Genomic DNA, 288,358 nt, shown 5'->3' with positions numbered 1-288,358 from the left:
ATGATGTGATATAATATCTATATATTTTATAAAGAAGTACTTGGAAGAAAGTTCCAGTTGAGATAGGCTACTTATAACTGGCTTCTCTGAGGAAATGACCTATAATTTGACACTGAGACCACGGAAAAGAGGTAGCCATAGAAATCCCTCTGGGACAAGATTTTTAGGAAGCAGAAGGCACACATTTAAAGGTCCCATGGCAAAAAAGAGCTTGTCTTGCTTCAAGTTTGGAAAGGAGACTAGAAAAGCTAAATATGGTAAACAAGAGGAACTTGGTGCAATATGAGGTTGAAGAGATCAGCAGAGATCAACAGAGCCCTAAGTACAGTACAGAGGAAAGAGTTTAAATTATTTTAATCCAGGTGCTGAAATAATTTTTAGATTGACATTTTTAAAACTTGTCTTGGCTATTGTGACAAATAGACTGTTAGAGTGAAAACTTCAAAAGTGACATGGATTACTCTATTGCATTGGTCTAAATGAGAAATGATAGTGATTTCAACCACAGAGGTGACGATGGAGCTATTGGGAAGAAGAAAACTGAACCATGTGTATTTCAGAGGTAAAACCAACAGGGCTTGTTAATGGACTATGTGATAATATAGATGTAGTCAGTAATTTTAAAAATAAAGAAAAAAGAGTAATGAAAGATTACTCCAATAATTAGAAGCATTAGAGAGAAGAGTGGAGATGTTTACTGAAGTAGAAAGGATGGGTAAGTAATACATTTAGCAAAGAAAATGAACTAAAGTTCTCTTTGAACATCTTTGGTCTTTTTAGGATAGGGCAAATAGATACCCAAAAGAGGCTGCCAAGTAGTCAGTTGAATCTTGGAGTATCAAGCTCTAAAGAGAGAATCAGATTAGATACATGTATTTGGTAGTTTTAGCCTTATTATTTAGCATTAATCACTTCGTGTTAATAATTTAAGTTTTAAAACCTAATTATTTAGCATTATTTAAAATCAATGGAGTGAGTGAGGTCACAGGAATTGAGTATAAACACAGAAGAAAAGGAAGCAGTCTGGCATACCCCATCATTAAAAGGATGAGCCGATACAGATGAATCAACAAAAGCAAAGAAGACAGAGGGTCATTGACCAGTGAGGAAGAAGGAAAACAAGGACATTAAGCCACAAAAGCCATGTAGCAAAAAAAAAAAAAAAAAAAAAAAAAGTGGAAAAATAAATCAGGTACTCTTAAGAGATCAATAAAATGAGGAGAGAAAAGTACCTTTTGGGTCTGAAAATACAAGGATGATCATGCCCTTGGCAACAGAAAAGTTTCAGTAGAATGGAAGCTTCAGGAGCCAGACTGGAGCAGATTCTAAACAAATCTTTTGAAAAGTTTTCACAAAAAAAGGAGCGTTTTAAAGTGGGAAGCTGGAAAGGGGATATGAACAAGAAAGGAGGATTTGAGATTTTCTTTTTAAGAGAGAGGATATGTATTAGAGAATGATTATATGTTGTTGAAAATGAAAACATTCAGAGAAAGAGACATAGGAGAAAAAGGAAAAAACTGCCACAGCAAGGTACTGGATATGTGAAATCTAAAGCCCATTGGAGAGAGGAGCCTTTGCCATGAGTTGGGAGGAACCTTCCTTTATGCCTGAATGGAGACACAGGATAGAGTATAGATGCATGTATTGTTCTTGGACAAATTAGGGTGTACCGATCTAGTTATTTCTATTTTCTTATTCAAGTGTGAAGGGAGGTCATCAGTTCTTAAGGGGCTGGGGGCTGACTAGGAGAATAAGAATTAGAAAGGAAGAGTTTGTGTAAGTTAGAGAAAACAATATTAGACAAATCATCAATTATTTATGTCATTAAATATATCAGTGGTCTGAATTTAGGAAGCATGCTGGTCTGGACAACAGGAAAGAACTATAGTGTCATGAGTTTCATTATTATCTTCTTGATATTACACAAGGCATTTCCATATAACCATCCTCTTTAATCCTTACAAATGAATATTAATTATTTCCTTTTTTAAAGTCTGAAGGCGGAGGCAAAGAAAGATTAAATAATTCACCCAAAGTTTTAGCACTATTAATTGACTAAAATTAGGACTTTAACTCACTTCTGTCTTACTTGAAAGTCCCTGTGTTTTGATTCTGTCATTATATCAATTAGGAAGTAACTGACAATACCAAAAACATTATTTATAGGGTGGTATATTAGTTTTCTAGGGCTACTATAACAAAATGCCACAGACTAGGTGACTTACAAAACATAAATTTATTTTCTCACAATTCTGGGGACTAGAAATCCAAGATCAAGGTAACTGCAGGGTTGATTTCTTCTAAGGCCTCTCTCTTTGACTTGTAGCTGGCCATCTTCTTGCTGTGTCTTCATACGGTCTTCCCTGTCTGTGTGTCTGTGTCCTAACCTTCTCTTCATATAAAGATACCAGTCATATTGCATTAGGGTTCACCCTGATAAGGTCTTTAAAAACTTTATCTTAAAATACACTCACATTCTGAGGTACTTGGGATTAGGACTTCAACATACAAATTTTGCAAGGAAGCAATTCAGCCTGTTACAAGCAGTGAGAATGAAAGTCAAACTGTAGTGGAATAATGACAGACTTGAAGTTGAAAATGTTAAATCAGACCTAGCTTTTAAAATTGTGATGATAAAATAGAGAAATAAGAAAACAAATCATTTGAGGGGAGCAAGAATTAAGAAAATAGTATTTTAGAATGATTTTTTTATTTTAAGATACAGGTGACTGAATCTATAGTTTAAGTGAAATTTGCTGAAGAAATGAGAGAAAAAACATTAAAGCATGTTGAAATGTTTAAATAGGTACTATAAAACATATGGCTTTAATTCCAAAAGATATTCTGCAGGGAAATTATCTCAGATTTTCCTCAAAGGAAAAATGAATTAAAGAACAATAACTAATGTATAAAATATGTATAAGAAATGCTATTTTGAAAACCTCCTTTGCCAAATTATTCATAACATATCTGTTTATCATATGACTGTTTATTAATGTAATTTTGATGACATAAGCGTTTCCTGAAGTATCAAAACAAATTTCTGCTTGTCAGATTGCCACAGCAGAGGACAAATAATAACATGCACAGACAATACAAATGTTATTTTTATCCTAAAGTGAAGCACGCCCAAGATACATCTTGTCAAGTACAAAATGTCACAATAATCTAGAATAAAAATAAGGATAAGAATCTGTTGAATACTCAGGAAAGAAATATTACTAAATTCAAAAAGTCAAAGAGGAAATGGCAGCTGAAAGTTTTCTGTAGCTGTGTCCTTATACATATTTATTGAAAGGAAAAAAGTTTTGTTTTTGTTTTTTTAGAAAAAGTGCTTTCCCAAGAGAAAAAGAAGCATCACAGCTCCTGTACGTCAGGTAAAAAAAGACAGGAGAACAAGCTTCAAGATTCACATAATGGGGTATTCTTTTACCAAACCAGGAATCAATTGCTTTGGAGAACGGAGATAACATTTTTGAAATCCCTTAACCCCAGTGATCCCTGTTCTGTGAGGTCCCTTGATACTAATCAGACAGTTGCTCATATCAGTTAAATCATTGAAAGGTAATTACCTCTAGTACTCAGTGTTGAGGTATGGAGGGGAGGGAAGCAGGCCTTGAGAAAAGCCCTTATTGTAGTAGTGTCACTCTTAAGTTGCAGCGCCTTCAGTTATGCCATCCCCATATATTTCCTTTTATCCTCACTACAAAATGAGGACATTGGCTTTTCTGATTTCCAACGTCCTTCTATTTTTTCATGTTCTATGAGTAAGGAAGACATTTGATTTATTTTTAAGATATTTTGTGTGCAGTTCTTAAAGTTGATATATGGCTTTCTGTTCTAGTGAGATATTAGACTATGAGAATCTGAAAATTCCCTTGAGACAATCCGTACAAAGCCAGAAAAATATAATAGGAAAATTTATTTTACATGCATATCTATCTCTCAGAACAGTAAGGCTAATAAGATTAAGAAAGAAGAAATAAAACAGGAGTACTGAGCTAGGAAGCTGGCCTGTACCTTACCTTGGCTGTTGGGGTTTTGGTCTCAATAACCTAAGGCATAAGATTTTAAAGCCCATAATGGGGCAGAAATGAAAGACTTGAGCCCACCCAAGGCTAGGACCAAAATGTCCACATAAATCAAAGACCCTAGAAATCTGCATCATTCATGAATGAGTATAGTAGAAAAACAAAATCCACTACAAGTCAAAGGAAGATTTTAGCCTTCAAGACCTGGATAGTAAAATAATTCCCTGAAAAATTAGAAACCTGGTGCTTGCACTCCACATAAGTTTTGTGTTCTGAAATTAAACAAAGTACTGATTCAGAAAAAGCAAGTTCAAAACCTCTGAAATTAAAACACACTAAGAATTTCAAGGAACAGATTGATTAGAATAACTGGACCATTGTAAACTAGGGAGATTGTACAGGAGAATAAGATTGGGGACGTAATGAGGCTCCTCGAGGATCATTTTAAGGAGTTTCATGCTTCAACATGAAAAGGAAAGCAACATTTAGGAAATACTCCTTTGTTATGTCATTTAATTATAGAAACAGTCTCACACAGCCATTTGTTTTTAAAATAAATAAATTGAGTATTTTGGAAAAGTGCTTCTGAAGTACAAAGTGGTTAAGTGGTAAATTGAACCACAATCTTCTGATCCCAAATCCAGGTTAATTTCTCTATATTACATGACTTTATTTCTTCTCTCACATAGCAATCAAATTAGTCATACCTCCAAATTTAAACTTCAGGATTCTAACTCATTTCAGCTGGATTAGAATTTCTCTTAATTCTTATGCTCTGTTTGTTTACTTGTCAGTGAAAGATCCTTTCACTTTCTTTATAGTTAAGTCAGTACCTATTGAAAAAGTAGACTTCTTAGCCTATAAGCATTGCATACAGGTGACAAGAATTTGCCAACTACAAATGTTAACTGCTCGAAGATTTTTTTTCAAATCTCTGTTTTTATTGAGGTATTTATTTAGTATTGTTGAGTTCTGCTCTTCATTTCCAGGTAACACACAGCCCTGCCAAGTATTGGTATCTAGGTAATGCTGACCATTTTAAATGAATGTTTCAATATTGAGTCTACCCATCCACAAGCATGGAATGTGTTTCCAATTGTTTGTGTTGTCTGTGATTTCTTTCAGCAGTGTTTTGCAGTTTTCCTTCTAGAGATATTTCACCTCATTGGTTAGGTATATTTCTAAGTAATTTATTTTATTTTATTTTTGCAGCTATTTTAAAAGGGGCTGAATTCTTGATTTGATTCTCAGCTTGCTTGCTGTTGGTGTATAGCAGAGCTACTGATTTGTGTACACTAATTTTGTATAACGAAACTTTGCTGAATTCATTTATCAATTCTAGGAGCTTTTTGGAAGAGTCTTCAGGGTTTTCTAGGTATATGATCATATTATCAGCAAACAGCAAGAGTTTGACTTCCTGTTTACCAATTTGTATGCCCTTTATTTATTTCTCTTGTCTGATTGCTTTGGCTAGGACTTCCAGTATTATGTTGAATAGAAGGGCGAGAGTGGGCATCCTTGTCTTGTTCCAGTTCTCAGAAGGAATGCTTTCCTCTTTTCCTCTTTCAGTATTATATTGACTGTGGGCTTGTCATAGATAGGCTTTTAATACATTGAGGTATGTCTCTTGTATGCCAATTTTGATGAAGGTTTTAATCATAAAGGGATGCCGGATTTTGTCAAGTACATTTTCTGCATCTATTGAGATGATCATGTGATTTTTCTTTTAATTGTGTTTATGTGGTATATCACGTTTATTGACTTGTGTATGTTAAACTATCCCTGCATCCCTGGTATGAAACCCACTTGATCACGGTGGATTATCTTTTTGATACACTGTTTGATTCAGTTAGCTAGTATTTTGTCAAGCATTTTTGTATCTATGTTCATCAGGGATATTGGTCTGTAGTTTTTGGTTGTTATGTTCTTTCCCGGTTTTGGTGTTAGGGTGATACTGTCTTCATAGAATGATTTAGGGAGAATTCACTCTTTATCTTGTGGAATAGTGTCAGTAGGATTCATAACAATTCTTTGAACATCTGATAGAATTCAGCTGTGACTCCATCTGGTCCAGGACGTTTTTTTGTTGCTGTTGGTAATTTTATTACCATTTCAATCGCGCTGCTTGTTTTTGGTCTGTTCAGGCTTTCTAATTCCTCCTGATTTAGTCTAGGAGGGTTATGTATTTCCAGGAATTTATCCATCTACTCTAGGTTTTCTAATTTATGTGCATAAAGATGTTCATAGTAGCCTTGAATGATCTTTTGTATTTTGTAGCATCAGTTGTAATGTCTCCCATTTCGTTTTCAATTGAGCTTATTTGGATTTTCTATCTTCTTTTCTTGGTTAACCTTGCTAATGCTCTATCAGTTTTATTTATCTTTTCAAAGAACCAGCTTTTTGTTTCACTTATCTTTTATATTTCTTTTGTTTCAATTTCATTTAGTCCTGCTGTGATATTGGTTATTTCTTTTGCTGGGTTTGGGTTTGGTTTCTTCTTGTTTCTGTAGTTTCCTGAGGTGTGACTTTAGATTGTCTATTTGTGCTTTTTCAGACTTTTTGATGTTAAAGGTTGTAAACCTTCCTCTTAGCATCACCTTTGCTGCATTCCAGAGGCTTTGATAGGTCGTGTCACTATTACTGTTCAGTTCAAAAAATATTTTAAATTTCCATCTTGATTTCATTGTTGATACAACGATCATTCAGGATCAGGTTATTTAATTTCCATGTATTTGTCTAGTTTTGAAGGTTCCTTTTGGAGTTGATTTCCAATTTTATTCCACTGTGGTCTGAGAGAGTACTTGATATAATTTCAATTTTCTTAAATTTATTAAGATTTGTTTTGTGGCCCATCCTATGATCTATCTTGGAGAAAGTTCCATGTGCTGATGAATAGAATGTATATTCTGTGGTTGTTGGGTTGAAAGTTCTATAAGTATCTCTTAAGCCCATTTGTTCTAGGGTATAGTTTAAATCCATTGTTTTTTTGTTGACTTTCTGCCTTGAGGACCTAATGAAAAATAAATTAATAAAATAAAATAAAATAAAATAAAATGAATGTTCCTTCCTCTTTTAGTTTTAGGAAGGGTTTGTATTTAATTGGCAATATTCCTTTCTTAAATGTTTGGTAGAATTCACCAATAAAGTCAGCTAGATTAGAAATTTTCCTTGTAGAAAAGATTTAAAATTAAAACTCAATTGGTTTAATAAATTTAATGTTACCCAACCAATCTATTTCTTCTTGAATGAACATTAGTAGTTTGTGGTTTTCAAAGAAGTAGTTCATTTTGTTTAAATTGTCAAATTAGTGGCATACAATAATTCATAATGTCTACTCTCTCTCATTTTGATATCTGTAGGTTCTGTAGTGATGCCGCTAATTCATTCTTGTTAGTGGTAATTTCTGTCTCTTCTAATTTTTTATAACCAGCCTAATTAGACCTTTATTCATTGTATTTGTCTTTTTCTAAGAGGCAGCTTTAGTTTACTTGATTATCTCTATTGTTTTTCCATTATACATTTCAGTAATTTTTGATATTTATTATTATTATTATTACTTGCTGGTCTAGTATCTTCTGACAAAACGAGTCACATATTTTAATTAACAGTGGCATTTTACTTCTGTTCTCATCTTTGACATCATTAAACTGCCATATATTGTTCAAAAATTTTACATATGGTTTGCTATAGAATCAGGGTGAAATATGAGTAATAAAGACAATGACCTATATCTGCACATGTGGCTAATGAGCACTTAAAATATTGTTAATAAAACTCAAGAATATAATTTTAAACTTTAATTTAAAATCGGGTATTTGTTATTGAAAAACTTACAAATATTTTTGGAGCAACTTGGATGTGCGAACGTAAGTTTTTGCCTGTAAAATGTATGAAATCTAAATACACACCAAGTACTTCTGATACTGTCCTATGTCATATGCCTTCAATGTACACTCTATAATTACTAGGTTTTTCTTAACTTTGTATTAAAAAAATCACATTAACCCACATTTGACTAGCTATAAAGAACTTTGTTTTCTATAGTTTTATACAAAATGATAGAGGTATGTGTGTGCACTTGTGTATATGTGTATGTGTGTGTATATATGTGTGTGTTCATGTTTTGTATTAGTCAAGATTCGATGAGAAAAAACAGAAACAATGCTAGTTGTTTTAATAATGTCAGTTGTTTATATAATAATACATAATAGCTTAAACAGATATTTGAAAATTCAAAAGTGGAAAAAAAAACTGAAAAATTACAGAGATAGGCATTGGAGGAAGCAGTACCACTCCTAGGGCTGGGGAAAAATAACAAAGTAGTAACAGATATTAGAATCTAGTAGTTTTGGGAAGGGCTTCGAAAACCTGGACTCAGATTTCTGAAGAGGGGACGCTGTTTATTTAGTAGTGATATCTCATATCACCTGACATTGGAGGAGGAGCCTCACAGGGCAGGAATTCAAACTCCTGAGTAGGAGGCTTTAGTCAACTGGTACTGATAGCTCATGAGTATACTAGTGCTCTACAGAACTAGATCTCAGATTTTTGAGCAGAGAGGGATGTACGGGTGTGAGGGAATGGGGAATACGGCCTAAAGCATGTTGAAACTTCTTAAGAGGAATGATAATGCTGATTCTTGGTGTGCTGATAAGAAAGCTAGAAGCTAGACTCTACTGCTCTTCCTAGGGTAAAGAACAGTCACTGAAATAAACAAGAAGGAACAAGTCCTTTGCTGTTCTAGCCTATATGTAGTGTCTATCAGGGATTCAACTAGCAAAAGAGAAATGCAGCTTACACATTGTCAGCCCCAGTATCCCAAAGTGGAATATAGTACGACGTCGTTGGGGCTGGAAACAATAGCTTAAAAACTGGCACAGTCCACCTCTTGTCTATCAGGCATTGATACACATTTACCCTCCCATACTTAGTTAAATTTCACACAATAACAATAACAAACTTATGCTAGTTTTTTCAAACCAAGATTATTTCATTCTATCCCCATGAAGAGGTAACTGATGTCCCAAAAGCCATTTCTGATTAATTATTCCTTTCTGATTAATAGCCATATTATCCATCTCTGGGAGATGTTATATAAACCTCAAATTTTGTCATGGTTTATATAAACATTCTGTACTCTAAAGAGAGAATTATAAGATTAAATATCGTTGATAACACATATGAAATAATGAGACATGAAATGTTAATATATAAAAATACTGTATATGTATACACACAGACAGACACAAATTAGGTTATATGTGAAAACACAGGACCAGGAAAGAAAAGATGCATAGCTGCTGCAGACCTCATTGTATTTTATTTTTTTTGCTACCCATTAAATGTTATATTGGCACTCAGCCAGCATTTCGGCTGGCTAAGGATCTCTACCTATCAAATGACTCAAACTTTCTTTCCTAGAGAATTGGAAATCTGAGTGATTTTCACCTTTCTTTGGTTACTGTAGTCTTCCATTAAATTATTGAACACAGAAATGCTAAAAACTCTTCAAAGAAGGCCCTGAATTTCATGCATATAGACTTTCCTGCACTACCATATAGCAACACCCCAAATGTATCTTGAGAACATGGATTTTTAAAAAAAATCATGTTCTTCATAAAACTTAACAATGTGCAATTGTGTTTTGGTGCAAAGTCCCAAAAGATTGTGCTAATTGATTCCACAACACTTATTTCTATGCCTTTAAATTCATGTTGAAGGTGTGGCATTATGACAATGGAGTGTATATTGATTGCTATGGTGAAAGGCGAAAAATTTTCTTCTCAAATGGATTCTATCTGAACACAGATGAGAAACGTTTTTTATGTTTCTTTTAACTATTTATAATTTGAGGAATTATGACACCTGATACCTTGAAAGTAGTGAAGGAGAAAAATTATGTTTCCATATTAGCTACCTATATCAAATCAGGCAAGAACAAAAAAGAAAATTGATTTTTTTTTTGCTAGAAGCCTGATGGATGTAACAACTTTTCCTCAAAGGAAAAATAAATGAAATCTCTTATTACCTATATGGCAACATCTGGCCAAATGAAAATGTGCAAAAAAAAAAAAAAAAAAGTGAAATAAGTTGGGGCTGTTTCTGGCTCAGTGTGAAGTATGAAAAGATTTTAAAGTTAGGTGTTAGATTGGAAAAAATGAGGATTTATGATCATCTTCTTTGACACTTTTTATAATGTGCATCATAGAATATATGGGAAAAAATTCCCATTAAATTATGAAGAAACAAATATGATAAGTGGACAGATATTGGGTGAATTTAAGAAAAACAAGGTATTTTTATTGTACATTTAATTGCAAACAATGTAAATAGGCCCTGGCCTGTTTTCTAAGCCTTTGCATAGGTTCAACAATATGGCTTTCTTCCTTCCAAAGACTGACCTATCTATTCCCACTATACACTGCCAAATCTAATACCAGAGACCAACTATGAGGCTCTGATAAAACACCATTCTTTCAGAGCAGAGTGGGGAGCAGCCAGTACCTTTGCCAACCTCACTCAGCTGGAGTTACTTAATACATTGTTATTATGTCTGTTTCATCCATTTTCTAAGTTATACCTACCGGAATAGGTAATCTATTGCAAAAGTATTTCTCAATCCTTGCTGCACGAATCAGTGTTTTTTTTTTTTTTTTTTTTTTTTGAGACGGAGTCTCGCTCTGTCGCCCAGGCTGGAGTGCAGTGGTGCAATCTCGGCTCACTGCAAGCTCCGCCTCCCGGGTTCACGCCATTCTCCTGCCTCAGCCTCCCAAGTAGCTGGGACTACAGGCGCCCGCCACTGCGCCCGGCTAATTTTTTGTATTTTTAGTAGAGATGGGATTTCACTGTGGTCTCGATCTCCTGACCTCGTGATCCGCCCACCTCGGCCTCCCAAAGTGCTGGGATTACAGGCGTGAGCCACCGCGCCCGGCCTGTTTTTTTTTTTTTAATACCCATGTGCAAGCCCCAAACACAGAAATTCTGAATTAACATATATGGAAGTCTGGGCATCAGTATTATAATGGGTTGAGAACCATTGCATTCATGCCCAAAATGAATGAGTCTAGAATTCGTAACATTTACATAACCACAGATGTGCTAAAAATGAATTTTAAGAACACGATGACTATAGCGTTCTCCTAATCTCTTTTTTTACACAGGCTAGACATCTTCCTTGCAAGCTTAGCACTTTCCTTCTCATACTGAGAATCAAATTCTGCCCTGTTGTGTATAATATTTGGCTAGAACATTAGTATTTGGCCTTATTCTTTTTAGTCTTTTTCTCAAGAAGGTTGACACTATTTAAACTTCTATCACTGAGAAAGTAATGCCAAGCAGGCAGACTACCCAAAGCTGTAACCTCAACCACCTGTTTCTGAACAATAGATCTCACACTAAATTAGGTCCCTTTGGAAATAACATCAAATATTACTACTCTGAAGTAGCTAATGTAGTTAGGTTAACAAAATATATCAGAAGTTGGAAAAAATAGGAACAAGAAGTAAAATAGTAAGCCAAAGTCAAACCAGAGTTCATAAAATTCCTTGAATGCTCATGTTTAGACATGGATCTCCTTTCAGGGGCTTACCCTACTTAAAACCAGAATAATATTCTAGGCACAGCTCACTTGTGACCCCACATCTTTCCTTCCAAGCTGGCATTCTACCAACTTCCCAGCATATCTGCTGGACAATCATCAATGCATAATGATAGAACCATATGTAACTTCTTAAAAACACATACCACTATTGTTATACTGAATCTGTCTTAATTTTGATTAATAATTATTCCCTCTTATTTAATTACATTATTCTTTTTAGTTAGGAGTTGATGGGCTTAAGAACCAGATTGGTTCTTAAGAACATTGTTTTAATTCCTGGCCCTGCCATTTACTATTCATGTAACTTTGGACATGTTATTTTCCAGGGGCTATGTTTTCTCTGATAACTAAAATTATCCACTTGTAGATATTCTTTGGTGGTTAAAAAGAGATTGTATATTTTTAGTTTATCTTCTTTTAATTCAATGGAATGAGCAAATAACTGGGTTAAGGCAGGGACTTGTGCAGTAGTTTCTCATCTACTATCAGACAGTTTTATTACCTTAGACAAGTCCCTGCACTTCTCATTCCATTGAGATTAGCCACTTTGAAGAATAAAATGCAAAAAAAAAAAAATTAAAAATGAACAAAACCTAAGAGATCTGAGCAACATCATTAAGTATATCAACATATGTGTAACAGAAGTGCTAGAAGGTGAGAAGAGAGCACTGACTTCTTACCAGAAACTATGAAGGCCAGAAAACAAAGGATTGGCATATTCAAAGTGCTGAAAGAAAATACTGTGACCCCAGATTTCTATATCTGGCAACATTATTCTTCAAATATGAAAGAGAAATAAAGAAATTTCCCAATAAATGAAAAACTGAGAGATTGCATTGCTGGTAGGCTTCCCCCAACCATGCTAAAGGAAGCAGTTCAAGCTGAAAAGAAAGGACACTAAACAGTGACTCATCCACCAGAAAAAGTAAAGAGCACTGTGAAAGATAACTGCATAGATAAATTTAAAAGACTACAAAAATGCTCTTTGAGTTTGTAACTTATTTTTTCTATCCGATTTAAAAGAAAATATATAAGGCTATAATTATAAATCCAGGTTGGTGGGCATATAATGTATACAGATAAAATGTGGGACAATAACAGCATAAAAATGAGAGCATGCTCCATATAACAGGGGTCCCCAACCCCTGGGCCATGGGCTGCTACTTGTCTGTGGCCTGCTAAGAACCAGGCCACACAGCAGGAGGTGAGTGGTGAAGTGAGTATAACCTGAGCTCTGCCTCCTGTCAGCTAAGCGGCAGGTGAACTGGGCATGTGAGGGATCTAGGTTGCACATTCCTTATGAGACTCTAATGCCTGATGAACTGAGATGGAACAGTTTCATCCCAAAACCATCCCTTCTACCTCCATCCATGAAAAAATTATCTTCTATGAAACCAGCCCCTGGCACCAAAAAGGTTGGGAACAGCTAGGAATTATGTATTCAACACAAAAGAAAGCAGTAATGGAAGAACTGAGGAACAATAAAGAAAGACATAACATGTATAGAAAACAAATAGAAAAATGTCAAGAATAATGACATTTTATCAGCCATTACATGATGTATAAATAGATTAAGTTCTGCAATAAAAGGACACAAATTGGCTAACTGGATTTTTTAAAATGACCACAATATATGTTGTCTACAAGAGACTCATATTAGATGCACAGATAGGTTGAAAAGAAAAAGATATTTTGTGTAAAAAATATTCAAAAGAGAGCTTGAATAGGTATACTAATATCAGATAAAACAGACTTTAAGACAAAAATTTTAACAAGTGACAAAAGAAGACATAATATAACAATAAAAAGGTCAATTGCTGAAGAAGATACAAGAATTATAAATATGTATGCACTTATCAACAGAGCCACACAATACATGAAGCAAAAACTGACAAAACTGAAGGCAAACATTTGCAAGTCAACTATAATAGAGACTTTTTAATACCCACTTTTAGTAAGGGATAGGACTAGACCAAAAATCAGCAAGAAAAACCTTGCACAATATTATATGCCAATGAGACCTAACAGATATTTACAGAACACTCTACCCAACAACAGAGTGCACATTCTTTTCAAGTGCACATGGACTATTTTCCAGGATTAATTACATGTGAGACCATAAAACAAGTCTCAAAACTTTGAAAAGATTGAAATCATACAAGGTATATTCTCCAACCACAATGGAAAAGAAAATAGAAACTAATAATAAAAAGCAATTTGAAACATTTATGAATATATGGGGAAATTAAGCAACATACTGCTAAATAATAGTTGAATTAAAGAAAGAATCACAAGAGATTTAGGAAATGCTTTGAGATAAATTAAAAACAAAATATACCAAAGCCATGGAGAATAGCAAAAGTGGCAATGAGGGAAATTTTTTTTTTTTTTTTTTGGGATGGAGTCTCACTCTTGTTGTCCAGGCTGGAGTGCAACGGCACCATCTCAGCTTACTGCAACCTCCGCCTCCTGGGTTCAAGTGATTCTCCTGCCTCGGCCTCCTGAGTAGCTAGGATTACAGGCACCTGCCACTAGGCCTAGCTAATTTTTGTATTTTTTAGTAGAGACAGGGTTTCACCATATTGGTCAGGCTGGTCTTGAACTCCTGACCTCAGGTAATCTGCCCACCTTGGCCTCCCAAAGTGCTGGCATTACAGGCATTAGCCACCATGCCCAGCCTGAAATTTATGGTTATTAATGACTACATTAAAAAAGGAAATACCACAAATTAATAGCATAACCACCTGCCTTAGAAACAAGAAAATAAAAGATCAAAACTAAACTCAAATAAGAAGAAAAAATAGTAAAGACTCGAGTAGAAATAAGCAAAATAGAGAATACGAACACAGTAGAGAAAATCAATGAAACCAAAGGTTGATTCTTTGAAAAGATCAACAAAAATGACAAACATTTAGCTAGACTGGCCAAGAAAAAAAAAAAAAAAGAAGAAGATTCAAATTACTAAAATCAAGAATGAAAGAGGGGACATTACTATTGTCTTTACAGGAGAAAAAATTGCAAAGGAATACTATAAACAATTGTATGGCAGCAATTGATACTAGATAAAGTAGATAAAATAAATTCCTAGAAACACACAAATTACCAAAACAGACTCAAGAAGAAATAGAAATCTAAACAGACCTGTAGTAAGTAAAGATACAAGCTACTCATCCAAAAACAAAAAAAAAAATCTACAAAGAAAATCTCAGGACAAGATAGCTTAATTAATTGATTTTCTCACATGTTTAAAGAACATTAATTAAAGTATTTCAAAAGAAGTAGAGTAGGAGGGAACATTTCCTGACTTACTCTACGAGGCCAGTATTATCCTGTGAGCAAAGTCAGACAAAAAACCATCACAAGAGAAAACTACAGAACAATAACACTTGCAAATATAAATGGAAAAAAAATTCTAAGCACAATACTGAAAAACTGCCCAGCAGCATATAAAAATGTTTATGTCAAAGCCAAACTGGATTTATTTGAGGAATACAAAGGTGGCTCAACATATTAAAATCAATAAATTTATTATACCACATTAATATAATAAAGAGAAAATAAAAACCCATGGTCATCTCAATAGGTGCAGAAAAAGATAGTACCTTTCATGATTTAAAAAACAAACATGGCGATGTGGGCTCTTTTTTGGTTCCATATGAACTTTAAAGTACTTTTTTCCAACTCTGTGAAGAAAGATATTGGTAGCTTGACGGGGATGGCATTGAATCTGTAAATTACCTTGGGCAGTATGGCCATTTTCACGATATTGATTCTTCCTACCCATGAGCATGGAATGTTCTTCCATTTGTTTGTATCCTCTTTTATTTCCTTGAGCAGTAGTTTGTAGTTCTCCTTGAAGAGGTCCTTCACATCCCTTGTAAGTTGGATTCCTAGGTATTTTATTCTCTTTGAAGCAATTGTGAATGGGAGTTCACTCATGATTTGGCTCTCTGTTTGTCTGCATTACCAAGTCAATCCTAAGCCAAAAGAACAAAGCTGGAGGCATCACACTACCTGACTTCAAACTATACTACAAGGCTACAGTAACCAAAACAGCATGGTACTGGTACCAAAACAGAGATATAGACCAATGGAACAGAACAGAGCCCTCAGAAATAATGCCGCATACCTACAACTATCTGATCTTTGACAAACCTGAGAAAAACAAGCAATGGGGAAAGGATTCCCTATTTAATAAATGGTGCTGGGAAAACTGGCTAGCCATATGTAGAAAGCTGAAACTGGATCCCTTCCTTACACCTTATACAAAAATCAATTCAAGATGGATTAAAGATTTAAACGTTAGACCTAAAACCATAAAAACCCTAGGAGAAAACCTAGGCATTACCATTCAGGACATAGGCGTGGGCAAAGACTTCATGTCCAAAACACCAAAAGCAATGGCAACAAAAGCCAAAATTGACAAATGGGATCTAATTAAACTAAAGAGCTTCTGCACAGCAAAAGAAACTACCATCAGAGTGAACAGGCAACCTACAAATGGGAGAAAATTTTCACAACCTACTCATCTGACAAAGGGCTAATATCCAGAATCTACAATGAACTCAAACAAATTTACAAGAAAAAAACAAACAACCCCATCAAAAAGTGGGTGAAGGCCATGAACAGACACTTCTCAAAAGAAGACATTTATGCAGCCAAAAAACACATGAAAAAATGCTCATCATCACTGGCCATCAGAGAAATGCAAATCAAAACCACTATGAGATACCATCTCACACCAGTTAGAATGGCAATCATTAAAAAGTCAGGAAACAACAGGTGCTGGAGAGGATGTGGAGAAATAGGAACACTTTTACACTGTTGGTGGGACTGTAAACTAGTTCAACCATTGTGGAAGTCAGTGTGGCGATTCCTCAGGGATCTAGAACTAGAAATAACATTTGACCCAGCCATCCCATTACTGGGTATATACCCAAAGGACTATAAATCATGCTGCTATAAAGACACATGCACATGTATGTTTATTGCGGCATTATTCACAATAGCAAAGACTTGGAACCAACCCAAATGTCCAACAATGATAGACTGGATTAAGAAAATGTGGCACATATACACCATGGAATACTATGCAGCCATAAAAAATGATGAGTTCATGTCCTTTGTAGGGACATGGATGAAATTGGAAATCATCATTCTCAGTAAACTATCGCAAGAACAAAAAACCAAACACCGCATATTCTCACTCATAGGTGGGAATTGAACAATGAGATCACATGGACACAGGAAGGGGAATATCACACTCTGGGGACTGTGGTGGGGTGGGGGAAGGGGGGAGGGATAGCATTGGGAGATATACCTAATGCTAGATGACGAGTTAGTGGGTTCAGTGCACCAGCATGGCACATGTATACATATGTAACTAACCTGCACAATGTGCACACGTACCCTAAAACTTAAAGTATAATAATAAAAAAAAATGCATCAAGCTAGGAATAAAAAAAGAGCTTTCTCATTCTGATAAATAACACCTATGAAAAAGCCACAGCTAACACATCATACTCACTTACTAAAAACTGAAAAAAAAAACTCAAATAGTTTTCCTAATGTAAAGAACAAGGCAAAGATGTTTGCTTAGACTACTTCTGTTTAACATTGTATTGAAGGTTTAAGCCAGGGCCATTAGGCATGAAAAAGAATAAAAATTGTCCACACTGGAAAGGAAAAATTAAAACTATTTCTGCAGATAATAGTGTCTTAAATCATAAAGAAGCTACAAATAAACAGTTTGAACAAGTTTAGAGAAATTGCAAGATACAAAATCATTATATAAAAATCAGTTGTATTTCTAAACATTAGCAATAAACAAACTGAAAAGGAAAGTAAGAAAACAATTTCAGTAATATCAGAAAGAATAGAATACTTAGGAATAATTTTAACCAAATCAGGGCAAGACTTATATACTGAAAACTATAAAACACTATTGAAAGAAATTAATAAAGATCTGAATAAAATAACAGGAAGACCCCCCTTGTTCACAGATTGGAAGACTTAACTATCATTAACATGACAATACTTTCTAAGTTAGTCTATAAATTCAACACAATCTCTGTCAAGTGAGAGGAAGTTAAAAGATCATGATTCAAATGCCACAGAGCCTCACTGCTCTTAATGTTGTAGTAGATTTTCTTGAATAAATGTTTCAGCATTTGCTGTGTACCCTTAGAATAACTTCTAGAGACTTTAAGTGGGGGAGTATTATTTTTTCATAATTGTTACTAGTTATGCTTGTTTTGCAAAGGAGAAGGTCCGTGAAGCTTCTCCCACTGCCAATCCAGAAGTGGAAACCCAGAAACCCTTTTTAAAAAAAAAAATTCCTACACTGAATGTCATTTCAACATGTAAAACAGATACAAGTAGAACTGCTCTAATTGTGATTGGGGTAAAGTCTCCGAAGTCCATTCGGGTGGCAAGTCCTCAAATATTTCACGGACTCTAGATGACTTATTTATCAACCCTGGATTAGATGACAGTATTCTTTCTTTTTTTTTTAACTTTTATTTTAAGTTCAGGGGTACATGTGCAGGTTGATTACATAGGTAAACTTATGTCATGGGAGTTTGTTGTACACTGTTGGTTGAAGTATAAATTAGTTCAACCATTGTGGAAGAGAGTCTGGCAATCTCTTGAAGACCTAAAGACGGAAATACCATTCGACCCAGCAATTCTATTACTGAGTATATACCCAAAGAAATATAAATCATTCTATTATAAAGAAACATGCATGCATATGTTCATTGTAGCGCTATTTACAGTAGCAAAGACATGGAATCAACCTAAATGTTCATCAATGATAGACTGAATAAAGAAAACGTGGTACACATACACCGTGGAATACTGTGCAGCCAAACAAAACAAAACAAAAAAAAAAAACAAAAGGAGATCATGTCCTTTGCAGGGACATGGATGAGCAGTGTTCTTTCAAGCCCTAATATTTGTGAAGTGTCTAATATGTTATTTATATATCTAAGAACTCTCCTCTCTCCTTTGTAAGGAAAACTGCTTTTCTTAAGTGCCATTTCTCTTCCACTCCTTCAAGGAAATGTGTTCACTTTTCCTTTTCTTCTCAGTAAATGCTATCTACCTATTTAGTGCATACTTAATTCTTTTAAGCCTTATTGACAGTTACGTCAGTTTTGAGTCTAAGCCCATTAGGTAATCAGGCCTCTGAGAAGCTCATATTTTTTCAGTGAGTATACCTAATAACAACTTCTAAACTACAGATTCTCAAATGTTTTGGGCACAACAACAAAAAATGATAAATCGGACCCTCATTGATGCTTTTAAAAGTAAATAAGCAAATCACAAGAACTCAGGGATATGGGAGATAAAAACAATGATTCTCACTGTCCAAGGATATATAAGTGGGTAGGGAAAAGCCTTCAAACAAGGAGTTTACTTGAACTCCTTGAACAGCAATAGAATATTTGCTGTTCTTTGGAAAGAAGCATTTGAGTTCATAGATAATTCATAGAGAATTTTGCTTCTTGTAGATGGCATCTCTGTGTTCACATATTTTTTACCTTCTTTGCTTTCTTGTCTTATCTACAGATATGACCTCTGATTTTTCTTACATTTAGTATGGGCCATAGGTACTTAGCCCCATCATATGTATTGGTCCCCTGCCTCTAATCCCTCCAACAACAACAACAACAACAAAATCCAATCTGCGTAACACCTCCATATAATTCTTTCTATGCACTATTTTTTCACACAATTCCACTCTTCAAAGGGCAATAGTCTTCCACTGCACATATATTACATACAGAATAAATTCAAATACTTTGGGCTGATACCCATAGATTTTTGCTATTTTGTTCTTGCTGCCCACTTTTCTACTATTGTTTTAGTTTATAAGCACCAAACTAAGCACTCATTTTTCTCATTTTCTGAAGCAGAGGTGGAAACCTTGCCTGTTCATATGCAGATTATCATGTAGGTTATTACATGAAGATTATCATGTAGATTATTACATAAAGAATAATTCCTCTGAATTCCTACCAAACCATGTCAATTACTGGGGAGGCTACAAGTGTTAGAGTTTGTGTCTGAAGGGCCTTGTGCACAATAGGAATGATATCCTCTTGTCTGGGGGAAAGACTTGTCATTCAAAATAAAGGAGTTCTATATCTGTACAGATAGTAGATATATGATAAACTTTTCCACTGTAATTCTCAGAATCAACTGAAATCTACCACAGTTGGGGGAGAGCAGTAAGGCTATTAATGTCACATGAGAGTTGATGCTGCCCCCGCCGGGCTCGCGCCGCAGAGGCCGGTGAGGCGCCGGCGGCCACGCCGCGGAAGGCGCGGGCTGAGCAGAGCCGGGCGTTGGATCCCGCGCGCGCATGGAGGCGTTGCCGGCAGCCCCCTGAGGGCAGCGGGGAGACAAGACCCGGCGACCTCGCGCATCCCTCGAGCCGCCACGCGCTCTCGCCACCGGGCGGCGACGGGCCGCGGAGCCGGCGCGGCCATGGCGACGGGCGGCCAGCAGAAGGCGAACACGCTGCTTCACCTCTTCGCCGGCGGGTGTGGAGGCACAGTTGGTGCTATTTTCACTTGTCCACTAGAAGTCATTAAGACACGGTTGCAGTCTTCAAGATTAGCTCTCCGGACAGTCTACTATCCTCAGGTTCATCTGGGGACCATTAGTGGAGCTGGAATGGTGAGACCAACATCCGTGACACCTGGACTCTTTCAGGTTCTGAAGTCGATCTTGGAGAAAGAGGGACCAAAGTCACTTTTTAGAGGCTTGGGTCCAAATTTGATTGGAGTTGCACCATCAAGGGCTGTATATTTTGCATGTTACTCCAAAGCCAAAGAGCAATTTAATGGCATTTTCGTGCCTAACAGCAATATTGTGCATATTTTCTCAGCTGGCTCTGCAGCTTTTATCACAAATTCCTTAATGAATCCTATATGGATGGTTAAAACCCGAATGCAGCTAGAACAGAAAGTGAGGGGCTCTAAGCAGATGAATACACTCCAGTGTGCTCGTTACGTTTACCAGACCAAAGGCATTCGTGGCTTCTATAGAGGATTAACTGCCTCGTATGCTGGAATTTCCGAAACTATAATCTGCTTTGCTATTTATGAAAGTTTAAAGAAGTATCTGAAAGAAGCTCCATTAGCCTCTTCTGCAAATGGGACTGAGAAAAATTCCACAAGTTTTTTTGGACTTATGGCAGCTGCTGCTCTTTCTAAGGGCTGTGCCTCCTGCATTGCTTATCCACACGAAGTTATAAGGACGAGGCTCCGGGAAGAGGGCACCAAGTACAAGTCTTTTGTCCAGACGGCGCACCTGGTGTTCCGGGAAGAAGGCTACCTCGCCTTTTATAGAGGACTGTTTGCCCAGCTTATCCGGCAGATCCCAAATACTGCCATTGTGTTGTCTACCTATGAGTTAATTGTGTACCTGTTAGAAGACCGTACTCAGTAACAGGCCGGAAAATTGTGCTCTAGAAGAATAAAACTGAAAAACTCTAAAAAAAAAAAAAAAGAAAAAAAAAGTTGATGCTTAGGGCTTAGGGTTATAGTACTGGGAATATTTCAGTGAGGAGGTTGGAAACCAGAAAATATTGTCTGCTATGACAAGAGTGTTGGGTATGGGAAAGTGTGCCTGTACTACATATGCTCACTTTGAACTTACTTAACTGTTATTACCTTGAATAATGAGTTTTACTTTATAGCACTTAAAGACACCTTTCTCCATCAGATACAAGTTCTTGGTCTTTGACTGAAGATATAAAAATCATATAAATGATTAAAGATATAAAAAGAGATAAATAGATATAAATGGTTTAAGTGGCTTTCTTCCCTGAAAATTCCTTAAGGGAAGGACTCTGCTTTCTGAAGCTTTTCATCTCCCATTTTACTACATACATTTCCTGTACTTGCCTGTAGGTAATAGCTCGTTTGTATCTATTTTCTGAATATATGTTTTGAAGAAACATATAATATATTCTCCTCATTCCCAGGGGATACATTCTGAAAACCCTCTGGGATAGTTACTTATCAAATATTTATTATCAACTGTGTACAGGCACGATTCTCTTTTCTATGGACATAGCAGTGAACAGATGAAGTTTTTATTTCTAATGTGAAATGTCACATAGTTTTCTACTCAAAGATCTTTTTCAATGTTTTTCTTTTTCCTGATTAACTTAGAAAATGGGCAAGTCATATAGGCTTACTGTGTGTATGTGTGTGTGTGTGTATATATATGCAGAATACACAATTGGAAGCACTTGGTGTCCTGAAAAGTGCCAAGTACAAAAGACTCAGGTTTGATTCCTACTACTCCATTTACCAACTAAATAGAGGGAAGTTGCCTAAACCCTCACTTTTTGTTTGTTTGCCTATTTTATGTGTATTTTAATGGGAGTACTTTTGTACAAATACTTCATTAAGGCTAAGAACACTTATCATATTTAGACTGCAGGTTTCAAATGTTGATTCTGCCACTTCACACTTACTGGCTGTGTAACCTTAGGCAAGTTTTATATCCCTTTTGTCCTCCAGTTTTCTCATCTGTAAAATACAAATATAACATATCTCATAGGGTTGTTCTGAGGTTCAAATGAGTTCCTGTGTGTGAAGTGCTTTGAATAATACCTGGCATACAGTGGTATATGAGCTAACTCTCACTACTGCTACCATTACTAATACATTTCTTGCAGTTTTGTTGGAGAAATAAATATTATATATATATATATATGAAAATTCTCGGCATAGCACTGGATGCATGACTGTCATCCAATAAATTGAAATTATTACTGAAGCAATCAGTCATTTTTTATTATTCTAAGAGCCTCAGAAGCATCACTCTAGAGAAGAATAGTAGGACAATAATTTATGTTAAATGAAGAGAAATTTTGGAAGAATGAGAGGCAGCATAGCCATCTTAAGAAAAGTAATAGCTATTTGTCATATGTAGAAGTTGTCTTAGTCACTATTGCTCCCCTGCCATACTATGATCTCCACTAAACAGAAGTATTATGTTTTGATTTATTATAATTTAATATAATACACACATCCATTATAATCATAGTTCTAAAATTAAAATCCAGGAATGGCTACTTCTTATCTAAAGCACTTAGGTTCAAATTAATCCTTGGGATCAAGCCCAGACTCCCCACCCTGATATGCATAAGGCCTTTCACAGTGTAACCCACCTCCACCTTTCTGGGCTCACTTCTTGTTGATCCCGCACTGCTCTACATTGCATCCCACACCAGATCACTTTTATTTTTCAATTACATCAGTGCCCAGGGTCCCTGTCAGTCTACACATTCTGTGTGGTACCTTTCCTATAATTTACTCATCCAATTTAAATACCACTTTCTCGTTTCCCCATCTGGTTAGCTGCTCCTGCTGCTAACCATAGGCTTTATACGCATCTTTAAGAGCATCATTTACATTGCCTTAACACTTTATGTATGTGTTTATCACAACATGGAGGGAGATCAATGAGGATAGGGACTATGCTTCTACATCACTGGAGCTTGACATGTCATGATTCTTAACATGACAGAATATTTATCGAATAAATAAATGGACAACTCAGTGAAGGGAGTAAGGTAAGTTTTGTTATCACCACTTCACCGGTAAGAGGGGTGAGGCTTTGAAGGCCCATCAGTAATTCCTATTGAAAGCCAAGAGAATAGCAGACCTCCCATTTACACCCAGCATTGTCTGGAGGTCTGTTAGGAGACATTTTCTAGATTCATCTTGACTACTGTGGCCTGTGTGGCCTGGCTCATTTTATGTGAGTGCAATTTCTGCCTAATGCAGTGTCTCTCAATCCTGGGTGCACATTGAATTGTTCATAGCAGGGTGCCTGCTACTTAATGATATACTTAAATGTTTTTTGGAAAAGGAGAGAAAAAAAAAACACTGAAACTGCCTTTCTTTCTTAAACTTTTAATTGTTTAGGTTCTTATACTAAGTTCCTCCAAGTTTCATCATTACTTTATTTTAATCTGATTTTAACTGCCTTACTGATTCCCCAAGGGTTTGTTTCCCCTTTTTTCAACTAAGTTAAGAACTTCTAGACTATATACTTAAAATTGTAGTTAATTGAGATTGGCCACAGTTGAATTTCTTAGCTGCATAACAGGATTTTCATTTGAAGCTATTTATTCCTGACAATCTCTACTCTTAAAGTGTGGAGTTCTCTTAAAGGGGCTGTTTTTCAGTGAAAATTTCCAGATACTCCTCAAATGTGTTTCATCATTAGCCAGGAATCAGGAGGAAATAGAGCTCCTGGGACGCTATTATTTCAAACCCAGATAGATGCTCCAAGTTTTTCCCAGTAAAAGTAGGTTGTCTATCTACTACCGTGTTGCTCCCTTTGAGCTCCCAAACTCAGCTGTTGGTCCATTGAATTATGCAGTAACTAGGCACGATTATGTCACTGCATGGCTTAAAATCCTCCAATGGCTCCTCACAGCTTTTAAACTAATATTGACTAATTACCTTTCATGCAAACCCTACAGTATCGGTGTTAAACCACATATACCTACAGATATCCACATAATACCCTTCCTTTCAATCCATCTGATCTACTTGCAGGGTCCCAGAAGCATACTTCTGTTCCTTCATGCTTGTGCTTTACTCCTCCTAGAGTGCTTTTTCCCCTCTTATTACTTTGCCTAGATCTCTGCTATTCATTTTCTAAAACTTAAGTTCAAGTGTCACCAAAGGGGCACCTTGACCGATACCACTCAACCCTCATCCAAGCTGATACTAACTCCTCTTTCTCTTTTTTCCCAAGGCATGAAGGGCCCTTCTTAGCTGGCATTCACACTGTACTGTGCTGAATTATTGACCAGACTTTAGCTCTTTGTAAGACAAGCACCTTTCCTCATTTGGCTTTCTATTTCCAGCACTCGGTGCAATGCTTATTACATGCCAGGCACTGTCCTAACTGATGGGGATTAGTGAATGGTACAATCTACCAAGATTCAACCCAAAGTCATCAACATTTCTTTATTCTCCAAGTTCTGATATCTAAACACTAAATTAGTGATTCATAAAATGTTTAAATAATTTGAATAATTTAAAGAATTTAATCTTAAATAATTTAATCTTGAACAATTTGAAAAAATTTTGGACTCTCTAGGGAAAAAATATACAATTCCTATGTATTTTATGTAAGGTTTATGACACTTTATAAATAATATGAATTCAATCTCCTGGTTGAATTCATATTGTTTTTAACTGGCAGGCACTGTAATGGACACAGGACATATAATGACCAATAAGGCAATATCATTGCTTTCAGAGAATTTCCCATATAGGCAAAAAATTACACATGATCAAATAACTGCAATGTGATATGACAACTGTGATAATCAAAGGAGGAAAATGTCAACTCTTAAAAGTTTTCATAGATGTAGCCATTGAGCTAATCTTAAAGGGGAAAAATATGTAGGAGAATAGTAAAGTTTAAAGAACCCCTAAGGAAGAAAAATCCCAAAACAAAGTGTTTATAATTTTAATAACAATTATAATAACATCAATACTTACTCTATGCTACACGTTACTCTAATTGATTTTACGTACATTAATTCAGCTAATGCTAAAAACAATCCCTGGTAGTAAGTACCATTACCTATTGGTTTATTAGGGCTTCCATAATACAGTGCAAGCATAACTCTAAGATATGGAAGGTTTGACTTCAGACCACCACAATAAAACAAACATTCTAATAAAATTAGTCACATTAATATTTTGATTTCCCAGTGCATGTAAAAAGTTATATTTACACTATATTGTAGTATATTTATGGTGCAATAACATTATGCCTAAGAATAAAATGTACATACCTTATGTTAAAAATACTTTATCCTGAAAAACGCTAAGAATATTCTGAACCTTCAGCAAGTTGTGATCTTTTTTCTGGTAGGTCAGACCTCTGGTAGGTCTAGCAGGTTGATGGTTGCTGACCGATCAGGGTGATGGCTGCTGAAGTTAGGAGTGGATGCAACAATTTCTTAAAACAAGAAAAAAATAGAGTTTGCTACATTGATTGACTCTTCCTTTCAAAAAATATATTCTTGTAGCATGTGATGCTGTTTGACAGCATTTTGCCAACAGTAGAACTTCTTGTAAATATGGAGTCAATCCTCTCAAACCCTGCTGGTGCTTTATTAGATAAGTTTATAGAATGTTCTAAGTACTTTGTTGTCAGTTCAACAGTGTTCAGAGCATGTTCACCAGAAATAAGTTTCATCTCAAGAAACCATTTTCTTTGCTCATCCATAAGATGCAACCCCTCATTCATTCAAATTTTATTATGGGATTGAATAATTTGTTTCCATCTTCAGGCTCTACTTGTACTCCAGTTCTCTTGCAATTTCCCCCACATTTGCAGTAACTTTATCCACGGAAGTCTTGAATCCCCTCAAAGTCATCCCTGTGGTTTGGATTCAACTTCTTCCACACTCTATTAATATTGATATTTTGGCCACCTCCCAGGAAAATTAATGTTCTTAATTGTATCTAAATAGTTAATCCCTTCCAAAAGGTTTTCTATTCACTTTGCTCAAATTTATCAGAGGAATCACTGTATCTCGGCTATACCCTTATGGCATGTATTTCTTAAATAATAGCAATTGAAAGTCAAAACTATTCCTTAATCCATGGGCTGCCGAATGGATGTTGTGTAAGCAGGAATGAAAGCAATATTCATCTCCTTGTGTATCTCCATCAGAGCTCTTGGGTGATCTTGTCAATATGCAGTAATATTTTGAATGAAATCTTTTGTTTTTTTGAAGGAGTAGGTCTCAACAGTGGACTTGAAATATTCAGTAAATCATGGTATAAACAGATGTGCTGTCATCTAAACATTGTTCTATTTACAGAGAAGAGGCAGAGTAGATGTAGTGTTTTTGATGGCCTTTGGACTTTTGGAATGGCTTCAACTAAATAAGCACTGGCTTCAACTTAAACTCACCAGCTGCATTAGCTCCTAACAAGAGTTAGCGTATCCTTTGAAGCTTTAAAGCCAGGCATTGAGTTCTTTCTAGCTAAGAAAGCCCTAGATGGCATCTTCCAATAGAAGGCAATTTGTCTACCTTGAAAATTGTTTGTTTAGTGTAATGGCTTTCATCTATTATCTTAGCAAGATCTTCTGGTTAATTTTCTGCAGCTTTTCCATCAGAACTTATTGCTTCACGGGGCACTTTTATTTTATGAAGATGGGCTCTTTTCTTAAATCTCTTGAACAACTGCCAGATTCAAACTTTTCTTCTTCAACTTCCTCACTGCTCTCAGGACTCATAAAATTGAAGAGAGCTGTGGCCTTGCTCTGGATTAGGCTTTAGCTTAAGGGAAGTTTGTAGCTGGTTTGATCTTCTATCCAAACCACTAAAACTTTCTCCATATAAGGCTGTTTCACTTTCTTATCATTTATGTGTTCACTGGAGTAGCACTTTTAATTTCCTTCAAGAATTTTTCTTTTGCATTTACAGCTTGACTGTATTTCACATAAAAGGCCTAGCTATGTTGGCTTTGGACATGCTTTCCTCATTATTATTCTTACCTTTAATATTTATCTAATATTATTCCTACCTGTAGGTAATTATTCCTACCTCTTGATTTAAAGTGACTCTTCCTTTCAATTGAACATTTATAGGCCACTGTAGGGTTATTAATTGACCTAATTTCAATATTGCTATGTGCCAGAGAATGGGGAGGCCTGAAGAGAGGGAGGAGGACTGTTGGTGATGGAGGCGTGAGGGAAGGAGGATGGCTGGCAGGTGGAGCAGTCAGAACATACACAAAACTTCACCATCTTATATGGATGTGGTTTGTGGCACCCCAAAACAATTACAAGAGTGACATCAAAAATCACTGATCACAGATCATAATAAGAGATTTAGTAATATTGAAAAAGTTTGAAATATTGTGAGAATTACCAAACTGTGACAGAGACATGACACGAACACATGCTGTTGGAAAAATGTCACTGAGAGACTTCTACAATGTGGGGTTGCCACAAACCTTCAATTGGTAAACAATGTAATATCTGCATAGAGCAATAAATTGAATTGCAATAAAATGTGGTATACCTGTGCCACAGACTGGGTAGCTTGAACAACAGAATATTTTTTTTCTCACAATTCTGGAAAATTAAAGTCTGAGATCAAAGTGTCACCAGGGTTGGTTTCTTTTAAGGCTTCTTCCTTTGACTTGTAAATGGCCATCTTTTTCCTGTGTCTTCCCATAGTCTCCTCTCTGTCCCTGCCCATGCTCAAATTTCCTCTTCTTCTAAGGACTTCATTCATATTGGATTCTGGCCTACTAATGTCTTCATTTCAACTTAATTATCTCTTTAAAGATCTTATCTCCAAATAAAGTAACATTCTGAAGTATTAGGAGTTAGGGCTTAAACATTTGAATTTTACAGAGACACAGTTTAGCTCATATGTTATAATCCCCACTCCACTGAAAAGAAGAGTGGAGCACATGAAGTTAAGTAGCTTGCCCCAGTTTGCAGAATTATTAAGTATCACAATCATCTAGCTCCAGAATCTGTGAGGCTAACCTTTAGATTGTATGATTATCTTTTTATATTTTAAAATAAGAAATAAAATTCATAGACCTATTGAATTAATTTTTAGGACAACTCTTTCATTTGTGGTACACCATAATTCACAAATAGCAAAAATTTGCCTATGTCTATACCGTAGGCATACCAATTTCTTGACAGCAAAGCAGGGTCTAGTCTGGTTAGTACTTGGATGAGAGACCAAATAGCAAATATTTAAAATGTCTTTTCTAAGGAAATTAAATTGGCTCCTGTATTAAGCTGTGGAACTAATGGTTTCTGCTCTGTGCAAGTATAATGGCCACAACTAACCTCCCTGCACGTTAAGCACTGTCCTTAGTGTACCTGATCTCATTTATGTCTTACAGCTCTTTGAAGTTTGTTATTATCCACATTTTACAGATGAGTAAACTGAGACTTCCAGAGATTATCTTCTCTCTCCTCACAAAAATCAATAACAGGAATTTGAAACAAGTTTTCTTAGGAGGAGGTTTTGTATTTCTGATTTCTCTTCTTGCTCCCACATCCCAAGGCCAAAGTTAGGATGCCTTGTATAAGCCTTTGTGCTTGTGGAAATTGGACTTTCCCATCTTGTATGTTCATCTGGCAGGTTATTCCTATGTTCATAACAAGATATATTGTACTGCTTTCCCCAATTCCCCTCACTTTCACTGCCTCTTGTGAATGTGAGCTCTTTAGGTCCCTTTCAGCACTCTTAAAGTCACCTCCCAAGTATTCTGTGGCCCTCCTCAGGAGGGTATTCTAAGTTAGTCATCATGGATACATCTAGGCCCAGATCCAGAATCTCATGTTCATGGCATCCTCTTTGACCTACTTATCTGTTGCCGCCTCATACCCTACTAAGCCAGTGCTGGTCTTTGGCTCCTCATAGCCTGTGAATAAAAAAGGGTTTCAATTCTACAAGGATAAATCATCTGTCTTTAGGCTACTGTTATTAGTGTTTCACAACTGTGCCGTCACCCTTTCTTACATACTCTGAGAGATTTTGTAATCAAATTTTGTCACATAAGGTGAAATCAGAAGATGCCTAGTTCTCACTTCTGTGTATAGCTTTGAAAGGCCTGCTAATGCTTGGAACAAAACATGAAAGCCTTGTCCACCTTTCTGTTTTAATTCCTAATTACTAATTTCTTGCATGTTAGTGGAAAAGCATTAAACTTGGAACAGAGCACCTTGATTCTGGTCCTAGCTCTGCCAGCTGGGTGTTGTAATAAAAGTCACAGGAATCTGAAATGGAACCCCAGATCTTCTACTGCTTTCTAGTTGAGTAAACTCAACTAGTTGGCAAACTCTTTGACTCAATTTTTTTTCTGTAAAATGGAATCAATAAAATATTAAGCAAGATATTGTTCAAAGGAAAACTTTAGCCAACTTAAATTTAAAAGAGTTTAATTGAGCAAAGAACAATTTATGAACCAGGTAGCTTCCTGAGCTAGAGTAGGCTCAGATTCTCTAGCACAGCCACATGGTGGAAGAACATTAATGTACAGAAAAAGAAAAATAACATTAAGAAAATGGAAGTGGGGTACAGAAACAGTCAGATTGGTTATAGTTTGGTGTTTGACTTATTTGAACATGGTTTGAACAGCTGGCCACCTTTGATTAGACAAAACTCGGTGATTGGCACAAGAATAGACTATAGTCTGTTTACAACTCCATTTAGTTTATAGTTCACAATGTAGAGAGAAACCTTTAGGCTGAACTTAAAATATGTAGGAGACAACTTTCAGCTAAACTTGATTTAACAATATATTAAGAGTTTATTTTATAGAAATTGCTTTATTGCTAACTTTGTCATCTGGGTTAGATTATAAACTCAAGATTATTGGGTAGATAGTTGGCACCTAATCTGTGTGCAAGACACTGAGAAAACAAAAGATAAAAAGCTATTGTTCTTCAGCTGGTTGGCAGCATTGATATTCCTCCAATGTACTTGTGCCTGCTTTGAAAACAACAATGCCTCTGCCTCTATTTGGATTGGCTCCCTCACAGTGAAAGAAAAAAGAGTGATTGTGATCCTGAATTTCTGAAATAAGGAGCATGTTTAACGAACAATCTAGCATCTGTTTTCTGTACCTTTCCCACCCTGTTGACAAATTCTCCTCCATCTGCATCGCTTAAAGCTTAGTCAGAAAGTAACAGAAACCTCCTCATGGAGAGAAAGGAAGGAAAGAAGAGAAACCTAGATAGGGAACACTGAAGTGTCAGAGAAAGAAGGAGAAGAACTGGGTTCTCATCTTAACTCAGTCCCTTACCAACTTTGTTCACTACTTTCTCTCTCTCTGCCTTTTTTTTTAAAGTATGATTTCACATTATCTCCTTTGTTGTATTTCTTATGATAATACATATCCTTTCCTGATCTTGTAATGTATTCATTGCTGCTCCTTGAGTATAAAGTGTGTGAGTCCTGAGTCCTCTGAGAAAAGGAACATTTAAGGTGTTTAATGCTAATTAATGCAGGTGTCTGTTGGATAAACAGCTTACATTTCTAGATGAATGTCAAGCAGAGCGTCTTCCAAGAGAGAGAAAATCTACACATCAGACTTTGGTAGAAGCATATGCATACTTGCAACTGCAGAAACACTCCTGTCATCCTGTGTAAACATACAGAGAACAAGGTATTTACTATTATTAGTAACAGAGTGGTAGCCAAGACCCCTTGATTCCAATATTGGTTGTACCATTAACTGTGACCTTTGGATTCAAATTTTATTTTGCCTCTGTAAAATGAGGGGTTTGGAAGGGAAGAAAACCAATTACTGCTTTTTCAGAACTAAGCCAATCATTTATATTGTCTCATTTTATCCTTAACTATTGTTACTTGACATTTCACTTCCTTATTTTATTTTTGTTCTCATAAATACATTAAAATAAATAGTACCATCCCCTTTCTATAAATGAGCACACTGAGGCTTAGAGAGTTTTACTGGATTAAGTTTAAATGAAAATGTTTATTATCATTTAAAAATTACAAGTTTGTTTTAACAAGTAACTGCTTCAAAACAAGTACTACATGAAGAAATAAATAATAAAAAAAGAATAAAAAATATAGGAATGCACTGGCCTTGCTATTATACAACTGCAATTCAATAAATTTTGAGTGACTAGAAATTTGAGTGGCTGGAGGCATCTCAAGCTGCAGTTCTCAAAGAGAGTGTGATTGTCACGTCATCTGTCCTGGCCTTTCAGAAAGATGATATCCAAGAAAAATAACTCCAGATTCTCTTGTATTTTCATTATCTCATTATTCCCATGGCTTCAGTTATTAGCTAGAGGTTGGTGACTTCTCAATTTGTGTTTCCAAAGTTAATCTTACTCTGAAATCCAGACCCAGATATCTAGCGAATGACCTGACATCCCCACTGAAATGTCTCAAAAACATCTTGCAGCACAGTAGATCTAGAATCATGACATCAATATCCTCCCCTAATATTCCACTTCTTCAGGGATTTCTGTATCTGGTAATACAAACACTTTGCTCAGTAGCATAAGCCAGAAAACTGGGCATTTTCTGTGGTACCTGGTCCCTCAGTTGAACTGCTTGGATTTCCGGACATCATCTTTTCTCCTGGACATAAATTTTCTCACTGATTTCTTTATCCCCCTTGATGCCTGCATATCCACCAACTCCTATTCTTCCTCAGTCCCTTCTCTACAATGAAATCTGTGTGGTGTTTTACAAATGATAATCTGTTCATGTTATCATTCACCATTCAAGATACAAACAGTGACTTTCTACCACTCTTAGGAAAAAAACACAAATCTCCCTAACATGGCCTCTGCTACCCTTCATGATTTGGCCTCAGTTCACCTTCCTAGACTCATCTGGAGCTATTTGCTCCTTGATCCCTATAGACATATTGGTCAATTTTTAGTTCCTTGAATTTGTCGCATACTTCCGATCAAAGATTCTTTCCAAATTCCATTCTATCCTTCATAAATATTCTTCTACCATTTATCTAAACAGTCATTCTTCAACTCTTGAAGAATGCACCATCAAAGACTTTCCTCAGGCCACAGACAGGATGAGGCTTCCCCATTAAATCCTGTTACCATATTACATGCTTCCATATTTGCCAGTCCATAACTATAGGTTGATTTCTGAAATTGCTAGTTAGTGTCTATCTCCACCACTAGACTCCAAATACTACAGGGCAGAAAACTTCACCAATGCTGGGCACAGAGCCAGTTTATTATAGATGTTTAAAATATATTCATTTATTTTGAAATATATGAATGAATACATGAATAAAAAGGTCTTCTACTATATATGTGTATGTAACTTTTTTGTGTGTGTGGTCATCGTGGTGGTAGATATGTTACAACAAATCAGTTCCCAAATAACCAACTATCTTAAGCTTCCTTGTTTGTTCTTTTTTTAAATAAATATTTATTTTATAACTATTTTATTTGTAAAAATGTTGCAAAGATAAAATGGAGAGTTCCAACATTTTCTATACCCAATTCCCCTATTATTAACATCTTCCCTTGGTATGGAACATTGGTCAACATTAACGAGCCATGTTGATACAATTATTATCAACCACAGTCAATACTTTATTTAGATTACTTAGTAGTTACCTAATATCTTCTTCTGCTTCAGGATCCTACCCAAGATACTACATTACATTTAATTATCCTGTCTCCTTAGGTTCCTCTTGCCTATTATAGTTTTTAAGACTTTCCTTGTCTTTTGATGACCTTCACAACTTTGAGGAGTACTGCTCACGTATTTTGTAAAATGTCCCACAGTTGATATTTATCTGATTTTTTTCTCATGATTAAACTGGGATATGTGTTTTGGGATGGATAACCATAGAGGTAAAGCACCAATCTCTTCACATTATATCAAATGTGTATAGGGACCCAAAAATGTATCCCAAAGTATGGTGCCTTGGGATGCTGAGTATTTTGAAGTAAAGGAGATTGGAATTCCTCAGAAGCAAAGTCTCTGGCCCCTCTTTCTCCTGTGAAATAAACCATAGAAACTAAACTCCCTCTTCCCCAAGATCATAAAAACTAGAACCCTTCTTCTCCAAAACAAGCCATAAACCCTAAAACTATTACTATCATCTTCTCCCACCTTTCTGTGTAGCAGCTGGCCATAAAGAAATACTCTGACCTACGTTGTTTGATAGTAGGCCATAAAACATTCATTGCTAAGGTCCTGCCCTATATGTAGGAGGAGGGACTGCTGCACAGAGAGGTCAAGAAGAATACAAACAGACAGGGCTTACTGGGTTATTTCTCTCAGTCTATTACCATGAGATCATACTCTTTTGCCCAAATTTCTGCAACACTGGCCACAAGCATAAGATTTAAGCGTAAAAATAGATAATTTTCCCTGGGTCTTTGGCTCTCTTTTCTGAAGTCTCCCATGTCATATAAAACTTTGATTAAATAATTTATTATTCTTTTCTCTTGTTAATCTGTCTTTTGTTATAGGAGTGTTGGCCATGACCCTTATGATGGGTAGAGAGCAATTACACCTTTATCACCCCAAAAGGGCCATGCTATTAACATAACTTACCATTGTGAATGTTAACCTTGATCACCTGGCAGAGGTAGTGTTGGTCAAGTTTCTCAAACTGTTAAATGATTTCACCATGTTTTGATACTGTACTCTTTGAAAAGAAGTCACTGTGTGCATCCCATACTTAGTCAGTGGGGAGTTATATATAGTACCTTCAAGACAGAGTATCTACATACTTATTTGAATTCTTTTACATGACAGATTTATGTATTTCTCTCCATTTATTAATTTATATATTTATAGATTATATCTGTACAGACTCCTCTATATTTATTTTATACGACTTTATTTTGTGGCTCAAAGTCTTCCAGCTTTAGCCTTCAGGAGTGATTTCAGTTGACTACTCTGTCCCTTTGACATATCTCTAACATTGTGGGTGGTTGTCGTTTCTTTGAACATATCCTTACTTTATGGCACTGAAAGATGCTCAACATTCATCTTGTATATTTCTTACCCCAGCCCTAGAGCCTGCCGTTTCTTCGAGGAGCCCCAGTTCCCTTTATTGGAGAATATTTCTTCTGTTCTGCCTACTTTTCCTTCGTCTGGCATTCCAATTATGCATATGTTACATTTTTTGGAAATTATGCCATAATTCTTAATTATTTTTTATTCTTTCTCTTTGCATTTCAGTTTGGGAAGTTTCTACTAACCTACCCTCAAGCTCACTGATTCTTTTCTTGACCATATCAATGTTAGTGATATATACAACACTGCTGGAGTGTTTTTGATTTCTAGACTTTCTTCCAATTTTTTCTTAGGGTTTCCATCTTTCTGCTTACATTATTCATGATTTTTTGCATATTATTTACTTTTCTATTAGAAATGTTATTCTAATATATTAATTTTATATTATGTATAGGTTTTTAAAATTGATATTATTCACAATTATTTCAGATTCCATGTCTCATAGTTCCAAAATTTATATCATATCTAATATGATATAAATGATTCTAATGATTGCTTTATCTCTTCAGATTTTTTTTCTTCTCTGTTGCCATGCCTTGTAATTTTTTATTAAAAACCATATGTTTTATCAGGTAAGATAAACTGAGGTAAATGGGCTTTTAGTGTACAAATTTATGTTACTCTGGCAAGGAGTTGCACAATGTTTAAATGTTTGTCTTAGTTGTTACAGTTTTGAGATCAGAGGCCTCAAGTTTCTCTAATGTATTTGTTTTTGTCTCTATTCTTGGTTTTGGGTTCTCCTATATACTTTTCCTCAGAGATAGTTTATGTATTTCAGATCTTTTAGCTGTAATCCTCTGTTGTTATACTGGAGCTTTGTTGGATGCTGGTAAAGTATGAGAGAGGGGAGTGTTCAAAATATTTTAATTAAATCTTAGTCCTTTAGTAGGCCAGTGCATTGGGGCTTCACAATACAGCTTTTTCTTCTTTTGCCTCTGCCCCTCTATATGCTTCCCTGGTTGCAGTATTTCTATTTATTTCCTTGAAACTCTGACCCCTGTGGCTTATATTTACTTCCCCTTAGGTGAGACAGGAAGACTGAAAGAGGCTGGACTGAAAGGAATTCTCTTCCTGAAACTGGGATAAGGCTCTAACAATTTCCCCTGGATCATAGGGCTTTGATATGGAGAATGTCCTGGGCATATTTCACAATGGTCACTCTCCTCCTCCCTGTAACAGAGTAAGGAGAGTATCTTTCTGAAGTCTTCACCATAAAAACCTGGTGGAGTTCCTGGAGGTAAAGCCCCAAACATGTGGAAGTTCCCCTAAGACAGCAGCACCCGGGAATTTCCCACTATCATCACTAGTCTAGACTCAATCTCCAGCCATCCATCGAAGTGTTTCAGTGTTCCTACCACTTTAGGAATCCAGCTGCTCCTGCCCCTGGTAAGCAGATCTCAGCTATGTTCCTCTGGATGAACCCATCTCTCCACTTTTGAGGATGGCAGTTTGCCCAGCAACTTCAGTTCTCTCATGGGTCCAAGAAAATTTGTTGATTATGAATTTGTCTATTATTTTCTTATTTTAAGGATAAGAGTGACCAGAGTCTTTACATGTCTGACCTGAAATCAGAGGTCTCATGTCAGCTTTTATTTATAAAACACATCTTTCCATATTTCCATCTGTGGTCATCTTTACATTTTTCTAATTTTTCTGTGGTGAATTTCACTGTTACTCAGATTTTCAGAAAAACTATCTAGATTCAGTTCAAATTAAGTTTTGCTAAAAATATGACTACCCCCTCCTCCCCAAATGTCAATGTAATTATCTAAGTTAAACATTAATATTCCCATGTGAGCTATTCTAGTCATGGTTTGGTGAAATTAACTGAAGTTGAGAATAACTGGTGAAGAACTTAATCAAGATTAATACCTTCATTTGAAAATGTTGATGACGTGGGTGAGCACATTAATGGTTTCATCCATTAAATCTTTTGGTGCTGAGAATTGATGTCCTTGTCCTACTTAGGTAAAGAATTTTTATTTCATGGCAGAAACAAGATTATTTATAAATTGAACTATAGAAGTAATTTTTCTCAATTGACAAAAGGTACAATTTTTGCCTCAAGCCCTTATTTAGTGGCTCATTGTATATCAGGCTGTTCCAAAATCAGTCAAAATTTGACAGGGGTGGTGGAGGGATTATCAGACAGCCTCCTTCTCATTTAAAAAAATTAATTTACCAATTGAAAACCCATGGTTTAGTACAAATAAAATGTCTACTAAAAATTATCTAAAATGTGATTTCCTTTCTTGGTAAAATACATGTAGAGTGTTGTGGATGCATATTTTAAAAACTAGATATAACAAAAGCATAGAGCAATTACAAGTGATTTTTTCTTTTCTCCTTTTTGTTTGTATTTTCTCTATTTTACATAACAAACAAGTACTGCTTTTGTAAAGAGAAGAAAACCATAAAAGTTAAAACAAAAGGACTAGTTTATAAAATCATAGGACTTTAATAAAATTTGGGGTTTATTGTCAAGCCAGTTTCTAATTTCTTCTGTTGAGGAAACTGAAGCACAGAAAAACTAATCTTCTTAAATCTTCTAATTTCTCATTTTTGCCTATCAGAATAATAACCATCACTAAAGGCACTGCTCACATATGCAAGGCTTTGGCATTTCTAAAACAGCATATGTTGTGTCTCATCAATTTTAAAGTTTTTCCAGTATAGTCATAATACTTAGGAGGGGGAAGAAGAGAAGAGAGGAGCTGTGAGAAAGATAATAGCTTTTATGTACTATTTGGCAAGCACTTAACTGTGTATTTTGTGTTATTTTAATTAATTCTTACATTACCTTCATGATATAAATATAATTCCCATTTTGTAGAATAAAGAAGATCAAACAGATACAATTTTACAAATCTTCCCTGTCGCAACCTATAGAACTCATATTTTTACACAGTTCTTTGTGTAAGTTGACCTACAGTAGATACTCAGTAAATATTCATTTAATAATTGAACTAATTTAGAAAGCATTTGGTATGCATGGACCAGATTTTTAGTGTTTATCAGTGGACTGCCAATTCCTCACTAAATTCACAACTGAAAACCAACTTTGACCACAAGTAGTGTTTCAAGTTCAGATCCTCTAATAAACAAAATTGTTTTCTGTCATGGAAAAAATCATCACCATTTCTTCCACTTGGCTTCCTTGTTCTCTTCGTTATTGTGCTTCAAAATGTTGAAAATGGTTTTCTAAAATTGTATTCATTTTGTTTGAAGCCTTATCACTTCTTTTTCAATACCACCTTTTCTACCATGTACCAACCTTTGACCTGCTAGCTTAAAATGTACAGCTAAGTAAGGATAGCTTACTTATTTAGTACTTTCACAAAAACTATCATATTGGAAACAGTTAGGACAGATATTATTACTCTTATTTAAGGATGAGGAGGCTAAGTCTCCAAGTTCAGTGATTTTCTTAGAGTTATACAGCCAGATGAAAACACAGAGCTAGGCTTCAAGAAGAGTTCCCCAACTCCAGCTCTTGTGTTCTTTCTTCTATGTCATATGACTCGATAATGCAAAGCCATTCTCTTTGTCATATTGTTAATGGCTCACTATAAACTACCCTACAACTTGAGTTTCTACTCCATTCTTACTGGACTTTTTTCAATCCTTTAATTTTTTAGTTTTTGTTCCAGTCAAAGTTTTTAGTTGCATGAAACAGAAACTAACTCTGCCTGATTTAAGTAGGAAAAGAATTTGCTGAGAGGCTATTGAGTAGCTCACAAAATCATGGAGCAGCAGGTTCAGAAACAGGTGAGAATAAGCAAGAAGGGCATCAGCTAAGACAGCTGCCAAAACCATGCTATAGAACACAGGGCACTTGCTGGGCAATGGATTCCTTTGCTGGTACATCTGGCTTTGCTGCCCCTGAAAACTGAATATTGTTATATCAACTGCCACTGCCCATTTCTAGGATGGTTTCTGATTGTCCCTGCTTCTTTGTGTCACTATCTCCTGTTTCGAAGTCATGAATGAGTATGTCAGATTGGCAGAATATTTATCATATGGTCATACTCTAACTTTAGAAAAAGCCGAGAAACAAAAGTTTAAGTATCTAAACCATTGTCATTGGAGGTAAGCTCTGTCTCCCATCAAGACTCATTAAGCCCACACTTCACCTATCACAACATGAATGTTTAAATCATTGAAAGCCTCCCACCAGAACCAAAAAAATGACCAAATTCCAGCACTGTTTCCAATTTAGTTTTATATGTTCTTTCTCTGGTCTTTCTTTGGGAATACATTTAATTTACAACTATGACTCAATTGTCACTCAACCAACAGTTACCTTTATTTTGCAGCATTCTGAAGGTTCAAAACGCAATGTGTAAGTTTTATTCACCTGCTAAGAATTATTTTTTCAAAGCTTGCCTCAATATTTATTTTAAATGAGTGAACTTCAAGGCCTGAAAGAATAAACTGATACTTTATGAAATATTTTTGAAGTATAAAGAATATATTCAACATCTTTCCATGTCTACAGATTTTAATATATGACTTATTTTATTTAAAAAATTTTCAAATGTTTCTTTTATACACAATATGTTTCTTAGTCTGAATAACCCTTTCCTCTGCAGTATTTTTGAGCAGTGGCTCCGAAGGCACCGTCCTCTTCAAGAAGTTTATCCGGAAGCCAATGCACCCATTGGACATAACCGGGAATCCTACATGGTTCCTTTTATACCACTGTACAGAAACAGTGATTTCTTTATTTCATCCAAAGATCTGGGCTATGACTATAGCTATCTACAAGATTCAGGTAAAGTTTACTTTCTTTCAGAGGAATTGCTGAATCTAGTGTTACCAATTTATTTAGAGATAACACAAAACTTTATGCTTCGACAATGTTATTCCTGAACCCTTTAAATCCTGAAAGTGCCTTATAATCCTTAATTTATTACTAATTCATTATCACAGGAATCAAATTCTGAAGATCTTTAAAGTCATAGTCATTTTGCTTAACATCGGCCATTTTGTACATGGCAACCATGGGAAGAGCAGTCGAATCAGAAGAAGAAGAAAAAAAAAAGGTTTTGAGACATGACTCTATCAACTGACTGTAATGTGACCTGGGGAAATTTCCTCTGCATCCCTGAATCTCAGTTTATTCACCTGAAATCCTGGGATCAGAACACCTTAAAGAATTATTGAGAATGATACATTAATGAACCTAGTACAGTGTAACACAGGGTAAACATCCAGCAGTTTTGGAATCATTTTTGGAAGTTTCTTGCTAGGGTTACCAAGAAAATTTATAGAAATCTTGAACTTAAGTGTAGTTAATAATAATAGCTATTATAATGTTTATTGCTCTATGATGAAGATAGCAATATAAAACCCCAGGATTAGAATTAGATTTGGGCTCTAAACAATCTTCCTGCATAGAACCATGTCAGTATCTTCTTGACAAAATGAGGAACAGATAGTAGTGTTTCCTTCTACCTGAAAGTCCACTACATGCATATTCTTTACATGTATTATTAATAAACCATATAGGAGGTAAGCTTTATTCTTCCAAGATAAAGGTGAGGACACTGATACCCAGAGAATTTAAGTGACTTTCTCAAAATCAAACACCAGTAATGTGGAGAAGCAAGATTTCAATTCTAGGAGGTCCTCTTCATCTCACCACACTGTAATTGACCTAATACATGAGGGTTAATTATCAAAAACAGTGTGGCTTGTGGGTAGGAGGTATTTAACAAGCATTGATGTTTCAGTGTATTCATTGATAATGACACATAAATACATAAATAAATAAATAAACGAATGAAACTCAACCCTTTCACTCTTGTGCTCGAATCCAGTGATACATGACTGGCATAGTTTCATACCTGAAGAAGCTCCAGTGTGGAAGTAAGACAATTGTGCAAGGAAGTAAAAAACATCAGGCTGTGTTATGTGCAGTAAAAGAGTCATAAAGAAAATCCCACAGCAGTGCTGAAGAGAAAGCCATGACTTTTGAAGGATTCAACCTAAAAAGAGAAAACGAGGCCTTGAGAATGAGTAAGCAGGTGGCAGATAGAAAAGGGCAGGGGATATGCTAAGCAAAGAGAATAGCAAGAACAGAAGAGGTGGAAAATGTACAGCATATTTATGAAATGCTGAATTATTCTATTTGAGTAGTATGAACAGTGGAAAAGGACATGAAGAAAATAAGTTGACCCAGTTTATAACAGTTAACACATACTAAGTATTTTTTTATTAGCCAGGAACTCTTCTCAATGTGCCCTATGCATTACTTCCTTAAATCTTCATAATTACTCTATGAAATAGGTATCATTATTTCTTTTCTTTTTCATAGACGAGGAAACAGAGTCATAAAGAGTATAAATTGATTTTCCCAGGCCACTTACCTAGTATATGGTATAGTACATACACAATTTAGGGCTAACAGGAGAGCCTATAAGTTATCAACCTTGTTCTGCCCTTTGAGGGATGATTAATTGAAAAGATATGGGTTTAATTGAACTTTTCTGCTTTATTGGAAGACTGTAGCCAATGGACAAAATGCTAACACAGCTGACAAAGGAGATCAGTTTTTGGAAAATCTTAAGATCACTAAGAACAGAGAAATTTGCAAAGGGTGGAGGTGTGGTAAGAGGAGAGGCTTCCTGTAAGTCTCAAGTAACATGTCTTCTCTTTCTTCTATGAAAACCACAGTACATAAAAAAGGGAGCTTATTGGTAACTATTTTTCAAAGATGTTCCATTGAGGATTCTATGATTTAGTCTCTGTTTCCATTTCCAAAACACGCTAGACTTTCATGGGTTCATGCTTTTAAATATGCTATTGTTTCTGCCTGAATTCTGACTCTACTTCTCCATTTGTCAAACTCTCAGATATAAAAATCATTTTATACTTATAGTGATGTTTACTCACGCCTTTCTCATAGTTACATAGCATTTCTTTCTATGTATGAATCTGTCCTGGGTTTTATTCTTCCCCAAATCCCCAAGATCAGAATTTATCTTGCAAGCTTCTCTATTCTAAGCATCACATTGTATCTGGTATGGACTGAAATCAATAAATCAATTTGAGTGCAAGTGATATTTATCATGAAGTGTCATTTTTCTTAACTAATAGAAATCAAGTTTTCTAGAAAAATGCCACACCTCTTAATACTCAGGTCACTTTTGGATATATATTTTAAAACACTATAAGTATTCTATCACGCCAGGTGTTTTTTTTTATGTGTCTGTACTGATTCGTTTATTCTTTACACACACATTTATTCAATAAGTACTTTGAATAAGACATTGCCTTAGATACTATGGATACAATGGTAAACAACATAGTCTCTATCTTCACAAAGTTTACAATGGAAGAGAAAGATCTTAACTGTTTGCTTAAAAACTCATTTATGTAGAGATATGTCTAAATCCAGGGGTCAATGAAGTGATATTTCAGATGACATCAATATGACAGGTAGAATTAACTAGTTGAAAAGGAGGACATGGTTATGAATTTGGGCCATATTGTTAGAATAATGCTAGCCACTGATAAATTTTAAGCAGGTTATAATCAAATTTGAATTTTCAAAAGATTATTGCAGCTTCAGTATGCAGAAAAATTTTAGTAGTTGGAAAGCACATGCAGAAAGGCAGTGAAAATGCTATTATAAGAGTCTGAGGAAGAGATAAAGGAAGTTTAAGTTGCAGTGGTGGTGGCAGGAAGGGAGATAGAAAGCATGATTAATTTGATATTATTTTGAAGGCAAAATTTACAGAACTTGGAAAATTATTTATATACCAGATGAAGGAGATTAGGAATGGCTTTACGCTTTCTGGCCTGTGAAACTGATGAATGGTAGTATAATTCATTCATATAATAACAAGAGGAGCAAAGAAAGACATGGAGGAAAGCTTATGGTTTTGTTATACAGTGAAATGAAGTTATATGGTTTGGCGAGGTAAATTTCTCTTGGGAGGTTGGATACACAGGCCTGAAACTCAAAAGCGGTGTCTGGCCCTCAGATCTGAATGTGAGAGACATCAGCATATAAATTATTGAGTCGGCTAATTTTTAAAACCCATGGAAGGGTGATTTTTATTCTGTTTTACAGGTAAGTAAATTGAGACTCAGAAAGATAAAGTGATTAATTTTAAACTACAAAGCTAGTAAGTGTCAAATATTGAATCCGAAACTTCATCACTCCATCACTGCACAGAGAAGAGAGTTCCCTTTAACCCCTCTATTGTCTTCTACACATATGCTCCACCTCTTTGTTCCTTCCCTAATGTCCAAATGGATACTTTTTACTACAAAAGCAACAAAATTTCCTGGATGAGCCAGGGGAGAAGAGGCTTAATGAGTCATATTAGAGGCTTGAAGGTATTTACTTCCAATTAAATTTAAAGAAACAATTTATTTGAAATGCTTTAGAGTAATTTTCACACAGCTTTCAATTTACAAAGTTAATTTTAGAGAAGTTTGACTTTAAAATAAGCAACAGCAGATACTTAGGAGGCTGAGGCAGAAGGTTCTTTTAAGCCTAGGAGTGTGAGGACAGTTTGGGCAACACAGCAAGACTCATCTCTAAAAACAAAGCAAAACAAAACAGCTAAACTAAGTAACACCAATTGCCTATTTTCTGTTTTATGAATTTTTCCATATTGTTGCTTCTGTTGTACTTTCAAGGAGTTTAAAATTTATCTTTATTCATAGCTAAATTTTAAGCTTACTAAAAATTTATTTAAAATTTATTGATATAATTTTGTTCAAGGGGATTATTATTCATCAACCAGGTACTCATGTTTATAATTACTTAAGTGGTTTCTGTAAAAAGGCAGCTGATGTCTGCCATTTATCAAACTTTTTCTCTTATAATTGAATTTAGTGATTCTTTAGAAAATTGAGTAGCAGGTGATTTTCTCATATGTATAACTAATTTACAAGGGGAGGCCAAAAATCTTTGGCAAAGAAGGATTGTGTCCTCAATGTTGTTGATAAATGTAATCTTACTTTCTACATAGCAGAAAAACTCTGTTGAGAGCTTCCTTCTTCCCATACATTACAAAAGACCTGGAAATTTGGTTTCAAAAATGAGAAGGGGAAACACTGTTCAGAGTAACTGCAGTGCCCCATTCTGCCAATGGAATTTGATGACACTTCTATCATTCATGAATTTGTTCAATAGCTCTGTTTGGCTGTGTATACCTGTGTGCATGCTGTTCCTTTCTGCCTAGGATGGATTGCCATCAACATTATATGCTCAGAGTCTAATTCATTCTTTTACTCAGTGGGACAGTCTTCTGGGGTGCCTTCCCTGACTTCACAGAGATGTAGGAAGTCTTTTCTCCATGATCCCTTTGTATCTTCATCAGAACAACATTACTCTCGAAATGATTTGTTTACCTGCCAGGTGCTGAGGGTGAAAAGGTAAATGAGACAGAGTGCCCCCCAACTCCCTGCTGACAGGTAGTGTATCTCAATGAATATGTGGTATTTTAATAAATGAATTGAAGAAAGATAAAACAAGTAAGACATAATACTTGCTCTTGAGAGTTTGTGACAAGCTTGAAAAATAAGACACATATAAATAGATATAATTATAATAAATGGACATTTCTGCCAAATGTCACAAGGCAGCAAAGAAACTAGTTTGAGAATCCAGAAGAGAATGGAGCTGAGTCAGCAGCTGAAGCAAGTTTGGAAAGAAAAACTCATATTGTAAGCTGATTTAGTTGAAATATTGATGAAACTATCATTCTATCATGATAAGAATCAACAGCAGTTGTAAATTGTTTTCTATATGGTAGACACTGTACCAAGGGCTGTACATACATTGTCTAGTTTAATCACTCCAGGCAGACTCCTAATTCATTAGAGTAATGGCCCCTAACTACTTTATATGTTTGTTTTGTGAATAAATGGGCATGTTAATGCACTTTGGAAATGATAGAGCATAAAACAAAAATCTACATAATTATTCTGAAAAGAATGGATGACAAGAAAAATAGGACTTCACAGAGGGAAAGATGATCAAAAAATTACGACATTGGAACAGAACAAAAAGGTGCACTATTGGGGCTCAAACACAGATGGCTTAGAAAGAAAGTCTGAATTTTAAGAATGTTGAGAAATAAAAATGTCTCAAGGACAGTCCCTTGGTGACAGTAAAAATTGAGACCACTTGGAATGAATTGAAGTGGAGCAATAGTAAGAGAAGCTGGAGAACAGGACCGACATAGAAATAGTATTTAAAAGCTGTGAAAACACTTCAGCTGAGCCTTTAACAAAAAAGAAAATATTTATTATGTAGCCTCTATGTATCCTGCCTTTTTTTGGACATTTTAAATGTACTATGTATTGAAGCCACTAACAGCAATTTAAGCTAAGTATTGTAGTCCCATTTTCAAAATAATTTTAATATATATTAAAAACAGTAACTTTCAAGGTCTAGGGTTTACCCTGGATTATATAGTCCATGATGGCTCACCAACAGCCTGTCTGTATTCTAGCTAGCCAGAAAGGAAAAGGTAAATGGTCAAAGATATACTTTTTTCTTTTTAAGGGAACTTCCCCCGAAGTTATACATATATTTTTGCTCTTGACTTGAGTCACATAGGCATGACTTGCTGCGAGGTAAGCCCAGGATGCACTCTCTTCTTTATGCTATGTCAAAAAGTAAATTTACAGTATCTTCTGTGTATGTTCTACATACATATCTTCTATATACATTATAGAGAGCATCTTCTACAAAGGAATTGTTTTGTTAGAAAGAATCCATTTGCTCTTGCTGAACAGATACTCAGTACAGACTTCCTCATTTACTCAAATCTTATAGTCTCCTAAATAGATTCTATAGTTATAGTTACATAAAATTTAAACATCTCTCCTTAACTGCTACGTGCCTTAAATGTGTAGTTGATTGTGAGAATGAGATTTGTTTTTCATTAAAACAAATCTTTACTTCCCATTTCCACAGCTGCCATTCAGGGACATTCCTTCAACATATCTTCTGGGTCCAATAACACATTCAGTCATTCAGTAAACATGTTCATTCTCTCATATGTGTTTCAGACACTGTACCAGATTCTAGAATTAAATCAGTGATGAAAGCATACTATTGGCCTTCAAGGAGCCATTTTAATAGAAACAATAGGTTAATTGTTGATGTACAGGGAAGTTTAATTTATGTAATTCTTATCTAGCAGTATTTTTTTTTACTATGCATTATCTGATTATGGATTTCCTAAATATATAGTTATATCATCTATTAATTGCATCAGGTACTTTTAGTAGCATGCTTTCTAATTGTATCAGGAAAAAGACATTTTTTTTTATTTTGGAAAATTAATAGAATAAACCAAAAATAAAAATCACCTGTAATCTTATTGTTAGATTGATCACTTGTGCTGTTTTAGTCTCCATTGTACTTTTTCTTATACTTTTTTCCACATACACATAAGTTTTTAAGCATATCTTTTAATTAATTTTGTTTTATCAAATATTATATGCATGTTATTTTACAAGCCAAAGAATGCTGCAAGTCTTATAACAAAAGATTCATGCCCCTATATCAGCTACTGTAACCCTTTTAGCTATTTATTCTGCTATATTGCCCTGCATTTCTAAATAATAGGGAAATATTACTATCTGTTAATTCATCAAGTTTATCTTTGGAGTTCTTCGTATTTAAATAATGATTTTAACTCTCTTACAGCTTCCCTGTTCTTTCATTCATCTTCTCAGTATAGTATTATCATATCTGGGGGCAAATCCACATCTAGGAATTTTATTGTTTTTACTACTACAATGTTATTTACAGTTCAACCAAATAGCATGCTATGATTACATTTGTTTTCCTACATTACTTTTCTATTGGAATTAAGACTCTTTTTTTTTCATTTTAAAGCACCCATCACTGTTTATAACAAATTTTAAAAGGAACTGTAACTACTACCTCATAACATAGTGAAATATGAGTAATTTATAAATTTTTTCCCTGGGTGACATCCTTTTGTATATGTCTCCCCTTCTCATTCCACAGCTGCCATTCAGGGACATTCCTTCACCATATCTTCCTGGTCCCATAACACATTCAGTCATTCAGTAAACATGTTCATTCTCTCATATGTGTTTCAGACACTATACCAGATTCTAGAATTATATCAATGATGACAATATACTATTGGCCTTCAATGAGCCATTTTAATAGAAAAAAAAATTCATGTAATAGATAACTGGAATATAATGTGACGGGTACGATAATAGAGGAAATGCTAAGCCAGTAACATATTGGATGTTGTTTCTCCCCAATGCCATGTTCTTATGTGGTTTGAAGGAATATAAATAATCAGGAGGCTAAAGACTTTTCCTTGTTCAGAATTATTGTTAAAATATATGTGGTCAAAATCAGTTGTTGCTTTTTAAAGCAATGTAAAACGATTGACCACTATTCACCTTTATTTACAATAAAGGAATCAATATACAATTGGATAACATTCTGATTACTACCAAGTTATTGTTTTTCCTGGTTTCTGCTGAACCAGCAAATCAAATATTGAAAGGACTGGGTCTACATGTAAGGAATTAGTTAAGGTAAAGAAAAAATACGCAAGTCAATACATTACAAAAGTTGTTCATCTATTTATGGCAGCAGATTCTAAACTGCCAAATCTCCAACCATCTGATTGGGTTCCTAAAGCCAAGTCTTAGACATCCCATGAATCATTACCTTTTAGTCAGTATAGCACACGGATTTCAACTTTTTGTAAAGGAATGGCCTGGCAGAGGAATCCTTAAATGTCCATTAAATTATGTCTTGTTTAGATAGTTAAAACACAGCGGGATCTGTCTAGTTCCCTCATCTGGTTGGGGAGGTTGTTGGTAGCAATAAAATTATTCCTTTTAGGAATTTTGCAAACAAACTGTTCATTTATATGGCTAAAGGTGTAGATAGGGATTCTTATATGGCTATTAAATGATTCATTTAAATTGTCCAACTAATTATAGAATCATCTGTTTTATTTGAAATGTATGGCTTCAGGAAAATTTTGAATTTAATTTGATGTGATTTATTTCTTAGGTTGCTCAGAATGATGGCATCTCAAAAACATGGGCTTACCCATGATTTTTGTTTGGTGAATGTTTAAAAACAACACAAAAAGCCATTTAAGTACACATTTTATGCATACACACACACACACACAAAACCCAGAATGGTCCTTAGGCTAAACGCAAGTTCTGATTGAGTAATGACTATGGAAATTTTCCCCGACATTTAGAAGTGCTGTTCTCTAATGCAGAGGAAATAATACATCATTTTATGAATACATGCATAAAATAACAAGATATCAAATGTTCTTTTATGATAAAGGAAGCAGCTACAGAAAGCTTTTATTTGTTCAAAGTAACCAGTGGTATTGATGAAAAAAAACACACACACCAAAAAAACCCAACTCTCCCAATACTACTTTTAAAATGAACATATAAAAACTGATTTTCGTTAGAATGTAGTTATTTTTCCACACTAGTTAATTAAAAGCCAAGACCCAGATTTTACATATATATATATATACAGATATATATACATACAGATATATATATACAGATATATATATACAGATATATATACAGATATATATATACAGATATATATACAGCTATATATATACAGATATATATACAGATATATATATACAGATATATATATACAGATATATATATACAGATATATATATACAGATATATATATATACAGATATATATACAGATATATACATACAGATATATATATACAGATATATATATACAGATATATATATACAGATATATATACAGATATATATATATACAGATTATATATACAGATATATATATACAGATATATATATATACAGATATATATATATACAGATATATATATATATACAGATATATATATATACAGATATATATATATATCACAATGCAAACAATTAAGCTTCATCATCTGGACAATGCCAACTTAGTCTCTCTTTGTAAAAAAAATTACAATTTCAAGACACTTCATATTTGCCTCTTTTGCCAGCACCAAGTCGGCCTGATGTGAATATTCCCATTTCAGGAGAAACATCCATTCTCCACTGCTGCCTGTGGCACCAATTATTCTTTCAGGATCAAGATCTCTGGTGAAGCCTCTTGGTTTGTCGGCAGCATCTCTTTTCTTCTTTGATTTGCTGTCATTAGATTCACTGTCAGATAAAGACTTTCTTTTTGTACTTTTTTCTTTTTTTTACCAGCTTTTTGAGAATTAAGGAATGTTTCAATTAACTCTGGACAATCTAAATTTTCTGCGGGTTCCCAAGTACTGTCAACATCTGACGTCCCTTCCACGTCAGGAAATGCTCCACCTTCCCTTTTGCTATAATTGGATCCAGTAGTTTTTCCACAAATTCTTCAGGCTCTGCCTCTTCGACTTTTTTACCCTTTTCATTCTGTTTTTTTTCCTCCGTTTTTAAAATTATTTATGTTTATTTTTTGCCCTGTAGTTTCATTTAAGGCTTTTGGGGTTTTTTTTGTTTGTTTTGGTTGTTGTTGTTTGATTTTGGCAGACCTGAAGGGCTATTATTCTTACATATATCGGCTCCCCTAAGCCCCGCCCCTCCAGGCTTTACTTTCAGGGTCCTGAGGCCTATAAAGGCCAGGCCCCTGCCCTCCAGCAGGGAGTGCACCTCCGAGGAGAAACAAAGGCCCAGAGTGCGGGCGCTCCAGGGTACCGTGGCACAGGGCCCACTCCTATGCCACTGCGGCTGGGTAACCAAGAGCACCCCCCACCCCCGAAGACTTAGGACAGAGGGACGGCGCCCATGTGCCAAAATCTGCTTCAAGATTTAAGACTGTGACCTCTGTGAATACAGAGATTGTTCAAATGCCCTGGGGTTCTTGGGAGGCTTCTAAGATTACTGAGCATTTGCCAACATTACTATTAATGTTTGTCAAATAATTAAAGACTGGATTAGTGAATGGTTAATGATATAACAGTGTTCTATTGATAATCGGAATAGTTACAACATCCTTTTACAGAAAAAGATGGAAAAATCACAGCTAACATTTAATTGAGTACCCACTATATACCAGGCTCTGAATCACTTACGGATGTTATCTATAAAATTCAAACGTTCAAACAAGGGGGGTGTTATTTTCCTATTTTTCTGGTGAAGAAACTGAGGCTTTGGAGTATTAGGTATAACTTTCCCAAGCTCTTACAGCTAATAAGTAGTAGAGCTGGTCTTCAAACCCAGGCGTCTACGCCAAAGGACTGCGAAAGGATGAAGATGATGGTGATCGTAACAATGGTGGTAACAATAAAAACAATGGGATGTCTTTTTATTTCAGACCCAGACTCTTTTCAAGACTACATTAAGTCCTATTTGGAACAAGCAAGTCGGATCTGGTCATGGCTCCTTGGGGCGGCCATGGTAGGGGCCGTCCTCACTGCCCTGCTGGCAGGGCTTGTGAGCTTGCTGTGTCGTCACAAGAGAAAGCAGCTTCCTGAAGAAAAGCAGCCACTCCTCATGGAGAAAGAGGATTACCACAGTTTGTATCAGAGCCATTTATAAAAGGCTTAGGCAATAGAGTAGGGCCAAAAAGCCTGATCTCACTCTAACTCAAAGTAGTGTCCAGGTTCCCAGAGAATATCTGCTGGTATTTTTCTGTAAAGACCATTTGCAAAATTGTAACCTAATACAAAGTATAGCCTTCTTCCAACTCAGGTAGAACGCACCTGTCTTTGTCTTGCTGTTTTCACTCAGCCCTTTTAACATTTTCCCCTAAGCCCATATGTCTAAGGAAAGGACGCTATTTGGTAATGAGGAACTGTTACTTGTATGTGAATTACAGTGCTCTTATTTTAAAAAATTGAAATAATTTTGATTTTTGCCTTCTGATTATTTAAAGATATATATATGTTTTATTGGCCCCTTCTTTATTTTAATAAAACAGTGAGAAATCTACATTAACTGACTCCTTTAGGCTTCAGAAACACATTTTTATTTTCTTCAGAAAGGATGATATTCCCCCATATTTTACATTTCTGCTCCAAAATACATTATGGACTTCAAATAGAAAACAACCTTTAGCTCTCTCCTGTCATAGCTCTGACGATATTTTTTAAGGTCACTGAGAACAAGGGCCCAGCGTCTAAGTGCCTGTCTCAAGATGTGTCCATTAAATATTTTAATGATGATAACTATATTAACATCTTTTCACCTTCTAAAAAGTATCTTATTAGAGAAAGTTTAAAATGCAATCAAACATTTGAAGTTTGAACAATTATCTGAATATTAGCCTTTCTGTAGTTCTAGTAAAATAACTCATTTCCATTTTCCTTGCCTATTAAGATTTCAAATTAGAATGTTCAGATAATCCTACTACTTAAATTTTGGGGCCCTATTGATTTCCAAAAAAAGTACAATTGATATTGCATTTGTATTATGGCTATGCATAGCATAAAAGACTAGGACCAGTGGAAAGAAGTTATAGTGGGCCCATTTTAGTTCAATGAGGGGAAGCATTGTTTAATACTCCGAGTTACAAAATCAAAATGGACACCTTTGGACAATAATAAGTGGTTACCACAGGAAGTCTTCACATACTGGATTGGGTGGCTAATTTGATTTGGAATCTATAGAGAAAGTTTAAGCAGAGAGTCTATATTATATTTATTTAAATTGGCTCAGGGTTCTTACCAACTCTCCCCACTGTAAAGCAAAGCTAACCATGCTCTATAAAAAGTACCTATTACTCTTCCACATTATTTCAGGGGTTTACACCATTATTTCTTCCAGCCTCCAACCAAATTAATTTACTTTGTCCAGGTCTTCCCAGTCTCTTCAGTTTCCTTATACCTAGTTGTGCTTGTCTGCTTAGGATTTTCAAATAGTATCTCAGTTTGACTACTTTTGTTTCCAGTGTCATCTTTGAACACCATACTTTCTCTGTCCCTTGGTGGCATATTAAAGGCAGACCTACTCAATCCAGGCTCCTAGAAACCTCTCTGGGTCTGGCATCTGAGCCCTACATCTCTGGGAAGGTAGTTAAGACAAGACACACAGGTTTTTATGAGGTAACTTTCAGTCACAAGATTCTATAACTACTAAAAGTTCTGCAGCATAGCATTCTGATAGTTTATAAATGCATTTAAAAATAAATTGGCTGAAAAATTTGAGCTCTTGGAAACATCTTTATCTGTATAAGGCTGACCTAAAATCAAGACCACATAATTTTCAAATGATTACTTTTTATTTCATCCCATTTTAGATTTCAAAGAGAGACAAATATCATCCTACTTTACACATGTCCTAACCACACACATGTCCTAACCACACATTTTGGTTAATTTTAAAATCTACAATAAGTAAAAATTTACAATTATTTCTGAAGTTATCTTATTAATCATAAGAAATTCCTAACAGTTACTAAACTTGGTAACAGAGCATCAGTCATCTTCTGACTCTCATTAGTTGTCAGACTTAAGCTAGCATGTCTAATTTCTGATACTGACTGTAGGAAAATCTGGCAAGAAGTGGAGAGTAGCACACATGGACACAGTGGAAGTCTGTGGGAGGAAACGATAAATACCAGGGAGTATATCCTCAACTTAGTACACAACCAGCAAAAAAGATTTCAAGCAGATCATTAACAATGGTGTCTGAGGATTAGAGTCAATTGTAGATGGGAATTGAAGCTAGTTAAATGAAAAGCAAGAAGCAATGGGAAAAGAAATTTGCACAATAGTCTGTAGAAGATTCTGAAGAAGGAATAATGGTGATTGGGGGCACCTTTAGTCACAGGTCACACGTGTGGGCGGGTCTGGCTTACCTAACAGGGGCCAAGGTGTTGTGGACACTGCAAAACAACTGTGTGTGGGTCACTTATCTAGGAATGGTTTGAAGGCAAGATTTTAGTCCAGGGTGGTGTGTTTAAATCATTTTGGCAACACATTTTGAATAAAAGTCCACCTAAGAAATTGTCATTGTTACTGAGAGGGAGCCATATAAAGTCATTTTTTTCCTTTGTCACAAGCAATTCCCTCCATCACCGCACCTCAATCTAGAACATCATTTTGTTTCTCTAGAGACTTGAGGTGTCTATTTGTATAAAAGCAGCATCTATGATGAAACCATCATCACTTTAATTCCATGATTTTCTCAATATGGCATAGAAATTACATGACTGATATTTCAAACTGACAGTTCCATTAAATTATAATCAACATTGTATTCTATGGCTTTTTTACTGAGACCTTTACAAATTGCTTCATTTTATGCTTCTGCTCTGATTATTTTCCATTGCTACATTATAAGCCACATTCTTGTAAAAAAAAAAAAAGAGAAATAAGCAGCTGCTACTCTTTCTTTAATCTTTCTGTGTTTTGTAAAAAAAAAAAAAAAAAAAAAGTATTTTTAGTATCCAACCTTTCCAACAAGTCAAATATATAATTCTCCATCTGTAGAAATTACATTTGCAATTGGCACAAGTCATTTCAGCCAGTGTCTCCAGCAGGCTAACAACTGGCATTAGTGGCGGATGTTTTTAGCTTTTTCCTTGTTTGCGTAGGCTTTGATTTTGTGGGATTCCTTTGTCATCATAAAAAGGGCCTAACTGGAGCCACCTATTGTGAGCTTGTTTTGGAGGACATGTCAGTAAAGCAAAGTCCCACTCCCCCTCTGATTAGATGCCTTCTGAAAGCTGCTGAAATGAAAATGTGAAAAGAGTTTTGGTTTTCTAATAAACTTTTTATTGCTTATTTTCAAAATCATTTGCCATTTTGTACAATGTAATGAAAATTAAAATTGGCTATGGAAACCACTTAGACCTCAAGAGCTTTCAAACTGTTCAGCTATTCAAAACAATATGGGAAGAATTTAAGTATTTTTTTTAAAGAAAGGCCTGCCAAAATTCTATATTGTTCATGTTTATCTTATTGTTTTATGAGTTCTTTTCTTAATAGCAATGTAAGAAATTATTCTTATGACTTCATGTTCATCTTCCAATTTTTATGTTTCATAATCATGATTATAAGGCATATTCTTATGATTTCTAGTTTTTCAATTAGAAATAAGTAACAAAGATGTTACAATTTAGTCAGTAGTTGTGATATTCAAATAACTGTGCTAGGCACTTTCATGTATGTTAACTCATTTAATAATCGACATGTTACCAATATGAGAATAAGTACTATTCATAATATCAAGGGAGGAAATTGGTTGAAATGGGGTAAACACCTTCCCAAGTTTACATGTCTGCTCAGTAGTTTAGGTAATTTACCTTGGATTTGAGTTTAGTTATTCCTAGGTGATTCTTATTATAAATTTAATTGTTATATTTTACTCAATTATGTTGAAGTGTAATAACCAACTCCTTGCTACTAAACAGTTTTGATTTAGCTTTTATCATCATTTTGTTTAATATTGTAATACATATCTTGGTTCATATACCATTTTATTTATCTTAGGTTATTTTCCAGGAGTAGGTTCTCTGGGTAAAAGCACATGAATACTTTCATAACTTTTCTAATGGCCTGCCACAGCGCTCTTGAAAAGGGTTGTGTGGACTTAAAAATGCAAAGAAAAGAGTCTAAAATAAAGGACATCAGAAAGAATAAATGAGAAAATTAAAAGGTAAAGAACTTAGAAGAAAGAAGACATGCTGCAGTTATCTTTGAGGGGAACTGAAGAGCCTTATTTAAGTTAGAGCCTTAACTTCATGTGAATTTAACATGGCATAGGCTGTGATATTAAGTGCATTAAAGGTTTGAGAAAATTTTTAACATATGTGGCATCTCAAGTCAGACTCTATGAATTTCATTCCTAGTTCAATCTCTCACTAGCTGTATAACCTTGTGTGAGTTATCTTACCTCTGTGTGCCCCAGTTTCATCATTGTTAAAATGCATGTAATAATAGTACTTTCCTCAGCATGTCCTGAAGAGTATATCTGAAGCCTTTACAGTAGTGCATAAGTATTCATTATTATTTCACAAGTTCTCATAGAGTATGTTAACTCAACATGTTACCTGTTTTAAGAAGGAAAGATAAAAATATAACCACACATTTTGTTTTTCAATAATAATTTTGCAAAACCATGAATAGTAATATACCTATTTAATAAAATGATATTATGATAAATTTACTTTGAAGACAGAGAAACATTTGGGGACTAGAAATATTAATCATGCAACTACATAGACTTCTAGCTCATAAACAAAAGTTGGCTATTAAAGCACCTATGATGTGGTACTGGGTTTGAACCTAATGCACATCCTTGGCCAACAGTCTCTAGCAGGATAAACTCCTCTGAGCTAGAGAGTGTTGGATCACTTTTAATCATTCACTCATTCATTCAAGGAACAAGTCTTTATAGAACACCTACTCTGTCTTGGCACTTTGCTAGAGATACAAATGTTAATAAGATTTAGTCTCTATTCACAGTGAAATCACAGTACTCTGAGAAACAAGCCTATGAGCACATCATTGCAAAATTATAAATACCATCATAAAGGAATATTCCATGTCTTATAGAAGTAATATAATTAAAACTGCAGGGGTACAATATCATCAGGGGAGCTATAGAAGATTTCAAAGAAAAGCTAATAATTGAATGGTATTCCCAGAAGTTCACCAGGTAGATGAGGTGATCGATAATCTGAGCAAAATGATAACATGAGCAAAGGTAAGTGCCGACAAGCTATGGCTAATGGGCTAAATCCTGCCTGGCAGTTGTTTTTGTAAATGAAGCTTTATTGAAACACAGCCAAACTCATTCATTTACATTACATATCGTCTATTGATGTTTTAATGCTACAATGGTAGAGCTAAGTAGTTGCAACAGCAACCATATGGCCCAAAGCCTACAGTATTTACTATCTTGCCTTTGATTGAAAAAGTCTGCTGACCCCTGGCATAAACCAAATCAGAAAAATTCAGATTAGGTGAAGATAGATCAATGTAGATAAAAAATCATGAAAAAGAACTTCACCTTAACAATTGAGAAAACAATAGTTGATTAGGGTTTTCGTTATTCTACTGTTTTGCCAGTTTATTTTAAAGATATAAAGTGCTTTGGTGCGGATATGTAGACATAGATATAGTAACAGACATACATATACACACAGACATACTCTGAATTATATGAATAAGGTATGTGGGATTTCAAATATTTTTTCCTGCCAGAAAATCTACAAATTTCCTAGATTTTTGTTTTATTGATCTTCTTTTTATTCCCTACTGTATCAGTCAATTTTCACGCTGCTGATATAGACATACCTGAGAGTTGGCAACTTACAAAAGAAAGAGGTTTAATTGGACTCACAGCTGCACGTGGCTGGGAAGGCCTCACAATCTTGGAGGAAGGCAAGGAGAACAAATCACATCTTACATAGACGGTGGCAGGAAGAGAGGGAATTTGTGCAAGGAAACTCCACCTTATGAAGCCATCAGATCTCATGAGACTTATTCACTACCACGAGAACAGGATGGGAAAGACCTGCTCCCATGATTCAATTACCTCCCACCGGTCACTCCCACAACACGTGGGAATTCAAGATGAGATTTGGGTGGGGACACAGCCAAACCATATCACTCACTGTTGCCATTAAGTGTCCTTCCTATGGAACACCCATCTCTTTGTAAGCTCAGGAACCCAACCATTTTGAAATTCCTGAGTTTTTATTTCACTAATTTTCCTCATTCTTCCCTGTGTCTTCAACCCTTCCCATACTGTAGGGTCCTTAACGCTTCAGCATTCAGATATGCTTAACTTAAAAAAGAAAAATCACTCTCCATTAATAGCACATGAGCTAAAATAAGTTATGCACAGGTGAGAGTTTCTTTGACCAAGAAAGGCCAAAATTAAAAAAAAGCTGAGTTTCCACTCAGCTTTTGCCCTATTTCTTTCTACAGCCAAGCTTCTTAATAAGGCTGTTTATATTTGTGGTCTTTACTGCTATGTCTTTTACTGACTACTTAACACACTTCAATTTGTTTTCTGTTCTGCCTCTCTATGGAAATTTTCCTTACCATGGTCACCAAAGGTGTCTATACTGACAAATTAGATGACATTTTTGGTACTCATTTAACTTGATTCTCTCTTCTACATAAACACTCTTTCCTTACGGTTTCTGAGCAGTAACTCACCTGTAGGTGTTTTCTTCCTGTGTGCTTTTTCCTTCTTGGCATTTCCAAAAGGTTCAACTCTTCTATCTCTAGATGTTGAAGGTTTTTTAGTTTGGGTTCTCTAAGGCAGATGTTTGCATGCAGGTGGTTTTTAGAAAGTGTTTGTAAAATTTGTTCTCACTCATAAGTAGGAGCTAAATAATGTGTACATATGGACGCAGAGTTTGGAATGATGGACAATGAGGAATCCACGGGGTTGAGGAGTGGGAGGAGGATGGACAATGGCAGGTTTCTTGGTGGGTACAATGCACATTGCTCCAGTAATGAATGCACTGAAGGCTCTGACTTCACCACAATGGACTATGTCAACGTAGCAAAAATTGCACTTCTATTCCATGATTATAAATAAATAAAAATTCGAATAGAGGAAATAATAAAAGAAGAAAAGGAAAAATGCTTGCAGAACTAATATCTCTAATGGTGTAAGAGAAGTATGGAGTGAAAGGAAGAGAAAAAGCAATGTAGTAGAGGCTTCAGCCCACCCTATGGGGAGCTCTGCAGCTAGGAGAAATATGAATATATATACAAACATATAAACATACATATAAGCATATGTATAAACTTTTTATAAGAAATTTGTCTCACATAATTATACGGGTTGACTAAACCAGTCTGAATTTTGTAGAACAAACAGGAAGGGAAGATAAGCTGACTGAAATTAGAACCTCAAGGACATGAGCTAATGCACAGGTGAAAGTTTCTTTGACAAAGAAAGGTCAAAACCCTTTTTTAAAGACTTTCCAATGGATTAAGCTCCACATTTCAGCTTAAATTGTAGATCCCTTGGGTTCACAATTCATTTTAATTACCCCTAAACTTTCATTGTCGTTTTTCAGCATCAATGTATCAATAGCACTCAACAAGAGCCACTTCCTTTGAACTTCCCAAATCCCTAAATTATGCTTTAGTTACAGGTGCATTCAATTCTTCTATAAGCCCATTCTAGTTAATACTGGTAAAGTTTTTAACAATTGCCCACTATGTCATACTAGGAGCTATCCATATTCCAACTACTAGTAGTGATGGAGTTTTCATTGCCAATTAACTGGTGGATTATCCAGCAGCAAAATCCTATTTCAGAGAATGCTTCCTAAGACTACTTTTGGCACCAGTAGTCTTCAGGTTCCCCAGAAGTCTCAGGTGATCCAACAGCTATCTGCAGTTGGGATGGTCTTTTAGAACTGCCCCACGTCAAAGCCAGGAGCTTCAGTATTTGTTTTCCCACATTGTCTAGTCATTGCATTTGAGCTGCCCCAGGCAAGAGACTCAGGCCAGAGACTCCCTTCTGTGAGCACAGTTCTTGAAGAGGGACTCAGCTATGAGCAATCAGCAGCCAACACTAACAGTAGCTGGGGGAAATGAATGCTTTGGTCCTTCAGGAACAATCTGTTCAGTACAGCAGAGCATCCACTACACGGGGATGATCTTATTACTCTCATCTTTCCGTTCTACTTCCTGCTTAAGTATTCTTTTCTAAAATTCCAGAATTGTTGATGACTCCCAAACTTATATCTCTAGTCCAAGCTTCATCTTAGAGCTTCTGATTGATATATCCAATTGCTTATTTTAAAATTTACTTAAATATTTTACAGGAATTAAAACTGAACACATCTAAAAGTGAACTCTTACTATCATCCTAAATATCAATTCTCAGTGAAATAATGTCTCTTGTAGCAACATGGATGGAGGTTATTATTCTAAGTGAAATAACTCAGGAACGAACCAAATACCATATGCTCTCACTAATAAATGACAGCTAAGCCATATGCTATGCAAAGGCATATAGAGTGGTGTAATGGACATTTGAGACTCAGAAGGTGGGAGGATGGGAACAGGGTGAGGGATAAAAAAGTTACCTGTTGGGTATAATGTATACTATTTGGGTGAGGGGTACACTTAAAACCCAGACTTCACCATTGTACAATTTATCCATGTAACCAAAAACTACTTGTACCCCTAAAAATTATTGAAAAAAATTACTTTCTCTTCCAAACTTCCACAACTTAATAAATGGCACCTGTACCCAGGTTATTTCTCATGCAATAAACTTGGAAGTCTTCTCTGATATAGTTTCCCACACATCTAATCTATTTGCAGTAGTCCTATTTCTGCCTGCAATATGCAATGACTTTGGCATGTCTCTACTTCATTCTAACATACCGTCACTGTCACATCACAGCAATCTCTCTATTTCAGTTCTAGACTAAGTCATAATCTTCTGTTGTTGAAACTACTGCAATAGCCACTTAACTTAATTCTAACTCCCCCACTTGCCTTCTTCTAATCCACAGAGCAATTAAAGTGACCATTTAAAAAGATGCTTATAACACTTCAGAAGCTTAATATTTCTCTCCAGTTAAATTCCAAATCCTCAACAAAGACCTCCTGTTTTAGCCCCTGCCTGCCTTTCCAGTTTTATTTCATGCTATTCTGCAACTTACTTTCAGTACTTTGGCAAGTAAATTCAATGAATCCGTTTCCACTAGATAATAAATTTCATGAAGATAAATCCTGCATTAATTTTGAGAAATTAGATTCCCAATGTCTGGTCCATAGTAAGAATAGGATAAATATTAAACGGAAGAATGAAAGTGAAACTCATCAAAAATTAAATCTAAGCAAATAGAGAAAAGTAAAAACAGAATAAACGTATTTTATGCTTAAAAAACAATAAGATCTTGCCCTCACTTCAGTATGTCAAGGACTTCCAAAAAGTGAAGACTGCTGATAGCTCTGAAAGAAGTCCAGGTTGCATTAAACTAGGTAATACTTCAACTAAAAGGAAATAGAGAACCCAAACTGGTAAACATGGTGACACTGAGAAGTGGGAACTACTTATAGAAAAATCCTCAGTACGAGTTGAAGACATGCTGATGTGATAAATCTTTCAGTGACTCTAAAAGACAGTGTTCTAAGATGGAGATGGTGAACATTTCCATCAGAGCTTCCATAGCATGACAGATCATAAAGAAAAGTTATTAATAACAGGCAATACTGGAATAATTCATAAAAATAGTTTGGTTCAAAAAAATTATTTTCAAATATCAATGGATGAAACATGAGTTGAAATTAGAATACCAGGCTAAGATATGTGGGGCTACAGAAGTAGCTAGAAAGAAGTTCTGGCCCTTAAGATGGTTTCAGCCTAGGAAGAAATATAAAAAATATTTATACTCCCAAGCTATAAAAATATGATAGATTTGGCTTAGGGCTATAGAAGAAGAGTTATGAAAGATGAAAGATTTTATGGACTTAATACTTAGGGAGGATTTTATAATATGTGTCAAGATCTGGGTATTTTACATATTTGATCTCATTGCATTGTCACTAAAATTTTGTGAATTTATTATTATCATCACTTGCAAGATAAAGAAACTGATATGCTAAGAGGCTTAGTAGCATGCCCAAAGTCATGCTGCCACTATGAAATTGAGATCCAAACCTACAGCTTAACTCAAAGTTCATAGATTTTCCAATATACAGTGTTGGTATAGATTACTGCCAGGTGTGTGTGATTGTTTAATGTGTGTATATGTATCTGGTAGTAGCATCAAGGAAAAATCAAGGAAATAATTACGTTTAAACTGATCTTGCTGGTTATTCAAATGACTGGTGTATCTTAAATCAAGGTTTGAAGGCCAACACCAAAAGAGTGTGTTGAGAATTTTAAGTTTGTGTCCTTTGATAATAATGTAGCTTTTCTAGAAAAGAAACCCTGCTCTCCCGTCAAACAACTACAGGTCACCGGGGTGTGCATCTTGTAAAACTTCATTAAGGTACATACTTAGTTGATGCCTAAAAATATTTTGAGTGTAGGCACAGACATTAAGTAAAAAAGAAGACCAGGAGCTATAGATATTAAAATTTTTATGAAAAACATTTACAAGTACACATGGAAAAAACATTTTTTATTGCTAGTAGTCTAATGTTAGTAGTCTTGAATTTAATGCTGCTCTATATTAGAAAATTAATTAACTAGCTGGTGTTAAATTATCTCTAAAACTAGGATGGTGGCCATGGAAGGAGAAAATGACAGATGTGAGAAACCTCAAAATGAGAAAATTAAGAGGACTTAGTGACATAAATAATAGAGAGGAAAAATCAAAATTCACATTCAACTTGAAAGTCTGTTTTTTCCCTAAGTTTTCCTTTTTTTCTAACTAGACTAATAACTAGTCTTTTCTCTAGACTATTACCTAATTTTTAAGTACTAAAAAGTAATGCATTGATCATACACATAATTAACTGTTTCCATTTAGCTTTTCTTTATAATATTTTTAAGGAAAACTATTAAGATTCTTTTTATGGTTCTAAGTACCCCTAACAATACTCAATATTTCCTATTAGGCATGGCTTTTAGGTATAACAACAAAATGAGAATTACATTTAATTTACCAGTTACTGAGAACTTATTGAAAATCAGAAATTTTGCTAGAACTCAGGGGTGAAAAGATGATTAAGACTCTAAAACCATGTACTACTTCGAAGAAATGCACACTTACTGGAGGTGACAGGCAAGCTGATAAATACCTATGAAATTATAATGAAAATGTAATCACTTCTGAAAAATATTTTAAAAACACACTTTCGTAAATAAGTTCATAATATAGAAAAAATAACAAACTATCCATAGCTCACTACATTATTTCTTCAGGTTGGCCCAATTTCTTTCATAATTATTATAATAGATGCCTTTCTATCTTTTCTATGTTAGACATAATTCAATCACTATTACTATATAATTGACATATAGTTGTCACATACACACCGGACATGAGTATATTATTTCAATTTTAATGAGGAGGACACTTGAAGAACAGAGAACTTCCCAAAGTCACACAACTAGTAAAATGGAGAGACCAGGACTTTTAATCATACATTCCTGATTTTACATCCTCATCCTTCGTGCTATCCATACTATTTCCTTGACTTTCAAATTCATCTTTGTCTAATTAGTAAAATTATCATTATTAATAGCATTTAGAATTTACTTTGTGACCCTAGACACCTTACATCTTATTGACTCATGTAACCCTCATTCTACAGATAAAAAAACTAAAGCTGATAATCATTTTTAAAACATCATCCAAGGTAACAGAGCTCACATTGGTGCAGGCAGGATTTTAACTCAAGCAGTATGACTTTACATTTTAGAGAGTTTGTCTCAGAAGAAATTGTAACCACCACATTATATGGTCAGTTCTGGAATTCAATAGGTCCAGAAAGATATCAATCTATAAGGTCAATTAAAAGAAATCATCAGCCATCGTCTTGACAGAAACCTAAAAGCTCCTGGACAAGCAATTGAAGCAGCATCACTGTGTCATGTATTGACCTTAAAATTGCTGTCTCAGGTAAACTGTTTATTCTGAATTTAAAAAAATAAACACTGGAAGAAAAACTCATCACTGGTAGTATATAAAACCATCATAAAGAACAGCTGATGAGGTATATTCTATTTTTCCTAGGAATATAACCTGTTGTCTAGGTTAAGGTTGGAATTATGAGATTCAATGAAATGAGATAGATTGGAGAATGCAGGAAAGATTACTAAGAGAAGAAAGAAGACTTTGGAAAAGCTAATTCTACCAACACAGATGACATATACCACAATCCACTTCGGAAAAAGATGGGAGGAGATGGGTTGAGTAGAAAAATGAGCAGAGAAAAAAACAAGGAATATTAGGGCTTTGGTGATATTATAATGTTTTAACTCTGACCTGCCAATCACCTTTGTTTTGTGTTAGGGAACTGACAGAGGAATATACAATAAACAATATGCAAAGGGGAGAGAAGGTTCTATTAACAGCGATGTCAGTGACTAACTTTAGTTTGGGGTTCTCTGCTAAAGCTAGGTTGGCGCACAAGACTTAAGCAATAGTCTCAAGTGAAACTTTCAATGGTTAGAAAAAAATGACTCCAAATCTGGGGCACTTACCACCCTTAGTCTATCAAATTGTGAAAGGAAGGCAAAGAGAGAAAAGAAGCACAACAAAGATGACAGCAACCTCATTGACAGCCTAGCATATGTATGGCATAGAAGAAATGGAAGAGAGAATGAGAATATGGGATAAGGTCCTGCATCCACTTTTCTCCCAGGGACAAAAGACAATGAGAGATGAAGGTACTAAGAGGCATGCAAATTGTGTCAGGGGTGCCCAGTATCACCTAGGTTTACTAATTCTCTAAGGATACTCAAGATCTCAGTATAGTTTTACTTACAGCTATGATTTACTACAATGAAAGAATACAAAGAAAAATCAGCAAAGGGATAAAGCGTGTGGGGTGAAGTCCAGGGCAAATCAGGCACAAGCTTCCAAGAGTCCTTTTCAGTGGAGCCGCACAGGATACACTTAATTCCTCCAGTAACAAGTTGTGACTTGCATGAAGTGTTGTCTATAAAGGAAGTTCTTTTAGACACTCAGTGCCCAAGGTTTTTATTGGAGGTTCATCACATAGGCATCTTGCCTAGCACTTATCACAATTCCAGAGTCCCAGAAAAAAAGCAGGTGTTCAGTATAAACCTTATTGTTTGCACGAAAGTTTTGTAACATTCAGTCATTGTTATCATTTAGGGTAACGAGAATTGTCCTGAAATTTCAAGTTCCCAAATGCCAGCCAAGAGACAAGCTTGCAAGCACACTTTTCTAAAAAGGATATCAGTCTCAGGCCTGGTGTATTAACTTTTTTTCTGCACACAGATATATGTGTAATCCTTTACACACAAGAATCATAGCTATTAATAAATGTGACCAATAAAAATTTCACACCCTGTCCAAATTATTGTTCTCTATTCCCTATTCTTGAAGGCAGAAGAAAGAAAGGGATGAGAGGAAAGGCTGACCAATCAAAATAGAAAAGCATCTCTGTCTCCTACAGAAATGCCGAAGTTGGTTCAAAACCCGTAAGTGAAGAATAAAAACTAAAGATATAAAAAGTCGCAGAATCTTCCTTCCCAGTTACCACAACTAGAAAAAATATATACTGTCAAGCCTCATTATATGTAGATTTCATATTTGCAAATCACCTGCTTGCTAAAAATTTTTGGGACCCCCAAAATTAATACCTGCTGCACTTTCATGGTTATTTGCAGCCATGAGCAGAGCAGCCAAACATTTGTCTCTCCAGGCTGACATTCCCAGCTGAGCCCCAAGTGTAGTGAAGTTTTGTTTAGTGTTCCTAAGGACCTCCCATTGAAGTCTTTTGTCAGAATAAAACAAAACGTCTATCTTCTTGTCTTGTGGATTATATATATATTAGATAAACTTTGTCCAGGGATGAGTTCAATGTTAATTAATCAACAATATATATTACATAAGGTGTCTTTAAAAAGAATCACACATATACAAGGTTATATATTACAAGGTTGATGGAAATTTGATCATAGGTTCACGGGAGCCTATCTGAGAGTAATGGTTTGCTATTCACTAATTCGGTCTGTGTGGCAAATTTATAGAACAAAACTACCATAAATAATGAGAATTGACTCCACTTCAAACATCACTTCATACACAAAGAACCTCTATCTACCATAAAGTCACCGTGTTCTGCAGCACATTGTGCACGTTAGGGAGCTATAGCAACCATGGGCACAGAAGGGGCTGTGACTGGGCAGGGCCAGTGCCTCAATGACTCCTCTGAGCCCTGGGGCAGAGAAAAACTCAGAATCAAGGATAATAGGCTAATTCAAGCGCTGAATTGGGAACAGACAAACTCAGAGCTTGGATTAATCCAAAAACCCAAACAAATAGGCTTTTGCCAATTGTGGCAGCAAACTTTGGGTCTTAAAGTCTGTAGCTGGGTTATTAACCAACAGGGAAAAACAAGGTTCAAGGTTAAAGTTAGGTTCCAGGAAATAGGTGAGGAAAAGAGTTTATATTAGAAAACAAAACAAAAGATGTAGTCATAGTACAACTTCAAGGTATAGCTGTGGCTCTCAGGGCTCTGTCTGTCTGTTAGACCTAATTTGAAGCACTCTTCCTGTTACTGGTAGATAAGGGTTAAAGGGAAGGGGCAACTGCCCCAAAAGACAAGGCTTAACAATGCCCACATGGTCATAATATATATTACTAGATATTTTGTTTCAATCTGCTTTGGAAAACAGGTATAAGGTAACTATGCCCTCAATATTTCCCAAGTGTCCCATTAGATATTTAAAATAAATAACTAAACAAACCACTTCCTATGACCACTGTAAGAGAAAACCAAGGCACAGAGGCTGCTATTTAAAAATCTTGAAATCTGAGTTTATTTACCAGTCAAAACCTCCATTAAAGTCTTTTATCAAAATAAAACACAAATTTAATTTCAGAAATCACCTTGTCAAAATGCATGTGCATTTGGAATCTGTCATAATTAGCAGTTACTCTAAGTGTATTTTTTCACACAATATTTGGGTCTATATCTGAAATGCAAAGCCAATTCTGGCATGTATGCTTACATCTCCCAGTTGATTACACATTTATCAGCAAGCTGCAAACTTGGCCTCTGCAACACAAGCCACTTGTAAAGATTTCTCAGAGATTTTCCTGCCTAATAAAAAGTCTGATGAGAAACTTTTACTGTCACATATTTTCATATTTTTCAGCCCTAGCAAACACATTCCTGACAGGTGAATCAATACGAATAAGGGAAGACATTTCAGAGAAACTGTTAGTCTTCAGAATTGAGATTTGCATCAATGCCTCTCTGATTTGTGCATCCTTCAAATATTTTTTCCCCAATTATCTTTTGTGTTGTTCTCTTGCTGGCGGCTGCTGATGAGTAATTTTACAACACTGGTGCTATTAAAGCATGCACTCATGACCCCATTGTGACACAAAGTAAATAGTGCACATAGCGAATGCAAGCACACAACTGCTAATCTTGCCTTTTAAATGCATTTGAACTTGACCTATTGAAATAACCATTACAGAATGTATGACAGCTTGGCGAAATACAAGGGGCAAGACACCATCTCAGGAAAGCAGACTCTTTGAAAATAAATCACTTGAAAGACTGCAATGTGGTAGGAATTGATTGAGAAAAATGCAGTACCACAGTGAAGTAACCTGCTTAAACCCTAAAAAACAAGTCACTACTTCTAAAAGCTCTGTAAGTTAGAGCTCAGTGGCATCTAATTTAATCCATAAATGACTCTAAAAGAAAATAATGGCCAATAATTTAATGTAAAGAGCATATATTTAGAAACATCAATAATATAATGTCTTGTATTCTGAAGCAAATATATTTTCTGTTTTCTTTTTTTCTTTCTTTCTTTCTTTCTTTTTTTTTTTTCCCAGATGGAGTTTCACTCTTGTCACCCAGGCTGGAGTGCAATGGCACAATCTCAGCTCACTGCAACCTCCACCTGCCTGGTTCAAGTGATTCTCCTGTCTCAGCCTCCTGAGTAGCTAGGATTACAAGTGTGAACCACCACGCCCGGCTAATTTTGTATTTTTAGCAGAGATGGGGTTTCACCATGTTAGCCAGGCTGGTCTTGAATGCCTGACCTTGGGTGATCCACCCACTTCGGCCTCCCAAAGTGCTGAGATTACAGGTGTGAGCCACCATGCCCAACCAGCAAATATATGTTCATGCTGCTGATGCAGGAACGCATTTCAACTTAGTATAGCCTAGGCATATCTTAGGACATTTAAAGGTGCCCACAGTCATATATACTGAAGCATTTTTACTCATCCTATCCACTATAAAACTATCAATTCTACTGAGAGTCAAAGTCAACATAGAAACACAAGCTATAATGATTCTCAGAGAGCATTTTTAGAAAAAAGTCTGATATGCATTTTACTGACAGGAAAAGTAGTTTTCAGATGGTATCAGAACACTGGTCTCTAGGACAGGGCTTATGGCAAATGGCTCATATTCCACCTTGGTAAATGTCAGGCACACTTGACAGTAACTCTACTATTATTCTTTATTTTATGTAATTTGAAGATTTCAAAAAAGGGAGATTATGACGTGCTGGATAAAATAAACAAAAATCTGTAAGCAGGAGTTTTTACATGTGTGTAAATATGTACGGTATACTCAATGTTTAGGTAAAATTGACTCCTCAATGGTCAAACATAAAAGCTCAACATTTAAACTTCATAATGAACATACTATGTTTTATTAATTTTCTGTGCAAATATATATATTTTTTAATATTTTAAAATTATATAAATATTTAATGTTCCTATCTTACTGGGCACAATTATGAGATTTAAAAATAATAACAAAAAACAAACCAAAAATAAAACCAAAATCCCAAACCCCGCATGTTAAATTTAAATATCAGAATCCTATCATTCCCAATTACATATCCTGCTGTAAGGAAAATTACAGAAGCATTGAGTGGCTTGGAAATTAGAACACTTTCGAAGTGTTTCAAAGGAGTAGTTCTTAAATACTACTTTTTTATTATCTTCACATGTAAGACTGATCCTTCTTTAGGATGAAAACAACACTATGCTCTTCTCAAAATCCTAGAGAAAATTCTTGATTATTATCGCCAAAAGTGCATAATTCCCAATGAAAAGAGATTTTAAGTATGTTTGAACAAATTTTATTTGTTTCAGTTGTAAGCACTGTGTCATGTTCTAAAGCAATAAAGGTTTTCCTACATACTATGACTTTATACATACTATGACTTTATAGCAATAAAATTATATATAAATATATGCATATTTTCAATTATTTACGAATATTGAATTTGTTTTACTGCTTTCTCTTCAGCACTGTATAATGCCACACTTCCATTTTACTAGATAACAAGGATCAAATGCCAAACCTGGATTGCTGAGCATCTCATACTTGGATGGGAGGACTACACTTTCTCTAACTGCAAACCCGAAATTGTTGAATGCTATGAAAGCTGGAGGGTGTTACTAAGCATTATTCTAGAATTTCATTTTCACTCGAGTTTTTTTTATAATCCACCATAAAAATACACACATGCACACACACATTATTTAAATATAAAAATCTACAAGATAACATGAGATTTGATGAAAACCCATAATGTAAAATATCTCCAGTAAGAGTAAGAAAGCTATACATTTACTTTATTCCCATCTAAAAAAAAAAAAAGGCAGATAAAACGTCTTGCATTTTTTGTAAATGGAAGGATTTCTAGTGATAAGACATAGGTCTTGAATTTAATTCAGTAGAACATCTCATAAACACCTACATTTTCCTCCATTAAATCTTAAATAAGTGGGATAACTTATGCTACCCTCTGCAATTCCTAACTTAATTTTCATAAGTCAATACAACTATCTCTAGCCATATTGGGCCCGACCAAAACTAGCTAAGAGGAATTCAGAAAGCATATACTAGATTTAACAAAAGACTTTCTTTGTGGGGAGCAGAACAAAGACAGACAGTGGTGCTGGTTTGCTGTGTGTGCTTCTCTACTCGCCCAGAAAATAAAATCAAATAATCAATCTTTCAGGCACAATGGACTGCAACTCATAAAAGCCTGAGTTTTACTTTCTTACAATAGTGTTTGATTTTTACTCTGTCATCAAAAGTCTACTAAGGGAGATTTGCCTAGGAAATCTCTCTCTTCACCACACTTCTACTCCCTCTTCCACATTTTTGCCACACTACATCCCTGGTAGATATTATTCCCATTTTTATGTAAGTGGCCTAATATATTTCAGGGATGAAGGCTCCAAATTTTCTGATTTCTCTCTCAGAAGCCTATTTACTCCATAACCATTGAATGTGGCTGAATAGAATGGTAACACTGGCACACTCTCAGGGTAGAACAGCATGTCATCCAATTGTATGCTTAATTTTTAAAGTGATTTCTACTTTTCCCACCTCTAATTTAATTTTTTTATTATTTATTTATTTATTTATCTATTTTTGAGACCGAGTCTCGCTCCTGTCCCCCAGGCTGGAGTGCAATGGCCAAGCTTGGCTCACCGCAACCTCCGCCTCCCAGGTTCAAGTGATTCTCTTGCCTCAGCCTCCCGAGTAGCTGGGATTACGGGTGCCTGCCCCATGCCAAGCTAATTTTTGTATTTTTGGTAGAGACAGGGTTTCACCATGTTGGCCAGGCTGATCTCGAACTCCTGACCTCAGATGATCTGCCCGCCTCAGCCTCCCAAAGTGCTGGGATTACAGGCGTGAACCACAGTGCCCGGCCTTAAAACAAATTTTAATGAAAAGAGAGAAAAAAAAAGATAATCTTCTGCTAACGCCTTTTGGTAAGCAGATAATTGTCATATTTAAATAAAGGTGTAATTGCACCTGGTGGGCACCCAGTTCTGCCATTAAAAATGCCACACTGACTGAAGAGATTGTATTTTCCTAAACCTGTTAGTCCCTGGGAACCTAAAGAATAAACTGTGCAGCACATCTAATCACAGAGTGTAGGGTATGTCGCAGGTCATGTTCCAACATACATGCGGTAAGGTATTTTACATTCCTTTGAGGTTCAGCTGCAGAGAGAAACCGAGAAAATTTAACAGCTTTGTCTTTAGCCAATGTGTTGGCTGCAGTAAATTTTTAAGCAAGTAAGCAAAGCTCCCATTTTATGCACTGTGGATATTTCTCACCACTAAAATGAATTACATAGTCATACTAAATTGATACTAGGTTCAAGTGAATATGCTGTTATAAGTAAATATATATACTTTTATTTTACAACAGAGACAATGTATGTATCTCAATGTCTACAATTGTTAAGAAGGTTTTCATTCCCTCGGTGAAAGAATAATGGTTGTGAAATATGACCTTGCAATGACAGAATTTTAATGCATTGTGTATGTGACTAAAGCAATGCATGGCATCCTGGCCTTCTTTATTGCTATGTATATTAGAGTATTTTGCAGTGCTGGCTCTCATCTAAGTGTCGGGGTCTTCTCTAGGTCAAATAGCAGCTCATCAACGCTTTATTTCTTAAAGAACCTAGATGTAATTTTAATCCAGGATAAAGTTTCTTGCTAAAATTCTAATGTCAGTGAAAATGTGAAAAGTTCCCTAAAATCTAGCCAAACATCACATTCTTTCACATTCTTCCAAACCAGAGAAATAGCCAGTTTACCATGTATTTAAGCATCTTTTGAGTTATAAAAGGAAAAACATTATTATGTCCTGATGTGTTAAATGATTTTGCTTTCCCTGACAATTTTTATTCCTCCTATGAGACATTTCTTGCCCTTCCTAGTTCCAAAATGTGAATGTTAACACTTTGCATCAGGTTGTTGGTCTCCGTTCTAAAGCAACATTAAACTTTCTGCTAATTTTTATAAAAGATCCACATGGCCTTTTTTTCTCTTATCTTATAATAAACCCCTCTTTCCTAAGTATTAGATGTTTTCTGCTTTTTCTCTTTAGAAAACTTAGTTTAGCTAGTCTTTGCAATTCTGTCCTTTGAGAATAAAGAATATAATAGTATAGAATAGAATAAAGAGTCTTACAGAATAGAACAATAAAGTTAGTGCAATAGAGAGGATATTTAGAAGAGAAATAACAGTGAGTTCTCATTGTCCTGAGGTGGCTGAAGTAAATGCCAATCTCAGTACATTTGATTTCGTATATTTCCTGTCTCACTAGCTTACAAAATGCTGACTCTTGTCTCCTAGGCAAAAAGTGAGTTATGGTCATGTGAGTAGTGAACAACAGTCATTTGTTTTGACACCAGTTTTTCCTGGGTGGTTAGAAAGCTGGTGAAGTTGTGATTTTCATCTATGAACTTGAATTTAAAATTATATTATTAGCATTTCCTAGAAACTACACTATTACAGATTTCTCCAATGCAAAACTCTGGAGAACACAATCCCTTTACCACAATTATCATACTTAAAAACAGGTATATGAAAATGGTTTTTAATAGGCAAAACATACAAGACTAACAAATTTAGAATAAGAAGATAGATTCTTAAGAAGAGTATAGTTTTCTGAATCAGAATCTGGAATTAACACTCAGTATCATATTTTCCACATGGCACTAAACAGGGTTTAACAGGGAGATTCAAACTCACAGCGCAAGATATTTTTATTAGATGAAGATTTCATGGGGAGGTGAAGAGCCTTTCAGTAGAAGAGATTAAAAAAATTGAACTCCAGGCCGGGCGCAGTGGCTCACGCCAGTAATCCCAGAACTTTAGGAGGCCGAGACGGGCGGATCACAAGGTCAGGAGATGGAGACCATCCTGGCTAACAAGGTGAAACCCCATCTCTACTAAAAAAAAGTACAAAAAATTAGCCGGGCTTGCTGGTGGGAGCCTGTAGTCCCAGCTACTCGGGAGGCTGAGTCAGGAGAATGGCGTGGACCTGGGAAGCGGAGCTTGCAGTCAGCCGAGATCATCGCGCCACTGCACTCCAGCCTGGGCGACACTGGGAGACTCTGTCTCAAAATAAATAAATAAATAAATAAATAAATAAATAAATAAATAAATAAATAAAAATAACTGAATTCCAGTCTCAGGTCTACTACAAACTCAACAGATGACTTGTAGCAATTTTAGGCCTCAGTTTTCCCAATCGTAAAATAAGACTACTCCTACCTTCAGTATTTTATATTCAACAATATAACTGTATATGGAAAAAGTCCTAGCTAGCACAAGAAAAGGAAACTTCTTAAAGTGAAAAGCAACTTAAAAATGTTCCCCTTGGTTTGTTTAGAAAACTCACTTTTTGTCTAGTACAACCATCCTTAAGAAACAAAACATTTTTTCTTAAAATGTCTTCTCTTTTTTATAATGAATATTCTTCATCACTAGCATTATCTGTTAATGACAACAGTCCATTTGCCTCCAGTGAATCTCTTTAACAACGGCTTATAATTTAAATCCATCACCCGCTGTGAATGCTCCAAGTAAACACTGATTTGTGGGTTTATAAATCACATGGCTGTGTAGATTAAATTGATTCAGCCTGTTCCTTGTCTACATTGCTTTTATGCTGTTGTTTTAAATGCCTATACTACCACAGTCACCCAACTGTCATTTTAACGTCACTGAATGAAGAACTATCAAGCATTTCTCTTTTAACTTGAAATTTTTAAAAAAGCAAATGAAGTCCCAATTGTATGTATCTATATGTATGGATTTATGTAGTATATATGTATGTGTGTGTGTATGAATCATAGTTTTTTAGAATTATTTATATTTAAAAACTATAGCCTTCCCTTGCATAAATCAGGTGATACAGCAAGATTAAAAACCAATGGAAAGTCCTATTGAATTCTCTGTTTGGAAACATATAAAGAGAATGCCCTTGTCCACAAAATAAATGTCTTGGTATAATCCTATAGAAATTGGTAGTTTGGGCCAGGCGTGGTGGCTCACACCTGTAATCCCAGCACTTTGAGAGGCCAAGGTGGGAGAATCACTCAAGCCCGGGAGTTTGAGACCAGCCTGGTCAACACTGTGAAACCCCTGTCTCTACTAAAAATACAAAAATTGGCTAGGTGTGGTGGCGTGTGCCTGTAGTCCCAGTTACTTGGTAGGCTGAGATGGGAGGATCACCTCAGTTCAGGAGGTGGAGGTTGCAGTGAACTGAGATGACGTCACTGCGTGCCAGTGTGGCTGGAAGACCCTGTCTCAGGAAAAAAAAAAAAAAAAAAAAAGACAGAAAAAGAAAAGAGGTGTATGAGTAGAAAGACCTATAGCAATAGCCATTTTGTTTAGAGGTTCTTAAACAGGTGTGCTTCTTTCTGGAGTGTGTTTGTAGGTTCCCCAAAATTGTAGGGATGTGCTGTATGTCATACTAAGCATTTTAATCAGATTCTCAAAAGGATACACTATCCAAAAATTAATAAAATGATACATTTTAGTCTATGTATAAGAAGTAATTTGACTTAGTCACACCATTAGCCTGCAACAACATTGATAGTTCCAGAACTCAGATTCCTAAGGCTTCTCATGCTAGTGTGCACTCAAATGCTAATTCCTTTTTTTTTTTTTTTTTTTTTTTTTTTGAGACAGAGTCTCACTCTGTTGCCAGGGCAGGGTTGGAGTGCAGTGGCACAATCTTGGCTCACTGCAACCTCGGCCTTGCCTCCCCGGTTCAAGTGATTCTCGTGCCTCAGCCTCCCGAGTAGCTGGGACTATAGGCACCCACCACCATGTCTGGCTAATTTTTGTATTTTTAGTAGAGATGGGGTTTCACCATGTTGGCCAGGTTGGTCTTCAACTCCTGACCTCAAGCGATCTGCCCGCCTCGGCCTCCCAAAGTACTGGGATTACAGGTGCAAGCCACCACGGCCGGTGCAAATGCTAATTCCTGACAAGCAGAGTGTGTTTCCTAAACTTGCATCATCTTGTGAACAAATGTTGCTGCTTTATTTGTTCCAAAGTTATAGTGAGCTTATAGAAATTTCAAGGACACCATTTCAATTTTAACATTTATTGCTACTAAAATTAGTGATGTAAGGCTTGTAATATAAGAATGATCCCCAGAGAAATAATCCCTCAAAATAAAACAAAGTTCTCTTAAACATGAAAGATGAAGCCCTGCAGAAGCAAAGATGACCTATGTTTAACATTTAACATTTGAACACCTACTGGAACTTAAATAAGCAAGGAGGCTCATCTAGAGTGGCAGACCAGCTTTGAAACATCATCTTTCTTTTGAAAAATCTTCTACCTGTTTTAATGAAATTAGGTCTGTTAATATAATCACATAAATATATTATGATCAGTATAGAGTCAGTATTGCACATTAAGCCTGGACTAACTCAAAGTTTCTTTTTACTAGTTCTTTCTGTCAAATGTTTTCATGAAAATTCTTTTTAATCTAAAGACTTGTCAAGATGTACTAGTTATTAAATATGCCTTCAGAGGTAAATCTGCATGAGCATTCCATATTTCCTATCACTTTTTTGGGTTCATCTTCTTTCCACAGAAAGGAGAATTTCAAGGAAAGGAAGAAATATCTACAAGTAAATATCATTCAGTATGGGTTAGCATGCTTCATTGCTATTGGTGAATTACAGCAAAAAAAGGCCTTAGCATCTATCATATTATGTTTTATGTAACATTTTAACAATGGCAAGGTAAGTCACACTGCTGATTTCAGCACAGCAATGTGTTATATTTGATAGCAATTGATAGTTGACTACTAAACAAAATCACTTAACTGTATGAATGCTTTAATTCTTTTTTTTTTTTTTTTTTTGAGATGGAATCTTGCTCTGTCACCCAGGCTGGAGCACAGTGGTGCAATCTTGGCTCACTGCAACCTCCACCCACCGGGTTCAAGCGATTCTCTGCCTCAGTCTCCCGAGTAGCTGGGATTATAGGCGCCCACCACCACACCCACCTAATTTTTGTATTTTTAGTAGGGATGGCGTTTTCACCAACTTGGTCAGGCTGGTCTTGAACTCTGACCTCGTGATCCACCCACCTTGGCCTCCCAAAGTGCCGGGATTACAGGTGTGAGCCATGAATGCCTTAATTCTTAAGATAGTAATGGGGAATATTGTTCTGAGCCAAGAATATGATAGCCAGGGAACATAAGTTTATAAGATCACACGATGTAGTTCCAACAGTGACTTTAAACCCTATAGTTCCCTATGGAAACTCAGGATACCAAAAAGTGCAACTGTAATATTCTGGATTCTAAACTTAAGTTTGAATAAGAATATCATATTTCCTCTTAGTTAAAAGGTAAAAAATACAGGTTTTACTGTTCAGGAATGTGACTAGACTTTCAATATCTCCATCATAAACCAATGTGTGACAAAGGAGATAAATCTTATATTCAGTCCCTACTGACACACATGATGTCCTCTGGTCTCAAAGTGCAAATTAACTAACTATCCTTAGAGGCTACAGCCTAAGACAAACCCTACCTGGGAAAACAACAACAATAATAATAGCGACAAAAATGCTGAAAAAAGGAAAAAGTTATCAGTATATGTGTATATATATAATATATCCCTTTGTAATTTATAGTAGGAATATTTTCATTACCATGCAATAGTGATAGATTTAAATAAAGATGAAAGGGACCTATTAAATCATTATGTCTAATGCATGCTAAGGGAAGGCATATTTCCCTAGAGAGAGGAATAAAAAGAAAAAAATATAAAAATAGATACTATAACAACATTTGAGGAAGGTTCAGTTAGCATATAGTCTTCAGATATCAAATAGAGGTATTAGCATAAGTAGTGGAGACGATTAGATATTGACACAAAGTACCCGTATCAATACAGAGTCTTGTGCTGTGTTTTCAAACATCTAATATATTTGCCTGGAGTGCTTGCAAATTAAAGCTACTCTATTTATACACAACATAGAAAATGGAATTTGAGCTTCAATGAATTTTTAATTTTGTTCAATCTTGCATTTGTTCAACCAAAAACAATTTAAAGAGGAACACGACAATCAGCCTTAGATTGAGCAAGTTCAGCTCCTCACTAGGGAGTTCTTGAATCCACCATAAAAATCAACAGTGTGCATCTAATAGTTTTCTTTTAATTAGAGAACTGAAAAGTGAATCATCACATCAAATATTCTTCAGGGTCTCTTTGGTTTCCAGATTAAACATGTAATGTGACCGGTCATCTTGCCACATTCTCACATTTCCATTTTAAATAATCATAAATTAGAAAACCTTACTATTCTTTGGCATAACACAGCTGTTTGATTCCGCTGAGTTCCAAAGTCTTAGAAATTGCACTCATTCCTTCTTTAGAGTCCTGCTTCATGGCAAAAGTTTTCAGCTGAAAGACTCTTTATTGTATTCAAATCTTGTCCCATATGAGTTGTTCTGGTTACTCAGTTTATGAAGAGTCTTGGATAGTGAATTGGGTCCACAACAGAAAACACCAACTGTTTTCCTAGAACAAGAGCGGAGAAAATGGAAAATCAGGTGTAAAATTAGGCAGAACATGACAAGAAGTATGCTTTATGAGCATGGTTTAAAGTATTAACAAAGTCGATTTCTTGCTATTTTGCATATTGAAAACAATTTTCTAATTATTTCCAAATGTAAATGTCAACCAGGAAAATATTTTATTTACCTCATACTTTTCATTCTAGAATTTAGGATAATTCAAAGAATGTACCTATGAGCACAAATATGCTTATTATCAGGCAGAGATTTATCAGTTTGCCTTAGTCTTTTCATGACTTGTCATCGGTGAAACCAGCAACCTCATTAAGAGCAGCAATTGATAGATGTCAATTGCTAAACAGGTGACCTCTGAATAGATGTTCAGTCCACACTGGACAATGTACATTCTTCTTTTATTAGACACTTTACACATAGTTATCTAAAATTCCTACATGGATTTGCAAAAGCAGTGATGAATAAGGAAGGAAAGAAAAAAGATATTACCAATTTGAAATAATAATTTTAAGTGGCTAATTTATATTCACAGTAAAACAAAAAACATATTCATCTAGTTCTTTTTTATTTATGCACTGCAATAATGGTAACAAATTCCAAGCAGTTTTTATTATTCTCTAATATAAAATTTTAGTAGTTAAATAATACATATCTCCAACAAATAGACTAAATAAATCCCAGGAAATAAATAATATTTCAAATTGACCTTCTTCCCAAGTTTGATTTGCATTTGATTCTTCCTAGGATGTCAAAATGATTAATATTTCATCTCATATCTTGGGAAAATCCAGTATGTCTTAATTATCTCAGAATAACTCACGCTGAACAAAAGACATTGAATCCATTAAAATTGGTACCAAAAATTAATAGTAAATACTGAAAATAAAGTTATTAAAATTTTTACCTTGAAAAATGAAACTAAAAGCTGTGAAAATAGAATTTTACTTGTAGCCATGATGGGGTAATAGGGAGTAGATCTACCCTCTTACATTAAAAATCTAGAAAAAAGCAAACAAAATAGATGAAATAAGTACTTTCGGACACTGAATAATAGGTAGCATGGAACTATGATCCCTGAGAAAAGGGAAGACAACAAGCTAAGCACAGTCACCCTCTTTGCTTATTGCCTGGAGGCAATCTACTGGCTGCAGCAGACAGGTGAAACTCCAGCAAAGATTGGTGATTACACTGAGGAGACAAAGAACAGAGTTCATTAAGGACCAAACAGCTGGAATTTGTGGAGCAGAATATGGAAGGGAAGGGAGATCCACAGAAAGATGCCTCAGAGATTGGTAGAGGAGAATCCTCAAGTCTTTGATTAATAATCAGTTCATATGTGATAAGAAACTTCATGAATGTCAGTAAAGAGCTATCGGAGATCAATAGGACAAATAATTGCCAGAGTTTACACAGGACTGCAAATAATTTGTATTCACACACACCAGAATAGAAAGTCCTATAAATACAGGGCAATGGGTTGTATTCTCAGAAACGTACCACCTTATTTGCAAGGAGTAGAGGGGATATTGGTAAAATTAGCCTCGGACTGAAGGCTGCTCTGGACTTCCACTAACAAATCTTAAAAGTGAGCCTTGTAAGGATCGAACTGAACCCGAGTAACTTAACTGCATGTCAGAACAAGTCCAACACTATTAAATAAATCAAAATTTGGCACCTAACATTTAAACTTTAAAATGTACAGAAATCAACAAAAAAGTACCAGGAATTCAAAAAGCAAGAAAGTATGAACTATAACTAACAGTGTTATGGGCTGAAGTGTGCCCCTCCAAAACCCATAGGTTGAAGTCCTAACCCTCAGTGATTCAGGATGTGACTGCATCTGGAGAAAGGCCTTTAAGGAGGCAATTTAAGTTAAAATGAAGGTACTAGGGTAGGCCCTAATCCAGTCTGAATGGTGTACTTATAAGAAGTAATTTGAACACAAAAAGAGACACCAGGGAGGTGCATGCACAGAGAAAAAGCCACCTGAAGAGGCATCAAGAACATAGCCATCTGCAAGTCAAGGAGAGAGATCTCAGGAAACCAGTCCTGCCTGCATTTTGATCTTAAACTTCCAGCCCCCAGAACTATGAAAAAATAAATTTCTGTTGTTTAATCCACCAGTCTGTGGTATATTGCTATGGTAGCCCTAGCAAACTAATACAAGGAGAAAGAGCATTCAACAGAAACAGGCTCAGAATGATAGAGACGACAGACGTGGTCATTGAAACAGTGATGATACACAGGCTTCATATATTCAAAGAAATGTATAATCATGATGAGATGATAAATGGAATATTTTTTAAGGCCCAAACATAAATTCTAGAGATGGAATGCAATATTTGAAATGATAAATATACTAGATGAGGTAATAAAAGAATAGGCATTGCTGAAGAAAAAGTAAACTTGAAGAAAAATCATTAGAATCTATCCAAATTGAAGCCCACAGAGAACAAAAACTGAAAAAAAAAAAAAGAAGAAGAACAGAGCATAAGTGGCCTGTGGGACAATACCAACTAGTCAAAAATACATGTAACCGCAGTCCAACATGAGAGAAGACCAAGGGAGAAGAAAAAAAAAATAAAAGATCTCATTAAATCTCAAGGAGAATAAACACAAAGGAAACTATACCTAGGCAATTGATAATAAAATACTAAAAACGAGTGACAAAAAGAAAAACATAAAACCAAACAGACTGGGGGAAAAGACACATTACAAATCATCAACAGAAAATATAACAATGAAATATAAGAATGAAAGTGAACTTTTTGTCATAAACTGTGCAAGTCAGAAGGCAATGAAGTGATATCTTCAAAGTACTAAAATATAAATCAAGACATCAACTATTATATATCAAGCAAATTTTATGCCAAACAAAAATGATTTTTCAGAAATGAAGATGGAATAAAAACTGTATACAAACAAAAGGTGAAAAAATTGTCAGCAAACCAGCACCATAAAGGACACTAAAGAAAACTACTCAAGAAGTAGGAATATAAAATTAGATAGAAATTTGAATCAACCAAAGGAAAGAAGGACACCAAAATAGTATAATCTGTCAGTAAATGTAAAATATTTATTTTGTCTAATTTCTAATATTTTTAATATATGCTAGATGTTTAAAACAAAAAATACTAATAATGAGAATTATAACATATGTATATGTAAGATGAATGCAAAAATAGCAAAAGGGATGGAAGAAATGGAAGTACATGAAGTGTTACAATATTATTCAAAGTACCGGCCTGGCCAACAGAGTGAGATCCCATTCCTACAAAAAATTTTAAAAGTTAGCTAAGCATGGTGGTATGCAACTGTAGTTCCAGCTACTCAGGAGACTGAGGTGGGAAGAGCTCTTGAGCCCAGGAATTCAAGGTTGCAGTGAGTCTAGATCATGTCACTGCACTCTGGCCTGGGCAACAGAGCAATACTCTGTCTCTAAAAAATAAACATAAACATAAACATAAAAAATAAAATAGGCTGTGATAAGCTAATGATGTATACTGTGAACTTAGAACAATGTTTCTTTAATTTTGGCTTCATCAGAATCATTTTAGAGACTTCATAGAACACAAATAGCTAGGTCTCCCCATCCCTAGTTTCTGATTTGGCAGATCTTGGATAGGGCTCAAGAATTTGCTTTTCTAACAAGATTCCGATTGATGCTGGTCCGAGGAATCCAGTTCAGGAACCAACAACCTAAAGCAATTACTAAAAAGAAAAAAAAAATACAGAGGCATGTCTAACATTAGAGAAAAAAGTGGAATTATAAAAAATACTCAACCCAAATCAAGGTAAAAAAAGAAAATAAAACAAAGAAAGAACAAATAAATAAGTACAAAGCAATGGTGAACTGCTAGATTTAAAGCCAACTGTATTTTCATTAAATTAAATGTAAATGATTTAAACACCGAAACTAAAAAGCTTCAACATCAAGCAAACACTGATGGAACTGTAAAGACAGATAAATTCATAATTATAGTTAATTATTTCAATACTCTTCTCTCAGTAATTAATACAAGCAGCCAGAAATTCAATAAGCATATTGAAAACTTGAACATCACTATCAACCTATTGGAACTAATTGGCATTTGTAGAATGTTCTATCTAACAATAACGGAATACAAATTCTTTTTAAGTGCATATGGAACATTCACCAAGATTGAACATATTCTGGGCAATAAAACAGGCGTCAATACATTTTAAGGGATTAGAATCACAAGGAGTTCATTTTTAGATCAAATCCCAATTGAACTAGAAATTAAGAACAAAAAGATATCTGGAAAATTTCTGCATTTTTGGAAATTAAACAACATTTTTAAATAACCCATGGGTCAAAGAAAAAACATAAAAAATAAAACATATTTGAACGAGATGAAAATGAAAACAAATCAAAATGTATAAGATTTAGCAAAAGTGGTCTTTAGAGGAAAATGTATAGCATTAAACACTTTTATTAAGAAAAACAGTCTGAAATCAATGACCTATGCTTCCATTTTAAGAAACTAGTAAAAATTAAAAAAAGCTAATTAAACCCAAAATGAGCAAAAGAAATAAAAATATATGAAAATAAATGATGTTATACCAATAAAATTTAAATTACTACTGAAACATAATGTAGCTTCCATTAAAATGAAAAGAGAATTGAGTCATTTTGTTTCTTTGTATAAACTTTCTGTCAACACCATATGATGGCAATAAGATACCATTATTTTCTTGTTTGGCTTTGACAGGGCAATTGTAGAGTTAGTTTGACAAGTTTTTCAGATTTCCTAAAGGCACTTCTTAAATACTTGATAATAAAATCAAGTATTAATTATAAAATAAATAATAATAAAAATCATTATTTTTAAAACACACAGGATATTATGATTTTTGTGTTTCTTTAACATTTTCTTTTGCAATTATTAACTAGCTTAACTCTCTGATATCCTTTTTGTGTGTGTGCGATTTAAGGATTTCCTAATGTCACTCTCACTAACTTAATGAAATCTTACTTTTTTTTTTCTTTTTCGAATTCTACAAGGAATCTTTGCAATTCATTTGTACTAAATTTGCATTAGAATGCTGCAATCCAACAATTATCTGGAGACCTGTCTACATGACCTTTGATGGAATGAGTGGAGGTAGATTCGGGTACTAAGTAGAAAACGTGGTTTGGGGTAGACATTAGAAACTAGTTCTATAAATGTTCATACTTGCTTTCTCGTGTAGACTTGTAAACGCAGAATCTTACATAATGAGAACTTAATCACTCCAGAGAGTTTATTCACTCGTTGTATTACAGATCCAGGAGAACTGAGTCACTTGATTCAGGGTCACAGGAGTAAATGTGAGAGACTAAACTTAGTTATTCTTAATTCGTATTGTTTGAAAACACTACAAGGCAGTAAAATAAAGATATAATCTCAAAGATTTCACCCAATCCCAGAGTAGTAAGTCTCTACTCAAAAAGCCAAATAAAGTTCAACTTTTCTTTCTCTCTTTGCATCATGCATAAACTTCACAGCTCAAAACAGGATATACATTTTAATTACAAACAATAGGAAACCAAGTTGGGGTTAGATATAATAAATAATTTTCTAATAGTTTATTAAATACTAAATGGTTTACAATGTAATATTTAGAATATCTGTATTTCAAAAAAATTAGTTATTAATTCTTTTAGTGTTACAGTTAATTAACATTCTGCTACAGCCTTCTTAGTAAACATGGGAGTTTCCTGCAGCACCTCCCTACCTCCCATCTAAGGGGAACATGGTAAAGTAAGATTGTCACTCTTTATCTGTGACAAGCTGACTATGCCCTGCTGTAAAGCACAATGAACTTGCAGTCAGGAGATTTGTGTTCATATCTGCATTCTGGCTCATTAACCATGGCTTTTGATAAATCATTATATTTTGAGGTCCTAGCTTCTTCATTTGTAAAATAAAAATGAAGGCAGGTTGACTCCTAAAGCTCCTTCACTTTCCATGATCATGTAATACCATCATATAATTCCATTTCTGAATTTAAAAAAGCAACAAAAGAAATGAATGACTGTCACACACATGTGGAAAGTAAATTAATTCTGACTTTTAGTTTTTGTAGAGTAGTACGTAAATGTGTATACCTGTTGAGCCAGCAATTCCAACTCAAAGATCTTAATCTACTGCAATACTCTCACATGAGAAAGTATGTACAAAGATAATTACCACAGCACTATTTTTAACTGTAAAGAAATATAAGTAATCTAAATATAAAGAATTAGGGTAGTAGCAGTCACGTTATTCATACTCTAGAATACTTTGAGGTACAATTACACAGAAATTGTCCACGATCGAAAGAAGCACATCATTTAAAAGTTAGTTGGTTCTTCCTAGCAAAGCCAAGAAAAAAATAAAACAACAAAAACAACAAAGTAAGCTGAAGAATTACCTGGCATAGATTCAATTTTTGTTAAAAAACTAAGGTTTTGATTTTAAATATATATCACACACACACATACAAACATATGTTTACATACACTTTCATAAGTACACACACACACACTCTCACACAAACTTACAAAAGCTTCTGTAAGAATACATAACGAAGAGTTACCAATCATTACCTCTGGGCCAGGAGTGTTTAATGCAATTTAAATTTGTATTCTACATAGTATACTAACCTAATGCCTACTGGTTTAATAAGTAATCATTTTCTGAAAGTTAAAAAGTGTTGCCCAACACATGATATTTTAAAATCTTAACTTATATGCCTGTCTTCCCTACTGTTATCTCCATATGTTTTCAGCAATTTGTGTGCATGAGGTTAATCAAAATGCTACATTGTAAATGAAACCATCCATCTACACAGTGCCTTTGTCCAGTTAATAAGACCTGAGGAATGTTGATTCATTCTTTTCCTAAGTATGCTACATAAAAATCCTTCAGAAAATGTAAACACATTTAAGGCACCTGCCTGAGAACAAATACACAAAGTCAAAGTGTTGTACAAAATGTCAACAGCAGATGGTGCACATTTGCTCTTCTTAAACCAGTTTTCCATTTTTTCCAGAAAAAGAACAAACTACTAAATATATACACACACACAAATGGCTCTAAAACACAAGCAGCCTAACAAATGAGACTTCTTGAGAACTAACTGTAGGAACCAACAGCCTCAATCTATTTCCCTGTAAATAATCTGCTCTTTAGGGATTTGGTTTCTGAATTCAGCCAAAGAACCTATCAGTTTTCAGCAACATACAATGAAAATCAACAAAAAAATTCTTGTCAGAAGTCAGTAAATGGCACTAAAGAGGAACATGTCTGCAATGCATAGCAAGAGACAGATGAGTACGACAAGATTATCACATCTAAGATGGGTAATACTGGAGAAAGATGGGAAAGGAAGATAGCCAAAAGTGGGTTGAAATCATTTTTTTCTAAATTTCAACTCTGAATATTACAAAAAAGTTCTGCTTTGTAAATCATGCTTATATCTTCATCCCCAAACTACTTTATCAAGGGAAGGGTAATACTACAAAAGTGTTTTAAACATGACTGTAATCTGAATCACATGGGTAACATTATTCCTTCATAAATTTTGCTTCCCAGGCTCCATTCTGTAATTTCTAAAACAAAATCTTTGAAGGTAGAGATAGGGATCATCTTGAATCAGTGATTTCTTCAATAAATAATATCCATCCATGATTTCCTAAATTGGATTTTTAAAAAAATATCCATTTAATAAGCTGGCCTGTGCATTTGTAATCAAATATCCTTTTGATGTTTATAAAAATATATTTTTAAAATTATGAAGTGTTCAACCATATAAAGTAATTTAAATGATAACTCAAGCCAGAAGCAAAAATTAATACTAGGCCGGGCGCGGTGGCTCACGCCTGTAATCCCAGCACTTTGGGAGGCCGAGGCGGGCGGATCACGAGGTCAGGAGATCGAGACCAAGGTGAAACCCCGTCTCTACTAAAAATACAAAAAGTTAGCCGGGCGTAGTGGCGGGCGCCTGTAGTCCCAGCTACTCAGGAGGCTGAGGCAGGAGAATGGCGTGAACCCGGGAGGCGGAGCTTGCAGTGAGCCGAGATCGCGCCACTGCACTCCAGCCTGGGTGACAGAGCGAGACTCCGTCTCAAAAAAAAAAAAAAAAAAAAAAATTAATACTAGAGTCTTATGATTACAGGAAATTTTAAAATGAAATATTTAATTTATGTTCATTCTTTTTGCTGAAGTATGATTAGGATTAGGTTAGCAAGAAAAATATGTTTAGTTCAAATGTAAAAAATTAATTGAATTTTGATAAAATTATATGGGTTAATGGGATAGAAATACAACTTAAATGAAAGAAAAAGAATGATGTAAAACATCCAACTGCTAAAAGAAGAGTTTATGTATTTTTGTAATAAATGATAGTATCATCTAGCTATATTTATATACCAGTGGCTATGTTCAAAGAAATTATGTTAATTACAAAATGTCAATATCTGCAATATGTTAGAAATCACATCTTTTACAACTATGTAAACTTATGATGAAACTATTTAGATGTAAACCTAAAAATATGTGAGTGGTTATATAGTTTTCAAAATCTTCTTAGAATTCTTATAGATCAGTGCTCTGCACTATGATAAATTTACAAAAGACAAATGGGCTGGCTGGTCTGTGCCCTAAAATGAAAGCTTTCCTTCTTAGTAATTTCTTCAGATCATAGACACATAGTTCATAAGAACAAGATTCTTTACAAAATTATAGTTTCTAAATAATATTTTTGGAAATATTCTAGGTTTAAAGACGGCATATTACAATGCAGAGGGTTTTTTTAAAAAACAAACAAACAAACAAAAAACATATTCATTATGGTAAAAAAAGGTACAAAAAATGTGATTTTTAAATGAATTCATTGTTAGAACTAATTGTAAAGTTCTTTGTTTGGAAACATGATTTTGAAAACTTTTCCTAGGATCACCTGATATATGCTGTGGGAGCGAATACCCATTTTTAATATAGGCCTATACAAATTTATAATCAGATAGGAGAGTTTAGTTCATAAATACATTATAGACTATTTCTAAGCCAAACTTTAATTATTTGGAATTACAGAAATGTAGGACGATACCTGCCTTACTTCTTCCTTTGATAGTGAAAGAGTGTTTCAGTGAATTTGTCATTTGTAAACTCATTGCCAATTCATTTTCAAACTTCATGTAATTATTTGAAAATATTTTAATTAATTTATTAACCACATATCAAATTTTTGAAGTATAGTACTTACCCTCTGTTATAGTTTGCTATTTCATCAAACAAAAGTTTCCACCGAGGACGTCCAAGAAACAGTCTTGAATTCAGTGCATGATATTTTTCTCCAATTATCTTCTGCCAAAAAGAAAGCACTACATTATTCGAGATTTAGTTAAGTAACCTAGTTCTCTAACATTGTTTCTACTGGTGCTGCGGCTTCCACCAAATTGCTGTGATATAAAGAATGTAAGTATCAAATGGCAACCTATTACGTAGAATTATTTCAAAATATCATTTCCTTTCTCCTTTCTTTTAAAATCCATTATCTCCTTGAATTCCATGTGTTTGTTTTTAAACAAACAAAATCTATTCTGGTAAAAAGGTACAAAAATTTGATTTGTAAATGAATTAATTGTTAGAACTAATTGTTAGAACTAATCTCCTTGAATGCCATTCTGACAAATAGCTAATTTTCTTAGATTTCAGTTAGTCGTTTCATCTTTAAAGAACTGCAATGTAAGAGAAAGAATGAATTCTAATTGGTCAATCTCAAAAAGGCTCAGCACATGGACTTCATTGAAGTATTTTGGCACCACAGATACAGTTGTCATATTTGGCTCATTTATAAGTAAAATACTACAAATTGTCATCGTAAATTTGGGGAAATGATCCTAGACAAGACAGCTCACAACAGCAGAACTCCAAAATTGGGTCTATCAACAAATGGCTGTGAACGGGCTCCTGTTTGCAATTAACAGCATTAGATCTAAATCAATGTGAAGAGTCAGAGTGAACTGCGGAGAAAGGAGGAAGTATCTGAGTCCCAGGCAGGCAAACTGAGAACCAGATACAAATTATGCTTCATACCTTAATTATCGCAATACCAGGAGGAAAAGTGATACTGACTTACTTCATGAGACTGGTAAAATGAAATACTTTTTACATACCAAGTAGGGGAGAAATATGACTGGGAAAATTAGAGTTAGATTAGTTTTGAGGTAACTGAAAACATTCAAATTTTATATTCGAAGTATTGTGAAAATGTATGACAAAAAGTACTAAAATAAAATTTGTGAATGCATTCATGCCTAGATTTATACACCAGTCCAGCTCTTCAATGTTGTCTTCAAATATTAGTTTCATCACTTGCAAAATGGGAATAACATTAACTGCTTGACTCTGTTTTAGTTATGTAAACTAATATATGTGAAATTATTAGCACAGTTCCTAAAACAGTAAATAAATAATGCATGATGGCTATCATTATTTTTTAGTTTTCTTTGTCTAGAAATAAGCTTAATTGTATATGAACTCATCTTCTCTCTCCACATAAAACATGCCCTCAATAAAAAGAAATCACAAGGCTGTTCATGTGTAGTCTGAATTTCAGAAGAACTTGAGGCGATAGTGAAGAGGGGAGGGGCAGACTCAAAAGGTCTGACCTTACGAGTCTGCCCCAGCTCCCTGTGAGAAGGACAAATGGAAGGCATAATATGGTTGACTTCAAGGACAAGCTATGACTTTTCTGGACATATTCCAAAGGAGGCTTTCCTCTAGGAAACTTCTGTTCGAACCACCTGCAGGAATTTTCTTCCACCACAGCTCCTACAGTAAATCTATTATCAACAGGCTTGTTTAATTTACGATAACATCAACCACATACCTGTATCCCATCTGTTTGACTGAGGTACAGCTGGATGTTGACATAGTCAGGTCTGTTCTCTTGCCAAAACTGAGAGGACAGAAAAAGGAATAGACTTATTACAATTCTTGTGGGTATACTCAGATTTTCTCCTATTCTAACATGTGATTCTAGAATTTAACACAACCTAGCTTATCATAGTCAATATCTATAAGAAAATGAATACACACACACATACATACACACAAATATATATAACAGATTCTAACGTTAATAATCTGGCCTCTTGGTATGAATTAGGTCTGATGATGGTAGTGGTAGGGAATAATTTTCTGTTATCTTTATAGATACAAAATTTAGCATGCTAAATGCTATACAAATATTAGTCCTTCTGAAATACTCCTTATTTTATTCCTTAAGAGTCTCAAAATTGTACCAGTTTACTCATCAAGAACATGATTTTCTTGAGAAAAAAAGACAATAGTGATTTAATTTATGCATGCTAGCAAATATAAAACAACACAAATAGACACTTTTTCCTGTTCCTGCCTTCCGCTTATTCAGCAATGGGCTCTGATTTCTCTTGCACAAAAATGCACGAGGCAAAAATATACCCGCAAAAATAAATAGTCTAGAAAAAAATATGGAACAACAACCCCCTCATTTCCCCCTCCCCGAAGGCTTTGGCAACCTGAGAGGATTTTACTGTATCTGAATTGTTTGAAATATTTTCAGCAAGGATGCATATGTAGAGACTATTCTACTTCCTGCCTCTGCAAATTAAACTACTCTAGGGACCTCCTATAAGTGACAGCATAATATATTTGTGTTTTCGTGTCTGGCATATTTCATTTAGCATTATGTCTTCAAAGTTCATCCATGTACTATGTGTCATAATTTCCTTCCTTTTCAAGGCTGAATAGTTTTGCATTGTACGTGTATATCATAATTTGTTTATCCATTCACCTATTGATGAATATTTGGGTTGTTTCCACCCTTTGGCTATTGCGAATAATGCTTCTATGGGCATTGGCATACAAATATCTGTCCAATTGCCTGCTTTTAATTCTTCTAGGTACATATCCAGAACGAATGTTTTCATTTATTTTTATTTATTTATTTTGCATAAAGTCTGGAGGACTTACATAATCCACCTCTTCCACTACCTCTCTAATTGCCTGTCCTACTATTCTTTCTCTTGCTTACTCTGCTTCATCCACACAGATCTCCTTTCTCTTCTTTCAGGACACCAAGCATACCGCTGCCTCAGAGCCCTTGCCTATGAAGTTAGGTTTCTCTATCTTGATTTTTTTTCTCCAAAAGATGTGTCTAGTCTGCTCATTCACTTCAGTCAAGTCTGCTCAAATGGCATTATAGCATTTTGTTTGATGGTTGTTCCTGAACGTGCAATATAAATTAACACACTCTCTACTGTTTACGCTGCTTTACTCCTACTTTCCCTTCCTTCTTTGTCCGAACCCGAATCTCAGAACCTGATGCTCGATGTATTTATTGGTTGTTGTCTATCTTGCCCCCTTAGAATGTAAACCACATGAGATCAGAAACTTGGTTTTATTTTGCCACCTGATGAGTTTTCAGATCCTAGAATAGTTTCAGATTGATAGTTAGCAGTTAATAAATATACACTGAATGATAGAATGACTGACTGAATGAGTGAATGCATGCACAAAGAGCTATGTATAATGATATCCATTTCAGCATTCTTTGAAATAAAAAAGTATCTAACATTAGAGAATTGTTCAGTAAGCTAGATATATCTATACAATGAAATACTCTGAAAGAATCAGGTGGGTCTATCATCTCTAATTGCTGGCACCGGGAAAAACAATGAGGCAGTTCTACATGCACTAATACCGAAAAATAGTCAAGACATAGTAATCAATTAATAAAGGAATTTGCATAAACAATATAGATAGTATGATATAATTTATAGAACACTTAAGAGTTACCTCTGTTTACATAGATTAGGTAGGGAAGGTAGTAAGAGAGGATTTTACTTTATCAGAATTGTCTGAAATATTTGTAGCAAGGATGCATATGTGTATCACTTGTATAATGTGAATAAAGATAAATAGGTCAAATGTCACAGGTAGGATAGGAAAAGATCCTGCTTTATCTCTGCAAAAAATAGAACACAGAATTTGGGATTGTTGAGATTTGTATCGTATACCAAAAAGTCTGGTGATTTGCAGTATTAAAGATGGCAATCAGGGGTAAGTGCTATCAGAACAAAGGATGGAAGGTGTTACAGCAGGAGCCTTCTGGTATTTCCCTCCATTGTCTTCCCTCATCACCTTTAGCCATATGCATACATTTCAATGTGAAACACCCTATGTTAAAACATAGAAATGAATGTTTCTATGTTAAAATATATACTCACAAATATCCATATCTGAAAAGATGTGTGCCTAATTGCTAACAGATATTATCTCTGATTTTTTCTGTTTAAGAGACTTATTTCTTTCCTTGCTACTTATCTGCATAATTTCTATGGTTTATTCTATGGCAAGCATTTATTGCTCTTCTAATATAAAAGATATAACATTTTTAATTTGAAAAATTGCAAAACTAGAACCAACCCTAATGTTACCTTGTTATGCAACATACAGAGTAAGTCTGCAAACCAATGGAAGGACTGGATATCTCTGCATACCCAAATAAAGTATAGTCTTCTAAGCTTGTACGGTTTCCAGTCATCCCTTTAAAATTAAAATAACATGATAGTGATTAGGATGGCAAACACAAATATTAAAGAATTCGTATATTTTTGAAAGTTTCCTTTTCATTAGTAAGCAACCAATAGAAATATCCAATAGAAGCCAATAGAAAAATCAGTCATTTACATTCTAGCATCTGATAGCACAAGACCTAAATGAATTTAATATGCAATATACTGACTCAAGGATATGACATACTTCATGAATTTAGGTTTTTAAGTGTTAAATGAATTTAAGTGTGAATAATATTCACAAGTATGCATATCATCCATTTCCAGTTGAAGGCCATAACTGAACTGGACCAGAATAATATTGGGCTCTGAATCACAGAAAAAAACAAGTTTTCAACTTTCAGTGAATTCTATCACAGACTCAGTAGGGCTCCAAAGGTCATTCAGTCTTGCCCTGGCTTTTTGGCAAAATGAGCCAAAACCATTCAAGAAACTTGGTTGTTTATCCCCTCTTAAAAATCATTAAAGAAAGAGATTTCACAATCATGTACGATGTAATGCATTCCAGCAACTCATAATTCCAAGTTTGGATCCCCATTTATAAAGTAGGTTTGAGGTTAAGAAAATGTTCTTCCTTTTTCATAACATTAGGTATCCAAATAACTTATAATGTGTTGTCAGAAACTATTTCTGGCTTGGAGCATGATCATTTTTGTAAGAACCACCAGAAAGTACCAAATTTACATCTAGTATTTAAAACTGAAATAAAATATCATTCAACCACATCACTTAAATTTATTATTGCTTTTTTGGGTCTGCAAAAAAAAAAAGTAAATGGAATAGATATGAGAATAACTTTCTACTTTTCATTTTGCTTTGTGTTTTCATAAGAATATCAATCAATTAACTTTTGCTTATAATCCTGAAACTAAAATAAGTTTTAGTTTAGTATTACCTGGTCAGATAATTTCACCTTTTTTTTTTTTTTTTTTTTTTTTTTTTAGCAGAGTCTCGCTCTGTCACCCAGGCTGGAGTGTAGTGGTGCCATCTCCCCTCACTGCAACCTCCACCTCCCAGGTTCAAGAGATTCTCGTGCCTCAGCCTCTGGAGTAGCTGGGATTGCAGGCATGCAAAACCACGCCCGGTTGCTTTCTGTATTGTTAGTAGAGACAGGGTTTCACCATGTTGGCCAGGCTGGTCTTGAACTCCTGGCATCAAGTGATCCACCCGCCTCAGCCTCCCAAAGTGCTGGGATTACAGGTGTGAGACAATGTGCCCGGCCACAATTTCACCTTTGAAGTTACTTTCTTTAGTCTGTTGTAAATTTGCTAAGTAACAAATGAAGGAATGATGTGTTCAGTTGTCATCTCAGAAAAGCCTGACCATATTTCAACAATAAACCCAGCCCTTTATTTCCATATCCATTAATGTCTACCTTTTGTCATAATTCTAATATTTTCTGAAATAATTTTATTTATATTTTTCATTGCTTTCTTTTTTACCTGCCCCGTTTGAACGTAAGCTTTTTAAGGGCAGGGACTCTGTTTTCATTCATTGCTGTCTTCCCAATACCTGCAAGACCTATTGGCACATGGGTGCTCAAAAATATTTGTTGACTGAATGAATGAGTAGAACCACTTACCGCTGATGAGGACACAGAAAATGAAGGGTGGAGGAGAATGACTTTTAACAAAGGAAAAGGACAGAGGAGTGCATAACTGTGATATGACATCTTTCTACAAGAGAATATGTTAGGAGCCACAGACCACATGTTGAGAATCACTGAATTATTCCCCTCATCAATCAGTAAATGGAGGTCCTTGATCAACAAGTAGAATAATTCAATAAGGAATTATTTTATACTAAAAAGAGAGATATCAGAAATATTGGCAGTTCTCTATTTGGATTAACAAAATAGATCAAAATGACATACAACAGGGTGTTGAGTATTGATGCAAATGGAGTTACTCCAATGCCTCCAGCCACGCAGAGGCTGACCTCATAGTTCAGTGATTCCTCAAATGGACTTCCAAAAGGACCATCAATATACAGCCTGTAGAGCAGTCAGAAAAAGGAGGGAAAAAAATGAAAATAAGCGAAATTAATTTTCTGTACCGTATAGCAAACATGCTGAATGCAATCTCTAGATTTTGTGATGGGTCAGGCCTTATTTCCTGGTTTCTCATAGTGATTAGCCTAAAGGAGTAGCAGATGTTGTTTATGAAGCGTCAAGATTAAAACAAATACATCTGTTTCTAAGTGTGCCTTTTTTTGAGGGAACCATTAATTAAAAGTATCGGGTAATGTAAATATGATCATGCCAAGTAGCTAAGGACAAGTTAAAGCTCTGATCATATTAGATTACTATATATGACTAAATTAAAGTAAGAATTGCTTTACTGTATCTAAATTCAATAAACATTTTTTCAATGGCTAGATCAGTACAGGAAATACTTATTTAAACATTTACTATGTGAACAGAAAAATAATTAGGAGTAAGGAAAAGAATCTAACACCGTCCCTCCTCTTGCCCTGGTTGTTCATAAGTATAGAACTTTACTTACAAACCGATAGTTCTTTAGCTGTAAAGGACAATCACAAAGGAAGCTCTGAAGCTCTAACTACTCTGCTCATGTTTATATATTCAAGTATGTGAGTGTGAGACAGAGAGAGAGAGAGCATAGAGAAATCCTTCTTAACTGCAATGGAAATGCTAATTGTTCATATAATATTCATCCTCCCATTCTTTCTTAGTAACAGACAATTAATTTTATTCAGGGAAGCAAAAAGTCCAGCCAAAATACTACATTTCTCAGACTCTCTGCATCTGTTTTGGTTGTGTGACTATATTTTGGCCACTGCTCCCTCCTTCCTACTGGTCTGCTTTCTGAGCTACACACCCACACACACACACCCACCCCACTCCCCACAAAGCTACTCTTTGGTGTTTTGAAATAACTTTGGACAGGACGACTAGAACTCAGCATTCTAGTCATTTACTAAGGCTGGGATTCCAGACAAGTAACTTGTCCTCCTAAAGTGGATTTCTTTCATCTACAAAAGGGTCAGTAAGATGAGATGCTATGGAAAAAATGTGTGCTAAGAATTGTAGAGGGCCACACAAATATCAGAAATACATTTTGTTAACGGCATCAATGAGTGCCTACAGTATACTGACAGGCCTTCTGTGAGACCCAGTATTGATGCAAGAAATGGGCTAAGTCCAGTATGAGCTGGGAAATGTAGGTGGGAATTTGGTTTCAAGGCCCTTAGAGAATCAGTTGGTTTTAATTTGAAATGTTTTTTTTTTATACCAGGAGAGAGAAAATTTTGCTTTTCTTGGAAAAAATACGAAGATAAAATTATTAGTATTTGATTACTTCATGACATCTAGTTTTTTGAAGGAGATGGAAATGGAAACTACTTAAACCACTTTTTTTACATATTTAATCTGATTAATGTGTGAAATACACTGCCTTTCATTTATGAGCAGTGACTTTCTCCCTATCATAGTACACGTTCTTTAAAAGAATGTTATGTTGCTATTATCATAATATATGTAACCAGATTGTAGAAATTAAAGGCAACTCTTTAAAGTCTTGCTAAACATAGTAGAGATGAAATCAACTTCATATATTTTTAAATTTCAGTTGATAACTAATGAAAAGATCCTTTATGAAGGATTGTGTATCTAAGATAATTCTAAGGATAAGAGATGTCTTCTTCCCTGACCCACTCAAAAGTATATAAACATTTTTTGACATTTAAGTTTTTCCTTTGAAAGTAGAATTTATTTACATTTTAAAAAACTGATTTAAATCTTTTATTAAGCTTAATGAGTTTCAAGCTACATTTCTGTTTTATGTGGCTGAGTGTGAATATACTTGTTAAAGCTTTTAACATGGTGCCTGAACATAGTAAGAACCTGATAACTATTAGATATTTAAGAATAATATAATAAATATTATACTATTATTAAAAGTAAAGGTTTGTAATTTACAACATTTAATGTTCATATAAGTGTAAACTTTTGAAAAATATTTGCCTTTTAAAATCTTCTCTGATCATCTGTCACTTTAAACAGTTGTTTTAATTAATAAAAAATTTCAAGGGTCTGGTGCAGTGGCTCACACCTGTAATCTCAGCAGTTAGGGAGGCTGAGGCAGGAGGATTGCTTAGGGCCAGAATTTTGGGCCCAGCCTGAGCAACAAAATGAGACCCTTGTCTTAAGTATTAGCTGGGCACAGTGGCACATGCTTGTAATCCCAGGTACTAGGGAGGCTGAGGCAGGAGGATGGCTTGAGTCCAGGAGGTTGAGACTGCAGTGAGCTATGATCACACCACTGCACTCCTGCCTGGGTGACAGAGTAAAACTCAGTGTCCAAAAATTTTTTTCTTTTTCAAAACATGCCTGAGACTCTTACCTCAGAAACCTAAAATAAGCTATATTAACAATGGATACTCTTCACCAAACATTTAATCCAAGGTTGGTACTGAATGTTCTATGTATACCTTCACTGTTAATCCACACAACAACTTTCATAGGAAAGTATAATGCCTATTTTATTGCATTGGGAACTAAAACTAAAAAAGGTTAAATAATTTTCTTAAGGTCACACTTATATTAAGGGGGGATGACTTTTACTAAATTCATTCTGAGTCTAACTCCAAAGCTTAGTTTGTTAATAATCTTTACAATTACCAATTATTTTGGTGAGGGGTATTATATAAAGGTAAAAACAAAAAAAGTTTCCAGGACAATTATCATCTAACAATTCTCTCCTCATGTAGGAAAAAAGTGAGTGTGATAAACTATTCCTCAGGAGAGGATGTTATTGCAGTTTTAGACCATTCTAGTCTCGGGAGCTAATCATATCAATAGAAACAACAAACAAAAGGAGTGAGTTTAGAAAGCCCACGATGGCTCTCCCTTGATGGCTTTCAAATTTTACTATGTATCAGAATTTCCTGCAGGCTTGTTAAAACAGAGAATGCCAGGCCCTACCCCGAGACTTGCTGACTCAGAAGTCTGAGCATTGGTAGTTTTCACCATTCCCCCAGGAGCTACTGATGTTGCTGATAGAGCAGGTAAGGAGGATCAGGAGTGAGCTGGTGCAGGTGGTGATTTTACAGAGGGTCCCCAACTTAGGATGGTTCAATTTAATTTTTTTTTTGACTTTATGATGGAGTGAAAGCAATATGTATTCAATAGAGACTGTACTTAAAATTTTGAATTTTGACCTTTTCCTGCACTAGTAGTATTTGGTACAATATTCTCTCATGATGCTGGGCAGCTGCCACAGCTTCCAGCCAGACACATGATCATGAGCTTAAACAACCAATACTGTACTCTGCAGTGTACAGCAGCATTCAATACAGGTAGGTAATTTTTTTCAATCCCTGCCCCTTTCCCTCCCACATCTTGTATTCCCCAGTGTCTATTGTTTCCATCTTCATGTCTATGTGTACCCAATGTTTAGTTTTCTGTTTTTGCATGTAAACATAAATAAAAACAAATAACCTATTTTCATCTCAATAGATGCAGAAAAAGTTTTTGATAAAATCCAACATCCCTTTATGGTAAAAACCCTCAATAAACCAGGCATATAAGGAACATACCTCAAAATAATAAGAGCCATCTATGACAAACCCACAACCAACACGATCCTGAATTGGCAAAAGGTGGATGTGTTTCCCTTGAGAACCAGAACAAGACAAGGACGCCCACTCTCACCACTCTTATTCAACATAGCACTGGAAGTCCTAGCCAGAGCAATCAAGTAGGAGAAAGAAAGGAAAGGCATCCAAATAAGAAATGAAGTCATACTATCTCTCTTTGCTGATGATTTGCTTCTATACCTAGAAAAACCTACTCTGCCAAGAGAACTGATAAATGACTTCAGTAGTTTCAGTATACAAAGTCAATGCACAAAAATCAGCAGCATTTCCATATACCAGTAATATTCAAGCTGAGAGCCAAATCAAGAGCTCAAGCCCACTTACAATAATTTGTAATTATTATCTAATGCAATCTCATGTTAAAAGGAACACTGAAAAAAAAACAATTTGATGTTTATCTCTTGGAATTCTGAATGATTCAGTCAAGGCCTTACAAATTAATTAATTTAAAGTCTGCAAGGATAAAAGTTCTTTGGCAAGGAGTCCCCACAAAATAATCATGCTAACAAAATTATACTCCAATAACCATTATGAATGGATACATTTAATATAAGATTTTTAATAAAGGAAGGACTTCAAGGCTGCTTTGTTGACTGACAAGTTCTGCCCAAAAATAAAAAAATAAAATAAACCCCAAATAAACAACAAAAATCCCTCAAACCTAAAAACTAAAGAGTCTGAAAAGATGTATGGCAGCTGAATGCAGGATGGGGTAACAAAGAAAGAAAATGGCTCTCAAAGGCACTAGATGGAGAATTATCTGTGCTTAATCTATCTCCAGAAAGTGGCTACATCCCCAAATTGTTCTGAAATTTTAGCCACCTAACCTCCAGCTATAGACTCAGCTTGGCCCTGTCCTTCAACCAATTCTTATCTGAGTCAGGAATGAGTTGTGCTCTCAGTCAGCACTAAGGCTCGTTTATTGCTTGCTCATTAGCCTTGCACTAACACAGCTTCTTGACTTACATCTCTGAGCCAAAATCTTTACAATTTAAGCAGTGCCTCAGTTTTACAGTCCTGATGACAGGGTTTTGCCTTGTGAATCACAGCCCAGGGGTTGGGATCCACTACCCGCTGATAGACCAGAGTTCTTTGGACATCCTACTTGCCTAGTTTTGCAAACATCAATAGCATTAGGCATTCTTATAACTACATTCCACACTCTAGTCAGAATACTACCTTTTAGATCTCTTGCCATCCAGGTATTCGAATTTCACATACTATATAAAAGAAAGCCTAAATTTAAGGATTAGAAGATGAAAGACAGTAATTCTCTAATGAAAGACAATATGTATACTGTGGAAAATATTATGAATTACTATGCTTGTATAAACTGTACCAGAATAACCACTACCACAAATAGGCAGACACACAAGGGAAAGGGCTCCTTCCTGACTAATCCAAGCAGAGCATATCACCCACAGCCACCTCTACCAGATAGGACAATGCATCCCTTCTGACAGGATTTAGAATGGATTGAAGATACAAAAGCAGCCCACATGGCAGAGCCTTTCTCCCTGCCCTGAGGCAAGCAATGGCTTTGAGAAATGGCAGAACAGAGCTGACAATGAGAATGGTGATGAAAATTCACTTTTGCAAGAGGCCAGGTGCTTTCGATGATTTTATTTAAATATCACAAAGACTTACAAGAAAGAATTGTGTCATGCATTAGGCATTCCTCAAAGCAACATTGGAAGGAAGGTATCTCCATTATCATCATTTGTAATACAGAACAAAAAGTAAACATAAAGTTGCTCAGATTGCCACTCTCCCTCAATCATGAGGACTTAAACCAGAACGTGACTCAAGCGAAAAAGCTTGAAGCCACCCAAAGCTCTTTCCTTCTCCCTCTCTCTCCTCCTCTCCTTCTTGCATAATAGTCATCACATTCTGTTAATTATGCCTCCTAACACCCTTAGATATCTATCTGATCTTCCATATTACTATTACCACAGTATGAATCCATTATCATTTCCTGCCTGAATATGAAATTGCCAACTGGCTTGTGTGCTGGCCCCGTGTAGTACCTCATGTACCTCTCTACTTTCATGAGAAATCTATAAAAAGGTTAAGTCTGATTATCTTTCTCCTTGGCTTAAAATCCTTTCATGGGTCTTCATTGTCTTTACAACAAAGTCCAAGGTCATTTAAGTGGCAGTCCAGGCCAGATGCAGTGGCTCATATCTGTAATCCCAATATTTTGGGAGGCTGAGGTGGGATGATGGCTTGAGGCTAGGAGTTCAAGACTAGCCTGTGCAACAAAGACCAGGCCTGTGATAACAATGTGATAAGACCTATGTCTCTGGCCAGGTGTGGTGGCTTATGCCTGTAATCCCAGTACTTCAGAAGGTAAAGGCAGGCGGATCACCAGAATCAGGAGTTCAAGACGATCTTGGCCAATATGGTGAAACCTTGTCTCTACTAAAAATACAAAAATTAGCTGGGCATGGTAGCACACGCCTGTAATCCCAGCTACTTGGGAGGCTGAGGCAGGAAAATTTCTTGAATCTGGGAGGCAGATGTTGCAGTGAGCAGAGATCGTACCATTGCACTCCAACCTGGGTAACAGAGTAAGACTCCATCTCAAAAAAAAAAAAAAAATTTATGTATCTAAAAAAAAAATTATATATATATGTATATATATACATACACATACATATATATGTATATATACATACACATACATATATATGTATATATATACATATATACATATATACATATATATGTATGTATACATATATACATACATATATATGTATATATACACATATATATGTGTATATATATACGTATATATATACACATATATATGTGTATATATATACGTATATATATACACACATATATATATGTGTATGTATATATATACATATATATATATATATATATATGCAAGGCCTGGTGGCACACACCTGTGGTCCCAGCTACACTGGAGGCCAAGGCATGAGGTTCGCTTAAGCCCAAGATGTTGAGGCTGCAGTGGCTGTGCTTGCACCACTGCACTACAGCTTGGGTGACAGAGTGAGACCTTGCCTCAGAAAACAAAAGGTATTCTAGGCCCTGTCCACATTTCTCCTTACACCTCGACTCCAAGTGTATGTGTGCTTGCACATGCATGCACACATGTGCTCCACACATACACAGTTTTCAGCCACCTGGGAGTAATCCCTCAATGACCCACCACTTCTAAGTTAAGTATAATTTGAGGGGCCAAACACATCTGGATTGGAGACCCAGCTCTGCCATGTGACTTTGGGTAGGGCATTTACCTCTTTGAATCTCAGTCCTCTTATCTGTAAAATTAGGGAAACAGTACTACCTAACTTATAGAGGAATAGTAAGAATTAAATTAATAATGCATATAAAGCACAATTCCTGGCATGCATAGTGTTTATTATGTGTTACTATTACAAACAAAAATAACTTGGGCCAGGCACAGTGGCTCACACCTGTAATCCCAGCATTTTGGGAGACCAAGACAGGTAGATCACCAGGTCAGGAGTTTGAGACCAGCCTGGCCACTATGGTGAAACTTTGTGTCTATTAAAAATACAAAAATTAGCCTGGCGTGGTGGCGCGCGCCTGTAAACCCTTCTACTCAGGAGGCTGAGGCAGAAGAATTGCTGAACCCGGGAGGCGGAGCTTGCAGTGAGCCGAAATCGCACCACTGCACTCCGGCCTAGGTGACAGAGCGAGACTCTGTCTAAAAAATAAAATAAAATAAAATAAAATAAAATAAAATAAAATAACTTGGCTCAGGATCAGATGACAAGTACATTACAGACATGCAGATTGAACAGAAATTATTAAAGATAGATGATGTCTTGAAGAAGAACTCAAAACTTGGCTAGGAAAGAGAAAGGAGGATAAGCTGGAGAACAGACTGCGGAAAGGTCATCTGAGGCTTTGCAGTTTAAGGGTATTACCCCAAATCACCATTTGAAGTCATTTTTACGTAGCCCATTAGAAATGAGATTGAGGTAGAACATTGCTTTTATTGTCCAATGAAGGTTGTTCTTTGGCAGCAAACCAAGTCAAAAAAGAACAGCTCTAAAATTTGTCATAAATGATATTCCCCTCTCTAAACAGTTCTGGTATTAGGAAGCTCAGAGAACTTGATCTTTATGAGAACCAAGTAGAAACAGTTTATTCTTGTATTTTCACAATATTTTTACATACATTGTGGTTAAAACTTCCAGAGCCAGTGGGTCATGTTTTGCTGGTTTAATTGCCAAAATGGTTGCAAGTAATTTACGGATAAAATTATATCAGATGTACTTAAACATTTTACATGTCCAAGCTGTATTTACAAGGATAAAAATATATTATAACTACTCTCTATTCTACATATGTTATGAACCTTAATCCTTCAGAGTTTATTAGCAATAAAATTTGTTTCTTTATCTCCATTTGTTTCCTCCAACCTATAAATCAACAATATGCATTTTGTATTAGATACACATTCTTTTTTTATTCCTTTCCACTCATCTATCTCTTTCTGACAATTGTCACACCTATTCATGCTCCGAGAATTTTCATGGAGCAATGTCTACAATTACATCCTGAGGAGAATGGATGCCCTGGCTTTGGCAATGGGTCAAATAAGAGCTCACAAATGTAAAAATTGATTAATGAACATTCTTGTATTTTAGAAGAGTGTTCCCAAGCACCATTGCAGGTGATATTTTTTAAATGCCTTTCCTTTAAACATACACATACATACACATATACATTTCAGAACTAGTCAGTTCTCTTCGTGAATATTTTTCACCTAAATAAAGGACATACGTTTCCATATTTCAATATTTGTTAGATGTCTGTTGGTAACAGAAAGTTAAAGATTATATGGACACTATGTTGACTAAATAGAAACCCCAGTCCAAATCCAAACTACCACAGCTCACACTAACCAGTGCACAATGAGTTCATGTTAGTAATATTATGATCTATGTTGGTTATGCAATGATCTGTAAATAGTCTGTGATATGGTATAATTTTATAGGGCAAGGAAGTTGCTTTGTAACCCATATTTTAGGTCTTAAAACATATTTCAAACAGAAAAATGAGGAAAAAATCTCAATGTAGATACATATAACAGTGGTTGTGAATGAAATACATTCTAATTGTTTGACTCATCTTTCAACTTTACAGAATTTTTTTTATGTTACAAAGCTACAAATTCTTTGACTTTCAGTTATCTGCAATGATGAATAAATGTGTGTGTTCTGACTGCAACTACCAACCATTTCTCCTTCTCATTCCCTTACCTGGGACCATCCTCTTCCCTGAGACAAAACAATATTGAATTTAGGCCAATTAACAACTCTAAAATGGCCTCTAAGTTTCAAGTGAAAGGAGAGTTGCATGTCTCTTACTTCAATCAAAAATTGGACATGATTAAACATAGTGAGGAAGGCATGTTGAAAGCTGAGATAGGCATAAACTTAGGCTTCTTGTGCCAAACAGTGAGCCAAATTGCTAACGGAAGGGAAAAAGTTTTTGAAGAAAATTAAAAGTGCTACTTCAGTGAACATATGAATAATAAGAAAGCAAAACAGCCTTATTGCTGATATGGAGAAAGTTTTAGTGGCCTGGATGATTAAACCAGCCACAACACAACATTCTCTTAAGCCAAAGACTAATCCAGAACAAGGCCCTAACTCTGTTCTATTCCATGAAGGCTGACAGAGAAGTGGAAGCTTCAGAAGAAAAGCCTGAAGCTAGAAGAGGTTGGTTCATGAGGCTTAAGAAAAGAAGCCATCTCTATAATATAAAAGTTCAAAGCAAAGCAGCAAGTGCTGATGAAGAAGCTGCAGTATATTATCCAGAAGATCTAGCTGACATAATAGATGAAGGTGACTATACTAAACAACAGATTTTCAATGTAGACAAGACAGCCATCAAGTGGTAGATGCCATCTACGGTATTCACAGCTGGAAAGGAGCAGTCAATACCTGGCTTCAAAGCTTCAAAGGATAGACTGACTCTTGTCTATGGACTAATGTAGCTGGTCACTTTAAGTTGAAGCCAATGCTCATTTACCATTCTGAAAAACTTAAGGCCTATAAGAATTATGCTAAATCTACTCTGTCTGTACTCTATAAATAAAAGAACAAAGTCCAGATGAAAACACATCTGTTTATAGATAGTGTGGTTTACTGAATATTTTAAGCCCACCAGAAAAAAAAAAAAAAAAAGATTCTATCTAAAGTATTACTACTCACATAGGCAGTAAGCAAAGCTCACACCGGAATAATAACAATGAAATGGATTCAAACTAAGTGTCCATCAATGGATGATTGGATAAAGAAAATACTGTATATATACATAATCAAATACTATTCAGGAACAAAAAAGAACAAAATAATGACTTTTGCAGCAATATGGATAAAACTGTAGACCATTACCCTGAATGAAATAACTCAGACACAGAAAGCCAAATACTTCATGTTCTCACTTAAAAGTGGGAGCTAGATGATGTGTACACATGGACGTAGAGTATGAAATGATAGACAGTGGAGACTTGAAATGTTGCAGGGGGGCTAGGAAGTGGGTGAATCATGAGAAATTACTTATTGCATACAATGTATGTTATTCTGGTGATGGATACCCTAAAAGCCCTGACTTGGCTACTACACAATCTATCCATGTATCAAAATTACATATGTACCACATAAATTTGTACAAATAAATTTTTAAAATTACTGCTCATTGACAATGCACCTAGTCAAACAAGAGCTATGATGTAGATGTACAAGGAGATAAATGTTGTTTGCAGGCCTGCTAACATTACATCCATTTTGCAATCCATGGATCAAAGAGAAATTCTGACTTTCAATTGTTATTATTTAAGAAATACTTTTCATAAGGCTATAGCTACCATAGACAGTGATGCCTCTGGTAGATCTGGGCAATGTAAATTTAAAAACATCCTGAAAATTATTCACCTTCTAGATGCTATTAAGAACATTCATGATTCATGGGAGGAAGTCATAATATCAACATTAATAGGAGTTTGGAAGAAGTGATTTGAGCCCTCATGGATAACTTTGAGGGGTCCATGACTTCAGTGGAGGAAGTAACAACAAACATAGTATAAATAGAGAACTAGAATTACAAGTGGAGCCTGAATATATGATTGAATTGCTGCAATCTCATGATATAATGTTAATAAACGAAAAGTTGCTTACTATGGGTGAGCAAATAAAGTAGTTTTGGTTTTGTTGTTTGTTTGTTTTGTTTTGTTTTTTCTTTTGTTTTTGGAGATGGAGTTTCACTCTGTTGTCCAGGCTGGAGCGCAGTGGCACAATCTCAGCTCACTGCAACCTCCACCTCCTCGGCTCAAGCAATTCTCCTGCCTCAGCCTCCCAAGTAGCTGGAAATACAGGCGTGTGCCACCACAGCCGGCTAATTTTTATATTTTTAGTAGAGATGGGGTTTCACCATGTTGGCAAAGCTGGTCTCAAACTCCTGCCCTCAGGTGATCCACCTGCCTCGGCTTCCCAAAGTGCTGGGATTACAGGAAGAAAGTAGTTTTTTTTTTTTTTTTTTTTTTTTTGAGACGGAGTCTCGCTCTGTCGCCCAGGCTGGAGTGCAGTGGCGCGATCTCGGCTCACTGCAAGCTCCGCCTCCTGGGTTCACGCCATTCTCCTGCCTCAGCCTCCCGAGTAACTGGGACTACAGGCGCCCGCCACCACGCCCGGCTAATTTTTAGTATTTTTAGTAGAGACGGGGTTTCACTGTGTTAGCCAGGATGGTCTCGATCTCCTGACCTCGTGATCCACCCGCCTCGGCCTCCCAAAGTGCTGGGATTACAGGCGTGAGCCACCACGCCCGGCCAGAAAGTAGTTTTTTTGAGATAAAATCTACTCCTGGTAAAGAAGCTATGAAAATGCTGAAATGACAATTTACTTGATAAAGCAACATCAGGGTTTGAGAGGATTTAGTACAATTTTTAGAGAAGTTAGGCTGTGGGTAAAATGCTATCAAACAGCATCACATGCTACAGAGAAATCTTTTGTAAAAGGAAGAGCCAACTGATGCAGCAAACTTCATGGTTTTATGCTAAGAAACTGCTGCAGGTGCCCCTACATTTAACAACCACCTTCCTAATCAGTCAGCAACCATCAACATAGAGGAAAGATCCTCTACCAGAAAAAGTTTATGACTTGCTGAAGGCTTAGATGATTTTTAGCATTTTTAACAATAAAGTATATTTTAATTAAGGGATGTAAATAGTATTTCTAGACATATCGAGGCTACTGCACACTTAAAAGACTACAGAATACTGTTAAAATTACTTTTATATGCACTGAGAAACTAAAAAAAAAAGTGTGACAGCTTTATTGCAGTATTGACTTTATTGCAGTGGCCTAGAATCAAACCCTCAATATCTCTGAGGTATTCCTGTAGCTGCAAATAAACACCTGAGAAACTACTATGACTACCCTCTTCAAGCAAAGGCATTAGGCAAACTGTAAGCCTAAGAGGCAGAAAAGCAGGCATCATCAGCCTCTGCCAACAACCACTGTAAGTAAAAATACAAATAGGCGTGCACCAATCCTTTTGGGCACATTCATGCTCCTGGTCAACATGTACATATAGAGCAAAGTATGCATTCAAGGCTGTATAGGCACATGTATGTCTCTGTGTGTGTTATCAGGGGATTGCAAGTTTATTGCTAAAAATTAAGCCTGGATTAAAATTTGAAACAATGCACAAGCAATATAATTAGGATTCTGCATTTATATTTGTGATCATAATTGAGTATTATCAAAGCTAAGTATTAGAGGGAAAATAATTTCCCCAGAAAGCAAAGTTTATGAATACTTGAAAAAACTCTCAAAGCGATCAAAGAATTTGGCATAGTGATTAGATGAAATATGTATAAACCAAATTCTATTCCTTTAAGTTGATGGCCTTTCTTTTCTATTTCAGATATTAGTTTATTTATTCTTTAGCCTGTTGCACACTATTAAAGAGAGTTAAACACTCACAGAGGAGGCCCCAAGATGCCACAGGAATGATCAAGATTCAGCATGCATCAGTCTTTAGGGAAGGAGATGTGTTATAAGAGTCGTGGTATTTCCTTAACCTTCGGGAAGATGAAGGCATATTCCTTCAACAAGGACATACGCTTGGGGCATCTATGAGAAGGAAAGGTCTGCTTCATATAACAAAGCGTCAGAAGATTTCACATCCCCAGTTTTCAATATGATAAATAAGAATGTATAGAGATTGTCAAAAATCATATCTAGCCCATGGCTATTTTGAAAATGACTTGCTACAATATAAATGAATCCTTGCATTTAAAGGACAGTAAATAGAAAACCAGATGAGGTATCACCGACAAAATACTGTCCCTGTTGATACGGCATCAAGCAAAAAGAACCAGACACAGATGCACACAGCATGTTGTCTGCACTGTGCAGCAGCTCCTCAGTCAAAGCTGGGTTGCAATTACAAGTAAGTATTTCTTCTATGACCCAGCTGCAAGGAGCCTGAGACATTATATTGCAGAAGGTGTCTTAGTTAGTTAGGGTAAGTTATTCAGGATTTTCAGAAATCTTAAGAAAGATTACATTTTGTTTTTGCCTGCCCAAATCTCTCCCTGCACTATGCCCATTGCCTCATCAAAACCCAGTGAACTCCTTTTGCTTCTTGGGATAATTTCTAGATTGAATGAAGGGCAGAATTTCGGAGTCTTGACTAGATGGAGGCAGTAGTAAATCTCGAAATCGTTCTGTCAAAAGAAAAGTAAACATCAAGCTGTGAAAAGATAAAAGTCATGAAAATAATTTTAAAATGGAAGTATTTCCTATTGATTTATTTTGTTAGCCATTTTGACTGTATATCCATCCTTTATTAGAAATTTACCCACCATTTTATGTATTACTAATATATATGTAGTGTATGCATGTGTGTGTGTATATATATATAGATGGATTATAATATTTTAATCATAAATATATATGTAGCCATTAAGGATAAATAGGTATAAATACATAAATAATATCTATTCATATATATATTTATTTTAAATACATAAAATTAAGCCTGGATTAATATTTGAAATAGTTATATTTATCCTATAAATATACATAATATATACATTTCTACATATACATATTTCTCACATATAAATACAAAAATATATTTTTTTCCTTAATGGTAACATATATCTTTATGATCAAATCTTATCATTGAAAGGTTAGAGAAAATATACATGACCAATAAACATACTAAGAGATGCACGTCTCATTAGCAACCCGTGCAATGTGAATCAAAACCAGACAACATTAACTAGCATTTACGTCATGTAGCATTCAATCGAAAGAAATTAGTCTCCCAAGACCAAGTGTTGGAGAGGATGTTGATCAACCTAAGCTCTTATACACTGCTGGTGGGAGTCCAAATTGGTACAATAGCTTTTGAAGACAATTTGGCATTATCATTTAAGTTTTACTTTTGCAAAGTCTGTGGCCCAATATTTCCATTCTCAGGGATACACCCTGCAGAAACTTTCACATGTGTCTTAGACAGCAAGTATGAGAATGTTCACAGTAGCACCACTCACAGAACAACATAAATGGAAGCAGCTCAGTTGCTCATTGACATGAGAGAATGGACATTTGTGCTTATTCACAAAACGAAGTACTAACTGAAGTGAAACTGAATGATTTTAGTTACAAATAAAAACCTAATGAATCATATTAATATAATGTTGAGTGAAATAAAATCTCAGCAGATTACATATAACAGAACATAATTTTTATTGAGTTAAAAAAACTAAGCAATGTATTATTTAAGTATGATATGTATGAAATAAAGCAAACCAATTAAAAAGGAAGGACATGCACAATTCAGAATAATGATTATCTTTTAGGAAATGTAGGGGGATGAAATAGGAGAGAAGCAAAAGGGTAAATGTAACTAATTGTTGGTGTTTCATATGTATTAATTGTAATATCATAAATGAATAAATGAATAAGTGAATGATGGCCAGGAAAAGACCAATAATGACTGCATATCATGAGCTAAGAATTGATTTAGTAAACTTCAGTGCATACGAATTCATAATGAAGAAAAGAGAGAAAATAGGAGGGGGAGGGGAATAGGAAGGGAGAAAGAAAAGGGAAAAAAAAGAAGGACAAAGGAAAAAATCCTAGATGTTATCTTGGAAATACTTACATTGCATAGCTATCTGCACGGCATAGAGTATGCACATTTTCAGGAATAGGTATGCATTACCTCTGGAGTCATACCTATGGAAAGGCTTCCTTGATCCCTCCATTACTTTTTTGTTCTCTCCTCCTGCCCAATTTGGAATAGGCTGGACCTACTGCATATTCCCGGCACAACTTGTGCTTCCACTTTCTCAGAGTTTATCACACTATGTTTTATTGTTATAGGTATTTATCTCTCTATCCCTCTTTCTTCTTCTAGTAGATGAGTATTATGCCACCAAGATACAGAACATTATCTGATACATAACTAAGGTGCTGGATAAATATTTGTTGAAGAAATCTTTCCAACATCTATTTTTACTGGAGAAAACTGTTTGTTAAGGTTAATCATAATAACTCCCAGCAGAGACCAAATGGTCATATATCAACCATGAACAGCAAGTGGACCCATACTCCCGTCTTGACACAGTTGCACAGTCAGGATTAGATAGTATGCAAAGCTAACACTACGCAGCTGCAGTAAATCCTTCACTAACTGAAGGTGAGCATTTCCACAAAATGATGAAAATATACACTTGATGACAATTGCCATTTCCTAGTTTATGAATAGCTAGATGTTAAATTATTTGGAATACGGCAGTTACAAAGTGGCCAGTGCTTCCTGAGAAGCAGAATATATATTTTATCTTCATATTTACTAAAATGTACTGAATCAGAGATACATAACTGGCTTCTACTGTTTTTTTCTCTTAAAATTCTGACATTTCGTACAATATAGGTGAGGAGGAACTAATGAGATCCAAACACAGATGTGCTTACACTCTTTAGTCTAGAAATCCAAAAAAATACTCTGTGTTTTTCTCTAATTATACTCTTTAATATTAGTTCATATTTTTAAATATTATATTATTGGCTGATATTTGGGCTGATATTACTCTTTTTAATTTATAAAATTAACATTTCTTTCAATCAAGTGACTAGTAAACTTTCTGATGATAAATAACCCTTGGTTTTCAGTCTACTTGCCAATTTATGGGGTACTCATTAAATGAGTAATGTGTAATGCTCTATCTTTTCATTTTTTTTTCCCACTTAGCCTTTTCCTAAAATGAGTCTTGAAAAATCAAGCCAAAACCCAACAGCAAACAAGAACTGTACATATCAAGTAAAGAACTGTTAAATCAAACAGCTATATGTGTTGTGATATTCCTTGAAAGGTAATAGTATAAATTAAAGTTTAGTGAATTTCTCCCAAACTTGTTAAAAGCAAACAAAAATCAGAAGTCTTAGTGCACACAACTATAATATAATACATCCTTTTCACAGCAATAAGTTTTTCTCTTTTTACATAACCATAAAGGACATATGGCAATAATTCTGGAGAAAAGAATCTCTGCAGATGATATATTGACAGGACTAAAAACACATACACAGATGCACACATGTGTGTGCATACACACACACACAGAGCAAAAGCAGCATAAAAGACATCACTTATAAAGCTATAAGGAAATCTATAACTAATGTTCCTATATTTGGAACATCCTTTAATCAGATTATCATAAATACAAAGAATACCAAGCAAACCTATCTTGAATAGCTATCATGGTTGTCAAAAAGAGTTCATAGGCACGGCATGGTGGCTCACACCCATAATCCCAGCACTTTGGGAGGCTGCGGTGTGTGGATCACCTGAGGTCAGGAGTTTGAGACTAGCCTGACCAACATGGTGAAACCCTGTCTTTACTAAAAATACAAAAAATTAGTCGGGCGTAGTGGTGGATGCCTGTAATCCCAGCTACCCAGGAGGCTGAGGCAGGAGAATCACTTGAACCCAGGAGGCGGAGGTTGCAGTGAGCCGAGATCCTGCCATTACACTCCAGCCTGGGCAAGAAGAGCATAACTTAATCTCAAAAAAAAAAAAAAGAAAGAAAAGAAAGGTTCATATATACATAAACAGAAAATAAACACAGAACTTTAAAAGCATGTCTTTTAAAAACATTTTATTTTTATCATTATATTAATAAATTCTTAAATGTGAACAATTAATTTTATCTTATAAAGGCATACTGATGATTAATTTATTTCTTTATAAAAATAGACAAATGATAACAATTATCCTTAGAAAAGTTCAAGTAAATGGAAAAATTATTTAGTTCTTTAGTCTCACAGATTTTTGCCTATCAGTTATTTAATTAGCATCCTATTGTCTACTTAATTATGAGGAAAAGGCCAAAATAATTTGATGTTTTATTTGTTAAGTAAAAAAAAAAAAAGATATATTAATGCTACTTCTTTTGCAGCAAAATGTCAAACCAGATGATCTACTTTCTCAGCAGGCTCAAACTGTTTCTTAAGAAAATGGCACAGTTATCCAAATACTACAGCTCAGTCCTTTCACAGGACTTCTTAGAAGAAATTCATTAAAGCCACTGGAAAAAAAAAAAAAACAAAACAGGATTTTCTGCAAAGTGATACTGTGATGAGCTGACTAATGATGTGATAATGTCTGAACGTGATTTTCTACCAGTAGGAGATATATCTTAATTAACACAAGCTTTTGTAGACTTTCACCCACTCTTTCTTTCTCCCATTCAATCAACAAAAAGATTATGAGGCTCTTAGACCTGGATGACATACTGCACACAATTACATTAATTTGCATTCTCTGGTTAATCAACTGTGACACAATATACTTAATTATTTGAAAACAAAGATGAGAAAATTAAAATACTCTTTCCATTTCTAATTGAAACTTTTTCTACATCTTTTTGTGACAAAGATGTTTCATTTTCTCCTTTGCAGAAAATGACCAATCTCTAATCCACCCCAATATGCAGAATATACCAAATGCAATAAGGATTTACATAACAATAAAAAGCAGTAGGCATTTTTTTTTTTTTTTGAGATGGAGTCTTTCTCTGTCACCCTGGATGGAGTGCAGTGGCATGATCTCAGCTCACTGCAACTTAGCAGTATGCAAACCTATTCCTGGGATGAGAAGAAAATAAAACCTCTTACCACTACAAAAAAAAGAAAGACAAGAAAGAAAAAAATATATAAAAAACAAAAGTAACAATGATTAATGCTATTCTTGTATAACCTAAAGATCCTTTGCATCTAGAGATGTGATCACTGTCACATAATTAGTTTTTTTAACAGCAACCGAAGAAAGACCTATTGTTTACTAGAGAGACCCAGACAGGTTTTGCCACTTCCAAATCATTGTTTTCCTTCAGGTGATCCCCCTTTCCTAACTGCCTCTCTATAACCTCCTCTATAAAAATGAATATTTTAACTGTTTTGAGTATTAGATTTTTCAGGGTAATAAAAAAAGTCATATAAAATATTTCTAAGGGAGACAGTATTTCCCTAAACCAAAGGTACTTGAACAGAAGTTCTCTGCATTTTTATTAATAGGTTAATTTTTTTATCTTTCTGTTAATGCTCATATTATACAAATTTGCCAGTTTTAATTTTTTTTAAATGGCATCAAAATGAAATCCTTAAGGGACATTAAAGATTAAGACTCTATTAAAGTCTTTACCTTAGTTTTAAGAACATCTAGTATATTGTAACCTATTAATAGTATTAGAAGTTATATTGCAAGGAATCAGACAGTACTTCATACCCCAAAAAGGGTCAATAAGATGAATGCACCATAATATTGATATTATTTCACATTTTTTGGCAATATAGGCTGAGGATTACTTCTTAATGCAGGAAATATTATCAGAGAGTATACATGAGAAAGGAGATACCAAAGGACAAATCTTTCTTCACTCATACAGTCTGCAGTATTTAGCAGCAACAGGTCATAAGAGAAAAGACACTGTTGCCAAGTAGATCTTAAGTATTCTTACCACACACAACAAAGGTAACTATTTGAGGTGATAAATACATTAATTAGCTTGAGTGTGGTAATCACTTCACAATGCATATGTATACCAGAGATATGTATTCCCTGAAAATACATAATTTTACTTGTCAATTATACCTAAATAAAGCAGAAAAGAAATTCTCTTGGAAAAAGAAAAAAATAAAAGAAACAACACTCAACTGGTTGTCAGAGAGCCTGAGTTCTTGACCTTAGTCTGCCTCTATTCTTAATTCCTTTTCTGAACTCACAACTGAGTCAGATGAGTTCAGTGATCTTTAAGCCACCTTTTAACTTTGAGTTGCTTAAAAAATATTTGCTTATATTCCCAAACTTTGCATCTGACAAAGGACTAGTTTCCAGAATCTACAAGGAATTAAAACAAATCAGTAAGAAAAAAAACAAATAATCCCATCAAAAAGTGGACAAAGGACATGAGTAGACATTTCTCAAAAGAAGACATACAACAGCTAACAAACATGAAAAAATGGTCAACATCACTAATCATCAGGGAAATGCAAATTAAAATCACAATGAGATGCTACCTTACTACTGCAAGAATGGCCATAATTAAAAAATCTAAAAACAATAGATGTTGGTGTGGATGTGGTAAAAAGGGAACACTTTTACACTGCTGATGGGAATGTAAATTAGTGTAATGACTGTGGACAATACATGGAGATTCCTTAAAGAACTTTAAAACAACAATTCAGTCCAGCAATCTCACTACTAGGTATCTACCCAAAGGAAAAGAAGTCATTACATGAAAAAGACACATGCACATGCATGTTTACAGCAGCACAATTCACAACAATAAAGATATGGAACCAACCTAAGTGCCCATCAACTAACAAGTAGGTAAAGAAAATGTGGTATATATACAACATGGAATACTACTCAGCCATAAAAAGGAACAAAATAATGTCTTTTGCAGCAACTTGGATGGAGCTGGAGGCCCTTATTGTAAGTGAAGTAACTCAGGAATGGAAAACTAAATATCCTGTGTTCTCACTTACAAGTGAGAGCTAAGCTAACCTTTGAGGACTCAAAGACATAAGAAAGATATAATGAACCTTAAGAACTCCGGAGCAGGAATGTTGGAAGTCAGGTGAAGGATAAAAAACTACATATTGGGTACAGTGTACATTGCTTGGGTGATGTGTGCACTAAAATCTGAAAAATCACCACTAAAGAATTTATACATGGAACCAAAAACTACCTGTACCCCAAAAACTATTGAAACAAAACAAAACAAAAAAGAATATTTGCTTAAGGAATGAAAAGAAATCGTATTAAAGTCACTGAGAGGGAGTGGGGCCACATGTCTTTGTTTGACTGAGACTATTCTGGTTTATGCCTGCTGTCCTAGCATCCTGCTCCATTTCATATTCACATGAGATTTTATTTTTAATTAAATATTAATAAGAAAATAAGCTAGGGGTCATGTAGTTGATACAGAGAAGTATCTCCCAAGTGCCCCTTCAGTGAAGAACTTGTTGCCCAGCTGTGGAGAGTGCAGTTGGCAGGCAATCTCCATCTGTCAGTTCCATCAGGGTCAGCCTCAGATGCAAAGCAAATACCTCTCATACAGCAGCTCACATCCAGTGACTGAACAAGGCAAGGATATTTCAGCGCTACACAGGCAACTCTGATGGGCAATATTTGCTCTAGATCTTCCCACCAATTTGGCTGGGCTTTGTTGAACCTGCCTTGTTTCAAATTCTTCCTTCACCCAAACCCTCTTTGTTCTCTTTCCTGTTATGGGTATTGATCCCTAATAAGCATTTTACATTACACACACACACACACACACACACACACACACACACATACCTTCTAGCTAATCCAACCTGAAACACAGGTGATTCCTAGATCTCCACTTTGTACTGAGAACTTCTACCAAGTTCTCAGCTACTGCGGGGTGTGATGCATGTGCATGTGTTTAAGTAGAATAAAGATCAGCAATAAATCATTTCTCTTTTTCCAGAACCTTCCAGATGTTATATAAATAACATCTCTGTGGCATGTGCAGGTGGTCACTGTCAATCCATTTTGACTACTCTTCCAGCCATGCTGTCCAGTATCTTGATCATGCCCACCTTGACTCTATCAGTTAAATATTGCCTGTTGGCTCCTGATCATATATAATAGCTTTTTATTTTATCTATATCTTGTTTGAATTTTTAATTTTTAGATTTTTTTGAATTTTAGTTTTCAGTACTTATCTAAAAGTAATCTATCAATCATCTATCTATACGTGTGTGTGTGTATATATATATATATATATGTATATTTAAAGAGCAGATGTAGGGCATGGATGTGCACACTACCACGCATGAACATATCTTCAAGAGTAGTTGTCATTCATTCATACTCCCCATATTATAGATCTTGGAGTATTATCCCCTCCTCCACCTTCCAAGGAAAACACCACACCAATGCAGACACACAATACACACAAACACACACACATGATGCTTGAAATAGAACACAAATGAATTTTCTCACAACATGTAGGAATTACTATTTAAATATATAGACACAAAATGTGAACACCTAAAATAAGTAATTTCTCAGTAACATTTCTGAGCATGCACTGTAAGTCAGGCACCAAGTGAGGTTCTTCATGGGCTAAAGGTCTAGCAGAGAAGAGGTCTAAATAATGTGCTTCTTTCCCTTTTTAAATAATTTTGTAATTACATTCTAAATTCTTTATCAAAAGATACAAACACTACAAGTAAATAAGTGCTAAAGGTATGTTCTGAGAGTTTGGAACAGAACAGTCAACTTAGCCTGGATATGCTGGTAATAAAAAGCAAAAGAAGCGGAGGGGTTTTATAAAAAATAAAACAAACCAACAAAGGAAGTCCTTTTGAGCCATGGTACTAGATAAGGTGAATATTTTTGCTCTGTTACATATATATCAATAATCTATAATGATAGAAAATTTAGAATTGGAAATAAAATCAATATTTTGGATAATCAGAACTTCATCAGTTAAATCATGTTTTATTCACTTTTTCACTCATCTAACAAACTTTTATTGAGCACCTATTATTTGTCACATACTGTGAATAAAACAAATTATTATCACCAAGGCAGCTCTGTTTATTAAGCACACACAAAAAATGCCAGGACAACAAAAGAACTTCAATGCCATTATAGCTACTTGAAAAGAATTTAGAATGTAATTACAAAATTATTTAAAAAGGGAAAGAAGCACATTATTTCTAGGGATTTAAAGAAATTAATGGTTTGTCAAAATTTGGTGTTTATTTTCCTTAGAAATATGCATATTAATCTTAGAAAAACAAATTCCTTCTAAAATGAAGAATTAAAGGGAAAATTAGAGTACATCCATACCAACTAGAAAGATATGGAGCATACATCTCCCTACTAAAAAGTTTGTTTAAATCAAGCGAATGTCCTTTATTACCATGGTAACTCAATAATAATGCATGGTAATACAGAGTAATACATGGTAGCTGAATAGTAACAATATTTATAATAGTAACAACAGTTGCTATTTAAACTATTGGTTTCAGATAAACATGAGAGGCTCTCAAATTAGTACAACTTTACATAAACCAGGAAATCAAGTTTCAACTTATTAAAGATATAGGCAGGCCAGGTGTGGTGGCTCATGGCTACATTCCCAATATTTGAAAGCTTGAGGCCAGGGATTTGAGACCAGCCTAAGCAACACAGCAAGACCCTGGCTCTTCAACAAAGTTTAAAAAATTAGCCAGATGTGGTGGTATATACACCTGTAGTCCTCACTACTTGGGAAGCTGAGGCAAGAGGATTGCTCAAGCCCAGGATTTTGAGGCTGCAGTGAGCTATGATTATGCTACTGCACACCAGCCTAGGTGACAGAGTGAGACCCTGTCTCTCTCTCTCTTTCTCTCTCTCTTTATGTGTGTGTGTGTATATATATATATATATATATATGTTTACATACACACATACATATATACGCACACATATATATTTGCCTATATATATTACATATGTAGACAAATCTTGTCTCATAAGATTCTAGGATTCAAATGAAAATGATTTATAATTCTAGAAGAAAATAAAATGATTTACAATTCCAGAAGAAAAAACCCTATCAGTTGCATGCTCTGGTTATATAAAACTATCTTTTTTGCAAATATTAAGGCCATGTCAAAGTAATATAAAAAAACAGAATTTTATACTGTCTTACATAAGGGGAAAAAAATCCCTAAACCCATACATGTAATTTTCAGAAGATGAGATGTGTGTACAACCAGAGCTAATGAATGAATAAGAACACTAATAGGAAAACAAATTAAGCAACATAAAAATCCTCTACTTGACATGTATTCTCCATAGTATTCCTGTAACATTTTCTGAACTATACCAAAATTTATCTACTATCATTCACACATTATGTGGAATTGAATTATCCGTATCTTAGAATTTATTTCTTTCAAAATAATTATACCACTTTACAGCAATAATGAACTGAGAAATTAGGAAACAACTCCTCAATTTGGTATGTTGTAGACAAGGAAACTAAAAACCAACCAGCTGGCTGATTGTCTCAAGGTCACATGGCTAGAAAGAGGCAAAGATACTTAAAGAAAAGACAAAAACAAAACAAAAACACTCACAGTCCAGGGTTCTTTCCACTGCCATCATACTGCCTTATTCTTTCCTGAGAATATATAGTACTCCCTTTTCTCCCCTCCCACCTTTTACTTTCTTCTGGCCTAAGGATTACAGGATAAGAGAAAGCTTAGCAGGGTCATATGCCATCTGCATGCCTCAACACCTGGTACTTTTAAATACTGTAAGGTCTGAAGGTAGACAATGCAGTATTACACAAAGGAAGATTTTTTAATGGATCCTTTTATGTCCAGGGGGAGCAGAGTGATAAAAGTCTATTTCTGTGATACTCATTATTTTGCTTCTTACTTGTTTAACACACTATTTTAAAAAAATCAAAAGCAGCTTTTGAAAGAACTACAGACAGACTTCTTGGCCCCTAAATATATCAATGAATCAATGCCTAGGACTGGATTTCTTATAAAATATAAATTCTCTTTTATTGCCACAGAGGCTAAAAAATAACAAAAAATGAAAGAGGGTGGGAAAAAAAACAGTTTCAAAGAAAGTGAAGGCAAATAACAGACATTGTTGGGTAAACACATTATTGTTACTAAGCTTTCTACAATCCACCTTTTAAGAAAAATGTTATATTTTCATTTGTCACATCAAATGCATTTTTTTAAACAATGTTGGCTTTCGTCAAAAGAAACACCTCAGACTGATCAAGACTCAGCTCCATACTAATTCAGTTCCTGGTTTCTGCACAAACTGAATATATCTTAGATGTATATTCAAGAAAAAACAGGCCATTTTATACAAGACCAAGACCACCCCCCCCCAAAAAAAAGGAGATTTTCTTTTATGTTTTATGAAGTTCAAATCTAAAGACCCGAGCAAATAAAATCAATGCCATGCAATATATGGGCCTTTAAAGCTAATAGAAAACAGCCATGTAGTGAGTCTTCTCTGTTCTTAAATAGAAGATGTCTTGGCCGAAGACCAACACTACGCATCAGGGAAAAACAACAAGCAAATACATAAAATGATTAACAAGTGTATCAAGAAAATGAGTACTTAAAAATGTTCCTGATAATAACGATAATGGCACAAAACCCTTGTCCTTTTGCTTCCTTTGAAATTACTTAGTCCATTAACACTAGGCTCATTTGGCAAACTGACATATGCCTTCTTAGCCATTCAGTACATTATGTGGTGCTTTTGACATTGATTAATAAATTATGTTACCAAGAAAATCCCTCATAATTCTTATTTTCTTCCATGTTACGTAGTAAAATCAAGTAGAAAATACTGGAAAACAGAGACTCTAAGCAACTTTTAGGAACAGAACAATTCTAATAAAAATATAACAGTCCATAAAAAGAAACCACTTCACCATAATAACTCTACTTCCAGGTCCAGTAATTGTATGATTTGTTTATTTTCAAAACTAAAAAGTAACATTTTGGCCAGGCACAGTAGATCACTCCTGTAGTCACAGCACTTTGGGAGGCCAAGGTGGGCTGATCGCTTGAGCCCAGGAGTTTGATTAGCCTGAAGCAACATGGCAAAACCCTGCCTCTACAAAAAATATAAAAATTAGCCAGGCATGGTGGTCTGAGCCTGTGGTCCCAGTTACTCAGGAGGCTGACACGTGAGGATCCATAGATCCTTCCCTAGATCCTGGAAGGTCAAGGTTGCAGTGAGCCATGACCATATCACTGCACTCTAGCCTGGGAGACACAGCAAGATCTGTCTCCAAAAACTGAAAAGAAAAAAAAAAAAGAAGGAACATTGTGAAAATTGGATAGAAAACAAAAATTTGGTATTTACTCCTATGTTTGGGTTTGTAAAATGGCTGGAATGAATAAAACTTAATGACTGATGAATTCTTTATTTACTAAGCAATTTTTATATTTCTGTAGTATTTTAAGTGAGCTGTCACCTACTAAAAAACGTGACAGCATACATTTAATGTTCATAAAATGATAAACCAAGGGAAAAAAATTTATCCTCTTTCCTGAGAACGGATGGGCACTTAAATTGTAGTACACTTATAACGTGCCTCTCATTTTCCTGATTAAAAAAAGTCCTTGATTTCTGAGGCTGTAGAATTTATGCCCAGTTCACATTCATTGAATGATTTATTATATTGTGATAGTAAATAAGCCATGTTAAGTTTCATCATTATCCTAAATGATTTCCACATAGACTCACATGAGGCTAGAACTACAGTGTTTCATTATACAAAGCATATATACTTTAAGATACAATAGGTTAATCCTCATCCTGAGACAGATCCATTTAGATATATACACAGGTATGTATATATACACAGGTATGTATATATATACACAGGTATACATCTGTATTTGCCATTCATCTTCTGCTGCTAATCACAAGCCAGATCAGAATAAAATCAATCATTCTCATATTTCTGGGGAAATGTAGAAACAGGAAGAATTTAGAAATAGGCCCATTTGCTATGTGCCTCTTTTTGTACACTAACTCTCTCCACTTACTGGTCACCAGTGCCCTCAGTAATTCACAGCAATATGTACCATCGCCAGACCTTTCCTTTGCATCTTCCTAATGACATGATTTTTATGAGGCTAACAGTGATATTGCTCAGTCCTATTTATTTATTTATTTATTTATTGTCTTTTTGCAGCAACCATAGATCACTCCTTTCTCAAAACTCAAAAGATAAAGTCTTCCATTTGCTTGACACTAAAAAATCTTTAATGTGATGTATTTGCCTCCAGCCTAGTCTTCTTCCTTTCTATTTGATATAACATTTGCCCATATAAAGGGCAAATTTGATTTCAGTTCCTGTTTAAAACTCCTCAATATTTCACCAGCATCTTTTGGGAAAAGACCCAGTTTCATAGCAAGATCTACAAGCTCTTCCTTGGCCTAATATTTGGATGCCACCCCAGCCAGGCCTCCCAATAGCATGACATTTTCCTGACATTCCAAGCTAGTTCACCCTTCTGAGCCATTCAAGCTATTTTTTCTCCCTGGAATAATCCCCCACTCTAGGCAAGTTCTATATATCTCCAACACTCAGTTTGACCCAGAAAGCCTCCCAAGTTTTCTTCCCAGCAACTTGTACATCTTCCATTTGCTCCTGGAACTATATCCTAAATCTCTCCAGCAATATAAAACTTCCTCTCTCCACTTCATTCTCATCATTCAAATAAGTGTATAAAAATATTATAGCATAATTAGTATATTGTTATTATAAAATAATCATATATCTTTAACTTATATCTTCTTCGTCCTTATTTCCTCCTTTCAGCTGCTGACTTATTTCTTTATTTCACTTTACATACGAACTTCTTAGAATTTGTCCAGTGGTATTCTGGCAAATGTTTAATAGCCAGGTCTAATGATAGATAAATACATAAGACCTACTTTATGGTTGTCTTTGTTAGAGAGCGGCTATAACAAAATACCACAAATTAGTTAATTTATAAACAACAGAAATTTATTTATCACAGTTCTAAAGGCTGGGAAGTACAAGATCAAGGCACCAGCAGCTTTGATGCCTGGTAAAGTCTGCTCTCTGCTTCTAAGATGGTGCCTTACTGCTGTGTCCTTACATAACAGAAGAGCAAAAGAGCAAAGGGGGAGGAACACATATGGTAGAAGAGCAGAAGAGAGTCAACCAACTCCCTCAAGCCCTTTCACAAGGCACTAATCTAATCCATGAGGGCTTTATTCTCATGATTTAATCATCTCCTAAAAGTCCTACCTCTTAATATTATCATATTGGTGATTAAATTTCAACATATGAATTACAGGGGACACACTCACTCCATGGGAATGATGTTGGTCAATTTCTGTGGAATAACTACTATCACTGTGAGTGATGGGAAGCTATCAGACATGACTTCACTGACTATGGAGGTGGGAAGAGAAGCACATTCTCTCAAGCCCTAGGAGGTAACCCAAACATACTGCCAGATTTGTCTATACTTACCAACTCCACATCCTCTCTTACTTTAGTGTCTCTTAAACTTTTTAAAGATATATTTTTATAGATATAAAATACTCTCTTACTCTTATTATCTCTTAAACTTTTTTAAGATATATATTTTTAAAATATCTCATTTATGGAGCTATTTTAAACCTGTTCTTTAGTCCTTGTACGCTGCAAATGCAATTCCCCTATATATTTCTCCTCTTTATTCGGGGCTCTGTTCAGAGAGCTTTTCTAACCTTGTGTAACAGTGCAGATCCAGGCAGAAACACGACTGCATAAGTTAAGTGGAAGAAATTCATTAGAGGGAACTAAAGACTCAGGTGAGGGAAGAAGTGAGAAGCCAAATTGAGGATGGTGAAAAAATACAAAGAGTGGAAGAAAATTACTACCATCCACAGGGGCTGGTAGGACATAGGGTACAGGTGAGGCTACTACAATCTATAAACCATGGCTAAATGGCAGGAGATAGAGTCACACCAAAACATCTCCAAAAAAATGATAAACTCCCCATGGACCAAAACACAATCTCTATAAGAGCGGAGACTTTGTCACTTTTGTTCAATGCTGTATCTCCAGTGACTAATACACAGTCTGGAACACAGTAGCTGTTTAACATACATTTGATTATTAGCCAAAGTTAATAGTTTCAATATTATCTTCCACAAATGACTAATCATTGTAATTCACTAGTCATGGCAACAGTAACAACAAAAAGAGTACTTCCAGGCACTCCTTTGGGTATACAGCAGTTGATAATGAATATTTGTTGTAAGCTTAAAGTTTACATTGTATGAATATGAATTATGTAAAATCTGTGAGATTCCATATATCCAAATATTATTTATTTATTTGTTTGTTTGTTTATTTATTTATTTATTTATTTATTGGCTTCTTGCAGCAACCAAAAGCCATTCACAGTGATATCTAGTGTAAGGTGGTTGATGTAATTGGCCTAAAATATGTTGTCATAATAAAGGAATAACATTAATATAAATTAGTGTGGTTATAATCTGACTTACAAGGAGTTTCCAAAAATGAAAAAAAAAATACTTTAAACATGTAACACATGTTCTGTTTAAATCTTTTCATGAAAAATCTGAATAAAGCCTATAACACGACTGGCTCCTACAGTGATATAGAAACAAATAAGAGAGTTATCGACTCTTTTGTGGCCCAGTCCTTAACTAACCCTATATTTAAGATTACTTGCACTGTGAGAAGTCAATATATTATGTGACTGAGGCAAATCCACAATAATATATGGCCCTGTCTTCTCATTTTTAATCCTAAAAGATAACCATATCTTCTCACTGTAGAAAACTTTTCCAGTAGACAACAGGGGAATTTATACCCAAGATTCATAGAAACATCATGTGATACATGCTACAAGTCCTTTATTGAATATTTGCTCACAATTATTGCTAATTCATTAACTGCTGAAGGGATCAATGGCAGAAAGTTTACATTAATTACATGTGGATGTTATGTATTTAATTCTGTTGTGGCACAACACAAACACCTGTGGAATAAGTGGCTATTTAGACCACCAAAATAAGCAAGGGTATAGCATTATCTCAGACATTAATCAATACTAATCATATGTAACGAAGAAATTAACAAAACATTTTTGTACACTTAAAATGATAATCAAGTCAATAATCTCTGACCATATGTTTGAAACTGGAAAGAATGGCTGCTTCTAGAAGAGCAATAAGGTATTCATTCAATTAAAAGAGAAATCTACTTGGGTAATCCACTCTATCTACTGTACTACCACCATTTCAAGAAAAAACGCTGAATCATGTCTAAAATGTTTCAAGGGTCTTCTAAACTTTAACAGGTCTTCCACGTATTTAGGAGATGCAATTAGAGGTCTGGTGAAAAAGAAAATCTAGACAATAAATATGAGACTTGGTACTTTGTCTTGTGCTGCATAGCTGCTTCCCTTGCTCCTCCAGCACTCTATAGCTAGGTATAGTCGATTAGTCTTGGAGAGATCATTTATGGAGCTATTTTAAACCTGCTCTTTAGTCCCTGTATGCTGCCAATGCAGAACATATTTCAGCAAGTAAAAAGTCATATTAAATATCTCTAAGTCAGTTTTAAAAAAATAAACCTTTGATATTCAACCTCTTAGGTATCTCTTTGGTATTTCCTATGCCTACTGCTCTTAATACCGAGTTTTAATCAATTCTTTTAGAATAAAAACCAATGATTTTTTATTTCGAAGGTAATGCTCCTACTTTTCCTTCAATAGTTGTAATCTCATTGTTGTAAGGCAGCTAAATCTCTTTGAACTAAAGTGTCAGATAATGACATGACTATTTAGGTGTTCTCCGCATGACTGCTTATATTTTTTTCCAAGTCAACAAATATTTCAAGTCAACAACAAAGAAGGTCTATTAATTGAAACGCATCTGACTGGAACTGAACTCTCTGAATAGAATAATCTTGTTTCTCTCAGTGGCATAATACATTAAAAAGGGAGAATAAAATTAACACTATTAAGTGTTCCTAATAGAGATGATTAAAATAGTAAGACATCATTTATTTTAATGAGCTACTGGTAATAGAAAATAACTTTGTGAAAAAACTCGGTAACAATAGCTAATAATAAACCATCAGGAGTTTCTGCTTAATCTTATGAATTAAATTATGTTTTCATTGTATGTTTTCTTTCAGATATAGAATTCTATCAATTTACCATTCATTACTGAATTTAATTCCTACTATATTGGGATTCTCACCAGAAAAGAACTTCACTTATTCTTTATTTCCAAAACAGTAGAAAAAAAAAACACTGTGACAGTATCAACTTATATTGAGCATATTGTGATTATTCATATGTTCATACTCCACCAGTGTATATCTATCAGAGGACAACCATGATCTCTTTTCAATGCTACCATCTGAAAATTATCCATGTAAGCCTGGTTTTTCACGACTCTGAATGAGTTATTACTGCTCAAAGATCTTTTTAATTCACTTAGATGTTTGCCCATTAAATCCTATGTTGTAGATTTCCTTCCTTTTATTTAAGTCTCCAATTCCAAGCTGGCTACCCTTTCTAAAGACATTACATTTTATACATACCACTATTATTTTTTTTAACTCTATGAAATAACCTCCTTATATAAACTATTGTTCTCCTCATTTCAAAACACATCTTTCTTATTATCCAACATCTTATCCTTCCCTGGTTTTTACAGAAATTAGATTCTTCCTTCTAATGCTACCTTCTTAACTTGTGTTCACAAATCCATTACTTCCAGTTTCCACCCTCACCCCTCCACTGCCTCCTTCCCCTCTGCCTTTAAGTACCTTCAAGTCTTCCTTTGATTTTAATCTGTCCAACTAGCAACTTAATTAACACCATTTTCATCATAGTGCTTCAAATGCTTCAAAAATTCCCTAAAGTCCCTTGGTTACTCTAATATTTTGCTGAGCCATTCATAATCTTCACCAAGCTGGCCCTAAATGGCTTTTCTATGCTACTACTCAGAATAAAATCTTTGTTTTTGTTTGATTGACTTTGTCTTTGTTTCATTTTGTTTGATTGACTTTGCTTTTGTTTAATTGATTAAAGACCGATTTGATTCATCCTTTCCAAAGAGAGTTAATCATTGCCTTTCCTGATTTTTGGCAACACTGTGACTTTCACTTAAATTACCTACATCTTTCTTCATTTGCCTGACTTCTAAGCTTGAGTTCAAATTCTGTCTTTTCTGTGAAGCTTCTCTTACAGCCCTAGACCACATTTAATCTACATTTTTCTGGTTCCCTACAGATTTTACTTACCAACTCCTTGTTTAGCACCGAAGTATAAGAATATTTAAATTTACTTTTGCATTCATGTTTATATCTGCATTCTTTCCTGCAACAACAACATAACCAACCAACTAACAAGCCAACATTTACTGAGTACTCACTTGTCAGTTATTCTGGTGGGTCAAGGAAATATTAATATAAGAGTGAATAATGTTTCTTTATTTACTCAAAGCTCTTACTACAATGCATCTCTCAGGTAATAAAAAGTATTTACCAACAGGTGTGCTGTTAAAAATATCTATTCCAAAGTTACTGTGAAGTTGCTCTATATACTGGAACACCACAAAAAATGTCATGCAAGAACTGGAAGATTTGTGTGATCTCAATATCAGGTGTTGATTATTTTGACTCATGTTTTCTAAGAAACACATTTCAGCATTCCCACTATTGCCAGCACACCTGACAAGTAGGTAGAAACCTATGATTTGCAAGCAAACTGAACAATATATTATTAATAATTACCGATATCAAAGGTATTCTGATTGCAAAAATGCATCTTAAAAGAGAAAACATACATGTCAAAACTGTACAAGCAAAAAAAAAAAACAGAACAGCTTGAAACACACACACATCTCTATACATACTGGTAGTTATATTAAAACACATTCAAATTATTACATTCCACTATTTTCAAAGAATGTATCTTAAAACTGTATGTTCTACATACCTGTCCAGTCTCCTACTATTTTAAGATGAACCCCAAATGTTGCTTTGGTTTCAGTTGGACACTAAAAAAAAAATACTAGAATCAATTGTGATTAATAATTACATAATATGAAACTATAATTCAATTATAACTTTTATCCTGATAGCAAGTCCCCCATATCAATAGATAACAGGAAGGAACAGACTAAAATCTATATAGATCCTTATTAGTGGAAGAAAAAAAATCAATGTCAACGGGTCAATAAGACAATCTACATTTCTCTAAAACCCGAAAATACTTATATAAAACAATAAATTACACACGTTAAAATTGCTAGTGTATTTCATTTAACTACAAGTCTTGCTAAAACATCTTATAAGTTAAAATATATATTTAAAAAGCCAGTTTTTAATCACAAAGGAAGAAACAAAAACTAATGCTTTTTTGTGTCATTTTCTCCCTAGATAATATATACTTACCCTAACAAATTCCAGGGAGAAAAAAATTCTTAATGTGACATTAATTTTCCATGCCCAACAATTATGCTCCTACAGAAATAACTCTATTTCATTCCCTCCCTTAATTCTCAGAAGACATCTGGAGTGGTGAGGGTACCTGGGGAAAGGGATGAGTTGTGGAAGTGTAGGTAAAAAAAGTGCTTATGGTCCCATATTTAGGAAACCTAGAAAACATCCAGGTAGTCAAAATGAAAGAATAAAATTTAGTTTCCAATAAGAAAAATGAAAACTTTCTTCTTGTTTTCTGGATTCCTACTCACTTATCCTCAATTCCAAAATTTGAATAATGGTTTTTTCATAACCCATTTGGTAACAATACCTGACTTGAATTAATGGGAGGCTAATATTTCTGTGTAAAAATTCACACATAAGCATTGTCCTACAGAATTATCAACTTGTTTGAGATGCTGACTAACATCCTGTTGGATATATTAAGTATGATATGAAATATGCATACCTTTTAAAGTCCATAAATTCTGAATTCTAAAAATGCATCTAAACTATGGGCTATGGGTAAGGGACCATCTGCCTGTGACTACCCAGCTTTTATCAAGTACCATGTGTCACAGGAAGTGTTAAGTGATTTATTTTCAAAATCTACAATAACTTTACAGAGTTGTCTTTTATAGATAAGAAAATTGAGTAATTAAGGCTTAAAATATTGACTTGCCCAATAAAAAGACAAGACGAAATTTGGATCCAGGTCTCTTAATTCTTAATTATTGCAGGTCACTGTCTCTATTAAAGCAAAGATACATAAAATGGGTGAGAGTTGCATAAGAAATCAAATGAAATAAGAGGAAAAAAGGGATGTGTTGATCATTAGTAGAACTGGTATGCCACAATATGAATTAAAAGGAAATGGTGGGGGGGCGGGGGGGGGCTGAAGTTATGGCACAGGTGAAAGAAAACGGCAGTGGAAGGGCCCTGTGATTAGTGATTGGGTTACATAAAGCAAGTCCAAGACTTCAGAGCTCACTGTGTTGACTAGTTAATGTAGGTCTTGTAGGAATGCTATAAGGAGAGAAATAAATGAAGATAAAGGTGCCATATCTTATGTTAACAACTCATTAGGCAAAAAGGAAAGGTAGCCTGAAAAATCAGTGAAAACACTAAATATAAAGGTAGGTATTTGTCATTGATTCATAATAAACTATGAACAAACTAAAAGCACATAATCTATGTCCAAGGTTTGGAATTAATGTACCATGGAATGTCCAAGCCACTACTTTACAATCAGTGTTTCTTATAGGATTATTACTGCTAACAGTAGTATAAAATATTAAAAATGAAATATTTTTAAATAACATTGTTTAAACATTTGTATTATTAAAATTATTTTATTTTATTTATAAGTCTGATTCCGTACTTAATTGTGTTATTTACATTGTAACTTTTGTTGTCGTTGTTGTTGTTGTTGAGAGTTGAGTCTCACTCTGTCACCCAGGCTGGAGTGCAGTGGCGCGATCTTGGCTCACTGCAACCTCTGCCTCCTGGGTTCAAGCGATTCTCCTGCTTCAGCTTCCCAAGCAGCTGGGATTACAGGCGTGTGCCACCATGCCCAGCTATTTTTTCTTGTGTTTTTAGTAGAGTCTGGGTTTCACAATGTTGCCCAGGCTGGTCTCAAACTCTTGGCCTCATATGATCCATCCACCTCACCCTCCCAAACTGCTGAGATTACAGGCATGAGCTACCACACCCAGCCCATACTGTGATTTTTAATAACTCTGAAAGCAAACAGTTTTGTCATCAGTAAATCTCCAAATAAAATATTATCTGCAAAAACCACCCAAGATTTAACTATATACTACTGAAGGCTGACCAGAGTCTCTGTATAATAAAAGTTGTAGCTCTCAGAATGCAAGATACCCAACAGAGATCTGAGCTACCAATCTGATTGTCCACATATCACTGGATGTCCTTCACTGTGAACTAGATCTCAGGTTATGAAAAGATGACCTATAGCCAAGAAGATATCAGAATGGAAGGCAAAGAATGTTTGTCCTTGTGTGCCTGAGGGTACATGTGGCTTGAGTTAATCTCATAATGCATTCTAAAATAAAATACATATTTTGCCAAATATTCATATCTCTATTGAATTCTTTCAAAGCAGATACTGTAAAAGGTAATTACACACAATGTTTAATATCTCATTGGGTCTCATAGGAAACTGTAAACTTCTCTCTTCTAAGTATCAGTCCAAGGTATCAATATATCTTTGAATGCTAGTCTGGTTTTGAATGGATAAAACAAAATATTGTTTCTCTCAACCTCTTGGAAATGAGGTCTTTATAAGTCACTGATACTTCTCCAAACTAAGACAGACTTTAACAGTCTTTAAGCATGTAACCTCATGTTTTCAAGAAGGCTTCACAGAATAACATAAAGAATTAATTCAGTATATGTGGTTTGAAAACGTGAATGAAGATCTTAGAATCACATTTAGTATCTTTGCATAAAAAATATCCAGATTCACTAATATTGTCTAGATCACATTGTGGTGATTCATTGTTTTCTCACTGTCTTTTTATTTTAGAAAACATCTCAAAGGGAAGAAATAATACAAGTATTGATATCTATAGCTCTATCGTTCCTCCTAAAACATGAATTAAAAGATGCTTATGGCAATTTTTCAGTTGAAAAAGTTACAGTATAATATGTGTAGTTAAGCACATATTAATATTAAAATAAAAACATGGATGGGTGCGGTGGCTCACGCCTGTAATCCCAGCATTTTGGGAGGCCGGGGCAGGTGGATCACAAGGTCATGAGTTCAAGACCAGCCTGATCAAGATGGTGAAACCCTGCCTCTACTAAAAATACAAAAAATTAGCCAGGAGTGGTGGCAGGTGCCTGGGGTCCCAGATACTCGGGAGTCTGAGGCAGGAGAATGGCGTGAACCCAGGAGGTGGGGGTTGCAGTGAGCTGAGATCACGCCACTGCACTCCAGCCTGGGGGACAGAGCGAGACTCCATCTCAAAAAATAAAAAAAAAAATACAAAAATTAGCTGGGCATGGTGGTAGGTGCCTGTAATCCCAGCTACTTGGGAAGCTGAGGCAGGAGAATCGCTTGAACTCAGGCGGCAGAGGTTGCAGTGAGCTGAGATCGCACCACTGCTGTCCAGTCTGGGAGACAGAGTGAGATTCTGTCTCAAAATAAATAAATAAATAAATACGCACATAAAAAATAAAAAGACAGATATTTGTGCTTTTTTTCTCATTGAAGAGATTATAAAATCAAATTTCAGGAACACTAACTTGGGAAGTATAATTGAGGACAGAGAAAACAAGAACTCTTATAATCATTTCCTACACATCTATGCTTTAAAATTTATCACAAGCCTTTGCTATGATATAACTTTAAGTATTTTGAAATTTTAATTTACCTGTAAACATTAAAATGTTGCTGAATCTATCTAGTTTCTTTGACATAAAAATAAAGTTTGGATCATGTCGACCTTAATATAAATTCTGGAATACACATTCACCTAAGCCTAAAGATAAGAAAAATAAAAAGTGACAATTTGACCGTAACAACAGATCTGGAGAAATATGTATTTTAATATCCTGGAGAAAATATAACCTTTACCTTCCAATTATTTCTTCAATATGGCATTGGGTTTTTAATGTGCACAAATGACTAATAATTTTATAACAGTCCCACAAAATATAAAAAGATATTTGTAACTTGTCATATGTTTGGGAATTAAATGTAAAAATGATGTAACTGCACATTATTTTTGAACAAATATGAATTTATTCAATATAAAAAATTACAAGCTGCATTTTTTGTTTGTAAAGAAGCGCCTTTTAATAAAAATTAAAAATGATTCCAAAATAGAAACTTTTCAATAACTAAATGTGTTAAACCTGAGAAAGTGATCACATGATATGATGTTCTTTAATCATTTTTGTTAAGTCTTTATTTTGACCCTTTCTTCCCAAGTTCTTAGTTTCATATTTTCTACTGCGTGTTAGACATTTATACCTGAAATTCACTCTAAATTTACTGTATCTAAAATTACTATTATCCTATTAATACTTCCAAAACTATCTTCTCCTAATTCCCATATATCTGGAAATAGAACCTACATCCTTCTCAGAGACTCAAATCTCTCTGATACCACTTATTTCTCTTGCCAGCATTCAATCACCTTTCATTTCTTTCCAACAGGCTTCCCAAAGAAAATGTCTGATCACAGCAATCTCCTATTGATTAACCTTTTGTGTCCCCCCTGTGAAAAAACACCCATATTCTTTCTGTCCTATTGCCTATGGCCAAGCACATCTGTTTCAAATTCTTTCTGGCTTTATATTCCATGTTTCTCCTTTTTTTACTCTAATCGAGCTAAACGAATACTTACCAACTAATACATTTTCTCATCCCTTTATCTTCACACATGCTAGCCTACTCATTTAGAGTGAATTTTTTTCCATTTCTTAGGTTGAATCCCTGTAACTGTTCAAGGCTTATCTTAAAGCCATCATTTCATAAAGATATACTGATTTTTCTTGCCAAGAAAATTCTCACTCCCCTGAACCCTTAAATTATTAGTATAACTCTTATGCTCCTTATTACAGTCTAGCTCTTTATTTTTACATGATTTTTCTGTATTAATAAACTGTAAATGTCTTGAGATCAAGAACTATTTCTAAATCATTATTATATATTCCACAGCACCTTACACATAGAAGGTATCAGTTGAATGAATACTATAATATCAATTGAATAGTAAATATTGGAAGAAAAATATAGGAGAATTAACCTGAGAGTGAATAAAAACGTCAAAGGTGGGCAGCTCTTCAAGAATTTATTTATTCACTCAAGAAATATTTATTTAGTGTCCAAAATACTCCAGAGACTATTATGCTAGGAGCTCATGCAATTTCACAAGTGAAGATTGTTCTAAATGTCTGAGAGGAGATAACATGGAGCACCGAATCTTCCACAATTAATGCAACACCGTGACAGTAAACATTTTGACAAATTAAAACGTTAATGCTTTGCATTTATATGAAAGAAAAAAGTGTTTAATTGTATATTTGAATGAAAAATATATTCAATATTAAAAAGAAAGATTCTGGAAGAATATGCAAGTGGAATTTTTATTAACTTGGATTGAACGTGTGCATTTATCTCAGGTCCCTTAGGCAAACAGAATACTAAAATAACAATTAAAGATATAAAAATAGATGCCACAATGGCAAAAATAACATGTGGAGTGATAAGAACAATAAAGAGATGTCAACACATTTTTGAAAAGTGACAAGTGGATGAGGTAGCCGTTTAGGAACTAACTAAACAAAACATATGAAGCCAAAGTCTCATTGCCTTCAAACAGAGATTACCTTGAGAAGTAAGCCCATCTTTTGATCACAACACTGGAAAAACCCAGGTCTCAGTGTAATAGGAGAAAGTTAGAGTTCGGGCTCATCATTAAAAAAAAAAAAAATTTGTTTGTGTCTGTATATGGGGTAATTTTATCCCCAGATTCACTTTGCTCTGATCACCAGCCGTGTAACTACTACGCCACAAACCCAAAGACAAGGAGAGGTGAAACACAAAGGCTCTATGTATAGAAATAACTGGTCGTGGAAGGCAGGGCTGAGATGCCAGTCATTTGCTCAATAAATATTTCATGAAAGCACTCTAAGTGCTATCTCAAAATAACACTTCCTAAGTGGAGTTGCACAAATTTCCATCAGAACCTCCTCTCCAACCCCATCCTTCCCTATCTCAGTTAATGAAATTCCAGTTGCTCGGACCAAAAACTCTGGAGTCAGCCTTGACTTCACTTCCTTTCACATTACATATACAATCCATGGAATACATTTTGTTAACTCTAACTTTAAAATATATTCAGAATATGACCACTTCTCACCACTTCCACTATCACCACCCTGGTCAAAATCATCATCATACCTCAACTGGATGACTGCAACAGCTCCTAACTGGACCCCCTGTTTCTGCACTTGCTTCCCCTCATCTACTCTTAACACAGCAGCCAGAGTGATCCTGTTGAAAAATAAGCCATATCATGTCATTTCTCCATTCACACTCTCCCACAACTCCTTTATCAATCAAAGTAAAAGCCAAAGGCCTAAATATTCTGGATATATGAGCCTGAATTACAGAGTTAAAATCTGGGCTAGGAATATAAACTTGGGACATGAAGCATATGGATGCATCAATAAGATGAGAGAGACTACCAGAGAAATGTGTACAGCTAGAGAGGAAGAGAGGTTGAAGAAATGAACACTGGTATGTTGTAATACTTAGAACTTGTGGGGATGATAAGGAACAACAAAAATAGACTGAGTAAAAATAGCCAGAAAATGTGGAGAAAAACAGATAAGTGGAAAAAAGTGTTTCAGTAAAGTGAATGATCAGCTGTATTAAGAGCTGCTCATTGGTCAAACCCAGTGAAGAGTGAGAAGTGAACAATAACATGGTCACTGCTGAACCTGGACATTTTCAGTAGTGTGCTGTGGGCAAAAGATGGTTGATTTAAGAGAATGAGAGGAAAGGAACTGGATTGCTGAGAGAGGGAGCAGTAGCTAGAAGGGATGTGAGTCAGGAAAGAAACTTTCGTTGATCATCTCCTTTTGGTGCTTAGGTAAAAAGAGGCACCCAAAAATAAGGATTGAATAAATTAAGCTCAGTATTCAATAGATTTACTCCAAATACACTAACCTTCTAAAGTTCATACTTATCATACAGACTTTCATTAGACACTAACGGAATATTTTTATTTCCCTTGGAAAAAAGCCAAACTAGAGCAGTTAGATGATGTTTACATCTCAAGAAACTCAGATGTCCTATTAACTTTTCATGAACATTAATCATCTTCTCAGGAAATTTTCACCACTTTGCTTCATCTATGGTTAAGATAACATTGTCACCATGCTAACCTATCATGTATCCCAGCTGATTTTTGACAAGCAATAAAATTATGAAAACATAGAGCAAAACAATTTTTAATATTTAAATAGTTGAGAGCAAGACCAGAGATCAAAACTGCTGCAGACGTCCTGGTTTCATTTAAACCCACTAAATTAAATAAACAATAGCAATAAAATGTTGCCAGTCTTTGTGAGATCCATAGCCATTCTTGCCTGGTTTTCACTGAAAACTGGAAAAACTATTCCTGGAAAAACTCTTCCCATAGTGACTGGTTAAAAGATTGAAAACACAAAGTAGAAAAATGATGGCTAGTGCCCGCATGCTATGTAAAAGTACAGACAATAACTAACAGCTACACATGCCTCTGACTTACGGAAAAATATGTGAAATCAGGTTATTCAAGCTGAAAAACAATGAATCACACAACTTAGAATACAGATGTCAGGAAAGCATGTTTGTGTCAGGCCTCTGAGCCCAAGCCTGCATGTTAATGTCAGGCCTCTGAGCCCAAGCTTGCACGTATACATCCAGATGGCCTGAAGTAACTGAAGAGTCACAAAAGAAGAGCAAATAGCCGGTTCCTGCCTTTGATGACATTACCTCGTGAAATTCCTTCTCCTGGCTCAAAAGTTCCCCCACTGAGCACCTTGTGACCCCCATCCCTGCCTGCCAGAGAACAACCCCCTTTGACTGTAATTTTCCATTACCTACCCAAATCCTATAAAATGGACCCAAACCTATCTCCCTTCCTTGACTCTCTTTTCAGACTCAGCCCATCTGCACCCAGGTGATTAAAAAGCTTTATTGCTTAGCTTAAGCAAAGCCTGTTTGGTGGTGTCTTCACGCTGACGTGAGTGAAATTTGGTGCTGTGATTCGGATCAGGGGACCTCCCTTGGGAGATCAATCCCCTGTCCTCCCGCTCTTTGCTCCATGAGAAAGATTCATCTACAACCTCTGGTCCTCAGACCGACCAGCCCAAGGAACATCACCAATTTTAAATTGGGTAAGCAGGCTCTTTTTACTGTTCTCCAGCCTCTCTCACTATCCCTCAACCTCTTTCTCCTTTCAATCTTGGTGCCACCCTTGAATCTCTCCCTTTGCTTAATTTCAGTTCCTTTCCTTTTCTGGTAGAGACAGAAGAGATGCATTCTATCCGTGAACCCAAAACTCTGGCACCAGTCATGGACTCGGGAAGACAGTTTTCCTTTGGTGTTTAATCACTGTGGGGACACCTGCCTGATTATTCACCCACGTTTCAGAGGTGTCTGATCACCACAGGGATGCCTGCCTTGATCCTTCACCTTAGTGGCAAGTACCACTTTCCTGGGGGGGGCATGTACCCCCCACCCCTTCTCTCCGTGTCCCTACCCTTTCTTTTCTCTGGGCTTGCCTTCTTCACTATAGGCAACCTTCCACCCTTCATTCCTCCTTCTTCTCCCTTGGCCTGTGTTCCAAGAACTTAAAGCCTCTTCAACTCACAACTGACCTAAAACCTAAATGCCTTATTTTCTTCTGCAATGCCACTTGACCCCAATACAAACTCGACAATAGCTCCAAATAGCCAGAAAACACTTTCAATTTCTCCATTGTACAAGATCTAGATAATTCTTGTCGTAAAATGGGCAAATGGTCTGAGGTGCCTGACATCCAGGCATTCTTTTACACATTGGTCCCTCCCTAGTCTCTGTTCCCAATGTGACTCGTCCCAAATCCTTCCTTCCCTCCCACCTGTCCCCTCAGTCCCAACCCCAAGCGTCGCTGAGTCTTTTCACTCTTCCTTTTCTACCGACCCATCTGACCTCTCCCCTCCTCCCAAGACTGCTCCTCCTCAGGTCACTCCCTGCCAGGCTGAATCAGGCTCCAATTCTTCCTCAGACTCCACTCCCCCACCCTATAATTCTTCTATCACCTCCCCTCCTCACACCCAGTCTGGCTTACAGTTTCGTTCCGTGACTAGCCCTCCCCCACCTGCCCGATAATTTCCTCTTAAAGAGGTGGCTGTAGCTAAAGGCATAGTCAAGGTTAATGCTCCTTTTTCTTTATCCAACCTCTCCCAAATCAGTTAGTGTTTAGGCTCTTTTTCATCAAATATAAAAACCCAGCCCAGTTCATGGCCCATTTGGCCACAATGCTTAGACCCTTTACTGCCCTAGTCCCAGAGGGGCCTGAAGGCCATCTTATTCTCAATATGCATTTTATCACCCAGTCAGCTCCTGATTTTAAAAAAAGCTTCAAAAATTAGAATTGGGCCCTCAAACCCCACAATAGGAATTAATCAACCTCGCCTTCAAGATGTACAATAACAGAGGAGTTGCAATTACTTGCCTTTGCTGTAAGAGAAACCCCAGCCACATCTGCAGCACACAAGAACTTCAAAACACCTAAGCCACAGTGGTCTGGCGTTCCTTAAGGACCTCCTCCCCTCAGGATCTTGCTTCAAGTGCCAGAAATTTGGCCACTGGGCCAAGGAATGCCCGCAGCCCAGGATTCCTCCTAAGCCATGTCCCATCTGTGCGGGACCCCATTGGAAATTGAACTGTCCAACTCGCCCAGCAGCTACATCCAGAGCCCCTGGAACTCTGGCCCAAGGCTCTCTGACTGACTCCTTCCCAGGTCTTCTCGGCTTGGTGGCTGAAGACTGACGCTGCCCGATCACCTCTGAAGCCTTCTGGACCATCACAGACACTTTGGGTAACTCTTAGAGTGGAAAGTAAATCCATCCCCTTCTTAATCAATACGGAGTCTACCCACTCCACATTACCTTCTTTTCAAGGGCATGCTTCCCTTGCCTCCATAACTGTTGTGTGTATTGACGGCCAGGCTTCTAAACCTCTTAAAACTCCCCAACTCTGATGCCAACTTGGACAACATTCTTTTATGCACTCCTTTTAAGTTATCCCCACCTGCCCAGCTCCCTTATTAGGATGAGACATTTTAACTAAATTATCTGCTTCCCTGACTATTCCTAGGCTATAGCCACACCTCATTGCTGCCCTCTTCTCCAGTTCAAAGCCTCCTTTACATCCTTCCCTTGTATCTCCCCACCTTAATCCACAAGTATAGGATACCTCTACTCCCTCCTTGGCGACTGATCATGCACCCCTTACCATCCCATTAAAACCTAATCACCTTTAACCTGCTCAACACCAATATCCCATCTCACAGCAGGCTTTAAAAGGATTAAGGCCTGTAATCACTCACCTGTTACAGCATGGCCTTTTAAAACCTATAAACTCTCCTTACAATTCCCCATTTTACCTGTCCAAAAACCAGACAAGTCTTACAAGTTAGTTCAGGATCTGTGCCTTATCAGCCAAATTGTTTTGCCTATCCACCCCATGGTGCCAAATCCATATACTCTCCTATCTGCAATACCTCCCTCCACAACCCCTCTACAACCCATTATTCTGTTCTGGATCTCAAACATGCTTTCTTTACTATTCCTTTGCACCCTTCATCCCGGCCTCTCTTCGTTTTCACTTGTACTGACCCTGACACCCATCAGGCTCAGCAAATTACCTGGGCTGTACTGCCACAAGGCTTCATGGACAGCCCCCATTACTTCAGTCAAGCCCAAATTTCCTCCTCATCCATTACCTATCTCAGCATAATTCTTCATGAAAACACACATGCTCTCCCAGCTGATTGTGTCTAGCTAATCTCCCAAACCCCAACCCCTTCTACGAAACAACAACTCCTTTCCTTCCTAGGTATGGTTAGCTACTTCCGCCTTTGGATACCTACTTTTACCATCCTGACTAAACCATTATATAAACTCACCAAAGCAAATCTAGGTGACCCCATAGATCCTAAATCCTTTCCCCACTCCCCTTTCCATTCCTTAAAAAACAGCCCTAAAGCTGCTCCCACACTAGCTCTCCCTAACTCATCCCAACCATTTTTCGTTACACACAGCCAAAGTACAGGGCTGTGCAGTCAGCCCTGCACACAAGAGCTGGGACCGCACCCTGTAGCCTTTCTGTCCAAACAGCTTGACGTTACTGTTTTAGGCTGGCCCCCACATTATTTCAGATACCACACCTGACCCCCATGACTGTATCTCTCTGATCCACCTGACATTCACTCCATTTCCCCATATTTTCTTCTTTCTTGTTCCTCACCCTGATCATACTTGGTTTATTGATGGCAGTTCCACCAGGCCTAATTGTCACTCATTAGCAAAGGCAGGCTATGCTATAGTATCTTCCACATCTATCCTTGAGGCTACCGCTCTGCCCCCTCCACTACCTCTCGGCAAGCCAAACTCATTACCTTAACTGGAGCCCTCACTCTTGCAAAGTGACTATGCGTCAATATTTATACTGACTCTAACTATGCCTTCCATATCCTGCACCACCATGCTGTTATATGGGCAGAAATAAGTTTCCTCACTATGCAAGGGTCCTCCATCATTAATGCCTCTTTAATAAAAACACTTCTCAAGGCCGCTTTACTTCCAAAGGAAGCTGGAGTCATTCACTGCAAGGGCCATCAAAAGGCATCAGATCCCATTGCTCAGGGTAATGCTTATGCTGTTAAGGTAGCTAAAAAAGCAGCTAGCATTCCAACTTCTGTTCCCCATGGAAGTTTTTCTCCTTCTCATCAGTCACTCCCACCTACTCCCCCACTGAAACTTCCAACTATCAATCTCTTCCCAAACAAGGCAAATGGTTCTTGGACCAAGGATCTCCTTCCAGCGTCATAGGCCCAATCTATTCTGTCATCATTTCATAACCTCTTCCATGTAGGTTACAAGCTGGTAGCCCGCCTCTTAAAACCTCTCATTTCCTTTCCATCATGGAAATCTATCCTCACGGAAATCAATTCTTAGTGTTCCATCTGCTATTCTACTACTCCTCAGGGATTGTTCAGGCCCCCTCCCTCCCCTACAAGTCAAGCTCGACAATTTGCCCCTGACCAGGACTGGCAAATTGACTTTACTCACATGACCCGAGTCAGGAAACTAAAATACCTCTTGGTCTGGATAGACACTTTCACTGGATGGGTAGAGGCCTTTCCCACAGGGTCTGAGAAGGTAACCGCCATAATTTCTTCCCTTCTGTCAGACATAATTCCTTGGTTTGGCCTTCCCACCTCTATATAGTCCAATAACGGACCGGCCTTTACTAGTCAAATCACCCAAGCAGTTTCTCAGACTCTTGGTATTCAGTGGAACCTTCATACCCCTTACTGTCCTCAATCTTCAGGAAAGGTAAAATGGACTAATGGTCTTTTAAAAACACAAATCATCAAGCTCAGCCTCCAACTTAGAAAGGAATGGACAATACTTTTACCACTTGCCCTTCTCAGAATTCTGGCCTGTCCTCAGGATGCTACAGGGTATAGCCCATTTGAGCTCCTGTATGGATGCTCTTTTTATTAGGCCCCAGTCTCATTCTAGACACCAGCCCAACTTGAACCGCACCCCAAAAACTTGTCATCCCTACTATCTTCTCTCTAGTCACACTCCTATTCATCATTCTCAACTACTCGTAAATATCCTGCCCTTGTTTACACTGGCAGTTTACACTTTTCCTTCAAACCATCATAACTGATATCTCCTGGTTTTACCTCAAACCGCCACCCTTAACTCTCTCTTAAAGTGGATAGATGATCTTTGCTGACAGGGTACCCTCCAATACTTTCACCCTGATAAAGTCCTATTCTTTACTTTTATATGCACTCTTATTCTGGTTCCCCTTCTTATGCCACACTCTACCTCTCCCCAACTATCTCCACCACACTATCAATCTCACTCACTCTCTCCTAGCCATTTCTAATCCTTCTTTAACAAACAATTGCTGGCTTTGTATTTCTCTTTCCTCCAAAATCGTGGAGGCCTCGACTTACTCACTGCTAAAAAAAAGAGGACTCTATTTTTAAATGAAGAGTGTTGTTTTTACCTAAATCAATCTGGCCTGCTGTATGACAACATAAAAAAACTCAAGGATAGAGCCCAAAAAACTCTCCAACCAAGCAAGTAATTATGCTGAACCCCCTTGGGCACCCTCTAATTGGATGTCCTGGGTCCTCCCAATTCTTAGTCCTTTAATACTTGTTTTTCTCCTTCTCTTATTCAGACCTTGTGTCTTCCGTTTAGTTTCTCAATTAATACAAAACCATATCCAGGCCATCAGCAATAATTTTATATGACAAATGTTTCTTCTAACAATCCCACAATATCACCCCTTACCACAAAATCTTCCTTTAGCTTAATCTCTCCCACTCTAGATTCCCATGCTGCCCCTAATCCTGCTTGAAGCAGCCCTGAGAAACATCGCCCATTATCTCTCCATACCACCCCCAAAAATTTTCGCCACCCCAACACTTTACCACTATTTCATTTTATTTTTCTTATTAATATAAGAAGACAGGAATGTCAGGCCTCTGAGCCCAAGACTGCATGTATACATCCAGATGGCCTGAAGTAACTGAAGATTCACAAAATAAGTGAAAATGGCCGGTTCCTGCTTTAACTGATGACATTACCTTGTGAAATTCCTTCTCCTGGCTCAGAAGCTCCCCCACTGAGCACCTTGTGACCCCCACCCCTGTCCACCGGAGAACAACCACCTTTGACTGTAATTTTCCATTACCTACCCAAATCCTATAAAATGGCCCCACCCCTGTCTCCCTTCACTGACTCTCTTTTTAGACTCAGCCTGTCTGTACCTAGGTGATTAAAAAGCTTTATTGCTCACACAAAGCCTGTTTGGTGGTCTCTTCACAGGGACGCATGTGACAGTTTGTTCCTGAATACAAATAATAACAGAAGAATAAAGAGGTATTCATGTAAACATCGATTCATTACTTCTATTTAAAAGGCAGATTCTGCATTATTTTCATAACTGAGAATCCATGAAATTAGTATGAAAATAATGTCTACCTCAGCTAGATATGAAGAGAGGCTACATTTTGTAGCAAGCACTAGGTTTCTTGCTCTCTTACGTTAGGGCTTTTTCCAATCATTTTTAATTTATACAGGTAAATTAGGTGAGAGCATACCTTAATAAAGGATTTGATTTGGTAGAAAGTCTTAAATTTGGTAATCACAGAGCACAGCTGGAAAATACTTGCAGACATCCATTACATACTTGAAGAACAAAACGTTACATTCTACACAGGTTTTAAATCAATAAAGGTGTAAAGCAGGAGAAGAGTCAACAAATGGGTTCCAGCTATTGATTGTATTATTTTGGTTACTTTGGTCACTTCAATAGTCTATGCTTTAGACTTCTCAAATGTAAATAAATTTGTAGTTTGGACAACAGATTTTTAAAGTTCAATTAGTATAGATAAACTATAATTTATATGTATCTCAAATTTAATTTCTAGTTTTAAAAATGGAGAATTATCTCATAAAAGATCTATGTTTTTAAAAGCTACTTAATAGACACTGTGCTGCACTGCTCAGACCCTTTCCCTTCCCAACCTCTGCCCAACTTCCAGGATCAACACACTCATCCACCATTCTTCCAGCTTCTGAAAAGGTTGCCTGGGAGGGCTCACCACTGAGACCTGCCCCAGGAATAGCTATCCACAGAACAAAGCTTCCTTGCCTATGTCTAAGTGCCTCACCCTGGAGGTATCTCAAATCCAATGACTGGTCAATTGGGGGTTACAAAGATTTGGCCCCCTGACTTCAAGACAGTACCGCTGTAAGCTATCATTTCATCTGCAGAGCTCCTGTCAGATCTTCTGAGACCTCTATGGACCTGTATCACATAGTTCAAGTTCTGCCTTGCCTTTTAAGTCAATCGTTATTGATTGTTGTCCCAAGCATACTTCCCAACAAATCTGCTGCATGCAATATGCCTGCCAGCCTGTTTTCAAGGAAACCTAACCTAAAACGTCATTCATCCTTAAGGTTAGAAGACCGTAAAAGGCAAATAAGTCATCAGTTCCCCCCAAATGACTGTTTCTAAACCAATCTGTGGCCAAAGCTTAGTCAGTTACTACATACTGAAGAACGAGGCAAAAAATCTTAATTTAATCCATGTCTTTGGTCCCTTAGTCACTATCTGAAACAACCATAATTAAATCCACTTATGGAGAGTTTACTATATTCCAAGCACCACACATACCACTTAATTATATGTTTTGGATTAATATTCAGAGTAACTCCATGGAGAAGTTGCTATCATTAACTGCACTTTTATAAAGAAGTAAACAAAAGATTATGTTAATTTTCATGTCCACAGTCATAATACTAGAAAGTAGAGCATACAGGTCTCCATCCCAAGCTGTAGTAGTCCAAAATCCACGATCTGCTACTACACAAGGTCCTATAATTTCCATCAATCTTGTCAGCAAACATGTGTGCGAGGTTTTACCATGAGAAAATATAGGTGTACCACAGCAAGAAACAATCACAATTTCCTTGGAAAACCCATCAAATCAGGATATCCTTCTTTTGTAGGGAAGTCAATGACATGTATGAAAAATAGTGAAGCATTTTAAATAATCAAAACTCCAACGTTTGCCCTCCTAATAAATTAGTGCTTAAAGCTTAGCTTTACCTTGACCAAAATAGTATTTCTGTGCTGTGTCTTTTGTACTTTGGAGTTATACTTTCAGTGTGGAAAGCTTAATCTCCATCTTAAAAAGTGAGCTAAAACTCAAACTACTGAATTTGTAATAGCTGTATATATTATTGATTTGCTTGTTTCTAACTGGCACAGTATATGAAAATAAGTATTAGATTTTTTAAAAACAGGGGGATTTATTCAAATTTCACCACTTCACACTATTAGAAGAGCTTAGTAGTATGGACAATCCAAAGCTTTCACATTACTATAGAAAACACATATTTGTGTTTTCAATAAACCTCAGTTCTAAATGGTAATTTTAGACTTATTTTTGTTTTCTGACTCCAGCTACATAGATGTCCAAAAGTAAGAGCAGTGTTAGCAATATGAAAGCCCTCAGCATGGACGGATAGTGTGGCAGGAGAGAGACAGTGCAGAACAGTTAATAACATGCCTTCAGCCAGACAGGTCTGTGTTTGTATCTCACCTCTACCTCAACTAAATGTGTGATTTTAAGGGCATGCTATTTAGTCTCTCTGAGCCACATTCTTTTCTGCGTCACCGAGTTAACAATACACGTCTCATAGGAATATAATAAGAATTAAATAATATAATATTTGCAAAAGCTATGAAAGAACCTCTTAGGCACTTAATTAGTAGGTACTATTATCTTTGACAAAGATGTGGTACTCACTGTTTAGTGGGAATCACCATATGGGAAATTGCTTTGTTTTACTTCAAGGGAACTCTTAAGACAACTATGCAGTGAAAATGTTTGAAAGCACGCATTTTACATTTCTAAGTGCCAAACAGAAGTAATTGGACAGAGAAGGAAATGGCAGGAAGAGACTGTAAATTAGCATAATAGCATAATGTAAAATCTAGCTTAGAAATATTTGCCCTACTCAAATTCATTTCTAGGTAGCAGCAAGTTTGCCTATTTTCCACTTATGAAAACAAAAACTCCCTTGGGGGATAGTACAAATGAGCGAGCTTGTAACCCCCCAAATCTGGGAAAGCTATAAACCATTTCCTAAGCCTACATGATAAACAGATGGTCTGATAAAAATAATTTCTTTGCCTTAAAATTTTATTTAAAGCCAACTATTGTAACAATTTAAAATATCTATGAGATAGAGTGGTTTTAAGAAAACAGTTAGTATTTATAATTGAGATTTAATAAAGCATAAGTAAAACACACAGAAACTGATGTTTAAAACATGAATGAATGTGAATGCAAAACCTGACCTCATAGAGTCAAGTTCTATTTCAGCCTACAAGGTGCTAGGTGAATCTAAGAAATATTGACGGCATTTGTCAGATAAGCACAGAATTAGGAACAAGTAATTTTCTGTTATTATTTGTGCTGAGAATAAGGGAGGTGAGTGAAAAATGACTTCATCGTAGACCAGATATAATCTACAAATTGCGTCTATTTGTCTTTGGTGATTCTTTCTAAAGACCTTTGCCATAGGTACATTTCCCCCCCTCTTTTGTTAGAGATAAATAAGCACCATGACCTCAAATATTAGACTTTAATTAAATACTCTATTCTGACTCAGTCTACTCCAAATGAGAGCCACTTTGGAAATAAATATTTCTTCTTTCTTCTTTATCCCTCCAACATTTCCTTTTCTGTAGTTGCACCCTCTAAGGAAGACTGTGCTATAAAGAGATGGGGGAAGGAGGCTCTGTCTACAAACCATTTCTCAAGCTAGGTCCTGAACTCTATATATTAGGTGGTTTTTACTCTTTCAACAGATATGCATTGATTATGCACCACATACAGTGCTATGAATTCATCTTTCAAAGGGCTCATGGAGCTTATGGTCTATGAGGAGAACAGATATTAATTAAACAAATAATTTAATGACTGGTGTTGAAGAGTGTACATGGGATGGATGCTCATAAAAGGAAAGGTCAGGAAACTTAATCTAATAGGGAAGGGTTAGTGAAGGCTCCTCAGCAGAAGTGATATGAAGATGAGATGTGAAGGATGAGTAAGAGTTCCCAGACAAAGAGAATGGGTGGAGTTTAAGGTGTGAATACATGGAAGAAAATGAGGTTGGTTCCCAGGGTGAGACCCAAAAGTGGGAAAATGAGAAAGCATTAACTAAATGAGTGAACAAAATTTAGTGGGATTGGCAGCATGGGGTGGTTCATGCCTGTAATCCCAGCACTTTGGGAGGCTGAGGCAGGAGTATTGCTTGAGGCTAGGAGGTTGAGATTAGCCTGGGCAACATAGCGAGGCCCTATCTCTACACAATTTTTTAAAAAGTTTAGCCAGGCATGGTGGCATGTGCCTGTAGTCCCAACTACTCAGGAGGCTAAGCCCAGGTGTCCAAGTTGGAGTGAGCCATGATCACACCACTGCTGTCCAGCCTGGGTGACAGAGGCAGACCTTGTCTCAAAAAAAAAAAAAAAAAAAAAAAAAGAAAGAAAGAAAGAAAGCAAAAAAATTAATGAGATTATATATTAAAGAACTCCTCAAAACCATTAATACACTAGTAGGCACTATGCACTTTAAAATATATATTAATCAGCATTTTCCAAACTAGGCCATTGAAAAATGTATTTTATTTCACTCTCTCCTCCTTTTTTCCTTTTCCCTTCCCCTTCCCCTTCCCCTTCCCCTTCCCCTTCTCCTTCCTTCCTTCCTTCCTTCCTTCCTTCCTTCCTTCCTTCCTTCCTCCTGTGCCCCCTCTCCCAATCTGGGATGATTTCCAGAGAACAATCTTTCTTTAAAAGAATGGAAGAAGTGGTCTCCAATAACCTGCTTTACTACAATTATCCTTTTTTCTCCTCTCTGTCATTTTGGTAAAACATTCTTATAGAACCAGAAGAAATAAGACTTTTTTTTCTTAAATGAAAAAGTAAGAAAAGAAAAACTATGATGGATATAGACTGTACACATCCAACCTCTTTATCTTCATCTCTTGCGCTTCTGAACCTGAATCTTCTGAAACAAGCCTGCAATGCACTCAGAGCCTTCGTACTGAGGGCTCCCTGGGCCACCTCAAGAGTGAAGGCCCAGGGTGAGATGTCCTTTGCTGTAGGAGGCAACCCATAGGGAGGCTCCAGAACCTCATATAACTAGTGGAGCTTCCCTGAGGTGAGGAAAATCTCTCTTGTCTTTTTCCACCAACCCAAACACATTATTTCCCAAAGTGGTCACTAAACCAATATTTGTTCTCCAAGAACAATGTACTGTTCTTATTTCCACACTTTGAGATTCCACAGGGGGAAAGAACAAACCTTTCATTTATATGACAAAAATATCAAGTACCTGAGACTATCCTCATGTCATTTTAATTATTGATGAACTTGTTAGAGCTTTATACTGCTATCCCACTTTGTAATCAAATTCTCTTTCAAAGGTCTACATCACATGAAAGTATTTAGGAGCTCATGGTAACCAAAATAATTTTCATGGAATTCCAAAAAGGATTCAAGTTGAGTAAGCAAAATATGTTTTTAGATGATGATGTTTATAGGAATACTTTAGCAGAATCCTCATAACAGAGACTATTTGGAAGTGAGCTGTTCTCACTGACATGATTGGTGTCCCCAGAACACAAGATAAGCACTCCCATCCCTCAAATTCTCTATTGTGCTTAAATTCTCCTTTCTCACAGTGGCCTCTAAAGTGCTGAAGCCCTTTAGCACTGGAAGCTATGTTGGACAACCAACGATCTAATGCGGTGGTTGTCAACTGTAGGTGATTTTGCCCCTCAAAAGGCATCTGGCTACATTTGGAGACACTTTTGACAGTCACAGTGGGGGATACTATTGCCTTCTAGTGGGTCAAGGCTAAAGATGCTGCAAAACATCCTATAATACACAGAACAACACATCCTATCGAAGAATTACCTGATCTAATATGTCAATACTGCCGTGATTGAAAAATCCTGATCTATTGCGATAATCCTTGCAAACACTTCTGTGAGATAGCTCTTTGTAATTTGTAGACTGGTCTCATTGCTAGAAATGTCTTTATTGTGTTAAATAAAAATGTATTTTCCTAAAACTTTCTGCCTATTGGGATCCCAAAGGAAAAAAAAAATCAAATCTTTCACCCACATGACAGATTTTCAGTAACTGAGACTACTCTCATATTCCCAGTTTCTCATTTTCAAGTTGAAAAGCCACATGCTCATGTCTTGTACTTGCTTCTCAAAAAAAGCATAGTTTCAGAAATGAAAGCAATAATCCAAGTTAAAACCAGGCATTTTAAGATAATGAAAGTAATAATAATATCTGTATTACCAAGTATTGACCACTAATGATGTGCCAAGGGTTTTATACACATTATTTTATAAACTAATATTGACAATATCAAAGATGCCCTTCCAGGTAAGTATCACTAGCACTGTTTTGCAGATGATGAAACTGAGCCTTAGCAAGGTTGAGAGATACATTCACAGACACAGAAGTAACAAGTGAGGGATCTGGAATTGAGTTCTAAAGCCCTTGCCCTTTGTGTGAATAGTTACAACTATTTTATTTCACATATAATTCAGTTTTCCTTTCTCAACCGTCTCCTACCTCCAGTTCCTTTTCTTCTGTCTGTACCTACATTCCCTTCTCTCCTCTTTCTTTTCTTCCCATCTTTGCCTCAAGCTGGCCACAAGGCTATCACACCTGTTGCCATAATCACATCTTAAGAAGCAGGCCAGGCCGTAGAAGGGACTTACTTAAAGCCCTTCCAGCTCTACACACTACTTCTTTTGTATTTCCCCTTTGCCTTGTGAAAAGGGCCTAGGCCTGCTGAAAGAAATTAGATCTAGAAGCCTCTCTTCAGTGTGAACATAGGTGAAAAATTCTTTGATACACTGTTTTAAGAAAGCAAAAAAGTTTTCAGTGATTGAGTATATATTAAAAAGTAAACTAACCTCTATATTTTTTATGAATACAAGGATTCATTATACTATTCTCTCTACTTTTGTTTATGTTGAAAAATAGTTTAAAAAACAACAACAAAAAACTCTTGCTGCTCTGTACTTGACATTCAGCAACTGATTTCTTTTCTTATTCCATATTTTCTATTTAATGCTATGGTGAAGAAATGATTTTCAAAATAAAGATGCCAACACAAGGGAAAGTTAATTTCTGAAGTAATTTTTTTTGTTATTATTATACTTTAAGTTCTAGGGTACATGTGCACAACGTGCAGGTTTGTTACATATGTATACATGTGCCATGTTGGTTTGCTGCACCCACTAACTCGTCATTTACATTAGGTATTTCTCCTAATGCTATCCTTCTCCTAGCCCCCCACCCCATGACAGGCCCTGGTTTGTGATGTTCCCCACCCTGTGTCCAAGTGTTCTCATTGTTCAATTCCCAACAATGAGTGAGAACATGTGGTGTTTGCTTCTCTGTCCTTGTGATAGTTTGGTCAGAGTGATGGTTTCCAGCTTCATCCATCTCCCTACAAAGGACATGAACTCATCCGTTTTTATGGCTGCATAGCATTCCATGGTGTATATGTGTCACATATTCTTAATCCACTCTATCATTGATGGACATTTGGGTTGGTTCCAAGCCTTTGCTATTGTGAATAGTGCTGCAATAAACATACGTGTGCATGTGTCTTTATCGTAGCATGATTTGTAATCCTTTGGGTATATACCTAGTAATGGGATCACTGGGTCAAATGGTGTTTCTAGTTCCAGATCCCTGAGGAATCGCCACACTGTCTCCCACAATGGTTGAACTAGTTTACACTTCCACCAACACTGTAAAAGCATTCCTATTTCTCCACATCCTCTCCAGCATCTGTTGTTTCCTGACTTTTTAATGATCATCATTCTAACTGGTGTGAGATAGTATCACATTGTGGTTTTGATTTGCATTTCTGTGATGGCCAGTAATGATGAGCATTTTTTCATGTGTCTGTTGGCTGCATAAATGTCTTCTTTTGAGAAGTGTCTGTTCATATCCTTTGCCCACTTTATGATGGGGTTGTTTGCTTTATTCTTGTAAATGTGTTTAAGTTCTTTGTAGATTCTGGATATTAGCTCTTTGCCAGATTGGTAGATTGCAAAAATTTTCTCCCATTCTGTAGGTTGCCTGTTCACTCTAATGGTAGTTTCTTTTGCTGTGCAGAAGCTCTTTAGTTAAATTAGATCCCACACTTGCCTATTTTGGCTTTTTTTGCTTTTGCTTTTGGTGTTTTAGTCATGAAGTCCTTGCCCATGCCTATGTCCTGAATGGTATTGCCTAGGTTTTCTTCTAGGGTTTTGATGCTTTCAGGTCTAACATTTAAGTCTTCAATACATCTTGAATTAATATTTGTATAAGGTGTAAGGAAGGGATCCAGTTTCAGCTTTCTACATACAACTAGCCAGTTTTCCCAGCACCATTTATTAAATAGGGAATCCTTTCCCCATTTCTTGTTTTTGTCAGGTTTGCCAAAGATCAGATGGTTGTAGATGTGCGGTGTTATTTCTGAGGGCTCTGTTCTGTTCCATTGGTCTATATCTCTGTTTTGGTAGCAGTACCATGCTGTTTTGCTTACTGTAGCCTTGTAGTATAGTTTGAAGTCAGGTAGCATGAGGCCTCCATCTTCGTTCTTTTGGCTTAGGATTGTCTTGGCAATACGGGCTCTTTTATGGTTCCATAGGAACTTTAAAGTAGTTTTTTCCAATTCTGTGAAGAAAGTCATAGGTAGCTTGATGGGGATGGCATTGAATCTATAAATTACCATGGGAAGTATGGCTATTTTCACGATATTGATTCTTCCTGTCCATGAGCATGGAATGTTCTTCCATTTGTTTGTGTCCTCTTTCATTTTGTTGAGCGGTGCTTTGTAGTTCTCCTTGAAGAGGTCCTTTGGATTCCTTGTAAGTTGGATTCCTAGGTATTTTATTCTCTTCGAAGCAATTGTGAATGGGAGTTCACTCATGATTTGGCTCTCTGTTTGTCTGTTACTGGTGTATAGGAATGCTTGTGATTTTTGCACATTGATTTTGTATCCTGAGACTTCGCTGAAGTTGCTTATCGGCTTAAGGAGATTTTGGGCTGAGACGATGGGGTTTTCTAAATATACAATCATGTCATCTGCAAATGGGGACAATTTGACTTCCTCTTTTCCTAACTGAATACCCTTTAAGTGCCCCAATTAAGAGACACAGACTGGCAAATTGGATAAAGAGTCAAGACCTATCTGTGTGCTGTATTCAGGAAACCCGTCTCACATGCAGACATGCACATAGGCTCAAAATAAAGGGATGGAGGAAGATCTACCAAGCAAATGGAAAACAAAAAAAGGCAGGGGTTGCAATCCTAGTCTCTGACAAAACAGACTTTAAACCAACAAAGATGAAAAGAAACAAAGAAGGCCATTACATAATGGTAAAGGGATCAATTCAGCAAGAAGAGCTAATTATCCTAAATATATATGCACCCAATACAGGAGCACCCAGATACATAAAGCAAGTCCTTAGAAACCTACAAAGAGACTTAGACTCCCACTCAATAATAGTGGGAGACTTTAACACCCCACTTTCAATATTAGACAGATCAATGAGACAGAAAGTTAACAAGGATATCCTGGACTTGAACTCAGCTCTGCCCCAAGTGGACCTAATAGACATCTACAGAACTCTCCACCCCAAATCAACAGAATATACATTCTTCTCAGTACCACATCACACTTGTTCCAAAATTGACCACATAGCTGGAAGTAAAGCACTCCTCAGGAAATGTATAAGAAGAGAAATCACAACAAACTGTCTCTCAGACCACAGTGCAATCAAGTTAGAATTCAGGATTAAAAAACTCACTCAAAACTGCACAGTTACATGGAAACTGAATAACCTGATCCTGAATGACTACTGGGTACATAACAAAATGAAGGCAGAAATAAAGATGTTCTTTGAAACCAATGAGAACAAAGACACAATATACCAGAATCTCTGGGACACATTTACAGCAGTGTGTAGAGAGAAATTTATAGCACTAAATGCCCACAAGAGAAAGCAGGAAAGATCTAAAATTGACACCCTAATACCACAATTAAAAGAACTAGAGAAGCAAGAGCAAACGAATTCAAAAGCTAGCAGAAGGCAAGAAATAACTCAGATCAGAGCTGAACTGAAGCAGAGAGAGACACAAAAAAAACACTTCAAAAAATCAATGAATGCAAGAGCTGGTTTTTTGAAAAGATCAACAAAATTGATAGACTGCTAGCAAGAGTAATAAAGAAGAAAAGAGAGAAGAATCAAACAGATGTAATAAAAATAATAAAAGGGATATGACCACTGATCCCACAGAAATACAAACTACCATCAGAGAATACTATAAACACCTCTACACAAATAAACTAGAAAATCTAGAAGAAATGGATAAATTCCTCAACACATACACCCTCCCAAGACTAAACCAGGAAGAAGTTGAATCCCTGAAAAGACCAATAACAGGCTCTGAAATTGAGACAATAATTAACAGCCTACCAACCAAAAAAAAGTCTAGGATCAGACAGATTCACAGCCAAATTCCACCAGAGGTACAAAGAGGAGCTGGTACTATTCCTTCTGAAACTATTCCAATCAATAGAAAAAGAGGGAGTCCTCCCTAACTCATTTTATGAGGCCAGCACCATCCTGATACCAAAGCCTGGCAGAGAGACAACAAAAAAAGAGAATTTTAGACCAATATCCCTGATGAACACTGATGCAAAAATCCTCAATAAAATATTGGCAAACAGAATCCAGCAGCACATCTAAAAGCTTATCCACCAAGATCAAGTTGGCTTAATCCCTGGTATGCAAGCCTGGTTCAACATATGCAAACCAATAAATGTAATCCATCACATAAACAGAACCAAAGAGAAAAACCACTTGATTATCTCAATAGATGCAGAAAAGGCCTTCGACAAAATTCAGCAGCCCTTCATGCTAAACATTCTCAATAAACTAGGTATTGATGGAACGTATCTCAAAATAATAAGAGCTATTTATAACAAACCCATAGCCAATATCATACTGAATGGGCAAAAACTGGAAGCATTCCCTTTGAAAACTGGCACGAGACAGTGATGACCTCTCTCACTGCTCCTATTCACCATAGTGTTGGAAGTTCTGGCCAGGGCAATCTGAAGTAAATTTCTTATAAACCCAGGATTAGGCAAAACTTCTTAAGTTATTTAAGTAAAGACAAACTTACTTGTGTATTTTCTCCCTTTTCAATCATTCCCTTCTATTTTCATGTTACCAATTTCATGTATATGGGATGTATAGATGCAGACAGATGGGAACATGTTTTACAACATGCTTTACAACATGTTCCCATCTGTCTGCATGTATACATACCATATATATAAAATAGTTTTGCTATCTTTCTTAAGTATACATTTAAACATGTGGTCTCTGTTCTCAATTATCTTTCTTAGAAAATGAATAAAGTCCAAATATCCAACATCAATGAGAATATTAAATAAATTACAGTACTTTCCTACTGTGAAATATTATACGATCATTAACATGAATGAGGCACATACAGTAATATGGAAAGATGTCCATCACATGTAGTTGAGTGAAAGGAGCCAGTTACAAAACAATATGATCCAGCAAATAAATGTTAGAAACTCATGTATGCAGAAGCTTATGGGAAAATATCTGGAAAGATATATGTCAAACAGTAGAGAGAAGGATTGGAAAGTGGGGAAAATTTTTTTTAAGTTTCTATTTTACTTTATATCTGTGAATTGTCTAAATGTTTATAATGAACTCATGCTATTTTTATAATAATATTAAATGATATGCTGACTAGCTAATCATATTTGATGGTGTCCATTATTTAGCTAGATGCCCTCCCATGCCATTATTTACTCCATTTGATTTTTCTAATTTTACTTCTCATTCTCTCTCCCATTACACTGGATTTTACCTTTTCTAAACACTGCCTGTTTTGTTTAATGCTTCCACCTCAACCCAGAGTATCCGTATTTCCCCTAAATTCCATCTCCAAAGAAAATTGTGCATATATTAGATTTCCATATACATTAAAATACTCCATAAAAGGAGGAAAGTAAATATTCAAGAAATTAAATAGATAGATAGATAGATAGATAGATAGATAGATAGATAGATTGATAGATAGATAGATAGATAAAATTTCTTTTTTGAGACAAGGTCTCACTCTCTTGCCCAGGCTGGAGAGCAGTGGTGGGATCAAGGCTCAATGAAACCTCAAACACTGGGATTCAAGCAATCCTCCTGCCTCAGCCTTCCTAGTAGCTGGGACTACAGGTATGTACCACCACACCTGGCTTTTTTTTATTATTATTTACTGTAGAAACGGGGTCTCCCTATGTTTCGCAGGCTGGTCTTAAAATCCTGGGCTCAAATGGTCTTCCTACCTTGACCTCCCAAAGTGCTGGGATTACAGGCATGAGTCACGGTGCTTGGCCTGTATTTTGAATCAACAAGCTTTAATATGTTTTAATACATTACTTCCTGAATTGTAAGGTGTCAAAAAATAATAAAGAGTAGTTACAAAGTTCTCAAGCAGATAACTATTTTCCTTGTAAAAAGATGGCTTACTTAAACATCAAGAATACTATGATAGCCTTGAATACCTTTTAGAATGAGATAGGACACAAAAAAAGAAAAAGATGCATAGCACCCTACAAATGTGAAAAAGCAAGAGATATGTTTCTTACCATTGTGAGGGTAAATGGATGATTTTCTAATGCAGATACACTGGGACAATGTAGAGTAATATACTAAAAAGCAACAAACAGATAAGTTTTAAATGACCAATTAAGAATTTCAACTATTTCAATGATGCTATGTTTGCTAAATTCCAAAAATTACATAAGGATAAAGGCTATTTAAAAAGTTGCTGACCACTGACTCACCTAACCAGGTCTTGCTTTAAAATTTTCTTTGACCATTCAGATTTCCATGACATCTGAGGGATGACTTATGACCGAAATGATGGTGACTGGCTTATTGCTCCAGATATACCTGTAAAGTCTTTCGGCACAGTACAGGCACAAAGGTCCAGAAATCCAAAGCCAAGTCTAAGACAAATTTTTGAAAATATACTTCAAGAAATACTCGTATTGTAGAAATCTACACCCTGCCCAATTGCTTATTGCATACATTACAGTAATAGTATTTTAATTTGTATTTTAAATAAGAAAACATAATAAATGAGTAAAAAATAATAGATGCTCACTATCATTCAAACAAACAAAAGTATAAAATAAAACACAAAGTAATATCAAGACCCTGCCCTCATTCTCATGCTCTGGGTGTAACTATCCATGAACAAACAACTGTATATTCTTTCATACACCTTTCTATGCCTACAGATATGTAATGTATATACACAACATATTTAATAAAAGAATAAAGGGAAGTTAACAATCTCCGATAAATCTGGGGATAATTTTAGAAATAAAGTAACAGTCTAATGTTTATTAAATAAGAAAACCCTAGATTTTTAATGTACATAATGTATATGCATAATATACATGCATATAATATGTGTATATATGTTAAATATGTATAGCACATATGTTTAAAAATGCAATATGCTAGGCATGTTGTTTACCACTTACTTTTATATAATATAATAAGAACATAAAATAATATTTATAATTTGGAAACCGTGACAATTTTGAATATGTGTTGCACGGTTAGCCCTGATCCCAGGATACATGCAAACTTTGGGAAGTGCAGAAGCCTATGTGGCTTACTGTTCTCTTAAAATTACACACTTTATCTTTCACATCCCTTTGAGGCCTCCAACTAAAACTTGTCTTAATGGTCACTTTTTAAAGCCTCACTTTAGTTGTTTCAAATCTTCCTTCTTTCATGCAGACAGATCATGCCTCTTCTGCATATAATAACATTTAGCCTCGCACTGTGTTATGAGTAGCATTGCAAGACAAGGTCTGCAATGTAGCAGCCTTGCACCTTTGAGATAATCACTTACTCTTTGAGTGTCAGGTCCCACATGAGCAAAACAGGAGTCACCATACCTGCCCTGTCTAATATTTGTGAATATTATGTGAAACTCAGAAAAGTTCTGAAAATTATAGAGACTAGTAGGGATCTAGAGGATTATTATTAATAATAATAAACACACGACTAATACCCTATTCCAAAGTCATCTACAAATTCATTCTAGCTTTTGACTTCTCTTTCTTCTCTTCCAATAGAGACATCTGACATCACTATTTCCTACTTCCACTTTTTATAGATGAGGAATAAACGGTGTAATTTGCATGGGGGCAGTTCTCAGAGGCACAGAGGAAGATAAGGGCCCTTATTGAACTAATTGCTGAATACTTATGGACGTTTATCAGGAGCAAGCATATTAGCCAAAGACCTGTGTTTACATGCTTCCTCTGCCACTTACTGGTTTGGAGACTTTGATTAAGGTAAGTACAATTTCTCTATCAGAAAATTGAGGGTGATATTAATTACCTCAAATAGTCATTGCAAATATTGCAAGAAACATTCTGTATGTCTAATAAGTGTTCTGTATTAGGCATACAGGACATTTTAGCACAATGCCTGGCAGATAATATTAAGCATTCAATCAATTGATTTTGCTATTTACCATATTATACATAATATTATAATACAATAAAATAATAATTTGTGGTATTGGTGGTACTTTCTTTTACTACTATTTTTATTATTCAATCAGCTTTTCTCAAATGATGGGAAAAATATTCGTCATCTCTTGGCTGCAAGCACCAGGGCTGTTGTATGCAAAGGTCATATGGTCAGTTAAGTAGAAATGTTATATATCCTCTAATATCATAGATCTTTTGCATTCAACTGTCAGGTACCTGTAATGGAATAATAGGTACTAACTTACTGTTGAAACACCCTGAAATATCCTATTACGCATGAATATATAGCTTGAAAAACACATTTATATGTGATGTTGATCAGTCAAATGGAAACAAACTTTGTGGAGATCAAACACAAAATTAATCTGACTTGTGGAAAATTAGCATGGAATCTGGGCTCTTCCATACAAATCTTCACAAATGTGTTCTGGGCAAACTCTTCCAGTTTTGAAAATCCTTCAGGGAAAGGTTCATGAAAATGTTCTGAGAAATACTCTGGTAAGGAAATGTTCTGAGAGCTGGTTCGGTTAAGACTGATGCAGCCAGGAGGGTTGGTATCTAAATTAGTTTGATACTTCAGCAGCCCTCTAAAATTAAATTTAAAAAAAAAAAAACAGAGAAATGAAAAGATTTGAGATCAGGGGACACGGTAAAAGAAAATAATGTCTTTGTTTTTGTTTTTGTTTTTTGTTTTTTTTGCTAACTTTACACAACATTTATCCAAAAAGTGTTCCTTATGTATTATGTTTAGGAGAAATTGAAAAATCTTAAAAAATATTAAGAAATTCTTATCTATAGGACTAAAACAAAAATTTTGGCACTCCAAACAAATGCTATAAATATGTGGTAGAGAAGAATACATGCAATCTCTCCAGGCATTGTTGAATTTGATGGCCTTTACTTCAAGATTATTAGGCATTCATACAATCACATACAAGTTTTCACTTCAATAAACAGTATAATGAGGAATATTTTGCTAGATCTCCAAACATAAGGGAAAAATACAGGGAACATATTTAACTTGGCCAAGCCTGGATAAAACAAGCCTTGCGGATTTGCAGAGAAATGTTAAACAGAAATAACTGGAACTGGAAGTTTGTCTCTCCTATGGTCTGAAAACAATGTATATACAGCAATCAGTCCCTAAATCTGTTTACTTTTCAATTTCTCCATAGACAGAACCACATAAAAAGTTCAAAATAATAAATCAGGCAGGAGAGCCCACACCATAAAAATCTCATTCTGATTATTTCTTATTTTGTGAGAAACCAAGACAAACCATTCAACTTTCTGGGTCCTGCCTTCCTTGTCAAGAAGTGGTTAGCATCTACCTCATAGGGATAATCCATAAAATGACAGATTGTACACAGCATCAACAAGGTCACTGCTGCATAAGCAAGTATTGCATGACAAAGTAAGATTTGGAAATGCTTGAAAATTTTGCAGTATATTTTATTATTTTAAAGAATGCTAAGGAAAAATTTATTTCCAAGATTATCTGTTTTTGGTGGGCTTACAGTACATGCTTTTTAAACTATCTTTCATGCTCCCAAATACTTAATTTTAGTAGTTTAATTGCCTGAGGTCAGGAGTTCGAGACCAGCCTGACCAACATGGAGAAACCCCATCTCTACTAAAAAACATACAAAATTAGCCAGGTGCGGTGCTGCATGCCTGTAATCCCAGCTACTTGGGAGGCTGAGGCAGGAGAATTGCTTGAACCCAGGAGGCGGAGGTTGCGGTGAGCCTGAGATCGCACCATTGCACTCCAGCCTGGACAATAAGAGCAAAACTCCATCTCAAAAATAAATAACGGCTATGATGCTTTTACAAAAATAATATTTTTAAACAAAAACTGTATAATGATACTAAGAGATCCATATATGAAGGTTAGGAAAGCAATGACCAGGCCAGTCTCTGGTTGTATTCACCACCTCCTCGTCCTGATCACTTTCCTTTCTTCCCTCTTTGCTTATGCTCACTTCCTTTTTTAAATTTTATTTTCTTCCTTAAAACTAGTCATCATGAAGTCATTAGGGAGCATTCAGTACACGTCAGGGGCATGCATTACATGACATCATAGTAGACCACACACAAACGTACGTTTTTTTTTTAAGTAATACAGTAGATATAGCCTATGTATGAGATAAATTGATAAATATTATACAAAATTGAGCCACATTTTTGTCACTAATCATTTATAAGTTTCGAGTCACACAATACAATTGCTGGGATATTATACTTAGACAACCTATGAATTTGATTCAGCTTTCTTTACATTAGTAATTTACCCAAACCTTTTGCTCCTATTGGCCATTGGAAGGATAGTGACTGATAGCTAAGTAGGTAAAAAACCCCAAGCATTTATTCTACTGGCCAAAAGTTGAACAGACATGAGCATAATGCACTTAGCACTACTTCAGTGGTTCTTCAGAATTCAACAGAGTCAAATCCGACTCCTAACACTCCAGAAACTCATGATCTAGTTTGGAAGATATCTTCAAAGAAGCTGAACATAAGTCAGACTACAGATACTAACTGGAGTAGTGTTTTAATAATAGCTTAGTAATGTATGGAAAACACCAGGTCTAGCCCAGAGAAATTTATATGCATTTTACATTATCCTCACAAAAACTGCATGAACTAGGATCATTATTCCCATTTTAAAATTTAAAAATAAAAGTATTTTAAAAGATGAAATAATACCCCAGTGTCACACAGTTGATAAGTAGCAGGGCCAAGATTTGAATTCTGATCTGATTCAAATTCTATGCTCTTCACCTCTCATGATATATCACATTAGTTCACTGAATCCTCACAACATAAATCTGAGAAAGGTAAGGAAGGGGGAAGATTAATACTTGCTAAGAAAGTATCACATCAGTAATTTTTAGAACATCTATTTATCATTTAAACTTCAAAACAAAATAATCATACAAGGTAAGTATTTTTATTTCTATTACACAGATGAGAAACCTAAGGCTTTCATTCAGGTAAGAGATTAACTAAGTATAGTCAAAGCACAGGGTTCAGAAACCTACCTAGCTCACTCCATGCCCCTATGTCATGCAAAGCAAATCAGATGGTTAAAGAGCTAGACATTGTAAAAGGGGTTCAAAATAAACAAAAGTCAGATTGTGTGTGTGTGTGTGTGTGTGTGTGTGTGTGTATGTGTGTGTTGGAATGGGGCTGCTTATAATTTAGGGTCCTAACACCAGGCAAATAAATGTCGTTAATCCCTTCTCCTGTCATAACATTCAAGTGGACATAACTCTACCATGCTCTAGGTCCTTAGAGTAGTGAATGGTGTTACTATACTATACAGTAAAGTTCTTCAGGCCAGCCCAATCAAACAGTTGTGCTGTTCTTGGCACATAAAATGGCACGTATTATTCTAAAATTCCTTTTAATTTTGAGAGCTTTGTATTATGTTCAGCTACACTCAAGATAAATAGCATAGGCCATCTCTGTCCTAAAACCCCATTAAAACTGTCCTTACTTTGTCTTCTTTTTTTACTTTCAGATTTCAAGCTTTATTTCAAGACTATAGTAATAAAAACAATATGGTATATGCATAAAAACACAAAAAACAAACAGAATAGAGAGCTCAGATTACTTTGTCTTAGTTGTAACTGTTGCCACCAAAGAAATATGGATAAGATCTAAAGACAGACAATGATAAAATCATTCATCAAAAAAAAACTCAAGTATGACATCCCAGGTCATTTGGCTGTAATTAGGTGGTGAAGGTACTGAAAGTTCACCAGAAGGCAGATTTTTAACTCAGTATTGAAAGGCCACCTACTGGTTAAAAAAAAAAAAAAAAAAACTTGTATGGTAAAGATCAGTGGCCTTAAATTGGGAGTACTTAAGTATCTCCCAACACAACAATGTCAGTCTGCAGAGCTGGGACTGAAAGCCCAGTTAGTGTGATTCCAAAGTCCGTGCTCCTTCCTCTGTACCAGGCCTATTCCCCTTGCAGAATATCCACACTACTTTATGGACAATCTTTAAATTGAAGACCAATGTATACATTGAGCAAAATTTGGTGGCTTTATATGGCTATAGACTTAGAAATGGAGGGAGCATGTCTTATCAAACCAATAATTTTATGTGTTATTTTTCAAGCTCAATTGAATGCAATAACTTACTTTTTCACTGTATGAGTAAAGAGTAAAAGTGCTCATTTCTTTGGTATTAGTGCAGAATTTCTTAGAATTCTTATATTTGAAGGCCATTATAACAATCTTTTTCTAAAGAATATTGAAAAGGAATGTAGACTAGATATTAAGGATATTTGGATTGATAGAAAAAATCTGATATTATCTCTCTAATCCATTTACTTCACTGTGGCCACATTTATTAAAATTTGAGGCACGTGTTCTACATGATTTTTATGGTGTTTTAAATTCCTGGTAGCTTTATTTATTTTAGATGCATGCCTTTCTTTAAAGTAGAATGAAATCTTCTCAAATGTAACAGAACCCACTTAAGATAACACAAAGCTCTGTGTCTATTTGCCAAACAATACTGCCCCTGCTTCTTGCCCTACACTGCCACTGTGATATAGCTCATTTAGACATATTATTTTATTAATTGTGGAAGCTTATTAGTTTCAATATTATGGTCACTGCCTTCAAAGGCATGCACAGTCTAGAGCAGCACTGTCCAATAGAGCTTTCTGTGATAGTGGAAATGGTCTAAGTCTCTGATGACCAACATAGTAACTATTAGAGAAAAGTGGCTATGGAGCAATTAAATTTGGCTAGTACAGGTGAAGAACTGAATTCTTAATACTATTTCACTTTAATTTAAATTGAATAGCCACAGCACAGATATAATGGGTCAAATCAAACATAAAACCAAAAATGATCATTAAAAACGGCAAAATGATTAATGCCATATAAACATATGATAACCTCTTGAGAGTAGAGATGGGTAATGAACTTTGATTATAAAATTCCAGAAAAGCTTCACAGAGAAGAAGGCAGCTGAAAGATGTAGAGATTCCAGGGGTTAGAGAATAGGAGAATGGCATTCCAATATGAGGAAGCCAGATGCACAAAGGTACTTGGTTTATTCCTAAATAAGCAGAAGGGATCATGTCTTATGCATTTATCCCTTATACATTCACACTCACTGCCAAACCTCAGCATCCCTCTAATACTTTTCTTGCACATAATAGATCTCTAATGCATTTCTAGTGAATTGATTTTAAAAGCAAACAATAAACACATAATTTGTTTTAATATAGCAAATCATGTAGGAATAAAAAAGACAGCATTCTTGTATGTATTGTTGTAGCTTTCATAAATAAATGCTAAATAATTTTAAAGCAAAAAACAAGAAGGGAAAAAGACATTAGTGAATGGTAAACAGAGAGTCTTGCCAAGTTATAATGACATGGTGAGGGATGAGGAAAGGAGGTGCACAGACTATGTGGAAATATAAGTGTTTATTATTAATTTTTTGATGAGGAAAGGAGGTGCACAGACTATGTGGAAATATAAGTGTTTATTATTAATTTTTTAAGTTTCATTGTATGATGTTCCAAGGAGAAATTTTGAAGTATCTGTGGAATGTCTAGTGTTCCCCTATCATGAGAAATAAAGGATTTTATGGAGTTTCAAAATTGTTTCTGCATTCAAAAGGATCTTAACATGTGCTATCAAACATTCAACCATGTTTCAAAGTTGTAGGTTTCTTTTTTTTTCCCTTGTTTCCCTCAAGAGACATTATTGTTATCCTATCTGGGTTTTTTTGTTTGTGTGTTTTGCTTTCTGTTTGTTTCTTTGTTTTTAGTACCCGGCTGTGACAAAGTCTTATAAAATAATACAATACATTAAATGAATCCTACTAAGTAATAACATGATTTTATGGCAATCAAAACATGATTTTATGGCAAAAGATAAATATTACAAAATACCACATCTGACAAAAGGACAATGCCAGAATCATCCCTACTTTAATTTCATGTTAAAAATATCCCACAAATGCAGTGTCACTTATGTGACCTTATATTTGTGGTATTTTAATCTATTTTGAAGGAGGAGAAAAAAATTCTTATCCCTTAGGAACCTACTTTTTTTCCTAATATTTTATAACATGATTTTTTTTCTTTGTGGTAAAAATATATCTTGATTCTGACAGTTATTTTTATTTTGCTTCAAGTACAAAGAAAAAGAGTTTAATTCAAAAAATAAAACCAAATTGTATATTTTAAAATTTATCGCAGTTCTCTAACTTCTGTAGAATCCCCCAGAATGTGCACTTCTTAAAGTCAAGGGTTTATCCTGCTCCACTGCTATTTTTCTACTGCCTAAAATAGTGCTTATGACTTATAGTAAGTGCTCAATAAATATTCATTGATTAACTTAGTGACCAGAAGTGTATAAACAACTTTTGTTGTGATTGTTGTTGAAACACGTGATTGGGGAATCATCTGGTTTTAACAGATATTTGAGCTCATTTTCAACCTTCAAAAAGGAGGTCTATATTTTAGCAAATGGCATGTAGTAACATGACAGTTATTAAGTAACAAACAGTAACATTAAGTAACAGACAGTTATCAAGAGAGTCAAGTCTACTTGCTAGGTGCATTTAGAAGTGGAGTGCTGTCCTAAACTACAGATCCAGTGTGCCTCAGGAAATCCTAAGTATCTGGGTATCCACCCTACCAAAGCTTGTACTCCCACCTCCACTTTGTTTCTCTGGCCTAACAGAGTTCTTGCCTCTGCATTCTTTCGTGGCTCTTGCCTTTGATAGCTAAGAGTACTGCCATCTGCAGCTTAACCACAGCAGGAATTGTGTCTAGCTCTTACTGGTGGGGTGGTCCAGGCTTACAAGATAGGAATAACATCATGTGTTTGTAATCTGTGCAGGTGCACCGGACCTTGCTCTTTAGAAAGACCCTGCTATTGGTTCACTGCTCTGTTGTCATCATCTCCAAACGCTTAATAATTTTTTGATCAAGGAATCCCACATTTCATTTTGCAGTGGGCCCTACAAATTAAGTAGCTGATTCTGCCACAATCTCTGTGCAGCTGACTAATGTATAGCCTAGGGTCTTAAGGGCTTAGGATCAACATTTACAACTTCCTTGAGTTCCTGAAGTAAAATAGGTCATTTCCCTAAGTTTCCTTAACTCAAAAAGAGAAATAGTACCTGTTCCTCTGTACTTCACAGGTATATAAAGGGAAGAGCTTTGACCCCTTGCAAAGAAAAAAAAAATGTAAGCATCCATTACTTCTCAGTATTTCCTCAGCTTTCATGCTTCACTAAAATGACAGTGGAGGATAAAATATTTATTTCATGTTTCAGAAACAGTACTATACTGAAAATGTTTCTTAAATAAATACAGTCCTTTTTCCTTCTCCTTTCCCCCAACTTTCTCATCTTATAATACCAGCTGTAAACACTGGCTAATATAAAAAAGTTCCCTGCAGAAAAACTGAGATAAAAATTATGTGAAAAAGTATTTGGTCTATCTCCAAAACTGGGGAAAAAATAAACTCGCAGCTTGGAAGTTTAAGAAAATCCATTAATATATACAACTTATAGCATAAATGACTTCATGTACATAAAAATGCTCTGTATATACTATATCTATGTATATAAGCAGACATATATACATACAAACTATAGAAATATAAGGCATCTTTAATGAGGAAAATATCACATGACCTCAATCCCTACTGCCAACTGGCTTACAGCATAAAATATCAACAAATGTGAATAAACCATAAGATCTTAGTCCATAATTACTATAGAGAAATACTACTTTTTACATAAAATTTAAAAATCCAATGAATAAAAAATTGGAAGTTGGCAAACAACAGATATAAAGGTAAAAAAACTTTATATCTTAAAGATCATAGTTATATAGGACATTGTATTTATTAACATATTGAAAATATGTAAATATTATGGAGGAGAAGAATTTGAATTCCATCTAAGAGAGATCTAATTATTCAATAATATTTTTCACCCCATATATTTAAGTGAAAAATTGAAGAACTAAAAAGTGAAATAAAACAAATCAAGAGAGCTGGGTCTGAGCATGCTGGATCATGCCTGTAAACCCAGCACTTAGGGGCTGAGGTGGGAGCATTACTTGAGGCCAGACTTTTGAGATGAGCCTGAGCAACACAGAAAGACCATGTCTCAAAAAAAATAAAATGAAATAAAATAAAATAAAATAAGAGGCATGGGTTTTTTTTCTTTCAGAATTTTTAGCCACAGAGATGCATAAAGACCCCGAACAAAAATGTGCCAGTCTACAATATAATCAAAATAGTTAAGATTTAAAAGCTAATTCCTTTGGCATGGGAATCAATATACTAGTTGCCATAATAACTAATTACCTAGATAAGACTAAATATAAATGATAGTTACAAAATGACAGTCCAAGCTATAGTTAAACAAATTTAGAGATTATCCTTTATTGTCATCTGTAATGCCTTGATACTTGAGGAAAATTGGAAGAGCCTAGAAGGACAACACATTCCTAGCTTAAACTAATTAATGCAATTCAGCTTCATCCAGTAAATACTGAGTGAGTGATATGTGAAAGGGATTCCCTGCATAAAGATGGGTAATAAACACTCCTATCCCCAATACCACTCTAGTTTACCTAGAATATGGCACAATGTTCTATTTTATTTTTCTTTGTAGGGTTGGAACTCACAGATGCATAAGGAGGTTAGGGAGAAGAGAACTCAGTGTTGCCCTGTTACAATGAAAGCAACACCAGGAAGAACTCCGCCAGAGCCCCCAGAGGGAGCATTTAGACCCAGTTCTAGCCAAAAAGGAATTGCCCATTCCAGCAGTCAAAACCTAAGCCCCAGCAAGCCTTGCCATTTTGGGCTAAAGTGCTCTGGGATTGTAAATAAACTTGAAAGGCAGTCTAGGTTTAAAGGACTGAAATTCCTTGCAAGTCCTGGTGCTGTACAGGGCTCACAGCCAGTGACACGGGGGGCACACACCCCAGTGAGACACTAGCCAGAGCAGCCAAGAGAGTGCTTGCACCACCTCTCTACCAAGCCCAGGCAACACAGCTCACAGTTCTGGGAGAGACCTCTTCCTTCTGCTTGAAGAGAGGAAAGGGATGAATAAAGAGGACTTTGTCCTGCCTCTGGGATGCCAGGTCAGCCACAGTAGGATAGGGCCCTGGGCAGAGGCCTGAGGCCCTGATTCTAGGCACTAACTGTCGAATGACATTTCTAGACACACCCTGGGCAAGCAAGAAATTTGCTGCCTTGAAGAAAAGGACCCAGTCCTGGCAAGATTAATCATCTTCTGACTAAAGAGCCATTGGCCCTTGAATAACCAGCAGTGGTACCCAGGCAGTACTTGCCATGGGCCTTGGGTGAGACTGAGAGATGTTCTGGCTTTAGGTGCGGCCCAGCAAATTCCCAACTGTGGTTGTTATGGAGAGGGACTCCTTCTGCATGAGAAAAGGAAAGGGAAGAGTGAATGGGACTTTGTCTTGCAGGTTACATACCAATTCAGCCACAGTGGGGTCGAACACCAAGCAAGGTTCCCTGATTCCAGGCACTGGCTCTCAGATGACATTTCTTGACACTCCCTGGGCCAGAGGGGAATGCATTATCCTGAAGTAAAAGTCCCAGGCCAGGAAGCATTCACTACAAGCTGACTGAGGAGCCCTTGGGCCTTGAATGAACATAGGCAGTAGCTACGCAGTACCTCACTGTGGGCCTGAGGTGGGTTATATTGGTTGCAAGCCTCATTGTAACCACAAATCAGAAAACATACAACAGATACATAAAAAATAGAAAAAGAAGAAATTAAAACATACCCCCAGAGAAAATCACCTTCACCAAAAGGAAGACAGGATGGAAGGAAAGAAGAAAGAGAAGACCACAAAACAATCAGAAAGCAAATAAGAAAATGGTACCAGAAAGGCCATACTTATCAGCAATTGCATAGAATGTCAATGAAATAAACCGTCCAATCAAAAGACATACAGTGGTTGAATGGAGAAACTAAAAGACCCAACGATCTGCTGGTTACAAGAAACACACTTCACCTATGAAGATACACATAGACTGAAAATAAACAGATGGAAAAACATATTCCATGCCAATGGAAACCAAAAAGGAAGAGGAGAAGCTATACTTAATATCAGACAAAATGGATTTCAAGACAAAAACCATAAGAAGAGACCAAAAAAATAAAATCATATTGTGATAAAGGGGTCAATTCAGCAAGATGATATAACAATTGTAAATATATATACACCCAAAACTGCAGCACACAAAAATGTAAAGCAAATATTATTAGGGCTAAAGAGAGAGAGAGACTTAAATACAACAATAGTTGGAGATTTCAACATTCCACTTTTAGCATTGGACCGATCTTTCAGACAGAAAATCAAGAAATAAACATCAGACTTAATCTGCACTATAGACCAAATGGACCTAATAAATATTTACAGAACATTTTATCCAATGGCTGCAGAACACAGATTCTTCTCCTCAGCACATGCGTCATTCTCAAGGATCATATGTTAGGTAACAAAAAAATCTCAAAACATTCAAAAACTTGAAATAATATCAAGCACCTTTCCTGACCACAATGGAATAGAACTAGAAATCAATAAGAGGAATTTTGGAAACTATACAAATACACAGAAATTTTACTATATACTCCTGATAACCAGTGAGTCAATGATGAAATTATTGAGGAAATTTTCAAACTTTTTGAAATGCATGATAATGGAAATACAACATACCAGAAGAATGAAACTAGATCTCTATCTCTTCCTAAATTAAAAAAATCAAAATTGATTGAAGACTTCATCTAAGACCTGAAACTATGAAACCTCTAAAAGAAAACACTGGGGAAACTCTCCAGGACATTGGACTGGGCAAAGATTTCTTGAGTAATATCCCACAAGCAAAGACAATCAAAGCAAAAATAGACAAATGGAATTACATCAAATTAAAGAGCTTCAGCACAGCAAAGGATACAATCAACAAAGTAAAGATCTAACCCAAAGAATGGGTGAAAATATTTGCAAACTATCCATATGACAAGAGATTAATAACCAAAATACATAAATAACTCAAATAGTTCTGTAAGAAAAAAATCTAATAATCTCATTTAAAAATGGGCACAATATCTAAATTGACATTTCTCAAAAGACATACAAATAGCAAACAGGTATATGAAAAGGTGCTCAACATCACATCATCAGATAAATGCAAAGTAAAACTACAATGTGATATTATCTCACCACAGTTAAAATGGCTTATATTGAAGACACAGGCAACAACTGATACTGGTGAGAACATGGAGAAAAGGCAACCCTCATATACACTGTTGGTGGGAATGTAAGTTAGCAAAACCCTTACGGAGAAAACTTTGGAGGTTCCTCAAAAGACTAAAAACAGAACTACCATATGACCCAGCAATCCTATTGCTAGGTATATACCCAAAAGAAAAGAAATCAGTATATTGAAGAGATACCTGCACTTGCATGTTTATTGTAGCACTATTCACAATAGTCAAGATTTTGAAGCAACCTAAGTGTCCATCAACAGATAAATGGATAAAGAAAATGTGCTACATATAACAACGGTGTACTATTCAGCCACAAAAAGAAGGAGATCCTCTCATTTTCAACGACGTGGGTGGAGCTGAGGTCATTGTGTTAAGTGAAATAAGCAAGGCACAGAAAGACAAACTTCACACGTTCTCACTTATTTGTGGGAGCTAAAAATGAAAACTGAACTGGTGAAGATAGAGAGTAGAATGACGATTACCAGAGGCTGCGAATGAGATGGGGAGAAGTGGGGATGAGTATTGGTTATGAAAATATAATTAGATGACTAGAGTCAACAATAATGTACATTAAAAAATAATGAAAACAGTACAATTTGTATGTAACACAAAAGATAAATATTTGAGATTATGAATATCTCATTTACGCAAATGTGATCATTACACATTGTATGGCTGGATCAAAATATCTCATGTATCCCATAAACATATATGCCTACTCTCTATTCATAAAAATTAAAAATAGAAAAGCTTCTTAAATGGAGAACATTACGTAGACAACAATAGAAATATATGTGTATATATGTGTGTGTGTATAGTGTCAATTTTATGTACAATAGCTAATATTTCTCTTCTAATAGGTCTGGGAGATACAATTATTTTTCTTTATTGCACAAATCAGGAAGCTCTATAGAAAACTGATTTGTCTAAGATTAGTGATCTTCTAGGAATCAATCCTGTTTCTTCAGTATTATAACCCAGGGCATTTGTTTCATTATATTTAAAGTCAAAATACCAAAATGTTTGGGATAGCAAAACTATGGTAATTCACAAATTGCATGCTTACTTGGGTTCGTTTATGTATTTACTTTGGAATTCCATTATCAATTTCATCCCTCACATTTGAATAATAACTTGATGGGTAATCTAATATTTAGAGAAAATTCATAGCAAAATTCTAAAAGGTATGGGTTTTGGAAATCTGTGGACTTAATTGATTTTTCTATATGATGAATAATGTCTTTTCCCCATTGCTTTCTTTGCTATGTTTTGACTTAATCCTTTTATAAAGACACACTGGCAATAAAATACTGCTAAGAATATCTCTTCCATAGCATTTTTATCTGCTACAGTTTAAATCCTAGTCTTCTTCATAGTTATTTTCAGGTTACATGGAAGAATTCTGGCAAGTAAAGTATCACATAAATATAATTTTATTATTAGATTTATTATAAAATGATTACATTATATTATAAAGTTATCATATTATTATGTATCTTAACAAGGTCAAACATTTTAGGAAACTTATCAGGCAGCACCATAAAGAAGCCATTTTCTTCTTACTCCATTTTCTGGGAGCTTGTTAGATTTCACCTTCAAAACCTTGAACTCTATGTACCCTGAATCAAAATTGAACTTCTTATTCAAAACAGGCAAACATATATGTATATATACTCACCAACTTACATGGATAAATAGAAAAATATATCCTAGATTTTTACATGACATAAATATTTTTCATTCATAAGCAAGGGTACTTTCTAAATGACGAATAAATAATTCAATAATTAAGAAAAGGGTAGAAGTTAAATTCAGGGGTCAAATTTCATGGGCTCAATCTTAGTTTTTTCAGTTATTAGCTGTGTGACTTTGGACAGTTATTTGATTTAATCTTTCATGCTTCAATTCCCCATCTGTAAAATAGAAATGATAGAAGAACTTATAGTACTGTGCATATTAAAAACAAAAAAAAAGTGTGTTTGTGTGTGTGTGTGTGTGTGTGTAAAGTGCTAAGAATAGTCCCTGTCACATATTCAACGTTATCTAAAACTAGGGAATTATTATGAATAGTATAATTATTATCCTCTAAAATGATAATGCAATTGTTAAGTTGTTCGTTATATTTGTCGAGTTCTCTTTCCAGTAGCCTTCATGGAAGGAAAAAAATGCCCCAGTGGCTTTTATTTTTCCCACAATGCAGTGTTTCTAACTCTCAATAAAACTGAAGCAGGCTATATAAAATGTGTCAATGTGATATTAGATATTATAGCTCTTAGGTTAAAATCTAGCTTTAAAAACTTCAATTCCATATTTTTTGAAACGTTTTTGACCACACAAACTTTAGGGTATCTAATGAAAGTTGAGAAACTTGTTTTATACAAAAATATACATATGTGTCTCAAAATTAAACATATACATAAATATGCAGATATATGTGTGTATGTATTTCAGGAATTAATGAATCCCTGAATCCATTCAATGAGTCCTAGGGATTATGGAGCCATGTTAAAAACCCCTATCCTATGGAAGGAGAAGTAGAATTTTGTGATAGAAATAATGGGCACCAAACTGATAACGAGTATGCCAGACTCATTAGAAACTAGGCATCTAGGAAGTATTAGAACAGGTCATCTGTATCAGAGATAGAGTTTACAAAAGATTTTACCTACTGTCATGAACACCCAAATCCTCAGCCTTCTAATGACCATGGTAGTGGACATCTAATTACAATCTCTAAAGTGAGACAAAGCTAGGCAAACCTACAGTGTGTATTATTTGAAGGTTCTCTTTCTCAAATACACACGCAGAGCCCCTATTCAAGGTAAGGACTCCTTTTGTGGCTCTAGCTCAAACAGTGCATTAGCCTCTCTTAAAACTTTCCCCACTGCCTAGGAATAGGTAGAATACCTATATGACCTAGTTTTTCTATAGCCACTGCTGAATTGTCAATAGCATCCCCATTCATTCTCAAAAGTATCTGGTTTGGACAATAAATTACGAAGTCACTGCAAATGTACAGGCAAGAAATGGGAAACTGAAAAGAATGTAGAGGAAAGTAAAAATTTTCTCCCTCAGTACTAGAATAGGATTGTTTAAAATACAACTTGTGGGCCTTCCATTCAAAATGCAATTTGACTTTCTAAGAAGAGCAAGTGCCTCCCACCAGTAGCAAGATGACCAAGCTTTTCCCTCTGCCACATCAGTGTGGGTGAAGGAAGACTTCCACCAAAGTGGCTTCTAAAAGAGAAGATACTTGGGTATCAGCAGTCCTTAACACTTCACTATATTGCATAAATATCTCTATCCCCTAACAGTATATCCTTAATGTCCTCCTCCTGAGGCCCGAGGCCGTAATAGAGGGAGGTTATTTTCCAGTCAGCACAATAAGCCAACCCCCACAATATCTGTCTCACCCTGGTTAACGTCTTGAGTCTAAACTCCTGTGATGTTCCCTGTTAAACTGTCCGCCTATGACACTGCTGGGGGTTCATTAATGCCACTGTTGACAAAGCCTGCCCACTGTGTTCCCCTGGCATAAAGAATAAATGTTTTTAAAAACATGCACATAAAAATACTCCTTTTAGATTTCCTAGAAAAAAAATGATTCAAGTAGAAGATAAATCATGCTCTATGATTAACTCTTGCTAACAGGTAAGTACCAAATGGCAAAGAGCTCTGCTTAAAAGAATAATTCAGGTATCATTCATATAATAAAAAGATCTGAGAAGTGCAGCAGAGCTAGCACAAAAAAATATTTACACTATTAATGTGCTGTCATTGCCATCCAAACATTTGAGGAGGACCTTCCCCTCTATCATTTCCAGAATTATCACATTATAGTCTCTCTCACTCACTTAAATAAAGACATAAAATACAATCACCACCCACACAGCACTCTCCAAGCTAAAGCCAGTGGGAGTGTTGACTACGGTAAGATTGCAGAAGCTAAGGTGCCAAATCTCATTTACAATGCATTCCCTCCACATTTCTTCGAAAGGAGCTGGGTTAGGCTCTTAAGCAGAGGCTCTGCGATATTCGTAATTTATTTTCCCTCCAATATCCTTTTTATCAGTAAGTGAGAATAGCAGTATGCATCTCCTGAGTTTTTCAAAAGAAAATGAGGAAAAAGATATCCAGTTCTATACATGTTTGGAAAGAGGAAATGGTTTTGCTTTGTTTTGTTTTAACCAGGTATCTTAGGAATTGAATATCTTTAACGCAGCACACCAATAGCAACCTCCTACAAAGGTATATTAAAAATCAAAACAAAAAATTCCTCAGGAAGAAGGCTTATTTTGCAAAGATAAACCTTTATTGCTAAAAATCAATAGAATTTTAGAGATCTTAGAATATTATAATTGTTGCCATATCAAGGAATATTCCTTTGAGCTGCTAAGTAGTTTTCACTATGTTCATCAAATTACTTTGCTGATAAGAAAATCTGGGCTTTTCAAAAGTGTTGTGTCTTTATCAAAAAACCTGATTTTTCAAAGTTAAATGTGGAGTGTCATTCTTACAAAGCTATAAGTATTGGTACTAGTATAATTTGTTCTTACTAACATTTATTGAGTATGTCTATATTCTGCCTACTTTGCTACATTACTTTAAACCCAAGACAACACTATGATATAAGTGATTTTATGAATCCCATTTAATTGCTAACAAAAAGCAAGGACAAATTATCTGCCAAGCTCATATGGGTATTAAGTGATGTATCTTTTAACTTCCATGCTATACTAACATCTTGGAGAAGAAAATTAATGTATTTTAAAGATGTATTTTAACACTAAAAAGAAACATCTAGCTTAGTGTACATGAAATGTCATCTTTTTAGGGTGGCATGCAACAGATTTATTTATAAAAAATGAAGAGAATCGCTAAAATATACAACAAGAATGAAAACCAGGTTAAGCCAAGGGCACAGATAATCATAGAACAAAAAATTGGGGTCCTAAATAATACCGATTGCAATGTTTGTAGTGAAGAAAGTGAGACTTTCACTCTGCCAAAATCAGATCACATACTCCAAGAACATTTAGTTTGGTGTAAGTTTTAAAAGGGATACAGAGAAGTGTTGCCAAATGGGGGCCAGCATAACTTAGTGGTTAAGAATGTTAATTTTGATACCTGATACCTGGGTTCAAACTGGAAATCTACTTACTAGCCATGGCCCTCAGCAACTTTTCTCTCACTGCTCCTACTCTCTCAGCTGAACATTGAGAATAATAATAACAATAATAATAATAATAATAATAAATTTTCAGGATTGTTAGGAGGATTTAATGAGGGCAAATGTTAGTAAAAGAGAAGCATTCAATTAATACTAATTGCTAATATATTCAAAGAGACAGTTCAGAAAATTGAGATCTGAAATATCATAACGTGAGAAACAGATGAATAGAATTTAGAAAAGTGGGCAACTTAACTTCCATGGCCTCCAGAATCACAGACTTTTAAAAAGCTAGACAGAAATTACAGTAAAATAATTCCAACCAAAAAAGAAAGAACATTGTGAGAATTAGAACTTCCCCTAAGACAGAATAGACATCTTCAAAATTAGGCATTGACTTAGTAGGTAAATTGTAGAGGAGCTTAAAAGAGGCTTGATCAAGATATCTTTTCAGCTTCCTTTAAAATGTAAGATTCTATGAAAAAAAATGACCTTAGAAAATCATATGAAGCAACTTCTCTTACTGTAAAAGTCTGCTTAGGTAGAAAAACCAGTCAACAATGTCTCACCACCTCATCTTTGAATCCTAATATTTTCTAGAATTTCTAGCCCACACTGATAATTCTCTGAATTGCTAGCATTCATGTAAATAACACATGAATGTTTACATTTTAAAAATATGCAGTTTTATAATATGTCTAGCTTTTCCTATTGATTTTTCAAAATTCCAAATCAATGATCAATGCTGGATGACTAGAGATCATGCAATATATTGCTCTTCTTTACCTTATGGTACTTACCACATTGATGGACAGAGAAGCTAATGCTAAGCAAATAGTGATTTTCTGTTCAGACCTAAAGCATACTGTTGAACAGAAATTTCAATATAAATCCAATAAATTTACTTTGAACAATTGTACTTCATTTGTATAACCAAAAGTTGAAGAACAAAGTTATCTAGGTATTTCAGAAGTTAAAATATGTCTGTTTCCAACATTTGCACAAATAACTTAAATAGACTTAATTATAAGCCAATCCTTCATCAATATAGGTTTTTTTTTAATTTTGAGAAAATGGTAAAATGTTATTTGTAGTAACATTTCTCATACCAGAAGCATATCTATGTTGCTTTTTTAAAAATTAAATTTCCTGGAAAAAATGTGCACTGCAGAATGCTTATTGTATTATGCATGGCTTGCATGACGTGTTTCAAAATTAGAATAATTGCTTTCTTCATTTATCCCTATAATAAATAAATACACATTAATTTAGTTTAATAATTGATTGATTATATATAATTCATCCTATAGATGCCTACTATTTCTCTGTATAAATCAAAGTCACTTTCTATGATGCTTGTTCCATAAAAGTAAAAATCAAAATTTAAATATGCATTCCTTTTACTTCCAAAAAAGTAAAGAACCCTCAATGTAATCCTCCTCTTTAAAAAGAAGTCTGTTTGAACTGCTGATCCTTTAAAAAAAAAATTGACACTATTTTGATTTACAAAGAAATAGTTTTCTTTCAGAGTTTTAAGTTAGTAAAACATAAAGGCAAAATAATATATGATTATACTAATAAATGATTGCATTTTTATTTTCTACATCTATCTGATATAGGTACATAGATGAATAGACAGATGACAATCTCAAAGCAGTAAAGATAAAGGCATTTAAACAAATACTAAGATCAAATTCTCAGAAGTACAGACCTCTCCAAAAAAATAAAGCCTTGTAGTAAAAACTTAGGAGTTTCTGAATCAGAATGCCTAGGTTTGAATCTAGGATCCATCAGTTAAGTAAACTTCAACAAGCTACTTAATCTTTCTAAACATCAGTGTTCCCACTTCTGAAAGAGGTTTAACAATATTATTTATTCTCATAACATTCTGAGCATTTAATAACATAAAGTATGTGAAGCATTTTGAATTTATACTTAGCATATAGTAAGCATTATGTAACTATTTTAGATTACTGTTATTATCAGTAGTTGTATCTGGTTATTCATAGTCCTCTTAAGGAGCATAGCCCTGGACAGGAAACCAATCCCATTTAAAGAGCAGAATGAAAAGCAGACTTTTCTCTACTAAGGGCTTTCTCGGTGCCCCGAGGCTCCAGAGAATTAGTTATAATGTGTGGCCATGTTTCCAGTGCTCTACAACTATGTGTTCTAGAACCTTGGTACTGAACAAAGCTAACCAGGGCATATGGGATATTTGATACTGCTGTCTTAACCAGCAGTCTCCAAAATCAGGGGAAAAAAAGCCAAAGCAACAGTTCGAATATGTACCCTGAAATAAATATATGATCAATGTAAATGACCCACTGTACTGATAAATTACATTATAAAACATTCTGAAGAAAGAACTAAACAAAGATCTGAACCTTTCTTCAAACTGTTTCCCTGGAAATATTTCAGGTTAAGAAAAATAGGGAATGTCAGCTGTGTTACCAGCAACATTGTTTATTATCGGTGAAATGCATCTGGACAGAAAGGACTGTGATTGAACTATGAAATCATTTTGGACCTCACAGACCTCAGTCTCCTTGTGTACAGTGTGTTCTTGATTCCAAGGGCATCCCTTGAGGGGACCTATGCTGTTCCCAAGATACAGGTTCCTGTGGAGTACGAATGAGCCTTACCCAATGCAAGGTAGACCATGCTTACCCACATGGGTTTCTTATCTTAGAGTTGCTACATGAAGGAGTGGGGGTAAATGCTTCTGAGCAAATATAGGGACTCCTACTTAATAAGCACCTGACATTATCCTGTTGACATTCTGTGTGCCCTGCCCTGTATCTTGCTAAACCAAGTAAACCTGCTGCCAGACCTATTATGTCATGCAGGTGTGTATGTCACGCCAAAGCCATCAAGTTCACTGCTGGTGGCCATACAGACATATGCATGTACAAAAATACATTATTTTCTTCATCTATCTTCATGTATTGTTTTAAGCACCATGCTTTTGAGTATACTGCTTGGGTACACATACTTTCGGAATACTTTAGGTATACTCTTTGTAATAAGCTTAGGATACATTATTTTTTCACTTTATGATTTTTTTTCCTTTGGTGATTTTGACAGATCCTTTTCTTTGGTTATTTTAAATCTTTGGCTCTCTCTGCATGTATTACTTCCTGTAGAACTTTTAAAATGAAAAACTGGAAATTCCATTGTTATAAATCTTGCTTTAGCAGGACAGTTTCAGGAAATACAAATACTAAAATATATTCCTGATGTTCTTCATTCTTAAATTTTTTTCCTTTAGAAGATATTAGGATATATCCGCAGGAAAATTTAGAAACTAAAAGGTTGTTGGAGAGGTAACTCTAGCTTTTAAATTTAGTATACTTTATACTGGTTTCATTACAATATGCTATGCTAAAAATAGAACTATTTCTTCCATTCTTGACACTATCCTCAATAGTGGAGAAACTATTTCTTTCACTGTTGACACTTTTACCACCTCCTATGAAATTTCCTATGGAGTTTTCTTTCATTACCCCATTTTGGGGCACAAATGGTTTTAAATACTTATATTTGTAAACTTACCCTGAAAGATGCAACGTCAGCAGCATGTAGAAGACAAAGAAGAGGTTATGAGTATACCAGAAGATATCATAGTTAGAAACTCTGCAAAAACAAATACACTCATTTTAATGCTACTTTACATTCCATCTTACTAAAAATATCAAAAATACCATGTATCATTTCAAATATCTCACAATTTAAGAAAGCTAAAATATGAGTACATCATATTCATCTACTAATACCAAAGTATTAACACAGTATATAGAGAGAACTGACAAAAATTATGAGTAAGATTTTATCATTTTGTAAGTTCTTTGTATTTCAAATAAAGACACATGGAAATAATAAAAATAAGTTGTTTATTTTCAAGTTATTATGATATAAGGCTAAGAAGCAGATAGTAGTTTGCTAATATGTAATTTGGCTATTATTTTATCAATATTCTCAGTTTTCAAATAATTTCCAAAACAACCAAAGCTCCTCTTTCAATACATATTTTGAGAGTAGCTCAAGGGAAACTCAAAAAGAGATAAATGAAATAGATGACGACCAAAGTGTTATATTTTTTCCTGGACAGTGTAACAAGAATGATACCTCAATGTTAATTGCTCTGGGGGAGGACAAAGACATTGAAAAGACAGGGAATGATAAGCATACTCTACAGAATGTTTGAGAGAAGTAAAAGAGAAACAGTTATTTTGTTTCATATGTCTAGGGTGGATTTTATATATTAGAATATTGGAATTAGAGGGCAGATATTTACAAAAGTTTCCTAGATGAATCTGATTCTTCCCATAGACTCTTAGAGAAACCCTTACTTAAGCAGCAAGCAATTGCTTTACATTTACTCCACTCATAGTATTTGGTATCATAAACAGTATCATTACCATCCCCTGTAACATATACAAAGTTCTGATTTTTTTTTATTTTATTTTTATTTTTTTTGAGATGCAGTCTTGCTCTGTCGCCCAGGCTGGAGTGCAGTGGTGCAATCTCAGCTCACTGCAACCTCCACCTTCCAGTTTCAAGTGATTCTCCTGCCTCAGCCTCCTGAGTAGGTGGGATTACAGGCACTCGCCACCATGCCCAGCTAATATTTGTATTCTTGGTAGAGATGGGGTTTCACCATGTTGGCCAGGCTGGTCTCGAACTCCTGACCTCGTGATCCACCTGCGTCAGTCTCCCAAAGTGCTGGGATTACAGGTGTGAGCCACCATGCTTGGCCCTCTGATCCTTCTTTAAATCAAAACCATTAGAATTTGAACTGCAAAATTAAGGGATACACATTTTTAATGCTTTTAATACACACTGCCAATTGCCCTCTAAAAATATATTTATTAATTACAAACCCAACTATAGGCTAGGAGTGCCTGTTTCCCGAAAACTCAGACTAAATTTTGTAAATTTTCATTATTTTTTATAAGTAGGATGGGGTATTATTTCATATGTGTGTTACTCACTTTTAATTCTTCTGTGACCTTTCTGTTTATAATCATTACCCATTTCTATAGAGTATTTTTAATTATTATGTGTAATTTAGCTAGACCTACATTTGCTTAAACTTTACTTTCCTCATAAGCTTGTAATGCCACCTTTATTATCTAGCAGGTTCTTATATATTGCAAGGTCATTTACAGGGCTTTTTACTGACTTTGTCCCTTGGTTCAATGCGTTAGTCATTTTTGCAAGTAAGTCCCATTCTCTTTTAAGTTACTGAAGTTTAATCATTTTAATGTTTAGTAAGGCACATCCCTCCTTTTACTCCTTTTTTGAAATATGTACTTGGATGTACCCCAGACAAACTTTGGAATCACTTTGCTAAATTAAAAAAAAAAAACAAACAAAATAACCTGTCTGAGAATGTTATTGAAATTGCAACACTCCTTAAAAAAATATATCTATTGAGGGGTCAGGCACGGTGGCTAATGCCCGTAATCCAACACTTTAAAAGGCAGAGGTGGAAGGAGTACTTGAGCCCAGGAGTTTGAGACCAGCCTGGACAATATACTGAAACCGTGACTTTACAAAAAAAATAAATAAAATAAAATAAATAAAATTAGGCATGGTGGTGTGTGCTCGTGATCCTAGCTACTAGGGAGGCTGAAGTGGGAGGATCACTTGAGCCTGGGAGGTCAAGGTTGCGGCTGCAGTGAGCTGTAATCTTATCACTGTATTCCAGCCTGGACGAGAGAGAAAGACCCTGTCTCAAAAATAATAATAATATAATAATTAAGGAAGAACTATATCTTTATAGTATACAGTCTTTATTCAAATCTCTACATATTTCTCTCAGTGAACATATTTCTTTTGTCTCCAGATATTATATGTTTTGCTGCAATTGTGCATGGTATGTTTTTATTTTATTCAATTTTTCAAACTATAGTTAATAAAAGGATTATTCTTATATTTGATTTATATTCAATTACCTTTTCAACTCTTTTACTTGGTGTTAACACCAAATTTTTCCGCAATTCTCTTGGATTCTCATGGTATTTTATTGTTGCACTTTTTCTAATAATTCCAAATGTTTCAATTTTTACTATATGTAAATATTGGTAGAATTAAAAATACTTTTGCTTTTTTCCTGATTTTCTTAGGAATACATCTAGTGTTTCACTGTTGAGTATAACCCCAATTCTGGCTTTTTTATTTTTTAATTCTACAATGTAAATAATTTTAATTGTTAGCTTATTTACTCTGATTATTTTAAGTCAAAATTTGAGTTCGTATTAGTAAGTGCCATTTTAAAATCAGTTGAGATGAGAAAATTTATTCCTGTCATCTGATAATGGGATACATTAATTATTTTAATAGATTGACCCATATTGAACTCTTCTTGAATTAGGAGGCTACATTTCACTATCAGAAATCAAACATTGGGGACTTATTTATTCACTTGATTTGTCTAATGCTTTAGTTTCTCACTGGTAAAAAGAAAAGGTAAAATAAAAGAGATATCTGACTCCATGATTCATTTAAGAATTTCATGATTCTAACAATAAAACAGAAAAGCAAACAAGGTGTTATAATCTTGTTTAAACAAATTTTAAACAAAGCATAAAAAACACTGAAGATTAGGAAGTGCTTAAATTGTTTATGAGAGCAAATATAAAAGCTCAGCTCGGGATTGAAGCTGATCTTTTTATTCCATTTGACAAAACTATACCTCAAGGATTTTAAAATAAGTATGTCAGATGCTCTAATTTTCCTTCAAGAATTCCTAAAATTGAAAAAGTGAGGTTTTTTAATGATTCCTCTATCTGAATGAAATAAAATTGCTCCCCACAAAATTGGCACCCTCATGTACTAATGTTAGTGAGCTGCCTTTCTGTACACCAATGTTTCATTCTCATGAAAAGTTTTAAAAGTGTTCTTACAGTTTGACTCAGCTATTCTACATCTAAGAATTTTTCCTTAGGACATCATTGAAAAAGCATGCAAAGACATACGGATAGGGGTGTTTGTTTCAAAATTGAAATACCAAAAAAAAAAAAAAAAATCTACATAAAACATTTAGTAATATGGGTCTGGGAAAATAATGTATAAAAACCTATATTGTGATGTGCTGTGCCATCAGTAAAGAGAATAATAACAGAATATTTATTAACGTAAAAATGTTCATAATATAAATTTAGGCAAAAAGTAAATTAAAAGTAATACTCTAATATGGTCCTATTTTGGTAAAATACATATGCATATAAGAGAGAAAAAATGATTTGGAGGTAGGAGGAGGGGAATTATTGAAGAAGAGAAAGAAGGATTTAATCTATAAAAATACACTACATATGTACAGTATTAATCTTTGGGTAGTGAGTAGACTTGTGAAATTTTAGGGTGTATGTATGCGTGTGCACAAAGGTTAAAAAGTATAAAGACAGTTTCATTTAAGTATATTATTTGGCAATTACTTTCAAAGCTTATATATATATATATATATATATATATATATATATCTGTGTTTCTGTTAAATTTCACATCTGAACAAGTAGAACAATTGGAGATTCTTGAAGATTAGAGGAAATATATCTTACATTCCTTTTTTTGCTTTCTTTAACTAAAAAGTTTATTCAGAAGCATCAACACTATAAATATTCTGAAAAACTGAATGTGTCCATCAGAAAGGACACGTCAAAGTGCTCCTGATAATGTGTATCTGATTTTACTCAAAATCTCTTAACCATAAGAAACAATATGAATGCAGATAATTTGTTATTTTGGCAGATGCAAACCAACAATTTCTCCAAAGTTTTGTATAGAACATCATGTTAATTTACAGCAAGACAAACTCATATCAGGAAAATAGCTTTAAAATAACTTTAACAAAGGTTCCAAAATGGCTGAATAGGAACAGCTCCAGTCTACAGCTCTCAGTGTGAGCAACATAGAGAAGTGTGATTTCTGCATTTCCAACTGAGGTACTGGGTTCATCTCACTAGAGCTTGTCAGACAGTGGGTACAGGACAGTGGGAACAGCCCACCGAGCATGAGCTGAAGCAGGGTGAGGCATCGCCTCACCTGGGAAGCACAAGGGGTCAAGGAATTCCCTTGGCTAGCCAAGGGAAGCTGTGACAGACGGCACCTGGAAAATCAGGTCACTCCTACCCTAATACTGTGCTTTTCCAATGGTCTTAGCAAACGGCACACCAGGAGATTATATCCCACGCCTGGCTCAGAGGGTCCCACACCCACGGAACCTCACTCGTTGTTAGCACAGCAGTCTGAGATCGAAATGCAAGGCGGCAGCAAGGCTTGGGGAGGGGCACCCACCATTGCTGAAGCTTGAGTAGGTAAACAAAGTGGCCTGGAAGCTCAAACTGGGTGGAGCCCACCACAGCTCAAGGACTACTGCCTGCCTCTGTAGACTCCACCTCGGGCGGCAGAGCATAGCCGAACAAAAGGCAGCAGAAACCTCTGCAGACTTAAATATCCCTGTCTGACAGCTTTGAAGAGAGTGGTGGTTCTCCCAGCACGGAATTTGAGATCTGAGAACGGACAGACTGCCTCCTCAAGTAGGTCCCTGACCCCCAAGTAGCCTAACTGGGAGGCACTCCCCAGTAGGGGCAGAGTGACACCCCACACGGCCGAGTACCCCTCTGAGACAAAGCTTCCAGAGGAATGATCAGACAGCAACATTTGCTGTTCAGCAATATTTGCTGTTCTGCAGCCTACACTGCTGATACCCAGGCAAACAGCGTCTGGAGTGGACCTCCAGCAAACTCCAACAGACCTGCAGCTGAGGGTCCTGACTGTTAGAAGGAAAACTAACAAACAGAAAAGACATCGACACCAAAACCCCATCTGTATGGCACCATCATCAAAGACCAAAGATAGATAAAACCACAAAGATGGGGAAAAAACAGAGCAGAAAAGCTGAAGATTCTAAAAATCAGAGCACCTCTCCCCCTCCAAAGGAACGCAGCTCCTCACTAGCAATGGAACAAAGCTGCACAAAGAATGATTTTGACGAGTTGAGAGAAGAAGGCTTCAGACGATCAAACTTCTCTGAACTAAAGGAGGAAGTTCGAACCCATTGCAAAGAAGCTAAAAACCTTGAAAAAAAATTAGACGAATGGCTAACTAGAATAACCAGTGTAGAGAAGTCCTTAAATGACCTGATGGAGCTGAAAACCATGGCACGAGAACTACGTGACGAATGACAAGCTTCAGTAGCCGATTCGATCAACTGGAAGAAAGGGTATCAGTGATTGAAGAACAAACGAATGAAATGAAGCAAGAAGAGTTTAGAGAGAAAAGAGTAAAAAGAAATGAACAAAGCCTCCAAGAATTATGGGACTATGTGAGAAGACCAAAACTACGTCTGATTGGCGTACCTGAAAGTGATGGAGAGAATGGAACCAAGTTGGAAAACACTGTGCAGGATATTATCCAGGAGAACTTCCCCAACCTAGTAAGGCAGGCCAACATTCAAATTCAGGAAATACAGAGAATGCCACAAAGATACTCCTCGAGAAGACCAACTCCAAGACACATAATTGTCAGATTCACCAAAGTTGAAATGCATGAAAAAATGTTAAGGGCAGCCAGAGAGAAAGGTGGGGTTACCCACGAACGGAAGCCCATCAGACTAACAGCTGATCTCTCGGCAGAAACTCTACAAGCCAGAAGAGAGTGGGGGCCAATATTCAACATTCTTAAAGAAAAGAATTTTCAACCCAGAATTTCATATCCAGCCAAACTAAGCTTCATAAGTGAAGGAGGAACAAAATCCTTTACAGACAAGCAAATGCTGAGAGATTTTGGCACCACCAGGCCTGCCCTAAAAGAGCTCCTGAAGGAAGCACTAAACATGGAAAGGAACAACCAGTACCAGCCACAGCAGAAACACACCAAATTGTAAAGACCATCGATGCTAGGAAGAAACTGCATCAACTAATGAGCAAAATAACCAGCTAACATCATAATGACAGGATCAAATTCACACATAACAATATTAACCTTAAATGTAAATGGACTAAATGCTCCAATTAAAATACACAGACTGGCAAACTGGTTAGAGTCAAGACCCATCAGTGTGCTGTATTCAGGAAACCCATGTCACATGCAGAGACACACATAGGCTCAAAATAAAGGGATGGAGGAAGATCTACCAAGCACATGGAAAACAAAAAAAGGCAGGGGTTGCAATCCTAGTGTCTGATAAAACAGACTTTAAACCAACAAAGATAAAAAGAGACAAAGAAGGCCATTACATAATGGTAAAGGGATCAATTCAACAAGAAGAGCTAACTATCCTAAATATATATGCACCCAGATTCATAAAGCAAGTCCTTAGAGACCTACAAAGAAGCTTAGACTCCCACACAATAATAATGGGAGACTTTAACACCCCACTGTCAACATTAGACAGATCAACGAGACAGAAAGTTAACAAGGATATCCAAGAATTGAACTCAGCTCTGCACCAAGCGGACCTAATAGACACCTACAGAACTCTCCACCCCAAATCAGAAGAATACACATTCTTCTCAGAACCACATTGCACTTATTCCAAAATTGACCACACAGTTGGAAGTAAAGCACTCCTCAGCAAATGTAAAAGAACAGAAATTATAACTATCTCTCACACCACAGTGCAATCAAACTAGAACTCAGGATTAAGAAACTCACTCAAAACCGCTCAACTACATGGAAACTGAACAACCTGCTCCTGAATGACTACTGGGTACATAATGAAATGAAGGCAGAAATAAAGATGTTCTTTGAAAACAATGAGAACAAAGACACAACATACCAGAATCTCTGGGACACATTTAAAGCAGTGTGTAGAGGAAAATTTATAGCACTAAATGTCCACAAGAGAAAGCAGGAAAGATCTAAAATTGACACCCTAACATCACAATTAAAAGAACTAGAGAAGCAAGAGCAAACACATTCAAAAGCTAGCAGAAGGCAAGAAATAACTAAGATCAGAGCAGAACTGAAGGAGACAGAGACACAAAAAACCCTTCAAAAATCAATGAATCCAGAAGCTGGTTTTTGGAAAAGATCAACAAAATTGATAGACCGCTAGCAAGACTAATAAAGAAGAAAAGAGAGAAGAATCAAATAGATGCAATAAAAAATGATAAAGGGGATATCACTACCGATCTCACAGAAATATAAACTACCATCAGAGAATACTATAAACACCTCTACGCAAATAAACTAGAAAATCTAGAAGAAATGGATAAACTTCTGGAAACATACACCCTCCCAAGACTAAACCAGGAAGAAGGTGAATCCCTGAATAGACCAATAACAGGCTCTGAAATTGAGGCAATAATTAATAGCCTACCAACAAAAAAAGTCCAGGACCAGATGAATTCACAGCCGAATTCTACCAGAGGTACAAGGAGGAGCTCGTACCATTCCTTTTGAAACTATTCCAATCAATAGAAAAAGAGGGAATCCTCCCTAACTCATTTTATGAGGCCAGCATCATCCTGATACCAAAGCCTGGCAGAGACACAACAAAAAAAGAGAATTTTAGACCAATATCCTTGATGAACATCGATGCAAAAATCCTCAATAAAATACTGGCAAACCGAATCCAGCAGCACATCAAAAAGCTTGAAGCGGGCTTCATCCCTGGGATGCAAGGCTGGTTCAACACATGCAATCAATATATGTAATCCAGCATATAAACAGAACCAAAGACAAAAGCCACATGATTATCTCAATAGATGCAGAAAAGGCCTTTGACAAAATTCAACAACCCTTCATGCTAAAAACTCTCAATAAATTAGGTATTGATGGGACATATCTCAAAATAATAAGAGCTATTTATGACAAACCCACAGCCAATATCATACTGAATGGGCAAAAACTGGAAGCATTCCCTTTGAAAACTGGCACAAGACAGGGATGCCCTCTCTCACCCCTCCTATTCAACATAGTGTTGGAAGTTCTGGCCAGGGCAATCAGGCAGGAGAAAGAAATAAAGGATATTCAATTAGGAAAAAAGGAAGTCAAATCGTCCCTGTTTGCAGATGACAGGTTTGTACATTTAGAAAACCCTATCATCTCAGCCCAAAATCTCCTTAAGCTGATAAGCAACTTCAGCAAAGTCTCAGGATACAAAATCAACGTGCAAAAATCACAAGCATTCTTATACACCAATAACAGACAAACAGAGAGCCAAATCATGAGTGAACTCCCATTCACAATTGCTTCAAAGAGAATAAAATACCTAGGAATCCAACTTACGAGGGATGTGAAGGACTTCTTCAAGGAGAACTACATACCACTGCTCAACAAAATAAAAGAGGACACAAACAAATGGAAGAACATTCCATGCTCAGGGATAGGAAGAATCAATATCTTGAAAATGGCCATACTGCCCAAGGTAATTTACAGATTCAATTGCATCCTCATCAAGCTACCAATGACTTTCTTCACAGAATTGGAAACAACTACTTTAAAGTTCATATGGAACCAAAAAAGAGCCTGCATTGCCAAGACAATCCTAAGCCAAAAGAACAAAGCTGTAGGCGACACGCTACCTGACTTCAAACTATACTACAAGGCTACAGTAACCAAAACAGCATGGTACTGCTACCAAAACAGAGATATAGACCAATGGAACAGAACAGAGCCCTCAGAAATAATACCACACATCTACAATCATCTGATCTTTGACAAACCTGACAAAAACAAGAAACGGGGAAAGAATTCCCTATTTGATAAATGGTAAGGGGAAAACTGGCTAGTTGTATGTAGAAAGCTGAAACTGGATCCCTTCCTTACACCTTATACAAAAATTAATTCAAGATGGATTAAAGACTTAAATGTTAGACCTAAAACCATCAAAACCCTAGAAGAAAACCTAGGCAATACCATTCAGGACATAGACATGAGCAAGGACTTCATGTCTAAAACACCAAAAGAAATGGCAACAAAAGCCAAAATTGAAAATGGGATCTAATTAAACTAAAGAGCTTCTGCACAGCAAAAGAAACTACCATCAGAGTGAACAGGCAACCTACAGAATGGGAGAAAATTTTTGCAGTCTACCTATCTGACAAAGGGCTAATATCCAGAATCTACAAAGAACTCAAACTTACAAGAAAAAAACAAACAACCCCATCAAAAAGTGGGCAAAGGATATTAACAGACACTTCTCAAAAGAAGACATTTATGCAGCCAAAAGACACTTGAAAGAATGCTCATCATCACTGGCCATCAGAGAAATGCAAATCAAAACCACAATGAGATACCATTTCACACCAGTTAGAATGGTGATCATTAAAAAGTCAGGAAACAACAGGTGCTGGAGAGGATGTGGAGCAAAAGGAACACTTTTAAACTGTTGGTGGGACTGTAAACTAATTCAATCATTGTGGAAGACAGTGTGGCGATTCCTCCAGGATCTAGAACTAGAAATACCATTTGACCCAGCCACCCCATTACTGGGTATATACCCAAAGGATTATAAATCATGCTGCTATAAAGACACATGCACACGTATGTTTATTGCTAGGAAAGACTTGGAACCAACCCAAAGGTCCATCAATGATAGACTGGATTAAGAATATATGGCACATATACACCATGGATTACTATGCAGCCACAAAAAAGGATGAGTTCATGTCCTTTTTAGGGACATGGATGAAGCTGGAAACCATCATTCTCAGCATACTATCACAAGGACAAAAAACTAAACACCGCATGTTCTCACTCATAGGTGAGAACTGAACAATGAGAACACTTGGACACAGGAAGGGGAACATCACACACCGGGGACTGTTGTGGGGTTGGGGGAGGGGGAGGGATAGCATTAGGAGATATACCTCATGTAAATGACGAGTTAATGGGTGTGGCACACCAACATGGCACATGTATACATATGTAACAAACCTGCACATTTTTGCACATGTACCCTAGAACTTAAAGTATAATAATAAAAATAAAATAAAATAAAATCACAATGTTAAATCTTAAAAATAATAAAATAAAATAATTTTAAGTCACATATTCCTAGGAATTTCTAAGGTCCCCATATGTACACATTGATTTCAATCCCGTGTCCCACAGAGATACACTATCCTTCAGAAAGATACTCAAATTCTGAAGAACTCTAATTCTTTTGATCATCAAATGCAGTCTCCATACACAATTTCTTACCAATCCAGAAAATTTGCTAATACAAGAGAATTTTCAGAAACAAGAAGCCATGTATAGAAACAGCTATACTTCACTCTTACTTACCCAGAATAGTCCATTAACCAGGACACTACAATGGTTAAACATTTTGATTACTCAAGACTTTTTCTAAATAACCTGACAGATACGCATCAAAATAATTGACTCTGACACTTACCTTATTGCATATGTAGAGGCTGTGATCATGAGGAATAGCACCACCACCATGCAGACCCCTGTCAGGCCAGGAAATATAAAAATGTACACAAGTAGGTTTTTACTTAAATCATAGTGAGAAAAAAGTACAAAAAATGATTATATTAGAATTCAAAATACTGTGCTGTTCTGTGGGAAGCCTAATTCAAATCCCATATCTATGTGTATGTTCTCCCTCAAACAAGCTCTTTACTTTTTCATGTTTTAAATTAATTTTTGATTGACATAATAATTGTACATAGTTATGGAGTACATAGTGATGTTTCCATACATATAAAGTAAAAGTGATCAGATCAGAGTAATTAGCATATCCATCCATCTTCTCAAACATTTATTATTACTTTGTGTTGGGAACATTCAATATCCTTCTTCTAGCTATTTGAAAGCATATAATACATTCTTGCTTACTATAGTCATTCTACAGTGGTACAGAACACCAGAACTTATTAAAATCAGTACAGTTTCAAAGTCTTTTAGACCAATCAGGATCTTTTATCTATTTTACAGAAGATTCCATTTTTTTTAACTCCCAAATATTCTACTCAGAATGGCAAATAGGTACTTACTACACCTAAAGGTATACACTAAACATCAGTAATTAATGCAACAGGACAGGGTTAACTTTCAGCACCCTTTCTGTTTTGGTTTTAACCACCATAGTACTAAATCTCCCTTATGCTCTCCTTCCTCTTATGAAACTAAGTAGTGCCTTCAGTTTCAATTTCAATTAACTGCTTTTAGGCTTCACTAACTAGAATAATTTTAAACAAAAAATAAAGCCTAAAGTGTTTTCAAAAACCACAAAACACAGAACAAAAATTGTAGATTTCTAGAATAAACTACAATGTTGATGTTTTAAAAATACTTGCAGACATATTTCTCCTTAGTATGAAAAATATGTTGAAATAAAGTGCTTCAGATATGGAATAACATTTGTTTTTTTAAAATAAGAAAATGTGCAAATATACTGTCAAAATTATAATGGCGGGATAGATTGCTACAAATCCAACATTAGCACATATAGCATGTCGAAAATGAATAGCTAACTGAAAAACAATATCCTAAACAGCTAAAGTGTCAATGGTTTCCTTTAGTATTGTATTATTAGAAAATTAAATATCCTGTCAATAAGTTACATTTGTTTACTCTCACAAGCAACAGTAAGTCCTGAATATCCCATCTGAGATAATCTTAAATCAGACTACAAAGAAAAGCTATTGGGACAATTCCATCTGGAAAAGTGACATTCCTCTGCTTCTTTCCTTGTCAAGAAACCTACTGTGAAACAGAAGGGCTGTCATGGACTATGAGCCACCAGCAGAAGCAGACATCTTGTGTACAATGTAAGAGCAACACAGGTGTGTATCATTAGGATTCCAGAGTTAGAATCACTGGAAAATAACAACATGCGAAATCTCAGTACAGTAAAAACAAATTTCACTTATAAAGCACCGCATGAAAAATAAGAGAATTAGTCTATGTGTTCTCAGCACTTGAGTACTCGCACCTCCTCACTTTCCCAGTAGACAGTTTTAGAAGCCTAACAAAAGGTGCCCTTCCCTAATGTACCTAATCCAAATCATTTCTTCTCTACGCTTCCTTCCTAGAGGAAGAGTACTTCCTTTTTCATTGATTTTTCCATTTCCTACAGCGAGTGCTTACTTCCCAGTTGTAAGAGATGAGCAAGATAACTAGCCTAGTTCACTCTAAAGAACTAGCAGCATGAAAAATACACTATTTTGGAAAAATAGCATGCCTGGAAAGTAACCCAGCCATTGCACTTCCAAGTGTTTACCCAAAAGAAACAAACATATATCCATGCAAAGACTTGTTTAGGAATGTTCATAGCTACTTATTTTTAACAGTCAAAGTCTATAAACAACTCTGATCTTCATCAACCAATTAATGGATAAACAATTGTGGTACTTAGCTGTACCTGGAAAATTAATCAGCAATTAAAAAACCACAAAGTGTTGATAGATCAGCAACAATATACATGAATCACAAAACTGTTAGACTGAATAAAAGAAGCTAAACCACTCCAGTCCTGAAAAAGTACAAATTCTATGATTCCTTGTATATAACATTCCAGAAAATTCACACTATTCTTCAGTGATAGAAAGCAGATCAGTTGCTAGGAGGGGTAGAGGGCAAGATGCATTATAAAAGAGCACAAAAATCTTCTGTGATAATAAAAATATTTATCATCTAACTTTTGATGATGGTTCCACTATTGTGTATGTATGTGTATATATGTATGTATCAAAACCAATCAAATTGCATACATGTGTATAATTAGTGTACTTCAATTATAATTTCAAAAATTTGAGAGAAAAAAGAAGAGGTCGGTCTCACTGTTTTCAAGTATTAAAAAAGAAAACCTTTATTTGTCCAAATGAATAACTAAATGATAGAATCCCAGATGGCTACATAGTGTGAAATTATAGTTAGAGGGGCCTTTCCCATATTTTATTGGGCCTTTATTAGTGTTCTTCTATGTCTGCATACAGTTTCCTATATAGTTTTGAACATGCCAAGATTAGTCATGGGATGTCTGCAAATTACTTCATCGAAAGAACACCTGGAAAAATGGAGTATGTTTAGAATAGAGCCAAAATTTCCAAAGTGTATTGTTTGAAAATTAATTCCTTGAAATGTTAGTTTCTATTACTAAAAATACTATAACCATTCCTTAAAAAGTCACAGGGTACATTAATGTATAAAAGTCTCTGAGAAGTATTAAATTCAAGAAACCTGATTAAACTTAAATATTTTATTAAACTTATTAGATCAGAGTATTGCTTTTAGGTCAGAAGATGAAAACATATTGGAAAGACTTAGAGGAAGTAAAATAGTTTACTTCAGTCATTTGAGGATAAAGTAGAAGGGCCAGACGACCCAGCCAATGATGTATATGGTCTGGGATTATACTCTTGTTACTGTCCCTTAGACAAAACTCCAATCTCACTGAATCTCATCTGCAAACTAAGGAGAATAAATCTGAAGATTTTCCATGTTCCTTCAGATTTATAAAGTTATCTCTTTTATCTAAAGAATTTGTTTTTCCTTCTTATTTCTCAAAAGTAAAAAAGACCAAAGTGTACAATTAATAAAGTAATAGATTTCAGATCAGTGAAGAAGAACTTAAAATTAGCAAGGGCAAAAAAGCATACTATAATCAGAGTGATCAAAAAGTCAGGGGTAACTACCTTAAGAAGCCCACTGGAAGCAAACAAGCGGAGGCTGGCTAACCTATTATCTGGGATATTGCAAGAAGATCTATGCATCAAATAAAAGAGTTAAACAAATGACTTTTATTCGTTCAGTGAACAGTTTGTAGGCATATACAGTGTACTGTTAGATGTTAAATGCTAGAGATAAAATAAATTCTGCTCTACAAAAATTCCCAGTCCACTGGTGGAGACAGACAAGTTAAGCAGGAAATTGCAACGCAGGGCATTAAGTGCTGTAAAGAGAGCTAAGCACTGAGTGCTTTCAGGGCACATCAAAGGGCACCCTAAGCTAGCCTTGGTTGACAGCTCAGCTAAATCCCAATATATTAGTCTTATTACAACACAGTCCAAGAGTCTGAAAACAACAGCTGGAAATCACTGGGCTAGTCTAATCTCACTGGGCAAAGTTGCTTGTCCAAGTGAAGTACCTTGATTCTCCCGTGAATTTTTTTAGTCCTTCAAGTTAGGAAGCCAAACCTATACTTGTTTCCTTAGCAAAATACATGTTTACATGTTTATTCTTATTGCTTTATATTTATGCATATTAAATTTATTAATTAGTAGCTTTTAAAATGCATAATTGCATGACATTGTAATTTCTAGATGAACCTGAGAGATTATTTTCATCCATACCCAGATGTGGTCAGAAATATACCATTATCTATTCATTATCCTATTTTCCTAATGTAATTGGAAACATAATTATATTTGTTTCTAAGGGTTTTTAAAATTAAAGTTAGATATTATCCATTTTACTCTCACCATAAAAGCTACTACCAAATTTGGAGATATATAGTAAGCATTTTTAAATGAACATTTAAAAAATTCAATCTATTAATCTTACCTTAGAAATCCTTAATTGGAATGTTTATAACATTTCTTATGTAGTAAGTTTAGCCACTATATTTTATGTCATTTGTATAGCCAAAGACTTTATTTTTTACAAGACGATCTTAATTTGTCAATACTACATTCCATTGAAAAAAATTCCAACACACAGAGATAGAAGACTCCATGTAACATTAAACAAACAAAAATCCATGAAATCTATTAACTAATAAAAATACTCTTTATCAGCTGGGCACAGTGGCTTACGCCTGTAATCTGAGCACTTCGGGAGGCTGAGGCGAGCGGATCATGAGGTCAAGAGTTCAAGACCAGCCTGGCCAACATAGTGAAACTCCGTCTCTACTAAAAAAAAAAATACAAAAAAATTAGCCGGGTGTGGTGACGGGCACCTGTAATCCCAGCTACCTGGGAGGCTGAGGCAATGTTTCCTAGATGCTGTGCCTGAGAACATTCAGAGATGGCTGTGGAATAGTTTTAGTCAATATTAGTGATACAAAGTTGGATTAAGTTCATTGATAGAAAAAGGTGTCTTTCATGCCATTACCATCCTTAGACTCTACTTTGCACTGTCACCTGCTAGTCTTCAGTGGGGACAAACAGATGCCTTAGGAGCTCCAGACTCATGCTTAGGGAGCCCTGTGTCTGAGCCCAGTTCCAGGCTGATGACCTGGGAAGTGGATGCCTCCTGCTGGCCAGCATAGTATTTCTTTTCTTGAAATTATGTGAGAATGGGCCACCAAAATGGTGCTAATTTGCTGAATTGGGTGAGTCAAATTGTTTTTATTGCCAGAGGCCATAAAAAAATGTTTACCTAGGACCCTGCATACTCTAGAAGCAGCCCTTCCCAACCTAAGAGAAGCTCACCTACAAGTGGAAAAGACAGTATATGTAAGGAAATAAACTATTCTACAACACAGTATTTTTACAGTCATCCTTCAATATCCATGCGATTGGTTCCAGGGCCCCTCACAGATACCAAAGTTTGAGAATGCTCAAGTATTTATACGTAACCTGTGCACATCCTTTCACATACTTTAAATTATCTCTCGGTTACTTACAATAAATATTTAATACAAAAGGCAGGTAGTAGCGAGACGGTATGCTCAAGAGTATGATGAGATGTTCAGTAGTGACAGGACAGCAGCTCCCGAAGTACCTGGGAAGGTTAGTAAAACACTTTGCCAAGTCTCTTCCAGAGACACACTAAGGTAGACCCAGGAAATTTGTATTAAGTGTCTTCTCTACTAAGTCCAACACCACTCATGGGGACCTCTGGGAAAGGACATAGGATGATAGGGTTGCATGCTAGGTAGTGAGATTACCTGCTTATAAGAAGTATTAGTTATTAGTATAATAATATTAGTATTATTAGTATATTAGTATAACATAGTAATACATTATTATTACTATATATAATAATATATATACTATATATAAAATATTTTGAGATGTTAAACTTGCTTATATATAGTATATATAATTATATACTATATATACTATATATTATATAACATATATAATATATAATATATAATTATAATATAATATATACTATATATTATATAATATATAGCATATATAATATACTATATATACTATATATTACATACTATATATAATAATATACTATATATTATAATATATACTATATATTATATACTATATATAATACTATATATAATATATTATATACTATATATAATACTATATATTATATGTTATATATACAATATAATAATATATAATATGTAATTATATATTATTATATATTATTAATATAATATTAGTAATATTAGTATAATAATAACAGTGCTATAGTAACAATACTAATAATAATACTAATAGTATAATAATATTAGTGCCTTAATGTGATATCTTAGTCACATAACAAATCTCTTTGTGTCTTTGTAAACTAAACTTTTCAAAGCATTTTAAAGGTTCCAAGGCTTCAATTAAACTTTATGTTTTAGAAAATAATATTAAACAAAGCTTTTGTTTCTCTCTCTTAAATGAATTAACAGTAAACCAAAAAATACATTGGTTCATACATAAGGTTTTCTTTTTCTGTACTTTTTGTTCTCATCCAATTCTTCAGGCCTAAATGAAAACATGTTTTCAATGAGCAAAGCTGAAAGCAAAACTAAATTGTGTTCCTAAAGAGAAAACTGTAAAATACTTTGCAAGTGGCAAGTATTACAAATCTATGGACAAAAGTAAAATGTATCTTATAAATCTAAATATATAGCTGTGACATGGATGGGGAAAGCACTAGAATTATTGTGATGTTTCATCATAAAATTGGTTCAAAAGAAAAACAATGCATTTGCCAGGGTAATGTGCCTCAGTCCCATGTGCAGTTCCAATACTTAATTGGGTATTACACCCAACAATTTATGATAGAGCACCTCAACTATGCAATCATCCTTGTCCCTGAAATATGTGCTAAAAATTCCCCAAATGCATCTTTATTCTTTCATCTTTATAAATCTAAGGTTGGGAAAAAGAAGACTTTTAGCAAAAATTGTTTAACATCAGGGGAAATTTTGAGATGTTCAAACATGCTTTAACAAATTAATAGTCTAGACTGAGATTTCATGGACAATAAGCTTGAAAAGGAAAAATAAATTACAAATGAAATAGGAGACACATTTCAAAGAAATAACTTATTTTAATGACTGTTTCTCCTCTTTGTTGTATATTTTAAGATTTAAAAAAGTTGCACTAAATTACTGACTTATAAGAACTCCATGGATACCCACAGTGCTTGGTGTTCCTTTCCAGTACATTGAGGGCAGAAGCCTGTTAAACATGCATTATCTCCTACAGCACTTGCCACAGCAGCAGGCACAAAGCAGGCCCTCAGTAAGAATGCAGTTACATTGTTTTGATTGGAAGAATATGCGACAGTGAAATGTATTTGCTTATTTTTACTCTCCATTTATTCACACCCCAACGTTTGCATTGTCTCTGTTCTCACTGCAACCTTATCCTTTAACTCCAAATATTTATTCTTACATGCAAATTGTCCATATGTTATATTTGTAACATATATCTAATTGTTGTGTAATTTGATAATGCTTAGTTTTATTTTATTTTTTTAATTTTTATTTTTTAGACGGAGTCTCACTCTGTCACGCCCAGGCTGGAGTGCAGTGGCGCGATCTCAGCTCACTGCAATTTCTGCCTCCTGGGTTCAAGTGATTCTCCTGCCTCAGCCTCCTAAGTAGCTGGGATTACAGGCACTTGCCACCCACCATGCCCGGCTAATTTTTTGTATTTTTAGTAGAGATGGGTTTTCATCATGTTGATCAGGCTGGTTTCGAGCTCCTGACCTCAGGTGATCCGCCCGCTTCGGCCTCCCAAAGTGCTGGGATTACAGGCATGAGCCACTGAGCCCAGTCCGATAATGCCTACTTTTAAAGATGTTCCTAAACCTAAAGAAAAGGCTAAGAATAACAACTTACCAGTTGTGAAGAGAAGTTTTCTAGGATCCTGAGAAAAAGAAAAAAATAAATAAATGATTAAAAACTAAAGCACTGATGATATATAATTCTATAAAGAGTATACAGGATCTACAAATCACATATTTGTCATGTAAAATACTGTTCATCCAACGGAAGTGAGAAAGACTCGATTAAGTTTCATAACATTTTCACAATGCTAGAGGAGATTACAACAAGTAAAAACCCAATTCAGAGAAATCTATCCATCTGAGGCAAAATACTGGAGGACTCAAAAGGCCCAGAAATTATTCTTAATGGTTACCTACAAGCTGGTGGCACTGGTTTTAAGCCCATCTTTGACCATTTTGAAACTCAATATCTTACCCATGATGTTAAAGTATTATTATATACTCTGTCTACCAAAACTGTGAAACTGCATCACAAGATGTGAAGACAGATTTAGAAACCAATAAAATATGTAGGGGATTTGCACATTGTAAGCTCAGTATGAAGAAGACTAATTGAGAGCTTTCTGTGTTTCAAATATAGTGAAAAGTAGTGAGGATACTCAAATAAAGACCAGTTTCTGCTACTTAGAAATATGAAACATTAATATTGCTATAATATTGTATGATTTCCTTTAAACTACATCTCTTATGCTCTAATGGTTATAGTCAGCACCCTTCTACCTTCTGGAAAACCAATCCCCACTAGATTTGTGGATTTATTTTTTGTCCCCATGGTGCTTAATATTTCACAAGCTTTTGAATTCCTTTCTGTGTGACTCCATTGAATCTGGGGTCAGGCCAGACTATGTACTAAGAAGGAAACAATTGATATAGTGTCATCTGGGGGTCTTTGAATAAGGACCACTTGCTTAGGAATAGCTCCTCACCTGGCTTAATTCAACTGACTTCTATTCCAACTATTAGAAACATGGCTATAGAGTGATCTAAGAAAACTTAATATATAAACAACCCATAAAAATATAATATGGGCTGAACAAAGTGGTAAGAATAGAAACGTGAATAAATACCTAAAAAAACCCAGAAGATGGAACAATTAATATTGCTAGAGAAAGAAAATGAAACATGAGAGTGAGAGATGTTTTCACAGTGGCAAGATGAGGCAGATTTAGCTGGGCTATCAAGGAAGTGCAGCAGTCACAAGCTGGAGGGTGAGTCCTTGCATGCAGAGTAAAAGCATAAAAGAAGAACAATAGGGTATATTGGCACAAAACCATCTTTTTCAAAAGTGCTTCACAAAATAACATATGTGTTGATTATATATTATATATATAATCAATATATAAATACATCAATATATAAAATATAATCTATATATAATAGATATGCCATATATTTATTTACATAATATTTAAATACATAAGTATATATACACTTATTTTCATCTACATCTAATGCATTGCCTTGTACCTATTAGATGCTAAATACATATTTATTAAAAAGAGGGAAAAAGCATAAAGAGAGACATGAAAGAAGGAATACAAGAAGAAATAAAGGCAGGGGAAATACTAACTTAAAACAGTGAGTTGCCATTTTCATCCCTTAGATTGGGAAAAAAAACAGAGATGAGTTGTAGAAATAGGCATTCTAATATTAGTTAGAAGTGTGAAAACAGAAGACTTTTTAAAAAGGAATTTGGCACTGTCCATCAAAACTAAAAATGTGCAACCTTTTAAACCAAAATTCTACAACTACAGATCTGTGTAGAAGAGGACAAAGAAATACATTTACTAGAGTGTGGTTCAGAACAAAACCCTAGAATCAACCTAAATGTCTGAATAAGAAAAAGACTAAAAATAAATTATGGCATAGTCATATGGAGAGAATGAGATAGATTAAGATATGTTGATACAATAAGCTATAAAAGTATATTTATGGAAACAAGTAAATTGCCAAGGAATATATACCATAAAATGCCACTCAAAATATCAGAAAAAAAACATAATAAACTGTGGCTTGTTTTGGAGGAGAAGCTTTCACTTTTCATTTACTTGAGAGTTTTAAAATATTTTATATTGAGCATGTATAACTTTTCAAAGAAAATAAATTTAATAACTGAAAATTTTGAAATCACTAAAATATTGGAACTTAAGCAAAAGTTTATTCCATTAAAATGAGAAAACCATTAAAGTTATTAAAGACATGAATTCTGAAAAGAGAAGAAAAGAAGGAAAAGAGAAACAAAGGAAATGTTGTAACAGGGGCGGGAAACAAGTAGCTAGTGATTTGAGCAGAGGGCAGCAGGAGAAAGGGAAGCAGGTGGAAGTGAGATGGGCAGAAGTGGAGGCGGGTCTGAAATTACATGTGAAGAGCTGTCACTGGCCTGCTAAGGAGCTGGAATTTTTCGGTGGTTCTCAGTGCTGGATGCACTCTACAAGCCTGGTAAACTTTTACAAATTATCATTGCCTGCCTCCCATCCAAGACCAATTAGATCATGTTGGTATTTTTTAAAATACCAGTAGAGACAAGGGCTATATCAAAAGTCGCTGGCTATTTTGGTTTTGTGATTTGTTTCTGAATTTGTTGTTACTTTTTCCTCAGTTTTGTTTTGAGAGGGAGGTCAAACACATGATCACAACAGTATTAAACCTAAAAAACTCTGGTGATATGTGGAGGAGAAAAAGGAGTGGGGAAGATGGGAAAAAAAGTTAATAAGTCACTACCCAACTTAGTCTGCAGAACAGGAAAATGAGGGTGGGGGGATGCTGATTAAATGGGACAGAACAGTTTGTTTTTGATGTAGTCTTGGCATTGTGGAGCAAAGGCAGCCTGAGGACTGTATGAAAGCATCAACCAACAGAGACCTAACTGGCTGAGGATGTGCTGTTCATCAGGCTCTAGCCTGCACCTTGCACATATAATTTCACTTCATGGATGGCTTCACATGGAGAAAACCACTCTACATCAGATATTGCCTGCTACAGAATTGAATTCAACATCACTTAATTCGAGGAATGTTTTTAAATGAATGAATCATGAAAACTCACTAACATTTTTTACGTCAAATACATTGATTTGTCCAGGATTCACAAAAAATCAATCTACTTTTCTTCCCTTTTCCCCAAAACCCAGTATGTGAGTTATAAAGTATTTTTACCCTGTAATGGCACTGTCGACACTCTCAGCTGAATGATAGGAATTAGACAAAAGCTGCTGGGAGTCAGAGGCAGACCTGAGTGGCAACCACCTGAACATTGCAGTATAAAAAAGTAGACATTCTACCAACTCCCACTTTCAGCAGGAGACACTATGAAATAGTAATTACTTATGTTTTCTATTGAAAAGGAATAAAGCTCAACTTGACAACTGCATTGTAAAAGCACTCAAAAGGAGCACTAAGGTACAAATTTTCAGGGAAAAATCACAGACCCTCATTAGTCATCTCATGACAAGTGAAAGAAAAATGGGAAGACAGAGACCACCCACCTCATCTCAGTATCTTGCTTCATTCAGTTCAACAAAATCTTCACTGTAATTCACTGAGAAGTTGAGGGCATTCACCAGATGGGCAGCCACATGCACGCCTACAGAATCACACCAGGGGCAAGTTAGTGGGATTTTCATATATGCTCTATGTGAAGGACTCAGTTCTTCCTCTCCCTAAGTAAATACAGGGCCAAACTTTGACAGCTATGTGGGCAATGAAATATTACATTGAAAGGTGAAGTTTTAAAGACACAAAAAACTGAACTATAGATAGTTTACCAAATTTCAAAGGCTGTAATGAAACAACCCTAGTAAGTCAGGGATAAGAGAAACACACACACACACACACACACACACACATCCTCCCGCTAACACACACACACACACACACACACACACACACACACACACTCTTACATAAATATGCATCTAATGATATGGGTATTTATTTACTTGAGCACCTCCCTGATATTTTAGGTATTCCACATCTTTCACCTCTTCCATAGTTCCAAATCTGCTATTAATATATATCTTGCATACTTCCCTACCCCATAAGGTAAATTATAGGCCACTGAAAGACTTTCAACTAGTAGAAATTTTTCACAATCCACAGATTTAAATCATAATATTCTTAACCCAACAGAAAAAGTGTTGGGAATGACTTCATGGGACAAAACTCAGGAAAACAATAATCACAATAAAGAAAGGGCTCGACTGACTTAGAGCTCACATGAATAATAGCAGTGTTAGGAAATTACTAGAGATGTGAAGATGAACTCATTTTGGCAAAGCTAGGGTAATAAAAATTATTTTGAGGAGGTTGGGTAAGGAAGGAGAAATTGAGATGTGCACGGGCCCATCACACCTTCCCCCTTGCTCAAGCTTTGCTTGTAGGCAAAATAAGGTGTGAATTAACACCACATTTTAATGTATTGAAAATACAACAGGTAACTAGCTGGAAAATTTGTGATCTTGGCCATATTATTTGCCTTTCAGGGGCCTTAATTTACTTCTCTGTAAAATGATGGTGACAGAAACGAAAGGCTTAATGAGATAAGTGATCTGAAATTGCTTAGTAAACCATTATAGTTCACAATATGTGTAGTGCAACAGTTCAAAAGAAGACATAGCCTGGAATCTAGAAAACTCTATAATTTCCCACAACCCATAATATAAGATATAGAGGGCTTAGAGTTCTAAGGTACTCACACACACAAAAAAATAATAATGAAAGTGAGAGAGGACTAGAATGCTAAAATGCCTGAAAGTTATTTAAAGGATTTATAAGGTCCTTCAAGTAATCAAATTAGAGGTAGGGGAAGAGTCAGGACTTACTATGAAGTTATAGTTATCAAGAATGGATGGTATTAGCAAAAGAAAAGACAAATAGATTAATGGAACAGAATAGAGAGCCCAGAAGTCCACCCACATTAATACAGTCAATTGATCTTTGGCAAAAGAGCAAAACCAATACAAAGAAGAAAATGCCTTTGTCACAAATGGACCTGAAACAAGGAAGCATTCACATTTAAATAAATAAATCTAGTCATAGACTTCATACCCTTCACAAAAATTAACTGAAAATGAATCAGAGACCCAAATGTAAAATGCAAAACTATAAAACTCCTCAAAGGAAACACGGGAAAAAGTCTATATGAGCTTGGGTTTGGTGATGGCTTTTTAGATACAATGTCAGAGACATGATCCATGAAAGAAAGAATTAATAAGCTGGCCTTCATTAAAATTAAAATTTCAGCTCTGCAAAAGACGTTGTGAACACCATGAGAAGATAAGCCACAGACTGGGAAAAAGCATTTGCAAAAGACATATCGATAAAGGATTATTATCAAAATATACAAAGAACACTTAAAATTCAATAACAAGAAAACAAACAACCCAATTAAAAAAATGTGACAAACATCTCAGTAGATACCTCAACAAAGAAGATATACAGATGGCAAACAAGCACAAAAAGATGATCCACATTATGTAACATCAGAGAAATGCAAATTAAAATGGCAAGTTACCACTACGTTCCTATTAGAATGACCAAAATCCAGAATACTGACAACACCAAATATTGGTGAGATTGCACAGCAAAAGAAACTGCCATTCATTGCAGGTGGGGGATGCAAAAAATGGTACAGCCATATTGGAAGTGAGTTTGGTGGTTTCTTAAAAACTACACATACTCTTACCACATGATCTCGCACTCATACTCTTGGATATTTACCCAGAGGAACTAAAAATGTATGCCCACACAAAAACAGGCACATTAATGTTTACAGCAGCTTTATTCGTTATTGTCAAAATCTGGAAGCAACCAACATGTCTTTCAATAGGTGAATAGATAAAAAAAACTGTGGTACATCCAGATAAGGGAATATTACTTACCACTATAAAAAGATGAACTCTCAAGCCGTGAAAAGACACAAAGGAAACTTAAATTCATATTACCAAGTGAAAGAAGCCAATCTGAAAATACTACATATTGCATGATTCAAACTATATAACACTCTAGAAAAGGCAGAATTATGGAGACAATAAAAACAAATCAGTGGTTGTCTGGCGTTAGTGGGAAAGGAAAGATAAATAGGCAGAGCACAGAGGATTTTTAGGGCAATGAACTATTCTGCATGATACAATAATGGTGGGTACAGGTCATTATACATTTGTGCAAACCCATAGAATGTATAGCATCAAGTGTGAACCCTGATGTAAAGTATGGACTTTAGGTTATAATGATATGTCGATTAATGTAAATTTATCAATTGTAAAAAATTGTACCACTCTGGCAGGGGATGTTGATAATGGGGGGAGGCTATACATGCATGAGGACAAATGATATATGAAAACTCTCTATATCTTCCTCTCAGTTTTGCTGTGAACCTAAATCTCCCCTACAGAAAAATAGTCTTTAAAAATTTTTAAGAGAAAAAAAATGGACAGGAAGCTAAAATGAGTTAAATAACAAGCAAGGACAAGTTTCCAAAGTAGTAAAACAAAGGGTGTCTAGGTGTGACACAACTATGGCACAGGTATAAAATATTATTTACACAAAACTCTCTGTGTCATATAGCTTCATCAATACCCAAATGTATAGTAAAATAATCCTTTGGTATTAAATTAAAAGCTTATCTACTAACTACATGCTCTATGGCTAAAAAATGCAAAGTCATCTATAGAAGAATTACTATTCTTTCTGAACTTCTCTGAAAAAAAAAAGTCATAGGTAACAGCTATAGAAAATACATAATTAAGGGATATATTCACCTTTTTAAAGGACCTCTTAGGTCAAAAGAATTTAGGGCTTCTAATTTTAGGCAGCAAGGAAGCAGCTAAACCAAGCACTTTACATAGATTTTCTCATTTGATTCTCAAAACAAAACAATGTGGTAGATAGAGTCATCCCTCTTTTACAGACAAGAAAACTGAAGTAAAGAAGGGTAATGTAGCCAAAGTCAGATGACTAGTGACTGGCAGAATGGGCAGAATGCAAGCCCTCTGGAACACAAGCTCATGCTAGCTCAGTTGCTTGGTTGCTCTCCAGTTGAACCAGAATACTTGGACATTATTACAGTTTAGAACAAATTGAGTCACGAATATGCTGGTTTCCTGATCCTCCTCCATTTCTGACCTTTCACTCTCCCTCTCCCTAATCTATCTCTAACCCTTACTACACCCTTGGTCCTTATCTCATCCTCACTGAACTGCTAATCCTATCCCTGAGCCTCTCCCCATCTATCACCTGCAGAGGTGGGACTACCAATTGGAAGACATTCAGAGATAAAACAATGAAGTTACCCATTTCGACAATGCTTGGCAATTTTTTACAAGGCTAAAAGTATAATAATTTCTTGGCAATAGCTGTATCAAAACATTCATTAGTCAAAATGGCCCTACTATCAAAACAGCTATGTCATCAAATAATGGCCAGGTGAAAATACCAGGTGCTATGCCACTGGAATAATTAACCCTTGCAACTGTAAATTACAATTACTAATTCTATCCTAAAAATTTCTATTCATTTTCTCATTTTAGTCTTAAATCTATGAGGTAAGTCCTGCTGTTAATCCATTTTACAGTTAAAAACAACAACAGCAACAACAACAACAACAACAGCAAATTGAGGATCAGAGAGGTAACATCACACATTAAAATAGAAGGGCAACTGAGGATAGAACCTACGCATGGACTCCTCGGAATCCATGTACTTCATCACTATGTTTCTTACTTTCTGTTCCAAAAATTTGAAAAGTATCATCTAAAAGCTCAGGATCAAAATGTATTTTAAAAAGACTTATAATAACACAAAGATCATTGCTTTATTTTTTAATTTGGAAAAGAGCAGGATAAAGCTTCACAAATTTTGACATTTGTTTTTCTACCAAATATTAATATCAAAGAAATATTGATCACATGTAATTTGGGATGGAATCCTAACCTACTAATGAGTATTTCACATTCTAATTTTCATTCATTTGGCCAGGTACAGTGGCACCCGCCTGTAATCACAGAGCTTTGGGAGGCTGAGGCAAGCAAATTGCTCGAGCTCAGAAGTTCGAGATCAGCCTGGGCAACATGGTGAAAGCCCGTCTCTACAAAAAAAAAATACAAAAACTAGCCAGGCATGGTGGCACACACCTGTAGTCCCAGCTACTTGGGAGGCTGAGGTGGGAGGATGGCTTAAGCCTGGGAAGTAGAGGTTGCAGTTAGCCAAGATTGTACCGCTGCACTCCAGCCTGGGCAACAGTGCCAGGCCCTGTTTCAAAAAAACAAAAAATAAAATGTTCATCCATTTAAACTCATATCACATCATCACTTTCAGAGCTTGAAAACTTTTAGTCTGTTTCTTCCAGTATTTCTTACTGGAATGAAATTACTTACTTTCAGGAAATAGTCTTTATCAGCTTGGGGGCCAACTTTTGGACATCATAATGTAAAAATCATAAGACACATCCATTTTCTGTAGTTCCCTGTAGACAACCCTTTTTAAAAACATGGAAAAGAACTACTAAGCTATTTAATAAGAAAATCTTAAGTTGCTGACAGCAGATAACGTACAGAACAATAAAATCACACATTTTCCATGTATAATTTTACGTGTGCTATAAAACACAAACCACACGACGATCTTACATTGTTCACCATTAATGACAGTCTATGTTAATATATCTGCAGGCAGTTACCCCAAATTGTCATCAGTGATTGTTCTGGAAGAATAAGATTAGGGAAAACTTTCTCTGATCATTCTGCGTATGTCTGGAATGTTTACATTTAAATGTGTAATTCTAATGAATTATTTAATATCTTGTGGCTTTCTCGCCTGAGAAAATACAGATAGTAACACCACAGGTAATATGGAATGTTCTGCTTTTATCCAACAATCTCCTGGTTCTCCTGCTTGGAACCTAAACAAAAATCATTTAATATGGTAAAAATAATGCAACAAATGTGATAAAAGTTTTTCAGTATAGCATTGTTCATTATGTCAAAATTTTTTAAATATGGCAGAAGCCTATTAATCGAAAATTGGTGAGATGAATTATGATCTATCTATTTAATGGGACACCTAAACCATTAAAAAATATATGTGAGAAGTCCATATTATTGATATAGAAAGATGTTCAAGACACAGTGTTAGGTTAAAAAAAGTTACAAAAAAACTACACTGTGATCTTATATTGATCAACACTAATGGCATTAGATGTTAATGTATCTGCAGGCACTTACCACAAATTGTCATCAGTGGTTGTTCTGGCAGAATAGGATTAGGGTAAACTTTCTCTGATCATTTTGCATATTTCTGGAATGTTTAAGTTTTAAAATATATATGATTTCCTTTTGCAGTCAAAAAATAAGATTATTTTTAAATGAAGCAATCTCATCTATAGTTTGAAATGCCTGTTTGATCTTATAACAAAATAAAATGTCAAGCACCTTTGCATCACTGTTTCACACTTGGGGCAAATCTTTAAGAATGATTAAATACCGAGAGACTTTGGTGGGAAATTTTCATTCCCTGCCACTTATCTTCTCTTTCTCCAAGCCAAACCAATAGCCAACCACAGGGATCAAAACCTAGCAGTTTAAATGGTAGGCAACCTAGAGAGAGTTATTTTCACAGATTACTGCATTAAAAGGAAAGAGTTTCTAAATGTAATTACGTAGAAAGGGTTGAGAAGTTTCCTAGAGTAAATCTGCACACATTAAATTCATAGAACAACAAAGTGATCTCAAGTTAACAACTCCTTTTAAAATATCAATGTCTATCCAGTGGTGCTTTGCTTAGTGAATCTTAGGGAAGAAGAATCAACACACACACACACAGTCACACATATACACAAAAATAGTCAAAGACAAAAAAGAATTTTTGTTGAGTTTTAGCAGAATGACTAAGTGTTTTTCTGTTTTCTTACATTCTTCATTTTACAACACTGCATATAACACATGGCATCATTTTTTTATTATTATTATACTTTAAGTTTTAGGGTACATGTGCATAATGTGCAGGTTAGTTACATATGTATACATGTGCCATGCTGGTGTGCTGCACCCATTAACTCGTCATTTAGCATTAGGTATATCTCCTAATGCTATCCCTCCCCCCCTTCCCCCACCATCACTATTTAATCAAGACATATTTCTCTGCACACGTATGTTTATTGTGGCACTATTCACAATAGGAAAGACTTGGAACCAACCCAAATGTCCAACAATGATAGACTGGATTAAGAAAATGTGGCACATATATATGGAATACTATGCAGCCATAAAAATGATGAGTTCATGTCCTTTGTAGGGACATGGATGAAGCTGGAAACCATCATTCTCAGCAAACTATCGCAAGGACAGAAAACCAAGCACTACATGTCCTCACTCATAGGTGGGAATTGAACAATGAGAACACTTGGACACAGGATGGGGAACATCACACACCAGGGCCTGTTGTGGGGTGGGGGGATGGGGGAGGGATAGCATTAGGAGATATACCTAATGTTAAATGACGAGTTAATGGGTGCAGCACACCAACATGGCACGTGTATACATATGTAACAAACCTGCATGTTGTGCACATGTACCCTAGAACTTAAAGTATCATAAAAAAAGACATGTTTCTCAAGCCTATTACACACTTCAAAATGACTATATGTGTTAAGCAGAGATAAGTTGTTGCCCACACCAGCAATCATTTCATGTATTGCTCAGAATCTAAAGGACTCTAGTTTGCTCACCTGGATTTAGCTAAGTGAAAATACAGAATTTCAATGAGACAAGACATAATGGAAAGAACTCAAATTAGGATTGACCTTAGCTCTGTCATTCACTAGTCTAGAAGTTACTCAAAGCCTCTATGCCTGAGGTTTCTTGTGTGTGAAATGAAACTAACAATACCTGATTGTAGAATCCCTGTAAGAATTCTCCAGCATCTATGTGAAATACTAAGCATAGTGCTGGAAATCCCTGTTAATAATATTACTATTATCTTCTGCCCTTATCTGGTGTTGCAGAATAACTCACAGATCATCTCGGCAGGTGATATGTCTTTTACCATCATCTTAGAAGAAATCACTCCAGCCAAAAGTCAGACTATGAAAAGTAAACAAACTAACATGCGACTGTTACACTTGATTTTTATGCTGGAATTTGAAAGTAGGACTGTTTTTTCTTACCTTCTGTGATCCTCGGAGGTAAGCCAAGAGTGTTCGGCACATGGGTAAAAGGATAAGGCTGCAGTTGAGGTTAAGAACAGATGCCGAGGCTCTGCTTAGACACAATCCTAGCTGAAGAAATAAGGCAAGATCAGCACACAGTTAAGGACAGTAGTAAAGCCCTGTCCTGGCTCTACAAGCTACAGGTCTCACCCTATTGCTCTTTTAAGAATCATGCCAAATACCAACTCCTTCAAGAGCCTTGAATAGTCTTCCCTTTTCCTCTCACTAAAACCCCCTTTGAACGACTTCTTTCTGTTCTGCACTGCCACAAAACTTAGTACCGCCCTCATTAATGCTAATGTTACAATCACCTGAAAACACTGTTTCCACAGAAACTCCATTACTCCATTTCTTGTTCTGCCCCTACCCCATTGTTCTGGCTGTTAAGAGCCTTAAGAGTTTCTGTATATACTGCACCTCCACATTTATGTGGTGTTGGACCCTTTATTCACTGATAAGGTCCCAGTTTTAAATGACATTTTTCTTGTGTGTTCTCTCTCTCTGGAACACTCTCAGTCTCCACATAACCCACCCATTTGCACACCACAGCTTTTCTGCAAGCTCTGCTTATCACTAACTCTACTCATCTTTCTGGTCACATAGTAAGCACGACTGTTCTAGAGTTCTTCCCTGATCGGAAACTAGGAGAGAACCCACTGGTATACAAGCACTCATTGCTTTCTGTACTTCCCTGATTATGTCTCTAACCTTCTTTCTAATGTTTTTTAAAATTTTTATTTTATTTTTAATTGACAAATAATAATTGTATATATGTATGGGTACAATATGATGTTTTAATACATGTATGCGTCATGAAATGACCAAATCAAGCTATTTTACATATCCATCCCCCAAAACACTTATCATTTCTTTGTGGTAAATATATTTATTTATATTTATTTTTTTAATTTTTTTGAGTCAGGGTCTCACTTTTTCTCCCAGGCTGAGTGCAGTGGTACCATCAGGGCTCACTGCAGCCCCTTCCTCCTAGGTTCAAGCTATCCTCCTGCCTCAGCCTTCTGAGTAGCTAGGACTACAGATGCATGCCATGCGGTGAGAATATTTAAAATCCACTCTTAGTCAGGCATGGTGTAATGCACCCATAGTCCCAGTTACTCTGGAGACTGGGGCAGGAGAATTGCTTGAACCCAGGAGCTTGAGGCTGCAGTGAGTCATGTTCACGCCACTGGAGTACAGCCTGGGTGAAAGGGCGAGACTCTGTCTCAAAAAATAAAAAATTAAAATTAAAATACACTGTTAGCTATTTTGAAAAATACAATACACTATTATTAACTATAGTCACCCTGTTGTGCAACAACAGGCCTATTTCCAGGCCTATTACCAGGCCTATTTCTTCTAACTGAAACTTTGTACGCTCTGTCCACTCCCATCCCCACGCTCTGGTAACCACCATTCTACTCTCTACGTCTATGATTTCAACTCTTTTAGATTCAAAATGTAAGTGAGATCATACAGTATTTGTCTTTCTGTGCCTGGCTTATTTCACTTAGCATAACATCCTCTAGATAATCCATGTTGTTGAAAATGACCAATCTTAAATAAGACGGTGCCTTGAAAAATTGAGATTCATATATTTGACTATGTCTTAGGAGGAGGATATGTCCATTCTTTTGAGAACCATTTTCATTTGGTGATAGCTAACTTAAAGCATTATCTTCATATGTTCACACTGAAAACATTATGCTCATACTAAAACAAATGAAGAATATAATGGAATAAAAATGCAGAGATGTTAGCAAAAGCACACCTATCTCTTACTATTAGCCACACATAGTTTGGATCAATTTACACTTATTAATACATTAAACTTCTTTCTGCAACCCTAGGAAGTAATTAACAATATTATCTTCCTTCTTAAAAAATAAAGAATATTGAGTCATAGTGAAGTTAAGAATTTACCCAACATAAGATAATCAGAAAGTTGTGGAGCCGGAATTCAAACCCAGATATTCTGGCTCCAGCATTTATACTATTAACCCCCACTTTATCGTGCTGCTAAATTGCCTTTAAAAAGAAAATGTCCAGAAGACACATATTAGGTAATAAACATTTTGTTGAATGACTTGATGAATGAACAAACATTTGAGGTAAGTGGTTTTAGACAACCACCCTAGATAAGACTTCCCTCCTAGTAACCCTCTCCAGCCCCAACAAGGTTATCGTTCTTGTTCTTTTATCATTAAAGAAAGCCCAGGCATAAATATTTGAGAAGTACTAGACAAGGTCACAGCCTCATATACATTAAGGATTGCCTACACAGTGTGATTAGGATGGGATTCCTAGCATAATTATTCTGTTACTTCCATTTAGTGTGTTACATGTTACCTTGAATTTTTTATATTTTAACCTTTTTCTCTAAGTAAATGTTAAACCCCTCAAGACCAGGGTAAATATTTCTAAAATGTTTTAATATTACCCTACATTTTTATTTTAATTATCTGTTTATCAATCGCTTTTGAATGTATTTTTAATGCAATCATCAGATCTACTCTGACAAGCTGAGTAGATGTTATTATTGCCATGTTGGAGATGAAGAGCTGTTACAAAATAATAACAATTAGGTCCACAAGAAATCCTGAATTCAATGACTTTGGGTAATGTCTGAACATTGACATTTTTGAAAGCTTTCCAGATGATTCTAATATGCCACCTGGGTTGAACACCACTACCTAAGACTATTTAGCCAACTGTACTGTTTACAAGTTATGAAACAATGACAACCATTAAATTATAATAAGTAAGTGTAATGGCATATTTCCAAACTTACTGGCCAAATGTAGCTTTAAAAATAGCATTTTTTTATATTAAAAATACAAAAGTAAATAGTCTGGCCATAAATAAAAAGCAAAGCAAGAACAATAAAGATCTCATCTACAGAAAGCTGACACAGTAAGGTGCAACTAACAGGTTTACCATCTCTTTATCATCCAATACAGAATAGTCGCTAGGCTAAGTGTTTTTAACGAATCACTGAAAATATTTTCGAAAACCTTGTAAAGTAAGAACTATTATACTCAATTTACAGATGACTTGTATAAGGATCTTAGAAGCTGTATACCTTGTTAAAAGTCAAACTAGTTGAAAAGGAATTCTGTACCCTGGAATCTATGACTCTTTTCATCTCAGGGTTAAAACTAAGGCAAAAAATGTACTGAAGGATATGGAAGGATAAATATTAAATTGAGAGACATGAGAAAAGCCTACTCCAATGGCTCCTATAGGCCATATACATTATGCTTAGTTGCCAGTAAAGTATGTTAGTTAAACACAGGTCTTGGGTTTCATCTTCCATCAAGCATGACTACGTTAGTTTATTACTTAGTCATGAGTTACCCCTATAGTCCTAGCCAGCACCATTTCCTCTGTAGCTGGTATATGAATTAATGTGTTTGTGTCTTATAATACCTCAAACTTTTCTGACTTTCTATGCATTACCTTGATTCTTACATATTATCACAAGGACATTCCATGGAGAAGCAGAAACCCCAAAGGTACCTCATTTCTCCTTATAACTGCCTCTCAACTCTAGGATCTGGCTTACTCCTCCTTTCTACTCTTTTCCTGCACCCAGGCAGTAAGTTTTTCAAAAGCAGGATCCTTTTTTTACAGCTATGTATCCTCAGCCCTAACACAGTGGTAGTTTTCAGTAAATGTTTGTTGAATTGAGCTGAATTTTTAAACACAGGTATCATGCACTGATAAGCATTTTATTTGGTTACAACTCTCAAGTTTGTTGAAATATTTACAATCTTTGTGGTTATTTTATTCACAAAGCTTGTATGTCCACCAATAACTTTAAATTGCACAGCTTGCAGTATCATGGAAAATATTATGAAGTAGTCACTGAAAACTCCCCACTGTTATCAAGAAGATGAAGTCATATATATATATGAAACAAAAAGCAGGCACTTCAAGAAAATTCCTAGTTACATTATTCTTACTCCCATAATCTGTAGCCAACTCTATCCATCAAATTTGGTAATCAATAAATCTTAAGTGAATACACATATGGGAGCTAAAAAAAAGAAATTGAATTCATGGAGACAGAGAAGAGGCTGAGAAGAGTAGTGGGAAGTGGGGAGATGAAGAGGCAATGGTTAAAAGGTACATGAACACAGTACCCATTAAAAGGAATAATATCTATTGTTTGATAGCACAATAAGGCAACTATAGTTAACAATAGTTTACTGTATATTCCAAAATAACTAAAAGAGTGGAATTACAATTTTTCCAACATAAACAAATGAAAAATGGTTGAGGTGATAGATATCGCAGCTACCCTTATTACACGTTGCATGTTTGTATCAAAATATCATGTGTATTTTATACATATATACAATTACTATAATAATTAAAAATTAAAATTGTTTAAGAAGGTAAATCTAAGCAAGCTTCAAAAAGAAGTCTTGTGTGAATAAATGAATGGATGACTAGAAATAAATAATAAGTACATTTAGAATACATATATTTTGACAAATATAAATGCACAAATATTTCTATTAACAGATTTTGAAAAGACTAAAGATTTAGTCTAAAAAGAAAGTAGGACAAGACCCAAGATGGCTGACTAGATACAGCCAGGAGGAACATCTCACACTGAGAGACATGGACATGGGGAAGACTAGCAAACTCTGAGCAGATCTTCAGCAGGAAAGCATTGAGAGTGGATGCAGTGAGGACACAGACAGTGGGCTGAACTTGCAGAGGAAGCTGGGAGCCCTGTAGGGGGCTGCTGAGCACTGGGGCTTGTTCCTGGACCCCAGCAACTCCTGTGGAATGAGCTAAACAGGTGAGGAGTGGTCTGTCCTCACCAGGAATCCCCAAAAATCCCAGCAACAAGACAGCCCATGACTCCCACGGACACTTGAGCTGGCAGAGAGAGTTGGCAGAGAGGTGGAAGAAACAGGATTCCAGCCTGTGCAGAGCCTACAGGGTTTGGCACAGGAACAGCTGCAGTGGAGTATGGCTAGGGTGCCCATCCCCAAAGACTCTCCATGTCCTTCTAAGTGACATCAGCCTTTGAGAGACTGTTGGACCTGGACAGCCTCTGATGCCCAACCAAGTTGCTTACCAGGGGTTATCATCATAGCTCCTTCACTGGAAGACTGTGTCTGTTTGTTGAAGAGCTCCAGTAGACCAGCCCCTGATGATGCACACTAGCCAACCTGCAGCCTTGACCCACTACAGTCTCCCTCTCCCCATGTGGGCAGACCTCACCTCCCTTACCCAGCCAGTACGTGTGTGTGAATGCAACCCACTGTGTCAACACAGATGATGCAAACAGAGCTCACTGTCCAACCCCTTGCTGATGCAGGAGTGCCTTGTTACACGGCCACCAACAGCACAAATGCATACATGGACACTGGCAACTCTGCCTCTGCCACCGCCCTGCACCAGCCACACTGCCACTGCCATAGGCATGAGCATACACAGGACCACTTCAGGCTCACTCCCACCAGTGCGCCACCCAAGCCAACAGGAGTAAACCCTACCATCACCAGCTTTGTAGAGTTGTGGCCAGTAGACTGGGACACCTCAGCCCCCCGAGTGAATCAGATTCCTAACCTCAAAGGGCCAGAGACCGAAGTTGAGGGCCTAGTACAGCCATCCAGAGTTAACAGGCAGTCCAGGAGTGCTGAGCTGATCCTTGGCCCCCTAAAACCTTCCAGAAATAAAGACAGTCAACTGAACCTACCTCAAACCACAACCAAACTTCCAAAGGCATCAAAGAAAATACAATTGTAAAAAACTCCATCCAAAGAACAGTAACTTCAAAGACTAAAGGAACATCAGTCCACCAACAATGTTCAAGCTGAGAGCCAAATCCAGATCATAATCCCATTCACAATATCCACAAAAATAATAAAATACCTAGAAATACAAATAACCAGGTAAGTAAAAGACCTCTGTAAGAGAATTACAAAACACTGCTGAAAGAAATCGGAAATAACACAAACAAATGAAAAAATAATTCCATGTTCATAAATGAGAGGAATCATTATAGTTAAAATGGCCATACTGGCCAAAGCAATTTACAGATTCAATACCATTCCTATCAAACTACCAATGCCAGTCATCACAGAATAAGAAAAAAACTATTTTAAATTCATATGGAACCAAAAAAGAACCCAAATACAAAGCAATACCAAGCAAAAAGAACAAAGCTGGAGGCCTCACATTACCTGACTTCAAATTATACTACAAGACTACAATAATAATATAAATGGTGCTAGGATAACTGGCTAGCCATTTGCAAAAGATTTAATCTGGACCCCTTCCTTAAAGCAATATAAAAATCAACTCAAGATGAATGAAAGACTTAAATATAAAGCAATATAGAAATTAATTCAAGATGAATGAAAGACTTAATGTAAAACCTAAAACTATAAAAAGCCTGGAAGATAACCTGGTAAAAATACCATTTGGGACGTGGACCTTGGCAAGGATTTCATGATGAAGACAACAAAAGCAATTACAACAAAACCAAAAATGGACAAATAAGATCTAATTAAACTAAGTAGCTTCTGTACAACAAAAGAAACTACAACACACAACCTACAGAATGGATGAAAATATTTGAAAACCATGCATATGACAAAGACCTAGTACACAGATTCTGTGAGAAACTTAAACAAATTAACAAGCAAAAAACAAACAATCTCATTAAAAAGTGGGGTAAGAATATCAAAAGACATTTTTCCAAAGAAGACATACAGGTGGCCAACAAGCATACAAAAACAATATTCAACATCACTAATTATTAGAGAAATGCAAATCAAAACCACAATGAAATACCATCTCACACCAGTCAGAATGGCTATAATTAAAAAGTTAAAAAATAACAGATTCCAGGAAGGTTGCAGAGAAAAGGGAACACTTACATGCTGTTCATGGGAATGTGAATTAGATCAGCCCCTGTGGAAAATAGTTTTGCAATTTCTCAACGAACTTAAAACCAAACTTTCATTTGATCCAGCAATCCCATGACTGAATATATACCCAAAGGGATATAAATCATTCTACCATAAAGACACATGCACACATACTTTCATCACAGCACTATTCACAAGAGCAAAGACATGGAATCAACCTAAATGCTCATTAATGACAGACTGGATAAAGAAAATATGTTGTATACCTATACCATGGAAGACCGCACAGCCATAAAAAGAAACAAGATCACGTCCTTTGCAAGAAATATAAATGGGCTGGAGATGATTATCCTAAAACAGAAAACCAAGTACCGAGAACATGTTCTAACTTACAAATTGAGAGCTAAACACTGAGTAGACAGGAACGGAAAGAATGGAACAACAGACACAGGGGTCTACTTGAGGGTAGAGGGTGGGAGGAGCGTGACATTCAACAAACTATGTGGTACTATGCTTATTACTTGGGTGAAAAAAATAATCTGTACACTAAATCCCCATGAAACACAATTTATCCCTATAGTAAACCTGCACATGTACCACTGATCCTAAAATAAAACTTTTAAAAAAATCTCAGGATACAAAATCAATATGTAAAAATCACAAGCATTCTTATACACCAATAACAGACAGAGAGCCAAATCATGAGTGAACGCCCATTCATAATTGCTTCAAAGAGAATAAAATACCTAGGAATCCAACTTACAAGGGATGTGAAGGACCTCTTCAAGGAGAACTACAAACCACTGCTCAAGGAAATAAAAGAGGACACAAACAAATGGAAGAACATTCCATGCTCATGGGTAGGAAAAATCAATATCGTGAAAATGGCCATACTGCCCAGGGTAATTTACAGATTCAGTGCCATCCCCATCAAGCTACCAATGACTTTCTTCACAGAACTGGAAAAAACTACTTTAAAGTTCATATGAAACCAAAAAAGAGCCCACATTGCCAAGTCAATCCTAAGCCAAAAGAACAAAGCTGGAGGCATCACGCTACCTGACTTCAAACTATACTACAAGGCTACAGTAACCAAAACAGCATGGTACTGCTACCAAAACAGAGATATAGACCAATGGAACAGAACAGAGCCCTCAGAAATAATACCACACATCTACAACCATCTGATCTTTGGCAAACCTGACAAAAACAAGAAATGGGGAAAGGATTCCCTATTTAATAAACGGTGCTGGGAAAACTGGCTAGCCATATGTAGAAAGCTGAAACTGGATCCCTTCCTTACACCTTATACAAAAATTAATTCAAGATGGATTAAAGACTTAAATGTCAGACCTAAAACCATAAAAACCCTAGAAGAAAACCTAGACAATACCATTGAGGACATAGGCATGGGCAACGACTTCGTGTCTAAAACACCAAAAGCAATGGCAACAAAAGTCAAAATTGACAAATGGGATCTAATTAAACTAAATAGTTAAGAGCTTCTACACAGCAAAAGAAACTACCATCAGAGTGAACAGGCAACCTACGGAATGGGAGAAAATTTTTGCAATCTACCTATCTGACAAAGGGCTAATATCCAGAATCTACAAAAAACTCAAACAAATTTACAAGAAAAAAACAACCCCATCAAAAAGTGGGTGAAGGATATGAACAGACACTTCTCAAAAGAAGACATTTATGCAGCCAACAGACACATGAAAAAATGTTCATCATCACTGGCCATCAGAGAAATGCAAATCAAAACCACTATGAGATACCATCTCACACCAGTTAGAATGGCGATCATTAAAACGTCAGGAAACAACAGGTGCTGGAGAGGATGTGGAGAAATAGGAACACTTTGACACTGTTGGTGGGACCATAAACTAGTTCAACCATTGTGGAAGTCAGTGTGGCAATTCCTCAGGGATCTAGAACTATAAATACCATTTGACTCAGCAATCCCATTACTGGGTATATACCCAAAGGATTATGAATCATGCTGCTATAAAGACACATGCACACTTATGTTTATTGTGGCACTATTCACAATAGGAAAGACTTGGAACCAACTCAAATGTCCAACAACGATAGACTGTATCAAGAAAATGTGGCACATATACACCATGGAATACTATGCAGCCATAAAAAATGATGAGTTCATGTCCTTTGTAGGGACATGGATGAAGCTGGAAACCATCATTCTCAGCAAACTATCGCAAGGACAAAAACCCAAGCACGGCATGTTTTCACTCACAGGTGGGAATTGAACAATGAGAACACATGGACACAGGAAGGGGAGCATCACAATCCGGGGCCTGTTGTGGGGTGGCGGGGAGCGGGGAGGGACAGCATTAGGAGATATACCTAACGTTAAATGATGAGTTAATGGGTGCAGCACACCAACATGGCACATGTATACATATGTAACAAACCTGCACGTTGTGTACATGTACCCTAAAACTCAAAGTATAATAAAAAAAAGAATATGAAACAAAAAAATAAATTAATTAAAAAATAAATAAATAAAGCCGGGCGCGGTGGCTCACGCCTGTAATCACACCACTTTGGGAGGCCGAGGCCGGCAGATCACGAGGTCAGGAGATCGATATCATCCTGGCTAACACGGTGAAACCCCGTCTCTACTAAAAATACAAAAAAATTAGCCGGGTGTGGTGGCAGGAGCCTTTAGTCCCAGCTACTCGGGGGGCTGAGGCAGGAGAATGGCATGAACCCGGGAGGCGGAGCTTGCAGTGAGCCGAGATCGCGCCACTGCACTCTGGCCTGGGCGAAAGGACGAGACTCCTTCTCAAAAAAATAAATAAATAAATAAATAAATAAATAAGAGAAGAAAATATTTAAATCCAATATTAACATTATGGATCAGAAGAAAGTGGAATGAAGGGAACAAAATCTCATTACAGAACATCTTATAAGTCACAGGTCTTAAAGTAAAATTGACCAGTAAAATTCCACTATTATCTCTTTCAAGTTATGGAAAAAATATTTGAATTTTCTAATGTTTGCATTACCCATCTGCCAAGAGAGAACATAATACCACTATGTGAGGAAATTCAGCCACAAACTACTTGTAACATGACTCTAAAATGTTTTCTATTCAATAAATGCAATCCTTAGTAGACGTTTGTTTTATTCTGCTACTTTTGGGAAGAAAGAAGGAAAAAAAGGAAGAAAGGGAGCGAGGGAGGGTAAGAAGCATGAAAGAAAGCTAGCTAACTGCATTACTATATAACAGTGACAGATATTTTTAAAAACATATTTTAAAGATTTTATTTTATGAAAGTGGTAAAAAATGTACATTGTCTAGTAAAAAACATAACAAAAACAAACCACAAGACACATGTAAAAACAAGGAACTAAAGGAACGTAAGAGAAGGGCTAAGTAGATAATTAATACACCATGTTTCACGTAGGGAGATTTAATATTGTAAAGATGTCAATCTCTCAAAATTGATTTACAAACTCAATGTAACTCCAATCAAACTCCAATAGGTTTTCTTCATAAAACTTGACAAGCCGACTTTCAAATGTATGCAGAAATGCAAAACAGCAGAAACAAAGTAAAACACTAAAAGAAAAGGAGAAATAATTTGGCCTTCACATAATAGAACTTACTATAAAGTTACAGTAATTCAGAATGTGTTTCTTGTGTATAGATAGATAAACTGATAAATGGAGCAAAACAAAGACCCATAAACAACTATATATGTATCAACTATACATATATAGATGGCATGTCAGAATGGGAAAAGAAGAGTCTATTCGATGAAGGAAAACATTGGTTATCATACAGAAACAAAATCACGTAACATCCTTGTTTCAAACCACCCCAAAACATTAGTTCCTGAATAGTTAAGAACTTAAATATCAAAATCAAAATTCAAAACTTTTAATAGAACATAATATATTAATCTTTTGGACATTAGCATAGGTATGGATTTCTCAAGACATAAAAAGTTAGAAATGAATCAAAACAAATAATATATTAAATATACAGGCAAAATAAAACTATTTTTTTTCAATGTTAAAGAAAGGAGAAACTCAAAATTCACCACAGTGGTAATCTTTTGCAGGAAGAGAGAAGAAAAAGATAGATACACGGTAAGATAACCAAATACATAGATGTAAATTACTCATAATGTTCTAATTCTAGGTGTATGTATGGATATTCATTATATCATAAGTAATTTGTATAAAATAAATAAAGGAGGATCATGTTTAAATTAACAAATTGGGATAGGAACTGAGGAATATTAGTAATCAGATTCTGTCCATTTAATAAAAACAAATAAAAATCATTATGTATGTAAATTATTTAATTGAATACCTGTCATATAGCAGTAATTCCTATTAATGATAATGGAAACACTATTCTCTGGATTACCACTGAATTCTACATCCCAGATCAGCTGTGCTTCATACAAGCTCATTACAATCACAAGACACAACATAATTTTCAAAGAATCAGTTCCCTTTGGTATTGATGCAATATGTTTTGGCAACAAGTTTGAATCATATTCTTGCTAACTTGTCATCTGTTGTCTGGTACAAGCCACACTTTTTATATGAATAGTGTATACAAATATAACAAGAGATGGGGTCATATCTGTATATTTTTCCTGAAGTAGGCCACAAAACAACTCTATTTTAATGACACTGACTAAGAATATGTGTAAGACAGATGCTTTTCTTATCTTGAATTTGTTCATGTGCTTGATATTTCCAACTTAACTGTTGGCAAAATGTCAACTTTGTGTTTATTGTCAGCATATGAAATATAGTTCCTGAAAGGGAGACAGAATAATAAATAGTGTTTTCAGGAAAGCAGTAATTTTCATTGACTGATATAAAAAGTAATTAATATGTCCAGTTAGGTTATTTCTACATCTTAAGTTGGAACACCTTAGGGATACAGTTTAATGGATATACCAGTAAGTGGACAAATAGATATAATACTCTCTGGACTATCTAAAAAAGATTAAATATGATTTTCTATCTCAATCAGTAAAATAATTATCATTTGAGAGTGATAGGTTTTTCTTGTTTATATAGGCTTCCAGAGAAATAGAATAATTATCTCTTTTGATCTGGCATTTGCATATGATAAGAACATTTTAGCTCAAACGATTGTATATGACAATTGCATTTGTAGTTTTAATGTAGCTGAACAATAGTTAATTTAAAATATATCAGCTAAAATCTATTACAAAAATTCAGGAATTAAGAGATACAAATAAATCATCCATATTTCCTTTGAGATTCAATGCTTTAAAGAAAATTTTTATATATCTTCATTGTCTAACTATGTGTTGCATGTCTAGAAGTGTTTTATTATTGTGTTTATATTAAATCCCACAGTAATTTAATTCAAAGTGGATTTAAGTGTCCCCTTGGGATAAATAGAGCTTATTTTAACATCAACTTCTTTATGATTCTGCAAGACCCAACTGGAAATTTTACCAAGAACCCACTTTCTCATACATGTTTGTTCCTGAATATAGTTTTTTAAACTAAGAAGAAAACTTCTTTTTACTAGTTTTCAGAGTACAAAACGTTCTCATTCAGAAGCAGTGGAGTGAGGAAAATGGAGACAGACCCATTTTTAAGTGGCAAGATTATAAGAAAACATTTTATTTAGTTACTACATGGGCAATATTCTATTAGCTAAACAGATTGTTTTGTTTGATCATTATTAATCCATAAGCTTCACAAGCATCAGTTACTTCAGGTGTTTATTTTTAAAAAATGACGGCTGTAAGTTATGTGTCCAGTCCATTCTATGTGAATGATTTGTTTTACCCTTCCCAGCTACTCCAGAGTTTTTAAATTTAATCAGGTTAGTTGTCACTAGATGGAAGTGTTATTTTCAAGTTTCAAGTCCTACCTGTCAAGGTGTCTAAGATACATAATTAACTGAGGATTCCATATGTAATTTTTAAAACTACAAATAGATTTAAAATGAGGACGTATAAACAAAACAAAGTTTAGTTTTCATTATGAACTAAATGCCGTTTCTCTCCAAAATACATTTGTTGAAGCCCTAGTCGCCAATGTGATGATATTTGGAGTTACAGCCTTTGATACAAAATTAGATGTAGATGAAGTCATGAGAATGGAGTCCCCATGATAGGATTAATGCCTTTATTTTTAAAAAACATTTTTATTATACTTTAAGTTCTGGGCTACATGTGCAGAACGTGTAGTTTTTTTATATAGGTATACAGGTGCCATGGTGGTTTGCTGCACCCATCAACCCATCAACTACATTAGGTATTTCTCCTAATGCTATCCCTCCCCTAGACCCCCACCCCCCGACAAGCCCCAGTTTGTGTGCCCTCCCTATGTCCATGTGTTCTCATTGTTCAACTCCCACCTATGAGTGATAACATGCAGTGTTTGGTTTTCTGTTCTTGTGTTAGTTTGCTGTCAATGATGGTTTCCAGCGTCATTCATGTCCCTGCAAAGGACATGAACTCACCCTTTTTTATTGCTGCATAGTATTCCATGCTGTATATGTGCCACATTTTCTTTATCCAGTCTATCATTGATGGGCATTTGGGTTGGTTCCAAGTCTTTGCTATTGTTAACACTGCTGCAATAAACATACATGTGCATGTGTCTTTATAGAATGATTTATAATCCTTTGGGTATATGCCCAGTAATGTGATTGCTGGGTCAAATGGTATTTCTATTCTAGATCCTTGAGGAATTGCCACACTGTCTTCCACAATGGTTGAACTAATTTACACTCTCACCAACAGTCTAAAAGCGTTCTATTTCTCCACATCCTCTCCAGCATCTGTTGTTTCCTGACTTTTTAATGATTGCCATTCTAACTGGTGTGAGATGGTATCTCATTGTGATTTTCATTTGCATTTCTGTGATGACCAGTGATGATGAGCATTTTTTCATGTGTCTGTTGGCTGCATAAATGTCTTCTTTTAAGAAGTGTCTGTTCATATCCTTTGCTCACTTTTTGATGGGGTTGTTTTTTTCTTGTAAATTTGTTTAAGTTCTTTGTAGATTCTGGATATTAGCCCTTTGTCAGATGGATAGACTGCAAAAATTTTCTCCCATTCTGTAGGTTGCCTGTTCACTCGGATGGGATCTGATTAAACTAAAGAACTTCTGCACAGCAAAAGGATTAATGCCTTTATGAGAAGAGGAGGACACCAGAATATCCTCTCTCCTTCTCTCACCAGGTTAGGATACAGCAAAAGCAGCCATCTGTCAGCAAGGAACAGGGCCCTCATCAAACCCTAAATCTATTGATGCTGTAGTCTTGCACTTCCCAAGCAACAGAAAAATGTTTGTTGTTTAAGCTGCCTAGTCTATGATATTTAGTTATACCAGCCTGAACCAAGACAATCCTATAGAAAAATAGTTTTAAATGCCATTTAAAGTAAGTTATTGAAGAGCATAATATCTAGGTATACCAAGTACATGGTTATTTTCTTAAAATCTCAAACAGTTTCTTGTCTTAAATATTCTACTTAATAAATATTAATTTTGAAATAGTTAATTGAGAGGGATACAATTTCCTTACCTATAAAACAAATATAACATAATAATCCTAGCTGTTAGGGCTTTTGCGAAAAGTAAAAACAGTCTAAAAAATGCAGGCAGTATATAGAGTTAACTTATTGCCATAGGGTCACTGGATCACATCATTTCACTAAACATTGGTCTGTACTTTTAAAGTAAGTGCTATGTGTTCCACTTATATTATTAATCGAACACATATTTATTGTGATCAGCACGTATTTTGGGACACTAGGAGTTCAATAGTGAACTAAAAACATAAAATTCCCTTTCCCTTAGGCTGCTTATGTTTTAGTAGAGGAAATACATTAATCAAATAACTTGATAAGCAAATACAATTTGTAACAGTGACAAATGAGAAACAGAGTATGAATACATGTAACAGGAAATCAGATCTAAATGAGAAGATCAGCAAGCCTTCCTTGATTAATGAAAAGTATAAAGGGAACTGAGATCTGAAGAATAAAACTAGAAGTCAGCTAGAAATAAGAGGGACATCCATGCAGGGAAAAAAGCAGCATGAGAAATGATGTGTAGCAAATGAAAACATAGTGTATATGTAATAAATAAATAGTAGGCCAATATGGTTCATTTGGAAATGAAGGGTGATGGAACTTAAAGCTGGAGAAGCTGATCCGGGGGAACTTGCTGGACTTTGTAGGTTACATTAAGAATGTCTTTATCGGCCGGGCATGGTGGCTCACACCTGTAATCCCAGCAGTTTGGGAGGCCAAGGCCGGCGGATCACAAGATCAGGAGATCGAGACCATGCTGGCTAACACGGTGAAACCCCATCTCTACTAAAAAAAATACAAAAAAATTAGCTGGGCCTAGTGGCGGGCGCCTGTAGTCCCAGCTACTAGGGAGGCTGAGGCAGGAGAATGGTGTGAACCCGGGAGGCGGAGCTTGCAGTGAGGCCAGATCGCGCCATTGCACTCCAGCCTGGGAGACAGAGCCAGACTCTTCACAAAAAAAAAAAAAAAAAAATTGTCTTTATCTTTTTATTAGTTTTATTAGTGCAGAGAATCTCTCTCAGTCTGCTCTGGATGCTTTAAGAAAATACCATAAACTGGGTGGCTTATAAACAACAAACATTTATTTCTCTCCATTCTGGAGTCTACAAGTTCAAGGTCAAGGCAGATTCAGTGTCTGGTTAGGGCCCACTTCCTCATAGACAGTGCCTTCTGCTGGCATCCTCACATGGTCGCTAACTAGCGCTCTGAAGCCCCTTTTATAAAGGCACTAATCCCAGTCATGAGGGCTTTACCTTCATCACCTAATCACCAAGTCACCCAAAGGCTCCACTTCCCAATACTGTTGCCTTAAGGGTGAGGATTTCAACATATGAATTTTGGGGGGACACAAATATTCAGTCCATAGTACAGAATGATTGTGTTTTAAGCCAGGAAGTGGCATGAAGAGATTAGTATTTGGCGATGATTATTCTCAATGAAGTGTGGACAACAGATTGTAAGGAAGTAATTTTGGCAATTACATTACTTTGTATAGTTAATCATCGCATCAGTAAAATTTTGTTAGTGACAAGAACTACATTTCAAGTTAATTATGTGTGAGTTACATATAGGAGGGATTCTGTTGTGACTAAATATTTTACTTATCAGTAAATTTATTTTGCTAAATACTGAAACATATAATTCTAAAACTGGAAAACTGAAAGGGCCTAGCTCATACCGTACCTCCCACCCACTGTCTAAACCCCTTCTCTGACAGTCCCCAACCAAAGGTAACCTACACTCTGAATTCTTCCACATAACAGGCTGTTCCACTGTTCTATTTTGTTTTCTTATACTAGGATGAAATCTGTGTCTCTGTAACTTCCACCCACAGAGCTACTCTGCATAATAATTTTCCTAAGACAGACATTCAAAAACTGAAGATAAAAGTGGTATAATTTCCCAACCCAATCTTGCTTTCTCCATGCTAAATACAATTAGTTGCTTCTACAATTCTTGATATAATGTTAAGACTCCATCATCTTTGTGCACCAATATTCAGCATATTCTTGACAAAAGCTCATTGCACAGAGCAGTGCTGAAGACTATCATCTCTGTTACTATGGATGCTATCTGCTAATTTTAAGATTGTGTTATCTTTTATGGAAATTATGTCACATAAAGGCTCATCTTGAGTTTCCAACATAAAGGTTTTCTTCACATGAATTTCCTATTAAACAATGATCCCTTTATCCTATACTCAAAAGAAAAAAATGGGAGTGGGTGAGAGAAGGTACATAAATGCAAGAATTAACCTATTCTATTACATTGGTTGTTAATTCTGTATTCTTATATTTTTCCCTCTCATCTTTGCCTCAGCTAGAAATTTTGACTGTCATTTATTTGTTTATTTTTAGAGGCAGAGTCTCATTCTGTCACTCAGGCTGGAGTCCAGTGCTGTAATCACAGCTCACTGCAGCCTGGAGCTCCTGGGCTTAGCTGATTCTCCCACCTCAGCCTCTAGAGTAGCTGGGAATACAGGTGCATGCTAACACACCTGTCTAATTACTTTTATTTTTGTCTATTTTGCCTAGGCTGATCTTAAACTCCTGGCCTCAAGTGATCCTCCAGCCTCAGCCTCCCAAAGTGCTAGTATTACAGGAGTGAGCCACCACACAAGGCCTGAAAGCTTTACATTTATGTTTTTCACATCTTCATCCAAATTTTTGGCAAAGCTATTAAAATGTACCAAATCCTATGAAATAGCTGACTTTAGAGAGGACTCACAAACTACCTGTTTTGGTAAATTAACTTTCAAATGAACATTTGGTTCTCAACTGGAAATTTTCTCTACAAATTAACGGAACATAAGATGATATTCTACATGTAAATATGTACACTAAACTATTGTTCAAAGGGATTTGAAAAGGCCAGAGAGGTTAGTTTGAAAAATTGGTCATTTTTCTGGGTGCTTCTTGGTGAGTCAACAATTAGGAAAACAAAATTAAAAATAATGAAACCTTAAAGTGATAAAATATTTTAAAATTCTGATTTGGCATTGGTGTTTGTCTAAAAATATGTAAATTTGTGCTCATTGTGATCAATTTTATTGACTCTTCTATCCCAAGGAAAATTTTAATCAAACCAAATGATGCCTATACAAAGCCTAATTCTTTTGTGCTTTAGAATAAAAAATCTGTAGTTCTTTTATGGCGCCTTACAAATCATCCAGTTCAACCTTCTTTTTGCCTCTGTTTACACTGCTAGTTTGTAAAGCTGCAAGAATGGGAACCCAAGTCTCCTCTTCATGATCTGTGTCACTTCCCTTGCAATGCGTCACTCCCCAGAACAGAGTTGCAAATGCGGACACCTTGCCTAGTGCTCTTTCCATATTTTTATACTTTCTTACTCTTTTAGTTGCTTATACTGTTACCCAATCAACAAATTTTCCTCTCATTTTATGTAAATCTTCACAAAGGCTTCTCAAATTGGACTGTACATAGTTATTACCTGATGGGCTATTTTAAAATAAATCACTTTCTACTACTGCACTTCTGAAGTTCTTATTCCTTAGGTCTCGGGTGGAGTTCTGAGCCAGGATCAGCACTCACTGATTTAGAGGACAATTTGAAGTCACACAAACCTGAATATGAAGCCCCTTAACTAGCTGTGTGGTCTTAGGTAACTATGTGACTTTATCTCAGTCTCATTTTCCTCATCTGCAAAATGAAAATAATAATAATAATAATAATAATAATAATAATAATAATGTACCTACCCAAAAGGGTTATTGTATGTATTAAGTGAGCATATATAGTATTTAATGCAGTGCTTGACATATAGTAAGAAGTCAACAGAAGTTATTATCATCATCCTAGTGTCCCTTGTCACCCACACATTTAAACTAGTTTCAGAATTTAAATGAACTTATGGCATGGCTTCCTGCAAATCTCCAGGCTGCCTTTCCAGCCACAGCTTTGGAAAGTGACATTCTCATTGTAGTTATATAAACTGAGCTTTATTTCACTCATCTGATCTAAAGAATTCAAAGAAAGTTCTAGGCAACTATGTGTTATGTAAATGTATGGTGGATGAATGAATGAATGAATGAGGCTAAGAGATGATCCTTCAATGCCTTTATTTTAGAAAAAGAGAATGCCAAAAGTGATTACCCGGGAAATCTAGTTAAGATCTGGAATCAGAACTCAGGACATACACTTTCCATCCTGTTGCTCAGACTCAGCAGCTCTGCCTCCACCCTCCACTCTCTATTCCACCACTTCAGAGGCTGGGATTGCCTCTGCAACAGCACCCAATTAAAGAAAAGTTTCAAAGCCACTACAGCTTTTGTATGAGACTGTGTAGATGATCTAGTCCAACCTCCTTTTTTTTGGTCCCAACTTATATTACAAGTCTGGAAACAGGCCTAACTGATGATACCATTAGGCTACTTGGCTACATATACTTTTATATTATATGCCTCAGTTTAGCTCCCAGATGCATTATGAAGATTAGCTAACCCAAGTTGTTACTACCTATCTCAGTTGACACTACAGATCCACAGCTCAGACTGCTGCTATCCCTTCTATTTGTATTGGCATTGTACCTGTTCCAACCCCCATGATAACTACCAGATGGACTCTTTATTAATCATCTTTCAGTTACAGAAGAAAGTGAAGAAAGTGCCCCAGTGTCACTTTCTCTGTAAGGGCTTGCTAGGGCCCATATGCCTATCTCTACCCTCATTTATAACTCTCCAAATTTCCCTTTTACATATATTTAGACAAATCTGGAGCATCTTTCTCAGTGTTTCCTTTTTGCCTTTTACCATATCTCTCCTAGAGCACTTAATTCTTTCTATTGTAATGGTTTATGTATTTATCTCCTTGTCTCCCACATAAAGCTAGCAAGGGGCTGCACAGGCAAGTGGCAAAGCCCAAAGTGCCTCTTACCTTTTAGGACCTCAAAAATGCATGGTTATTAATAAATAAAATTGTTTATAATAAGTACTCTTTGGGGAAAATATGTTCTGAGCAACGAAAGTCAACAAAAAATAGTCACAAGACAGATACATGAACAAAAAGAGAAACCACATAAAGTAGGCTATACAATTTTTCAAAGCTATGGTAAGCATATTTTTATGGTCTATATAGTAATCAAAAAGGTCTATGGCAGAAAATCGGAAAAAAATTATTTTTCCTATGCCTATAAGTCAAAACTGTAGTCCTAATTAATATCATTAGGTTAATATCATTAATAAATTATAATGGGAATATAAATTTTGAATATAGTAGGCATTCCATGGGAACAAGACTGCACTTAAGAATAAAAAGTGACATTTCAGTGAAGGACTGGTTAAAAAGCTGATTACCTAACTTTTTTGATTGTTTTTGTTTGTTTGTTTGTTTGTTTGGCTTTTTGAGACAGTCTCTCTCTGTCACCCAGACTGGAGTGCAATGGTGCAATCTCGGCTCACTGCAACCTCCGCCTCCTGGGTTCAAGCTATTCTTCTGCCTCAGCCTCCTGAGTAACTTGGACTACATGTGTATAGCACCACACCCTGCTAATTTCTTGTGTTTTTAGCAGAAATGGGGTTTCACCAGTTGGTGAGGCTGGTCTTGAACTTCTGGCCTCAAGTGATCTGCCCACCTTGGCCTCCCTAAGTGCTGGGTTTACAGGCATGAGCTACTGCACCTGGCCTTTATTACCTAACTGTTTTGATAAGGTTATTTTGATAAGGTTTCATATGAAAACAATGATGAAGAACATGTCATGAGTAACCAGAAAATGATGAACAATAATTGAAGCAATCATTTCTTTTAAAAAAATTCTGAAAATAAACTACCAATTCAGTGCTCTTGGGGTTTAACCAAAAGCTCATGTATGTACCTTAATGCCATAATAAATTATAATTCATTCCAAATGATCCCAGCTCATTTCTGTCAACTAGCTTCCCTGGAGACTTTTAACTATGATGTAATTTTTGACTCAAGTTGACCTATCTTCTCATCTATAATCTGCTTTTTTTTCCTTAATACTGTCTCCAAAAGAAACTATCAATTCTAAAGAAAAAAAAGGTGTAATTTTTTTTCATAAAACTAAAGGGGCTACCAAAAATATACAGTTCATCATGACTTTATATTCAGATTTCCTTACGCTTAACTCAAATCTTTTCTATTTGTTTTATGTCATCATTTTTTTATCTATGCTTTCTAAAAATGACATTCTTCCATTTTCAGTGGGAATGTGGTTTTTCCCTAGAAAAGCTATTAAAAGTCAGAAGGACACATAGCTATTACAGAGAGAGAAGAAAGCAGTATTATAACATATTTTTGTCCCAATTTTGTCTACCTTGTCTTTCCAGGGCCAAAAGCACAGAGGGCAGAAAACATTCACTTCTAGACTCTGTGTCTGCCTGGCAAAGTTAAACTTCAACATAAATGGCATTCAGAGTTGCATATGAACACAGCCAGGGGTTTCTAAAGACAATATTGTCTAGTGAACAGTTCACCAGGTGTAAATGATTATGAAATTTTAATCACAATTAATACCTGTGACCTCTACCAAGGCCACTTGTCTCCAGAACCTAGAATTGAAGAATTTGAACAATAGTAAACACTGCCTTCACTTTTCCTTATAGAAATGTATCAAGTGAAAAAGGTTTGACCTCTTTGGCTGAAAAACATTATTGAAGTGGAAATATTTTTTAGTTCATCTATTAAATTCCTATCAATATTTATACCCATCCCTTATTCTATACACCTTTCTAAGGCTCAACAACAAGGTTTCAAAAGTTACAGAGCATTTGATTTTATGTCACTCTTACATTTTCCTCCCTCTACAGAAATTATCTGTGCACAGGAGAAGGCATGGAGAAGTTGAAAGTGTTTTGCAGAGAGCATGGTTGACTAGATAACTGAAACAGGCCTTGTGTCTCCTACATCATGGGTTCAGCACATCTGATCACAATTACTGAGTGTTTAGTTACCTCTCAGCTACTCCTCATCAAAAACAATCATTCCAAAATGTTGCCTCATTCCTCTTTATCTTTAAACCATTTTTAACTTTTCAACATTCCTCTGAAAATTAGAAGCCAAAACAGATATACTGGTGGCCTGAACAAACAAAAAAAAATTGAGAGAAAACACACATGACAATGATACCTCTTCATTTATTAGAATTTTAATCAGACTATCCATAATGATATATATTAAAACTCACAGAGTGAATATAGGATATTCAATATAAAGCTTTTTTCCTCATGTCTCCTAAGCATAGCCTACTTAAACATATTGTCTATTTTACTCCTCCTGAACTCAATCCTATTTCTTATTAACTTTTACTAATTGAATCTATAAAATTGTTTTTAAATTCTATCTCTGTCCTCAAAATACTAGCAATCTTAGCTAACTCGGCATGTCTTTTAACTATGACTTTCAACTTCTGAATGAAGTCGACTCTCTTCCAGTCTTTCCTTGGGGAAAAAAAATAAAACACTGCCTACAAAATAAGCTATCAATTCAAAGAGAAAGAACTCTGTATGCAGAGAAACAGCCAAAATGCCTAACACAGTAGGTACTCGGTTAAGATGGACTAAATTAATGGATAATTTGGTACAGACTATTTTCCTAAATTTCCTGACATATGCATGTTAAAGCATTAGATTCTTCTGACAAACTCTTCACAGAATTTAACTGGCCAACATGCAGTGGACCATACTAGTTCAGTTGTTGGCAAAATAACGTTTAGTTTGGTGAAAAATTAATTGCGGTTTTTACTTTCCATGGCAAAAACCACAATTACTTTTGTGCCGACCTATTAAATTAAATCAAACATAAGATAATATATTTGTAGTCCTCTTTCCTCCAATTGACAATCACTGCATAGTTTCCAAATGTTACAAAAAAAAGTTTTACAACATCAGTGCCACATTTTTACAAAGACAAAGGAAATGCAATTCAAATTTAATCTTTTTTTCTCTAAAAAACTAATATTGAGTAAGAACAATACATCACATCTTGGAATTTCTTTAAAAAGTAAAATGACATACAGAAACACTTTTCTAACTGTACAAGTATATTTCTACAAGGATATTCACTGGCGTATGATCTATAATACCAAAAAAAAAAAAATAAGGAATTAAAGTTGTCCAACAATTGAGAAATGCAAAATAAATTATGGTGCACATTATGGCATTATGGTGCACTATGTAGTCATTAAAGATAAAATTAATTAGCCTCACATAATAGAAATGAAATAGTAATATCCATCCAGGTTACTGAATAATATGCACATGTATATATGTGTATCTATATGTACAGTCATTGATATATAGACATAAACATAAATGAAAGCGATTCAGGTGGTTACTTCTAAGATGTAGAGGGAAGTTTCTATTTTTTTCTATCGTATCATCAGTGTTTAATATACAGAATCAGGTATTTCTTTTGACATTTAATATATTTTAATAATTAAGTACCAAGAATTCAATAGATAAATAAGCAGTACAAGGTCACAATAAAAGAAATTAAATGGGTTAATATACTTTGAAAATCTAATAACATATCCAAAGGACATATGAAAACAGAGGCGGTATTCTGCACAATGATGTTTTTCATTGCAGTTTCTAAGTCAGTAAATAACAGAAGCCAATTGCATTTGCAGAAATATGGGAGTGTTTAAGTTTTGTGTTTTATTTATTCAGTGAAATATTAAAAATAAACAACATGCTTAACGAGTTTGTGATAACAGAGATAAATCTAATGTGATATTTATGCTACATTTTACAGTAGGAAACAAAACTGTTGATTCTGAATGATCACACTGCTACTTAAAAAAATAAAAAAACTTGTACTGAGGACATGCACCAAAATGTTAATGGTGGTTATGTGTGAGTGATGATATATATAACATTTTTTTTATTTTCCCCTATTTTCTATAATAAATAGGAAAACAATTAGTAAATATAAAACAGTTATAAGAAAAATTATTTTTCTTAAGAAAATAAGTTAGGGCAAGTCTTAAAAATACAATTTGAGGAATAATATTGTCCTCAAATATTGATAATATTTAAACATTTTCCATTTCTACTTTTGTGCATTTTTCATTTTTCCCTAATGGTATGCATTATGTTCATACTGGAAAATGCATAATAAACTTCTAAAAATTACCTTGAAATATTTAATGGCTTAGGATGGAATCTTTCAGAAGAAGAGTATTAAGCTGCTGATCCCTTTTCTTCTAGACTTTTGATAACTGAGGATATATTAATGTAAAGCACAGGCTTCAACAGAATAGGTTAGGATGAGATGGAACAGGATAGGACAGGACAGAATACAATAGAATAGGAACAGGGAAGAGACAAAATTATAATAATTGATATTATACTATGGCAATCTAAGAAATAAGAGGGGTTCCAAGTAATATAGGGAAGAAATATTGAGGCACTGAGAGGGCATAAGGGACAAAAATTCCTGACCCTTTAACACTAATTGGCCCCAAACATTAAATATTATCCAACCTCTGCTTCCCTGGTGATATCATATTTCTATACTATATTTCTTATGGTTTGCTTTTCTTATGTGCTGTTAAGACATTTAGCAAACAATTTTGGAAAAAGTATTTTAACACACACTACAATTTTAATAAAGAAAATCCTAATATCCTGCCATGTACAAAACAAAACATCTCCGCTCATATTCCATCTCGCAACCTTCCTAACCTACGATTGCTCATTAGGGTTGGTACAAGCTATCTACTATACTGTACTTTGCAGTTCAGGAAGTTAGGGTGAGTTGTTTTCTACTTTTTTATTTACCTGTCTTTTAAGAAAATCCATTCCACTATTTGCACCTATCCTTTTAATGTTCTCTTTTATATTTTTTATTCCATTGCCTAGTACTCCCAAGCTTGACGTTATATTTGTCAGGCTTGTTGTTTTTACTGTAACTATATATATAGCATTTTTTTGGTTAAATGGTTACTGTTATGTGCAGTTCATAAGAAAGATATATAGAAGTTAAATCATACTTAAAATACTCACTACATTCATTCCTTACATCACACAATATACTTTAGTTTTCTTGCTGAAAACTAGTTATTAAAATCAAATATATTAAGATTTGTAAACTCATTCTACACGTTGATATTATTTTCATATTTATCCTAATCTGACTAAATCCAACTCCTATAACAAGTAACTAAAAAAATGCTATTTTTTTAACAAAATGAACAACTTATTCGTGCTCCTTTTTAAAAGAAAACCTAGTAGGCAAATCCAGCAAAATACCATATAATATTTATATTAAAACAGTATCCTTTATATTCATGATGATGCTATTTGAAGCAGCAGGAAATTAGAGGTAATCTGAGTTTACATGCCTGGAAGAATGTATATATAAAAAGTGGTAGATGCAAACATTGGACTACCATGTAGCAGTTGGTAGCAAGAAACAAAAGCAGCACACAGCCACATAAATAGACTTCAAAAATATAATAACAGATGAGAAAAATTAGGAAACTAAAAAAGTCCTGTGATCCAATGCCATTTTTGTGAATTAGAAGATACATATACATAAAACACCCAAAAAAGGATGAACATCAAGCACATTAGAAAGACTGCTACTGTAAGGCGGAGAATGCAGTGGTCTTCAACCTTTTTGGCACCAGGGACTGGTGTTGGGGAAGACAATTTTTCCAGATTGGTGGAGGGGGCAGTGGTGGTTTGGGGATGATTCCACTGCATTACATTCATTGTGCACTTCATTTCTATTATTATTACATTGCAATATATAATGAAATAATTATACAACTCACCACAATGCAGAATCAGTGGGAGCCCTGAGCTTGTTAGCCTGAAACAGATAGGACCAATTGGTCCTATCTGGGGGGTGACGGGAGACAGTGACAGATCATCAGGCATTAGATGTTCATAAGGAGCTTGCAACCTAGATCCCTCCTATGCAGTTCACAATAAGGTTCACGCTCCTAAGAGAATCTAATGCTGCAGCTGATCTGACAGCAGGTAGAGCTCAGGTGGTAATACAAGCAATGGGGAGCCGCTGTAAACACAGATGAAGCTTTGCTTGCCTGCCAGCTGCTCACCTCCTGCTGTGTGGCCCGGTTCCTAACAGGCCAGGAACTGGTCCCTGTCTGTGGCTTGGGGATTGGGGACCCCTAGAAGAGTGGGATTGAATAATGGAGAATAATTAAATTGATAAATTAATAAATGAATGAATGATGAAGAAAGTAAAAGGAAGCCTTGCACAGACCCATGAGGACAGTGTGTTATGAACTGAGGTATATGTTTAATTAAATATCCTGTACTTGATATCAAAAAAGTTTTTAAAACTTTTTTGTCTTTATGGAAATAACTTACTGTTACTCTCCTATAAAATGGGTCCTTTTCATGTGTATCTCAATTTATGAGCTGCTTGACAGAAGGTTTTATAAAGGACAAGAATTTGGGAGCTAAAATGTGGAAACCACAGCCAACTGGAAAACAATTAACTGTGAGCTTAAATATTTTTGAAATTCTAACTAAGAAAATAATATATACTGTCATTGGCAAAATATTTTTTCATAACACTTCAAAATGCATGCTTTGCTCTAAACTAGAAGGTATTTTCTCTTAGCTGTTGGAAATTTTTATAATCATTAACAAATGTTTATAAATAAATTTCAACTTCAAAACATTCTTAATTCCAAAGATGTTTTCTGAAATAGATAAGTCTTAGCATCGTCATAAATTTGTCTACTGTAACTTGCCATTAGGATGAAGGGAATTAACACTTTTTGAGAGCCTTACACTCATTTCTTCCTCACCTTGGTTAATCTTTTCCTCTCTTTCCCTGCTCCTATCCCCTGCCAAAAAAAATCTTACAAGTGATATATTAGGTTAAACTAAACACAGGTTAACCTAAATTGTCATTTTTGTAAGTCAAAATGTTTCTATATTGAAATTTTCATGTAGCTCAATTACTAATATAAATCTCAACTGAAAACTGAGAAAACTGAGGCTTTCAAAATTTTAATAAATCATTTACAGGTATATTTGTTAAGAGGTGAAGTTGAGATTTCAACTTAAATCAATTTTCCACAAAATCTATGTTCTTTTCATGACATCATGCCACTCTCACCAATATTCTCGACTTTTCACAGATATTACCATAGTTGATATTTGAGCTGATAGACACTATGTGCTCAGGAAAAGGTGATAGCAGACACTTGATTTTATCAAGAATCAGAATGACGGTCATAAAGGACTTTAACAAATTAACTTTCATATATATAAAATTTGTGCACTGAACAAAATGTATTTTCTTCAAGCATGACACACTCAAGATTTAAACCCAGTACAAGTCTAAGACCAATTTTCTTCACGTAGATCCAAGTTAAAGAAACCTTGTAGATCCATTCTCAGCCCATAAACTAAACTCTTCCAAGATTTACGTTTGACTCATCCTTTCACTCTTATGGTTTTTTAAAAATGTACAAAATCAAAATAGTAAAAGTTAGTTCCGTGATGGGTTCTACACAGTCCAAGCCCATCTGCAACCCCAGAGAATAATCACTTGAGCCAAGGAGTTTAAGGCTTTAGTGCACTATGATCATGCCTGTGAATAGCCACTGCACTCCAGCCTGGGCAACATAAAGAGATCCTATTTTGTTTCATCTTAAAAAAAAAAAAAAATGAAATGTGGCCGAGGAAAATCAGTGAGAAATAAAAGTACTTTCATCACCTTATCTCCCAAGTATTCTCAATAGGTGGTTATTTTCTTGTTCTACAACTTTCTCATCTTATGAGATCTTCACCCTCCTTGAAGTCTATGCTTCCATATAAGGTGGAGTCGCAGGGATTTTATTCAGTATAAGATGCTAAAGGAAAAGCACATAAAGGAAGGCATATTGGAAGAAAAGGAAGCTTACAAAGAGAATCAAAACTATAGCATGGGGATAAAAGAAACTTGTTTGGATCACTGCCACTCCAGATCCTCCCACCGGACCTTAGCTTTCTGTGATCACATTAATGAGATTATTTGCAATTTGAAATCAGGTATTTGAAAATTTGATCATAAAGAAAAGAGATACAGTCAGAAAGGCATTCCATGTATTTCTTTATTATACCCTATTGTTAAAATGCCTCCATTAGAAAAAAAAACTCTCAGCTATATAAAATTATTATACTTTGGTTATATCACTCATCTCTTCTTCCCTTAAAATATATCAGACCTCTGAAAGTCTTGATATGTGTCTGGAGACCTTGAAGAATCCTTTCATGGGTTCCCATATCCATGAAAACCTTTGATAGTTTCCATTTAGAGATGAGAGACATTGTCAAATTCAACTTTCTAATTTCTAAAGATGAACACAATTTCTACTGATTGAACAAAGTCCTTCTTTCCCTTTATTTACTCTTCCTTTAGTCTCGTCAGAAATGAAAGTAAACTACTTTTCACTAGACACTAACTTTTTATCACATTGCTCGAGTTTTATTATATCACAAAGTTGCATTAGGATGTAATTCTAGGAATCACATAGACTCACTCACTACCTATGTAATTTGCTCTTTCAGTCATCCCTTGGCATATGTGAGGGATTGGTTCCAGGATCCCCACGTATACCAAAATCTGTGAATATTCAAGTGCCCCAGTGGGCCCCATGGAACTGGCCTCCAGGAAAAGTCGGTCCTTAGTATATGCGGGTTTCATATCCTGCAAATCCACATTTGGTTGAAAACAATCTGCATGTAACTGGACCTGCGCAGTTCAAATCTTTGAAGAGTCAACTGTATATACTTGTTTTGCTATTAAGTACAACATGTCACAGACTTTCACGATCCCACTTCAACAGTCACACTGCAAAGGTAAAGCATATTGCATGCTAAGGGTTGACTGCCATTTTTTTTGGCATGAAGACCAACGTCTTATTCCTTTCTTCATACTTTCCTTAATGATATCCAGGGGAACAATGTCATGGCACCATGACTGGAGCCTTAAAAGCTTTGTGAAATGATAGGAGACAAAAACACTGCATAACAACAGTCTTTCACATCTGTGAAACTTAATTCTTCAAACTACTATCTTATGTATTAAGTCATAATGCTCAGCACAATATTCCGAGATAAGTAGAATATTTCTACCATGTTTTCCTGGGGTATAAAACAGTAAGGTGAATTATTTTGTGAGGCTGTGAAGGACAAGAGCAGAGGGAGGAAAGAAGATGACTGACATTTTTACAGCTCCTATTATGGAATAGACTTCATGTTAGGTGCTTATAATCAACGAGCAAATTGCTTACAAATTCTGTTCTTTAGCTTCCTCTTATGAATAGAACCTACCTTGTAGAATAGTGGAGACTGTAGCAAAGAACATAACAGGAACTTGGCACAATGTCAGGCCCATGAAAAGATTGCAATGAAAGCTAGCTCTAGCTATTATTATTATTTATTTTAATTTTCTTTAAAATTTACAATAATCTGAGACAGGTAATTTATCTTATTTATCTGTTGAAATTCCAAGATTCAGTGAAGATTAATAAAAAGTATTAAGTAATGTTTTGTTGAATGAAATGCGTTCCACCTCAAACTAAAATTCCACCCAACAATCATAGCCAAATTGCCACAAACTTTTTGCCAATAGCAAATAGCAGTAAATAGCCTTCCTCTCTCCAGAGGATCAGGGAGGCAGCCAAAGGTCAACCAAAGGACTGAAGGTAACATGTTCCTACTGACGAGCAAACATACAACCTCATCATCAAACCTCCATTTATTAAGCACCCTTGTGAGCACTGAAATAATAGATCAAAGGGTAAATCTCTGTCCTAGGTGTCATCTCATATGCTCAGCATCTATATGCTCAGCAAATCCCTTCCACCTTTATGTCTCTGAATTCTTTTTAACATATATAGATGTTATATATATATATATGTGTGTATATATATAAACACACAATACAATATTACCATTTGGTTCTATTCATAATATTGATGCCATTGATACTAATTACCATTATTTAATATTTATAGTAATATTTATCAATTTGCTGAATGCCTATGTACCAAGTGCTAAGCACTTCACCTGCATTTTCTCATGCTGTCCTTCCATCTAAATTAAGAGTAGGGCTTAAGCCCTATTTTATGAGTAGGGTTTACACCTAGGCTGAGAGACTAGTATGTCAAAATCACAAAGGGAGAGAAATGCTTAACCACAATTGAAATTCATATCCATATAGCTCCAAAGCCCATGACCTTTTCAGTAAGAAATTATAATTATTTTTCTCTCCAGAATTACTTAGGCAATTTTAAAATCAGTTTTATGATAAACACATGCTTAGCATGATAGACATGAAGAAGCACTGACCAGGAGTTAGAGGACCTACAATCCACATTCAGCTTTGCACTGAGTCCATAAAGGAAGCATCTAACTATATGAAATTCATCCATCAAACAGGGTAAATGGACTAGAACAGTCCACAGTTCTACAGGCTCCTTTCCCTCCAGGCTGAGCATTGCCCAGAAGAAAGTATACACAACTATGACTAGGACTAGGGCTACAACGACTGCTACTATTGTTGGCCTCAGTGGTGTGCAAGGTAAAGTAGTTCCTCAATATTCGCTACTTCCTTTTCTGGGAGTCAGTTCCCTGAATTCATACTCTTGATGCCAAGATCTAAAAAATCAAAATAAAATATTGATGATACTCCTCAGAGGTGCTAATTTATCTGATTTTCTTCTTCGAGGTAATGGAGGGAATAAAGGGTTGTGTAACAGCATGTTTAAAATAGTTGTAGGGTGGGGCTAAGAATAAAGCTTGACAGACCTCTAAGGAGGAACATTACAACATCTTCCTAAAAGGCCTGGGAAGGACCCTTGTGCTATGTCATTCTGGAATGCTAGTGCTCGGCTGGGCTTCTACAATTAAAGAGGAAAAAAACAAGCTACATTAACTTCAAATTAATTTCTCAAAATGCATGCTTAGCTTCCAGAGGAAGACTGACAAAGTTGGTCTTTGTACCAAGCTGAATTTAACTCACAATGTGACTATATTTGGACACAATCTTTAAAGGGGTAATTAAGGTTAAATGAGGTCATTGGGATGGGCCGTAATCCAATATGACTGGTGCCCTTATAAGAAGAGATTAAGACAGACACACAGAAGGCAGGCCATGCAAAAACACTGGAAGAAGAGAGCCCTCTACAAATCAAGGAGAGAGGCCCTCAGAAGAAACCAACCCTGCTGACACCTTCATCTTGGACTTCTAGTTTCTAGAACTATGAAGAAATTTCTTTCCTTTAAACCACCCAGTCTGTGGTACTTTGTTATGGCAGCCCTAGCAAACTAACAGAGTAGGTATTAGTTATACAAGTCCACCTCATATATAAGAATAATGCATATATGCTTGCATTTACTTCGATCAAATACTTCTTAACAGATACAAAAAACACACTAACATGCAAACAGCAAACAGAGGGAAACACAAACAGTATATTCAGCGCCACCATGGCAAAATGTATAAGGACCTTAGACAAGAGTAGAGAATTGCAGGTTCTAACACTACCTGTTTCAGAACCTCACCTGGAAAGCAGAGTGATTGAGAGCATGGTCTTCAGTTTCAGACAGGTGTGGGCTCAACCTGGGCTTCTCTACTAGTCAGCTATGTAACCTAACTACTCAGAAAATTACCGAACCACTCAGAATCTCAGTTTCTCGATTCTGTAAAAAGCAAATAGTTCCTAATCTAAGCTTCTCAATTCTGTAAAAATCAGTAATTCCTATCTTCTACAGTTGTTACAAAGATTCAATTAAATATAAGGATTAAATGAAATTGTAAAAGTAAGGGGCCAAGAACTGTGTCTGACACATCATATATAATCAATAAATGGTAACAGTTGCTATTAGGTTGAACCATATAAAATGGCTGATATTTGACTGTTTTTGAACTACCCATCTATATGATTCAACCTAATATTAATGTTGCAAAGAGATAACAGAGCACAATGGCTCAGAATACAAATTTGGTCAGCAGATAAATGGATAAAGAAAACATGGTATATATACATAATAGGATACTACTCAGCTTTACAAAAAAGAAGGAAATCCTGTCATTTGTGACAACATGAAAGGAGACCTGAAGGACATCAAGTTAAGTAAAATAAGCCAGGCACAGAAAGACAAATACCACATAATGTTACTTATATGTGTAATCTAAGAAAGAATGTAACTGAATTTACAGAAGTAGAGAGTAGAATGGTAGTTACCAGGTGCTGGTGGGGGTGGGAGTGGGTTGGGTAGCTGTTATTCAAAGGATACAAAATTTCAGATAGACAGGAAGAATAAGTTCAAGAGCTCTATTGTACAACATGGTGACTAGTTTATAACAATATATTCTTGAAAATTGCTAAGACAGCAGATTTTCTGCTTTTATCACACAAAAAAAAGATAAGCATGTAAGGTAATATACATGGTAATTATCTTGACTTAGCCATTTCACAATATACACAAATTTCAAAATATAATGTGATACACAATAAGTACAATTGGCATTTGTCAATTAAAATTTTATAAAACAAGAATACAAGTTCTGGAACCAGGATCTTTGGGCTTGAGTCCTGCTTCTGTCCCTCACTAGCAAGCTATAGAACCCCTCTAACTCAATTTCTCAGCTACAAAACAAAAACTTGAAAACATGCCTTCCATACTACGGATGAGAGAATTAAATAAATTAATCAGTGCAAAGCTCTTAGACTAATGTCTAGTATTAGCCAGTTATCACTGAGCACAATCTGTTGTTGATATTATTCATATCATTTATTAAAAAATAAAGATTTGACTATCTTTGAGATTCATTCTAACTTCCGATTCTATGCTGTTTGGGATGATATTGATAAAGGAGAATTATGCAGTTAGCATTTAGCTATATGTCACGACGAGGTTAAATATTGAGCCTTAGAATTATGAAAAGTATTGTGAAGTCAGAAAAAATTTAAATAAAAATTCTCATAATTCCTTCACAATTTATCAGCAAGTCTCAAACAACTATAATACTAAAAATATATTTTATTTTGAGAGTAAGTCAATCATTTTTGCTAGCTTCTTAAATTGCTAGACATTTTAAAGCATCATTTCACCTAAAATGAAAAGCTAGTAGTCCATACAGTGTGGGGTTTAAAATGTTCTTGCGTGTGTTCATACAGCTGTTCATTATAGCGGCTAATATTGGACTAAGGAGAACAATAGACTAAATAGTGACCAAGTCACTAATTCAGTAGGTGATAGTGAACAAATCACCTCAATCTCATTTTTCCATTTTGGAAAATGAAAAGTTAAGTAAAGATATCAAAGTTTCCTTCCAAGTCTAAAATTCTATGAATCACTGTCTATTGTAAATGGATAAAGAATACAATTTCATCGAAGAAATATAACCCATTTCACCTGTCAATAAAGAAGAAGAAAATTGTGTTTAAATAGCAGAATGTTAAGAATAAAAACAAATAAGCAAAATAACACTCATCTAAAAATGTCCCCTGAATTGTTATCATAACATGTGACTGAGCAACTCTAGCTAGTGATTTTACAGTCTGTATAATTAGGATTTAATGACCAAATCTCTTCTGAAAGTAACAGGGATCATATATTCATTCTCAGCAGAATTAAAGCTGCCCAGGCCAGCTGTGAAACGAACATTGACTTAAAATCCTAGATCCATTTGTCCAGAGACTCCAGTCTCTGACCTTAAGAAATTCACATGACATCAGATTTCTGTCTCTGTAAAATGTTGTGATATAACTTCTAGGACTCTTGAGAGGGTAAATTAGTTAATGTTTCTAATGGATAATGATTGACTAAAGAAAGATAATTCCAGTGTTTCACTAGAAAGAATCTGAATGCTCAAGAGCATAAATATTTCAATAAAAGTTAAAAAAAAAAAGCTTCATGATCACTCAGCAGATCTAAAACAATATTTGTGAATAAAAGCAAAATAAAAATTAAAATCTCATCCTGACACCATGTGAATAACTAGTTTGAAATTGAATAGTTTGGAGGGAAAAAATATAATATATATAACTAAGACACATTGAATATATATATATATATAACTAAGACACATTAAATCTGATATCATAAAATCATTCTAAGTTAAAATGTTTATGGGAATTACATGATATTCTTTAATTATTAAAATGTAAAAAACGCAACTCAAAACAGGTAAACATGAATTCAAGAGCTCCTGTCAATGGTGTTTTGAGTTAAACTGCCCCAATATTTCCAAAAAAAAAAAAAAGAAAACTACATTTCTAAGAGCTGAACACAACCTGTTACTAATTTCTATAAAGTTCAAGCAACTATATTTTCCATTCTTGAAAATAAATAAATGAAAATGGGTTTAATCTTAAGCAATCAATGAAGTGCCTTGTTTAAAAGGTTGCCATAGGGGAGTGGAGCAGGCTATTGTTTGGTTTGTTGGTTTGCTTGTTTCGGTGTTCATTTTGGCTTCTCTCAATAGATTTTTTTTCCTCTTAGCTAATTTTAAGATTCTGAAACTCATGACATGTCACAATTAAGCATCCCCTAGGAAGTGCACAGCCTGATTAGCACATTAACTCAGGCATAAACCAGCCATGACCACGTTGTCTCCAGTCTGGATCAGACCAGTCTGGGGAAGGATAATCATGATGAGAACCCCCAATAAAACATATTAATCCAATGTTATTTTATCTTCTAGCAATTAAGATCTTATTTTTTCTATCAATTTGTATTTTTTTTTACTCTTTAATTTTATTCTGAGAATAGTAACCCAGAAATAAAAGTGGATACTCTAGTCCTGAGAAGTAAATATTTTCACCTTCATTCTCAAAGGTTCCCACCTTCAGAAAACTCAGAAGATGAGACAGAAGTCAGGGAGATTTTTATAGTTCTATACCAATTTTATTTATTTATTTATTTTAGAGGGAGGGTCTAGCTGTGTCACCCAGGCTGGAATGCAGTGGCCCAATCATAGCTCACTGCTGCCTCCAAACTCCTGGGCTCAAGCAATCCTCCTGCCTCAGCCTTCCAACTAGCTGCAATTACATGCATGTGCCACCACGCCCAGCTAATATATATGTGTGTGTGTGTGTGTGTGTGTGTGTGTGTGTGTGTGTGCATATATACATATATACATGTGTGTATACGTATACACACATATATGTGTGTATACGTATATACATATATGTGTGTATACATATATACGTGTATACATATATGTGTGTATACATATATACGTGTATACATATATACGTGTATACATATATACGTGTATACACATATATACGTGTATACATATATACGTGTATACATATATACGTGTATACATATATACGTGTATACACATATATACGTGTATACATATATACGTGTATACACATATATACGTGTATACATATATACGTGTATACATATATACGTGTATACACGTATATACGTGTATACACGTATATATGTATATGTGTATACACGTATATATGTGTATACATATAGTTTTTTTTTATTTTTGTAAAGATGGGGTCTCACTTTGTTGCTCTGGCTAGTCTCAAACTCCTGGCTTCAAGCAATGCTCCCACCTTGGCCTCCCAAACCAATAATTTTTGTAGTTCCACCACTTCCCATCCTTTGACAATTCCTGCTTAGTAGAGGAGGAGCAAGAGGACTACCCATGTCCTGATGTCTCTTTTACAGCCTGGTTAGTTGGCTACATATTATTAAATAAATGTCACTGGTTTCTTTTTCCTTTTTTTAATGTGCTACCAGAAAACTTTAAATTATATATATGACTTGTTTTATATTTCTGTTGGACAGCACTGGTAAAAATTAATACTAACCAGTGGTATAAGTATCTGACATGGACCAGTGAAGTCGTTTAGAAAAGCTACGTAGTATCACGAAAAAGTAGAGGTCAGACAGGGCTGTATTCAAATCCTAGCTCTGACACTGACCATTAAAAGGTACTTGAGCGAGTCATACAGCTTCCTCAGCCCATATTTCCTTGTATGTAAAACAGAGAGAACAGTTTCCTAGCTTAAGCAAAACATTTGTAAAATTCCTGGCATATCACAGGTATAAGTAAACATTTGAATAAAAAGTCATTCTTCAATAGAAAATAGAGATTTTCAAGCAATTACTAAGAATTAACTGTTTCTCATTGTCTGTGTCTTCCAATAAATGGACCACATTCTGTGGGTCCTTCCTGCCTATAATACTAGTACAACTTTGTTGTTACCTTATATTTCACAGATGAATGACAGCAACTTTATACTCAATGCTATTATCAAAATGTTCAGCCATGAAAGTATTATTTCTATTTGCATTTTAAACGGTACAATGAAATACATTTCCAGAAATAACATCATGATTTTTACAAACCTAAAATCCACCTAAAAGAGACTCATAATATACCTAGACTCTCTTCAGGAATCCCACATGCGTATACCAGTGGGACCAAGTGTTTGCTAAGTTCTAAGATGCATCACTCTAAGATGCTAAGTTAATAACATATAGTTCTTAAAAATGTAAAACATCAGAACAAGCAATATTCATTTAAAAATTAATTCTATCTCTTTGTTATACATTTCTTTGCAATTTGAAAAGTGCCTGCAAATTGTTACTCTATGAAATAATGCAACACTCATTATAAGATTAGAAAAGATAAGCCTAGGACATAAAATTAAACACTACTTCATAAATAGTAAAACTGTAGAAGGAGTTTCTTTTCCAATAAAAGGTAATATACAGACTGAAAATACCTATTCCAAAATAGCTTAGATAAATTAATGACTGGAAAATTCATAACAGGTAATTACTGAGAAGTTTATAAGTCATATTTTATCTCTCAGCATGTAGAAAGACCATTCCCGTCCACAATGACTCTTGGAAAAATGGGAAATACTTACCAGATAGCTCAAATATCAACTCACTATAATTATTCTTGTGTGTTCTTGAAAACTAATTGATAACAACCTCTCCTTTCTTGAATCTGTTTCTTATCCTTTTTGCTCCTAGTCTTCCATTTGGTCCTTTTATCATTTTTTTTCTTCATTCCCTTGATCAATATTTATTGAGCCCTATGTGTCAGCAGTCCTTGAAGCTCATTAGCCTGTCTATTATTCAAGCAGAAGCAGTGAAGTGGGATGGAAGTAGAGAGGTGAAACACAGTTTAAATGTTTTCCAAATTTGTTGGTTTATGTTTCTGTGCATGTGTGATCTTCATCATATCTGACTTACCACCAAATTAAATTTGAAATTCAGTTATACAGTATCCAAGTTCATGAAAATTAATGAGTTGGTTTCCATATAATTATTTTTTTAAGAAATAAGATGTTATTTTAGCTTATACTATGTCACAAAGCTAAAATCCAAAGTTCAGTTATGGCTTTCTAGGTTATTGCAATAAATTTCCAATTCTTAGATTTTTATATTAATACAAATACCTCGTGATCCAGAGCAAATTTTACCATGCTATATCTAAAGAGTTTTCTCCAAGTTGTTCATCAAGTTATGTAATAGATGAGATAAAGCTTCCACTGAAAAACGTCCTATTCATTAACTTACATCTAATGGGGAAATAATAGAAAACAAAACCAAAAAGTTATCAGACCTCATGTGTTTATTAGAAGAAACCTTTTCTTGTTCATTGAATTATAATTATTTATTTGTTGGTTTTTCCATTATACTGTAAGCAACTTGAGGGGCAAGGTGAGGTCTTACTCTCTGGGTGCCCATCTGAAATGTATAGGTTTCAAGACAGTTCCTGGATTGGATGGATGAAAGAAATAAATGAAATGGGTTTAGCTTTACAGACTATTTTTTTCAACCCATTGGCTTAAAACCTAGAAGTTAAACTTTATAAAGTGTGTGATCAACAGATTATGATATTACTTTGTTGTATAAAAAATTAATTAATTAATTCAACTGCAAATTGTTGCAGGCTTAATATGTGCCAATCACTAGTCTGGGTACTGAGAATTACAGATAAATAAGATCTGTCCATGTAAAACATAGAAGGGAGAGCTGGTTCCACTGAATTTGTCTGAGCTCGTCTTAATTTTAAGTAGTCATTAAACCATGAAAAAAAATAAAAAAGCAAAATGTGTTTTTTTCTGCACCCCCCCACCCACCAAAATTCAAAATCTATTTTTTCAGGTTCCCTAAGTTTGTGCAGGGTTTTACACTTTTTGCTTGTTGCTTAGAAAATGCAATCTCGGCCGCGCATGGTGGCTCACGCCTGTAATCTCAGCACTGTGGGAGGCTGAGGCAGGCGGATCACTCGAGGTCAGGAGTTCTAGACCAGCCTGACCAACATGGTGAAACCTTGTGTCTACTAAAAATACAAAAATCAGCCAGGTGTGCTGGTAGGTGCCTGTAGTCCCAGCTACTCAGAAGGCTGAGGCAGGAGAATTGCTTGAACCAGGCAATCAGAGGTTGCAGTGAGCTGAGATCACTCCACTGCACTCCAGCCTGGGCATCGCAGCAAGACTCTGTCTCAAAAAAAAAAAAAAAAGAAGAAGAAGAAGAAGAAAGAAAAGGAAAATGCAATCTCCTTGTGCAAAGTAATATGCCTTCAGTGACACTATCTTCTGTTAAGCAGTCAAATAAGGAGATGGAACAGAAGAATGAAATCAGAAACATCATAGAAAAGAAAGAAAAATGTTAACATACAATAAATCAGAAAAAAGTTTTGCCCAGTATCTTTCTCATATTATAGTAGAATACTGGAATATCATCAGCCACTAACCCAAAGCAAGCACTGAGAACTGCCCAGAAATGAATAACCCCATTAGACCCATACTTTGTGAGAGTTGTCAGTAAAAACAAACAGTGCAGAAATCCTCTGGATAAGCTCATGAGCAGGCTAAAAGCACCGATAAGTATAAACTATAAGCTTGTTACTGGTTGATCCTCCTAGTGAATCAGATCCTTCAGGGTACTTAGCAGCTGGCAATAAGTAGCAATTTTTTTAAGGCACCAATAACCTGGTCTGGCAGGTTCATTCGTTTCACTTCAGCAGATATTACCTTTGGTTCTTGAGAGAGTCAATCTTTTTAACTTGTACAAGTGTAAATGATAAATCAGGAAAACGTGACCACTTTAGAGAACAACAAAGGTTTTCAAAGTGAAGAGTGCACATTTCTTTAATGAATGGAACTGACCAAACCTGTAGCAATGTCTGCCAGTGTTAAACCCATTCCACCAGATTATCCAAGTTCAGGTTACTTACCCCCAACATCTGGTGGAGGTGGTGATACTCTGGCCCTTGGTTATACTCAAGAAGGTTTTCCAGAAAAGCAGGACATTCATGGAGAGCCAGATGAACTAAACCAATCAGACGTGAGAGACAGAAAGCAAAAATTGAAAATCATTATTACCTGATGAATAGAAACCACAGGTAAATTCTTGGACACAGTGCTTTCAATGGAACCTAAATCAATAACTGCAGAAAGCATTTTCAATTAACCAGCAAGCTGAAAACCACTCAGAGGAAAACAAATCTGACTTTACCCAGCCCTTTCACCTGAGACTAAGCATTTGGGTTGCAAATAGGTTTCCTAAATGATTCACAGCTATCCCCTGCCATACAAAATGAGATTAAGAAATTAATGACATCACCATACCCCAAGCAAACAGAAGTAATCTGGGAAAAGAACAAAGGGAGCAAAAATGTTTAAAGGGTAAAAAGAAAAGCTGTATTCACTGAAAATGACCTCTTCCCTCTTCCTCCACATCTCCTCTCCCATCAATGTGCAGAAAAATTCTCATGCATTTGGGGGACAGGTGCGGGGGTGGGAGGGGGAGTGTTCATTGTTATCTCCACCATAAAGTTTTGTAAGTTGAGAATGTTCGAATTAAGACAAAACTTCCACTTCCAGCTTCCCACCCGTGCACACTCAGAGAATGAATCAAAATCACTGCAGGACAGAGAAAACGCAAGGAGAGCCTAGCCCGCCATCCTACCAGGCAGAGGTGTTTAACCCCTTCGTTGGCGAGCCAGCTCCTCCAGGACACAGCCATGCCGCCGGCCCCGCCGCGCTGCGCTCTGTGCCCGCCGGCCCCAGAAGGAGCGGGCGGCTGCCGGGGCAGCGGTTACAGTTGTGCGGCCTGCGGGGCTGCTGAGCAAGGACCGAGGGTCAGACTGAGTGGAAGTCCGAAGGCCCGGCGCCGAGCCAGCCCGGGCGGGGTCTGCTACCCACAGCCGGGTTTTCCCGGCGCCCTGACTCCCACCCGCACCGGGTCAGCTCTGCCCACTCAGCTGCCCAGATGCCCAGCGCTCCGAGCGCGCGGCCCAGGCTGCACCAGTCTGCTCCGCCGCGCCGGCCCCTTTGTCTAGGGGCGAGCCTGTTGTTGTGGCTGCTGCTGTTCAGGATGTTCCGAGTGGGAACTTGGAGGCGTCCCCCGCAGCCTCTAACCAGGCCTGCCAGGCTCCAAAATACTGGCAAACATGTGAACAATGCTACTCATACTAAAAGTGGGGACCCTCGCCGCCCCCTCGTACACACACACACACACACACACACACACACACACACACACACACAGCTCTTTTAGACTGGTTGTTTTCCCCCAAAAAAGTTCATCTCAAAGAGCCTTGGTAACGAAATTTGAGCCGGAAACAGCCTTTTGTGTACTAGCTCACGTTTCTCCCACCCTTCCTCAGCAAATTATCCCACTCCCAAACTAAAGCCCCCCTTGACAGCGCTTACCTAAGGCTTCCCACCAGCCGCCAATGTCTTTATCCCCTTGCCCGCCCATCCCATAATGATAAAAATGTTTTAAGACATTACTGAATAAGAAGAACCCAGGGAATTAATGGTTAAAGCTGATGTAATTCTTAGGGGCTCTAGGGGAACTTAGATTCACTCTATTCGGGAATCTTTTTGTTTTAATACCTAGTCTGTTTAGTAAGTAATAGGAATCCTCTCAATCTTGTACCAGAGGCCCAGTGAAGAGTGAGAAGGGAGTGGAGTTGACCCAGGTACCTATTCGACACTGCAACAATCAGTATTAGAAAAGAGAGAGAAAAAAATGTCATTCATGTAGAAAAAAAATCTGATGCAAAATAGATATCCAATAAAGGTTTGTTAAACCAAGAACTTTTCCAGATTTAACAACTAATGAGAGACAGAAAAGTTTACGACTAGTTGCTTAATCGAATGGCTTTTAAACTCTTAAAAAAAAAATCTTACAACACAGGCCATAGGATATAATTAAAACTAAAATTTCAAAAAATAATACTACTCTCACTACATGCAATATACTTATTCCAATTAATTTAATGAACTGATTAATGATTGCAGTCCTCAGTTTGAAAAATCAGAATGAATTCATATCAAGTCCCTGTTAGACTTCACACAATTTTCTAATAGCCTATTTTTCCTGTTTCATGCATGACCAAATCCAGAAAGCTGTCCTAAATATTTCTGAAGTTAGAGAGCATATTATTTATAAATAATACTATGTTCTTTTTGACCATGTGACACCTAAAGGATCAGGGAAAGAGCACATGAAAAACCCAAGGAGTCTCACCACTGGAGGGAAGTCAAATTCTGGGATGCACTGGTGCTCCTAAGCTTTAATTTCTATAGATGGGGACAGGAGGTTCATTGGCAGAATAGGTTCTTGTCATGAGTTAAGAAGCGTGAAACAATTCAAGAATAGTAAAATAAGAGACCATTTTTAAAAGCTTAGCGACTTTCAGAACAGCAAAAATAACAAAAAGACAAAAGGTTTAAAAAATGGCTCCAACTCTTAATAATGTACCTACTAAGTCCCGGGCTCTGTCTTTGCTGCTTCATATATAAAATCTCACTCCATTCTCATAGTAGCCCTCCATATACGTGTTAGCACGCTCGCTTTAAAGATGAGAAACGGACTGCCGGGCGCGGTGGCTCACGCCTGTAATCCCAACACTTTGGGAGGCCGAGGCGGGTGGATCAGGAGATGGAGGCCATCCTGGCCAACATGGAGAAACCCCGTCTCTACTAAAAATACAAAAATTAGCCAGGCGTGGTGGCAGGCGCCTGTAGTCCCAGCTATTCAGGAGGCTGAGGCGGAAGAATTGCTTGAACCTGAGAGGCAGAGGTTGCGGTGAGCCAAGATCGCACCACTGCACCACAGCCTGTGCGACAGAGCGAGACTCTGTCTCAAAAAAAAAAGAGATAAGAAACGGAAGCTAAAAGAGATGAAGAAATTTGCTTGAGGTAATGAAACTGGGTTTGCTTCCAATTAAAACAACTATAATCAGGTACTTTTGTAAAATTATTTTGTAAAATGATAGAATGCTTATATAAATGTTGGTTATTACTTATGGCTATTATTTCATAACTCTGTAAGAGGGGCCTGAGATCTGTTTATGTTGCTTTACCAGGAAACAGTACTCCAAGCCATCCCCAAGGGACAGAGCTAGTGTCCTGTTACGCAGGAATTCTCATTAATGAGATTGTTTGCAATACAATTTTCTCTAAGCCAGATTGTTTTATTATTATTATTATTATTATTATTATTATTATTATTATTTTAGATGGAGTTTTGCTCTTGTTGCCCAGGCTGGAGTGCAATGTCGTAATCTCGGCTGACTGTAACCTCCACCTCCTGGGTTCAAGCAGTTCTCCCACCTCAGCCTCCCGAGTAGAGTAGCTGGGATTACAGGCATGTGCCAACCCGCCCAGCTAATTTGTGTATTTTTAGTAGAGACGGGGTTTCACCCCATTGGCCAGGCTGCTCTTGAACTCCGGACCTCAGGTGATCCACCGGCCTCAGCCTCCCTAACTGCTGGGATTACAAGGCGTGAGCCACCGTGCCTGGCCAACCAGATTTTTAATGACATAGTTGCTGTATTTCCCAAACTAGGAAAGGCCATTCTTGAAAGTAATGGGGAGAGAGTTCTGTAGCTACATCAGTATTTAAAATATTATAAGAAAATTCACACTTTTGCCAGGAACAGACTTTACAATAAAAACTCAAATGACAGATACCTTTGATTTTTGGCTGAAATAATGGTAAGCTAGTAGTATAACACTGATCTTCCTATGTTAATTATAAAACCTATTGGCAGTTAGAACTGTTCTTGACCTATTATATATTACTTAAACACAGAAACTTTTTTGTAGACAGTGTTTTTCAAAATATGAAATGCACTGGGGAAATACAATACTCTGTACATAATCATTACTGCATTTTCCACAAATTAATTTAATTATACGTATGTGTGTGTCTAATTCTCCTACTCAACTGAACTTCTTAAGGACAAAAATCCTGTCTTACTCCATTTTCATTCTAGGACTTAGCACAAAGCTTGACACATAGTAGGAATTTACACAACGTTTATTAGATGAAGGAATAGTGGTTAAGTATATCATCTTTCTTTCTTTGCCTTTCTCAAATCCCAATTTCTCAAGCATAACTCTCCAGTAATATAAAAATAGTTTCTGCTCAGCTTGACAATTAATGACCAGAAAAGGTAAAGAAACGGGGCAAGAACCCCTTAAAATGGATGTTACCAGCCCCACAGTTTAAACGATAGGAATTTAAGACAAGTGGGCCCTTCTATTAGTGTCCTATGGCTGTGCTAACAAATCACTACAGACGTCATGGGCTAAAACAACAGAAATTTATCGTCTCACAGTTCTGAATGTCAGAAGTCTGAAATCAGTATGATTGGTTCAAAATCAAGGTGTTCACCAGATCACAATCTTTTCTTCTTTTGAGACAGGATCTCGCTGTGTCACCCAAGCTGGAGTGGAGTGGTGCAATCACGGCTCACTGCAGCCTTGACCACCCAGGTTCAGGTGATCTTCTCTCCTTAGCCTCCAGTGTAGCTGGGACTACAGGTGCACACCACCATGCCTGGTCCATTTTTAGTTTGTTTGTTTTTTGTTTGGTTGGTTTTGTTTTTTGTTTTTGTAGAGACGAGATTTTGCCATTTTGCCCAGGCTGGTCTCGAACTCCTGGGCTCAAGTGATCCACCAGACTCAGCCTCCCAAAGTCCTGGGATTACATGCATGAGCCACCGCGACCAATGCACCATCTTTTCTGATGTGCTAAAGAGAATCTGTTCCTTGTCTCTTCCAGATTCCAGTGGCTGCTGACATTCTTTGATTTGTGGCTGTATCACTCTAATCTCTGCCTCAGTGGTCACATTGCCTCCTCCTCTTCAATCTGTGTGTGTGTCAAATCACCCTCTGCCTCTCTCTTACCAGGACACTTGTGATTGTATTCAGGGCTCACCCAGATAATCCAGGATAATATCCCTATGCAGGATACTTAAATTTAATCACTTCTGCAAAGTCCCTTTTTCCTTATAAAGTAACTTTACAAGTTCCTGAGATTAGGATATGTTATCTTTAGGTGGCTATTACTTAGCCTAGGATAGCACCTAATTAACCTAGATCATCTTAATTTTCTTTCTCTGACTGGAAATGCTAGCCTTAGAATAAGACTTCTGGAGAAATTTACCTTAAAGAGTAAATGTTTGGGACTCGTAGTTAGCATTTCCCTCAAGAAGTCAAAAATTATAGACCAGGAAACATGCCTGATAGAATTCAGTAAGATTTATTAACCATTGTAATTTGATATAGTTTACCATTTTTGTTATTTCATGTCTAATTACCAGGAGGGATTAGTATTAAAATTCAATGTAAAAAGAGCCTGTGTGTTTTTTCAGGAAGAGAAAAGAGGAACCTAGGAAAGCTCCATCCCAGTATGCAGCATAAACTGGTAGAGTGGGTAAAAGAATCCTAGAGGTTTGAGTAACCGAAAGGGACATTAAAGAGAAAAGGAAATTCCATCATGTCCCTGAGGCTCTTGCAAAGATGAAAGGCCCACCAGGGAGCCAGGGAAAAGTGGTCCAAAGACTTAACATTCCCAAGTCGGGGGACAAGTTCCAGACAGTGACTCATTCTCATTTCTATACAAAAACAAGTGTAGACCATCATCTGATTCAGTCATTTAGGAATGTCTACCGTGCACCCACATGGCTGGGTTAGCTCCTTGTGAAATTCTGAAGACGTTGGAGAGGTCCTTATGCCCTTAAGGACCAGACACTTTGTTGGAAAATAAGGCTTACAAATGTGAAGGCAATTTAAGAACTTCAAAATGAAGATGTTCAATGAAAGCTTGTTGAATAAAACTGAATAATAATGAATTTTTGTTTAGAATTGCCCTACATTAAACACTTTTCCAAACTTCTAGATTTCATAGACCAATAAAATTTCAAGAAGAAAAAACATGGTAATCATTTTGCAGTGTATATGTATATGAGAACATCAAATTGTACACCTTAAATATATAAAACTTTATATACCAATGATAGATCAATAGAGCTGCAAAAAAAAAAAAAAGAGAAAAAATAAATACGAACCAACACAGACTAGTCAAATTTTGCTGCAATTAGGGCAATTTTTAAAATGCAAACTGAAAACAACAGTCAGAAAAATACATTCACTTCTGTGTTTATTAAAGAAAATTCATTTTTTACAAAATAAATGTAAGAAATACTGACTGCCTTCAGTTTCCAAAGAAGCTCTCTCTCTCCTCTCTTTATGTTTCTCTCTGTCATTTCACAGCAACCCTCTTATTGTTTTTCTTTATTTGTTCCTCAAATCTATAAGGTAGGAAGGTAGGTAAGGCCATTATTTTCTTCATTCTAATTTTATAGATGACAGAACTGAGGCATATGTACAGTAACTAACTTGAACTACCTTGCCCAAAGTAACCATGATATTAAGTAGTAGATTTCCAAGAGCGAATACCCCTGCTCCTTCCTCTACTTCATGTAGTCATTGTTGAACCAGGACTTCTACCTGTTCTTAGTTCTAATGCTTAAGGCCACAAATGCAGTTGGGGTTGGCAACTTTCCCCAGTCATCCCAGGTGTGTAGAGATTTACCAGCAGGCCTTTGTGTTGCCAAGACAGTGCACACTCTCCAAAGACTGTTGTGTCTATTGTGTATGATATCATTTGTGCTTTATCTTGCATGGCATTTCCTGAACACATCTATTAACACAGTAATTCCTGTATGTGTGTGAAATGTTACTGTTCTTAAAGTTTTAAACAGAAGTGTCTGAAAAAATATTCTTAATACCCGAATCCATGTTTTCTGGTTGCATCTTCAAACAGCTCTAAAGTATTGAGGAAATATGATTGGACTTCTATAGTCTCACTTCACTTTCTGAATATATTATGAAAATCTTAAACTCAAACTACTAGAATCCACGTTAAATAATATGAGTTTTACAGCCATAAAAACATTGGAATTGGAAGAGGCTTTGGAAAGCATCATAACTTTCAGTTACAGAAAGGAAATTAAAGCCTTTTTCTCAGCTCTTTGAACTCACCGAGCACCTTCATGCTACTGAGTCTTTGCACACTTGGAGGGTATTTATTTATATATTTATTGATGAGCTTGTTTGATTAATGACTATATCTGTCTATATCTGACTAAATTGTGAAATTCCCAAAGGCAAATCCCATGTCTGTTTTGTTCATTCTTATTTTCCCAGAGCCACACACAGGGCTTGGAACATCAGTAGGGGCTCAGTAATGGTTTTAATGAAAGAAATGAAAGAGAGTAGGAGAATCTAAATTTCCTGACTTCTCTTCCAATAATTATTTCACACTGACATTTTCTTTTTTACACTAATATGATATTCTGTACTTCTTTAATTCTTTCTATTTCCCAAACGTATCCTGTTTCCTCACATTTCCATTTATCTGTATGCTTTTCTTGTTTCATGGCACACTTTACCTGGATATGCTTACTTAGTCTCCAAACTCAAGACCAGTATCTTCTCCTGCTAGAGGCCCATGTAGACTCTTCACAGCTGCATCAGGAACCTCTTCTTTGCGTCCACTGTGTGCCACTCTCTCTCAGAGTATTTATTGTGCCACATTTGTTGGTGCATTTTCTAGGTTGTTTCTCCAACTAGACTAGAAGTACTTTGAGGAAAAGAAGTTTATGTTGTTGTTTAATGTATTTTAATAACAAACTTATAGGAACAGCACAGAAGATAGATAACATTAAAAACATGTATTTGCATGTGGGACAACTTAGAAAAGTATAGTAAAAAGATAGAATCTATTATATGATTAAAAATTATATAAACATCATTTAGTTGCTGTCAGTAAAAAATTTACTTGCCAACCCAATGTCAATCCAAATGTCCAGAATAACTTAACAGGTTTATTTATAATTGCTATAAAGTTGAATTGCTGAAACTTGTTCACCGAAGTATGTTGACTTGCGTTAATGCTTCACATCCCCACGTTTATATTAAAAATTAACATACAAATGAAAATAGAATAACTGCAAATAACTGATTTCTGTACCCTATTTTTCCACTTGCAAGCATATATTTGGGTACCTTTGGACCCCATGGGAAAAAAATAACGTTCAGAATGACTAATAATAGGAAGAAAAGAATTTGGCAGGAGGGCCGAGGGATATGAAATGTTTCCCATCACAGGGGATTCTTAAGCATGTTTTCTATGTTTCTGGCATGCTAGTTGAATGCCCTTTGGCATAATTGTTACACATTTGGCATGGATAACACACAGGATTGTGCCTTCAAAAAGGTTAACTAGATAGGTTTTCACTTGCCTCTTGCAAAGCACCAATAGCTGCACTCTGGAAGCCCAGACCTATTTTGAAGTCTTGAGAAATTTTTCACACCAGATGCTAGAAAGAAGTTTTTGAATCAGAAGTTCAATGGGCTTTTCATAATATCTAATTTCATGAAGCACTACAGTATAAGGCTTGTCTCAGTGAGGTTTCTTCACCCCTCCAGTAGAGGGTGCACTTGCAAGCGACATTTGTAGCATTCGGTGAGGTTTCTTTACCCCTCCAGTAGAGGGTGCACTGGCAAGAGGCTAGTTATTTTTAACTAGTTGCTTCCTGGCAGTTTACTATGGGTCATTTGCAAGCAGTCCACTTTGTAGGAGCCATGGAATAGAGATTTCCTTACTTACACCTCTTGTCCTTTGGCTGCAGCTCAGTGAACTAGAGGCTGCACTGGTGTTAGAGCAAGAAATTTTTCTTCATTACATAAATCCTGGCACATAGTAAGTGCTCAAAATATATTTAATGAACAAATGAATAAATAAATTAATGTCTAACAAGTGAAACCAGTTTAGGTTATTTTCAAAATGAAAACTCAGCTTTCACCAAATATTCTAATTGCCAACAGTCTGGCAAAGGTTTTAGGTTAGAACTTGTTAAAGAGGAAGTTCAGGAATAAGACAAATAAATAAGTAAACAAATAAACTTGACATTTGTCTTGTCTTCTTCCTCAACAATCTGGCATGATATTTAGCCTTCAGCCAAACATTCCTACTCTCCAAAAATTTAAGGCTGGGAATTTCACAGTATTTTTGGTTTTTGTTTCCATTCTCACAACTGGATCACTCTTACTTATATCGATTTAATAGCTTAAATGTCTCTAATGTTAGTGCATATCACACTGTATAATACATTGGTTTATCTGTCTTCCGCATGGGAATCAGACAACTGCCAGTCAAAGAAAGCGTGGAATTAATCTTTGTAATCCCAGGGCCTAGCACAATGCCTGGTTCATTATTTAATCAATGGATATTTAATTTTTAAAAAATAATGTTTGAGCACCTCTCTTATTATTATTTATCATTCTAACCTTGGACTTCAATACTGCGTTACATTGAGAGAAAAACTATTATAGGAATAAGATCTTATTAGAAAGGTAAATTACCTACATAGTATAGAATGTAACATCTGTACTTCAGATGTTATGCCTGTCATATTTCATTACTATTCCTCCTAAGAATTCACTCCCCTAAGTAATGTATTCTATTATGTGTTGCCCAGCTTATCAGGACTATTCAACATCTTTGAAAGATTACTGTGTAAGATCAAATGTTTAAAAGGAGAATAATCTTGCATCTTAGGGTTCTGCATTCTTTTCTACCATTGAAATTTTTGGTTAAGAAGAAAGTTTTGTACCTTATTCCTTTTTACCATTTCTGTCAGTTCTGTCAATTTTTTGCCTGGAGATCCTTTTGATTCAGTCTCCTACAGAAGGCAGCATTATGCCTCCTGTGGTCTTTCATAGTCCTTTCTTAAAATTTGTATGTGTTCAATTATTACATGGTGATGCAATTATTTGTCAACCTAATGTCTTCATATTAGTGGAATTTCACTGGAGGAGCACATAGCCTGAAAGTTCTCCATCATTCTGCTCTTCTTTTATTTAGCAACAAAACACCCTGAGTTTCAGCTGGATTATAGCTGTGAACTAGTCATTACTTGTTTTAGCCTCTCTTTCAGTCAAGATTAGACATTGACCATGTTTCTACAAATGAGGTGTGAGCAGAAGAGACGTGTATGTCCTTTTACAAAGGAAATTTCTTCCACATTTTCCTTTTTCTCCTTTCTCACAGGCTGGAAATATGCTTTAAGCATGAATTTAAGGACAATTAAGGATAATGAAAGATATTATCTGAAGAATAATGAAGAAATAAAATATTCAAAATTTAGGTGACCTTGTAAATGAGTTGTAGCTACCCACTTATATGGTTCACTTCTTTAATGTTATGAGAAATAAACTGCTTTATTCAAGGCACTGTATTTTAGGTTATACCTGCTTAACTTATTATAGCCTATTATTATAGAAATTGGTTCCTGCAAGTGGGGCATTGCCATAATAAAAACCAAAATACATGACATTAGTTTAGCACATTGGGGGCAGGTAGAAAGGACCTGCAGGCTAGAAAATGATGTCCTTTGATATGCCATTACAAAACATATGCCAACTTGGAAACATACTGCATTATTACCAAGCTGTGGCCCTAGGGGAACAGGATTTTTTTTAATGTCGTATTTTTGGTATGTTTTGGCTGCTACTTGGAACTTTCAGCAAAATGTTACAAGAGACATGAAATAAATTTAGGCAAGAAATGGCCCATTTGCAAATGGAAATGAAAAGAAAGCTCTGCTAATGGAAAATCTCTCTGCCTGTGATCTGCAATTTAATAGATTAAAATTCCCCTAATTTGAGACTTCAGAGTGTAGAAAAGCTAACTGTTTCCATACCCCAATGAGCATGAACGACCATGATATTAGATTGTCCCTCAGAGTCAGCTCAGAGGTAAAGAGCGGTAGTTTTGGGTGGTATTAAGGTCGCTTATATTAAGTTAAGGGAAGGAAAGATGAGCAGAGAGGAGAAGATAATAAAAAGGGGAGCATCTATAGACTCTATAGACATCGCTCAAAAGATTGTTTTTGCTGTGGTTACTCCACATGGAAGTGATTGGAAGCAAATAAGCAAGAATCCTACTAAGGGTCTGAAAGAATTTTATTATCACAAGAACCACAAGGCTGGTATACAACGACCTTTGTTGTTAGCTCTCTAACACAATCCTCTGTCCTTCCAAGCTGAACCAAGGAGAGAACACTCACTCTTGCCACCTTCTGATGTGGACAGTGGATGAAGAAGAACCTCCCAACTATGTAAAGTCAAAGCTGCAGGGGGTAATGGACGAAGAAAATACTCACTGAGAGCAGAACAAGAGGTTGGTTAACCCAAACAACTAATACACCAGCAGGATGGAGAGTATTCACGATTTCTACCCAGGAGAATTTGAGATTTACTGTGAGCCAGAAACAGCTGGGTGCTTTTCAGTTTTTACGTTTCTGAATGGGAGTTTTTGTTGCAGTTATCCTGTCCCTACTCCACCATTATATATCAGGACAAAGGAAGATATGTAACTTGTGTTTGTAAGTTTGTAAGTTGATGCCAGAGCACAAGGAGCCACTTCCAGACCTGAAAGAGAAGACTGTATTTCACTCCAGTCCTGGATGTTCAGCTGCAGCAGTAACTGAATAAGATTTTATGTGGGCCCCCTTGAAGAGGATTTGAGTGTATTTATGAAGAAAGATGAGGGTGCATGGATACCTGGGTTGTTAGAAGCGCAAACTGACAGACTGATACCTATCCATTGTTATTAATTATCCCCTAGTCCACTTACTAATAGAACCCCACGAGTCTTATCTGAACACAGAACTGCTCAGCTAGATGCAACATTTTGCAACCTACTCAGGTAGGTGTGGGCATGAGACTGCATCAGTAGGAGTAATGGGTTAAACTTTCTAGTCTTATCTGTTAAAGAGAAAATTGCTTATATTTCATTTTCTCTCTTTCCCCATTCATGAGATTGGAACACAAATGTGCTGATGAACTCTCTTTGACCAAATAAGACTATGCTCTAGGAGATAGTTGAGCAACTCAATAAGAAACTGGATTGCTAAATGACCTCCTGGAACAAAGGTCCCTGTTAGCCAAGAATGGATTGACTCTTATATGAGGGAGAATAAAACTATCATTTTGATGAATCCACCATTGTTTTTGGAATTTCCATGTTACAGCAACTTAGTCAATACTCTAAATGCTATAATTGAATTACAACAATATGAATTGATGACAGAAGAATATTTTTGATGTTGAGAAACACAGCCATATTAACATACTAAATGTTTGCATCACAAGTTACTGATAATTCAGGGAATATATCTTAATATTCATATTCCTAGACTTAACTGACTTTGTAATGAATCCACATTTCTTTCATTAATTAGTCAAATAATTCACAAAATGAAAATAGCAAAATAAGAATGGTTGTATGATTCAAACACTTCAAAAATGAACACAATTCTGTTCCCTGTACTATTAATTGTAGTTGTCACCTTAGGGTCTAGCTTTGTACCTTCTCCTCAAGAGTTGAATTATTACTCATCATATCTGGCCTATATAAATGAAAAATACCCTTGATCTTTATTTCTTTGTCCTAGACTATTTAAATCATTTATTTTAACAGCAAATTTGGAAGAGCAACAGTAGACTAAGTGTTTGATAAATGTGGACAGGCACTTGTTAGCAAAATATGTTAAAATTCCTTTTTATATTTTTGGAATCCCATAGCCAAATTTTCAGTTGCAAATTCTATACTACTGATATTACTCCCAAATATCATGAGGTCACAGAGAGATAAGTCCTCAACTAGACTCTCCCACACAGACTAATTTGAACAACAAAAGAGTCCAATTCTATTTATGGTAATTATCTGAGTGATGATACTCATTAATAAGGTCTCTAGCAGAATATAAACAGGAAATACACATGGGGAACATTGGAATAATATAACTGTAGTATAATATTGAACACAATGTTAAAAAAACTGCCATTCATTCTACTATTGATGATCAAATTACATTTCCTCTTTTCAGCTCATTAACACTGGACATGCTGTTGTTTTTCTCAATAAGTAAAAAAATCAGGTTGTGAGATTGAAAATGCCATGTTAGGGAGGTATTCTGATATATTGGACAGGGCAGTGAATTCGGAGTTGGAATTCCTGACTTCCACTGAACCCTGGCTCTGCCATTAATCTTTTTATTAACTTTAGACAAGTAATTTAATACTTTCAAGCTTCAAATTCTGAATGTATAAGATTAATGGGACGGGCTAGACAATATCTAAGGTATTTTCTGGTTCTAGAGTTTTGTGATTCTACAAATTTCCCAATCCATCCTATAACATTGAAATCTCATGCAACATATATTAATTGAGCAATACACTTTCGGTTAGACATCATACTAGATCAAAGCTGAGATGAATGGCCACCATAGACATGATCCCTATCCTTCTGGAACTTACTATCAAGTGGAAAGACATAGGCTATGGTAATAATTACAACACAAAACACTTAATTGTATTTGAGGAAAGTTCTACACAAAGGGTACACAATGCTGTGGGGTACAAAATAACAAAACCTTCGTAGTCTTGAGTGCTATGGAATCATATCTGATTAACAAACTTTTAAGATGAGATCTGAAGGACAATAGCCAGACAAGGAGGAGTGGCAGCAGAAGGGATGTCCAGACAGAGGAAATAGCATGAGCAAATTCACTGTGGTGGAAGAGAACTCTTGGCCCAATTAAGTTGCTGAAAGCAAGCTAGTGTTGCTGGAACACACAGGGTGACAGAGAAAGTGGTATAAAATGACACTGGGGAGACAGACAGTGTCACTTCACTTGGAGCTTTATAATCCAATATACATTTTGCACTCCATACAAAAATATAATATATGGGACAAGATAGACATGTTTTAAGTAGGGATGCAACGTTATCAGTTTTCTTTTAAAAACATCACTCTGTCATGGATGAATAGGCAGGATGTGGCAATAGAGGGTATGGGGAAAACAGAACAGAGGCTACTGAAGTAGATAGGTGATAAGAGACAATGACTTTATCAGAGTTGTTATAGTTACAATGGAAAGAAATGGATAGATTTTTTACATATTTGGAAACCAGGGTCTACCAAAATTGTGATGAATCAAAGATGATTCCGTATTCAACTGCTAGTCTAAGTTCCATTGTGAATTATATATCAGGATATTTGTAAGTAGAATATTATTTTGTGAATTAATACATACATCTGTTTGACTGCATCTTTAAGCAATGATCATACAAACTTTGAGCGCCTCCAGTTTCGGAGGATTTATTGCATTTTAAAGAAGACAATTGGTTTTTGGACAATTCTGAATGTTAGAAAGATCTTCTTGATACTGTGCCAAAATTCCTTGACTTTAATTGTTGTTCTAATTCTCTTGTCTCACCTCCGATCCCCAAAGCAATAGAGAATATGATTAGTTCTTCTTTGGTATGGCAACAGTTCAAACATGTCAAGCTGGGTTTCGGTTGCCACCTTGCCTTCTAGCCCCATCTTTCTCTCTTACCAAGCCTCTTTTCTATAAGCTAAGTGTAGGAATTTCTGCTTTCTTGCCTTAATCACTCTTTGTTAGCTATTACTTACCTTTTAGGTCTCAGATGAAGGACTACTTTCCCAGAGAACCCTAACACAGGAATATTAGGTCCCCTCATTATAAACTCTTAAATATCATTAATTTTCTCCTTTATAGTACTTTCTAAGTTAGAAATCATTAATGTCTGTCTTCCCTGCTAGACACAAAATACATTAAGAGAATTTGGTCTGCAGTGGGAAAAGACAAGCTAAGTCACTGTCTATGAGGAGATCATGTTCTAATGAGCCCGATAAGTTGTTAAATGAGTAAATAAATTAACATATAATTAGTAACAGTATAAATAATAACATTAATCGGTGCAAAAGTTATTGCAGTTTTTGCCATTAAAAGTAAGCATAACTTTAATGAGAGTGTGAGGACCAGGAAAGGCCTTTCTAAGGACCTGATATGTAAGCTGAAACTCAGAGGAGTCTCAGATACCACTCAGAGGAGTAGTTAGTATGGGAGAGGTCTCTGAAATTTAGTATGCTGATATGGCTAGAGTGCAGTTACTGAGGGGACAACTGGAGGAAATGTGCAGCAAAGAGACTGAACATCTTGTGGTATTTGATGGGAGTGTAATGTGAGGAGAAAACAGGAATCTTAGAGCTGGATAATTTGCTAGTGTAAAAGAAACTTGACTGATATCAGTTCGATGAAGTAAGTACATTATTTGTAATTATTATAAAATATTATGGTACCATTAATTGGACTTTTGCTTCCAGATAAAAGTAAAGCCAGAAATATATTTAGTCTTCCTCCTAAATTAACTATAAAAACAGACAAAATATGTAAAACAATGGCTTTCAAGATATTGGACATGAAGTGATGAAGAATAATGATCCCTGAAAAATGGAAAACAAGTAGGGTGAGGTTTATGATTGTCCCTGCTACTGTCTTGAGAGAGTTTCTACATTGAGGCAGTATGTATATTTATGGTATTGATAAACATAGATACAAAAATAAGTATAGATAAACAAACCAATGAAACTGATTAAAGACTGCAGAAATAGATCCACATACATATGGAAACTGATTTGTGACAATGTTTAATGTCAATTCAGTGGAGAAACTGTAGTCTTCCTAAAAACAGTTTTAAAACATTTGGATGTCCATTTGTAGAAAGAAAGAAAGAAGGAAAGAAAGAAAGAAAGAAAAAGAAAGAAAGAGAGAAAGAAAGAAAGAGAAAGAAAGAAAGAAAGAAAAAAGGAAAGGAAAGGAAGAAAAAGAACGAAGGAACAAAGGAACAAAGGAAAAATATAAAGGAAGAAAACTATTTTCATCCATATCTTACAGCATGCACAAATATAACTCAAAATGGATCATAGACCTAAATGTAAAGCCTATAACTATAAAATATCTAGAAATAAATATAGGAGAAAATTTTTGTAACCTTGAATTAGTCAAAAAATTCTAAAATATGACACCGAAGTCATGATCTATAAAAGGAAAAATTGATAAGTTAGAGGTCATTAAAATATATAACTTCTGTTCTTCAAAAGTTACTGTTAAGAGAATAAAAACAGAAGCCATGGACATGAATAAAATGTCTGTAACTCATATGTCTGATAAGAACTTGCATCTAAAATACATAAAAGACCTTTACAACTTAATGATAAGAAAACAAATAGTCCAATGAAAGATACAGATACCTCACCAAAGAGGATATATGGATTGCAAATAAGCATAGGAAAACATAACTAAACACCATCAGTTATTAAGAACAAGTAAATTAAAACTACAATGTGATAGCACTACATACCTATCAGAATGGCTAAGATTAAAAAGGCTTTAAATGGTGTCAGGGAAACTGGTATACTCATACAATGCAATACTATTCACCAATAAAAGGAATGAACTCTCGATACATACTACAACATGTATGAATCTCAAAGTAATTATTCTGGGTGAAAGAAATCAGACATAAAAATACGTACTGCATGATTCCATTTTTCACAAATGCCTAGGGAATAAAAACTATGTTCTATATTTATAGAAAGTAGATGAAGATTTTCTGTGGCTGGGGTGGGCTGGGATGTTATAGAGGGATTACAAAAAAGATTGAGGAATCCTTTAGTAGGGATGGATACGTGCATTATCTTGATTGTGGTGATGGTTTCATGGGTGTATCCATATGTCAAAACTTATCCAATTGTACCTTTTACATAAATGCAGTTTGTGAGATGTTTTAATGTTAACTATGACTCAGTAAAGTTACATGTGTGTGTATATGTCCATGTATAGATATGCTATACATAATATATAATAATACACATAATAGGTAATACCATATATAATACACTATACACATAATATATAATGCATATGTCATATAATAATATATAATAATGTAATATACATATACACACAGACTTACATAATATACATTCAATATATACATATATATTAAATGAAGATTAAAACTATGTGTGTGTATATAGGTATATAAATGACTTTTTGCTAAAAGCTATTCTCAAGTCTATCCCATGGGGCAATTCAGTATCCAAAACGAATGTGGTTATTCCACTTTAGAATATCTCTTGTATAACATTCTGCTTCATTATGGTTATTTTCATTGACTCTTTTACTCTTATGTTTCTGCAGTACCCAGCCTAGTAGTTTGCACATGGTAAATATGAGCTAATTCAAAGTTGAGTTCAGGATAGGTAAGCTTCTAAAGGGAATTACTATTTACCACCAAGAATAGCAGTGATGGGCCTTTAAAAACATAAGAATGTCTTAGAAAAGTCAAAGTTTCATTTAAAGGTCAAAGCATCTAAACAAATAGGAATTAAAATCCAAATAGCCAAACACTCTCTCAGCTAAACACATTCAAAAGTTATATTTGCCCTCATAGTTTATACAGAAGGAGATTTATTTTTATACGAAGCACCCATTCATTGGTAATATATACAACCAGGAAGATCAAATAAATAAACATGCTTTTAAAAATAATATAATGCAAAAACTACTGGTATGTAAACTGACTTTCTTGTAACCCTCCAAGATACTGTTAGGTATGAGAATCTTAATATCATACTGGTTTATAGACTACCTAATTCATACTTGCATTAGGTAGAAAAACAAACATCCTCAAAAGTGAAGTTCCCAAAGCACCGCACTCAGGATGTCTGTACTACAGGTGTGATGTCTTGTAAATGAGCACCAGCTCTCTGACAAGTGTCACTCTTTGACTGACCTGTGGCCAGACAGCCCAGGTCAGAAGTGTACTTTTGTTCAGAGCTGGCCAGTACACTTGATGGTAATTTTAATCACCAGTAACTCTGAACTATTTCTTTTCTTGAGCCTTTCTAAGATTACTCGTGTTGAGAAAATAAAGGCAGTTATATCTTTAAAAACTATTTATGGTGTTTTGAATGTGCCAGCTTCTAAGCAATGAGATAGAACATAATCATGTGACAAATGACATGTCATAACTTTTCATATTTTTTGATATGGTGAGAGACTGCCCAAACAGGGACATTTTTTGGAGAGGACGGATATGAGGAGGAAGTCATGGAGAGAGGATGGGAGTAAAAAAGCAACTAACATTAACTCTGTGCCTACAATCTCCCCAGCACCAGGCCAGGCCTGTTCTTGATGCTGTGTTACGTAGTGCTCACAACACTTTCTCAGGTAGCTATAATTAACCCCATTTTGCAGACTGAAAAACTGAGGATCTGAAAGGTGAAGCCACTTGTCAAGTTCACAAAGCAACAAAGTGACAGAGTTGTTATTTAAATCCAGGTTTGTAAAGCTGCAAAATTTCCATTGCACACAGTTGTCCAGTCAGAAAGACTCAGCACAGAGATTTTTTTAAAAAATGGTGTTTTCCTATTATTCAGGAAACATAATTTAGTTCCCAATTCAAATCATGATGTCACTGAGAACTTTACGAAGATATGACTCTTAAAATGTTTTTATTTTTTAAATAATGAATATCATAATTCTGTTCCCAAGAAAATAGAATCAGAAGCAATAAGCACAATATACCAATATACTTGTAAATAATAAATCATTCTGAGCAAACCAAATTACCATTTTTCTTCCAACAGAATTGCATGGCCAAAATATACTGGAAGTTCAAAAGAAACAATATATCTTGATTACTAACATAATAGATAGTGTCTCTTAGACATTAACTAGCACAATTAATTGAAAATAGTCTCAATCTGGAATATGAATTGACTTCATTGGAACAAAAGGGCAATGTCATATACTGTCAGGGGTCTCTCTGGGCTCCCTGTCCTGCCCAGCTCTAATTGCCATTTATAATGGTACTTGTAGGGGCAGCAATTGTCTGAAATTACAAAGAAGACAAATTCTTCAGTCCAGTGCTCCCTCTGCCTATCTCTAAGACTCAACTTACTTTAGATAGAGATAAAAGTTGGGAGCCATCAACAAGTTACACACTAGGAAAATGAGTAGTGATTGTAAGATAAATACATAAAGATTTAGGAAAGCCATCATGACCTTTAGAATGGTATGTGTTAATGAATTTAAACTAAATTTTGCCAAACATCTGATGAAAGAGTATATCAGAGAAGAAATTAATCAGCCTTGAAAGCACAGAAAAAAGAACCACAGGGGCAGAAAGTAAACCATTTAGATTTAGCAAGGTGCAATAACCTGCCTTATAACACACAACAATCAGGGGTTGGAAGGAAAGCTAAAACACGATGTGTCCATGTCCACTGATTGTAATCAACTCAAGGGCTCTGATAGCACTCTACATAAAGATGAAAAATGTCCACTCAAACTTCTCTACCTCCTCTATGCCAGGCACTGCTAGGTGTTGCAAGACAAAGAAATGACCGGGTAATGATGGGTAGTAGGAATATACACAGCCTCCATTAATGGAGGTAATTTGAACCTACGGAGTGGTAAATAGATGACTTCCTGCTTTCTTCTTTGAAATCTGTGGATTCTTTCAAAAAAGTTAGATATTGGTTGTATTATAAGGCAGAAAAAGGCTACTGTGCAATGCACCTGTTAGACATCTAGGCAGGAAGGAGATGGTCAGGCTTTCCAAAGTGATAGCACTTTCAAGCGTAGCCTAGAAGGTACCCTGCTCATTCAGATCTTACAGAGTGACAGCCTGAGTTACTTATTAAGAAGGTGAAGAAAATTCCTTATAAATCATGCAGAGCAAAGAAGCTTATATTTTCTATTTAGAGATTAAAACATGCCCCAAGACGTAGCTTCTATTTGCCTTAGCTGAGATAGGTGAACACACCCTAGGCAAAAATATGAAACTTACAAAATACTCTTCCATATTTCTGAGATCTTCTCTGGCTTAACTTACGAATATGATAGAGTGAGACTACTACAGTTGCAAATCAATGGTTCTCAATATTGCTCAGATGGGACAGTAACACAAAGTCACAGAAACTCTTGCAAAAGAATGTGGAATGCTGTGTTTTTAGTTACTAACAAATTATGTAATTATGTTATGTAATCAGAAGACGCTCTATACTTGAGGGTAGAATAGATAAATAATAGCAGACAGCAATAGTTTAAGAAAAATTCAGAGAACACAAAAAAGCAAGAACTTTTTATAAACTTAAAATATTTGATAAATTTTTTTGAAATAGGATTATGTTTCCATTTTAGCAGCAACATGCTTCTGGCTTACATGGTACCTATGCATATTACTTGAGAAATATCGGTTTGGATCCAGGAATTGCTTAATTTATAAAATTACATTCTAGCATTTCAGCTGTGTCCATTCCTAAAACAAATCTACATAAGACTGCCTACCTCTGGTCTTGTAGTACATCCTCCTCAGTATCTAAGGACAGATAATGTATTTTCTCCTAATTTTAACACAATCTCTTTTCTTCCTGCTTCAAAAGTCCCAGATAAACATTTTCTGAAATATTTGGAATTGCATTATTTTTTCTAAACATAATTCTTTGTGTCATGCTATATGTAGCTATGCTACCATTGTTTCTTTGGAGTTCTTATGAATTTTAAAAATTTATTTATTTTAATTGACAAATAATCATTATTAATATTACATTTATGGAGTACAATGTGATGTTTTGATCTATGCATACATCATTAAAAGATTCAATCAACTAATTCACATTTCCATCACCTCATGAACTCATCATTTTTTTTGGTGAGAACATTAAAAACTATTCTTTTAGCAATTTTGGGATATACAATACATTATTATTAACTGTGGGCATTACAGTGCAATAGATCACTAAAACTGATTATTCCAGTCTAATTAAAATTTTATACCCTTTTGTCAACGTTTCTCTTTTTTTCACCCCTTATTCTTCCCCCTATCCTCTGGTAACCACCTTTCCACTCCCTGTTTCTATGAGATTAACATCTTTAGATTCCACATATTAATGCATAGTACTGGGGAAGGTTTTGCTGGTGGGGTGTTTCATAACTAGGGGTTATTGTTGAAGGCAATGGACCGTCTAATTGCTAACAGAAATTCCGATGACAAAAACAGGATCCTGATTACAAATATCTGTGTGTCAGAAACAGTCTATTTCCTCTTTTAAATAATATCAGATTTGGCCAACTCTTGAAGCCAAAGTGGAAGCTTCCTAAAATTGCTTCTTTGGAGTGTATTAAAGGGTTTAGAACCACTTAAATTATTTTTCAGGCTTCTTGTTTTCAGGAGCTTTCCTTTACCTGAACAAAGTAAAGTTTTCCAAAGAGAAGAGCCACTCTCCAGATTTCTCTTGGAGTCCACACATACCTTACACAATACTTGTTTACAAAAAGGCCTACGTCTTTTAAGATGAGGACAATTTACTGAAATAATAAACATATTGAAGAAACACACTTTTCACTTGGACCATCAATCTTCTCTCTTTGCAGATTACAGATGTAATTAGTAGATGTTTATATTGCTGAATTTGGCTCTGAGCTCAATAGAAAATTTTTATTTGAATTTTTTACCTGATATGTTGTCAGCTTGCCTTATATATTGCATCGTTTCCTCTTAATGAAGCCAATACATTAATCTTTTTTAACACATTTATTAAAGTGTTACTGATACACATAAAAGTGTACATATTTAATGTGTACATTTTAAAGAGTTTGGACATATGCAAACGCCCATGGAACTACGAACCACAATCAAGGTAATAGACATATCCATCATTGCCAAAATTTGCTGTGTCCTTTTCCTTTTCCTTTTTTATAATAAAACACTTCACATAAGGTCTACTCTCTTAATAATTGTTAAGTGTACAATACAATATTATTAACTGTAAGTGCTATGTTTTACAGCAGATCTCTGGAATATGCTTATTTATATTGTACAACTGAAACTTTATACCATTTGACCAACTCCCCATTTCCCCTCCCTCACTCTAGACCCTGATAATTACCATTCTATTCTCTGATTCTATGAGTTTCACCTTCTTAGGTAACTCATGTAAGTAGAATCATGCTGTATTCATCCTTCTGTGACTGATTTATTTAACTTAGCATAACATACTCTAGGCTTATCCAGGTTGTCACAAATGGCAGAATTTCCTTCTTTTAGGCTGAGTAATATTACATTGTATGTATTTACCATATTTTAACTCCATTCTTCTGTCTATGGTCATTTAGGTTGTTTCCATATCTTGGCTGTTATAAATAATGCTGCGATTAATCTTAATCTTAGGTTAAACATCACTTGACCGTTAAACTCTTCCCCCACCTTTGCCGTACACTTCTAAAATATCCTGTGGTTCTTGCCCACTGATTATACTTGCAGTTACTGGTCTGTATGTAGCAACACAGATGGGGAAAGAACTTCAGAGTAGGATTCTATCTTGACTTGTGCACCACTGTATGAGTAGCATCTAGCAGAGTTCTGAGAACATACTCAGTTCTGAAAATATGTTGAGGAAGTAAGCTATTTAACTGAAATCTTTGGAGGAATATTTGTGAAACTCTCTGAAACTATAATATTTTCACATTTGGCTGGGTGCAGTGGCTCACTCCTATAATCCCAGCAATTTGAGAGGCTGAGGCGGGCAGATGACAGGAAGTCAGGAGTTCGAGACCAACCTGACCAACATGGTGAAACCTCATCCCTACTAAAAATACAAAATTAGCTGTGTGTGGTGGTGCATGCCTATAATCCCAGCTACTCGGGAAGCTGAGGCAGGAGAACTGCTTGAACCTGGGAGGTGGAGGCTGCAGTGAGCCAAGATCCTGCCATTGCACTCCAGCCTGGGCAACAAGAGTGAAACTCCGTCTAAAAAAAAAAAATCACATTCATAGAAGGAATTCCAACAGAGCTTTGTCTTAACTCACTAGATCCTATGGAATACTTGACTTTAAATCTCATTGAAAACCAAATAACAAAAATCCAAAGCAATGAAGAAATCTCTAGCTATAGAGAATGTGCAATGCTATGCAACAGAAATTAAGGTATTTATTTATAATATAATTTTTCAAACATAAGCAAAATAATCTTTGCAATACAGTTGGGTCAAACAAAAAAATAGCCTCCAGAAGAAATGCAGATTAAAAACTCCTGTCTTTAATCCATCGTATTAGTTCTGTGCCTCTAGAGAACCCTGACTAATACGCTTCTGTTTGACATAAATATGGCATTTGAAAAAATTATATTTTATTTAATCCTCAGAACAAACCTGTGATGTATATATTATTATCTTTATTTTCATAGAGAAGAATACAAGTTTGAGATGGGTAAGTAATCTGCTGAAGATCACTGAATGAATGTGCAAGGAAACCATAACATAAATCCGTATCTCTACTAGTCAATTTTTCCTGTTACTAATATCATTTTTAAAAATAATATTTATGGGGTTACAATTTATGTTTAATAAGCTTTACCCATTTTACCACGTTATGACCCAACAAGAAAGCTTTCACCAGATGTGGCCACTTGATGTTGAACTTCCCAGCCTCTAGAACCACAAGGTAAATAAATTTCTATTCATTATAAATTACCCAGTATATGATATTCTATTAAAGCAGCACAGAACGAAATAAGACAGAGAATATTGTCATTTTAACAATATTAATTCTTTTGCTTCATGGTCACTGGGTGAGTTTTCAATTATTTAAATTTTATTTAACTTTTCAAGATTCTTATGTAGTTTTAGCTCATGAATATCACACTTTTTAAATAAAATTTATTTCTAAAGTAGTTTTTTCCTTTGAATGCTGTTGTAAATGGAATTGTGTTCTTAATTTCATTTTCATATTGACATTACTAGTGTATAGAATTACAGTTAATTTTTGTAAAGTGATATTTTATTCTAAAAATTCTGAATTTATTTAACTCTAACAGTTTTACACAAATGCCTTAGGATTTTCAATATACGTAATCAACTAATATACAAGAAAGATAGTTTTCTTCTTTCTTTATAATTTGTATTTCTTTATAATTTTTACTTCATCTTCATAACTAGTTTTTCTAACTACAAACTCTAGTAAAATGTTTATTAAAATTAGCAAGAACAGATAACCTTGTCCTGATCATAGGGGAAGAGCAATGAGTACTTCTTATGATGTTAGCTCTGGGTTTTTCATAGGTGCCTTTAAGTTGAGGGTTTGTTTGTTTGTTTTATCATGAAGGGGTATTGAATTTTATAAAATGCTTTTTCTGTGTCTCCTATGATGATCATGTTTTTTGTTCTATTATGATGATGTATTACATTGATTTTTGTGTGTTAAACTAACCTTGCATTCCTTGGATGAAATGTATGTTAATTTTGCCTATTCTTGAGTGTCATATACATTTAATCATTTTATATGTTCTCTTTTGTTTCTGTTCTTTAGGTCAGTACAATATTTTTCAAACTCATGCATACTCCTGCATATATCAATAGCTCATTTGTTTTTATTGCTGAGTATTATTCCATGGTATGAAAATGACATGACATCTGTTCATCCATTCACTTGTTAATAGACATTTAATTTGCTTCTAAGTTTTGGCTAGAATAAATAAAATTTTTATGAATATGCATGTGTAAGCCTTTGTGTGAACAGTTATCTTCATTTATCTTGGGTAAATATCCAGGAGTGCAATTGCTAAGCCATTTGGTTCAAAAAAATTTACTTCAATTAGACACTGATAAATTCTATTTCAAAGTAGTTGTACCCTTTAAAATCTTCACCAGCAGTATATGAGAGTTCCATTTGCTCTACAACTTTGCCAATTTTTTTAACGTGAGGTTTTTTTTAGCAGTTCTACTAAGTATTTATAATGCTGAACATCTTTTTCATATGTTTATGGCTATGTCACTTATATAGTTTCTTTTGTAAAATATCTGTTCAAATTTTTCTCCTCTTTATTGTTTTGGTTAAAAAATCTTCTTATTGCAGTGTGTCTGTTATACATTTATATATTTTGGATTCAAGTTTTTTTTTCAAATACATGCATAACAAATTTTTTTCACATTCTGTGTCTTGTTTTTTCATTTTCCTAATGATGTCTTTTTAAAAGAGTGTAATGTTTGTAAATCCCAATTAATTAATATATTTAATAGTTATGTTTCTCTGTTCTATTTAAGAAATATTTGCCTATACCAGGATTGTAAAAATCTTTTTTATTCTAGAAATTCTACAATTTTAGCATATACACTTAGGTCTATGATTCATGTCAAATCTATTTTTATGTATGGCATGGGACGATTAATAGATATTCATTTTCTTCCAGATAGAATCCTGTTGTTCTAGCAATATTTGCTTAAAAGTAATTTGTTGAAAATCACTTGACAATATACATGTGCGGCTACTCCTAGACTTTTTATTCTGTTGCAAAAAAATACCTGAAAATATCCCAAATTTCTTGAAAAACATTTATTGCATTGACTACATCTTCTTCCATCTCCATTCCACTGTTGAGTTCATCCAATAAATTTGTTGTTACACCTAACAATTTGCATGGGCTTTTTGTTTGTTCTCCTTTAATTTCTACAGTGATATTTCGTATGTATTATATATTCACTTTTTATTTGGCATCTCTAATGTTCTTTATTAATTTCTTTAGATCTGAGTTGCCATATGATGTCATTCCTCTTCATCCTTAAAAAAAATCAGAATCTTTCAGCAGTACATTTCCATTCACTTCCCTGTTAGTACTGTGCTATCACATGTATTGCATCTACATACATTATAAACCTCAAAATACAATGTTACAGTTTTGGTTTTAAACAGTCCTATATCTTTTAAGAGAAATTAAAAGAGGTAAGAAATTTAGTAAAATTGAATATAGATCAATAGAAATTAGAGACTCGATATGCTTCACAAGCCCTAATCAAATGAACACAAAGAAAAACACTGCCAAGGTATACTATCATCAAACTAACTGTGGTTTCCTGATTCTAGATTCCTCTCTAAATTTCAGTGCTTTGACAATCTCAGGCTTTTTTTTTTAAATCTCAAGATAAGATGCCTTCAGCTTTCTGAACTCCATACTGCTGAGGAATTCACTCAGTTAAAAAGTAGCAAACTCATATCTTACCTGGTTCAGCACTATTTTTCAAGTGTAGGTTCCTGTCTGATCTCTGACTGCATTTCTTACTAGGATCCTTGAGGGTCTTATCTGCATGTAAAGTCTGGCTGTCAAAGTGGTATTTGTGCAGGGCTTATAGTCATATTTTTGGTCTTACTCCTGAAATTCTTTCAATGCCGGATTTTTCTCCTTTGAACTTCCAGCTGTTATTTCAGTCATAAACACAATTCTTTGGTACTTTGAGCCAGTAAGTCTAGAGGTGTCTGCTGTTCTTGCCTGATAGCATCGTGGGTATTTGGGGAGTGATTTCTACCAGAAAGCCTTAAACATGCAATGCTTGCCCTTTCAGCTACAGTTTTTCAAAAACAAACTCAATGGCGGTGATGGCTGCAGTTTCCTCCTCTCTTCCTCCTCCTCCTCCTCCTCCTCCTCCTGCTCTTCTCCTCCTCATTCTTGTTTTCTAAGATGTTGAATAATTATTTTTAAAATTTGTTCAATGCGTAATTGAAATATGCAAAGGGCTTAAATGACCACTCTCCACCATTACCAGAAATACTCTCACTTATATCACTTTGATATTATTCAAGTTATAACTGTATTATATCTAAGAGTATATGTTAGACATATTTAAAAATGTGTTTCTAACAAGGACGTTTTTCTAAAAACTTTTTATTTCATTGGCCAGGATTATTAAAAGTAATGTAAAATGTCCTGCTATATTTCTTAAGGTCTGGATTATCGAGTTTTTAAGTTCATCAAGTTTTTAAGTTATTCGGTTGACCACTCATCAATATATTGATATCTAGTTAAACATTACTTGACCAAGCAATCCTTCCTTTACTTTTTCTGTGTGCTTCAAAAGCACCCTGTACCCTTTGTTGATGTTTATTTCCTTTATTATTTATTTATTTATTTATTTATTTATTCATTTTTAGAGACAGGGTCTTGCTGTGTCATCCAGGCTGGAGTACAGCGGCACAGAGGCATGATCATAGCTCACTTCAGTCTTGAATTCTTGGGCTTAAGTGATTCTCCCATCTGTTTTCTGAGTAGCTAGGTATATGACACCACAGCCGGCTAATTTTTTTTTTTTTCAATTTTGAAAACATTTTTGTAGAAACAAAGTTTCACTATGTTACCCATGCTGGTCTCAAACTCATGGCCTCAAGCAATCCTCCCACCTCAGCCTGCCAAAATGCTGGGTGATTTCTTTAATATATACTTTTCTCATGAGGAAATAAACACCATTAAATAAGGATTATGTTGATCTTGTGTACCACCGTAAGGCCAGCACCCAGTGTGTAGCCTGGAAAACAACAAGTACTTAATAAATGTTCACTGAATAAATAAAGTGAAATCTATAGAGGAATATTTGTAAAATTCTATATTAACTAGACTTAATTAACTTAAAAACTCTATATCTAGCCTTAATAAAGCAATTTCAAAAAAACATCGTTAGTATAGACACTTTTACATTAAATCTCTTTGGAAAACACACAAATTAAATCCCAACATAATGAAGATTAAATAAATTGGCTAAACAGAGCTAGGGTTTTTCAACTTTGAAAAACATTGACATAAAAGCTGAAACACACTTAAGAATTTGCAGTTAGTAACAAGTAAAGAATAGAAATAAAAAGAAAAATTAAACCTATTTTTGGAAGAGACAAGCATTCAATCAAAACAAACTGCTTGTACTTTAACAGGAACAGACCTTAATTCATACCAACCAAAATTTGGAAAAGGTTTATGGACAGCTATAAAAAATGACCACAGGATTTCAATTATCAAAGTTCTTACAATGACTACAGAAAGTCTTGGGGAGGGGAACAAAGATGCTACTTGCTTATAAAGAAAACAATGAAATTAAGAAAAACATGATCAGAGTTAGTATCTGTTCAGACTAAAATAATATGATTATTTAGGGATTCTATCTTAGTAATTCCTATTTTTAAAAATGATCTTCAATAGTCATCTGCATGTTCTTTGCAAGAGTATGTCAGGAGCATTTGGTCTGGGTGAACTCTATTCCTTTGACATTCTGGTAACTAAAACCTGAATCCACAGCAGGTCCTCCTCCCTTAAGGAAAAATATGTGAAAAATCACTGCTCTACACTTTTGCCAAATTGGATAATCCAATACTAATAGAAAAGTTGTATGGTATAATAAAAGAATAATGGAAAGGAAATAAGATTGGTCCTTAATGAACCATGTGACATGGAGTAATTCACCAGATCCTCAGTGCTCTAAGGACAACACCTAAAATGTACTCTATTTTTAAAAATTTCTTAATTTCTAATTTAATAATTTTCCATTTAAAGATCTATCTGTGATTATGATAAAAAAAAATCACTGAAAAGATGAGCAATAGAGTTAATGTAAAAAAATTAGATGGTAAAGAATATTTTGTAGTCCTTACATAGGACTGCATTACATTGCATTTATTCATATGTCAAAAAGTACTTACTCAGTGTTCATTATGTTCCTAGGTACTGTGTTAGGTTGTTGGTATCAAATAATAAACACCACGTGTAAGGCCTTCAATTACATTGTAAAGAAATAAGGAAGATTGGTCAACAGAAAAATTCTAAACCATGTGAGAAGTGCTATGATTTAAGCAAATGAAAAGTAGTCTGAGAGCATAAAAGAAAGTCATTTCACATGGTTTTCAGGGAGTTAGGGAAAGTTGTTCAGGTAGAAAATATCTTGTATTTTTAAATTTTAATGTATTTATTTTTGACTCCATTTACTGAGTGCTTCCTATGAATATGACATTGTGCTGTATACTGTAGAGAAATTTTCAGTTGTAACCAAACAACCCTAGGTTTTAAGGTGATTATAGTTTTGAACAGAAGATAAAATGCAGGTAAATGAGGTACTGAATAAAAAGTTTAAAAATATGTAAGAAGTAATGTATTGATGTATCTAAAATTATTTTGTAAGATCTATGAGAATTTTTATCATCTTAAAAGAGGTGAACATTTTTTCCAACAAAATAAATTAAGGGTATCTGTAAGGAGACTATCAGTATATAAGTTGGTATTCATCGGATAAGAAGAAGCAGTTCAGAAAGAAGAGATCAATGAAGCCAAAGTTTCAAGAGCTAGGGAGCAGCCAATAATGTCATTAAAATCCTGCAGTGAAGAACAGAACTATCTTAGCTTACATATATAAGCAGTACAAGAGTGTGTATTTCAAATATATAACATTTATATTCAGAGTCTCACCAACTCTCATTCTCTTTTCATTCCTTGACTTTCATTATCTCTGCCCTCTGTGAATGTTGACCTAACTCTTTTCTGCTACAGGCAGAACCAAGGCAACATCTTTAAACCTTAACAACACAGGTAAGAAAGCATCATTCTCTCTCTCTCTTTCTCTCATAATATTTATATATTGTATATAATAAAGTACCCTACCATTTCTATGTTCATTACTTGGACCAATTACTATGAAGTGTAAAATGAGGTAGGCTGCTTGACTAGGCATGAGTTTGTACCATTGTGGTCAGGGAGAAAACAGTGCTTGATAGTCCCGTTAGAACTGAAAAGGGTTGGGGAAGGCGTAGCTCCCCAATATGGAAGAGGGATATTGGGTACACAATGAGACATGTGCTACAGTTATTGCCCTGAAGAGGCTAAAAAAAGGTAAAAGGTCTTATTTCCTCCTCTGCTATATGTAAAGATGTATAATGGCATGTCACTTTTACTGAATTTATAAGAAATATACTAATGATTCCCACTAATTTCCAGGTTCCATAATGTTTCTTTGCATAACCTTGCCAAAACAAAATATTAGGAATTATACTTCAAAGCATATATCCCTCACTCTATCAGCAAACACAAACACACATTCAAGGAGCAAAAGAACAGTTTGAATTCTCTAAATAAAATGTAGTATGAAGATGTTTAAAAACGCTAAGAAATAAAAAGTTATTAGAACTTTTGAATGTGGATCTTTAAAAATGCTTGAAATTCAAAATAATAAGAGCCATTTATGACAAACCAACAACCAACACCCCACACTGAATGGGCAAAAACTGGAAGCATTCTCCTGGAGAACTGAAACAATACAAGGATTCCCACTCTTACCACTGCTGTTCAACATAGGATGGAAGTGCTAGCTAGAGCAATCAGGCAAGAGAAAGAAATAAAATCATCCAAATAGGAAAAGGAACAGACTATCTCTCTTCACTGATGATATGATTCTATCCCTAGAAAACTCTAAAGGCTATGCCAAAAGGCTCCTGGAACTGATAAATGGCTTTAGTAAAGTTTCAGGATACAAAATCAATGTACAAAAATCAGTGGCATTTCTATTCACCAATAACATTCAAGCTGACAGCCAAATCAAGAACACAATTCCATTTGCAATAGCCACACACATAAAATACCTAGGAATACGTCTAAGTAAGGAAGTGAAAGATCACTACAAAAAGAACTACGAAACATTGCTAAAAGAAATAATAGATGACACAAACAAAGGGAAAAACATTTCATGCCCATAGATTGCAAAAATCAGTATTGTTAGAACGGCCATATTGTCCAACAGTTTCAATGCTATTCACATCAAACTCTTAATATTATTTTTCACAGAATTAGAAAAATCTACTCTTACATTCATATGAAACAAAAAATGACCCTGAATAGCCAAAGCAATACTAAGCAAAAAGAACAAAGCCAAAGGCATCACAATATCCAACTTCAAACTACGGTGTAAGGCTGCAATAACCAAAATGGCATAGTACCAGTAGAAAAACAGACACATAAACCACTGGACTGGAATAGAGAACACTAAAATAAAGCCACCCACCTATAGCCATTTGATCTTTGACAAAGTCAACAAAAATAAGCAACAGGGAAAGGGCTCCATATTCAATAAATGGTGCTGGAATAACTGGTTAGCCACATGCAGAAGAATGAAACCGGGCCCCCACCTTTTACCACATACAAAATTAATTCAAGATGGACTAAAGATTTAAATAAATGACTTCAAACTGTAAGAATCCTAGAAGAAAACCTAGGAAACACCATTCAGGACATCAGCCTTGGAAAAAAAATTATGATTAAGTCCTCAAAAGCAATTGCTACAAAAACAAAAATTGTCCAGTGCCACCTAATTAAACAAACGAGTTTCTGCAAAGCAAAAGAAACAACCGACAGAGTAAACAGACAACCTACAGAATGGAAGAAGATAATCACAAACTATGCAACCAACAAAAGTCTAATATCCAGAATCTATAAGGTACTTAAACAACGGAACAAGCAAAAAACAAATAACCCCATTAAAAAAACAGGCAAAAAATATGAACAGGCACTTCTCAAAAGAAGACATATAAGCAGCCAACAAACATGAAAAATGCTCAACCTCACTAATCATTGGAGAAATGCAAATCAAAACCACAATGAGATACCACCTCACACCAGTCAAAATGGTTACTGTTAGAAAGCAAAAACAGCAGATGCTGGCAAGGCTGTTAAGAAAAGGGAAAGCTTATACACTGCTGGAGGGAATGTCAATTGGTTCAGCCACTGTGGAAAGCAGTTTGGAGATTTCACAAAGAACTTAGAACAGAACTAACATTTGACCCAGCAATCTCTTTGCTAGGTATATATCCAAAAGAAAACAAATTGTTCTACCAAAAAGAAACATGCACTTGCAGGTTCATTGCAGCACTGTTTATAATAGCAAAGACATGGAATCAACGTAGGTAGATTTGGTAGAGAAAATGTGACACATATACACCATCAAATACTATGCGGCCATAAAAAGAAATTATATCCTTTGTAGCAACAAGAATGCAGCTGGAGGCCATTATCTTAAGCAAATTAACAGGAACAGAAAACCAAATACCACATGTTCTTACTTATAGGTGGGAGCTAAACATTAGGTACTCATGGACATAAATGGTAGCAGTAGAAACTGTGGTTTACCGGGAGTGGCAAGGTTTGAAAAACCAACTACTGGATACTACACATAGTAACTGGGTTTATGGGATCATTTGTACCCCAAAACGCAACATCATACAATACACCCTGATAACATACCTGCACATATATCCCCTGAATCCAAAATAAAAGTTTAAAATAAAATAAAATAATTTGAGAATGTTTGAGGTTGATTCAGATGATTTTATAAGGTTATTCATAAAATAAAAGTAAACTTAATTTTTTTCAATATAAAAATTGTATCTACCAAGGAAAGTAGAATCAGTCCTTAGGAATTTATCTACATTTTATTGCAGAGTACTTCCCAGGCAACCACAGTTATTCAGAAGGCAAAAGGGAAACAAAGCCCTTTAATAAATCAAACTAAGTATTCCTAGGACTCATGGTAGAGAGGTCTCATTCGGTGTTTCACCATCACTTACAACAAACTTAACTCACTTAGCTATACAAACTCCCAGGCTAACTGATTAGACCCAATAAGCGGGAAAGTACAGAACGCTTTTTTTTTTCTTCTTCTTCTTTTTTGAGACAGAGTCTTGCTCTGTCGCCAGGCTGAAATGCAGTGGTGCGATTTTGGCTCACTGTAACCCCCACCTCCGGGTTCAAGTGATTCTCCTGCCTCAGCCTCCCGATTAGCTGGGACTACAGGCACGTTTCACCAAACCCGGCTAATTTTTGTATTTTTAGTAGACACAGGATTTCACCATGTTGGCCAGGATGATCTCGATCTCTTGACCTCGTAATCCTCCCGCCTCGGCCTCCCAAAATGCTGGGATTACAGGCGTGAGCTATGGTGCCTGGCTGGAAAGTACAGAACTCTTAACAGCAGGTATATTGATAACTTCAAGGAAGGGCAAAAGAAAGCTCAGCAATGAGAGAATAAAAATAAATGGGAATATATAAACGTAAAGTAGTCTGAGGGTGAAAGGCTGGTAAAGAAACAGATGGATTAAAAGCTGCCATCTAAATGACCATATTTTACTGTGTAGAAGATACATAACCAGGCTTTGTTATTTAACTGTTCATTATTTGGACCTACTCAGTTTTTCTTCTCTGTAGAAATTGAATTAAAAGAGATTCTTATCACACATTCAAATCTTAGGTATTTAATGGAGAGAAAATGAAAATATGTCCACACTAAAAAATTACACATGACTGTTCATGGTGGCTTTCTTCTCAATAGCCTCAAATTAGAAGCAATTCAATACTCCATCAATGAGTGAAGAGATAAACAAGACATGCTATACTCATGCAAGGAAACCTATTCATCATTTAAAAGGAACTAACTGCCAGTACATTCAGCAGCATGGATGAATAATCTCAAAATCATTACATGGACAAAAGAAAGTAGACACACAAATATATGTATAGCATGATTTTATTTACATAAAAATTTAAAAATACAAGCTAATCCATAGCGATTTAAAAATAAAACAAAACAAAACAGATCAGCAGTTCCCTGGGGCCAGAGGCAGAAGGACAATGAACTGCACTGAGGTCATGGAAACTTTCGGGAATGGGAAAGATGGTGGGATGCAAATGTTCTGTATTTGTTTGCTGTGGTGGTTTATGGATATACAAATCTGTCAAAATCTTTCTAATGCACACTTTAAGTAGATGCTGTTTATTCTCCATAAGTTCTACCCTCAAGAAAGTCCATTAAAAAACAAGTTGTTTCTGAAAATGTATTAACTTTAAATACAATATAAAGCACTGTTTAATGCCTGCTTACTACAAATGTCAAGTAGGTTTAAGTTAGCATCCTTTCCGGAATAGTTTTGGAAATGATTCTTTTAATTTAAGGCCTATCAAAGGAAAACTATGTAATTAGTTAAAATAATGTAAGGAAAAAGGAACTAACAAGTACTGAGTACCGACTAGGTATAATACTTTGGTTATATCATTTATTTCAACATGACAGTTTTAAATTAATCCACATTATAAGTGAGAAACATCAAGGCTCAGAAAGCTTACCTAATTTTCTCTGGCTTTCAAACCATATCAGACCATTGATTCATACTCCTATGTAAGATTTGAATTATCATACTGAGGTTCACATAAAGTAAAATTCACCCACTTTGAGGACATATTCCAAGAAGAGTTAATAAATTTATTCACTAATGCAACCACCATTACAAGGAAGATACAGAACATTTTCTTTTTTTAAAAAAAAGTCTATTATTTTTTAATTGACAGATATAATTATGTGTATTCATTGCATGTACAACATGTTTTGATATACAAATACATCGTGAAATGGTTTAATCTGACTAATTACCAAATGCATTACCTCACATTAACATTTTTGTGGTGAGAACACCACACAACATTTCCCTGTGCTATTTCCAGTTAATTGTTCCCACCCTGGCCCTAGTCAGTAACTAATTTGTTTTCTTTGATTATAAAATAGTTTCCATTTTCTGCATTTTTATGAGTAGAATCATATTTTATGTGTATAGCTTCTTTCATTCAGCTTAATGATTTCAAGATTAATACAAACTGTTATGCAGATTAAAATTTCTGCTTTTTAATTGTTGAGTAGTTATCCATTATATGAATATAATGCATGATTAAAAATTCAATCACCTAGTGAGTGATATTTAGATTCATCCCAGTTTCCAGTTTGGAATTATTACAAATAAAGCTGTTATGAACATTTGTATACAAATCTCTAAGTGAACATCTCTTTTTATTCTTTTCTTTAAATTCTTAGGTGTGGAATAGCTGCCTAGATGTGGAATAGCTTGATCATATTGTAGATGTATGTTTAACGTTATAAGAAACTGCCAAAGAGTTTTCTAAAGTGGTTGTACCATTTTAAATTTCAGGAGTAGTGAATAAGAGTTCCAGTTGTTCTATCTTCTAGTCAATATTTGGTATTATTATTTTTTTAATTTGGCCATTCTAATGGATATGTAATGTATCTCATTTGCATTTCCCTGAAGTTGAGCACTTTTTCTGTGCTCACTGGCCATTGGTTTATTTTCTTTTATAATGTTTCTTAAAATATTTTTCTCATTTTTGTTTTGGGTTGTTTCTCTTCTTATTGTGTTGTAACTGCTCTTTATGTATTGTGGATAAAGGTTATTTGACAGATATATATGTTTTATAAATCTTTTCTCCCATTTTGTACCTTGTCTTTTTATTTTCTTAATGATGTCCATTGTAGAGCCAAAGTTTTAATTGTTTTAAAAGTTAAATTTATCCATTATGGAGGATTATAATCTTTGTGCGCTAGATAGGCAATATTTACCACCTGAAGGTTTCAAGAATTTGTCTTACATTTTCTTCTATAAATTCTATATTTAGATTTTATATTCATGTCTATAAACTATTCCAATTTAATATTTTCTGTATTGTATGAGGTCAAGATTGATGTTCATCTTTTTCCCATATCAATATTCAGTTTTATAGAAATATTTGTTAAAAAGATTCTCTTTCTCCATTCAGTTACATTTACACCTGTTTCCAAAATTAACCATATATACATGAGTCTATTTCAGATGCCACCTATTCTTCCCATGAATCTTTATGTCAATAACACATTGTCACAACTAATACAGCCTTATAGTAGGTCTTGAAAGCAGCTTGTATAAGTTCTTCAGCTTTGCTTTTCTTTTTAAAATTTTTTTGACTAATGTGGGTCATTTGAACATTCATATACATTTTAGAATCTGTCAATTAATTAAAAATGTACTGCATTTAAACTTTTTAAATTTTATATGTACATAATAGTTGTACACATTTATGGGGTACATCTGATATATTTTGATGCAAGCATTTAATGAGTAATGATCAAACCTGGATATCTGGGATAAACATCACCACAAGCATTGCTACTTCCTAATACTGAACATGTTTCCCTGAACTTTGATCTCCTTCTTTATAAAACAGAGATGAAAATATCAATTTTCAAGTCTTATATAAGGAATATCTACGATATGGTTAGGCTTTCTGTTCCCACCCAAATCTCATCTTGAATTGTAATAATCATAATCCTCATAATCCCCACATGTTGAGGGAGAGAGCAGCTGGAGGTAATTCAATCATAGAATCAGTGTGCCTTATGCTGTTCTCATGATAGTGGGTGAGTTCTCATGAGAGCTGATGGTTTTTTAAGGGGCTCTTCCCTGGCACTTCTCTTTCCTGCTGCCTTGTAAAGAAGTGCCTTGCTTCCCATTTGCCTTCCACCATGATTGTAAGTTTCCTGTGGCCTCCCCAGCCATGCTGAACTGTGAGTCAATTAAACCTTTTTCCTCTATAAATTACCCAGTCCCAGGAAGTTCTTTATAGCAGTAAATTGGGACTGGAGAGAGTGGGGTGTTGCTATAAAGATGCCCAAAAATGTGGAAGTGACTTTGGAAGTGGGTAACAGGCAGAGGTTGGAACAGAAGACAGAAAGATGTGGGAAAATTTGCAACTTCCTAGAGACTTGTTGAATGGCTTTGACCAAAATGCTGATAGTAATATTACAATGATGTCCAGACTGAGGTGATCTCAGATGGAGATGAGGAATTTTTTGGGAACTGGAATAAAGGTGACTCTTGCTATGTTTTAACAAAGAGACTGGTGAAATTTTGCCCCTATGCTAGAAATATTTGGAACTTAGAACTTGAGAGAGATGATTTAGGGTATCTGGTGGAAGAAACTTCTAAGCAGCAAAACATTCAAGAGATGATTTGGGTGCTCTTAAAAGCATTCAGTTTTATGCATTCACATAAAGATAGTTTGGAACTGAAACTTATCTTTAAAAGGGAGGCAGAGCATAAAAGTTCAGAAAATTTGCAGCCTAGCAATGCAATAGAAAAGAAAATCCCATTTTCTGAGGAGAAATTCAAGCCTGCTGCAGAAATGTGCATAAGTAATGAAGAGTCAAATGCGAATTGGCAAGACAATAGAAATAATGTCTCCAGGGCATGTCAGAGGTCTTTATAGCAGCCCCCACATCATCACAGACCCAGAGGCCCAGGAGGGAAAACTGGTTTTGTGGGCTGGGCACAGGGCCTTGCTTCTTTGTGCAGTCTTGGGAATTGATGCCTTGTGTCCCAGATATGGCTAAAAGGGGCCAACATATAGCTCAGCCTGTTGCTTCAGAGACTGAAAGCCCCAACCCTTGGCAGCTTACAATTGGTTTTGGGCCTGAGGGTGCACAGAAGTCAAGAATTGATGTTTGGGAACCTGTGCCTAGATTTCAGAGGATGTATGGAAATGCCTAGATGTCTAGGCAGAAGTTTGCTGCAGGGATGGAGCCCTCATGAAGAACCTCTGCCAGGGCAGTGTGGAAGGGAAAGGGAGGGTCAGAGCACCCACACAGAGTCCACACTGGGACACTGCCTAGTGGAGCTCTGAGAAGAGGACCATCATCCTCCATACCCCAGAATGGTAGATCCACCAACAGCTTGCACTGTCCACCTGGAAAAGCTGCAGGCACTCAATGGCAGCCTGTGAAAGCATCTGGGAGAGGGGCTGTACCCTGCGAAGCCACAGGGATGAAGCTGCCCAAGACCATGGGAATTCACCTCTTGCATCAGTGTGACCTGGATGTGAGACATGGAGTCAAAGGAGATCATTTCAGAGCTTTAAGATTTTAATGCCCCGCTGGATTTCGGACTTCCATGGGGCCTGTAGCCACTTCGTTTTGGCCAATTTCTTCCATTTGGCATGGGGGTATTTACCCAATGCCTGTACCCCCCTTGTATCTAGGAAGTAACTACCTTGCTTTTTATTTTACAGGCTTGCCATGTCTCAGGCAGGACTTTGGACTTGGACTTTTAGGTTACTTCTGGAATGAATTAAGACTTTGAGAGACTGTTGGGAAGGCATGATTGGTTCTGAAATGTGAAATGAACATGAGATTTGGGAGGGGCCAGGAGCAGAATGATATGGCTCAGATTTGTGTCCCCACCCAAATCTCATCTTGAATTGTAATCCTCACAATCCCCATGTTTCAAAGGAGAGACTAGGTGGAGGTAATTGAATCGTGGGGCTGATTTCTCCCATGCTGTTCTCATAATAGTGAGTTCTTATGAGATCTGACGGTTTTATAAGGGACACTTCCCCTCTTTACTCAGCACTTCTTCTTGCTGCCTTGTGAAGAAGATACCTCGCTTCCTCCTTGCCTTCTGCCATGATTGTAAATTTCCTGAGGCCTCCCCAGCCATGCCGAACTGCGAGTCAATTAAATTTTTTCCTTTATAAATTACTCAGTCTTGAGCAGTTCTTTATAGCAGGATGAAATTGGACTAATATAATCTATCTATCCATCTATCTATCTGCCAGCCAATATATCTACCTATTGACTGACTGACAAATCAATCAATTTATCTATCTATCTTTATCACTATAACTTGAATTATGCTGAATACTATTATTATGTGATAGGACAAAATATTAAGCAACAATTCTCACAAGTCCCTGCTCCCTCCTTTTCTATGAAGAGTGGTATCCAATAAAGACAACTTCTGTTTTGTGAACAGGTAGAAGACAAGAATACAAACAGAGGAAATCAAATCCCCAGAAAGTGTAGAAAGAGAAAGAATTAAAAAAAAGACGAGGAAGAAATGTGTGTTGCTGTCATAAATTTCACTTTTGAGGGGTAGTAATGAATAGACAACTGGGATTGATAGAAAATTCTGTGTCTGATGTTCCATGTAATCCCTCTCTCAGTGTCCTCAAGACAACCTCAGTAAACATTTACATTCCTTTTCAGGGGGTTTTGCAGGTATATTTGTGTTTATTTTTAATATGACTTTGTAATAAGACTAGCTTTAAGGAAGGAAAAAGGAAATATAAATGTGTTCAATTTATAATCATAATCTAGTTAACTAAAACCAAACTGTGGATGTTGGAGTAAGCAAAGAAAGGAATGCATTGAGAAACTCAGTGAAATAGCCTGATTACACAGACCTTCACTGTACCATATAAGCAATAATACTGGAAGATATTTAAGTAGTTAAATACCTGGGAACAGATCCTAGACAGCCCTAAAGCCAAGGTTACTTGTTAAAAAGCCATACATATGATGTTTGGATAGTTTAGTTCATTTTTATTCCAGGTATATCCTGAGATGTTTATAAACTAAAGATTCTTGAAGAAGCTAGCAAAAGAACAGAAGACGAAATATCAACCAACAATCACTTTTTTAAAAAGATAAACTGTGGCCAAAGGAGATATACAAATTCTTAAGCTCTGTCTCGAGACAGTTTAATGCTTTCATTCTTCAGTGACACACTGGAAAGCTTTCACTAGTAAATATATCCAAGACAGGAAAATAAATCAGAGCTGTTTATCAAACTGGATACAATGTACAAAGATTGGACATGATGAAGAAATTATGTGGATAATAGTCATAGGATAATGGCTCCCATTTCACTCAATTTTGAAGTTATAATGTCTAAATAGTTTTGGTGGACAATGAAGCTTGCTTTACACATAGATAAAACAATTAGAAGAAACAAAAACACAAGAAAAGAACCGTAATGGCAAATATCAGTTTTTAGCACTCACTGTGTCCTAGCTATCTTACATATTTTATTGTTAAACATCACAGTAGTTATTAAAAGTAAAAATTATACTACAATATCACAAATAAAAAACAGATCTGGGTTTATGTTAAATTGAGCTTAAATGATCTGTGCAAGGTTAAACAATATCCAAATCCAGATTTTCTTGGCTCCAAATCCCATGTTCTTTCCAGCTGTAGGCTGTAAGTATTGTCAACGTACTAGATGTCTTCAGAGTGTCTATCTAACTCACAAGGCTCCCATAATTTCCTTTCCCTCACTCTCTCCATAATACCACATTCTTAGTTGATCTTCACTTGTTCTAGATGTCTATTTTTTTTTTTTTTTTTTTGAGATGGAGTCTCAATCTATCACCTAGGCTGGAGTGCAATGGCATGATCTTGGCTCACTGCAACCTCTGCTTCCTGGATTCAAGTGATTCTCCTGCCTCAGCCTCCCGAGTAGCTGGAATTACAGGCATGTGCCACCACATCTGTCTACTTTTTTTTTTTTTTTGTATTTTTAGTAGAGATGGGGTTGCACTATGTTGGTCAGGCTGGTCTTGAACTCCTGACCTCAGGTTGCCTGCCTAAACCTCCACCCACCTCGGCCTCCCAAAGTGTTGAGATTACAGGTGTGAGCCACCTCACCTGGATTAGATGTCTATTTTTTAGGATATGATTCACTTCATTACCTGAAGTACACCATTTCTCTCCTTCCTGGCCAGAGTTAATTGATCTAGGGGTAGGTTCCTGATACAAGCTGAGCTAATTGGAGTCTTTCCTCTTGGTATTTAAAATTAATGAGAAATAAATAAAATTAAGAGCAATACATGTGGCTCTGTAGACAGGGGAGCAGAGGAAGCTAAACTGTAGAGAAAATAAGAAACGTAGGTACAGAGAAGAGTGAAGGTGAAGAGAGATTTCCTCCTGAGTTATTGATTATTTCTATTCCCAGAATATAATTCCAATCCTTCCAGTGACCCAGCTGCAATCTTCTCATTGGACTCTGTGACGCTCCCTGGTTACATTATAATTTGCTGTCCTGTTTTGCTTAAGTTAGCTCCAGCTGGCTTTCTTTACTTGCAATCTAAGAGTTCTAACACCAAATATGCCAGGATTTATTTTCATCAAGAGGATAAATACACACAATTTCTCCAATCTCAAAGATCAAGTTGACCCCAGAGGCTTATGTTTTTTCTTATAAAGATTGACATAGCTCTGGGTAGGTCTCTAACCCTGCATTTCTTTCTATGAGGCCCCCTGAGGCCATCGAACTCTCACCAACACACTCAACTTCACCCACAACCTGAAGACTGAACCTCTTTCTAAGCAACAGTGATTTTAAGACACCTAGATTACCAGCTCAAATTAGTCAACATTAAGACACACAGAAGCTTTAGGTCAACAGTCCTGAATTTGAATACCAAATGCTAGCTGCCTGAGTGAACTTGGTAGTCACTTAGTTTTACTAAGTGACATTGATATGGTTTGGCTTTGTGTACCCAGCCAAATCTCATCTCAAATTGTAATTTCCAAGTGTCAAGGGAGGGTCCTGGTAAGAGTGACTGGGTCATGGGGGCAGTTTTCCCCATGCTGTTCTCATGATAGTGAGTGAGTTCTCAAGAGATCTGATGGTTTAAACGTTTATGGCAGTTCCCCGCTCACTCTCTCTACTGTCACCATGCAAGACATGCCTTGCTTCCTCTTCACCTTCTGCAAAAACATCTCCAAAGCATTTCAGAGATATTTGCAGCAGCCCTTCCCATCACAGGCCCAGAGGCCAAGGAGGGAAAAATAGTTTTCTGGGCCAGACCCAGGGCCCTGCTGTTTTGTGCAGCCTGGGGACAGGATGCCCTGTGTCCCAGGCACTCCAGCCCCAACCATGGCTAAAAGGGGCCAAGGTACAGCTCAGGCCATTGCTTCAGAGAGTGCAAGCCCCAAGCCTTGGCAGCTTCCATGTGGTGTGGGGCCTGTGGGTGTGCCAAGACAAAAGAGTTGGGCTTCGGGAGTTTCCACCTAGATTTCAGAGGATACATGGAAATGTCAGGATGTCCAGGCCATATGGAGAACCTCTGCTAGGACAATGCAGAGGGGAAATGTGGGGTTTGAGCTCCCACACAAAAGTCCCCACTGGGGCACTGCCTAGTGGAGCTGTGAAAAGAGGGCCACTGTCCTCCATACACCAGAATGATAGATTTACTGACAGTTTACACTGTGCACCTGGAAAAACTGCAGGCACTCAACACCAGCCTGTGAAAGTAGCTATGGAAGCTCTACCCTACAGAGCCACAGGGGCAGAGCTACCCAAGGCCTTGGGAGCCCACCCCTTGCAGCAGCATGCCCTGGATGTTAGACATGGAGTCAAAGGAGATTATTTTGGAGCTTTAAGATTTAACGACTGCCCTGTTGGGTTTTGGAATTTCTGTAGCCCTTTGTTTTGGCCAATTCTCCCATTTGGAATGGGAGCACTTATTCAATGCCTCTACCTCCATTTTATCTAGGAAGTAACTAACTTGCTTTTGATTTTGCAGGTTCATAGGCAGAAGGGACTTCCCTTGTCTCAGATGAGACTTTGGACTTGGACTTTTGGGATAATGCTGGAATGAGTTAAGACTTCAGGGCACTGTAGGGAAGACACAATTGTGTTTTAAAATTTCAGAAGGACATGAGATTTGGGAGGGGCCAGGGGCAGAATGATATGGTTTTGTTCTGTGTCCCTACCCAAATCTCATCTTGAATAGTAATCCCCACATGTTGACGGAGGGACCTGGTGGGCTATAATAGGATCATGGAAGTGGTCTCTCCCATGACGTTCTCATGATAGTGAGTTCTCATGCGATCTGATGGTTTAAAAGTGTTTGGCATTTCCCTGCTCACTCTTGCTCTCTCCTGTCATCATGTAAGATGCATCTTGCTTCCCCTTCAACTTCTGCCATGATTGCAGGTTTCCTGAGGCCTCCCCAGACATGCGGATCGGTGAGTCAATTAAACCTCTTTCCTTTATGAATTACCGAGTCTCAGGTACTTCTTTATAGCAATGTGAAAATGAACTAATACAGACAATTTTAAAAAACAGAGATAATACTATGTATCTCAAATTATGGGTGTATGTATTGGAATCAAACTATATAAAGTGTCTAGCACAGCGTGTGACATATAGTAGGCACTTATATGAGGTATATTTTATTTGCTACAATTTTGGCCTTGTTTTCCTATTGTTAATAAGTGATATGCTCATGCACTTGAATTTCCTAAATTGGTGTTTTATATATTCTTCCTTTATATCAGTCTTCCTTCCATTTTTCTTCCTGCCTCAAACATTTTTGACTACCTCTAACACAAACTAAAGATATAGTTGCTGCCTTTAGAAGTTCACAGTCTAGTTGGAGAAATCTCACAGCAATACAACAGCACAAGCCAGGTGTAATAATAGAGGACAGTTTAGGGTTACATGACATCAGGTCATCTAACTTGGACTGCAGGTTCAGAAGAAATTACTTGTGCCATAGTTCCCTGAGTTGCTGCTTGAAAAAAAGCTGCTCTAGAGGGCTGCTAAATTTGCTTCACATGCATTTTGAGTGAGAACTAAAATTCTTTTCTGTTAAGCCTTTAAGATTTGTGAGTTTTTTGTTATAGATAACAGCTAAAGTAATTATGTCAAATAACTTAGATCCCAAGAACTAGAGCCCCATCTCTGAACAAAAGACCCCAGGCTATGGCTATCTGCAGTAGACTGAGGAACATTTTCCTGCACAGACCTCTGCCTATTGTTTTCTGTAAAGACTGTTGATTCCACACAGCTTGTCCTGAATTTTTTCTTCTGCATCTATCCCAGGTTGTCTCTGCTCACCACTACCCACATCCTTCCCCTGACACAGACACCTGTGGTGATGATGCTTTGAAGTAGAGCATTGTCTTAAGCTTGTCTCAGGCTTGTCTCAAGCCTCTGTCTTGTCTAATACACAAATATGTTGACAGGTCAAATAGAACAAAGTTCCTATTACAAAAGGATAGCTTTAATTCCTTTCCCACTTACTCCAAGTCTCAAATTTCTGTTTTAATCCTTTTCCTTATTCTCCGTTGGGGCATCAGTCATGCTCACTCTCAGTGGCACCGTTCTGTGATTAGACAAGGCAGGAAGATGCCTAGACATTCTGAAGAATGGCTTTTGTTGTGCGGATAAGCACAGACTTTGTGTTCCTGCCTTTGTGCTTCCTGATACTTTGAGATTGGCCTTGACAGGTCACACCTGAAGTTTATGACCTGCCCTCAGGTAATGTCAGAAACAAGAGATTTATCCAGATGTTGTATGCCAAGGATAAACCCTGAATATTGTAGACATTTCTGAGTCACAATATTTTTTCTCTCTACCTGGTTGGCACGATCTACAGGCTTGACCCTTGTCTTTACTCCACATCTTCTCTCTCCACCTCTCCTCCTCTTCAGTATACATTACCTGCTCACCACATATCATAACTAACATGATTCATTCTCATAATAGTTGAATTTCCCACAGAATCGTGTTTTGTCCTGTATCACATCCCATTGGGCCAGGTTCAGGTTCTTCTGTACAGCTCTTGCCAGGGCCTTATCCCAGGGACTGAGTCCACTTCTCTAAGTGAGTGAGAGTGCTGTCAGCAAAGCAAATCAGCTTAGAATGGTCTCAGAGTTCTGCCAGATTCTCCTCTATTAAATGTCCTTACCCAGTAGACTGGACTGCCCTGGAGTCTTGCCTGAAACCATACCTGACCTTGATGAACTACTGGGATGTGATGCTTTGGCAAGCTTGGTTGTCCTACTGGATTCTCATTTCACTCTTTTGGTTTTACTGTTCATATCCACAATAGTTTGCACATAGGGCTATTTACATTGTGACTGCTTGTGTCTAGTAGTGGATAACTATCGATTCTGAGGAAGAATTCTCTAAAAGCCTGAACCTTTTCCTGCAATTTTAAAGCCTTGAATTTGAAGTTTAATTTCATAAAACTGAAAAGCAACTTAAAAATAGAGCTTTATTTATTACAAGAGGTTAATCTGTCTCTGCAATCTGAGGATTTTTAAATTTTTTGTTCTTGTTACATTTTTTTCTTATCAGAGTAATGCAAACACATCACAAGGAAAAAAAGGAAGAATATAAAAGAACCATTAAATCTCAGTCCCCTAAGATAAAAAAAAGTTAGCATTTTTCTACTGTCCTCCAGTCACTTTTTATGAATATGTGTTACAGACATATGTGTGATTACACTTAATATTCTTCTTAAATATAATTGTAACTAATCATCCAACCCCATTTGGTGTTTAGTTATTTGACTATGTGCTCTTTAACTGACTTTCACTCTAACGTTTCACTCAAGAGACACGTAAACGTGTTCCCTGTGGGACTCTCACTGATTTTTCAGTGGCATCCAAGGCCAAATAATTGTCCAAGAAACAGCATTAATTTACACACTAAAGGAATTTTCTACCTCCCTCAAAAAATAATCCAAAGAACGCCAGATGTTGTAGCAAAACTCTGCATCATGTAATTTATTTTGATCAACCTCTCCTCCTTTCTGCTTTTTGCTTTCCCTCTTCTGTCTCTCTCTCCTTTCCTTTCTCTACTCTTTTTCTCTCTCTTCCTCTGTGTCTCTCATCTTCCAGACATAGGCACTGTGCTCCGGGATAAAGAGTTTTAAAAAAAAGGACTGTATACAAACTTTTAACTAAAGAGTGTAGCATATATACAGATTCCAAATTAATAATTATGAACTTTTTGAAATTAGATAACAAATATAAAAAATAATTATAGCCACACTATCATAATATATTACAGATTAATTATTCTCCTAAAACCTAATTTAAAAAGCAATTGAAAATAAAGCAGTCTATTTATTTCAGCCATGGAGAAAGGTAAATTTCCAAAGATAGAAGCACTGAGTAAAAAGGAAATCCCACGGTCTCTGCTTTAGTTGAGGCCTGCACTTTTTCTTACCCGGAAAACTTTACTAACCGCTGCCTTCAATCTGCTCCCTGGGTTTTCTTTCTGATCATGTTAGTTTTTTATTTAATTACCTTTGGTAGATCCCTGTCACCCATTCAGTAAAGTTCAGGGTTCTCAGCAATCTTTCTTGATCTGGTCCTTTTCTTTTCTTTTCTTTTCTTTTTTTGAGACGGAGTCTCGCTCTGTTGCCCAGGCTGGAGTGCAGTGGCGCGATCTCGGCTCACTGCAAGCTCCGCCTCCCGGGTTCACGCCATTCTCCTGCCTCAGTCTCCCGAGTAGCTGGGACTACAGGTGCCCGCCACCATGCCCGGCTAATTTTTTGTATTTTTAGCAGAGATGGGGTTTCACCATGTTAGCCAGGATGGTCTCGATCTCCTGACTTCGTGATCCGCCCGCCTCAGTCTCCCAAAGTCCTGGGATTACAGGCGTGAGCCACCGTGCCCAGCGATCTGGTCCTTTTCTACCTCTGCAGTTCCATATGATCCTTCTGCTTCCTTTTCCAAGTTCTACTTCAGTTATCTAAAGTGTTGTAGAGCCGCTGCAAGAATTAAATTGATTTAGATGTTCTAATACTTCAAATAGTGCTGGTGCATCAGGAGTGACTCAATAAATATTACTGTAAATATTATTAACACTACTTCCATTGCTAGTAGCACTATTATTACTACTTCTCCTTTTACTGTGGCTACTCCTTTTTCTCCTCCTCATTATTATGATTATGGCTATGGTTATGGTTATGATTATGAACAGCTAGATACTATGTCTGGCGTAAGGTGAACATTTACCATTCCCACTTTTTACTCAAGAAAATAAGATTTGGAGAGGTTAAGTCAATTGCCCAATGTATGAAGCCAAAATTCAACTGCAGACTGATTCAAAACTTCCACTCTTTCTTCCATACCAGAATCATTTCCAATGAGAAGTATGTGTTGTGTGAATATTCATTTCGAAAACAACTACATAGTTATTGGAGAACTTCAGGTTGTACATCTGAACTACACAAATGGGATTATGCCCACTTCTGAAAGTAACAATGTAAAAGTAAGCTGCACTGGTGTGAAATTTTTGACTGAAATCCAAAAAGCAAGGCATATCCAGAGCCAAGGAGAGCAGCTTGGCTCTTCATATTTTGAGTTTTTGCCATTGTTTGAAAATATAAAGACAGAATGTAACATGTTGGAAGTAAAATGTCAGCCAATGTCCTTAGTCAAAACTAGGAATTGCTTTATTTTTATAATGTTCTAAAATGATGTTAAGCAAACATTATGACCTATTGAGTATATTATTTGATTTTTTCATATTGGTCATTAAAATATATAATAAGGTGTTTTAATTTAAAAAGCATATTTATATCTTTCTATAATCTCTCTCAATAGTTATACATATCTATAATTATATGTATAGTTATATATACATATTATATAATATGTATAGTTATACATAAGTATCTCTCATATAGTTATTATACAGTGCTTGTAAACACCCTTTTATATATGCTATATAAAAATTGTATTAAAAACAGACATATTTCATTTGTTCTGCTCAAGTTTATCATAAGATAGTTAAATTTCAAAATGCAAGTATTAAGAAAAAGCAAAGCATAGACACTCAGGCCCCCCCCCAGGCTAAACTGCTCATTTTTAAATCTAGTATTGTTACTTATCTAATGTTTACCTGTACTATCGAATTGAAAAAAAATCGATCACATATTAACTCTTCCATTTGAAGGCCAGTTCTCAATCCTGGAGCTGACTTTGTACAACACTATGATGTTCTCTGCTAGACTCACACTTTGTCCAGATTTTTAACACTAATTCCAGGCAAGTAAGCACGTACGACATAGAAGATGGCCGTAGCATGTCTGTTTTTCATCTCCAGCTCTAACTCAAATCTCTATTCCGTCTTCCTTTTGAGTTTTCCTACACCAACCACCTACTTTGATAACCTTTCTTTTACTTTCCTCATCCAATCTTAAACCAGAATATGGTTGGAACAACTAGTGCTTTTTTGCCCTATTTCTCTGGTCCCTGGTTCTCTGCTGTTTTTCATTTTCTTATATTTTTCCTGTGTCTTGTTTTGTTTTAACAAGTTAACACGTCTCTTAGCATGGACTGGAATCTGCCTTCATGCTGAAAACCATCAACATGTGGAAATGCACCCAACTGCAGTTCCATTCATCTATGTGCCAAACAACTTCCAAAACCTGGCTGCATTTGTTTGCTCTTCATTGCCTACATGTGGTTGTTTATTTCACTATTTTGTATAGAATTTATAACTTTCATCTATAAGCAGGTTAATCTGATGAGAGCTATTGTTCGTGTCCTGAATAGAAATCTCCACAATATGGTTTTAATTTTCACTTTTTAAAAATCAAATTTCTGACAATCTTCTTTAAAATTTAAAATTGAATTACCTTAATAATTATTTATTTGAAGCATCTGGTAACACTGATATAAAATTGTTTTTGAAGTTCTGCTTCTGATAATGGAGGCAACATGTTAACAGCTAGACCTTCACTTTTCATACATGCTCAGCAAAACTTGGAATTGAAATAGAATTAAATGAATTTGGAACACTCATTTGATCTAAATAGAAAAGGATGCTTCACAGAATGATATGTAAATGACCTTTCTACATCTTCTGTTTGGGGTTTGATTATGTATTACTAAGTAATAAATTTCTCCAAAACTCAGTGCTTAGTGGCTTAAAACACCTCACTATTTTTTTTTATTTCACAATTTCCTAGATCATAAGTTAAGAATAAAGTGTAGCAGGGAGAGCTTATCTCTGCTCCATGATATATGGGGACCAGATGTTATGGACTCAATGTTTGTGTCCCCCTCAATTCCATATGCTGACACCCTAACTCCCAATGTGATGGTGTTATGAGGTTGGACCTCTGGGAGAAATTAGAGTTGGATGATGTCACGCTGGGGATGAGGTCAACCTGATGACACAAGTGCTCTATAAGAGACCAGAGAGCTTGCACTCTCTCTTTTCCCCAACTCCCAACCCCAACACTTGAAAATACAGCAAGAAGACTGCCTTCTGCACACCAAGAAGAGAGCTCTCACCAGAAACTAAAGTGCCTGACACATTGATCTTGGACTTCCCAGCGGTCACAAATAAAAAATAAATAAATTTTTGGGCAGGATGCGGTGGCTCACGCCTGTAATCCCAGCCCTTTGGGAGGCCAAGATGCGCAGATCATGAGGTCAGGAGATCGAGACCATCCTGGCTAACAGGATGAAAACCCATCCCTACTAAAAAATACAAAATTATCCAGGTGTGGTGGCATGCACCTGTAGTCCCAGCTACTTGGGAGGCTGAGGCAGGAAAATCTCCTGAACCCAGGAGGCGGAGGTTGCAGTGAGCTGAGATTACACCACTGCACTCCAGCTTGGGCAACAGAGTGAGACTCCATCTCAAAAAAATATATATATATAATAAATAAATAAACTTTTGTTGTTTAAGCCACCAAGTTTATGGGATTTTTGTTATGGCAGACCAAACTGACTGACAGACATTTCTCTTTTCCCATTGGCTCTGTGTCCCTTTCTCTCTCCTTTTTTG

At 35.7% G+C, this 288,358-nt stretch overlaps 2 protein-coding genes and 2 pseudogenes across 2 annotated transcripts; 2 read left to right on the top strand and 2 right to left on the bottom strand.

Moving 5' to 3' along the window:
* Positions 1-19,956: 19,956 nt before the first annotated feature.
* On the top strand, positions 19,957-21,176 carry LOC101147533 (solute carrier family 25 member 33-like). Its single transcript, XM_055354955.2, has one exon. It carries the CDS (start codon positions 20,125-20,127, stop codon positions 21,088-21,090), a length of 966 nt encoding a protein of 321 aa, XP_055210930.2. The 5' UTR covers positions 19,957-20,124; the 3' UTR covers positions 21,091-21,176.
* Positions 21,177-38,207: 17,031 nt separating this feature from the next.
* On the top strand, positions 38,208-49,793 carry LOC115936241 (tyrosinase). Its single transcript, XM_063693703.1, has 3 exons — positions 38,208-38,314; positions 38,794-38,999; positions 49,565-49,793. The coding sequence occupies exons 1-3, from the start codon at positions 38,208-38,210 to the stop codon at positions 49,786-49,788; spliced, it is 537 nt and encodes a 178-aa protein (XP_063549773.1). The 3' UTR covers positions 49,789-49,793.
* Positions 48,166-49,280, bottom strand: LOC101148608 (chromobox protein homolog 3-like; annotated as a pseudogene).
* A 24,685-nt stretch (positions 49,794-74,478) lies between the features above and the next one.
* Positions 74,479-240,135, bottom strand: LOC115936250 (NADPH oxidase 4-like; annotated as a pseudogene).
* Between the last annotated feature and the right edge of the window lie 48,223 nt (positions 240,136-288,358).

Source organism: Gorilla gorilla, chromosome 9 (genome assembly GCF_029281585.2).
Source record: "Gorilla gorilla gorilla isolate KB3781 chromosome 9, NHGRI_mGorGor1-v2.1_pri, whole genome shotgun sequence".
In the NCBI taxonomy this organism is placed as follows: Eukaryota; Metazoa; Chordata; class Mammalia; order Primates; family Hominidae; genus Gorilla; species Gorilla gorilla.
Note: the sequence above shows the minus strand (reverse complement) of the source record. Positions and strands in the feature narration are given on the sequence as shown.

What these genes read in the sequence shown, in the direction of transcription:
- LOC101147533 (XM_055354955.2), top strand. Translation starts at nt 20,125, where the DNA reads ATGGCGACGGGCGGCCAGCAGAAGGCGAACACGCTGCTTCACCTCTTC.
- LOC115936241 (XM_063693703.1), top strand. Translation starts at nt 38,208, where the DNA reads ATGAATGAGTATGTCAGATTGGCAGAATATTTATCATATGGTCATACT. An exon ending in CTAAACCATTGTCATTGGAG is followed by an intron (nt 38,315 to 38,793) that starts GTAAGCTCTGTC and finishes TATGTTTCTTAG; the next exon opens with TCTGAATAACCCTTTCCTCT. An exon ending in TAGCTATCTACAAGATTCAG is followed by an intron (nt 39,000 to 49,564) that starts GTAAAGTTTACT and finishes TTTTTATTTCAG; the next exon opens with ACCCAGACTCTTTTCAAGAC.